General features: G+C 40.8%; 5 protein-coding genes across 23 annotated transcripts; 2 read left to right on the top strand and 3 right to left on the bottom strand.

Annotated features, from left to right (window-relative positions):
* Positions 1–30,946: 30,946 nt before the first annotated feature.
* Positions 30,947–39,113, bottom strand: LOC134512356 (uncharacterized). The gene is made up of 3 exons (XM_063327797.1): positions 38,652–39,113; positions 37,244–37,310; positions 30,947–32,570 (listed from the first exon to the last, which is right to left on the bottom strand). Exons 1-3 carry the CDS (start codon positions 39,111–39,113, stop codon positions 31,051–31,053), a joined length of 2,049 nt encoding a protein of 682 aa, XP_063183867.1. The 3' UTR covers positions 30,947–31,050.
* A 29,588-nt stretch (positions 39,114–68,701) lies between these two features.
* APBB1IP (amyloid beta precursor protein binding family B member 1 interacting protein) lies at positions 68,702–135,700 on the top strand. 3 transcript variants are annotated; one of them, XM_063324621.1, is made up of 14 exons: positions 68,702–68,710; positions 84,606–84,677; positions 85,779–85,866; positions 87,652–87,944; positions 93,280–93,357; positions 96,187–96,346; positions 99,402–99,523; positions 107,665–107,739; positions 109,043–109,186; positions 112,622–112,732; positions 125,792–125,890; positions 126,862–126,979; positions 131,311–131,408; positions 133,748–135,696. In XM_063324621.1, exons 2-14 carry the CDS (start codon positions 84,606–84,608, stop codon positions 134,282–134,284), a joined length of 1,995 nt encoding a protein of 664 aa, XP_063180691.1. In that variant the 5' UTR covers positions 68,702–68,710; the 3' UTR covers positions 134,285–135,696. The 3 variants fall into 3 exon arrangements, with proteins under 3 accessions (XP_063180691.1, XP_063180692.1, XP_063180690.1); XM_063324622.1 differs by lacking the exon at positions 68,702–68,710 and adding an exon at positions 76,426–76,545 and having other exon boundaries at positions 131,311–131,402; positions 133,748–135,700; XM_063324620.1 differs by lacking the exon at positions 68,702–68,710 and adding an exon at positions 76,428–76,545.
* A 5,336-nt stretch (positions 135,701–141,036) lies between these two features.
* LOC134511123 (protein adenylyltransferase SelO-like) lies at positions 141,037–166,130 on the bottom strand. 4 transcript variants are annotated; one of them, XM_063324602.1, is made up of 19 exons: positions 165,713–166,130; positions 164,260–164,378; positions 163,884–164,012; positions 163,065–163,129; positions 162,905–162,961; positions 162,707–162,805; positions 158,642–158,709; positions 157,844–157,931; positions 155,929–155,998; positions 155,247–155,319; positions 154,445–154,528; positions 152,818–152,947; positions 152,112–152,156; positions 151,944–152,025; positions 151,767–151,859; positions 148,644–148,723; positions 147,720–147,763; positions 142,076–142,155; positions 141,037–141,744 (listed from the first exon to the last, which is right to left on the bottom strand). In XM_063324602.1, exons 1-19 carry the CDS (start codon positions 165,909–165,911, stop codon positions 141,622–141,624), a joined length of 1,728 nt encoding a protein of 575 aa, XP_063180672.1. In that variant the 5' UTR covers positions 165,912–166,130; the 3' UTR covers positions 141,037–141,621. The 4 variants fall into 4 exon arrangements, 3 of the variants coding, with proteins under 3 accessions (XP_063180672.1, XP_063180674.1, XP_063180673.1); XM_063324604.1 differs by lacking the exon at positions 142,076–142,155; XM_063324603.1 differs by lacking the exon at positions 154,445–154,528.
* Positions 166,131–166,162: 32 nt separating this feature from the next.
* On the top strand, positions 166,163–190,417 carry PDSS1 (decaprenyl diphosphate synthase subunit 1). Of its 3 annotated transcripts, XM_063324617.1 has the most exons (11): positions 166,163–166,517; positions 168,212–168,276; positions 169,160–169,283; positions 169,643–169,773; positions 176,727–176,868; positions 177,647–177,758; positions 177,847–177,956; positions 184,519–184,599; positions 184,788–184,901; positions 188,472–188,552; positions 189,281–190,417. In XM_063324617.1, the coding sequence occupies exons 1-11, from the start codon at positions 166,281–166,283 to the stop codon at positions 189,419–189,421; spliced, it is 1,338 nt and encodes a 445-aa protein (XP_063180687.1). In that variant the 5' UTR covers positions 166,163–166,280; the 3' UTR covers positions 189,422–190,417. The 3 variants fall into 3 exon arrangements, with proteins under 3 accessions (XP_063180687.1, XP_063180688.1, XP_063180689.1); XM_063324618.1 differs by lacking the exons at positions 166,163–166,517; positions 168,212–168,276; positions 169,160–169,283 and adding an exon at positions 175,065–175,159 and having other exon boundaries at positions 169,670–169,773; XM_063324619.1 differs by lacking the exons at positions 166,163–166,517; positions 168,212–168,276; positions 169,160–169,283 and adding an exon at positions 175,062–175,159 and having other exon boundaries at positions 169,675–169,773.
* Positions 190,418–190,508: 91 nt separating this feature from the next.
* Positions 190,509–272,842, bottom strand: ABI1 (abl interactor 1). Of its 12 annotated transcripts, none has more exons than XM_063324605.1 (12): positions 272,576–272,842; positions 247,630–247,797; positions 220,339–220,515; positions 210,282–210,296; positions 209,451–209,551; positions 205,907–206,047; positions 203,616–203,716; positions 202,352–202,432; positions 200,643–200,819; positions 197,685–197,771; positions 193,263–193,448; positions 190,509–191,561 (listed from the first exon to the last, which is right to left on the bottom strand). In XM_063324605.1, exons 1-12 carry the CDS (start codon positions 272,690–272,692, stop codon positions 191,386–191,388), a joined length of 1,527 nt encoding a protein of 508 aa, XP_063180675.1. In that variant the 5' UTR covers positions 272,693–272,842; the 3' UTR covers positions 190,509–191,385. The 12 variants fall into 12 exon arrangements, with proteins under 12 accessions (XP_063180675.1, XP_063180683.1, XP_063180678.1 ...); XM_063324613.1 differs by lacking the exon at positions 272,576–272,842 and adding an exon at positions 251,400–251,530; XM_063324608.1 differs by lacking the exon at positions 197,685–197,771.
* Between the last annotated feature and the right edge of the window lie 15,516 nt (positions 272,843–288,358).

Below are 288,358 nucleotides of genomic sequence, written 5' to 3'. Positions count from 1 at the left end.
GTTTATATTTCTCAACCCTGCTCCAATACAAATTAAAGCTGCGAAGGTTTTTTTAAAAGTCAAGGCAAGTAGATGTGAGGATGCTGCTCTGGGATGAAGAGATGATGTCTGCTTGCAGCCTTAGCACCTCTAGCCAAGTCTTCTGCTGCAGGTGGGGCCGGACTGCAGCACGTTGAGCATCCCAGCACACCATAGAGCTGGCTGTTGGGGCGATGCTTTCTTCTAGATCAAGAAAGTGTATGTCAGAAGATGATGTTAAAAAAACCTTGCAAGTATTGGAGGTGCTTCAGAGCTAACTCCAGTTCTTACAACCCGTCTAATTCAGTTGATGCCCTGACCATGCTGAAGTCAGACATAAAAATGCTGCTGACTCCAGAGGTCCCAGGAGTGCTGCTTGCTCCCACCAGAGCTGGTTGTGTTTGATAGTGCTTTTTTGTGTGCTTACAAGCCGCAGTGACAGAGGGGCTGCATTTTGACAGTGGGTAACGTGGTACCCTCTCCAGACCCTGCACTTCTCAAGAGGACAAGCTTGCCACAGATGGACAATTTGGCTTTTTTTGAGCTAAACTGTAAAGCCACCCTGGGCGTGCACAGAGGCTAGAAAGGACCTGAGGATGTAAAACTATCTGCTTCCAAACTGTTGCTTCCAGACAGAGTGATGGGCAGAAACTTGCAGGAGAGCACAGAGATGGGCAGATGGGGGGTCCAGGGCTAGGGGCAAGAGAGGGCTGCCAGTCACTCTCCAAAAAGAAGGATGCTTCCTTGCTTCCCCAAGGAAGTCAAAGAGAAAGGAGAATTTAAACTGTATAAGTTTGTCCAGCTCCTGGACACCAGAGCGTGTTGTCGCCCCTTATTCTGGGTGGACTGTGGCATGACAAAACAATTCTTCGCCAAAAAATAAGCAAGGAGTTTGTGGTTTATCTGGTTATGGGTAGAACGCATGCAATGGCTTTAAAATACCTAAAATGCTTTATTTATATAGCACTGATGTGTAAATACAAAGAAACTGGAACCTTCAAATGAGAGTGCAAGATCCTGCCTGTGTTCTTTGAAGCATCCTACAGACGCCCATGGCAGGGATTACATTCTCTATTAATTCTGCAGCATGGTTTATTTTCTGCAAAAATCTGTAATGCAAGGATAACAGAAGTGTTTTGAAAATGTGTCATGCATAGGCATCAGCTCTGCTCAGTCTCAGATACATATATATACACAAAACGTATATGGACATCAAGCATTTGTTGAAAAATGAAAGTAAAGTAACTCTACCAGGGTCAATGAGACATTGTCTTTCACTCACTGTCCTAAACTGATGTTTTCTATTAGAAGAGCTTTAGTTGGAATGTGCCTGGGACCTCTTAAGCAGAAGAACAGGGATCAAGACAAGATTAACTAGGATGATGAACGCTTTGAAGTACACATTAGCCTATGTTGTGTTAGCTTGTGCTTTTCTGTATACAAAAAAGTGGATTATACACGTACGCCCTATTATTCAGCAGGCATCAATGATTGTTAGCATTTACACAAACTCCACTAAGTCAGCTGCATTTCACGGCTAGTGACTAATCTGCTACTTTTTCTATACCTTTATAGAAATAACTTGAAAAATTCTTAAAAGTATGCAATAGATTTCTTCCTCTTTAAGAGCTGCTAAGACTACAAAGAAATTACTACATTTTCTAACCACGAATTAAGAGACAGCAGAGATTTTTTTTTGTCTAGTGAAAGTTTGACGTGTTCTTAGTCTAGCTGCTACTGTGAGAGTTGCAGTTTAAAAAAAAGAAATAAACACAGCTGCACTTATTCATAATGTTTAGTAAGGAAGAGGCCTTACTACACAGAGAAGCAATGAAAAAAACCCCAAAAACTGCAGTTGAACTGTAGTTTTAACAACCTCTCAGTTCTAAAATTCTGAAAAAAACACATGGTTCAGTTTTTAAATGGTGGATTTAAATTCTTTATTGTCTTCTGTAAACCTAGTGAAGACAAGGATATTTCTGCAGTGATCATGAATTAGTTTGCAGAATTGTAAGAAAATTGTAAGACTTTGGCTGCATATGTAGTTGTAAATGGAAACTATTGTGTTAGTCTGATTCTAGTACGGGATATTGCTTTCTCAGACATACAGTTTTTATTTTTTGTAATAGGTTTCAGGAATAGATTTCAGGTTGTTTAATCTGCTTTATAAACTAAATTATTGAGAAATGGTGCATGAGAAATATTTTTTTTCAGATTCATCCCCTATTTTGCAACAAAAGCCTACTGTATATTTTTTTTCCTCCTTCTTGTTTGGATGAAGAGCCAGAAGCAAAATCTGCTTGCAAAGCTCAACACTTGAGTCATCATGTGGCCATTGGTGTATTCAGATGGACACTTATTAATCATAGCTATCTAGTGAGAGTAGATACCCTGTGCATGTAAATGACACCCACAGAAAATGTGCAGGCATACTATATATAGCAATTTGCTCTGTCATGCTTAATGTGTTATCACCGATCACCAGTCCTCGTTTTCTATCTGATGCTTCGTAGCCTTTAATACTCTTCTGCAAATAGGAAGCAGTTAATCTCTGCTTTCCTTAACGTACAAATGGCTGTTTAAATGAAATCAGTAACATACCTCACCTTACAGCAAAACACTAGTGATGCTTCTCCTGGCTTTCCTTTGCCTACACGCTGAACATTAAATTAAGTGGGACATTTTAATATTCAGCAAGAAATCATTCAGTATTATCTCACTTATTGCTTCTGAGTATCCCAGAGGTTTTTCTAGGTTCTGCTGCGGTATCTCTGGGAGCTCTAGAAGACCTTGCTGTGGTCCATGCTCAGGTGCGTGTTTCCTCTCTCGGCCGGCACGGTCATCAGCACTATTGCTCTTTTCAGGATACCAATCAGAAAAGCTATTTCTTCTCACGAGTACAGGCTTTCCTGTTGAAACAAATGTTGATAATTTCAAAGCTATCAGGCAGCTACTGAAATCAGTCTGAAAAATGCTGTGTCAACTAAAATACAGTGTAGTGACAGATGTGGAGATAAAAATACCAGTTTGACAATTTTTTTTAAAAGTCAGGCCCCACTGAGAGGTGTATTTCAGGCTCAGTCCCTCAAGGTCTGGGCACAGATGTGGGCTAGTGAGCAAGAAAAACAATATGTGGGAAGAGCCAAGGGCTGGAGCGAGGTGAAGGCTGGACCATCTCACTGCTCCCTGGAGCACGACCCTGCTGGGGGCTGTTGTCCCAGCCATGCTGCAGCAAAGCATGGTCTCGTTTTATCCTCTGTGACAAAGGTTTGGGTCCCCATCCCCTGAAGATTCCCCTTGTGGCGGTGGAAACTGCTACTGTCCACTCGGAAAAGCCACAGGAGATTTAGCACAAAGGCAGACATCTCTACCCTCCATAACTCATACTCGTGCCGTACTAAGGTGTGTTTCCACCATGTGCAATATAAAGCCATGGGCACTCTGCCCCTGGCAGACTCCTGAGCACTGCTTATTACATTATTGCATTACAGGTGTTTACCCAAGGAGCTTATCTTCTGTTTCTGCCTCTGAAGATAGCCCCTCTCATTAAAAAATCCCCCCCAAGCATTATCTGACCCATATCTGCGGTTTTACTCCGACTGTGATTCTCAATCCCCTATCTTTCCTGCAAATTAATGTGACAAATTGCTGTGGACATAGCCTTTTTTACGCTGAAAAAAAATGACCCTTTTTTAATTTCATTTTTTTACTATTCTGCTTTAAATCACAGTCAAGCCTCTCCTCCCTATCCGAACCATTTAGTCATGCAACATTTTTTTACTTATGCTTCTTTTTTCCCTAGTATAGTTCCTAACACATACAGGGAAAAGTGCTGGAGCTTGAATTCCCTGGTAGCACGTTCTCAAATTTTCAGTGTCTCTCCAGAAAAGTGTGATTAAAAATAGACAAAAAATTGCTTTGCAGACCTCAGCATCTTCTGGCTATTTTCTCCCACTAATTGCTGAAGTTGACCACTAAAGCCAGGTTTCCTGCCTGATGGGCCATTTCAGTGTTTGAAAAAAAAGACGCTTAGAAAAATGCAGTGGCCAGCTTTACCGAATCATTGTGTCAAACCTATATAAAGTCACCCTACCAATAAATTTAGTGAGAACGAATTAAATAGCTTTCTATTCATGCAAAAGGCTTATATTTTCAGACAGAGCAAGAGACTTTGTTATACCACACTACTGGCAAGTGTCTGCTTTTGTCTGTCATTTTCCTTCTCCGGACTCTGGTTTTATTATCATATTGCTGTAATGAAAAGCACAAATCATCTGGACAGCAATGGCAAGGAGCCGTATCTCACTGCTCTGATGTCACCAAACAACTATATTTCAAGGCTTTGTCATCATATAACTTTTGTGAAAAATGCCGGCCCATTTGAGGTCTAGCATGCAAATAAACAAGAGCTGGCTACATGGGTCTCCTCTGAGTCACATCAGACAGATATTTCAGCCCTGCCTTTGCCTGTGCCTTTCACTCCTGGCTGCCTGCGGCAGTTCCCTGCGCAGTGGATCCCTATGGAGCCTTCTGCGCTCCTCCATGGGGATCAGGGGCTGGGGCTCAGGATTTCCCCCGGGGGAAAGTCAAACATTACAGCACAGCAGGGAAAGTTCTGTTTTCCCGGTAGTTTCACACACTGCAAACAAGTGTTTCATTGCTATTGCTCTGTTCGTAATCCAATTACTACGCGCGTTGATCCCTCCCATCCGACAGCGGGAAATGCTGCTTTCGGAATTGCACACATTTATTGTGACTCATATGCGAAATTCCCACAGTAGAAATAGTGCCGTGATACTGTAGCTTTTTTCAGGCTCAATTCCCTCTCCTTTAAATTAAGAAGGCACTGGACTGGAGCACTAACTCAGCATTGTTTCAGCTTTCTGTCGATATTCAAATCGCCTCCCAGCAAACTGAGCCCACTCATGTGCTAAGAAACAGCTGTGAGCAAATCTTATTTGGGTCTTTGTGTAAAAAGCCACAGGATGGAGATCGAATCCGGAGAAACTGAGTGACCTTGCTTTAAAAGGCAGCCAAACTTTAATGTCTTTAGATGAAACATTCCAGAAAGAGCCATTGATTGAGATATGTAATGTGATATCTGGAAAACTGACCCCAATTTCTGGTTACTGACCCTCATCTTACCTGCTATTGCCGCAGAAAGCTCAAGTAGCTGTGCAAAGGCAAGTGCGAACACACTCAGGCTCTGACAAAGGTAACGATACATTTCTACCAACAGGAAGAATTAGGTGGGAAAGCCTGATGGCTCTTGTTTTGCAAAATTTTGCAAGTAATTGGGTCATTAAAAAAAAATCAATCCAAAACTATACAAAAACCCAAGGTGATTATTCACTGCAAATCCTTCTTAATTACACCTTTATGAAAATGACATTTTGGTCTGAGATTTTTCCCCTTGTGAGTTGTTACTGGTGCGTGTAAGGAGGGTATCACTGCTTGCACTCCTGTGCTGCTTCAACAGCAAGATGGAGTCAGAGGGGCACCAAGAAATTCTCACTCGTGAAAGGAATGCAGGGTAAAGAAAAGTTGACGAGAAAGGGCCATATAAGGAACTCCACTTTCTCACCAGAAGCTGCATTAAGCTACCCTTATTCAAGTGGCTCTCCAGGGACTCTGTGTGTCCCCAAGATAGGCACAATCCTGCTGGCAACAGCTGCTTGGCCAATGCTTTCCTTCAAGAAGGCATCCTGCTTCATCACTGCAGAACCGTATCGCTCCTCCCATTTACAAAGCGAAACCGCTCATACCCAGATATTTATGGCATGATATTAACTCTAAGCGGTGTTTTTTGTGAAAAATTGACAGTGATATTTGCACACTTAATGGTTGTAACAACAATTAGCATTAAAATCCATGTATTTCGAAACACCAGTATGATCCCGAATGTGTAGATGGGTTAACGGAAGTTCTTCCATGGCCAATGCAGCACTGCAAGCGAGAGGCTTGTTTTGGACTGAAACATGGGACAAAAGCAACCAAGAAAGCCTCAAAATCTGAAGAAATTTTGAGGCACACATGTCTTCCCTACAGCCAGTCTGTAGGAGCCCACTGGGTGGTGTTCTGGGCATGCCCTGAAGGATGTACATATCGGTGTAGCTAATCAGGCCAGCATTTAGCTCAGTATAGTCCTTTCTGGACTACAAACTGAATTTCTTACCATCTCATTCCATAGGCTCCTCCTGTAGATTTCCCTCACGTACAAAAAGCAGACGGGGTTCAGCACGTACCCGTGCGCTGCTCTGTCCTTCGTTCAGGCATCCACGGCAGAGATGGGGCAATGACATTTCATTCTCTCCTCTGCTTCAGTGGATTTAATCTCATACCTCAAGGAAGATTAGCTTGCCCTATACGTTTTTTTAGGTGCTTATTGTTGGACCCTTGTTTGGTTTTTTCCCCCCATCCCTGGAGAAAATATGAGTTTTTAAAGTAAAAGTTGGTAAATGAACCTCACTCCAGAAAAGTATATTTATCCTAGGGGGAGATATGCTTTCTTCCAGCTCAGCGTGATTAGTGTGACCGTGCACATTTCCTAAAAATAATTAGCACATGCTTAAAAAGCTAAGGCTTTGTTTTTATATTCACAAGTTATTTTAATACACAAATATATAGACCAAGTCATATATCTACACACACCTGCACATGATACAGCTTGCCTTTTATTAAATATATAAATGTATTGAGAGCCTTCTCAGATTTGCTTACCCATGTCACCCTTTGGAATACAACAAACAGAAATAGTAGCAGTATTGATTATACAGAAGTACTGCACGCTTGAGTCTAACAAATATAAACATGTTACGTTGTGAAAAGCATCACAGGAGCAGTGGCTGCTGCACCGTGCCCTCAGCAGCGTTCCTGCCACATTCCAGACCTGTTCCAAGGTAGGTGTGCTCCAAGGAGAGGACAAAATGCTGCGTTAAATGCAGACAGTTAATGTTTAAAATTCCATTGAATAATGATATTTAAATCATTTTTTAAAAATGAAACCAACAAACTTTAGGAAAATACAATTAAATCTGATTCTATTTTGAGCAGAGCAAATGACAGGTAAATTTTTTCTTGCTGGTTCTCAACCAAGTACAAAGGAGTACTGAATTTCTGGGTTCCTGAATGTTGTACAGCTATTCTAGTGGCTGTTTGTGCTTTCATTATATTCACTGCAAAACTTCTTGCCTTTAGAAGACACAAGATCAAGTCCCCAAAGCCAGATCCTTCCCCAGTGGGGTCAGTGGGGACTTTGCCATCAATTTTGTTGGAAGCAGAATTAAGCTTTTACGTGTTGCACCGTCTTGTTTGTGAATGACTAAATCACCAATTTATTTTAGCACCTCTTTCAAAGCTTATTGGAGACAATGAAAATCTTCTTGCATAAAAACAGAGCTTCATCACGCTATTTTAAAAGTCTGTATAACTATGACCATCATGAATATCACCACTATTTCACAAAGATACCCTGAGGCACCTTTAGGGAGCAGAAAATGCAAATGCAAGGCGACTGGTGGGCAAACACACAGCTGAGTCCCTGAGGCATGTGTATCTCCTGGAGGTTTGACTGAAAAGAACCGGTCAGAAGCAAAGACAGACTGAAACTCAAGACTCTTCCACAGCACAAGTCTTCAAACAAAGAGATTTCAATAATTTGTTTATGTATCATCTGCGCCCTGATGTAGTTGTTCTCTGGATAAGTGGATACGGTTGCCTCTATTCTTCTGAGAAGAATTAAATTACAGAGCATAAGTTCAAACCCATAAAAACAAGAAAATGTAATTTCTGTGATAAAAGCCCAGAGGAGTTAAAAATGTATGCTGTTTTCTGTGCATTCTTATAATGCCACAGAATCTGAACATCCTCCAGTGGTGCATCAAGCGACGCAGCTAATATTTGTTGTGTGTGTTTGACTTTCACTCCTGTTGCCACTCAAGGGCTCAGTGTGTGTCTGTGAAATGTCGTGTCCCATATTGGCAGGCATTCTACCCGACTGGGCATTCAGCCTCCTTATTGCTCTCTGTTGATTTTAGACAAGTGAATTGAAGGAACATCCTAACAGAAGTTCTTCATGACTCTTTATTTTTAGACTTTGGCCAGGAAAGCTCAGTCTTTATCCTTAAACTAGAAAATGAAGATTCACACACACCCCCCCCATCAAGTTTTTAGGGTACCCCTTCAGAGACACTTTCAAACAGTGCAAATACTATGGATATTTTTGGCTTTTGGCTTTGGTGAAGCATAAAGCATCGTTTATGTGCTAAATACACACAGACACTGCAACTCTCCCCGAGAAAGCTCCTATTACATTTAATTTGTTTCAAACAAAATTTTAGTGTCCTCTCCTTCTGATGCCTGATGGTCACAGCCCAAAAAAGTACAAGGTCTGTTTTTAATCTCTTTAAGGCAGAAAAGCACTGTCCTTTAGTGAAAGCAGATGGGAAAGCCTGGGATTCCAGGCAATTACACGCACGTGGTGATCCAGGAATAGAGCAGCTGATGATGTTCAACTCTTTCAAAGCCTGCTGGAATGGATGAGTCCTCTTTAAGGATAGATTCAAAGGAGTAATATTTTTCAAATTGATGGATTATAACCCTTGACAGTCACTTAAAAATAATGGGAACTTAAGGAAAACATAGCCTGAAGGCCATACCTCTTAGTACATGGTTACATTTCCATTCTCAATGTGCCTGTGAAGACCCAACAGTGTAACTGGGCACACTCACAGAGAGTGACCTAAACCTTGCCTCCATCGTACCCACTGGAATCTCTTTGAGAAATTAAGAGTTTTGTAGCCCCAGGAGTAGCAAAGGACTTGTGTTACCACTGCATAATTGCATCTACTAAAAATAGTAATAATCGTTAACCACCAAGCACAGCAGGCAAGAAAAGGGGAAAATACAGTGAAGCACAACAGATGCATGAATTTTAAATCACCTTTGCAGCCTTCCAACACTGAGCTGTCATGGACTGTATAGTTTATTTAAATTAAAGCAACCCAAGAGTCCTCTGAGGTGTAGGGTGTTGTGGACTGCTAGTGAGCAACAGAGAGTCCCCATGTTCTTGGTATCAAGCAGCTCATTCTGGTCCAGGGTACTGTCAATATCCAGAGATTGTAGGTTATGTCTCATGGCACACCCCCACTGAGTTTGTACTAAGTGATTCCTGCTCTGAAGGATGACAGAGATTTTTTGCTTCTATGCTCCTCCAGATCTGCTTGTAGGGGCAGGAACTCAAGTGAGAATGTCCCAGAGCTGCTTCCAGTCAACGTTTCTAGGATCTTGGCAGAGTTGCCTGCAAAATCAGAGGTCTGGACACTGTGACTACTTTCCTTAATCCTACAGAAGCATTTGAGGTCTGCCAACAACAAGGTTGTTATTCCAGATTATTATTCAGAAGATGCTGAAATCATAGGTCAGAAGTATAGGTCAATGTATTAAAGATCACTGCTGGATTTGCAAGAAGGCAGTTTTCTGAAAGAAGGATCATTGATCTCCATGCAAGAGGGATTTTACATCTGTTTTTAAGCCCTTCCTTCTCCAAATAGTTGCCAAAGTCTATCAGCAGAAGGGTGGAGATGAGCTGGGATGAAATGAAACACCTTTTTAGATGTAAGGGCATTTTAAGGCTGCTGTTTCTTCTTAATTTTAAATAAAGTGAAATAAGCCATTTTAATTAAATGGAACCATTTCATTCAGGAATAGCCAAAGAAGAGCATCCTGAGGATATTCACACAGGGATTTTCCCACCAACAGTTCTAAAAGTCAAGATGAAATTGTGAAACAACTGCAGGTTGCTAACAAATCTGTAGCAGGCAATATGTGGTGTGATCAGATGTGCTGTAAATAACTAAACCAAGCTCTGGATGTTGCTCCATTTCCTCTTTGCAGCTGTGGCCAGTAACTGTTTATCATATAGCTTGAAGGCACAGGTAGGCTGCATACTTCACTCTTCATTCTTCATATTTTGTCATGGATTTCCATGTTTCTTTCATGGACTTTCACTCAGCTATGACATTTATCGTGCAGTTATGCAGTGTTGGCTGTGATGACAAAGTTGGCTTCAGAAGTATCTGCCCTGGAGCCTCTGGTCACTATTTGATACATTTCAGTGACCTGGCTTACAGCATGGCCTCAAAACCAGCTGTAACTTCACAATTTAGAGGCAGTAAACTTCAGCATAGCATTGCAACACTTGTTCATGGCTGTTACAAAGAAAGGAAGCAGCTTCTTAAACCAGCTTTCCCACTGCAGCCAGCACACGGGCTTGACTTGATTCCCTACAGAAATGCAGTCTGTTAGGCACTGTGTGGAGAGTCCTGGGCTTTTTATTGATTAGAGGCAATCTAGAAGTCCAATCAGTGTGAAATGCGGTGCACAGCTACAGCAAACTATAATACAAAGGGGTGTGCTTCCCTGCTTCTCACAGCTATGCCATGACCCAAATATGATGGGCTAATTGGTTTGTATTGAATTTAGGACTCTGTTTCTTGTTAGAGGCAAGTCCACATTTGCTCCGTTAATCCCTTGCAGAAGTGCCTACTGAATCCTGAAGTTTATTTTCACTGAGGTCTCTGTCAGACTTAAGTCTTTTTCCCACTACAGGGAATTGCTGTTGTTTCCCCATATGGCTCCCATATTTCTGTAGTATATTTTTGTCTGTAAATATATATATATGTTCTCCTACTCTGCCCTTCATTAAAGTAAACATGTGTACCATAAGATCTCTCTGTCACGTAGCCAATGCTTTCTTGGTACCTACATCAAATGCAAGAACGTTCTGCCGTTCTCTGTACGCTTCCTATAGAGCCCCTCTGCCCCCGTGTCCATGCTCAGCCGTCTGAAATAACTGCCAGGCATGAAAATGCTGAAGTCCCCTCATAATTTTCAGAGAAATTGAACATCCCTAACAAAAGTCAGTGAGCCTGGAGGTTGGGGATTTGCATGAAACAGTCACTAAGAAATGGGGAGAAGTTCCATCTCTCCGATACACCGGGACACCCCAAGGGAATCAAGGGCGATTCGCACAAGAGGGTGACAGGGCCAGCCCAGCTGAAGTGCCTCTACGCGAATGCATGCAGCTTGGGCAATAAACAGGATGAATTAAGGGCCACTGTGCTGCTGGAAAGCCATGACATAGTGGCTATTACTGAAATTTGGTGGGATGATTCCCACTACTGGAATGTAGGGATAGACAGATACTCTTTAGGAAGGACAGGCAGGGAAGGAGGGGAGGAGGTGTTGCCCTCTACATCAGTGACCAGCTAGAATCGATAGAGCTCCATATGGAGAAGGACGATGAGCTGGTTGAAGTGTATGGGTTAAGATTAAAGGGAAGACAGGGGAAGGTGATGTTACAGTAGGGGTCTGCTACAGGCCACCTGACCAGCAGAGCCAAGCATACGAGGCCCTCCATAGGCAGATAGAAGTGGCTTCATGTTCACAGGCCCTGGTCCTCGTGGGGGATTTCAACCACCCTGACATCTGCTGGAGGGATAACACAGCAAGGCACCAGCAATCCAGGATGTTCCTGGACTGCATTGATGACAACTTCCTCCTCCAAATGGTAGAGGAACCAACAAGAAAAGGTGCTATGCTGGACCTTGTTCTCACCAACAGGGAAGGGCTGGTGAAAAATGTGAGGCTCAGGGATAACCTTGGCTGCAGTGACCACGAAACGATAGAATTTAAGATCCTCAGGGCAACTAGGAGGATGTATTCCAAATTTATGACCCTGGACTCTAGGCATGCAGACTTTGATCGCTTCAGGGATCTGCTGGACAAAGTGCCATGGGACAGAGCCCTAGAGACAAAGGGGGGCCCAGGACAGCTGGTCAGTATTCAAGGATCACCTTCTCCGTGTCCAGGAGCAAAGCATACCAACAAAGAGGAAGGCAGGAAAGAATGCTAGGAGACCTGCTTGGATGAACAAGGAGCTCCTGGACACACTGTCAGACAAAAAGAATCTTTACAAGGAGTGGAAGAAAGGACAGCTAGAATGGGGGGCATATAAGGAAGCTGTCCGAGCAGCAAGAGACCTGGTTAGAAAAGCTGAAGCTCAGTTAGAATTAAATCTAGTCAGGGAGATCAAGGGAAACAGCAAATTTTTCTATAGGTATATTAATGGTAAGAAGAAGACTAGGGAAGGTGTGGGCCCCCTCAGAAAGGAAGCGGGAGAACTGGTGACAAGTGATATGGAAAAGGCCGAGGTTCTCAACGACTTCTTTTCCTCAGTCTTCACTGGCAAGGGCTCCAGACACACTCCCGGAGTCACAGAAGGCAATGGCAGGGGTTGGAAAGAACTGCCCATTGTAAGTGAAGATCAGGTTCATGACCATCTGACGAACCCGAAAGTGTACAAGTCCACAGACTTGATGGGATACACCCACGGGTACTGAGGGAACTGGCGGATGAGGTTGCTAAACCGCTCTCTATTATATTCCAAAAGTCATGGCAATCTGGTGAAGTCCCCACTGACTAGAAAAGGGGAAACATAATCCCCATTTTCAAAAAGGGAAAGAAGGATGAACCAGGGAACTATAGGCCAGTCAGTCTCACCTCTGTGCCTGGTAAGATTATGGAGCAGATCCTCCTGGAGGCACTGCTGTGGCAGAAGAATAACAAAGAGGTGACTGAGTACAATCAACACGGCTTCACCAAGGGCAAATTGTGCCTGACAAACCTGGTGGCCTTCTATGAGAAGGTCACAACATCAATAGACAAGGGGAGAGCAACTGACATCACTTACCTGGACCTGAGCAAAGCCTTTGACACTGTCCCGCGTGACTTCCTGGTCTCCAAGCTGATAAAATATGGCGTTGATGGATGGACAATTCAGTGGATAAAGAACTGGCTTGATGGCCGCACCCATAGAGTGGCTGTCAATGGGTCCATGTCCAAGTGGAGGCCAGTGACAAGTGGAGTCCCTCAAGGATTGGTACTGGAACCGGTCTTGTTTAACATCTTCATCAGCAACATGGACAGTGGCATAGAGTGCACCCTCAGCAAGTTTGCTAATGACACCAAGCTGTGTGTGGGGGCTGACACGCTGGAGGGAAGGGATGCCATCCAGAGAGACCATGACAGGCTGGAGAGGTGGGCCCATGTCAACCTCGTGAAGTTCAACAGGGCCAAGTGCAGGGTCCTCCGTCTGGGTCGGGGCAATCCCAAGCACTGATACAGGCTGGGCAGTGACTGGCTTGAGAGCAGCCCTGAAGAAAAGGACTTGGGGGTACTGGTGGATGAGAGGCTCAACATGAGCCGTCAGTGTGCACTAGCAGCCCAGAAAGCCAATTGTATCCTGGGCTGCATCAGCAGAAGTGTGGCCAGCAGGTCAAGGGAGGTGATTCTCCCCCTCTACTCCACTCTCATGAGACCCCACCTGGAGTACTGCATCCAATTCTGGAGCCCCTACTACAAGAAAGATATGGACGTGCTGGACAGTGTCCAGAGAAGGGCCACAAGGATGATCCAAGGGCTGGAGCACCTCTCCTATGAGGACAGACTGACAGAGTTGGCGTTGTTCAGTCTGGAGAAAAGAAGGCTCCGAGGAGACCTTATAGTGGCCTACCAGTATCTTTAGGGGGCCTACAAGAAAGCTGGTGAGGGACTTTTTAGGATGTCGGGTAATGGTAGGACTAGAGGGAATGGATTAAAGCTAGAGATGGGTCGATCCAGACTGGTCGTTAGGAAGAAGTTCTTCACCATGACGGTGGTAAGACACTGGAACAGGCTGCCCAGAGAGGTGGTGGAAGCCCCATCCCTGGAAGTTTTTAAGGCCAGGCTGGATGGGGCTCTGAGCAACCTGGTCTAGTGGGAGGTGTCCCTGCCCATGGCAGGGGGGTGGAACTAGATGATCTTTAAGGTCCCTTCCAACCCTGACAATTCTGTGATTCTATGATTCTCTTCCAGGAATTTTAACTCCCACATGAAAGCTGCAGAAAGTGACTATTTTCAGTTTGGATTAGCAGCTCTGAGCCCTGTCCTGGAATTAGATATCTATGTCAGTGCTTTCTCTCAAACACACATCAGGACATTTGTTATTTTTCCCAACAGCCTACTTAGGATGTTTTAGAATGTGTGTTTTCACTGCGGTCCTATACCTAAAGGGAATTTCAACACACATCTGCCCAAAAAAGCTAAATCCCTATTGTTTTTTCCCTCTACTTCCTGTGTAGATACTATGTGTGTGTGTTTATATTTATGTAAAAACAAAAGCATTTAATTAATTAACTTGCACAAAACATACAGATGGGAAATCTATTTAGAATCAAGGAAAATTATGTTTTGTAAGGTATTGGTAGTGTGTAAATTGGAACAAATTTATGTTAACATAAATTTATATGTTAACACCAATTTATGTTAACATTAAAGTAAGTGCACTTAATTAGCATCAATTTTAAAGTGGAAAATGTTCTCCCAGTACATTGCAGAGCAATTCCTTATGTCTTAATTTGCAACAAATACTACTCCAAGAAACAGATTTTAGTAGGGACCATCACATTTTAGGCTTTTGCCTAAATAATATATATAAATATAAAGATATATAAACTTGAAAGAGGTAGATCATGTGCTGTAAGGAGGAACTGTTAGGATAATCTTCCTAGATCTCACAGATCTAGGCCATCTTCTTGGCCTGCCTTCAGTGCTTGCCAAAAATAAGCAAGGTTCTCCTTTCTTTTGCACCTATTCACATTCCAGCTCTTAGATAATGGATGGAGATCTCACGCACACTAAAGATACAATTGTGGTAATGTCATGCTCACATAAACACTGAATGAGTGGGCAGATTTACAGGACAGACTTTGTGTCCCGCATTCCGTGTTTCCTTTTCCTTTTAATCATAGAACATTGCAACACCTTAACCCTCTTGTTGGGCACTTTTTCCTGGGACATCACCGGTGCAAATGCACAGAACTGCAAACCTGTTCATGAGCAGAGGTGCAAGCAAGTGAAGGGCTGGTCAGTGCAACCACCCCCCGGGCAATCGAGCTGCAGAGACGGAGGTGCTGGGAACAGGTAAAGCATCAGAATTTGAACTCATATTCCTTTCTACCACCTTGTTGCCTATATTCCCCTTTCATCTTTACATGGTGATCAGGCTAGACTGACAGTGAGAAGAACTGACCTCTTGAAACCTGAAGATTTTGCTTTGAATTTGGTGACAGCTATTTAAATACTACGTATTTGCTTTTCGCCATATGTGGGACTGGATCTTTGGCATCCACGAATCATCTTAACGCATGAGAGTTCAAAGGAGGACAAAGATACTGTGTGCATTAGGAGGATGAGGCTGCACTAACTTTACGCACTGTGGTGAGCACTTTCTTGCATGAGCAGTCCTTGGGCTGCCATGGGCTATAAACTCTCAACTGTCTAGAAACCATGACTGTGTGTGGCTCAGCACTGCAGAAGATCTCTTTGATATTTGTTTTATGTAAAGGCATCCATACAACCATGACACATGTCAAGATAAAACTGTTAGTTAATATCACATATCTCTAATTGCTAAAAGGAAAAGACCTATGGATACCATAAGTGATATTTCACAGCTCTTTCCAAGGAAGTGAATGCAACATTCTCGCGCATATATGCTGACAGTAACAGATGGCAGCACTAATTGTTGTTCAGAAAGTTCATGTTGTTTTAATTTTCTCAAGGGCAGTGCATGGACATGGACGTGGTGTGTTTCTCTATTACCATATTTGTGCACTGCTCAGGGAAGCGCAGCACCTTCGGTGGGGTGACCCCGAGGCTTCTGCTGTGGGCAGAAGAGCAAGTTAAGCGGAGCTCCCTCTCCATGGCTCCCCTCTCTCCTTCTCTCTTTGCTCTCGCTTGGCCCCTGCGGTCCCCGCAACACCAAACATTGCTATGACCCCTCTGAAAGGCAGCTCAGCGGAAAACTATTCCTTTGTTTCATTTTTGAACGAGGTTAGTTTGCTACCAGTCAAGTGAACCAAATCGGCCTCCTGAAGGGGTGAGCCCGGATCCCGATGGTAGAGAAAAAGGGGGGGACTGCACCCCTGGGGAGGGAGAGGGAGGAAAAGAGGAAGGAACAGGGAGGAATATTCCTGCACCGTTCCGAGCAGCACACTGTCAACGCAACAAACAGAATATTTTTAATAGCAGAATATGAATGGAGCAGAATGTGAGCAAGCTTCAGTAAGGATGCTTGATGTTTCCACGTACGGTGGAGAGCAGCTACAATGGTACAGATGCAGAGGGGTTGTCAAGGAAACAGACACATTTTGCTTCAGATGTGCAGTGAAGCACATACTCCAGACATCCATACAGCCTCATCACCACCGCATCTGAATACCTCACAGTCATTAATAATGAGTTTTACCCTCGTAACACCCCTGTAGTATAGTGGCACTTTATCCCATTTTTAAAGGAGTGAAGGCAAATGGATTGAGCCACCTGCCCAGTGGCAGTCAGCACTCTGTGCTCTAACCCCTGAAGTCTAAACAAGAGCGCAGCAGTTGTACCCCTCATCCAGCCAGTGTCCTGACTTTGATACCGGTCAACAATAAACTACTAGGGAAGTGCATAAAGATACCAAAACTCCAGTTCCTGATACTGGCCACTAGATCATTGCCAGGGAATGGTCCCAGGTTCACTTCCGAGGATATGTGACACTTTCTTCCCTGAATGTAGCAGGGATACGTGGATGTGGTTTGGGGCTCTGTGCTTCAGAATCAAATAAAGGTGTAGGAAAAAAATCAATTATCATAAGCATACTGGTAATTTTATTAAAAAATCAATAGAAAGATAGAGATAAAGAAATGAGCAAACATTACCCTTCAAAATCCAATTTTTTATCATGCTTCATTCGCTTCTGCCTTCAAACCAGCTCCCTGTAAGATTGGAAGAGAAGAAAGGGTGGGAGGTGTTCTCTGCTTAGGGAAGATGAAGGAATGGCCCAATCATAGGTAAACAGACTATTTGATATGCTTATCTAACGGTGAGAATGTATTTTCCTTGCCCTTTATTATGATTTTCTTTTCTAGTCTATCACGTGCTCAGCACACTTTGTTCTTATTAGAACAAAGAAACAATTAGAACAATCATTATTTGTCATTATTCTTACAGTAGAAATTGCTATGCTGAGACATGCATTTTTTACATTCCTAGTGAAGAAGAAACAGTGCGATGCTCTCAGGGTAAGCTGTGGATGACAGGTAATACACCGAAAACACAGACCCTGGTAACAGGCTTTCAGTCCCTTTTGAGAAATCTGGAGATAAGTAGAAAGGGTCCCAGAAAAAGCTAAATAATGGTCCACGGTGAACGGAGTAGTCCATAGTGATTTGAGGATGTGCGATGGGTTCAGAGTCACTGTTACAAGCTCTGTGTGTCAGAGCCTGTCCTGAAAACCTGTTTCAAAATCCTTCCTTCAAAAGAAGGGACTTCTCTAAGCTGTAGCTCAGTGGCACGACGCGAGCTATGGAAAGGAGAAATGGCATGTCCTGTTCTGCCAGTCTTCGTTAGTTTGTCAAAGGTACTGTTTCCTTGTCTGGTCTGGACAAATAGATAACTGGGCATTAATTCACTTAGATGGTTGAAGACGACACTTTCGTCATTATTAATACAGACCTGATTTCAATAGTCCTCAAAAAGGGAAAATACCTGTGTCCTAAAACATCTTTGACGATGTCTACTGTCTACTTTTGTTTAAGGAATTTCTTCATCTGCCCATAAGATTTGTCTCAAATGTAAAATATGAACAAGCTGCAAAAAGACAAATAAAAATAAATGTCAAGGTACAGAATCCGATCTAATTTGTCTTTAGAAACACTCTTCAATACTTCTGCCATGAAAGTTTAATCCCCAAAATATTTTCAAGGCCTGCGAGACAGAAATTCCCAGATTTCTTCCCACACGCATGCTTTTTCTTTCTAATAAAGCAGACCAACACATCCCATTCTATCAAATGAGGTTAAGGGTTTAGCTGGAATCCACAAAAATTGAGGCAAGAGAGTGACCGTGACCTCCTCTGTTCTCATTCTTACATCCCCTGTCTCTGAGTATTTTCTTAGATTAATTCAGTCTTTGGAGACGTCAGTGTTGACCTCAGGGCGCCTAAGGTAAGTCAGTACGGATGTTCATATTCAGAAACAGACTCAAGCCTGAAAGAAAAGCTACCTGAAGCATAACATTTATTTTCACAATGATTTGATCATTCAGAAATATGAGACGAGAAATATAACAAAATCCGTATTGCTCCAAACACCGTACAAGGCAAACTGCAGACTGTGTATTCTTTTCCTTTTGAAAATGAGTGTCTATGGGGGTTTCACATTCAATTACCACTCATCTAATTCTGTACAAAAATATCTAACCAATGGTTACAGTGAATATCAGCTGATTCGTATTGTGATACACTTAGGGAAAGAAAAAAGACAAGAATTTGTAAGAACAAGGACTACAAAGAAAATCTATCATGAACTGATTGCAAATCAGAAGCAAATGTATCTTGCAACAAAGCAATCTGGGGCAAAGACTTGTCACAAACACAGCTGTTTAATGTATGGCACCCAAATCAAAAGACATCCTTTTCTTTGTACCCAAAGAGCTCACCCATCCCTCAGTCCCTCATCTCTGAAGGTCTCTTTAAAAGAAAAATTAGTTAACTATTAAGGCAAAAGATGCCAACAGTAGATGAAGAGATTGTTGCAACTACCTCAACTGCACCTACAGTAATTTCTCTATCATTTACCTGTAGCATTATCTACATTCATCTGATGAGCCCATCTGTCTCCAAGCCAGCAACGCCTCCAATCTAGTGAGCGGCCATTTGTCAAAACCTTCCCCAGGCTTAGAGACCTGCCTTTTTACTGCCCTTATCAGCTAACTATTATTGCCACTTTTATGACTGCTAAGCCGAGACAGTGATAAATAAGCCGTTCCTGTGCTCAGAGCTTTTCACTGGAACAAAAAAAAATCCTCTCTAGTAGTAAAACCTGCTACTGGCAGGTTTCATGGGTACAGAAACACCTCTGGGGCAATGTGAATGCCACCAGCACTTCATAGTCCTGAAATCAGAAAACCTCTTTCCTGGCTCTATTTCTCAATAGGCTGCTGCCGCCCCTCCATCCGCATTCTTCCCTGGACATGGGGGAACTGCACTAGGCTGCGGGCTGTGCCTGCTTGGCTTTCCCCTCCACCAGCTGGCTGCAAGGACGTGCAACCTGGGGAGATGTTCCTGTGCATGGGCTGGGGCCACTGCAGAAGGTGTTGGGTGCACGAGCTTCTGCTATCAAATGGGTACATTTCAGGGTGGGGTTGTTATTTTTTGCAGGGTCCCACTCATGTATAGCTGCTCGCTCTCCTGGTGTTTTAGTGATGGTCACTGCTACTGCCCAGCCCCTAAGAGGCTGTCATTAATAGGGCTACCGTGCTACTTTGGTGATCGGTCTGGATGTTTTAGTTTTGAAGTCTGGATTGAGAGCTTGGATATGGATTGAGTAGCTGTCACTTGAAGCAAGGACCCAGACCTCAGTGATGTAGCTTCTCATTTAGTAATGCTACAGTAGTGCTACTGAAGTAAGGATTTTCAATTTACCAAAAATAATGTAATTCAAATACCTGTTTCAAAGCAGTTTTATTTATTAGAAGTGATCAGATTCATGAGAATCTTTTAGATAGCTGGAAAGAAAAATTTGATTGCAGAAGAGATTTCCTAAGTTTCACCCCATAAATTTAGGTGCATGTGACTAGGAGACCTCAACACTTTGCCATCAGAGTGAAGTCCAGCGAATTTATATCCGCTAGTTTCCTGGGAGGAACTCTGGTATGTAGCACACGCTACAGATGTGGAGAACTGCAGCACATGCAGAATGAACGGTCTTCACTGAGTTATGCCAGAACCAGTTTTTATTTATCGATTGAGGGCTATACCCACAAGATTACCTCCAGCCCTAATACAGACCGCAGACTGGATACTCGCATAGTTTAGCATGCCATGCTGCTTGCTGTGCCCAAGACATCAGCATCTCTTGGCAAAACATCTTACAGAACAGTAAAAAACAGAGAATCAAAGATACAGCCAGGAGGTTGGACAAATCTTTCTTTAGATATGGTTTCTCAGGCACCTGAAAGAAGATCACAGGTAAACAAGTACATCACTACATAAGTGCCTATAAAAAAAGTTAGGCTGACGAATATCCACTCATTACCTGTCCACCCTGTTTAGCCTGAGAGAGTGCATCTATACTGATAAATAAAAGAGAGCCCAAGACCAAATGGTGTGGGTAGATTTATCTTTTCAGTGCTTCATGTGAGCTTTCTCTAGCTGAACTGGCTGTATTCACACCAGACACGCAATGACAGAGCTACGGTAGCTGGCCTTGGGTATACTCTGGATGCTGTGGCCCTGAGACAGCTACCAACTGAAGGCTGAAGGCACCAGAGTGGCATTTTTACAGTACAAAAATTAAGAGTATATGTTACAGTTCCAGCTTCAGTGTCTGTTGTCAAGTGACAGGTCCTGTGTGTGCTCCTAGTGACTCGTGAAAACTCAACTCACTTCAGGAATATCTCCATGCTACAGTGTCTTTAGTTTCTAGGCATTTTGATCAGATATTCAACCCAGGTTGGGCTCCTGGAACAAACATCCCTTAAGTTGCAGTTAGATACAGCACTGAATGTGGGCAACCTTCCAAGCAAAGCAGTACTTACCCTTAGGAGTACAGCAATCGACAACAAAAATGCTGCAACAGCAAAATAGCCTCAAGACACCCCAGCTGTACCTAATGCTTAGCATTTCCTGGCGGCTGGTGAGGTCCCACGTACTTCTGCTCCTGCAAGGGCCAGGCTACGGCAGGACCCTCCATCACACCGACACCCGAGCTTCAGCAGGGGGTCCCTCTCGCAGAGCCAGCCTGGACTGTTTACTCGGTGTTTCCAGGTGCTCTCTGATCTGTTTCTGGTCAAACAATATCGTGCCCAGCTTGGTCAGAAAAAAAACTTTAAAGACTTTTATACCTGTGCTGTGATTTAAATACTACCTGCAGAGCTGGCCAAATTCATTAGGCCTTGTGTCCATAGGCAAATGTACAGAGTGCTTTAAAATTTTTGTCTTTTAGCAAATTACAGTGTCAAGCCAGTAGATGAAGGGTCACAGACTGGTCATTAAGTATCATATATCTCCCACATTTGCCTTATGTAAATAAAATGCTGGTATTTACAACTCAAGTTCCCCAGGTCCTATCAGCCACATTTATTGTGCACATGAATGCTCCCGTTACTTCCAGGACTTACACTTTTACACTTACACATACCAATACCCTTTATACAAACAAACTCCTTGCAGAATGTCTGCATTTAATATTTACTTCATCACATAAAGTTCACTTGAAGCGACTTTGCTAAGAGCATATTTCATGTGAAATAACTGTCCAACCACTGTTAGCACGTATCAAGGATTGTTCCATTTATTTTGCCCACTGGAACTCTTACTGTTTATAAATCCAACTCAGAACTTGATAATGCTGCCAGATTTATACCAGATGAGCTGAGTGGAGCACATCAGGTTGGTAGAAAGAAAATTTTAATCCAATTGTGCACTTTCATGGCCCTAAGAGCAACGAGAAATAAAATGGCTTCTGGCATAACTTCAAAAAAGCCATAAACTGCTCTACATGATGTAGCTGCCATAATCCCTGAGTCCATATCTAAATAAGTGGGGCTGGGAGAAAAAGCATCTTTATGATAGTCTTCACCAAAATAGCTTTTTTAAAAGGTATTTGTGACTAACCTCATGAGGTTCAACAGGGCCAAGTGCAAGGCCCTGCACCTGGGCCGGGGTAACCTTCCGGTGTCAATAAAGGCTGGGGGATGAAGGGACTGAGAGCAGCCCTTCTGAGAAGGCCTTGGGCGCACTGGTGGATGAAAAGCTGGACATGAGCTGGCAGTGTGCACTCACAGCCCTGAAAGCCAACCACATCCTGGGCTGCATCAAAAGAATCAAGACCAGCAGGGTGAGGGAGGTGATTCTGCCCCTCTGCTCTGCTCTGGTGAGACCCCACCTGGAGTACTGCATCCAGTTCTGGAGCCCTCAGCTTAAGAAGCACATAGACCTGTTGGAGCAGGCTGGAGCACCTCTCCTGTGAGGATAGGCTGAGAGAGTCCTGGCACCTCAAATGCCAGGAAGACTGGATGAAAGCAGATCTTTTCTATATAGTTGAGTTTGGAGGCAATTGAAAAGGTAAGAAAAGGGAGGGGCCGTTTGCAAGGGCATGTAGCGACAGGACGAGGGGTAATGGTTTTAAACTAGAGCAGGGTAGGTTTAGATTAGACATTAGGAAGAAGTTCTTTACAATGAGGGTGGTGAGACACTGGAACAGGTTGCCCAGAAAGGTGGTGAAGGCCCCATCCCTGGAGACATTCAAGGCCAGGCTTGATGAGGCTCTGAGCAACCTGATCTAGTTGAAGATGTCCCTGCTTACTGCAGGGGGGTTGGACTAGATGACCTTGAAAGGTCCTTCCAACCCAACACATTCTATGGTTCTATGATTCCCTCTTCTCCCAGGTTATAACTGAATTCTCAAGTGCACATGCACACATGCAGACCTGAAATGAGTTTTCAAGGACATCAATGTTTAACAGCCTTACTTAGAGCAAGGGATGGTACCAAAAGGTGTGAATCGCTGCAAGAGCACTGTTACAGAAACAGGTCATCTCCAGATATGAAGTGCAGAACTATGGGAATCTGTTAGTGAATTTATATACTTCCAGAAGTGGGAACTGGGAAAATGAAAACCTTCACTGAGAACAAAGCCTATGGGTGACTGGTGCACTAAAGTTTGCTCTGAATCTTACCCCAAGCTATGGAATAGCAGAGAAAGGACTGCATGCTTTGTCATGGCAGCAAGCACATTGTAGGCTCTGGAGTGACCTTTACAGCTTACTTTACCAAATGTCATTTCCGTAAAAAGTTACTGTTCTTTGGAGCAGAGTTGTATGATGTTGAAGGATAATCTAATTGTGCACTTGATTTTTCCCCATTTTACTTTGGGCTCTGGCTTACTTGTGCTGGCTATGAAGTAGTTCTTCAAGGCTCACAGCAGGCTGGCAGGATGAGGCTTGTCAAAATGTTCTCAAAGCTTGCAGCATGAAGCAAAAGGAAAGCAGCCTGTTTGCTGCCTTAGCTTGAGATCCACAAATAACAGGGAGAAAAGATGAGCAGAGAAAAATATATATTTGTTCTCAGCATTATAGGAGTTTTTATCTCCATTTTTAATGAAAGAAACTCCTGAGGCCAGTCAAAACCCAGTCTTGACCAGAGGAGGGGTTTTGCATGCTTTAATTCTCTTGTGCTCTTCACAAATGCTGCTGTCATGACTCCCACCATTCCTGCAGAATGCCACTACCCCAATCTCCCAAGGGTGTAGGCAGGTCCAAATGGGACAAAATATCTCTGGTTATGCTCATGTTTAAGCATCTTAGATGTATGTTGTGCTTAAGTGTATGTGGTGCTTCACAGGTGAGTACAAGAGGAAAGCCTACATGCAACAGAACAATGATTCAAACCACAGTCACACACCGAAACATGAGAGAGCAGAGGTAAAGGTCCACATCAGGGGTGAACTTGTGGGAACGGTGGATTTTCAGCCCCATGGCTAACCATGAAAGGAGGGTGGAAGGCAGAATGTCCAAAATCAGAGGAAAAAGCACATTCACTGCTGATCCAAAACAAGTATTTAGCAGCTTTCCAGGCCAGACAGCTGTCACTGCACCCCTCTAGCAACGACAAAAGGTGGGTGAAAGCTTGACCACCTCAGGACAAAGGATTCAGGAGGCTGAAGCAGCTGAGGATAAAAACTGCTGCCTCAGACAGAATCATGGGGTTCACGTCTCGCAGGAGACTCGCAGTATTGGATGCTATTTTCCAAGGACTGATTAGATGTATTTGAAATGTATTGTTTGTCTGTCACCTGGGGAGGGAAATATCCTCAAAGAGATTTTAGCATGAATCAGGCCTGTATTAAGTCATTGCTATGGCAGTAGTTTGAAGCAAAGGTTTAAACAAATCTAGGTACGTGTTCAAGCAAAAGTGACGTACAGAGCATTTTCAGGCATAAAGGCATCTTAAGCAATTTGTCTTATCTAGTTGGCATAAAGCACACATTTTCATTCTCCTCTCCTAATAAAACCAACAAATGTACTTCTCCTTCAACAAACAGCGTATTTTACAGTATATACTAAATCTTTTTACTTTCTTGACCTTCTGAGTAAAGTACGAGGCTTTTATTTGAGTTTGATGCAAAGCATCTCCAGATCTTTATTCAAGACACCTGCATTTAATCTATGACTATTCTCAGAAGTTTTTTATACTCTGCAAGAGAAGGCTGCAATCATGCAACTCAGATGTGATTACCAGTCTAAATCACTCACCAGGTCACATTTGCTTTGAAAGCCTGTATCTATCAGATGGACTCCTGAACCGATTTCAACTTCTGATTTAAAACAGTGAAACAAGTCAGGAAAAACTAACTGTGACAAGAACACTGTCAACAACCCACAAGTACAGAGGTCCTGAAGACACTTAGTACATGTCTACATTATTGACTGCAGTATAATAGAAAAATACCCAAAGGAGACTTAAATGAGCCACATTAGGTACCATTAGCAGCCAAGTGATGGTAACTGGAGCTCAGAGAAGGCTCATTTATCTAATGAGAAGCAGTTACCAATATAAACATAGTTAAGAGGTAATGATGAAAACTGATGTTTGCATGCCAAAACCCACAAATATATCCAGAGGTTTCCCAATATATGTATTGGCACTTAATTAACTCAGTTACCCAACTTAATGTTCCAGCTCAGCAAAATACTTAAGCATATTCAGAATACTCTAATGTTACTGAAGTTTACAGAAGTTGGTGGATGGGAAGTGCTTTGATGAAAAGAGACAAAAATGAAGCCAAATGTGATAGAACTAATTTTCAGTTGAACAAATTTTCAGTTACAACTGGTTGGGAAACAAGAATTTCTTCCAGAAAGTTCTGAAGAGAACTAGTTTAAATTCTCATACATTAAATTACCTAAACACTGGAGATGGCTTTTTCCTTCTCCCACTTTCCTCTCCTTCAATCACCATTCATCCCGCTTTCACTTTCTTATTTTCCTTTTTTTCCTCTACCTTTCCAGTGGAAAAAAAAAGACAAAGGAGAAAGACGGAGAAATTGTTTTCATAAGAAGAGGTAGAAACTTTTGAAAATCCTTTTGCTGCAGTTCTTCTTTTAGAGAAACTGGTATTTAACCCAAGAATAAATAAATATATATATATATTTTAACATGACAGGCTTTTACTTCAAGCTTCTGCTAAAGCCAGGCACTAACACCCTTCTAGCGAGGAAATTACATCCAACCTTTTAAGGCTACTTTCAAGAGATGCCATTTAATAGGATTGCACTAGGCTGTCTGGAGAGCAGTTAGTTTCTCTTCTGAAGAGCCTACAAACAGAAGATGCAACCTGCAGGCCCCAACGTGCCTGCAGAGCTCCAAGGAAAGACTGGAGAAAGCCATACAAACTGCAGCTGGCCAAGAAACTCTATTTTAGCAATGACAATTCATTTATTTAATGCAAACAAGAGTTTCTTGGCTCCCCCGAGAGCAGTCATTTGGCTTTTATGCATCAAGAGCCAGACCATGAGGCATGTATACATGTACAGATACAGAGGTGCTGAGGTCCAGAAAATTGGCAAGGTAGCTGTTCTGAAGCCCACTCACCACCTGTTTCTCCAGGCAGCACTACCACAGCAGCACACGCACTGCCGCTGCCACAGTTAATGCCTTCTGAGCTTTATTTTAAGGCAAACGCTCCAAGCAGAGGAAGGGACGCCACGCTTGGTCGCACAGCATGCTTCTAGACACATACGTATGTCGTACAAGTGAAGGTCAGACTCCTGAAGAGAAACACGGGGTGAGTCTGAGAGAGCCATTATACGTAGCGGTCAAATATCAAGATGGTTTGGGCTGTTATGGAAAGGGCATAAACCGTATCAGCTGCTGAAGGCCAGCAGGGGCAATTTTGGATGTAGCCTGGAGGATGATGGTTCTCTTTTCACTGGTGTTTCAGAAATATTTCTTCTCTCCTTCCTCTTAATTTCATCCTTGGCTAATTTAGGTCATGTTAATGATGTCTGTAATCCCCTTCTTATAGTAATTATTTATTTGAGCCCTTCAAATCAGTACAAATTCAGCAGGTGAAGAACGTAACACATAAAATTTCTCTTTTTTGCTTTTAGTGGAAAAGGGTGAAAGCAATACCAACTGGTCTCAAATTGGTTTTTTGGAGGAATCTGTTTAAAAATTGCTCCTAAACAGAGGTCATTTGGTAGCACCTCTCTTTCATTCAGCTCTTATAATCGATAACATCTCCAAAAAGAATAAACAGTTGTATAATTTAAACTGATTGTAACAAGTCTCTACTGAGAACACAAGAGCCTTAACTTGCACAGACCCTGACAAAAGCGCAGCTGTGCTAGTGCCGAGGTCTGACCAGGGTAACCCTCCCACCACTCTCAAAGCTTCCATATACGACAGAGAACTTAGAAGGCAGCAAGGCAGTACGCATTTCTTCTTTAAAAAAAGTATTCTCATTTTGGTTCTCTGCATTACTATGGTGACCATAGCAATGACCAAGATAAACTGTACCGCTCTTCTGACACAAGCATTTACTAGTGCACTAGCGTCAAAGGCAATTTTCGTCTTCTCAGATCTACAGTTACGACAGTGGGAACAGGTAGACCAGCTGATCTCTGCAAATGTGCACTATTACTGTCCTTGTTTAATGCCACTTCAGCAAACACAGGCAAATAATTCAGACATCAGCCATGAAATAAATCCTGGCACCAAAAGAGTCTGTGGTAAAAATCGCTGTTCCTCAGAATTGAACATAAACACCAACGAAACCTTATTGTTTTATTTATTTCAGTAAAGTTCTCTTGAAACATATTACAATATAATATTAACAGAGGCAACTGTCTAAACAGTATTTTTAAAACAAGGTAATATTTCAAAGTAGGAAATTTAATAAAAAAGCACCACTTGAAACTTGTGTAGTTTTGACAGTGTACTGCAATCTGCAGAGACCACAGAACAGAGGAAGCATCCACAATATTAAAATAGACTTAACATATTCTGCCCAGTTTTGACTTCATCGAAAGCATAAAAAAATTTGTAGAGGTAATAAAATATATTCAGGAAAAATCTTTCAATTTGCAAAATGTTTCACAGTACAAAACAATGCAGGTCTTTGTCAGCCAAATCCTTTTTCCTCTTGTATGAGCAGCACTACACAACCTAAATTATTTTCCTCCTGTAATGGTCATGTTTTCTGTAACAACCTTGTTGCCCATTATCGCCAGAACATAAACAAAATAACCACCTGCCTTCCTGGATGTATTTACTTCAGCTCTTTCTGTACAGCTAGATTCTGCCAGCCTCATACTTCATCTACTACTTTATGAACACCTCCATTGCAAATGCTCTCTGGCAGAAAGGATTGGAGAGCCTGTCTCCAGCTATTTAAAATATATTCATGAACGTGCTAAAAAGATGCAAAAGAAAAGTTTTTTAATTAATTCCGTACTTCACAGTATTACATTGTGCTACTAATAGAAAGAAACCATATGAAAAAAATGAATTAAAAAAGTTCAAAGGTTGTAAATATAATTGATAAGATATACCTGTCAATAAAACATGCAATTTATTACAGCAAATGGGATAAGTGCCATAAAATTAGCATTCATTGTATATCGTCTGATGCGTCTTGAACTTCATCTTATTTAGGATCATAGTGCACCACTTAACATTGCATGGTATGAGGCAATATATATCATTTTCATAGATGCAAAGGCTATATATTGTGCCGTTAATTAGACTATCATAAATCCACACTGATTCCAACACACTTACTCTAAATTCATGTCACTATAACCAAGGTCAGCCAGTGGCCTCAACTATGGACTCAGGCTTTTTTTTTTCCCCCGAAAGGGAGAGATGCAAAAGCGGCTCAAATGATCAGCCTTTTCTTGCCTGAAATAAGGCTAAACTTGCTGCAAGTTGCAATTAGCATTATGTATTTAATAAGACTTTTTTTCTTTAATCCTGTGAATACCTTATCACAGATGACACTGGCAAAACAGTATTAGATGCATTATCACCACGAGATGGGTGCAAAATACTGCATTTCTGCCATTGCGCACCTAAAAATCTACTCTGAATTTAAGGGCAATTATGCGCATTCCCCCCAGAATCCTCAGAGATTTACTACACTAAAGAATTCATACTCTGCAATCTCTCTTAGCTGTAAGAATGTTCGCTTGTACCTCCCTGGTAGTTTCTGTACCCTTTAATAATGGTGCATTTAAATGCAAGTACCAACCAACACGTACGTAATACAGGATTTGAGCATCAGTCTCTTCCATATTCAAGCAATTCCACTGATATCACAACCTCACTCAAATAAAGCATACTCATACAAATCATGCCGTTAGATTTGCTATACGCTATATATAGGCAAATGCTTATTATATTCAAGTAACATCTGCACTTTGCTAAAGATGTATCAGACTACGTCTAACATCAAATTTTGAGGTCTGCTACACAGGTTTAAACTAGAATGGCTCTTAAGCTGTCATCATACAGGGGAGTGGCAGCCTGTAACCCAACTACATACAGCAAAACAGCAAAGAAAAAAAAAGGCATTTGTCTGTGAGAAATTGACTTTCTTAACTTCCTCTAAAAGAAAACCACAAGCATATAATTTCAATTGTCTTCCCCTGAAGCCTTACCTTAGAAACACCCAGGTCTGCTCACTGCAGAGCTCCTCTTTATGTCATGCGCATCCTTGTACAGACATGAGCTACCTGCTTCTGCAAGGAAGAAGCCCTTTGAGCCCCTCCTCGTGAAATCATCTCTTTGTAGAGCGGAGTTTGTTTGAGAAGATATGATGGCCTTGATATCATCTAGGAAACATTTCACTGGTTTGCCTTACTAAGCAGATGGATATGTCAGAAAAGTTTAACGCCTGCGCCATTTCATCTTTGTTCAATCTCAGTAGACTTCCAGAGTGAAGTACCCAGAAAAACTACTCCACTCCTAGGTAATGCAGCTCTTCTGTATATAATAGATACATGTGTTCTCATTCCAGAAGTCTTCCTCTACCACTAAAAATATCATCTGGAACAGTAACAATATTTCACAAATGCTGAACACCTTTAATATTAGCTTTACTCTATCCTTCCTTACGTCCTTGCAAGAATGAATGAGCCTGGCTACACAAAGGCACCGAGACCTCTGTCATAGACTTCAGGGACACCGGGATTGAATTTACTGCAGTTTGCATACTTATGCTGGCTTCAACACAACATCCAGTGGGGTATCTTGTGATGGACTGCTTAGACTTTGCAGTTGAAAGCAAGAAAAACTACTGTTCTCTCTTTGGAGCAGGACAGCAATTTGTCCAAAGCCTGCATACCTTTCAGTATAAACTTGAAGAAAAAAGGATGAGGGAAAGAGAACCACAAGTGTTAAGGATGCAGTTAGAAAGTTACAAGTAAAAAGAGAACCACCAGATACAAGTCTTGCATTTGGGTTTGTGCTTCCACAGAAAATTATAGGAGGAAACTAAAAAGTGTGACAAACTCCAAAACAGGTGAAGCGCACAGGAAAGTACATATATTTCAGATATATGTACTCAGGCAGACACCTACATTAAAGTTACATCATGCATAGTATTCCTTCTTACAGTGAGGTTGATGTAAGGCAGCCTGTGGGTGCCCTATTAATGTCTCTCCTCTGTAATTACATATGTGACATACACACATCTGTTCTTTAGTAGGGAGGGTGAAAGGAGACTGGAAATAGTTGAGCTATGTGACAGGGCATGCCATTTACTCCTAACAAAAGGAATGAGAGAGTGAAGCAGAATTTGTGGAGGAGAAAGGAGAAAATGAGGGAAAACACTCTACATAGACTAGAAAAAGAAGGAATAGTTTGATGGATGAACTGGAAGAAGACAAAAGTCAGTGTCACTGAATACATCATTTCTGTTTAGAATCAGCTGAGTGATTTAAGGAAAAAAAACCCGAACAACCACCTCTTAAAATGAAGTACCTGTTCAGCAAAGTAAGTATGCTTGTGAACGGTGTTCCTCTTTGGTCAGAAAAATATTTTGTCATTTATAAGAAACTGAATAAAAATTTGCTTAATTTCCAAAAGTCTCATTTTCAAGACATTCTTTTAATACTCATTTCTTTTCTCCAATATACTCTTACTTTTCAGCACAGAAATCCTTCCTTTTCATTCTGCAACTTTTCAGTGTCAAAAACTAAGAACGGGAAAGAGCCTTCACAAATTACTTAAATGCAGATTATTTCCAAATAAAATCAGAACACTCATTATTTCTAATATTTTTGCTGACAGCAATTATTATATTTTGCAAAAACAATGTTCCTTTTTTGACCCATGTCCATGTCTATAATACTAAGCATGCATACTCCAGTGTCACCATAGTATAACCTCTAGTTTGAGATACGTTCTCTCCATTTATAGAAAGCACAACATTTTATAAGATGTAGACAAATTAACCTCAAAGTGCATTTAGTCTTGCTATTAGCCTGCTGCAGTGAAGAAAATGAAAGCAGGTTTCCATTATTTGGCTGTGCTGCTTTCAGTTGCAGTACTAAAAGGTATGGTTTTACCCTCACCTGCAATTTCTTGTGGTCCAGAAATAACTCACTTTAAGAGACTGCTTTATTAAAAATAAGAGAGTTTGACCTGAATTCAAAGTTCCCCTGCCTGAAGATATTAGAAGTAAAATCTTGGAATACTGAAAGCTTTTTTTAAATACTGATCGTTCAATTAAGATTATATTTAAATATTCCTAAAATTGAGAGCATTTTAGTGAGACAACCTGCTCATGTCAACACAGTACAAGGTGTCAAATATGTATAGAATCAGAGTAGAATCCAAATGCAATTTAAACGCCAGTTCTGTGCTGCCTTCACTGTACATAAATTAAGATGAAATCCATAAAATAGATATACTGGTTCCGTGTTCATGAGTGATCTGATTGATCCTTCCACGCACACAGTCAAGAGAAACTGATATCAGTGTTCCGTTGTGTACTGCAAAAGATGCACGGAGGGACACACTGGTCCATATGCTTCCCTCTGGCATCTGACCTCCGATCTGCTGAGCGATTGCTGTGGGTTGCATGTGATCCATGGTCAACTGATTGAGAGTCATCTTGAGCACATTGCATGAGTGGATTAGCTTTAAGTTAAACGCAAGGCTGGCAATTCCCTTTTCGGTAAAAATGAAATACTTATGAGCAAGCTGTCCAGACGAAACCAGCTGTATCTGTTTCTCATTGGATGTGACCTGGGTGAAATCCAGTAATTTGTTTCTCACAGCTCCAGTAGGCAGACCTGTAACAGAAACTGTGGCTGATATGGCACTAGAAACGGCTGAAGGGATCCAGATGAGGCTAAACATACTAATTCCAGAACTATCTCCAAAATACCGAACATTACACTGTGCAGGAGAAAGTATCTCAAAGCTAATCAGATCTCCAGCACCAACTTTGGTGGCCCCAGAAGCAGATATTGATGTGTCTCTGTAATTTACTCCAGATTTAAACACATTCATTAATTCTCTGTTGGTACCATTCCTATTGATATAAGAAATTAAGGAGAAGCCCTCCCGGACACATGTATGACCCATGGAATACAATGCCTGGTGGAACACAAATTTGACAACGCCGGTTTCAGTGAACTTTATAGCTCTGCCATCATGAGATAAACTTAGCATGTAAGGGTCAGAAACAGACGTTATTTTAAAGGTAGGTCGATAGTTGGTTTGGTAATGTATTGCTGTTGACATCTGTGCACTGAGTGCCACAGCACCTGTGTCGTGCGACAACCAAAACAAACTGAGTGGGGTATTAAGATCATAAATATTTAAGTCTCTACTTTGATTGCAGAATTGATTGGGGCTCCTCAAATACACAGAAAGAGTTTGGCTGGGCTCCACTTCAGCAGCACTGCTTAAACTAGTGCTCTGGAAATACTTTCCTTCTGGCTGTTCAATGCGAACACCGCTCAGTTCATAGCCTTCCTCACTGCCATTTAGCTTTAAGGAAAGTTGCAAAAAATTCCTGCAGTTGTGCTTTACTGCAAAATTTAGGTCAGTCCACAACAGACCATGTTGCCTGAATACCAGGCTGTTATCTTCAACGGATAGGATTTCACAGGGAAGCTTCGCCTTTATCTTCAAGTTCAAGCCAGAGTAGACCGGAGAGATGCCAGACTTCACAGAGGGTAGAATGATGTTTGCAGCCCAAGACTCTGAGAGCTTGTTTTCACCGGTTGCTGAACAAACCGTATCACTGACAGTGGAACAAGGCACGGCCACCATTCCATCTTCACATTTTAAACACGCCTGGCATTCCTGCATTTCTTTGTTAAAGAAATACTCCTCTCCACACAGTCCCAAAGCTGCATCTTTCTCAGCAATTCCAAGGCATCGGAAACCACCTGTTCACAGGAAACAGATAACTTTTATTGTCGTACCTTTAAAACAATAAATCTAAGAACTCTACAGCTCAACATATCAAGTATATTCAATAACACATCTAACCAAAAGAGAGACAACAGAAGACAATTATGATTTTAGATCACTTTGTGCTATGAATGGATCCTTGAGAGCAAACAGAGGAAACATTATGGGTAACTCACCTTGTCCAAGTAGAATCCACCGGTTTAGAGTGGGAAACGAGCAAGATAGGGCTGTACAGGGGCAATTCTAACCAAACCCTGCGATGTACCAGATACAATGATATTGCTGGAAGGGCCCGCTCTCCCTTCCCCCAGGTGAAAGGCATGGTGACTAATTGGTGTGCTGAGCAGCAAAGATATTTTCAGCTAACGGAGAGTTGCCCTATGCAAGGAGAAATGTGCGCTGCCTGCCCAGCCATGTTATGGCACAGCACTGCTGTAGCTGTTAATTGCTAAAGCAGTGCTTTTCAACCCAAGGGACATGGGTCCCAGGTATTCTGTGTACAATTTTTAAAGAACCTGCAAGAGACAGCTAGGAAAAAGAAAATTGTAAACAGCCCGCTTAACATCATTATGCAGAAGTCCACACATTTACAAGGTGGAAAAACACTGCCCTAAGACACAGGACAGCAGTGGTTGCAACAGTCTGAAGTTAAAATATAACACTGCTGCAAATAGTAACGAGAATCTCTAGTGGTGCCATTTGAAATTACTTTATTTGACATAAAGCAATTTTGTGCTGTTAAATGGCACTCCATGACCTCGGTGGATCAAAGAACGTGCACCCAAAGAGCAGGTTTTAAAAACAGCCTGTAATTTTCTATGGCAATTTTCCAAGTGCACCGCCAGCTGCCAGTGCCTCCAGCTCTAGCGACCAGTGCCCAGAACCTTTGTGCATGGAGCCTTCAGGATCTAAATCAATACACAGGATTTGAGGCACCCTAAAGAATAACCACTTGCAGTTTGGTCCTCAAAGCTTAATTGCTAATGCACTCACTTCTGCTTTTTTACCACCACAATCAAAACTCAATAATCATCATTCTTATAGCTCTTCTTAAATATCCTTTACTATCTAAATACTGTGTCATATATTTGATTTATTCCTCAGCTGGAAAGTTGCTATAGCTGGGCTGGAATTTGCTCTGAGACTGGGACTACAAGCACTTGACACGGACCCCAACAAGCCAGTTTTCTCCATTGCTATCCCCAAGGAGGAGCTGGCTACACAAACCACTGATACAGGCAGAAAAGCACGCCACACATACTGCAAACTGCAAGACAGAGCAGCATACACGCACCTGGCCCACAAGAGAGGTCAAAATATTGGCTAAAATTCACTTCTGATACTACATTATTCAGCAGAGAACACCAGATACTGTGTTAATTTATAAAGGATTCATATATTCACCCCCATATTTCTTATTCTATTTATATTTCATTCACTTAAGCTATGATTCTCCACTAACACTGATATGTAGGACTATACAATTTATGATGTGAGAACATTCTTTGTGAGACCAAGTATCATTTTCTCAAAAGAGCTCACTGCAGTACAGTAAGATTCTGCCATTTGAAAAAAGTCAAGAGAAACTTAACACTTTGTTCCCCCTGAAAGTGTCTGGCTTTTTTTTTTTTTTTTTTTTTTTTTTTTTTTTTACAAGAAACAAACCACAAATAAATAAGATCACATTTTTTCAACTAAGAATATTCTAGAGAATACAGACTAAACAATCCCAGAAAAACTTCAGTTTTAACCATGGTGTAATTGCTTATGTGACACTTCCTAAACAGTTCTACTTCTCGTATCCATGGCTCCCCTACCACTAAGAAATGCTACCAAATACACAAATACAGCTGCTTCATATAGCAGAGAAGACCCGCAGTAGTGCCTACATATACTTTTTATGCTATTTGCTTCTTTAAAATATTTTAATGTATATTTAAGGAGTTTTGTACATATCGGGTCTTACAAATACATGTGGTGACTACTCTCACCAATTTGCTGTCTAGTCTTTTATTAGTTAGATCTGCAGCAGGTGTTCCCCCTGTAGGTACTTCAAATAGGTGACTTCAAAGCAGCACAGATGCTTTATACTGTGGGCACAGTGGCAAGAGCAGCATCCTACCCCGTGCCCAGAAGAGGTCAAGCAGCAAACAATAGTCAAACATCAGAACGCTAGCACAGCAGCATGCTGTGACTGCTTCCCACTTCTTTTTACTGCCTGACAACCTCTCCCACCTCTTCCTGGCTCCTGCTCTGGGCACTGCTGCACCTGGTTTAACAGTGAACAGCCCAGTTATACTCAAGCTGCTTTTGTGAAACCAAGTGTCTCTGCAGCACGTTCACCAGCCCTCGCCGTTCATGGAGGTCAGGCAATTGCAAGGCAATCAGAGTAAGCCATGCATATATTTTTCTGCTGTTACTACTCTTAACTGCCTGATGTAAAGTTGACATTCAAACAGATTAAGTATGGGAATCCACCTCTTTTTACACCCTCTATGTCAAATTTGGATCATCACAAATGAACCCAGCTAATTACAAATCGGGGCTACCCATCTAGGTTCTCGTTACTCTTCCCCCTGCATCCCACAGTAAGTTCTCTTTAGCTTGCATGGCACTGTGAGGAGAGCGCCTTTGGTTGACTCCGCTTGGTGGGTTCACACCAAAGACAACAGTCTGACCACTGTGACGGTCTAAAAAGGAAACAATGCACCGGACTCCATTTTCACTGACTGGGTACCTCCAACTGTCATTTCTCCTTGATGACCAGCCTTTAATCAAATACCCTAACAACTCTCATCTCAGATAAAAGCAAGAAAAAGCAGCAGGGGAAGAAGGTATGATGTAGAGGGAAGCGGAAGGGTGAAGAAAGACAGTCTCCTAGTTGCATGTTTCTTTATTGTTCTTTGTTCTGTCTCCCTTCACACCGTACAGTGAACATGAGTTGCTACAGATGCAACAACCTTTGCGTGCAGCTCAAGAAACCACATACAACATCTGGAACTCATATGTCAGATCACATCCCTATCTCCCCTACAGTACCCAAAACAGACATTCAGTTTCAGCCTCCCTTTTGACAAGTTAATTGCACTTGTATAAGATAATGAGCCATTGTGAACAGACAGGCTGAAACTAGCAGTCCTCACAAATAAAAAAGAACACTCTCTCCTCCATGACAGATGGCGACAACATTGAGAGAACATTGATTCCTGATCCAGGTGATGGGAAATAGTTCACTTTCACATCTTTACAAGCCACCATTTTCACATCTTTACAAGCCTGGGAGAGGAGTAATAAAGGGAAGAGTCCTTTCCTTTCAAATACATTGCTACTGCCTTTCTGTGGTCTGACACACCACCACTATCCATCTGTTTCTTGGCAGTACTTTGCCTTCACTTAACTTTCCTCCAGCAGTTGTATAGACTCACTCTTGGTCTGGGTCCCCCCATCTGGGAGCCCACTGGATAAATTCATTACAGCCTTCCCTCTTCTAAGCCACAGACTAGAGCAACACCAAATGACTACCACATTGGTGGTTCTTTCCTGGGCTGGGGCCTTGTGGGCTTCCTTCCACAAAACCACCAACTTAACCGAACTCAGTCTCATACTAAAGAAGAGACAAAGCCTTACACCTTTCCAATGTTCTGTCTCAAATTTTGTACCCTAAGCTGTCTTGCCTCTAACTGCTGACTGATAAGGCTGTCTAATAGCGTCTTGCCTCTTTTGTAAGGCTGATGGTACCTCCTCTACAGCATCCACCACATAAAGCAACACTAAGTGCTCTCTTCCTCTAGTCATTTCCAGTTTCCTGTGGTCTTTTTGTAGTAATACCAGCCAACCCACCACAGTTCCTGCCCAGAGGAAGTAAGAAGAGTATAATTGAGCCTATGTCCTCTTTTAACCCTTTTCTAGGACCAATTCCCTCCCAGTTTTTTCTCCACCAGTGGCAGGACAGGAATAATACAAAGTCACTCACAATCAGCTGAAAATAGCCTTTGCCCCTCAGAGACGCCACCCTCTTTTGCTCAATATGTCTATTAGTTTTGTTCTTTTGTGTCTGACTGCCATGAGAAGTAATGAAGGCAATGTCTGCAGTGCAGAACTGCAGTCAAATCTGTTCTTAAGTGTCTGAAAAATTCCCCCAAGCCCCTGCAAATGATGGAAACTGTTGATCATTCCCCAGTATTTGACAATATTGTTGCTAAAAGAGAGCAAGATTGATGGAGGGAGGTCTTATAAGAACCTTCATTAGCTCAAATCAAATATCTACCCCAGTGCAGCAGAAGGAAAATGACAACTATTTTTCTCCATTAGGAATAGTATCTTTGATTTTGACCCCATTTGCACCAGCATAAACAAGAAGAAAAGTCAGGTCATAAGCGAAAATTAAAACCAAAGCATATAAAACCCCAGGAAAATAAGGTAAAAGGAACAATCTAATGCTCCTAGTGGATATGATGTCCAGTGTAGCTCACCGTCCACCAGAACTCCTATCAATTTAGAGCTGAGTGTTTTCCAACCCCTTTGACTCCAACAAGTTGAGCATGTCATGACTCACAAACATATAGGCCTGGGTCCTTATCTATCTTTTCGGCCTGTTCCTGAAGATCTAATTATCTTCATTTTTTAACTATCAGAGAATAAAACTTACCTGGAGTATTCAGGCATTTTATCCTCTCACCACAAATGCTTGGAGATTCAGTGCATTCATCTCTGTCCTGTAAATCACAAGAATCATATTGGAGCACTTCAACGCAAAAACTTAAATTTGAAACAGGCACTTCTCCAGGCTCTGTGACACCCATCTGCCAGTAAGAGGCATGTGTGGGCATGGAGAAGGGGCTGATCTCGTAAGTATGTTGGAGCAAGACAAATTGTTTTGGATTTGCCACCTGTTTTAACAAGGTATTCAAAAAGACTGCGCCGTGTCCACAGAAAGCTAGTAGTGTGCAGATGACAAGCTAAATGGATCGGTTGCACAACTAATGCTTGTTATGATGCATGATCTGTAAGACAACACCACATCCCCGAGAGCAATGCATCACCCGACTGGTCTTAAGGGCATTGTGACAATCGAGACAGTGTTAGGAAAGGCTCTTAAAGACACTTAGACTGGGAGGAAGGTGCTAACTGAAAAACACACAAGAAAGGTATATGATAAAGTAGTATTTCCTGTCAACAAGCCCTCCTTTCACCCTACAGAATGCAGAGGGGAAAGAATAACATGCTATATTTGCATTTAAATGCTAGCATTAAAGAAAACTGAGACCAGCAGAAAAGGGAACCAGACAAACTCTTTCAGGTTCTCCTCTAAGTATCTCGGGCTTAGGTCACCAGCTGTTCAGGCTCATATTAAGCTAAGAATTGGGGGCAACACTTGGCAAACAAGACACTGCTTTAAATATCAATTTCCCCATATATTGAAGGATCTCTAAACAAGATAAAGTGATCAAAGAACCATCTTATTTTGCTTACATGCTGGTTTTGTACTGTATAATAAAATGTACTTTATAATAAAATGTATTTAATAATGAACAATTCATGTTCTGTATTTTTATATGTTAGTATGCTATATTTAAGCTGTAACTAGTTCTTACACTTGTTTTAACTGACAACTTTTGTTTCCAAACTTATAAATAAATATCTGACCTCTAGTTTTGCTTAGTAAAGCCTTCCTCTGCTTTTCAGAGATGTCTAGAAGTTCCTGTAGAGTGGACTGGGATTAAATAAACAAATTTAGCATGCATAAGTATACGTGTTTTAGGATGTCCTTTCCTACCATCACAAAAAGAATCGAAGTCCTACCACCTGTCAGGTTTGGGAAAGCATCATACCCAACAGGCACAAACTAGTGCCCCATTTAGAGCAGTAAATGGTAAAGACAAAACCCACAAAAAACCTCAGGCAGACTTTGAAGTGCCATAGATCTGTTCAGTAAAGCACATGCTTCAAACTGCACCTCTCTAGCTCTCCAAGTAGTTATTTCCAGAATGTTATCCCAGTATGTCCAATACAATACTTCATAAGCAATAATTAAAAGATACAGAATTATATTTCACCTGGCAAATCCGATCAGAGTTTGCAGAACACTCGGCCATTTGAAAAAAACCAGCAGGACACAACGTGCATTTTTCACATTGTGAAGGTGTCTTTTGGAAATTGCAAAATTCATCACTTTCACAAAGGCCACAGTCCAGCAAAGACTCCCCAACATTAATCACTTTTGCATCCACTTCTACTTTATGCACAGAGTATGACTTCTGGAGATGATTTCTGACCTGGTTCTGAAGTCCTTGAAGATGACTTTCAAAATAATTTTGAATATCTTCTTGCAAACTCTGAAAAGACATTTGTTTCACCGTATCAAAAAGCATGCCATATTGGACTTTGATCAGATCCATTTGCTCATACATTTTTCTTTGCTGTTCAAGAATCTCCCGTTGCTGGCTAACCAATATGTGCTGCTGTTCAGCAAGTTTTTGCTGCAAATCGACAATGATCTGCTGTTGGCTTTTCAGCATTTCAGTAAATTTCTCATGCCCTTTTGCAAGGTGCAGCTGTAGTATTAGGGCATCTTCAGATGGAACTTCATTTTCGCCTGAAATACAAATGGTTGAAGAAAAGTAATTTTCCAGCTTGTTGTATTATCTCTTCAAAGGCATTCAGATTTTAATAAGTTAATGAAAAGTCTCACTAAATTCAAGCCATGATTATAAGGCCAGTTCCTTTACAATCTTTGTAGCCCCTTCATGGGACCACAAGGTCATCCATTTCATAAGCAGCAACATTTATAGTTGTAGACATTTAAAAAGTCGTAATCAAGCCCCATGTTTCAGGGCATAAATTAATCATCACTAGGGTTCAATAACAGATTAATCATTCTTATGTACGTGTTTAAATACAGTAAAGAGTAAATGGGCAATTTTCACTGTAGAGGTGATAAAATAAGGTGATAAAACTTGCTGAGAATACTAAGCTATTAAGGGTAGTAAAAGGGTCAATTGCAAAGAGCTGCAAAAGGAGTCGATGATACTGAGTAGCAGCAATAAAATAGCAAAAAGAAACTCAAAAGAGATAAAGGTGAAATGCAGCACCACTGAAAAAAAAAACTAAGCATTTTATATCAAATATTGTACCACTCATCAAATGTTAATATATTATTGTACCACACATCAAATATTATTATTACCACTTGGAAACAATCTTGAGGTAATACATCTAGATACAGATGCTGGGCTACAGAGCAATGTAATCAACAGTTCAGTGCCCAACAGAAGTCAAAAAGGCAAATAAAATGCTAGGACTAATTAGAGCAGGAACATGTAACAGAAGAGAATGTATCATTATGACATTATATTTATCAATAGAGCATCTTTAATACAACATGCAGTCCTGGTTCCCCATCTCAAAAAAGGGCACCGAAGAAGTTGAAAAGTTCACAAAAGGGCAGCAAGGAACATCTAACATACAATACTGCTACAGTATGAGACAGCAGGTAGGACTTTTCAGGCTCAAAAAAAAAAAAAAAAAAGAAACCAGACAACTGTGCTACATTACAAGTGTTCTAAAGCAAGTGGATACGAGAAGGCTCTTCACTCTTACTTCCAATACAATAATTAGGGGACATTAAATGAAGGCAGCAGTTTCAATACATGTTAAAAGTTCAACTACATCCAGAAAGTCACTGTCCCATATATAAATAAAATAAAATCAATTTGCGGCTAAAAGGTACATGGACGTCAATTAGGTTCAGGAAATCTGAGCAACAAACTGTCGGAGCCAGTTAATTGTTAATGGTTCCTAAAATATTTTGCTTTTCAGTTACTTTTATTCATGGCATAAGGCATATTTCAATTTTTATTTTTCAGTATTCACTTAAATATTAAGGTAGTTTGCAGGTTACTGGATTTGAGAAAGACCATGATACAGGAAAGGCCACACTCCACAGTCAAGTTGGAAATTCCAGATGTTGAAATACCTGGTAAATCATACCCCCAGATCTCCTTCCATCTAACAATTGCACCCTGGGCTGCATCAAGAGAACCATGGCCAGCAGATCCAGAGAGGTGATTCTCCCCCTCTACTCTATTTTAATCATAGAATCTTCATGGTTGGAAAGGACCTTTGAGATCATTGAGTCCAATCATACACACACAAAAAAAAAACCCCTACAATCTCTGTCACTAGAGCATGCCCTGAAGCGCCAAATCTACACGTTTCTTAAATACCTCTAGGGATGGTGACTCAACCACCTCCCTGGGCAGGCTGTTCCAGTGCCTGACCACTCTTTCAGTAAAGTAATTCCTCCTAATATCTAATCTAAACCTCCCCTGCCACAGCTTCAGACCATTTCCTCTGGTCCTGTCGTTATTCACTTGGGAGAAGAGGCCAACACCCACCTCTCTACAACCTCCTTCCAGGTAGCTGTAGAGGGCAATGAGGTCTCCTCTTAGCCTCCTCTTCTCCAAGCTAAACATGCCCAGTTCCCTCAGCCTCTCCTCATGTGACCTGGTCTCCAGACCCCTCCCCAGCTTGGTAGCTCTCCTCTGGACACGCTCCAGCACTTCAATGTCCCTCTTGTACAGAGGGGCCCAGAACTGAACACAGTACTCGAGGTGAGGCCTCACCAGTGTCGAGTACAGAGGTGCGATCACTTCCCTACTCCTGCTGGCCACGCTATTCCTGATACAAGCCAGAATGCTGTTGGCCTTCTTGGCCACCTGGGCACGCTGCTGGCTCATGTTAACCTGGCTGTCCACCAGCACCCCCAGGTCCTTTTCTGCTGGGCTGCTTTCTAGACACTCTTCCCCAAGCTTGTAGTCTGCTCTCGTGAGACCCCACCTGGAATACTGTGTCCAGCTCTGGAGCCCTCAGCACAAGAAGGCCATGGACCTGTTGGAGCAGGTCCAGAGGAGGGCCACGAAGATGATCCGAGGGCTGGAGCACCTCTCCTATGAAGACAGGCTGAGAGAGCTGTGTTTGTTCAGCCTGGAGAAGAGAAGGCTCCGGGGAGACCTTATAGCAGCCTTCCAGTACCTGAAGGGGGCTACAGGAAAGCTGGGGAGGGGCTGTTTGCAAGGGCATGTAGCGACAGGACAAGGGGCAATGGTTTTAAACTAGAGCAGGGTAGGTTTAGATTAGACATTAGGAAGAAGTTCTTTACAATGAGGGTGGTGAGACACTGGAACAGGTTGCCCAGAGAGGTGGTGGAGGCCCCATCCCTGGAGACATTCAAGGCCAGGCTTGATGAGGCTCTGAGCAACCTGATCTAGTTGAAGATGTCCCTGCTTACTGCAGGGGGGTTGGACTAGATGACCTTTAAAGGTCCCTTCCAACCCAACACGTTCTATGATTCTATGAACAAGTAGTTCTGTGAAAAGCAGAACCAATACCATCTGATTCTCTGTGGATTTGTGTCTTCCATTTGACTGACTAAAGAAGTAGCACCATCTTTGCTACCTTTCTTCTTCAGAATACAGTGTAACAACCAAGCTGCTTTTGTCCTGCCAGCTGAAAGGATTAACAGCTAGAGGCAAACTTTCAGATGCTCACATTCCACTCTCTCCTCTCTTTAATCACTTCTTACAAAGTTTAAGCAACCTTGCCTACTTTTAATACCTCTGCCCATTGTCAAATATCCCTGAAATCAGCCCATAGGTTTAACAGATACAAGCACACTGTGATTGCCTATTAAGATTTTTCATCAACCTATGTGGGCTCAATTTGTTCTAGAAGTTGGAAAGCATGAACAAATTCCTTCTCACAAAACTTTTGCTCTCAGAAGTCTGGCTTACAGACGAGAATACAGGTAGAGGAGCACAGGTCTTTGCCAAGTACTTTGGCTATACAAGTGACAACACAGTGCAAAAGGACTACCCCATGTACCAGTAAGAGTTATGTCTTCAAAGCAGACGGAAAGTCTGTGAGGAAAGGGGCAGCTTTACCTGGCCAAATAAAGCATATGCACCTAGAAAAATAGTTATGAAAGCTGACATATTGAGGCTTTGGCTACCATGTTGACTACTGTTACTTAATTGTTTCTTGGTAGATCTCCCTGTAAGTTTTCTGAGAGGGACTTTATCCTCTTGTCCTGCATTAATATGATTCCTTACATGCTGGGATCACATATGAGAACAGGGCTCCATGCTAGTACTGCAATACAGTTATCGATAAAAATAACATAAACATAGCAAATAATGAGCAGAATATTCTTATAATACCCAAAAGCCTAAAATCTAAACGAACTCTACATAGTACTAACAGCCATCGCATCTACTGTCAAATGGCATATATGTCTGCCTTTATCAATAACTTCAGAAAGAGATCATCTTGACTTTAAGCTTGAAATGTTAACAAATCCAGGTTTGTAAGGAACAAAGAGTAATGAAAGTAACAGCATTCCACTCTAGGCCTTTTGACCCTCTTTCTCAATGAAAAAGGAAAAAAGAAATAACCTTCACAGAGTTGAGGAAGAGTCCAACTGCACCACTTAAAAGTCAGCTCAGGGAACTGCCTCTGGGAAACTGTGAGAGGGAGTGAAACCCATAGTCAAGAACATATTACCAAACCACTTTTTTCCAAAACCACTTTTCCTCCAGTTCTCAGTGGCTGAGATTTAGAGACCAGTAACAGTAACATTCTGAATGATTCCAGCCATCACAAATGTATAGAAGGGGAGAATAGAGACACTTCTAAGACAGGGTTATTGAGTTCTTCTCGTCCTGGGGATCTGGGCTTTTCTCACACACACGAGCAAAACTATTAGAGCAAAGAAAGGTCAACTAAAGCCCTGATTCAACACCAGACAAAGTAGAGATCATTTTTAAGTAACTTGCTGACTTTCTGGCAGTAACAACAGATATAATTTTAAGTACTGGCTGCAGTGGAGCTTACTCACATAATGGACCAGCTTTCTACTATCTCTGCCCTAAACGGACTTAGAGAACTTTGCAACAACAGCTACATTCCAGTCAGTCAAGGAGCTTTGCTCCTTCTGGCTGCCTAAAGCTCAGCTGGTGAGAATATAGGGCCTAAAAAATTCTTTGTGACTATTTGTTTTCTCTCATTTTTATCCATTTTGCAGTACTATGACAAAACTTATACTTACCAGTAGAAGAGGCCCTTCACTGCACAGTAGTACAGTTGGTGCTATTGGCAGTTCACAATGTCAGAACAACAGAGAGCACAGCAAAGCTCTTGTACGAAAGAGAAGACTCTACTGAAAATAAACTACATTCAATTAAGCAGAAGGGATATCTTGTTTGCCAAAAGAATTCTGAACAAGAAGTCTAAAATAGCTCAGCTGCAGAGTGCCCTAAATGTGGTCTTGTTTCTCATGGTGAACATGTCAGATGGGGATGTCTCTATGGCATACATCTAAAATTACAAGAATTCCACCACGAGAGATGTTTACACATTAGTAGATGCCAGCAACCCCACTTGAGTACCATTCCACACTGCCCAGACAAGCATCAAACAGGTACGCCCACCAGCAACACTCAGATGTTCCCATGACCACAGATGCAATATTACTTTCCTTGCACACACATGCCACACAGCCGTGGCAAGGTCTGTTTTGCAAATAGACGCTCCATGCTTTCAGGATCACGGTGCAAACATAATTATCACATACAAACCTCTGCTGTGTTTCCCTAGTAAGCCTAGAAAGGACGCATCACCCTGAAGGCATGCTGCATGGACGAGGTAGCACTCAGGCACCATCTGCCACTGCACAAGGGGCAGAGGCTACAAGCAGGCAGTGATCCTACTGTGAGGAAGGGAAGGTGAGATCTTGATTGGGGCTGGAGAGCACAGGGCCATCTGATGGTGCCAGCCACTTCTGGTAACCACAGGAGATGAGAGAGCAGCGGGCTGCAGACACTGCTCATCGCACAGATAGCAACAGCATGAGAACCTACAACCTTGTTCCCCAGGTTTGCCAGGTATGAGATACAGCAGCTGCACATTATTTTGCCCAAATGCAAGTGTTTCTGGCTGCTGAGAAGTCTGCACAAAAGAAAACAATAGAACAATGGCTCTGATAAGAAAAATTAAGGATTTAATGGCAATTAATGAGTGAGGAGAGAAACACAGAGGAGTACAAATGGTAAGACAACAAAAACTGGTGCTGTGCATTCCATCTTTTGGGATGCCAGTCTTTCATCTGAAGTAAGGTGTACCCAGGGTGTTGTTGAGAAATAACAGTGACAATCTTGCAGAGGAATGGATTCATCTGACTTGAAAAGGAAGTAAAAGTTGCACTCCAGCATCTTCACCTGGCGAACAGAAGTGGTGGTTCAGCTGCAGGTGGCAGGAGCTTTCCAGGTAGCAGCTGCGGTGATGGTGATACTGGCTGAAAAGATGATGATTTTCTGTGTCCCCACAGAACAGTTCTGGCAGGCAGCTGGTGGAGAGTAACAGTCACCTGCCTCATGCAGATGAGCCTACAGACACAGTGCTAGAGATCAGCTAGAGCCCCTGATACTGGCCTGTATCTTGGAGAGCTGGCATCGGGCATGGTCTTCAGCAAGCATTCAAGTAGACTGCACCTCATGTGAATGGGGCTACGCAACAGACCGAATAAAAGATTATTCTGCTCACCAAAACACAGCCTCCTCCGCCAGGTAAACTGGAGGGGAGGTCTCTCTTAGTGACTGAAGAACCATTGCAAATCTACTCATGCACTGACACAGAGCTGGTAGTCATAGGCATGACCCATAGGGTAGGCCACCAGGTCTCCAACTGTGGATGGTCAACTAAGGCCTTACGGTCACCAAGGTAGTGTATTCCAGCTCCCCTGCTGTTTGAGGAGATGGGAATGGCAAACAAATACACCATGTGGCTGGCCTTAGAGTGACATGCTGAAATGGTAACCAGACAGAAGTGTTCCCCTAAAAACAAGAGAAAGACAGGAACATTCACTGACCTGTTTCTTCTTGGATAGATGGTTTCCTCTATTTTCAGCTGTTTTGACCTTAGGTGTGAAAATGAAGGGCCAACCAGCCTTCTGTTTCTTTCTTCCACCAGGAATTAACCATGCCTTTATACTTGATCTAAAAACACTAGAAATCCCTAAAATGAATTGTCTGCACATGGCTGCTAGAGAATCCTCCTCTTTTGGGGTGATTAATTGAGGAAGAATTAGGAGGATGCGTGAGGATGTAGAGGTGGCAGATAATCTGTCATAAACTTGTGTTCTTTCCGACTGCATGACAAGTTCCTGGAGGCTAAAATCAATGTACAATTACCTGGGTTGGAGGCATATACCTGCGCTGTCTGTAAAATGTAAAGGCATCATCCTGTAGTCATGCAAAAGATGTACTGTGCACAGGAAAAAAAAATACTGCTGTATTTTCTTTGCCTCACTTAAGTCATATGTTGAGCATGTAGAGCAGCCTCATCTCACAAGAGACTGCAGAGGACTGGGAAGACACAGCAGCTACTCCAAGTACTAGAGGCAACTCTGTGCACTCTGACTAACCCACATGACTCCTACAGCTCAGCTAAGCTTGTCTGCAGCATATTCACTGCTGCCCTCAAGAGGTTCCTAGATTTCCTTCAGAAATTTCCTTCTTGCTGGTCCCCACATGCTACTGACCACCACGGGCAGTTCTCCCTGAATCTGGTTGTTCTCCATGAAGTTACATCCGTATTACACATCTGTAAGACAGACTCCTGCCTCACCTGCATAATGAAATTTATCCACAAAAATTCATGGCAGGAAAAGACATCATTTCCACCATACAGACTGGGCACAGCTCTTGAGTGAGGTCTCAGTCTCCCCTAGTAGGGCTCTTTAGAAGACTGAAATTACAATACGCTCTTCATGATCCTTACCTGCATTTGCCCTGTCATGTTCGCTGTATGCTGTTTGAGCGGCAACTCTCTCCAATCATAAATGCATTTCCCCAAATTAGATGTCTGATTTGTTGTTCTGTTTGTTCTAGTAGACAAGCCATGCTGGAATTGCTAAGCAGAACCATGCTCATTTCCAAGACACACCACTCCAGCTGCAAATGGGGACTGAACAAGGTATTCTCTGCACTAATGCAGGAAACCCACCAACCTGTGTTCAAAAAAAACGTCTCAGGCAAATGCAGAGAATGTTAGAGGCTGCAGGCAGCGCAGAATACCGGATGCTTGCCCGTACACTGACTTGAAGGAAACCAAAGACTGTCAATAAGGCTTATTTTTTTGCTCCTTATGCCAAGAACATGGAATTTCTCGTAGATGTTGACGAATTCAGTATGCTATTCACCCACTCCTAGGAGAGAAAGCTGCCTTATGAAGGCCTGGGTCCAGTCTTTGGAATTGGCAAAACATGTAGATACGTCCTGCGTCCAGTCTGGGCAGAAGTATGTCTACAGCAGGTCTCATCCACACCAACTGCAGCCATGATTGCTCCAGTGGGCCTGGGTGTGGGCTGGTGCCAACCAGTGTCACTCCCTGCCCACAAGGCAAAAACAGTGCGAGGGGAGAACTTCTGAGGGTGCAGTTGTCCTCATCTGAAAAGTCTTTCTCATACAAAGAAGCTCATGTGTTATCACAGGTTTGCTTGCTGTGTGCTTCCATGCTGACAGCGCCTTCCATGAGATTATGCAAATCAGTGGGTAGTGCTATACACTGCTTTCCCTCCAACATACAGCATGCTTCTCCCTGACACAGGAAGGAGATGAATGCACAAATCCATGACTGCCACTGGCCATAAGGTATAATCCTTTCTTGCTGCATTCAAGGATTTTGTTAAGGGAAACTTCTAACCACACTTCTGTTCCTCCAAGACTTCACCCAGCACCAGGCCTGCAAAGAGCATAAAATTGAAAGAGTACACTGAACTCTGTGTCGTCTCCAAAATCCCCAGCATCTTCACTCTCCAACCCTTTTGCTTTAGTTTCCCTTATTCTGTTTTCCTCTGGCCCACATCAGAGGGGACAGAGGACCCAACCCTAAGGACTAGATGAGGAGTGCATGTAACTCACCATGTTAGCTGGAAGTGCTGATGGCACTGGAGACTGGGCAGCACAGCCTACTTCGGGTCCTCTAAAGACAGCCAAAAAATAAGCGGATGTTTGGAGAAAGAGGTCATGCTGAGCTGGATGCTCTGTGTAAGACCTTCACGGAGATACAGCATGTCTGCTTTCAGCACCATCTAAGGAATATTAGTCTCTTCTGTCCCTTATTATTTGCTTGTATTACACAGACATGGATTTTGGTAAGAACAAAGAAAATGCAAATATCCTGCGTCCTTTTGCAAAAGGGAGTCATAGCAGTTATGATTATAGTACAAAGAGTATGCACAGAAGCAGAGAAAATTGAGGCTAACCATACTGACTTCTCTGTTTTCTGTCCACCTTTGGTCACAAAGTATACAGAGGTTCTGCAAGACATTTGGGAGCAGTATCAAGCAAGATGAAGGTAGGCAGTGTCACTGCACTAGGCACCGGCGGGGGTTAAAACTCAGCCCTGTGACTGGAACTGCCACTAAGTGCTGGAGTCTGCTTTGGAAGAGATGTCACTTCACCAAGTAGACATTGGTAACAAGGCTTGGCATGTGCTCTGGTGTCTGAAGCAGCCACAGCCCTCAGATTAGCCACACCGATGTGACAAAGTTTAGATGACCTTCTTCATGCTTCCCATTAGCTTTCAACATCAATGGGGAATAAAATAAATCACCCTTCCTCATACATTTTATATCTTCCAGATAAGGCATTAAACCAGAACCCAAACTGCTTTGCGGTCATTAAAGATCTGCTGGTGCTTTTCATGTGGGTAAATCCACATATCCCAGGCAATTACAGAACTCCTTCTGCTATGACCTGTGAGTATAACCATGGATGTACCTGGCTTCCTCCAGGCATACTGAACTAACCAGAGCTATGCTCTTGTCAAATGACGAGTTGCTCTGAACGATGTGCTCTAAGAGGGGCTCTGCAGTTTCTTTGGGTTTTTTTTTTGCTGGCTATTACAGCAAGACAATTTGTCCGCAGTAGCAAGTTTCCTGCCAAGGGCACCAGTCCATTCATCCTGGGTATGGAACCTACACACCCCACTGAAGCCTTGTACAATGTTCCTATAAAGTAAAAACCCCAGGAATACCAGACTAGAAAGAGAAAGAGGGTTAGAGGTCTTAACGCTTGTTTAAAAACAGTACTAAAAAAGGTTTTGCCACATTTAATCTGCTGTGGGTCTCCCATGTGCACGTGTGTGCGGGGCGGAGATGAAGGGGAGAAACGCCAGGGCAGCAGTTCCCCCATGCATCACAGAGACCAGTGCCAGATTCACCTCCCAAAATGAGGGGGTCCGGTGTACCTACCAGACACCCAGAGGTGCTCAAGCCCCTCGGCTCATCCGACTCCCGCCAGGCGTGAGGAGACTCAGCACCCCTACGACGGCGGCTCCCGGACACCCACGCCAAGCCGCCGCGGCCTTGCGGGGACCCCGGGAGAGCCCCGGCCCTCGGCGCCCACCGTCCCGGGGGGGACCCTCCTGCCCTCCCGGCCCCCTCAGGCCGCCCCGCACCTGGCTTCACGTCGCAGGTGAGCTGCACCCCCAGGGCGCCACCGCCCAGCTCGGGGCCGGCGTAGGCGAAGTCGTCCCCCGCGAACTGGGCGGCTCTCTCGGCGGCGCGCAGCAGGGCGGGCTCGGGGCAGCCCTCGCCGGGGGCGGCGCAGCCCGGGCCGCGGGGCCGCGGCCGCAGGCGGGGCGGCAGCCGGCACTCTAGGCCCTGGCAGTCGCGGCGGGTGCCGTTGGTGGCGCAGGCTCCGCCGGGGCAGGCCTCCGCCGCGCCCCCCCTGCCGGCGGGGTGCGGGGCGGCCTGAGGGGCGGCGGGCGGCGCCTTGCCCTGCGGCGGCCGCAGCGGCGTGGCGGTGTGGAGGAAGGAGCGGGCCGGGCGGCCGGCTCGGCCGCCGCAGCGGGCCCCGCGGCAGGGCGGCGGGGCCGGCTCGCCGCCGCCGCAGGGGGGGCCGCGGCAGGGCTCGGGGCTGCCGCCCCCCGCGCCCAGCAGCGAGAGGCAGACGCCGAGCCAGCAGCGCGCCCACCACAGCCGTCTCCCCGGCATCTCCGCCGCGCCTGCAAGAGAAGAGAGGCAGCGGCGGGTCAGGGGGAGCTTGTCCCTCGCTGCGGGGCGGCCCCAGCCCGCCGCTCCCTCCGACCCAGCCCGGGGTGCGCAGAGACGCGGACACCCCCACCTCGTCCCTCGCCCCCTCGGTTTTGCAGGTCCCGCCAGAGCATCCCAAATCCTGGAAAAACTTTTTACCCCGCCCCCGTCCCGTCTCTTCCCGGCGTCTCCCGGCGTAACCTGCGGGAAGGTGCGGGGCAGCGCCCGGAGCAAGTGCGGCCTCGGGGCTGGGGCTCCTCGGAGCAGCTGCCCGCAGCGGGGACTGACCTCCTCCGAAAGCTGGAGGGGAATGGAAATGTGCAACATTCCTGGAGCTTCGTTAGCATCAGATTTCCCAAGCGCCTCCCTTTAACTCCTTCGCTCCTCCAGCCCCTCCCGGCTGCCCGGGGCGGGGGGGGAGCGGGGGGGAGCGCAGCCCCGCCGCTCCCGCCGGGATCTTCGTGTCTTCGCCCTAAGTGCTATCCCAAGGCGCCCGGCAGGGATAGCACACGTCTTAAAGGTTGGCTTTCATTCCGAGTGGTTTTATTTCGCCTGAAAAAAAAAAAAAAGAAGAAAAAAAAAAAGACCCCCAAACAACAGGAATACAGTACACGCGCTACGCAGTTTCTGATAAAGAAAATTTCACGCAGCTGGAAAAAGTTTACTGGTAGTTTGGATTTCTCCGTTCTCGTTTGATCGTCAGGAACCTACATCAAAGATAACCACGATCGGCAGCTGCCGTTTTTTAATCTGAGGCTACCTGTAGCCGCAGCATAAACCGAAGCAGAGGACTGATTTTGACTTTAAATCGGCCGGGCGGCTGGGCTGATGTGTATTGCTTTTTGATAAAGCAGCTTTCCTAGACCCTTTCTGGCAGCGCTCGCACCGATGTGTGAGAATCAGCATACCTTTCAAGTGCTCCCAAGCGTGAGTAACTCCCCGCAGCAGGAGCCACCTCACTTATCTAATCTCTTCCACATGCTACTGGGGGAAAGCGACACCAACTATGTGTCCACTTCAGCACTAACTGCGATGCCGCATTTTGTCTTTGGGAAGTTGGCCAGCACAGATAAAACAGCTATGGACAGAAGAACAATTACAGAATATACTATTTATTAATTCATTATCTTTCGCTTCCTTCCATCCACGGGCTCACGCACGTGTAAACCCCTTCAGAGTATGTTTGCAATGCTCCCACACAGTCCCTTTGCTATCACTTATACAGGAAAGAGGAAAAGCAGCACATTGTTCTTTTCCCACCCCCCACCCCCCTACGAATTCTATTTTAAATTTGTTGGGAATCTCCTTTTTTTTAATCCAGACTGGCTGATCTACTGTTTCCCTTGCTACAGAAAAAGCATACCAAATATATCACTTAAAACTGGCTGGCCAATTTTTTGACCGAGCATTATTTCTTTTGAAGACACCAGCTTGTCAAAACTGAAATGCTGTGCAGCAGCAGTAGCAAAGGTTCCAGACGCAGAGTGGTGACACCACCAGCTGAATTCTGTGGGGCTGGTGACGTGCCAGGTTGCAGGGCTCCTGCCCGCGACAGGGAAACCTGGAAGCCCTACCAAACCGAGTCCTACATGAAAAGCCCAACAGTTCCTAGATTCTCTGCCCTGAGCTTCAAGTGAAGTAGGAGTCGAGGGTCAACTACTCCTGAGAGATCCTAGGTTTTCCTATGGTTTCCAATATCTCTACCACAAAAAGACATGGAATAAATGGGGATAAACCTCCAGGATCTGTCCCTGCAAGGAATCCACAGCCCAGCTGTGATAGTATGGAGCTCTGCATGAGCTAATTCTTTCTTCTGAATTAATACCTCAGTATTTTCTCAGGTTCCTTGGTAGGTTTTGCAGCCAATACATTGCTATCACAGATGTATTGTTTTGAGGACCCATGCCAGTGCATATAAAGCTACCTAAGATGCAAACTCATCTTTGGATCATCTTCAGAAATGGCATAGAAAAGCTATAGAGTTGGGGATGATTCCCAGCATAGCTACACCTGCAGGCTAATAATTCATGAAATGACATAAGACGTGATATTCGCAGTCACAGCACAAATCAAGAGGAACTCTACTGAAATTGAGGTGTTTATATACTGCTGGGAAAAATAAGAACAGAATTTAACTTCAAACCTGAATCTTAATAACAATATTTTGCAGGAAAAAAAAAAAGCCTTTGGATAAGCAAACATCATATCAGTGATAGTGCAAACAAGAGTACTGATTCAAGCGTTTTGACTTTGGAAGTGCCTATACTGCAGAATGCAGCAGTGTGAAATGCGGCCATCAGTTTGACAAGCAGCATAAGCACACGTATGCTATCCTTTATGATTGAAAAACTGTGCATCAATTAAATAGAGAGAGGAAAAAAAGGAAAAAAAAAAGAAAAAAATATGTTCTGCTGATGTCTAGTATATGTTATGGAAGCTATATGACGCTATTTCCAGGTATCGTCTACCATTGCGTAGGTGCCACAGAGTCACCCAGCAAATATGCCAAAGATCCAAAGTCAGTGACTTGTATGTCAATACACATAAAGCAGTATCTATCCCACTCTTGCTTTCTTTCCCTGCACAGGTTCTGCGTAAGCAGGGAGAGTCCATACTTCACGTGTTTGCAAGATGGTTTGGTGCGAGGCATTTTTTTTTTCTTTTCATGGCATTTTTTCATGGCAGTGTTTTCATATTTCATGGCGGTGTTCACAAGCACAACAGGAGTGCCTCAGATCAAAGAAGTAGGTAAGGAGGCCCCTATATCTAAACCATGTGCAGTTTGGGGGGGTACTTCAAATTTTGCAATTATTAAAATTCATAAAGAATTGGTCTGGACCCCTACATCCCCAATCAGGCGCTGATGCCCATTAGGTGGCTGTCCAGGAAAAAGCTTATGTGTTAGGTTCCTCCAAAAGAGACCCCTTCTGCAAGCACCAAAACCGAATGTGATAGGTGAGGAAGACTGGGATAATTGCTTCAAAACTGCTGAGCTGCTCCGAACTGGCACACAAACCCAGAAAGAACCCCAAATCTACTTGTTTAGCACCATCTTCAAGTAGACACAGCAGCTCTAGTGTGTCCCTTGCAGCGGGACATGGGCTTTGCTCGCCTTAAAACCCATCTCACCGAGGCCAAAGAGACTGCTGACTGCTGTCCCATTCCATCCCATGCCATCCTGTCTCATCCCCATCCCAAGCGAGGAAATCACTTCGCCCATATTCCCTCACCCTTCCCCTCTGATTTCGCTCCCTGTGGCCAGTGGTTTGGGGTTTTTTGACGGCATACAGTGAGGCCCAGACCCTGGGCACTTGAAGGGCACTGCTTCCTTAAGGGCCATTTACTTTGTCAAAACCTAAGCGGTACATTTTTTCTGCTTGATTCATTGTTTCTAATCATTTGAGGCAGCTGGATGCTGTAAAATGTTCTTTTTTGTGTGCTCTCTGCATGAGCCAGTATTTTGCAAAAGTCTGGACAACCCATATTAAGCATATCCATATTTTGCAATATGGATAACAAAAAACATCCAAAGCAGCCATATATAAACATGATTGTTCAATATGATTAATTTTGCTTAAATCTCCAGTTTAACCATGCAGCAGTTTTGGAAAAATTCCATGCCAGCTGCCATCTAAACTCCATTTTGTTTTCCCGCCTTTTCCGATCTTTTACAATAGCAATGTACTACAATTATTTGATCCTACAGGCTTTACAGACATGCTTAACTTAACTTAGCAATCTGAAATGCTGTTACATCCAGCAGGACTGCTTACTGTGCATACCTTTCAAGATATGCATTTTTCTTTAATCAAAACCCAAACCAGAACAAAATAAATATTTTTGTCTGGTTGTTTTTAGTTATTTATTTTTTTATACGTCTTTATTTTTCGGGATAAAATACCACATATTACTGTCATTTTTAGTAAATGTTGGTTTCCAAAGAAGATTGGTAGTTAAATAAAGAAATAATTATGAACCCAATGAAAAGCATGCAAATGGTTTTGAGTTTTTCCTTTAAAGCTATTGGGATTTTTGCATGACGATTAGTTAAGAAAGAAAGAAAAAGAAAATAAGGAAAAACAATTTCTGCTACAACATATCTAACTTACTATCAGCCAGCATTTGAAACGCCATAATTTTGCTCAATGCCTTTTATCCTTCAGTGGTTTTCAAAGCATTATCAAATTTAAATTCCAAGGTGTTTTCAGTACTTTCAGAACTGCTAAGTTTCCTGTTTAGAAATTCTTTTTAATGTCTACTAACCTCCAGTCTTTATTACTTGACTGGCTTTCAAGCAATTTATTCTGTACATTGTAAAAGGATTCCTAATCAAAGTATAGATGAGCTGATTAATGGTACATGCTTAGGGATTGACAAGTTTCTCCTAAAAGAGCCATCACCTACAGTTGCCGATACAGAGTGGATAGACCTCAAACTTTTATTCCTTCTTTCCTTAATGATGTTATGTCATGCAAAATGGAGTGCAATGATATCCGTGATGACTAACTTGACAGTAACTATACCTTAGAGGACTGAACAACTAGATAAAGAGGAGAGAGCCATGTCACTGACGTAGTACTTCTCTCTGCTATGTCCTCCATAAAGAACTGACATCAAATCTTATAAGAAAGCCAACCTCCCTTAAATGTCTAGACTGTCATCCTTTTATAGGTAACAGTTTACCATCTAGCTGGTATGGGGAAAGAAATGTAAACTCACAACTGTGCAAACGGAGAAGATACAGAAACCCCACTGAATAATGACAGTACTAAAGCAATAGCCCCACAGAGATGCTAGGTTTTCATGCAAACAATAAAAAAAGGGAAATAACGTGGTTCAGAGGGTATACTTCACTGTTGCTAAGTTGCACACAAGAAGAAATCGTTACCTTGGCATATGGGTACTGAGAGTTGGAAAAAAAGAAGAGTTATTCTGTGCGAGAAGATTGATGCCATAGATGACCCATACTGCCAACCCCCACCTGCACAGAAGCAATAGCAACAATTCTGCAGTGTAGCTACAAACAAAAGAGGAATCCCCTTTTCTAAGCAACTTTGAGAATAACCTGATTATCCAAACAATTTTAAGGAATCACCTAAAATAATTTTTGTATAAGTTGACAGAAAAACACATCAAATTAGGCTGTCAGTACAAGTTCAGTCTTTGTAAGTTACACTTCTGTCGTTAAAATAGTACAAAGACAGGAAATACAAATGTTTTTCTCTAGACCCTTTTCACAATGTAGTTCTTAATTGTACTATAGCTGAGCAGGAGAATGCACACACCACAGCTTGAAAGGGTTTTGATACCATTTCACGCTTTCCGCAACCCAGTGTCCTTTTGCAGCACAACAGTGTGCTGCCTCATCTTGGAGTGCGAATTTGCTGCGCGCTGGCTCACAAGGCTGCACACAGCTCTGCAGACATCCTCTGTCTTGCAACTGTTTCCTCCAAATGAGCTGTATCTGCCCTGTGGATAAGCTCCCAGACTCTGCCTTTTCTAGAACTTTACAGTTGGAGCATACTACGAATACTTACAAGCTGTTCATGGTTAGAGTTGGTCACAGCTCAGGATTTACATTTTCTGAGAAATCTCACCACTTTGAAATCTTAATTTGTCCCAATTTAGAATGAGAACGGTTAAAACATTCCCTAGGAAGTAGACATTCCAGTAACAACTTCATTTGGGAAACAAAGATCCATAGCATTTCCAAAAAGCAACGATTTCTTCTGGAGCAGTGGATCACTGAATCCCAGGAGGTCCTTGTGTCTCCTGGATCCCTGAGACAAGGAAGAGGACCACCACACAGGAGTAGATCTGACTGAATGGAAAACTGGCAGCTGACATGCCTGGCAGACAACTGTCGAAAGTTATCTGTATTCCATTATAAGGCTCGCTGAGATAAGCTTTCATGAAATGTTTCACTCTCAATGAACCAGCAACTTTTGACAGAAAACATTCCAGCAGAATGGTGTTTCCAAAGAGATGCATTCATAGCTGGATGACACAATGATAAAAACATCTCAGTCTTGGCTACACTAGCTGATCAGCATTAGTTTGGTACTAAAAGTCTCAGCCTCCTGAAGTAACAATCTTTGGGTCACTGTCTCTTCTCTTAATTGCTGATTGCACTTCTTCAGTAGGGCCACATGTGAGCACTAGTAGTGCAGCACAGAATCCTTGTTAATGTATTCATGCTTGGATAGAGAGAATCGCATGGACAGAGGTTTTTGCTTTCTACTTTGAAGGCTTGTAGTTAAATACAGATTACCAGGCTGATCAGAAATTCTCCTGAGCTTATCAAACCACCTTAACAAAGGGTCTGCCTTGTTCCACAGGGTCCCCGTATCATGGTAGTGGGAACAGCACACAAGTGATGAGGAAAGATTTCTCCCAAGCAACTCTAGAGCTAAGTTTTGGAAGACCCTATTGTTTTCACAAACCTTCATAAAAAAGCTCTTCTACTAAGAGGCAGAAGACCTACTTTGGGGGTACTGGTACATGAGCCAACAATCTGCACTCACAGCCCAGAAAGCCAACTGTATCCTGGGCTGAATCAAAAGAAGCATGGCCAGCAGGTTGAGGGAGGTGATTCTGCCCCTCTGCTCTGGTGAGACTCCACCTGGAGTACTGCGTCCAGCTCTGGAGTCCTCACCACAGGAAAGACGTGGACCTGTGGGAGCAGGTCCAGAAGAGGACCATGAAGATGATCAGAGGGCTGGAGCACCTCTCCTATGAGGACAGTCTGAGAGAGATGGGGTTGTTCAGCCTGGAGGAGACTCCAGGGAGACTTTATAGTGGCCTTCCAGTACCTAAAGGGGGCCTGCAGGAAAGATGGGGACAAACTTTTTAGCAGGGCCTGTTGCGATAGGACAAGAGGTAATGGTTTTAAATTAAAAGAGGGAAGACTTAGACTAGATATAAGGAAGAATTGCTTTACTGTGAGGGTGGTGAGGCACTGGAACAGATTGCCCAGAGAGGTGGTAGATGCCCCATCCCTGGAAACATTCAAGGTCAAGTTGGACAGGGCTTTGAGCAACCTGATCTAGTTGAAGATGTCCCTGCTCATTGCACGGGAGGTTGAACTAGATGACATTTAAAGGTTTTTTATAAGGTTTTTATATCTTTAAAATATCCCTTACTAGTAAAATTATCTCAGATTTTCCCCTTATAAGATATGCTTTGAGTTTTTTACGCTTTTGCCAGTTGTCAGTTGATTGGACCAACACATACTCTGGTAGGTGTTTGCCCCTGGCAGTGGTCTACGGAAAAAAGCATAGAAGCCATATAAAAAGCTATATACTGTATGCAAAGAATGTGACAGAAATTAATTTACATCAGCAGTCTTAATTTTGGCATTTCCTAAGTCATGAAAATTTTATTTTGCAGCCTTAATAAAAGCTTTGGTTCTGTATATGCTCTGGTTTTGTATATGCTCATGTGTTAAATATTTGGTATAAATAAATCACTGGCAGGTTACCACCTATCAAAACTCCATGGCCCCTGCAAAAGTAAACATACGTAACTATGGTATAGGTTGGATTAAAATGTACCAGCTACTCTTGGAACATCAAAGAGCCCTGAGGGAAAAGAGATGGTGGTTAAAGAAAATATTTTTAAAAGCTAATAGGAGTGAAAAATGAGGAAAAGGTCCTGGACCCACTAAAGTCAATGGTAAAGCACCCAGAGGTATAAATGGTGTCAGGATTTCATGCAGAAAACCAAAGCAGAAAAAAACCCCAAAGCCCTAGAAAATCTGGAGCTAGCTGGGTGAAAGACTGGATCCTTTATCTTCACATCACAAAACAATGTTTTTCCAAAACAAAAAGTATTTGGCTTAGTACAGCGTGTATGAGTAGAGGCTTTTGACTTGCGTTATAAAAAATGAGCAGACTAAGAGATCCAACATTCACTTTCAAAACTTCTGGACCAGGACTTGTCAATATGGAAGTAGGACAAGATGGTCCTGTTTATATTTTACTTTAGTTGCTGGATTCTGTTAAGATTAGTCTTCTTGAAATTTTTTTTAAAAAAAGCAACTGTGTTTGAAATTATATACTTAAAGTTTTGAAAAGCTTTTGGCAACATCACCTCTTATCAATTTATGTCTAACAGTCAGAAACAATGACTATGTCAAGCAATGGCCAACAATGAAGAAATGAAATCTAACCAAGGAAAGTGTTACCTCTGAAATCTTCCAGTGAGCACTCTAGATTAGAGACACATCAAGTATGAGTCTGATAATGTTTCTACTTTGTTTTAGACAAGTGTACAATCACTGTTAAAAATGGGGGCTTGAACCTGGAATTCAAAATGACAAAATCTTGAGTGTTGTCTATATTTTACTAATGACGAAAAAGCACCATTCAGTCTTGAGGCTGCCATAAAGAACAAAAAAGAAGACAGATAGATGCCAGATAATTTTTCTGCACACTACTTACATCAGTATATTTTCAAAAAAGCCAGGCTGCAGAGTTACAAGGAAGATGGGAATGTATCTTGGTGCCTTTTGCTTTGAGGGTGAAAATGGGAAGAAAACTCAGTTGTAATAATTTCTATAGCTACTTTTTTCTTTTCTTCTAATTCATGAGAACTTCTAGTTTTCCAGACTAACAGGAGAAACAGCCCAGGAATGATACCACGGAGCATTATATAGGTTTCCAGTTCTTTATCTTCATTCATTCAAGAAAAACTGAGGCTTCCCATATACAGTAAAAAGTTTTTCTGTCATACACAAGGAAAGGGCATCACCACAAATGGCTTCTGCAAAGGCACGCAGCATTGTAGCAGCTGACAATTTAGCATTTCCGTATGCAAGCTTAGAATTTTAAAAAAAGGGGGGGTTATTCTCAGAAAGACAGCTAAATTTAGGCTGTTTAAGCTACTAAATACAGTAGACTTGATCCTCATTTACCCCATGTGAAGGAGCTTTACTACAGATGTAAATCAGGTGCTCTGTGTGTTTTCCAACCTCTTATAAAACCTCTTGCAACAAACATCCCATATTAGCTTATCTTAGTGCCATTCTATCAATAAGAAGAACTCAGTTTTCTCCTTAAGAGAGGAACTACACTCTCGCTGTATAAGAGAAAAGCAAATTAGTTCCCTTGGTTCCTGGTGCAGAATTCTGCACGGTAACTCACAAGGTTCTTTGCAATAATGCTCCAGTGTCTGGTGGTCTCTCAAATACCCTTTGTAAACAGTTTACATTGATCTTTGCTGCAAGCTGTGAGATGTTTATAGATCTTTTTTCAGTATGGCTATTTGCCCACCATCAAGACCCAAGACCTTATTTTGGTAATCCTAAAAATAGGCTAGGATCAATTACAAAGACTTTTCCTCAACAATGTAGTTCTAAAATAAATTTAAAGCCTAAGATTTTGGCAAAAAAACACATTAACAGTCAAACTGGAAATGTTTCAAACGCTGATTGATCAAGACCCAGCTGAGTTTATTCTACTCAAGATAGATTTTCCTCAGATAGTCCAAGAAGAGTGTTTGTTTTGGCCTCCGTTTCTAGAAATAATATTAACCTGGCAAAAATGTTGTTTCTATAAAGAAAAAGGCCGTTGAGCAGGCTAAATATCTGTGTCTTTCTTCTCATGTACTACACTAGTTTAACTTACGTCCTGTGTTTGCTCAGTATTTTCAGGAGCTGTGTTAGAGTTTCTGTGCTCTGGTTAAATCACCTATCTAGCTCTCTGAGGTACATATGTGGCCAGAGTTTCTGAGAAGGTCACAGGTATGTTCAGAACACATCTGAGACCTAAAGAAGTGTTCCTTCCCCATTCTTCACCTATAAGGATTTGATTCATAGACAGTTAAGGTGCAGATTTCAAGGTGTCTAGGCAATAAACATAGCTAATGCGACACAAATATTTTTTACAATTCAAGGTGACATTTACCTCTTTTGACATTTTTAGGTGGCTTTAAATGCCTTTAGCAACCTGGTTACAAATGTCCAGTGGCAGACTTGGAAAGCCAACTCAGGTCTTCCAAACCCTTGTTTAGCTTCTTCACCTCACTCTCCATTGCTTATTGCCAGTCTTCTGTGCTTTAAGGGAATGAGCAGGCTTCCTTCCCCTCTAGAAATGTTTGAGACAGGTACATTGGAGAATGTGAGGCTCAATGTTACTAGAGGAAAAGAAGCCCAGAAGAGAGACTAAACCTACGGAAATTTTCATTTTTAGTTGAAGAGGATTATGGTTTTCATTTCATATGACCCTTACAGAGGAAAAGTCATGTATAGTGTTGTGAAGCAAGACTATCTTCACTTTATGAGACAATAATATATTCACAAAGTTGTAAATGTTTAAGACTTTTTTTCTGGAGTATGTTCACATAAATGAGACATTCCTTTTGTATGTCTATATCAAAAGGCAAGGAATTCTGTCTGCATAGGAAGGGAAGAGAAAACTGAATTAAAAAAATGATTAGAGATGCTGTGCTGGTCTCTGAAAGTCCTATTACCATTACAACACTACCACCAGAGCAAAAGGTAGAGTTTATTTTTCACAGCCTTTACAAGGAACAAATCAAGTGCATACCATGTACACGACAATACTGACTGCTTCAAATATCAGTGCATGCCAGTTGCTGAATTTACTTGGAATGCACATTTATATGATCCAGGTTCACTTGCAATGTATGCTTTTCAACTTTTCTCTTCATCCAGCTGTCAACTTAAGCTCAAGTTGAGCCAATGAAGAGATTTAAGAAAATATTCGCTTCCACATGCTTTCCTTCCATGCTGTAAACTGGGCATCATCTTTGACTCAGAATATATCCAGATCATCCCAGATCAGCTGTGTCTAGAGATTGCTGATTATTTCTTTGCAGCACTAAAACAGGTGCCCTCTTTCCATACATCAAAGCTTGAAGCAAGGCTCTCATTTCATATCCTTATCCTTGGTCTCCAGATGTGGTCTTTCCCTTCTCATTTATTCTTTCTTGCTCTGAAGATTACTTTCTAGGCCCAATGCTTCTATTGTATTACTTAGTCTCTGCATTCCTCTGCTGGCATTGGCTTCCCACTTACATCAAACACAAGCTGCTGATATTCACTTTCAAATCCCTCTATGGACCCTCCACATTCCACATCACTTCTCTTTCACTATAGACTTACCAGCTCTTATCTCTCCATTGCCCATTTATTAAAATTTACAAGAGCCATCATGTTTTATTCTTCGCATATGAAACTCCTAAAAAGCCTCTTCAAAAGGTTTTTTGAAATCCAGGGACAATGTAGTACACACACTTGCTACTCTCCTACTGCTACCAGTATTTAGGAAGGTCTCTGTCAGCTGGGGATAATCTAAATGCTGCTGCAAAGGATTTTCATTTGAAAATGAGCAAAAATAATACAGAAGAGTGAAATGTGAAGAGTATACCAACAATTTGAACTACATTCAGAGATAATCCAAAAGATGAGAATAATGTTACTGTGTCAAAAAGGGAGCAGAAACAGAAACCTCAACATGAAGAAGAAAGCACAGAGTATAAACACCAAACACAGAAGACTGAACACAGGTATGGGACAAGCACTTCCTTAATTGCTTTGCTTAAATACAGCCATAAACTAGAACGCACCCCTTTTCCAGAAAATCCTGGACAAAATTGGTAAGAGCTTGAAGTTATTTGTTAAGTCTATTTGAAAAAATAATCTGCTTACTTTCAGAAAAACATTATCAGCCAAAAGATCTTTCATGGTTATCATATTTTTAGAGCAGAAGGAACAGTTTTCTCAAAGGCAAGTTTCATTGTTTGAAATACTTTGGGTGAAAATTTTACCCCCAAACCAAAGCCACATCCTGCCTTAATGTGTCCTGCAAGAAACTCTTATAATTGCCACTGACATAGCTGGTACGTAGAAACCCTCATCCCCAGGAACATGAAAGACTGGTAAAGCATATGATTCTGGGCTGGAATACTCAAGCTGTATAATGATTTCAACTACTGCTGCTGAGACAAAGCTCGCTTTACCTTATTCTCATAGAAAGCTCCTTTGTGGTCAGCAGATGGTTGTGTCACTAGCCAAGAATAGAAATGTCTGACAACTGGACACTCAAACCATCATATGAGGAAAATATGACAGTATTTGAAGTATTTTTATAACCATATTCTAAAAGTAATACAAACCGTACATTGCAACTGTGCAGTGTAGAAACTTAAGTTATTAAATGGAAGAGGAAGTGACAATTCACTTCCTCCTACTAAAATTCGAAAAAAAACAACCCTACAAAAGGAAGCACAATGCTATTGTCAAGTTCCTCTTTTATATATTATTTGTTTTTTTGAATTCAAATACAGCTCATCTTTGACTTGCATTTTATGGAAAACTATATTGTCAACATCATCTGGAAAATACTGTTAGGTTACAACATCTATCTCAGTAAATCATTCATTGTCTTATGCTCTTGTGAATCATGTGAGATGCTAGTCTTGAGCAAAAGTGATGCAACTGGCCACAGGTGGGGTGATGTCATTTCTTTGCACAGTGGAAGGAGAGTCTCACGTTGACTCTTGCTTGGCTCACAGCACCAATTATAGGCCATGGAGAGCTGTAGAAGAGGAAAGGATAGAAAGGTCAATGTCTCCAAATTCTTAATAGTAATATTCAGAGCTCAGCTGTACATTACCCGAGCAGGGTACGTACTACCCTTCAGGTAATCTATAATTTTATGGAGGCAAATATTTATGGACTCAAGTGAAATTAAAAAGTTCCCTGGAAATCTTACACTTATTTATCAGCAGCAGTGTAAACCATCAAGCATGAGCTGAGATCACCACTGCAGTGTGATCAGCTCTGGCAGGTAGCTTTTCTTTTAGCATGCACCACACAAGATTGTGGTAGGGTGGAAATTGATGAATATTTACTTGCTTAACAGTTGTCCTGTATACCTTTTCTGTAGACTTGCACTGCTATGACATCAATTGGTCTGGCTCATTGGGACCTACCAGAAAGGACTGTCTGTGTACCCAAATTCCATCTGATGATTTCATATGCATAAGTTAATTTCATATGCACCTCCCTTTGTGGTGGGGCAAGAAGATGAAACTCTATCAGTTTTCCCCATCTGATTCCATATTTAGTTCAAGGACTTCAAGCAAGTTCTGCTTCCTTCTTTGGCCCCTTATGAGCAGTAAGGGCCCCACAGCTAAAACCTATCCTGCAGGAACTATCAGGATCTTTTGTTGTAGAAAAAAATAGGTCTGATGACTATTTCTGAAGGTTTCTATCAGTTCCTTGCAGACAGTGTTTATGCTAATGGGAAACAAGTGATTGTGAAAAACCTCCACTTCTCACTTCTTCACATTAGAAAAGAAAATACAGCTACTTTATAGGACTACTTTCCTTGTACTATCCCTCACCCTCACCAGTGTGTAATTTGCACATTATAACCGGCCAAATGCTATCCACTATACATATGCTCCAAGGGACAGATATATTTACTATAAACAGCAGAGAACTTTGCAGCCTGATATTAACATGCAGCTACAGAAAATCAAATGCATGTGCAAAAAGATGTAACATAGCATTTGGACTTGAAAACTACACACTGGGATGGAAAGATGAGTAAATACATACTCAGATTTTGGGGATACTTTCCAACAAGCCAAAAATACTGACAGTTATTTCCATAAAGCTTTCTGTAAAACACTGTGAAAATTACAGGGGAAGGGGAGTGTGTCTGTGGGGGCGTGATACAGGTTTATTTTGAACCCTGAATAACAGGAAAAAAATCTCAAAATAAAATTATGAAGTTTTTTTCAACTACTATTACATAGTTGTGGGCCTCCAGGCAATGGGGTAAATTTTAATATTCATGTGAATGTAACCAAACAGTCAACAGGGAGCAAACAAAGGGGAAAGTTTAACACTGGTGTGATCAGAGGATCAACTTCAGAGCTGGCTCTCGCATGAGTTAACACAGGCTGACCTTTGGAAGAAACTGTAAATGAACATTCTACCTGTGTAAATCACGCTTACAAAATTTTAACAATCAGGAAAAAAAGTGCATAGGGAAATAAATCACAGAGGAAAGAAATGAGTAAGGAAAGGGTTGAACAGCTTCAACCAAGTAAAATACATCATTAATTTATTTCTATTAATGGAGCCAGGTAATTCCATCTTCTTTTGTCATCAAATGCCTTTTATATTTGCTTCAGTAAGAAGCTAGAAAACCTTGCTCATATCATGCTTAGTTTGTCACACAGGTGAGATCTAACACACAGCATTAATAAAATCAAATGTCCACTTTTAAATGATGCTTCTCATTAAGCTAATTTTTGTACACATTGCTCTGAGCAATGGCTAAAAGCCTATCTTATAAAGCTAAAGAAATACTGTTAATAATAAATGCTGACATTTTCAAATGAAGACCCTCAGGTTACAATTTTCTAGTTAATAACAAGCAGCATTCTGAATAAGTTAGATGAGATTTCAATATTCCATTTCACAATATTCACATTTCCTTTTAGGGGTGCAGACAATTTCATTTTATTATAAGATTAATAAAGCTAATAAACAAGATGTGGTAGTCAGGTTTTTCCTACCTCAGCTGCAATTTGTGTTAGATGCTCAGCTGTCACAGTGAAGTGGTCTGACTTGAACAGATGTTTTCGAAGACCAGAAAGGGATATATATCCGCTATGCATAAACAGTCACAAGAAACATGGATGTACACAGAGTGGTATATGTGAGAGCTGGAAAACTTAGGCTCTGATCTAAAACTCATTGAACCCAGGGAAAAAGGCTCCCTCAGGCATCTCCGGCTTTTGAATCAAGGCCTTTGAAATTTTAACAGTGTAAAGCTTGGACACGTAAATTGTTGCCTGAACATATTCTACATGTAGAAATGGAAGCCACTGACTAACCTGAAGCCTTACCATACACAAAGAAAAAAAAAAAGTGGAAAACCATCTTGAAATCATCACAGTGGACAGAACTTTAATAACTAAGCTTTGATCATAAACTTTTCAGAAGTACTTCTGTCATAATTTCCTGCAGTTAAAAGTGTGAATTTGCTAGGTTCACTGCTGACACTTTCAGATAGACTTTGAACCTCTTCTTCAGCTTTTCCTCCAGGTTGGGGTTTTGTTTTGCTTTTGGTTTTCCACTGTAAGAACCAATGTAAATAAGCTTTCCTATGAATAGTTACGGAGAAAAAATTGTATTCTCAGTTCTGAGTCGCTGAAAGATGCCATCAAAAAGATGGAAGGACAGATGGGCAGAAAGAAATTCATCTGGCCACATACCTGCTCTTCAGCACGTTGAGATTTTGTTTTTTCATGTGTTCTAATTTTAAAGAATTATATGTGCTGTGCTTGTTCACTAGCTTCTGTATTCAATGCAGTTGTACTCAAATTCAGTTTTCTGTGATTTTTCAAAAGCTATTTTTGGTAATTTCTTACATATAAAATCTCAAATGAGAGCCTTCTGGCTTTCTCATAGGAAGTTTTATAGTTTACAGGTCTTCCACAGTATTGCGCAATCACAAAGGAATATGAAAAAAAAAAACCACCCCAACCTTAAATAGAATTAATTCTTATTGGAAGAGCATAAGAAAGACCTATAGTTGCTAAGTGCTTATCCCTATACTTTCTCCTTTTGGCCTTATAATCTAGGAAGATGCCAAACAGAGATACAAATTTTTCCAGAACGCCCTGACGTTGCAGTCTGATGTGGTGCTGTAATTCACTTCACACTAATTGCAACCTCTTTAAGGTTTCTGGAAAAAACAGTGTGTTGGTGAAAGAAATTATCCAGTGTACCCCAGAGGATCATCCAGTCACCGTACCAAAGATTTTCACAGTGTCTGCAGGGTACTAACTACTTGAAAAGAGGATACTCCATCCTTTAGATATCACTTGCCTTAAACTGATACTTTTTTATCCTGTTTTGTAGCTTGTATCTATGCCTTTGCCCTCTATGATCAAAACTGTCATTCTTCCATCATTCCCAAAGTTGCTTTGTTTAAATAACAAAAAACCCAAACAAACCTTTTAATTGTATTTTATGAGTTTTGCTAGAACAAAAGATCTAATTAATACATTGATTAATATTTATTTTCTTTTTTTTTTTTTTTACTGTTGGCCAGTGGCACAATGGCTTGGCAGTATTTTACACATCTGCACCCTTTCCATTCATAACGCTGAGGGCTATGGGCTGATCCTGCATTACTCAGGGCAGGTAAGATTCTAGTCAGTGTGGTGTCACGTTTACCCTGTAGAGGAAATAAAGGTCACTCTCTAAAGTCACGCCGTTATCAGTGATGTCAATGAAACTTAAGGGAATGCATATATGGTAAAACACTACCTTTTTTTGCCAATGAAACGCTGGTTTCTTGACACCAGAAACCTATCTATTTGTTCCCTTTCAAAACTAGATGTCCTGCTTTAACTCTAAATTGTCTGCTGCTTTACAGAAACTTACATTTCAATGAAATGCAATCAGCAAGGGCTGTGGAGGTTAATAAAGCTCCCCCCCTCCCCGCAGCTGAGGGTGTATAATGACAGCATATCTACCCAGTGATCTACTCTCCCATGATAAGAAAAGGAAAAGAACGATTTGTAATCGCATGGGTTAGATCTTGAGTCATGCCACTGCTGTGAAACACACGATTGTAACGTGGGTGGGGTGCGTGTCTCTTCTTTTGATCAGAAAAAGAAAAGTTTTTGGAGAAGCGCAGAATGGAGGGCTGGAATTCAGGGGAATGATTCTGCTGCACATTCGTTTTAGCTGAGAGAGGAGAAAACAAATTAGGAAGCATTACATATTTCCACCTGCTCTTGCCCCAAACTTTCTCTCTCTAACAGCAGGACACATGCTGTTAATCAAGTCCATATCTGCTGCAATGTTTCACTTACCACATTTCTTCCTTATGAATACATGATGGCCTCCACCCATCCCACTGGAGCACAATGCTCGTGCTCCTGAATGCAGCCCAAAACCTTCTCAGATAGCATTAAAATTTTTCTGGGATTTCTATTATTTTCTCCTTGCTTTCTAGAGATGTGCCATTCTCAACTCCACTACTCCTCTTAGAGAGAATGACGACTATCCGTTACAGACAGGTACACAGAGAGCTGGAAAATACTGCCATTCAACTTTCTCAGCCTTATTTCAGGATACTCAGAGAGGACAGGAACAAATCTAGATAGAGAGAAAAGAAAGGCTCATTTGTACAAGCAGAACAGATCTTTTCCACATTATCATAATGAGTATCTTGGTCATGTATTTCAACAACAGCAAAATAAGTGTGAAACCAGGGTGTGACCATGTTACTGGTAGGTCACATATAGAAGTGAAATAACACTTTTTGACAACAAAATGCACCATCAAATACTATTCTTTTAATACACACAAAGTGTTTACTGCATTAATACACACAAAGTGTTTACTGCAAAGTGTTGATTTGAAAATTGACTTTGGGATAATTACAAAAAAAATTAATTGCCAATCGATCTTTTGAAATCACCTCTTTCCTTGGCACCATAATGATCCCAAAAGGAACAACAGAAAGGTGTCGGCAAAGAGAATATGCAGTATCCACGGAATGTCAGATTCCCAAGCTGCTGAACTAATGACTGTTTATTAGCTATGTGCATGATTTTTCAAATGCTAAGAAGTTTGCCAAATTTAGATGTATTTTCATGTGCCTGGCCAAAGACGCAGCTATGACCTCAACAAAGTCTCTGGTAAATTTTAGCCAGCTTCTCATTGAAATAACTTGGGCTTTTTTAAATAACATGAGCAGAACAATGTACTATTCCCTAAATGCATTCTTAAATATGGCTGAGCTGTCTCAGCTGGAATTTTTCAAAGCAATTACCCCTTAAAGCATTGAAACATATTTGCTGTGCAAAACGTGATGGTAATTTAAAATGCTACCATCCTTCTGCTATAATTATTTTATCTCCAGCAGCGTTGGTAGAACAGAACATGAGATTTCTTGGCTGCTTTGGAGCAAAATGTGGTGTTTTAATATAAATAGCCTGTAAACACAAGATTAAGCTAAACTACCTGATGATCTTTCTAAACTAAAGTAACCGAAGTAGGAGATGGTGACAACTTCACCTTCATTCACTACACTTCACTGTCTGTCAGTGCCTTAGGTATCTAAGAAAAAGTTAGCTAAACGCATTGGTTTGGCAAAGTTATGGACAATAAAAATAGGATTTTAGATGAAGAGAGGGGTCTATTTGCATGCCGCCTGCAGCACTTAGAATCTCATCTTTTTAACTTGAGGACATTAACGCCGCCAGGGCCGCACTGAATTTTCTAACTGACACTTGCCTTTTGAACTTCATATGGAAACCCCTGATTATTTTTTTTCTCCCCATCTTTTTATGGAATTTTTTTAAGTGTTATAAGATTATTTCTACTCAGTAAGTACACCTCAAAGTGGCACTTTGCAATGCTACAAAATGACATAAAAATGCCATGAAAGCCATTTGCTGCCCTGCCGCAGCATTATTTAAATAAGACGTAGAGTCACCAAACAGAGTAGGGGAAGAAATATATTTCTGTCTCAAAATCAGGGAGCACCTGATGTTGCTGCCCAGCAGTGGAGGCAGGGCTGGGCTGCCCCGCAGGGCTGCTGCCTCCGCACTGGCCACAGCCTCTCGCCTGGGCCTCCAGCTATGCCGGCCCCGCAGGGCGAGCCGCAGGCTCCATTTTGTGGACACCCCAGCTGCCCCTAAGGCTGCGGGGAGGCGGCCGCCGCGGCTCTCCACAGCCCTCGGATGGGCGTCGAGCGGCGAGTCGAAGCCGTCGCAGGGCGCGAGTCCGGCTCCCGCTGCACCCACAAAGGGGGTCTCACGCCGCGGAGAGCGGGCTGCCCTCAGGGCCGAAGGCGGAGGGCGGCGCTGCCCGCACCGGGGCGGCTCCCGCTGTGGGGCGCCCGGCAGCACCACAGGCAGAGGGCGGGCGAGCTCCCGCCGTGCAAGGGCGCCGCAGAACCGCCCTGTTCGCAGCGCCTCCGGGAGCCGGCGGCCCCCGTCGCCCGCCCGCCCGCCAAGGTAAGCCGGGCACAGAGGGATGGAGGCGCCGGCCCGCCGAAGGGCTCCCCGCGCCAGCCCAGGGGACCCCGACGGGGCCGCCGCGGGAAGGGCGAGGCGCCCGTCTGTGGCGGGGCGGGGGGTGTCCCACTCGCGGTGGGGAGGAAGGATGCCGGCAAATGGCGGTGCTCGGGGTGGGGAGAGCTGCCCTGCACCGCCCTGGAGGATGGCGGCCCGGGGCGGCAGCGCGGGTGCCCGCAGAGGGGAGCGCGCCAGCCCCCGCCGTGCCGCCTCGCCGCCCGGGAGGCCTGTGGCGGGGGTCGCCTCGCACACACGGGCCTCCCCCCTCGGGGCAGGGAGCATTTCGACGGCAAATGCGGCCTCGGTGGGCTGAAACGGGATAACGGGATTTAGCGCTGGGTCCCGGTGTTGGCCGATCCTTTTGGCCAGATTAACCCGAGTCAGACCTTCACTGTGCCCGCGCCCTGAGGGGGCGAGTAGGAGATTGATCCGTTTTCAAGGCGGGATTGCAAAAGCTTCCCCGCAGCCTGGTGAGGCGGGTGGGATCCTGGGTGACACCCGGCTTTGGGCGGCTGTGTTGGGGAGGTGAAGGCGGGCAGGAGGAACTGCAGTCCACCAAGTTGCCTGGCGCAAGCGGCCAAAAAATACACCACGTGCGTGTGGTAATTATCAATCTTAAACTAAGCATGTGAGAAAGTGGTGTGGTTGTGGCAAAACAGCCAGTACTAGCTGCCAAGGAGCACAGTTTACACCACTGCTAGTGGTATATTTGGCCACGTGGTTTAGGGAAGAAATAGGTGAGTCTTTGAGAAGACCCATCCTTCATGATACCCCCATCTGAATACCATGAAGAAGTAACATAAATACAGTCTCCACAAGCTTGGAGTGGTTTTTCAATCCCTTGTGCGCCAAAAGAGAAGTTATTAAATCTATTCATTGTCGCACTGGGAAGATGTATCTGGTGGGGTCTTTAGGCAAGTTTCATCCAGCCTGTCTTAACTGTCATTAAAAATTTGGATGCAGGAATACGGCCTACAAACAAAATATGCAGGGTGCCACCAAACTGGGATGGACAGCTTGACTTTTTGAGGTCCCTTCCTGCCCCAGATTACTCTGATTCTGTTATTAGTGTGGCTCCAGCTTGACTCTCCCCCTCAAAACTTCCGTTTGCAGAATTTTGGCAGTCATTTTCCTCTTTGATTCTAGTTCCCTTTGTGAATTGTATGACATGCATGTTTTGTCATTTTTTCCTGACTCCCTTCTGAAAAATACCCATTTTACATATGACTCTATTGATGTCACTGTTAATTAATTGCCCTGCTGCTGCACAACAGTGGTGTAAATGTAGTGTTTCCAGGGCTTGATTTAGTACACCTGTTTCATTAGAGACAAATAGGTAAGGCCCAGTGCTTCAGAGGGCTATGCTAGATGACTGGCTCCACCTATGTAGGCTCCTGCTCATTCATTTTCACTAACTTTACAGAGTTTTTTTCTAGAAACTTTGTAAAGAATGTGAATTTAGGTTAAAACTTTATATTTAAACCAGAATGTTTAACTTTTTGCTGAACCTGTTCAGTTGTGTTTTCCCCTGTGGGCTTTCTAAGGAGACTATTACATTTAATTGTACTTCATGCTTTGTGCAAGAATTGCTTAAAAATGGAGGTAATTTGGTTTGAAATATGGATTACAAATGTCTTTGAGAGGTTTAATCAATGTAGCATTACAGATAGCTGAGTGATCCTTGTTTTGTATTCTCGGAGAATTCTGATCTATCTGGGAACACACATAACTGGAAAAATAGACTGTCTCTGAAAGGGTATTTTTCCTGTGTCTTTCCACATCTTTCCCTGTGTCTTGTCTTTCTTCTTTAAATACCTCCTGTGTGTACTACAGACTCTTCTGGTGTTTGGACGCAAATATGACTGAAGGCTCAAAGTAGTTACTGAGTAAATTGTGTTTTAATTGTTCATGCTGGAATCTTTGATTATTTGATGTGCAGTATCTTCACATAGGGTGTGATGATGGGTATAATGCAGGGTATAATGGCTTTGAAGTGCTGGTTTATTTTGTTATCAAATGTATTTATTCCAGCTAAGTTTGATTTTTACAGATCAAAGTTTTGATTCTCACTATACTTGAGCAGTGCCTACTAGATCACACACTATAACTCATGCACCTATGAATCAGGCTGTAAAACTTGATCTTCTAACTTGTAAAGCTTTAGAGACTTAACACATTTGGGAGGGTAACAATTTGCACAAAGGAGGTAACAGTATAAACAGAGGGGCCTGCTGGATGTTGTAATAGCTTAACTCAGTGCTGCAGCCCGAGATTTCTTAGGGAGTAAAGAATTTACCCAACCCACTAAGATTTTGCTTTTGCTGTGTTGCCACCTTTCCTATTAGAAGAAATGTCTTAACAGCAGTGAGCAGAACAAGAGGCAGAAACCTTTCCTTCTCTTTGTCTGCAGTATGTGGTGAAGGCAGAGGGTAGGACTTGGGCAACCGGTGGATGGAGGGATCAGCTATTCCATCTTTGGCCCTACAAAATGTCTTGAGAAAACTACCAGTCTGGAGTACTGCTGGAGCTGAGAGGAGGGGTGGCCTTGTTCAAGAGAGGACCTGTCTTGTTTGCAGATTCATGAACATCTGTCCTTTTAGAAGAAGTTTGGGAACGTGGATTTTCTTGAAAGAGTGTTTATGTTTCCGAGGTGGCTTTACAGGAACGTGTCTGAATTTGGTTTTCCTGCGTATCATTCAGATTGCAAGGCCCCTGTCCTTTTCTGCCCTCTCTGCAAACTATGTGTGCTTCTCTTTCCCACAGACCTTTTTTTCACCTTTCATTTCGGTACGTCTCGACTTGTTTTGTTGTAGGCCCATCTCACCTGCTGTGTTGATGACTTCACATGGTCAGGTGCTGATTTGGGGTGAAAGTGAAAATAAGCTCTCTTATTTGCCTTCAGCAAAATAGAAGCTTTAGCTTCTTTCTTTTGGAAGTTCTCTAGTGACAATGGTAACTTGCATTCATGCAGACCTTCTAAAGCACTTCTTAGACTTTATAGGCAGGATCCTCCTCACCCACCTTTAGACATTAGCGTTTTAGTTAGTCACCTGATGTTCTGAGTCACCTTTACAGTCAATGAAGAGAGGTAGATACTGCTAAAACTTGGTTCATCTGCCCAGTTTTAGACAGCTACCATGAATCATGCTCTAGAAAAGTGCCTTTCTTTTGCTTAATTGGCTAAAAGGAGCCTGGCTATGACAAGATCAGACGCAGATGTCATAGAAACTTGACCATATGTCTTTTCATGATTACGAGTCATCCATGTTATAGGAAAATTGCTCTTGGACAAGGCATTTTAGGCAGCTTTCCTTATCATCCAGCCTGTTGATTCATGGCTACCCTAGATATTAATAGTATAGCTGCCAGTCTAGAAGACAATAATGTTGCATTGTGAAAGAAAGAAGCTAGGGTGCCGTGTTCTTCTTAAGTTTCTGTAGGAGATTTTTGAGCATTCAGGTGAGCATACATGAACATGTATTCCTCACCATCCCTCAATATTAATTTATAGTATTGCTCCTGGACTGTGAATGAAAAGGAAGCGCAAATTACTTTGATTTGACTTACAACTGTAATGTGGGAATTCACAAACTAGCTTGATAATGACCATTTAAAAAGTTTAAGCCTCTCATTAGTTTCAAGGCCCTTCTTCCAGTAAAGTGACCTTTTAGATCTGTGGCTAGCTATTTGCTATCAGAATTTTTGCTACTAGAAGCTACATCAGCCTGCACACATCACTGTTTCTTCTTGTTGAGCGTTGATCCAACATGCCATGAGTTTAGGCTCAAATAAATTAGGGTTACAGTTATTAGGAGTATTTTGGGGAGCCGTGCATTATGAATCCTAGAAGAAAAAGAAGGTCCAGTATATATGAACCAAATTTTTCTACAACACTCTGTTTAAAAATGCATACAGAAACATTTCTGTAACCTTTCTGATAGAAGTTTTGCAGTGGATGCCTCTCCTCAGTCCATTTCCATTTTTACTTTCATTCTGTATTTGTTTGTAATCTAAAGCAGCAGATGTAAAAGTGTGACATGTAATGTAACACTAATACTAGAGGATGAAACTCCCTGCGTATCTGCTGTCAGTGATAGGCATACCCTACATAGCTGATATCACTAACAACAGAAAGTTCTCAGTTGTCCTCAGACAATCCAACTGATATAATAAAAATCTGGGTTAAAATTTTGTCATTGTACCCATACCTATGAGGGAGAAAGTATGGGGAGCAAATCTGCTTCTAGTATCATTGCTAGTCCATCAAGCATAGACAGAACATCGAGAAGCCAAAATCAGAGAGGCGCTCACCTGATGCTTTTGCTGATAAGAATTGCAAATGACCTTCTGAGTTCCCAGTTTCAGGCAAAATAATGTGCCTGCCTACAAGGCAGCTCACCAAGAGGGCGGGCAAGCTCTACAGAATTGTCACTTACCTGCTGGCATCAAGTCCACATGCGCAGCAAGCAAAAACTTGCTCCTTGGTGGCCTTAGTTGAGCCGTTTTGGTACTCTCACAGTATCTTCAGGTAGCACAAACTGCAGACACGTGATTACTTTTCTTCTGCTTCAGAACAATATTTTTATATACTTCTGAAGTTTTTATAGTACTTTCTAACAGTACCAGAGGCCCCCATTCTCTCACTTGCTATGGGAATTTCATTGAAGCACAGAAATAAGACGGATGTGTCAGTCAAAAAAGCAGTTTTGCAAGTTGATGTGATTTTTTGCCTCTGATTGCAAATTTAAAAAAAAATAATTATTTAAATAACGGTCAAGTCTATATTGCTGTTCTCTGTGCTTTTTGATGAAATTTTATATTTGGAAGATCTGCTGTACATGTGACTTGGAGGGCCTAAGTTGGTGAGATAACCCTGAGCAAGTGAGAATACATGCTAAAAACATGAACACAGATAACATTCCCAAATACTTGTTGTGGTTACAGCTTAGTTTTGTACTTTGGTGACCACATCCTCATGCCTGAGGGGAAGCTGGCAGACCTAATGTTTGAGAGAGCAAATACAAATGATCCAGTGGATTTGGGTGCCAGTCCTAGGAAGGGATTCAGCATAAATTTAACTGCAGTTTTGTCCCATGGGGGCCGTGTTCTTCCATGAAATTCAGCAAAGCCTTTCATATCTGTCACTAGATTGACGTCCTTTGTCTCCCCTGTGTCATGATGGAGTTGCTATCTCTGACCAGATCAGTTGTTCCACCCCCCCTCAATGTGTTAAGGAAAAAAGAGAGGGAGGCAGTGGTATTTCCTTCTCATGGAAAACCTTACAGAAATGGAAGATTTACACTGGAAATGTCACGAGGTTGTTCTCCTCTTGCTGCGTTTTCTTCCCATAACTCTTTCCTTTGTGTGGTTCAGGGCTTGCTGTGCTGTGGCTAAAGCAGCCACAGCCATACCATATAACACTTCATCTGTGGTGACTCCAGGCTTCCACTTTCCTTGCAGATCTTCATTTGCAACATACTCATTATGACATGTTTGTGATCACTGTGCGTTATATAGACTGAAATAAATAGCTTTTGTATGTGGAAAGTTAATAATGGCCCTTGAAATTGTACCTGACTCTTCAGTCAGTAGAAAAGCTGAGAAAAAGGTTTAGAAAAAAATCTTCATTTAAATTTTCTACCACACTCTATGGTACTGAGCACTGTACTTCGTTGGGATACCTATAAATTCATACTAAAGCATTACTTATTTCATGTGATTTTAATACACAAACTGTATGTAAGACAAACAAAAGGGTTCAATAAAATTTTTGCATTGCTGTCAGTAATAAAACCTTGTGATTATAAGAGATAAAATGGTGACTTAGAGCTTTTGCCAATGACTAGGGCCTTGGAATAAGTTATTTGTATGGGTAGACAGTTCTGTCATGGACCCTTAGAGCACATCTTGCACTTACCTCTAATGGCCCCTTGTGGGAGGGAGTGAGTGTTGGAAAAGGTGAACCATTGATTATTCAATGTAGCAGCACCTGCACTTAAATTTTCTACTGTAATTTTTCATTCCTTTTTTCCTCTTCCTAAGTTTGTGCTATTATTTTCATTATTCCACCCTGAACATCTTTTGATTCTGTAGGGAATTTGGGAGGGGAAGGATTTTCCCCCATTGTGAATCCCTGTATGCCTTCCTCTCTCACCTGTGGGCTTCCTTGTCTACCGTGTTCTGCTTGTTAGACAGTTTATTCATGGGGGATCAGCCTACCTTATGGATTTTGTGAAGCTAAATACCAAAATCTTCATTTAGTAGAGAGACACAAGACACACTTCCCATAGCTCAGTGACCTGAGGATAGGGAATTCTACGAATAGTTCAAAAGTAGCAAATGAGAATGAAATGCTTATAGCCCATCTGCTCCATTTCAGGGTAGAGTTAGGCTGAGAATTCTGCTGGATCCAAAAATTATTAATAATCATACTATTCTCGTTTGCTGACAATTTTAAGTACAAGTCTTTTGTTGTCATGTAAGTTCCGCATAGCAATGTTGGGTAACTGGAAAAAACGGGAAGGAAAATGTTACATCAACATCAGCAAACTATAGATTATGGGAAGGAATGTGGAAATAGAACAAATTTGTGCTGCTCAAACTTAACGTGACTCTCCCACTATTTTGCTCTCCCTTCAAGGTAGGGACTGGGAGGAATGTAGAACTGAGGTTTGTATTTTCTGGTCGCATGTATGTCTGCAGTTGTTTATACCTGAGTAGAGCTGAAGTAGACATATTATCAACCCAAGATGAATTAGCCTAGATCAGCTGTTCATTCTTGAGCTGAATCCAGCTCAGGGGACACACTTCCATCTGGATTTCTGCCTTTCCCGGGAGAAGGTAAGTCGGGGGAATGGAGATCTTGTTCCTGTGTGCCAGTAATCTGGCACAGAATAGGGAATTGTTTCTTCTGCCAATCTGTGTGAAGATGTAGGACTGGAAATATGTTCCTTCTACCATTTCATTCTACACAGAGTTTGTGCTGCCTGTATGGCTCATGGGGAGAAAGTCCCCCAAACTGGACCATTCTGCAGTAAATAATTCTGTGGCAAAGGAAAAAGATGATGATCGAGTCTGTAGCCGTACAGTATTTCTATAATGTTCTTAGGCCCACAGGACAGGCTGAAGCACATTGTCTGTTGGGAGGTTACTATATAAAAATGAACAGAAATGGCACTGCTTTCGAGCTCCATAAAAGCAGTCCCCTTTGGGAGCTGACAGAAGATTACAAAGTGAAGTTCTGGTACACAGAAATAGCTCCCCAGCTTTCTCCTTCCTGAGTTTGTGCTTCACACTGAGGTTTCTTTTTCCCCTTCCATAAGGTCCTTTTAATTCACAGTCCCCAGCTGCTCGATTACATTTGGGATACATTTTCTGGAACCCGGGATCCAGGCTCTGTGTCTGTTGCCTGAGAGTGATTCTGGAGAGGAGCTTGGTGAATGAGCTGCCTTGCACACAGCCCGCATGCCGTATCCCTTTACACCCCTTTTCCATAGCAATAGCATACGCTGCCTGTCACTGGCTAGTTAAATATTCTTCCTGTTCTCCCTCATCTTAGCACGAGAGCTCTTTGCTAATTCCTCCTCTGGCCTTGAGTAACTTCCTCCCGACACACTGCGCATAAGCTTTTAGGTAGTCCATCGTTGCTCTCAGTCTCTCTCTTAACTGAGCCTCCAGGACCATTAGATAATCTTGCCATCCTGCCTCACCCTAAGAACGGGACCCACAGCTGCTTCTCCCAAACACCGCTCTCAGCCAGTGGGATAAAGACGACAGTACGTGTTTGGGGCAGTACATGGGGGAGGGGGGGAGGCTGGGGAGCACAGAGGCGATGGGTGCTGAGGCAGCGTCATCTGAAGGATGGCCTCAGACTCAGTGTCCCGTGGTGCTTTACAAACATACCAAAACTCTGTCTCTCTCTTGCCAGTGGAGAAGGAAGTACTCAAATATATATCACTGAAAAAGATGGTGGTGTACTTGTGCTCAGTTGCTGTACTCGTGCATAGGAGTTCCTGCGGTGTTTAAATTATCATTACCATCTTAGCAAAACGAGGGTAAAATACAACTGTTGTTGTCATCAAAGTGCTGCAGCGTAGCTTTCAGGTCTATGAAATTTGTGTCTTTTGGACTAATAAAGACTTCTTCCAAATTGAGTCCTAGTTGCAGACTTGTTCCTGTAATACAAGTGAGTGTGAATTTCCACAACTGTGAATTTCCAAAACAGCAAAAAAGGGTTCAAGCTTTCAAGAGATTTAATTGTATAAATGTACAATTTCTGTGAAATAGAAGTAGGATCTGTGAGTTTGGGGTGCTCTTATCTAAAGATGTTTGTGTGTATATCTGGATGGATGATTCTGGAGTTAGTAATAAGCTTAACTATCGAGTGTGCCTTTAGTCTTGCTAGACAGATTATGAGCAATGTGATACAAGAGAACAAGGCAACTGGAGTCAAAATCGGTTCCACAGCATATGTAAAAATGTCTCTGGAGCAATCAATGTAAAATGCTGTGAAGTGTTTTTTGTGGCATAGTCACCTGAAGATGCTCTAGTGCACGACGTTAACATTAGAAAAGGATTCTCTCACATTATTGTACTTATCTGCCGGTTTTGTTTTAATCCAAAGTCAAATGCAACTTACTTTTAAACTAGGAAGGATACTTCGCAATTGTATCAGCCTTTCTGCAGCCCCTAGTGTTTTAGTGAGTCGCTGTCATTCCATCACGAGTGGAGTTCTGACATGTCACACCCATCCCTGAGATAAATATGCAATGTAATTTCAGCTGCAGATAAGCCTACAGTCATTGGCAGACCAGATTTCCCAGAAGAATAGGTGATGTGAGTAAGAAACTGCTTTCAGAGTTATCTATGTGTGCAAGCTTTTTCTTGGAAAATGCCACGCTTATGAATGTTGGGAAAGTGCAGTGCTGGAAACAGTCTAATAGCTTTTGACCCATCCTTTTCAAAATATGACTTAGTATTAAAACAGAAGAGAGTTATGTGATGCAAGGTCATCTTATGTAGGTAAGAAAGAGAGAAGTCTTTGGAACGTACTAATTGCCAGATCTGATTGTGATTTTAAAAGCTTGGGAGCACCTGCCATTTCTCCTTTATTAGTCCAAAACTTCATTTTCCTTTCTTAGAACCTACTAGAATTAGTAACTAATTGGATTATTCTTCTAGGCTGAATTATGCAGAGATAGATATTCTTGTATTCTACTTCATAAAAATTGACCTAAATGTCTGTTAGGGACTTTTTACTACCCATGATGCAATAGCTGGTTACGGAACTTCCATCCTCCCTCACTTAAGTGGATAAGAGACACTTGAGTAGTCAGGATTTTTTTTGACAGCTAACTGTAAAAATCATTGTAAGAAAACTGGTTATATCTTAGCAGGAGGTTGCAGTGCCGGTAGTGGCCATCTGGATAGTCAAACAGCTTGCGTTCATTTTGGTGGACTCGATACTCTGACATTTACGCACTGTAGTGCAGGGACTAGGAGGTGGAGGTGTGCTTTTGGTCTTTTTGTGTGACTTGTAAAAATATACTTCACGTATTTTTGTCCTTGCTATTTGCATATGTAACAGTTTAACAACAGTGCTTTGAATTTAATGAATGTGTCCATAACTGTACATCAGATCACTAAGTGGACTGGTTCCCCAATACTGCTTGTAGCATGAATCCGCTCTCTGTTTTTGTTCTACTGATAGCATGCTGTTCCTCATTCCTTTTCTGTTTGTAGCCCTTAGGTTGATTAAACTGCATCAACTCAACTGAGACCGAGTTGCAGAGATGGTAATCTCCTGTGCGACACTGTTGGTGTTTCCTGTTCAGTATTGCACAAGGGCTTTGAGCTTGTTTTCAGATTGCAAGTGCAGAAGCCTCGTTACCATGTGACTTAGACCACTCTTCCTGTTGAGAGGGACTGGCTTTCAGTAACTCTCAGAGGTATCATCAGGCACTAACAGTTCAAACCCTGCTTAGTATAGTACCATGCCTGGGTTTTTTTGAGCTACACCGTATGATTACCCTGTCAGCTTTCATGATATTTTTTAATAGTTTATTTTTTAAGCAGGGTGAATTCTGTGCCATTGTTTCACCACTCATTCTGTTAGCTTCCTGCCAAGTGATAATGATTCTATCAGACAATTGCATTTCCTATGTATTGTTCATAGACATAGTGCTGTTGTCTTATAAGTGTGCAAATCACAAAACTTTATTCATTCTTAAAAAAATAAAGTTGTTTTATTATTCTCTCTAGTATCTTAACAAATCAAAATGTATGCAACCATGCAGAAATTGTATCCTGATTACAGACTTTGTATGATAGACCATGAAAGGCCATTCATGCTCCACCTGTCAGTGCATGGCACTAAATAACATAGGTGAGGTTCTACTTAACCCAGGTAAGATTGTGTACCTTGAGACTGAGTGCGAGGACTGCTTCTCCATTCTTGCATCTGAGCAAGAAATTTCTCAGTCAGTGTTTATCTTTGATGCCCTTGAATACTGGACCATCCCCATGGGAAAACAGTGTTCACTGTCAGCAAAGGACTTCGCTCATGCAAGTGCGACAAGTTGGACCAGGGGCTGTTTCCTGTCCATCTCTGTGGGCTAGCTTTCTTTATGTGCATCTGCCAAACTTCTCTGGTGTTGGAAGTCAGATAACTTAATTCCAACTCCCTAGCCCATAGCTCAAAAAATGTAGAAATTTCCATCTCAATTTCAAAGTAAAGGTATATATGCAGTAGGTATTTAGGAGGGGGAAGAAGTTTTGTGTGGGCTGTTGCCAAGTTTAGAGCACAGGAGTTTTGTATTGTCATCCAGGGCAGCAGGGCTGGTTCTTGTAAAGAGGAAATGGCTGCAGGCCCCTTCACAGGGGCACCTGAATGGATGCAAGTAGGTCTTTGGAAATGGCAACAAAGTGGAGAAACGACAGATGCTAACAGGTAAGAAGTAGGAACCAATACACAGAAACCATCATTTTGCCCTGTGTGAGCTGAAATACAAAGATGTACAATAAAGTACAAGAGTTTTGTTATTCACGTCTCTTAATTTTTATTTAAATTATTTTTATCAGCAAAAAGGCTGCTAAATCTGAAATTGGGAAGGTGAAAGGGTAATAGGTCTAGGAAGTCTGGGGGACTTCTGGTAAATGGTGGGACGAATAAATGTATCAATGAGTCAGAATACAATGAGTCAAAGTACAATGAGTCAATATTTATTATATAAACCTGTGAGAGTTTAATATGCATAAACTAAATAGTGAGATTTGATGGTTAGAATAGCAAGCTGAAGAGAAAATACCTCAACCCTTTAGATAGTATGAGAAATGTGGGAGTATTCAAAGAAAAAAGAGAGGTTTTCATGAGAGCTCAATGAAGATTTGAGAATTTGAAATTTTGGGGAAATAGAAGACAAGGAATACCTTTGCCTCTATGCTTGGTGTTTCTTCAAAAAGTCCTCTAGAAGACATCAATCTGAAAATCAATCACATTAAAAATAGCTTAGGTTTCACAGAAATGCCTTCCCACAGCTCCCTGCTTAACATGTTTATTCTTAATAACCGCAGTTTCCTCTTTTTATTTTAATTCTGACTTTTTCTCTGCTTAAAATCTTATGCATAACGTGTGAAACATCACAAAACTATTGCATTTTTTATCTCTTCAGTATATTGTAGTTAATAGTGATTATAAGAGTACTAGTATTAGTAACATATACAGAAAAACCTGACAGAAAAGTTACTGTTTAGTGGATATAGAGCAGGACTGAGTATGAAACTCAATATTCTTTTGGGGACTTCGGTAAATCTTTTCCCCTTTTTTGTTAATAATAGTTCCTACACCTGCAGGTTTCACTTTGAGTTTCTGTTTTGAATAAGTTCAAGGCTATTTATAAAAGTCAAAAGAATTTGCTGGTCCTAAATGTAGCAACATCTTTCTTGAATGGGATAATTCCAATAATCTGCATATTGTTTTGTCTATTTGTTCCCACTGTGGCAATCAAATAAAATAAATGAAAATGATTGTGAGGAGGAGTCAAAGGAGGAGAGTGGATGGACACTCTTTTACAGTACATGAACTGTAAAAGACTCATTTTACTATCTTCTGCTTTTCTAGTTCTTGACAAAATCCCTGATGAAATTGGAGAGTTTTCATATTAATTTAAGAGACCTTTCAGTGTGTTTTAATATAAAAATATTTTCAGGGTATTTGGTGATTATGATAATTTTGTCTTCCTAAATGCAAACAATAAAAATTAAAAAGAAAAAAAAAAGATACCAGTAGAGGCAATGGTGACAACATGGCTTCATCAGTCTGGTGATGATGCAAGGAAATAATTGCAAGGAAAAAAGCTCTCAATTTACTACAACCTGTAGAAATCCCATAATTTAGTGGAAGTGTTGTATAATCCAGTATTCAGTTATCTTGCCTTTCTGTTTTGCTAAATACTGAAGAGGGTTCTTAGTTGTTGGGTTTTTTTCCTTTTTTAGACAGTTCTTACTCCTCCTCTTGTTAAGGTGTCCTGGTTGTAACCCAAGAATAATTTTTTTGCCATTTTTATATTTCTATTCTGGAAAAATATACAAAGCAGGATTTCAGTTTGTCAAAGGAACCAGTATGAAGACTTTTTCCTGAAAGTAGATCTAGCCAGTACTTTAAAAAAAAAAACACAAAAACATACAAATGGCTAGAGCTGATAAGATTCCCTCAGCAGATATTTTGTTCTCCTAAATCAGAAAACAGGAAAACATTAAATTATTCAGTATTATTTAAGCGCTGATGAGGTACTTGTCAATATGAACTGCAGCTCCATATTTTTGTTGCATAGCAAATCAGACTTCACTCTGCCTGATCAAATAAGTGCCATTTTATCTATCTTTTTTATGAAATTTGATTCTCCAAGTGCCAGGTGTGTAGGAAGCTACACAGCTGTTGATTCAAATAAATGAATTAAGTTTCACTAATCATTTACCCAACCAGTATACTGCTGAATCTACAGAAATGGAATTTTTTTATGGAAAGCTCTGGATGATAACTATGATACATACAGAGAGAGTGAGCCATCCACTGCGGGTTTGTCAGGTGGAAATGAAGCAGATAAGGTGAATTTAGCTGCCCATTCGCTCAGTCCTGTGTGGTCTGTGTTCCCTGTTACATGGGCATAGCTGTGCCATCTCTACCATTGGGCTAGGGTGACCCTTAGTCCTGCCAACCACATCCTATCACAATGTCTTTAATAGTATCCAGTTCCCAAATCTTGAAGTCTTTGATTTCTGGGATCTGAGAGAAACATGAAAGTTCAAAGTACAGTTCCTGGTTGCCTGTGCCTTTTTTAGTTATACCAGCTACAAAAAAAATAAGTCTAAATCAGGTAGAATATGCCCTGAACCTGGCTGATGAAAGATGTACATGCCTACTCCTAATGATGTCCTAATGATGATCCCTGGTGTCGGGGATAACGCAGGCAGTAAGAGGACAAGTGGAAATTAGGCTGATCTTGCTTATGTAGATGCCAGAAATACCAAGTCCAAAGGAGGCAGAGCAGCTCAGATTGCTCCAGTATTAACTATCGTATTAAAGACATGCTACTGAATAATTCTCAAACAACAGATACTGACTTTAGTGGCCTTTGTCATTTAACTATGGAATAGTTACGTGTCTCAAGGTGCTCTGTTAAAAGAAAAGCATTAAGACTGAAGAATATCATACTTGCTGGTCTTCCTTTCTTGCCAGTTTTTGTAGCCATTAGAGTTGTTCCTGTCCTTAGTTGATTGCTTTCCTGCATCAGGTTGGTCCTCATCCTGTAAGGTGCTGTCGTGGGTTGACCTTGGCTGGCCATCAGGTGCACACCAGTCCAATCTATCACTCACACTCCTCAGCAGAACAGGGGGAGAATCACTTATCAATTATCTTTCAGCAAAACAGGCTCAACATAGGGAAATGAATTTATTGCCAATTAATAAGAAAATAGGATAATGAGAAATAAGAACAAAACTAAAAACACCTTCCCCCCACCACTCCCTTCTTCCCAGGCTCAGCTTCATTCCCAACTCTTCTACTTCTTCCCCCTCAAGCAGCACAGGGGGACGGGGAATGGGGATTGCAGTCAGTTTGTAACACTTTGTCTCTGCCGCTCCTTCCTCCACACATGAATTCCCTGCTCCAGTGTAGGGGCCCTCACATGGGAGACAGTCCTTCATGAACTTCCCCAGCGTGGGACCTTCCCATAGGCTGAAGTTCTTCAAGAACTACACCAGCATGGGTCCTTTCACAAGGTACAGTCCTTCAGAAACAGACTGCTCCAGTGTGGGTTCCCCACTGGGTCACAGGTCCTGCCAGAAAACCTGCTCTGTGTGGGCTCCTCTCCACAGGCTGCAGTTCCTGCCAGGAGCCTGCTCCAGGGTGGGCACACCATGGCCTGCACCTTCGTTCAGAGCCATCTCCACCTGCTCCAGCATGAGGTCCTCCACAGACTGCACTGTGGATATCTGCTCCGGCATGGTCCTCCATGGGCTGCAGGGAAACAACCTGCTTTACCATGGGCTTCCCCATGGACTGCAAGGGAATCTCTGCTCCAGCACCTGGAGCACCTCCTCCCCCTCCTTCCTCACTGACCTTGGTGGCTGCAGGGCTATTTCTCTCACATTTTCTCTCTCTTCTCTTAAAGCTGCCACGCAGCCTTTTTTAGCCTTTCTTAAATATGTTGTTGCAGAGGTGCCACCAGCATTGCTAATGGACTCAGCTTTGTCCAGCACCAAGTCCAACTTGGAGGTAGCTGGAACTGCTGTCTCTCTCTGACATGAGGGCAGTTCCTGGTGTTTTCTCACAGAAGCCACCCCTGCAGCCCCCCCACTACCAAAACCTTGTGACGTAAACCTAATACAGGTGCACACAAACCCAGTGAACCAATAGGACTACTTATATGTTTAAAGTTTGATCCTAGTTTGACCCCCAGTTTTATGTGATCAGTACCAGAGTTCTCAATCTCTTGCGGGGAATTTTTTTGAGCCTCTTAAGAAAATGACGTTTATAGTTCTTGTCTCTGCCGGTGTTCTGTGTCAGACACCCTTTTACACTACTTCTCTCCCTTCAAAGGAACAAATTTAGAGCAAGAGGAAGAGAATTATTACGGAAGTTGTGTCTTCCTAGTATCTCAGCACCACCAGCGTATGGTGCTGTCCTCGCAAGCCCCCCTCTTGCAACAAGAGCCACCATTTTACTGTCATGCAGCATGTACCCATTTTCTTTGTCTCAGTGCTCTCCCTCAGATGTCTTGAGGTTAGGTAAGACTGGAGTTCTCTCAGTGCTCTAGTATTTGAAAGAAAACAGGGAGAAGTATTGAGACAAACCGTTGGTCATGTACTTAACCATAACCAGGTCCTGCACTAGGTAATGAGTAGTAAACTCTTGTTATATTAGTCATCTAAGCGAAAGAAAGCAAGCTTTCAAGATGAAGCATTCAGGAATTTCTCAACCTCAAACTTTGTTTCCCTCACCATCTCTCACTAGCTACATTTCTTTGATGTTTAAAATACAACCGTGGTTTATTAGCTAATGACTTCCTATGATATGTAAATAACACCAGGAGGTTGTTGGAACTCCTAATGAGTGTAGAGCTTAAGGGTGTGTTTAAGCATGTACGGGATTGAGATTCTGATCTGTTAGTAGTTATCTCTAAACTATGGATGGAGGTTTTTCCAAGTCGTGAACAGTTGTTTTAAAGTTAATTGGGAACACAATATAAATGAATGTTACATATCCTCTGTTTTTGACCATTGCTGGCTTTGAAATGAACTTGTGATGATTCCTTGTCGGTGGATTTTTTTCTTTCAGATGGAGCAAACATGTGATGATATAGATGAAATGTTCAGCAATTTACTTGGGGAGATGGACATGCTGACCCAGGTATATAATATTAAGATTAGAAAAATAGCTATTATATGTTAGACAAAAGAGGCAACTTTTCTACATTTTTCATGTACCTTTACTCTGAATAAATACAGATAAATTATTTTGAAAAACCTTCAACTAATTTTCTGTGCTTGACATTTAAAACAAGTGGCCTGAAGAATAAGGTAATATCAGTGCAGGCTAGATTGTTAGACAGCTAACTGCTTATGAAAGACGCTTTTTCCAAAAAAAGCAAATAAGCAATTTAAATTCCTCTGGACTCAGTTCCAAGAAACTGAAAGATTCTGTCAAAACAGGAAGAGTCTGAGTCAGAATTTTCAGGTATGAATGCTTTGCTTACATGGGTTAATGGGATGTAGCCTGAGTGTCAAATCTAAACTTTGTAAATGAAACCAACATTTTGAATATATGCATAAGAGTAATCTTTAGCTATGGCAAAATACTAAGTTACAGCTAGGGTGGCATTCAGGAATTTATAGAGATGTTATTGCCAAGTGCAGAATGTACCCTTGAGAGGAAACTATAAAACAGCATGAACCTATTTCTAAACCTATAGTCATGGAATACTTCCTGCAAAACTTGATGAAAGGAGAATTTTTATTTCTAAAAAAACCTCACAAGGATGATAAATTTGTTGTATTTTAATAAACGCATGCTTGAAAATATTTAAGCTGTCATCTTGGATACCGTGTGAGTTTGATTGCTTACAGCCTCTGCTTTGAGCGGTCTTTCCTCTTCGGGAATCCCAGTGCTTGTCAAATTAAATACCAATAATGCTGCGACGCAGAATAGGAGTTGTGCTTAAACTGTGTGATTTCACATGACTTTCTTAGCTGTCAAATCACAATACTTTGCCCCTTGGTAGCCTTTCTGCTTTTTAAAGGCTTTTTGTAACCATGCATTTTTATTTTATATATATATCTATATAAAGAGGGAGGCATTTAGAGTAATTTAATTTCATTATTATGCCTTGAAAATTAACAAAAGACTGCTTGTCGTTTGACAAATTCAGGTAATTGATTTACAAATGTTAATATCTGTAATAGTAATTATGTCATCAGATACCTTTTTTTTTTTCTCCTTCTACCTTAACAGAGTTTAGGAGTGGAGACTCTACCACCGCCATCCCCCAAGGTCTCCAACAATGAATTTAGTTTTACAGTTGGTTTTAAAGATTTAAACGGTAAGTATCTGAATGGATGCCTTCATGCTTTTTATGCTTATTTAAAATACCTCACAGCAACAAATGATAAGAAAAACTTCAAACACCCTTGATCAGAAAACAAACCAACCCAAAACAAAAACAGTTTTGCTGGAGGAGAGGTATATTTGTGTGTCTCGATTTAGGAAACTTCAAAGGGCCCAATTTATTTTCAAAGTGACATTGCTCAGTCTTATATAGGAGTCAGACTTTTTAAAATGTCTGAGAAAAATAAAAATGAGAAGTCCCCAGAAAAACTTTCTAAAATGCAACCTTTTTTATGTAAAGATTTAGCTTAATAGAAGACAAAGTTCCTCAATGTGAGGTCAGAGCTGCATAAGCATTTTTGTCTGGTGGAAGTATTGGCTTCAGCTGCTTGCACTTTACATTGCTTATTCTCGTTCTGGTTTGTACTGTCACTTTTGCATGTACAGCTGCTTGTTGAGGCTGTGTGACGAACCAAACAAGGGAGTTTATCCTTTGGTTTTGTTTGTGTTTTTTTTTTCTTTTTACTGGGGGCTGGTTGTATGCATTTGCCTGAGTTGGTTTTAACCTGTGTTTTTGTCCCAGAATCATTTCAGTATTAATCTACCTAATGCCTTTACCAGCAAAGTGGGTAGAGGTATGTAAACAAAGAGGACCGTAAGCCAACTTTCCCACTGAAAAGAAAAGCTTATGAAAATACTCTATTAGCATAACAGGCAAAGCAGAGTAAACTGAGATGGTCTAGTGACGTGTTCACACTTAGCCTGATGAATGACCTATTCTTTGTTAAACTATATTAGCATTTTTGAGTATCTAGTTCAGTGCTCTCCATCCCTTTGCAATATCCCACTTAAAGCTTTCCCAATTTGTGATTTATTTTATTTTAACTAGACTCTTCAAAGAGATTTAAACCACTGAATCTGTTGGTACTTAAAGAACCCTTCTTTTCTAGAAAGCTAAATTGTTCCTACAGGATGTTATTCCACAGGATCTCTTATACCGTGGCTAGTGGAAACAACCAAAGAAGAAATTGCGTATGAAGTTCCAGTATAGGAATTTATCTTACACTTTTAACACAGTAGAAGACAGAAAGCAAAAGTTACAATATTTCTATCTGGTTGATAAGATGCTTTTGAAAAGATACTGTCTTGTTTGTTCTTTGCTTAAAGACTACTCAAAACCCTGCATATTACATGGGGTGTGTCACAGATGTTGATCACACTGATGTGCTACAAATGATACCATACAATTTCTGGTGCCTTAGAACTCTCTGATTCTGCTTCATGTTAATTTTGGAGTTGTAGAATAGTAGTAATATATGAAGATATTGTTGATGTAGCCCTCAGTTACACAGTTCGTTGTGTGTTATACCAAAACTCGCTAAGATTTTGTGTATGTACTTAAGATAAGTAAATAGCCTAATGGGAGCTAATGGAAGTTCTTGCATCCATATCATTAAGCATGTGTCCAGAAACCTTGCTGGATCAGGGCCAGGTTTCGTAACGTCATAAGGGCCTGAGACTGTATCACTGAAAGTGAAGCTTCCTGTCCTGTTTAATTTGTATTTATAGAGTTCCTTGTACTCTGAACTTCAGTATGACCAGGTTAATGGCTATTCCTAAAACACATTTGTTTCTTGAACCCACTTAAAATGTGGTTTCCTTTCCCATGACCCTTATAACTTAGAGTAACCATGCCTTCTGCAATTTAATCTCCACTAAAATGGAAACATAATGTTTTGCATTGCATTCACTCTGACACATTTTGTGGTTTTCTTTACAGAATCCCTAAGTGCCCTAGAGGACAAAGACCTGGATGCTTTAATGGCTGATCTTGTAGCAGACATAAATGATGTTGAACAGAGAACTTTACAAGCCCAGAAAAATTCTTCTGGCAACCAGCAAAGTATGGTCCCTCAGCCTTCAAGAGGCTTGGATAGTGACATTTATTCTAAATCAAGTCCTTATGTTACCATTACTGGACGGTTTGGGGATGACTTGCCTCCTCCACCTCCAGACCCTGATTTAGAGCTTCCACCACCACCACCACCACCTCCTCCTGAGCCACTCACCCAGGTAAGCCTGGGTGGAACCTGTTCTAAGCATTCGCTAGTTCTTGCAATTTTGATCCATTCCTGGCCTAACTTATTTCTTGCAATAGGAAAAGCTGTTCAGTTGCATAAAACTCAACATTTGCTAGGAGACTGGGTGCAAGGCTGAGCACAAGAAGTACCTCTCCTAATCCCAACACAGAATTGCTCTGCTCTTCTTGGTCTTGTCTTTGAAGGGAAGTAATGAAGACCATCTGCAGTATGGGACACATGCACTTTACTTAGGAGGTGCCAAAGTTATCAGTAGGTACTATTTATAAACAATTGGCTTACCTGTACACTAAAATTTCATACTTATCACAACCTCCTCCACATCTGTGTTTCTTGCAGAGCTGTTTTAACAACTAAAATCAAATCTGGTATTTCTAGTAGAAGCATAGAAGTTTGTTTCTTTGACATGAGGTTGCGGAGAGGGAGATGATGTAAGAATTCTGCCCTGTCACAGCCCTGTGGGGAGCATGCGTGCATTAGAAGAGTGATGCAGCCCAAAACCCATGAATCTGAAATCACGAAAGATCTAAAAGTATCTCTTTCAGTATTCATATGCATAGTAACTATGATGGAGAGAAGGTGTTTACATTTAGGGAATGGAAGGATTTTAGGGAACGTGAAAAGTGCTCTGTCAGCCCATGCTGACCCTGTACTGGTCAGTTTTGTTTAAAACCATGGGCAATTCATTGCAGTTTAAAAGTCCACGGAAACTGAATATGAATCACCTCAACATCACTGCTGCCCCTGTGTTTAGCATGATACAGCAGACATATTTAGCTAAAGGAACAGAAAATTTTGTAGGAAGAGGACTTTTCTGATTACACAAAAAGTGTTTCACTGAATAAAGCTTCATTTGGTGCGTAGGTCCTTTCAGTGCTGTTTGAAGAGTGAAAGTTGTAAGCGTGGGAGGAACTTCACCATTTTTCTGTATCTCAAAGATAATAGTTAACTTCCGATCTTAAAGGAATACCAACATTTGCAAAAACAGCAGCTGGACAGCTTCAGAAGCTGAAGTCTTTTATTTAACTAGTATAATTGATATAGAAGAGATACTATCAAGATAAGTTCTACCCATTGTCCTACAAACACGCCCTGATCTTGATTTAGACTCATGACCTTTAAGGAAGTACCAAGCTTCTAAATAGTCTAGTTTGGAATCTGAGGAAGTATGGTCTGGAAGGGTAGCTGGTTAGCTGGGCTGAAATTGGCCAAACTACCAGACTCAATGGGTAGTAATCAATGGTTTGCTGGCTGGTAAGAAGTGGCATCAACACTGGCGCTTGTATTCTTTAACATTTTCATCTGTGACCTGAGTGATGACATAAAAAATCATCTGCAGATATGCTGAAGATGCTTTTAAAGTCACTGACTGACAAGATGAATGGTAGAATTTCAGTGCAGGGTGACCTTGAGAAATATGAGGACTGGACCAGCAAAACCCTCAGAAACCCAGCAAGGTACAAGGTTCTACATTTGGGGTGAAATAACTCCATGCATTTGTACAGTTTAGGAGGCCACAGGCTGAGCAGCAGCTCTGCTGAAAAGGAGATGGCATCCTGGTGGATGCCACATTGAACAAGACCCGCGAGTGCAAGGTCATCTCAGTATGGGAAACTGGCCTGTGTTGGGAGGAGCATGGCCAGCAGACGGAGGGAACCATTATTCCTTTCTGGTGAGGCCACACCTGGAATATTGCACCCCATTCTGGATGTGGAGATACTGGAGAGTGTCCGGCAGACAGCTACTGGGATGGCCAGGGGCATGGAGTGATCAGGGGCCAGCAAGGACAGGCTGAGGGAGCTAGGCTTGTTTAGTCTGACAGAGGAGTGATCTAATGACAGCCTAAAAATACCTGAAGGGAAGCTACAAAGCTGGTGGACACAAATTCTTCCATGGTAGTGTTAGGTCATATAATAAGGGGCAACAGCTACATATTGCAAGATGGTAGTTTTGGAGAGGACATTGGGAAAACCTTTTCAGGCAGTGGTTTAGCATTGGAACAGGCGACCCAGAGAGATCAAAGTTTCTCTTTCTTTGGAGATTTTCCAAAATTTGCCGGGCAAAATCATGGCTGACCTGATCTAGTGTTGGTGACAGTCCTGCTTTGGGCAGGGAGCCAGACTACAGATCTCCAGACCTCTCTTCCAAACAGCGCTTTTATGATGCTGTGATCTAAAGCTCACTGAAATCAACAATGCGACACGGTTCTTTCTCTTGAGTCTTGTACTGAGCTAATTCTCTTTTAGCTGGCATCCTGCATTACCTGAGGGTCAAACAAGATTTCAGAGTGAAAAGAGGATACACTTGCTAAACACAGCTGGAATTCTATATGCAAAAACATAGCTGGAAGTCACTTCTGTCTCCCTCAATTAAAGTGTTTCTCTGAGACTGTATGCTGAGTTGAATGTCTAGCAGTGTTTTCTGGTATTTTTCCAGATACAGGGGGAGGCCAGAGAGGGATGGAAACAGGAGGTAGAGACATTTCTAAGGAAACTGTCTGCAGTAGCTGATTTCCTCATTAAGGCACTGGTTCTGCTTTCTCCCACAACCCTTGCCTCATTTTCTGATACAGGTTGTATTCAAGTTCTGATGGCATACCCATTGCGTGGCTTACTCTCCGCAAAAGTGCCTATGGGGTTATTACACAAGTTGTGGTGTGAATGATGGAGATAATAACCATTTAAAATTAATATCGAAAGAACTGATTTCTAATTAATATTTATTGGCTTGGTTAGTATTTACTTTGACATGACATTTCTGCTCAGTAGAATTAAATGCAGCTGTCAATGGAATGTATTTTGTTTCATCAAAATCCATGTTCCTGTTAGCCAGGATTGTTGATAAGTGATTCTTGAGCCAGTCAAGGCTGATGTTTTGTTTAACGCTTCTGGTTGTCTGTAGTCAAATAAGAGTAGTGTTAATTATTCCCAGTGCACCTGTGATACTAAGACTCTATTCTCTAACCTTTAAGTGTGCCAAAATTAAGAAGTACAGCCTTTCTTTCGGGGAAGCCTAGGGCTGTCTCATGAGGTTCCATCAACTCTGATGTTTCTTTTTAAACCTGTCCTTAAGCTAAATAAGGCTTCTACATTTTCTATGATATTATTTGGATTACTTTTATGTGCTTCTGTTTGAAGATCCAGAAAATGTGGTGACGATACTGTAGTGGGAAAACAAATCTGTTAGGCTGTCAAAGCATTTCTTTAAAGATGCTAAAATTTTGCATCTGATAGCTTATTTACTTTGTATCATTTCCTTTTTCTACATTAAGACAAAGGTTATGAAAACATGAAGGCTTTCAGGCGAGAGCTGTTACACAGATTTGTACAATGTGTGAACTCTGTTCAACACAGGGCGCATGCATGTGAAGCCTGAGTTATACCTGCCTAAAATTTTCAGCAGAAAACGCAGACGCACCACACTCAACCACTTTGGTTAGGAGGCTTTTCCTGCTTCCTGCGGAAAGGTATTTCGAGATGGTAAGGGGAGGGCCATAGTGTGAGAGGCTGTGTGCTCTTCCCTCTGTAGAACGGTCAGCCTCACTGCGAAAGCCACTTTTGTCCAACAGCTTCTCTTCAACTATAGAAGCTATTCTTGAATTCTCAAAGTTCAGCATCCCTGAGCCGTAGCAATGCAAATTTCCATACCTGTGGAGAAAAAAAAAAACCACAAGACTTTTTTAAACTGATTGCCTGGCATTTATAGTGGAGAATTTGACATCAACAAACATGCTTGAAGCCATCTCTTTCAAGTTGCACACCTCACCTTGGTATTTTTAACATCATAAAGGACGCCAGTATCCAGGAGAGGCAGTGATAAAACAAAAGATGTTTAGTTCAGCAAGAGGGATGTCAGTCAGGAGTACTTTAGTTATGGTTGAACCTGCCTCAAAGCTTGGGATGAATAAGATAACCTTCTTAGCTCTTTTTTTGCTTTGATTCTATGATACCTCTGTAAGAAGGTAGTGGTGGCAATGCTCAGTTAAGTCTAGTTTCTTGCAAGTGCATCTCCTATGAGTTACAGCCATCCTTGGTTTCTCTTAGTCCAAAACCCACTAAAACTACAACTTTAGGGTAGAAAATGGAGGCTGAAGGTAACACAGAGAAAAATCTTGTGTGGAAGCAGGGCAGGAACTTTCTCCCACAGTCATTGACTGGAAGTTGGATTTGCCTGTGAGTACGGTAGCACAAAATCCTACGCCCAGGAAACTGCGAAAGTGAGAGAGAGCAACAGGGACAGCAAAAATCAGCAAAGAGGTAAGAAAGGAAAGACAGTTTTCAATAGAGGAAGCAGGGATTTAAAGTTGGAAAGAAACCGAACCCTCCAGTAGTACTAACAGTCCAAGGCAGCCACAGGAGCTACAGTTACTTGCTGTCCAAAATGTAGTTTTCCAATTTTGTATGTGACTGGGAGAGACTACTGGAAGACAGATGGCAAAAAGAAATCGTCACAATCTATACACCAGTCACAGAGGCAACAGTAGGCATTAGCATCTGGTACATGTACCTAAAACTCTCAGCCGCTGGGCATCCAGAGTTGTCTTGGATCACAAACCTCACTGATACTAAGAGAGGAGCATGATATTGATAGAGCTGCTTTGTAAAACAAGAGCCAGGTGATACTAAGATTTTTAGGAATCTTACTGTGTCATTCAGCAAAAGCTGGAATTAACTTGAGTGCTCTGTCTAACTGTGTCTGTGTTAATATGAGTATGTCCATTACTAGAATAAAAAGCCATGATATCCTCCAGTTTAAGGAGGTGTTCCTCCCAGTAAGTAAGCGTGCAGTAAAAGCTCATATGTGGCAAGGGAAAGAATTCAAGTAAATGAATGTACTTAACAGTAAGTATAAAATTTTAAGCGGTATAATTGCAAGCCAAGTTTTCAGTAAGATCCTAAAAACTCTAGTTCTCTTAACCCTATTGAGTGGCGAGTTTTCTTCCAAGTGGCTGCATCCACAGTGCTGTTTCATTCAGGCTAGATCTTCTTTCATCTTCTCTTTTGTATCAACTGTAACCCATATGGAAACATAGAATAGTCCAGTTTTCAGGCACTCCTGTAGCATTTGAGGAGCACATCCAGTAAGAGCTGTATGACTGGGCAACAAAAGGAAGCGCTGGACCTGTAAATCAAAGCTTTGGCTCAAGGATGATAGCTCAAGGAAAGCTGGGGATTCCCTGTAACTATGAAGTTTCCCATAACAAGCCTTATGTTCTGGATATAAATAACAAGAAACAACTCTTTTCAAGTAAACATAAACTGCTGGCCTTACTTATCAAGAAGCATACCAAATATCTTGTGTCTTTTCAGGAAGAACGAGAGGCACAGGCTAAAGCTGACAAGATTAAACTTGCGCTGGAGAAACTGAAGGAAGCCAAAGTTAAAAAGGTGAGCCTTAAAATAGTGAAATGCTACCATAAGAGCTACCAGATAAGTATCTATTATCATTCTTCCTAATAATAAAGTTCTTACTAAAATCGCTGGGGTTTTTCATATTTTGTCTGTAACTTGAGACACCAGAAATATTCTGTGAAGCTGTCTTGTCATCTGCCCGAATATAAGTCTCTGGGCAAATGCTACCTCTGAGAGACTTATTTTTTTAAAGAGGACTTGTAATGCTCTGCCTCTTTTTTTTTTTCCAATGTTGGGGCAAAGCCTGCTGTTTTGATATGTTGCTTTAGAGAAAGTGGAATGTACATAAAAATGTTGCTTACTTATGCTGTGCTAATTCCAGAAGTATTAAACTGTTCTTCTACAGTGGATGTGGATTTAGCTAATCCCAATTAAATTAATGAGGGTCTTCTTGCTAAACCTTTTCACAGCAGTGCAGTAATGTACAAGGATAACAGAAATTATTTTAGGTGAACAAATTAGGAAGTTTCCAGCTCGTGTCTGCACAGTGCTGTAGTGCGTCATGTAATTATGCCCACTCATCCTAATCTAGCGTTCCAGCTGAACTCAACGGAAGCTGCAAATGTTCAGTAACTCTGAAAAATGCATGTGAAGAAAAAACAGTCATGACTTTTCAGTCTTGCTCAAATAGGAGATGGGAAGTGCTGTAGATCAGAGCCCACAGAGCTACCCAGAAGAATTGAAGCTTCCAATAAATTCAGGGGTGTCCAGACTCGAGATGGTTCCCACAGAACACTTTACGTTCATGTACAAATTCTACTTCTGAGAGAATGTGTTGAGAGGATTTCTCCGGTGTTGTCTTTGTAAAGCTCTGTAACTAAAGTTATGACTACTCATTGATCACCTTCTTTTCCTTGCAATGTTAGCAATTCTCCTTTTGGAGGAAACATTTATTTTTAAGACTTTTTTTTTTTCCCACTTCCTTTTTTCCACCCTGAATATTTGGAACCATAGTGTAGAAGTAAGGCTTAATCTTCTTGTGTCTCTGTAATGAAATTACTGTGTCATTCATGAATTCTAAATTGACTGAATAATTGTCAAGAAAACTGGTCTTCTCTCTTTTACTGAAAGCGGAAGGCAGAAGGACGGGAGGGTAGTGAAAAGCGAGCTCACAGCCCTGGATTTCAGGAGAGCAGACTTTGGTTTCTTCAAAGGCCTGCTTTGAAGAGTCCCATGGGATAAGGCCCTGGAGAAAAGAGGGGCCCCAGAAAGCTGGTTAGTATTCAAGGATCACCTCGTCCAAGATCAAGAGAGTTCCATCCCAATGAATGAAGGGCCACAAAGGTGATTAAGGAACTGGAGCATCTCTCCTATGAGGAAAGGCTGAGACTGCGTAGCCTAGAGAAGAGAAGGTTCCGGGGGTATCTTGTCAATCTATAGAAATACCTGAGGGGAGGGTGTAAAGAGGACAGAGCCAGGCTCTTTTCAGTGGTGACCAGTGACAAGACCAGAGGCAATGGGCACAAACCGAAACACAGGAGATTCTATCTGAACATCAGGAAACACTTTTTTACTGTGAGGGTGGCTGAGCACTGGCACAGGTTGCCCAAGGACGTTGTGGAGTCTCCCTCCTTGGAGGGTACCCAAAAGCCATGTGGACAGGGTCCTGGAAAACGGGCTCTGGGTGACCCTGCTTGAGCAGGGGATTGGACCAGATGACCTCCAGAGGTGTGTTCCAGTCTCAACCATTCTGTGATTCTGTGAAGATGGAAGATGCATGCATGTTTTTGAGCAGTCAACTATAACCACACAAAAATACCCTTTTTTCCCCAGACACATTTTAAATTATGCACGTCCAATATTTCTTTTTCTCTATAAACTGCACTATAGCTAGTTGATTATTTTAAAGAGGAAGATACTTACAAGGGTTGGAATCAAACCAAGTTTACATTTTTTGTTACATTTTCTTTTACTTTTCAGAGGTAGTGTAGATTTTCTCTTGGGGATCATCACTCTCTGCGTCTATCTTTATCTATAGTACCAAAGCTTCTTATGCACACATTTTAAAATAAGGAGCTGTTTAAACAAGACTATATGGAGAGATCCTCCCAACTCACCAGTTTAGTTCCAATTTCCATCTACAGATCCTGTAGACAATTTTTATTCTGTTTTCAATACTAATGGACCATTTTAAGTACTTTCTTATAATGTATTTGCAGTTCTTTATCACATTTTATGTACTTCAGCATTTTCTTGCTTTGTTCCTCTCTGAAGAAAAGCGCACACTGTTTCTCTTTTAACAAATGCTTCATAGAAGGAAGAAATAGTAAGTGTCTTAGGTTAATTTGGTCAACATAAGTAACTCATCTGTTTGCTTATTGATGGGTGTTGGACTACTGCCCATCTTAGTACAGTCTGATTTCAGGTTAGTCTGTTGCTGACATGGCAAGATTCTTCCATTCTTTTTCTCATTTAAAACTAAACTTTCTGCATATCTAGCTTGCATTAAGGGACACGCTGTCCTATTGTACGTGGTTTCCTTATCAAGCATTTTCCTTAATTGCACATCTAGTAGATTTAGAGAAGAGATTAACTTCTGCATTTTCTCCGTAGCAATTTCACCTTTCCTGAAGTCGTGCACAGGACAAGGTTCAATTTCCTTTTTTGAGAAAAGGTCTTTATTTTGGTGGTAATATAATGTGAAAGCTTCCAAGCTGTTTTATTCCCTCAGCTCACTGTGGGACAGGGTGCCTTTGAATCAGTAATAACCTTCAGCCTTAATCTTTCTTATCTGTGTTAGCAGATTCAGACTAGCCTTTTACTTGCTTCTGAAATTAACTGACTCTTCTGTGACTCTGTACTCAGCTTGTTGTCAAGGTGCACATGTACGATAACAGCACAAAGTCGCTCATGGTGGATGAGCGTCAGGTGACACGGGATGTTTTAGACAATCTCTTTGAGAAAACCCATTGCGACTGCAACGTCGATTGGTGTCTGTATGAAATGTACCCAGAGCTGCAAATTGGTAAGTGATGAAGTGACAGAGCATATAGCAAATATAGTGCATCCTATGCTATTGATAATCTTGAAAAGATAATTAATAACATTTCTCCTGCCCATGGTGTTGGAACATTGCAGTCTCTAAGGTGAGGGATGCTGCAGGAATGTACTTGGGCCGTTCTTGCTGTAGAAGCGAGTCTTCTGTTTGTGCTGTGAGCTGCAGAAGGCTCCTTGCCCACCACCATTTCCATTATTTTAGTTTACACAAAATGAAGGGGCCATGTGAATTTCACTGTGTTTGTCAAGGCAGTGACAGACCCAAACACACCAGTACTCCACTCTACTCTTTGAAGAGAGGATGCAGTGCTGAAGTGCTGTCAGCAGGCTGTTACGTACTGGAAAAAAAAAGCTGGAAAAAGCCTGACTGCTCATGAGCAAGGAGATACTCATCTGATTGTAAGAATGGCAGAGACATTAACTGCCAATCTGTTCTTTCTACTCCATTAAGATGATACATGAAGCAATGTTGCTGCATTCTTTTGTACCTGCTTATTGGAAATATCATTAAACCCTAGAAATGTCACAAATATCACTTTGAATAATGTTAGACTCTTTTCTTGTCTTGGAAAGTTGCTCCTTCTGGTCTAGCGTCTGTCACTTGGACAAACATTTCTGAGTGTTAGGATGACAGCATATAAACAGATTGTTTTCCGAATCTCCATAATCATTGAAAAGAATGTACCTGTGTTTCTTCGTAATTGGATAGACATTTTGAATTCCCTATCACACAATTAAAACTGAAAGCATCAGGGAGATCATATGCTACAAACATTGGGGTTAATGGTTAGACTTTTTTTTTTGGTAAGTAAAAATTACTTGTCTTACCTTAGTCCCAGCTAATGCTAGATGCTTTGGGTTAGGGTTAGGGTATAGTAAGGAATTACTCTCATAATGAATAAAACCTATTTTAAAAGCCAGGACAGAAGAAGAGTAGGAAAGGAAATAAATCAGTATTTGGTTCAAGAGAAAAGGAAAAGTCTATGAACTCCTGATGCAGAGGTCTATCACCAGGTCCAAATTAGCTGGGAATGGAGCCTTTTTGTTTGCAAAAGGGAATTTTGATATGGATGGAATGGTACATATTCTTTCTTCTGCTTCCAGTGCACAGCAACATGCAGTTTGTTTTGATTTTGAACAAAATTATGTGAACTATTCTTTGTTCTTGGCAGTTCTAGATAGCTCTATTACTATCTACATGCTTAGAAGAGGCTTTCCTCTGTACTTGCCCTTTCTGCCTGCTTTCCATGTTAGTATTCAAGAGAATAAAATTACTTTTACTTGAAGAAGAAAATCTGAGCAGCAAATACTTCAGGCTGAACTGAAAGTCCAAGCTAGTTTTATATCAGAAATTCCTTGACAGACTACCTTATATATAGTGTTATTTTGAAAGACGATCATTGCAAATAAAAACTACAGTTTTAGATTAATTGCATGTTAAATATCACAAATCTCAGTAGTGAGACGGTGATATAACACTGGGCTGTACATACCAGCATGTGTTTTGCAATGAAGAGTGTTTCCTTTATAATAGGCATCCAGTTTTGAATTTTTTTTGTAACAATAATTATAAAAAAGACCCTCCTGAGGATGGTAAGATCATACCTTTTATACAAGAAAAGCCTGGTACTGGAAATCAACAAACAAAAGTATATGTGGCAAAAATTATTGTTAAATAACTAATGTTATGACCTGAGAATCATTTTACGGCTATCCTGGACTATAAGATACTGTTTACCCTTCAAATAGTTACTTGGGGTTTATATAGTGCTTTATATTGCCAGTGCATTGCCGAACTATCAGTTGCTAAATGAAAAGTGTTATATTTCTTGTGTTGTTAAAAGTTATTGTGTACATATGAACTGGCCTTGAAGCTAATCTCACTTTGTAAATTTAGTTAATTCACATTAATTCATTTTGTGAATTTAATTAATTCACAAGTGAACCCTTGTCAAAAGGAACAAGAAGTGTTAAAGAAAGACTACAACATGCGTGCTCTGTTATCTCCTCTTATACTAGGCCAATCTAGGTCCTTGAAAGATGTCATCACCACAGACCACTGAAATGGGAGTACAAATGTTCCCAGGGCATTGCCAAAATCATACAGGAAATTGGAGCTGGGTGAATTCCCTGCCCCAATACTGAATTTGTAGAAAAATGCAGTTTGGGCCCTTCCAAAATTACCTGTTAAATTAAGCTCAATTCCTTTTCCTTCCAAAGGGGGTTTATGTGACTGTTCAGCTACTTTACACAAGTGAAACCGCAGAAGAAGAGATAGGAGTTACCTAACCTCAGCATACCCTGTGGCTTTCCTGGGTGGAGGGTCTGGGTTCAGATCAGCTCAGGAAGGGGGAGAACTGACACTACATCTCCCACATCTCTGGTGGAGTATTTAACTACAGAGGTGCTGGGCGAAACAGTACATCTTCACATCAGTCTCTGTCTTCTTATTTCCTCTCTTTTGCTATTTCTGTTTTTAAATACAGTTGCTTGAAACAAAACATTTTATTTTCAGTGTATATAATTCTTCCTGCTGACAAAAAGCAATTTTGCATTTGTTCCAATAAGTAAAAAGACAAGGAAATAAGTTTTTACTCTTTTTTTTTTTTTTTTTCAATTCAGTAGCCAAAGCAAATATATAACCCCCTCAGTCATACTGCAAACCTTAAAAAAAACAAAAGCAAACAAAAGCAGAAAGCCATTGAGAGACATGGGTGTAACTGTCTGCTCCTAGTGGGTCACTGTTTCCATCCTTTGCAGTCTTTGGTCAGCAGCACAGAGGTGCAGGAGGAATCCAGGAGCATGCGAGAGCTACATAAGGTATCTTCTGTAGCTGATTTGCCTTTCCACATGACACTGTCTGCATGTGGTTTTGCTCCCTTATGTGCAGTGGAAAAGAGTGCTGGGCTGTCCAGCTCTGAGTGAACATAAGATAATAATTACATTCTTACACAGGAATTTCTGCAGCCTCAGGAGGGGGGAGAGAGTTTGAATGTCTTACATTACCTGTTCTGTCTCTCCAGAAAGATTTTTTGAAGACCATGAAAACGTTGTTGAAGTGTTGTCAGACTGGACTCGAGACACTGAGAATAAGATTCTGTTTTTGGAAAAAAGTGAAAAATACGCTTTATTTAAAAATCCGCAGGTAAGCTAATATGGTATTTGGATAAGAGTCTAAAATTATGTCATTTAGTCTGTATGCTGTCTATTGCATTAGTAATTTGCTCTCGGCTCTGTCAGTTTGGAATCAGAGAAAGCAAGACTTGTACTTTCAACAAAAAAACCCAGAATATTGAATGCAAGGATTTGAAAATTAGTGCTTTCTGTTTTTCTCTGATACTATTTTAAAGTCCCGTCTGCAGTGGTAAAAAATGAAGCATGTAATTCTCCACTGGTGCAAGCTGTTGCTTAGGCACAGCTCTCAGAACTGGGGTGAGATGGCACACCTGTGAAAACCTGGCCTTTGTCATTACTACAGTTTCTCCACAATTTTTACTGATGAAAATCAATATTTCCTTGAAGATCCAGTTTTTGACAGTTGCACGTGAAACTTCTTTAAGAATATGTTGAGTACTACAGAGAGTTTATCTGGATTTCATTTAGACTGGGGAGAAGGATTGGGTGAACAGTAGCTTCTGCACACTGACTTTGTAAAAAGAGGGTCTGCGTACTGAATTGTGTGAAATTATTTAGGATAGGTGTATGCACAATTGATTTATTTCCTGTGATATGTGGTCAAACCCATATTTACACCCTAGCACACACAGTTGATGGATTCTGGGGCACTGCATCTTTTCCCCTTCTCAGTGGTCTGTTAGCTCACTGAGCATCTGGTTTGTTCCTGAGGGCAGCAAGAGAAAAATGAGCAATTCAGCATTGCTGAACAAAGGAGTCAAATATATAATTTGGCAGCCAGTCTCACCAAGCTGCTCGTTAGGAAGTTGGTTTTTTTAGGATGAGCCAGTGTTTCAAATAAAACCTGCAGAGAGGAAGTTTCCTTCATTGACATAACAAGTATCCACAGCCAGGGAAAGAAAACTTATCCTGCAGTGTACATGGATTGATGTTGATTTTTAACATGAAACAGCAAAGGCAAGTTTGGAAGTAAAACATACATGACGGCTCAAGATGTCATACTTTAATACACATAAACATACCTAGCAGCAGAGGTTCGATTGTACATTTGATTCCTACACTAGTAGTGTTACTTGGGCAAGTGGCTTAGGGCAAGTCTGAGAACCTCCTGCAGGATGTAAATTTTTGATGAAGATTCTGGGCATTTTGATTGCAATGAACTTTAGAAATAAACATGACCTAAACCAAAACCAGAATAAGGGTGTAGCTCTGTCCTCCCATCTCAGGACATGCTGAGCTTGATCTGGACATGTCTGCAGTCCTTCAGCCCCTCTGTGATAAGCTCTAAAATGAACAGCCTAAGGAAACTGGATCAGTTGTGGTTATCACACTATTGAAATATTTTGCCAGTAATTAACCATCTGTCAGGCTTAGTAAATTCAAACATTGTGAGACAGACGGAATACTACAGTCATATCGGCTGTTTGTCTTTTTGGCAGAAAATAATCAGCATTGTATAGACAGAGCTTACATTAAAGAATGAAACATGGTAAAATACATTATCCGGAGTGAGACCCTGAAAAGGTAAACCAAGTGGAAATGCTGAGTTGGTGGAAGGCAGGGTGTGTGATTTCCTAACTAACTACTTACGGAAGTTATGGTGTAACCAATGAGAAACTGAAATCCAATGCTCTGATACTGTATTCTCAGTATATTCAGGCGCTGCCTCCTAGCTTAGTCAAGGTTGCCTCGTAAACTCATTTTGTGAGTACAGAAATTGCAAAATGCTCTTTTTGACATAGCCAGTGGTGGTAATGCAGCAGTTGGATTCTTTGTTGGGTCTTATTTAGTGCTTATTCTGTCAGAGGTTCTGTGGAGATTCCACAGTTTTGTAACTTGCAGATTTTTCTGTTAAAAAAAAAAAAAAAAAGCAAATTCCAAAGGTAGCTGGATGCCTACAATTTGTTCTTAGACAAATTAGTGGTGCAAATTTTTCATTACAGAGGTTTGATGCAATTACATGCTTTAAAAAAAATCTTATAGAGATGTCCAGATGCATTGCTAAAACAAGCAGACCTCTGGATAAGGTCTGTGACCTGTGCCAATATTCATTGTTTCTTTCTGTGAACTAGCTATATACCTGGTATGGATTAAACAACAAGTAATTAAACATGTTTAATTTTCTAAGGAGGAACTGAGGTTTTGAAATGCAGGATTTATCCTCTATGTCTGTGCTAGCAACATGCTGCTCAGCTAATGCCAGTGGCTTTTTTTGAAGATTGTCATTCTTGTCATGCAGTACTCTGATATTTTTATGCAGCTTTTTTCTGAAAAGAATTTTTGAAAGTGTTTTTAATACATTTTAGAAAAAACATCTGCAGAATCCTCAGGTGTCCCCCTCTTCATGAAGACAGGCACACATTTGCCCTTTCTGTGATATAATTTACCCTGCAGGGAACTCACAGTAAAAGACCTTTCCACGAATGGCATCAGTGACTCATCTACAGAGGTGGAGCATCACAAGTCTATGACTAAAGAATGAAACAAAAATACGTATTGGTACGTGTGCAAATAAAGAAAACCTTTATAACATAGGAAAGGTGATGCTTTGTCATGTGGTTGAGTGATGCTGTGCTTGACTCTTGAAAGGAAAGGTTGTCAGGTCTCAACACCTCTTTTCAAAAAGCTTGAAGAATAATTGTCAGCTAAGAGGTGAAAGAAAAATGTAGGAAATGCTTTGCTTCATTTAAACAGTGTTATTTTAAGGGGCAGCTGAATCTAAAGTGCTGACTGTAAATGCTGGTCACACTCATAGAACACTGTATTTGATTTTTTGCTGACATGGATTTTGATTTCCTCTGTTTTTCTTTTGTTAGTACAAGCAGACAGGATAAATTCAAACAGTGCAGGTGATGCCACATGCATATGGGTTTTTTGGTTTTGTTTAATATTATTTTTGGACAGTATTTATGAAATTAATGAAAATCTGTACAGTGAATACTTTATGCTTCTTCTCCCTCATAAGTAAGACAAAAGCAAGAGCTGTACTCTCCAATGGAGAACACATACACTGAATTGACATTTTATTTCTTCTGAAAAGCAAGAGTACTAAACAGTATGAGAAGGAGGTGGAGTAGGAATTTGTAATGCCTTTCATAATAGGACAGCTATAGTGAGTTTCACAGTTGAATATTTATTTTGAAGTCAGTGACATTGGGCTAGTATCCACCAGGAGATACTTTTGTTTTTCACTGCTTTGGCCACCTTTATGAATCAAGGTTTTTCTTTTGTCTCCACTGTTACCCAGTGAAGGAAACAAAGAAGGCTGGTAGGGAGCCTGATTATTGAGTGTGCTGGCAAACGCACAAAGGAATAGAAGTGAGAAAAGGGAAGTGTTTTTCACCATACTCCCACTGTTTAGTAATCTTAATTTCTCTATTAGTGTATTTCAGACCATGGTATAGTTTCAAGTTGAAGATGCTACTTTGATAAATGTATTTCTTTTTCTGACTTGGGACTGTAACACAGAAAGAGTCTTTACACATTTGAACCATTTTTCAGATGACTTTTAATCAGCCTATTGAGTGCTTTGCTGTTAGCTGCATACTAGCTTATGTACATCTTTCATTTGTTTCATGTTCCCCCATCTTTGATGCCGAACACCATCATCCGCAAGACATGAAAAGTCAGCTGTAGTGATTTCTTCAAACATTATAAAATCAAGTAAAGAAAGTTGAAAATCAGGTTTTTGGGCTTCAGATGAGCTTTGCCTTTAGCTTCATTTATTTACGTTTGTGATCTTCAGAGCAATTATAGGTGTCTTCTGATATTTTTAATGTGGGATACATCATGATACGGGTTGCAGGTGTGACTGTGTTCTGTTTCATTTTTTCTGCACAAACCATGCTGCATTCAGTACGCAGTTGCAATGCGCTGAAATGGGCTGTGAGCTGGCCAGAACTGCACTCGTTCTGGGGGCAGTTTGGATGAGCGTAAACAGGCAGCTCGTTGCACAAAGAAGATAGTCTGGAGCAGCTGTCTTGTTTGCTGCACACTGTCTGATCTGTGCTGTTGCGGACCTCGCAGATCTTCTGGAATAACAGTTTCAGTAGCTTGAAAGCAAAAATACAACCTAAGCGAAGGGGAAGCAGAGGGAGGATGCTGCCTTGAACACCTATTTTTTGCTGTGTACTGACAAGTAGTTGCTGCTTTCCAGCTTGGATGGGGCTGTACATATGAAAAACATGAAAGGTATGAAAGAGGTGCTGTTTCGTTTAGAAAATTCTTTTTCACGAATATAGAGACATAGAACACCAATCAGAGAGTTTGTCAGCGCAGTAGTTAAGGCTACTCTTTCTACCATGATCCAGTTTTGGTTTGCTTACATGCCACCGGAGATGTTCTTTGAAACTCTTGAAAACACTTTCTGTCTTCCGCTGTTTGAGGGTTATAGAGTGGAGAGAGACAGCCTGAATTTTTTTACCTGCCTTTCCACACAAAAGGAGATGACTGTATCCCCAAGTGGAAAGGTTGTATGCATAGATTAATGGTACTTTACAGTACAAAGCACAAAGTTATCTTAAGCTGGCCATGAAATCTTGACAGGATTTTCTTTTGTGCATATGGAATTTCCTGCTAATGTAAAGCCATAGATGGGTCATCAGCTAGTTTTGTCGCTGTCCTGCATAAGCACAGGGAGAAATGCTGGCATAATGTCTCTTAAGGATGGCATACCTGGCTAGCAGTACATGTCAAAACTGCCACTGTAGCTCTGCATTTACCTGAGTCAGGTAGAATAGCACTGGGGAGCAACTGGGTTTATGTCAGTTTCAGCTGGTCTGGGGTGTGTAGGCACAGGGAATAATTCAGCAAAAATGCTCAACTGCTCATCTCTGCAGCGCATGACTCAAACAGTGCAAAGAAAGCAAACCCAGCAACAAAGTGTGTCAGCATACTTTTTGTTTGTTAAAATACCCTTTATGTTTGCTTTCTTATGTTATCAGCCCAAGAGGAGGAATCCATCCCGTTAAGTAAGCTCAGCTCTCTCTCAAGAGAAAGACATTGTCTTTTGGACATAAAAAATAGTTAATTCTCAAATCTGTAGACATATGCAGAGAGCTGCCCTGTAGTTCCATCGTGTCCCATTAATGACCTGACATCCCAAACCAAACATGCATTTCCCAGTGGTGTCCTCAGACAGGCGAGAGCTTGCTTTTTATCATGACCTTTGACTACTGGACTTGGAATGACCTCTTGTGGATGCATGTGGTTTGCCTCCTATTATGAATGCTTCTGATCAAAAATAGGAGACCACACAGTGATAAAACAAGTACAGTGTACAGTCTGCTCCCCAGGTTTTTAGCCACTGACAAATAACGAGTACCATGTACTTCCAGATTTCAGAGCAGAGACATAAAGGAGGTAATCAGTAATAAATGAAATGTGCATTGACAGGTGAAAGACGACAGTGTACATCTGCATAACGTTGGTTTAGGTGACAGAGCCCTGTTTCCCTAATGAAAAAGCTGCATTGTTAGAGATCCAGCATGGATATCATTATAAACTTTCTCTCCCTACCATTGATTATGTCAGCACAGGGTGGTCTGTGTTTGTGCTAAATAAATGCCAGATGCCTGAATGTGAATCAGTTGTAATCAGAGGAGCTTTGTTTTCTTATCAGGGCGCTGAAGGCTGACTGAGCCAGATGAATGCTCTCCACACCGTTAGTAAAGCTGATGAGCCAAGCCTTGTTGAGACAGTGATACGGTGTACTTACATTGATAAATTTTCATTCTGTATTTTAGGCGTTGTAGTATGTCTTTATAATGATCTTTAGAAGAAGGCGGCTTACAGCTTGCATGTCCCTCTACTTTCCAAATCCATCCCAAAGCCTGGCAGCTCAGCTGAGCCTAACAGTGGCCTCTGAGGTTTCTCTTCATACCTCCATGAATGCAAAAGGGGGTGTGCCAACATTAAGCCAGCAGTGCTGTGTTAGTGCTCCCTGTCAAGAAGAGCTGTTGGTCATGTGCAGAGGACTTGGCTGCAGCTGCTCACAACAGTATCTTTTTTTTTTCCAGTGGGATGAGTGCAGCGTTGTCACTCAGTCAGACCTGTGGTTTTGGACTGCATAGGCAGGCGTCTCTGTATGGGTTGTACTGAGAACACACTTCTAAGCGGGTTTTGTTTTGAGCTGGTTTGGGTTTTTTCCGCTGTGAATGCTGTCTTCAGATGTAGTCACGAAGCTGTGGTCCTTAGTGTTTGCTTACCTTCGTCGGTGGACTAAAAATGTGGCCAGGCAGTCTGGGGCCAGCTATGTACTGCTGCGTATTCCAGAGAACGTTGCTGTGGTTCCTAGCATAACTGTCTATTGTATTGAATGTTCAAGTTTCTTCTGTTATGTTCATACCACAGATGTGGCATCAGCATAGCCCAGATTGCAGGTGGCTGTGTTTTTGATGTCCCCTGTCTGATTTAATGTGATCTTTTAAGAAAACAGTTTTTAAAGAACTGTTTTTGAGATCATCCACGCCCCTTCCCCTTCCTCTCCTGGTGCCCCTCCAAAAACCGTCTGCTATGAGGCTTGTGTTCTGGCAAACAGCTGTTCACAGCACTGCTTGAAAAAGAAGATGTGGTTGTGTGAAGACCAGGGTTTCACTTCAGATAAACCTCCTTGCTGTAAACATGGTACGCTGGTAGGGCAGATTTATTGTTTGTTTCTTTCTTATACTGTAGCAACAGCATGTTCCTTCATTTACACGGTTCTCATTTGTCTTTTGGTAACGTTTGCATTTGTGTGGCACTTCAGTTGTTGTGGAGTTCTGGGCATGTAAATATGTTGCCACATTCTCATAGTCTTGAGACATGAGAAAATGGAGAGAGATGAAAAGTCAGATAAACTAGTTTTCTTCTTCTCTGTTTCCTAGACAATGGTGTTTGGTTTATGCCCTTTGTTTGCAAACTTAGCTTTTTGACTAATTCCAGGGAAATCGGTAAGACTGTCCTATGCATCAGGTATTTTCCAAACCTGAGCTCCTCTTCTACATGTACTTTTGTTTAGAAAATGAGAAAACATGAGAACTTTGAGTATTATCATTCTGGCCTCAAGCCCGTGGATTCAAACACCGCTTGATGCATGGCATAGCTCCTTCATCTACCTGCTTCCTTCACATCCAGCTGCCTTACTGTCTGCAGGCAGCCAGGCTCTGCTGCCTGGCCATGCTTGCTGTTGAGCAGTGCCACTGCACATGCTCCACACACAAGTCCTAGCATGCTCCAGACCTACCTTCCCACTACCTGAATTTGCACAAATGTTCAAGTGCTGTCCTTTTGTCCACCTGTACAATGCAGATGGATGCAAAATCTGTTTTGCTGTTTAACAGTGGGTGAATTTATTTTTACTGGTAACTGCGTGCATGGGGCGCAGTGCTTCCTTGTTTGCAGGGGCAGACAGGCACTGGGTCCTCTGGGGGCAGCTGCAGCTTCACAGCCCTCTGTAACAGAAACGGGGTCATTTCAAAGTGTAGGTTTTTATTTCATTAGGCTGGAGCATGTGTGCCAAGATATCATGGTGATTATTTCTTCCAGTTTCTTCTAGATTTTTGAATACCTTCTTCATTGCATAAAAATATTTTGCAGAGCATGAACGGGGGCTTGAAAGTGGTAACTTTGGATAAAAGCTTTGGCATATAGGCACTTTTATTAAAAATTAAGAGCCGAGTTAAATCCAGAGTGCCAGATATGAAGCATGCAAATTAACAAATTGAGTTGTTAGGAAAAATGCTTCCTAGCCTTTTGATACTACATTGTCTTCATCATATATCTGCATGCAATAAAATCTTATGGTCTTTACTGCCTGTAATAATGCAGGAAGCGGTGAAAATTGGAATGATAAAATCAAACCCTCTGATCCAGAAGAACAGGCAAAAACATAAGCCAGTGTTTTTAAAATTTTTGGAGGCTGTATATACATAGGCAAAAGTAATTTTGTATTACTTTTGAATTATATTCAAAATAAAGAGTTAAGACTTGTGATCAGGCAGCTGTGATTGAAGTTTTCTGTAAGAAGAGTCCATAAGCATCTGCTTCTTGCATCTGCTGGCTTGGGTTCTCAGTATTGAAAGGCTGAGTAACTGTTGAATGGGTTTGTAGTGATCTAGTTACTTGTATTGCTGTCTTTATAATGAACATCAATTTCTTTTGTGTCTTAATCAGAATTTCTACCTGGTAAACAAAGGGAAGAATGAAAGCAAAGAAATGAATGATAAAAACAAAGAGGCTTTACTGGAGGTAAGCCAGCTTTCTAGGTTGGTAATGCAAATGTCACCAAAACTCTGCCACCATCTGCATCTGCTCTGCAATGACAGCATTTAGGTCTTTGTGGGCAAATGTGTAACAGGAAATTCTGTGATGGTTGGTCTCTTCGTGTCTAACATTTAATATGTGGATTTTCCTCTGCATCTGCTGCTCACCATTTAAAAAGCATCGTATGCCCTATCAGAGAAATTAAACGATGGAGAATTATTTTGTTGTTATAGACCCCAATGCCATGGAATGTTTTTACTTAGTGTTTCTATGAAAAGTAATGCCATGATAACAATAAAAAACAGTGTTATACAAATATGAATAAACGAAACATCTGTGCCACATCCTTAGGCCAGCCCTTGTGACTTTATATTGTTAGTAAGGTTGATCAGTAGCAAACAATTATCTTCTGGGTTAGAAGCAGATATACTTCTCACTACCTCAAATTATTAGCTGTACTACAACAGAAAAAGTACCTTTGCACTTTTCTAGAAAGTCTGTTTAGCCTCGTGCCTTTTCTGATGAAGTTTTACTTCAGTTGTATGTTTGAGAGAGAAAAATCCAGAGCTATATGAAGATTATCACAGTTCTCCTGGCACGCATTTTGACCTTAGTAAAAGTTCACAAAGGAAATGTTGTTCTCAGGTGACTGAGCATTCCCATTTCAAAATTAGTGCATCTCATGAAGGCACCAGATGTCAAACAGCAGAAGTCCTGGTAAATTCTGAACGAAAACATTAAGTGATAAGTGAGTTTGCACTAAAAATTACCCAACAGTGGGTCCTTCAAGCAAACAATGAAGTATATTTGTTTTAAATGCTAGCCTGTATTTCAAAGTGAAAGCAGAGATTGAGGGGGAATTTTTCTTTAGCTGTTTTCAGATCTCTAAGCAGTCTGTAAAGATTCTCTCTACAGAACGTATAGATACAGCAATAGAGAAAAACCAACAGCAGCAATATCAACTACTCTATTGCCTTCATTGAGCACATCTATGTCTAGTTAAAACATTTTCTAGGTTTTTGCTTGACCCTTTAGAGAATGGAGGTTTTGCGAGCCTTCGTTTCCAGTGTGAGCACCCAATTTGCACAGCTGATTTAGCACATCAGCTTGGAAAAATTTCCTTTGCCTGTCTAAGGTGTTCTTCTCCCTGGTAACTGCATTCCCCATGTTCATATGTTCACTGTGACAGGAAATGTCTTTATTTTTCAAGGGAGCATTTTTCTGCTATTTATTAATAGGGTTGTGCTTAAATCAATTTATTTTCTGTATTATTATTCTTGTTGCACAGGAAAGCTTCTGCGGGACGTCTGTCATTGTGCCAGAGCTTGAAGGGGCCCTTTATTTAAAAGAAGATGGAAAAAAGTCCTGGAAGAGGCGTTATTTTCTTCTACGAGCTTCTGGAATTTATTATGTACCCAAAGGAAAAACCAAGGTCAGGAAGCCAAATAATCCTTTTAGCAGTAAAACAATTCATGGAGGTGGAAGTGAAGAACTCCCAAGGTGACATTTTCAGAGCACTGTCTGGTTGGTGCATCTGAGAGGGTTGGGGTTTTTTTGGTTTAACTTTGACTACACCACTTGTGCAAATATTGGAATGTAGTCACTGAATCCTGTCACGTTTCTCTCCTTTTGATTTCTATGGATAGATAAATGCCTTAATGAAATGGCACTCCTCTGGAAGTCGGTAGGGGAAAGAAAAACAGCACAGCGCCCTTCAGCTGGTGTTACGTTGCCAAAATGCTTCACTGTTACATGGGTTCCCTGTGGAAGAATATTTTAAAAGTTCTCAAGTAAACTAATTTCTTATCACAAAAAAGGTGGAACTTTACTTTGTTTGATATTGACTTTCTGCAACAGTAACCAGCATGCAGAAATGTTATATATTTTTTCCTACAGTGATCTTTACCTAGAGAATGCATTGTTTCTTTTAAGGCTTTTAAAGACTGCCCCTTGTGTAGAAAGAAGTAAGATACGAGCATCCACCTGACCAAATAAAATGCACTGACATTTAGTGTTGCAAAATTTTTAAAGAGTCTGAATTGCCAGCACTGGAGAAGCAAAGGGGTCCTGGACATGTTGCACTTAAGGGTGGCTGGCTTCTCATTTCCACAGTGATGAGGTAGAATGGTGGCTCCTGGGACTGGTGGTTTTTTTATTTTTTTTTTTTTTTTGTATTCTGAAAACCAATTCTGTTATCACTTACAGCTCTGCTAATGCTTCATATTTGAAAATTCTGGTGCTGCTGGTGGAACTTTTACTGTTATAGTTAGTGCTGTGCAACTTAACCGTTCTGCTATTCCCTGAATAAATTACAAAGGAAAACAATAATTGATAGCTTGTAAAGCAATGCTGTGCTGCTGCTCCAGTGACCTGTGTTTATAAACAAATTTCAGTGAAACAGAGACCTAGATTACCTTGCTGCTTTTGCAGCAATTTATTTTGATTTTACCTGACCCTGATATAGTGGCTTTCAGTCCTCAAATCATGTTGCACACACACAACATCCTATCAATTAGGAACTAGAATGCTATTTGGAAGGCACTTAAGGTGGAGAGTATAAAAATAGTCAAATGAAAAGCCCATCTTGGACACTTGCTTGTAGCCTGCCTCCAACGATGACCAGTAGCACAGTGCCAAAGCAGGGCAAGCATATACTCATAGTTACCCAGCCTTTTTTTCATCACCCAGTGATACCTGTTTCAGTGACTTAGTGCAAACAAGGGGAGTGCTTTCTTTTTTTCAGGTGATAGACTGCAAACATAGGCTCAGGATAGAACCTTGCAGTCACCTTGTAACAGCTGGTTTAGTTTTAACACTTTCTTGCCTGTTAAAATTTCTTGCCTGTTGCCATTTTAAGGAACTGTGTGAGTGCTTCAAACTCACTATGTTACCAACTCAGCCACTCACAGGGGAATGAGGGCCTTGAATTTAGTTATTTAGGAGGTAGTCACAGCTCTTTAAAATGGTACCACAGTCAAACTGTTTGCTCTGTAACAGCCTTCACAAAAGGATGCGTATGTGCATGCCTCTGCCATTCTAGAGAAAGTCAAGTCTCCTAGCTCAAATCTCTTTTAATGGTGATTTAAGTTAGTTACTGGACTCTGTATTGGAACAGCTGAAGCTCAGGTACACATCTTTTGTGGAGACAGTAATCTCTGGTAAATGAGCAGGGTGCAGTGAGGGTGCCAAGCACTGTGGCAGAATTCAGTAGAGCTCTTTAGTCAAAGCCCTTAAATTATGAGAACTCATCCCATGTCAGGGTGGTACGAAGAGTGCACATGCATCTTGCTGCAGCCATTCAGTTGTGGGTAGAGTGATCTTTCATTGAGGTACAGAAACAAACAGTTGGCGGACAATAGTATCTTCAGCTGCTGCAGCTGTTTTGAAATTCATCATGTTTTCACTTGTTACAAAAAAAGCAAAGAAGTCTGGCATACCTTTGGGGCTTCATGTTAGCTGTAAAATACATTGCAAACATGTGAAAATACAGGGACATGTTCAGGTAGTTTTGCACACATGCCCACCAACCACACATGCCAACACCAAAGGTGTTTTTTGTTGTTTGGGGTTTTTTTGTTAAAAAAACAGTCAGCGCTGCTGTCTTAATTTCTTTATTCATAATTTCTTCATAAATTCTTCATAATTTAAAAACATGCTGGGTCACAAAAGAACAGAATCATAATTGCAGATACAATTTTAAAATTTGTTTGTTGATTGTGTTGCTTTGTCATGTTAACGTAAAAAAAAAAATAAATGTTCCTTACTTAGAAGACAATAACAACTGCATTCATATTGGTCTTAATTGCCATTACCTGGTTTGTAAAGGAAAGGAACAACTCATTATACTGCATGGATTTGAGCACATTTAGGAACTTACCATGTGGGAAAATCCTGAGTCCACACAGTCAATGGCAAAATCCTTGACATAAGCTTCAGGGGAGACAAGGGAGAGAGAGAAGCCCTGTCTGCACACAGTATAGAGTGTTTCTTCTCCCCACAAATCTTACTTGCAAACTCAATTTGTAAATAACCCAATTCAAGGGCGTATTGTAATGAAAATACCAGTAAGAATGAGAACAACATAGAACAACCATCATATGCAGAAATATAACCCCATTCTTAGGGGTAGAGAGGGTTTGTAGGTTTTTATTTTCTTTTTTCTTCTTTTCACAATTTCCTCATTTCTCAGTTTAGCCAACAGTGACCATGTGACATGGCCGTTTTTGCGTTTCCACTCAAAGGATTGCAAAAGTTATGCTTTGCAGAATTCTGCACTGAGGAGTGTGCCAGCAACAGAAACCTTGTTACTTTAGCAACATATTGTGAACAAGCAAATAATACGATAAACAAAAAAGGAATGATGCCAGAAAATGTGAGAAAACTCAAAGCAAAACAGATGAAATGTGTGCTTATTTCCTGATGAGAGTTTATTTGTTATATATGCCAAAGAAAAACAAGCTCGCAAAGCAATTTAGAACCCCTAACCTTCTTTCTCCACTCAGAATTGTAAGGGTGTGTTTGCAAGGCCTATATCTATTTTACTGAAGTTATTTCTTACTGTGGTGTTCTTTGTGATCTTATTAGCCATAAGCCAAAATCTCCACACAAAGCAATAAAGCACAGCAAAACCAGAATGGCAAAATATTGCACTGTGATATATATTATTCCTAATATGTACTGACCCTCTTCCAATTGTTAGTTTAAGAATGCAAGCACTTAAAATTCATCTTTCTTCAGTCAACTCCATGACAGTTAAAAAAAAAAAGAAAAAACACAGGCATTCATGCACTTGAAAAAGTCCTATTAATGAGTTTCACATCAAAATTCAGTGTGTTCTAACAATGATATGCTTGGTTTTCGTTTGCAGACATCACGGGATCTGGCATGCTTCCTTCAGTTTGAGAATATGAACGTTTATTACGGTTCTCAACACAAAGTGAAATATAAGGCACCTACAGATCACTGCTTTGTCTTAAAGGTACTGTATGGGAAAAATAAGTTCTGCAAATATCATACACAGTTTCTTTAATTATGTAAAATGTATATTATGTTTGTTAAGTTTGAAGCTCCAGGGACCCTGATGAGATAGAATACCACCTGCAAAATCATGTCTGTTTTCTTCTTTGCTTCATTGTTGATCAGCAACATACCTTTAGGACCTTAATTTTAAGGACTGGTAGTCCTATGATATATGTCTACACTGCATCTATAAAGTTGTCTTCAAAACACGACTGAATATGCTTCCAGTCACTGACTGTTCAGGTGACTGGACACATCTGGACAAATGGCACATGAGGTAGATACGTGACGAGAAGACTGACAGTCCCTAATGTTGATGTTATGAGCCCTATGGACTATGTACTAAAAAGTATGTCTACTTTATATTTGCAGTGTAGTCATACCTGTTGAGTGGTTTGTTGAACTGAAATGCAAAATCTTGCAGGAATAGACATCTGAGACGGCACATTTTATTGCACAACTATTTGTGGCAGGAGTGCAAAAGATACTGTTCACCCACTCAGGAAAGTCGGTGCTTGCTGTTGAAGTAAGTATCTCATTGCTGCCTCTCCAGGTAGTAGCACTGCAAATAGGCTGGGAATTCTGCATTCCTCTCAGGAAAGGAAAAGAAGCCCAAGCCTTTCACATAGTTCAGATAACAGAAATGAAGCTTTGAGGTTGCAGTAATTAGGTCTTGCTTGTTATCTGTCATTAATACAGATTTTAGAATACAGTGGGATTAGTGTGTAAAATACAGAAGATACTCTTGTTGCTGCTTCTCTATTTAAGGCCTGGAGCGCAAACAAGATATTAGAAAACACAGTATCTTGCCATCTCCGAAAAAAGTACGGGAAACATTCACATCAGAGGTCACTTATAATACCACATTTCTGTCTGTAGCTGCACACTTACCAGCACTTTTTTTATTCAGTTTCAAATGTCTGCTAGCCTAATTTACACATGGGCAAGCAGAAGTGGTTTATAGACCCAGACTTATTTTCTGAAGCAGATGTATCTAATTAACACAGATGAGCAGTTTTAATACTATAGTTCTCCACAAAATGCTCTGCAAAAATCACTTTATCCATTTTGTAAAACAGGGGTGAGCCTTCTGAAGTTAACAGGTAAGCATTATTTCTGAAAAATACAACTTCTAATAAAAAAAAAAGGAAAAGGGGAGCTGATTTGAAAAATAAGGGGAAATTGATTTTCTAAGCAGATGACTGGTCAAAGGATTATCTGACTAATTTAATTACAGTTATTCACATTCTGTTCAGATGAAAATAAAAGCATGATTTTTGAAGTGTGTGTAGCAATGTGTTTAACTGTTCACAATCATTAGGAAAACTCTGGATTTATTGCCATCTTTTGTGAAAAGAGGTATACTGTAAATAAGAACTTACACCAAAAAAAAGTCACAACTCGACTGAAATACTTGCTTTATTGGATATTGGATGTGTGATGACATGTATGTACTCTGTCTATATATATATAGCACTAAACACTCAACGTGAAATGTGAAGATCAAAAGCTCACTAGGGTAGTAGGTTTATAAATGTATGAAACCTGCTTTGCTCTGATGCTCCTAAAATGTGTTTGCAGTATACTAGAGTAAACATCATATTGATAAAATCATTATATCTGAGCAATGCTACTTAATGATGAATAGATTATGTTACAATGGTAGTTCTTCATTTTAATTCCCACAAATCAGCATTTTGTAGATTCCTGGCCAGCTCAGTTTCAGACTTGGCTTCTTTTAATAGCTGTCTCCTGCTGTGGCATGAGTTGGGCGGGAAGTATGGGCAAGTATTGATATGTTCAAATCTTCTGTTGTTTCAAAAGTGGAAGCCTCCCACTTAGGGTGGCTTTCTGAGGCTGATGCAATGGAGAGTTTCATATGTATTACAATTTCTGTACATTAATTTGAATTTGCTCTCTATATATATATACACACACATCTTTTTGAAGGCATGCAGCTGAAATGAGTTCTGCTGTATGCTTCTCTTACCTTTGGAGGTCGGAGGATGTAATACATCTTGAGATCTGTGGGCTGAGGGAAAGAACAAAGTTAAATGTTGGTCTCTGATTGGATGCTTGGTGACACGAAAGTGTGTGGACAGGAACACAGAGCCATTTATTACACTTAGTCACATTTTGTTCCATATGTTTTCATATGGAAGTCTCCCAGAAGGAAAATCTCTCTCTTGCTGGGAGACGTTTGTCCTGAGATGTCAAAGGAAAACAAACTGTCATCCTTGAGGTATTTCTCATCCTGCCATAGTTTGAGAATAAAGTCCTTAAGATAAAATGACAGTACTTTTACAGATAGGTGCAGTGAGATTTAACAGGTAAACATTTATGTTTATTAAGGAATTTGGATGCCCGGCTTAGTCCAAGCTAGATGGAAATTTCTGCACAGCCAAGGCTGCATTGCTGTGTCTTGGCTCTTCCATTCCCCTGTGTGTGCCTCGGGACAGTGAGCGCTGCAGAGGTTCTCTTCCAGTTACTTATGTTGGCTGCAGAAGATTATCTGTCTTTAAAGCAAATGGGGGAAAGTAATCGGAAGAGTAGCAGGCATAGCCCATCTTAGCGGTTCACTGGGGATGGCTGTGAATCAAAGGAGATTTTTGCATTTTAGAAAATAGGTTAGTCTGCAGCCCTTATTGGCTCCAGCAAGCTCTAACGCCACTTGGAAAGTTTTTGAATAGTAGCATACCACTACATTTTTTTAAAATAATTTTTGTCTTCTGAGGACCCCCTTAGGAGCTGCTGGCTGTGTCAAAACAGTGAGCAGTCGTCAGCTAAGTTACTTGCTCTGCTGTCTTTCAAACTTAACAAAAGAAACTGCCCAGCTCAGAGGCAAGAGACCAGTTTGTACTTCATAGTGCAGGAGAAATGCAAGGACGTGGCAGCTTCAGCAGTATCTTGCTTCTGTGCTAGGTGGAAAATCCTGCTGAATTAAGAACCAGACATAATTTCACAGCTTTGAGCATTGAGTTGAAAAAATACCATATTTATTTCTGAGTGGTTAAGCTAATTGGTATCCTTACTTCAAGAACAGGGGAAATGCCCTTTGCTCGTTCAAATGTCAGCAAATGGCCAGTGAGGTGGGCTGATTTGGAGTTGAATATGGCTTCGTGCTTGAAGAAAGCATCCCTTCTTTTCTCCATTTGAATGACGAGCCTTCTAAAGAAATAACTAGACTAAATCCAGTAACATTTGTACCTGCCTTCAAAGGTCCTGTCTCATATTAGCAGGGAGAAAAGATAGAACGTTTCTTTTTGCCTGCCCCAAACCTCAGTCGTCTTTGTGGTGTGTCTTTATGGAGGGAAGAGCCCTCGAGAGATATAAAAATGAGCAGAACATTCCTGCCATTTCTGTGTCTGTGTACCAGGCATCACCAAGAACTTATGGGAAAGAGGAACCCTATAACTTAATGTTAATCACAACCTTGGTGACTTGGTTTTAGCTAGAATAATGAGGTTTCTCAGGTTGTCTGACACTGCCCTGAACTATATGGGCTTTTGCCCCTAAGTCTCCATGACGTTTCTTTGGATGTTGTTTCGCCTGGATCTCGGTCCAGGTGGATCCAGGACCTGGATGCAGTCTTTTTTTCATATTTCTTCTCCTAGACTACAGTCAAGTGAGGGGCTCGCAGAGACAGTGAGCCTTTGATCTTAGTGCCTGTCCTGGCTAACATGCATCCAGTCACCAGGAGCCGGCAGCTCCCTCTGTCCTGTTTCTTTTTTGATCTAGCCATTTAATTTCAACTTGAGCGGTCATACCTGGGTTACTTCTCTGATGCTGGCTTGGGTACTGATGTTAGTGTAGCAACAAGAAGATCATGCACATCATGGGCAGGTTGCTGTGGTACTTAGCCAGAAGCTGGGGTAGGTTTTGCAGCCTGTGATGTTGGAGCTGCACCTAGACTAGCTATTTTAAACTAGCTCAAATATAAATGTGCTTGTTCCTCTTACAGCTAGAGAAGTGTGATGTGTTGTGAGTGATCCTTGCCTATCATTTCTTCCCATTATATCAGCACCCCATTGTATATACTGTGGCTCAGAACAAAAATGGTGTGGTTTTTGCTTATTTGTTAACCATTGAGACACTGAGGAGCTAATGGGGAAAAGGATGGTGTGCTAGAAATAATTCAAAGGCACATCACAGTGTCTACCAGCAAAAGAAAGTGCACTTTGCTGAGCTTATTCAGGAGTTTCTTTCAGGATGATTCGGAGACAACTGCAGTAACTGAACAAAGCGGTTGCTTCCTCATATCAGCTCCTCTCAGGCAGCAGAAAGCCCAGCTGGGACAAACCGAAAAGAGCACAGCTGGCCGGTTGGTGTCAGAGAGCAGAGTCACCTTTCGCTGTCCCTGTGCAGCAAACCAGAACCGATGTGGCTGAGTCCTGAGGACGAGAGTGCAGCCTGGCACAGAGGCTCCAGTGGAGTTGGCTTTCAGGGATCCTTGGGCTTTGGGGCAACTATAAAGCTTGAAGAACTGTTTTATTTCACAGTAGCTACTTGTTCTGTGCTGAGCTATAACCTTCTTAAATTGAATTGTTCTGTATCACTGTTAAACAAGCTTTACTCCCTCAAAGGAAGTCCCGCACCTAAAAAAAAAAAAAACAAAACAAAAAAAAAACAAAAAAAAAAAAAACAAAACAAAAAAAAAACCAAAACAACAGCCTCTGAATAAAATAAATACTTTTGCAGCATCTGCTCCTATAAACACGCAGATTCTTCCTGTTTTCTACTCAGCCTAAATGTAAAGCTTACAAAAATTTAAAGATCTCACCCTTCACTTTGACATCAGATAAAGTGAGTCTTTTCTTAATAGAGACCTCCGTATGCAGAAAAGAGGAAGGGAAAGGGCAGCCAAGAGTGAGAGAAGACCCTCACTCAAACCTCCGTCTGTCAAGGTCAGATCTGTCGCTCTGTTCCAGGCAGAGGAGGCAGGAGAGGGTAGCAGCGTGGCTCTCCTCGCCACCGTGTGGAGAGTGCTGGCCACTCCTGGGAGAGGAACGTCGGTGGAGCAAAAATCTCTCTCCTTCACAGAAAAAATAAATTCACACACTGCACACAGCAAGTGCGCAAGGTGGAGTGCTTTGGTTCTTCACAGTCACTTTTGCATTTAAAAATGCAAATTTTTATGCATAGATTCCCTGTAGAGCTTCTTTTTCACCATCGACTACGTTACATGGGAAATGCTGTGGAAACGGATGAGACCTTTTGTATGATTTATTTCATATTCCGAAGCTGAAAGCTCTCAAAACCAAGAGATTTCTCCATGAAGGAAGGGATCTGTTCATCGTGCTAGTGACAGCATCCATTGCACTGAGCAGAAATTGTGAACGTAATGTTTATTTTGTGCATTAAGAGTGTCTGTGTGTGTGCACGCGTGCACACACTAGCCTAGGAGCTGGTTTTGTCACACCATGTTGAAAAATCTTTCAAAGCAGACAAATAGCTGGGTAATCTATATGCAAATTTGCTGGTTTAGTCAGTCTGATGTGCCTGTGACAAAGAGTGGATTTAATTATAGTTTATTGGTGCTGGTTGTGCTTGAGTAATCTGGAGGTAATGGTGCATAATGCTGAATTAATCTAGGATGAAAAAAATTGGTTTCCTGGGGATAAACTGAGACAAAGGCAAATCATCCTCTATTTCCACAGCTGGGTACATTTTTCTGTGCAGTCGAAACAGCTAAGTTTTCCTTGTGTTGTTTGGAAACTATGATTTTTTTTAAAAAAAATTTCTAATGATCCAAAGAATTCTGGAAGTAAATTTTCAAGAAGAATAGCTTCTGTTTGCAACAGTGGTGTCATTCTAGCAGGTAATTTGGTATTTAGTTGCTCTGCACCTGATTCCTTCCTCCCTCACACCCAGTGTGCTCTGTTGCAGACTGAGTCGTGTACATAATACATTCAGCAAAATGACAGTTAAGAAGGTAGAAGGTGAGAATTAGCAGTGTTTGAGATAGAAAATGGTAGGAAGAAGATGTAGAGCAAATTGCTAGTGCAGACAACGAGGAGAGAAAACAGGAGATTTTCTATTTCTTTATGTAAAAGATTTGAGAATTGTTGTGTTAGCATGAATGCTTCAGATAAATATTTCAGAGTAAAATTCATTGCTAGGTAAACTGGAAAAGAAAAAGCAGAAATGCTTTTTATTACAGAACACTTTCAGACATGCGGGTTTACAGTCATAGTACATGCATGTAGTATTGCAAGATTAGCGCATAAACAATGGGGAGAATATGGTGAGAAATGGAATATAATAGCTTTGGAAAATGTTATTTGTTGTATAAAGCAGTCCTCTGGTTACAATGGCTATTACATACATTTTTAAAGACCTAAAAATTTTGCCTCAGTGATTAGAGAAACGTAGGTCAAAAGAATAATTTCCTTATCGGAGGACAGTTACTGTTTTATCTGTACAGTTCACATACGTCTTCTTCAAAAGATCAGTTAAGCCTGGTCATCTTAATGCAAGAAGTGCATAGTATCAGAATTTGACCGTGTTTAATAGTAGACAGCCAATTTGAACCACTTCAGTGTGATTTTTGGGAGGTGCCAAGTGTTGATTCTACTTGCAGTCATAGGAGCCAGAAGAGTCTTAGCTTTTCTGAGACGCTATCCCAACACAGCACAAGGTCATCAGAAGAAGATAAGGTATCCAAAAACATTGACTGTTTTGTGAAAATTTGGCCTAAAGCCAAAGCTTTTGATCCAAAGTTAGTCAGTCTTTATGCTTCTGGCTATTGTTTCTGCCTCAGAAACTGAGCAATGATCCATGTATTTTGGGGCAAGGAATCCAATGAGATGCCTGAATAACTTGAGTTTACTTTTCATCTTCAGTGTTGGAAGAAGGCAAAGCAAAAGATTTTATTGGGATAATCTCTAATTTCATGCACACATGGCCTTCAGTCATTTGTTTTGGCACAAACCATAGAAACCACATAGTTCAGTTCCCATTTCTTCAGGTTTTCAATGTGTTCTATCTTTTTTTTCCTTAGGCAAAGAGTTTACTTTGTATCTGAAAATGTAATCTGTGCACAAATATTTTTTTTAAACCTCTCCAGAAAATAAGCTCTTTATATTCAAGTGCTTCTGCTTTCTTTATCTCTAGACAGTTGATACTTGTAGAGGAGACAGTGGGTCAGAGGAGAACACTAGATTCTGTTCCAAACCTTTTCAGTGCTTTTCCGGGTGGAACACACCACATCCTTTTGCAGCCTGACATTTGAGGTGCTCAGGCAGGTGTCCAGCACTTCCAAAAATCAGGCCCAATGATGTGACTAATTCATCATTATTAAGAGTTTTGACATTGACAGAGAAAAAAGTTCACTGTAGTCAAATTATGTTGCATTTTAATACACCGTCTTATTTCGAAGCACTATTCAATTTTTTTCTGTGAGAAAAATTCTGGAGTCCCCTTCTTTTTGCATAACCACTTTTCATTCAAACAATGACTTCTGGGGTGGTTGCTTTTTAAACAGTTGTCGTTCATAATTCGTTTTGGTGCTGCGTGTTTCAGAGGCAAAGGTGATAAACCATTCCAGAGGAGATGTTTTCAGTTTACTGTCAGATGATTTTAATGACCTTTTCAGGACACAGTATGCACCATGTAACAAAATAATTTATATCTCTCTCTGTGTGAGACGTCTAAACTGTGGCATACTGAGCTTAGTGTTACTTTGCCTAAAAATACAGTATTTCTCACATGACTGTCGTGATTGATATTGTTATGACCTCTGTTAGTCTCACAGAGGTGTTACTAGAGAGACTACAAATGTATTTTAGCAAAACCAGACTTGTGTAGTGACTACAGCTCCTTACGTCTGTGTGCTGTACTGCACAACTACCCCGAGAGGGAGGAGCTGTGAAAGGAGGAAATTGGTTCACATGGATCTTCGCAGCAAGTCATCATTTCCTTGGACTTTCAGCTGTCCAGATACTTCTCTGAATTGATTATACTGAGTCAGCATTTTTATGTACTGTGTAATAAATTTAGCATATAGCCTGAAGTTTTTAGGGCAGAGTAAAGCTTGTAAAGGTCACCAGCGACAGCAGAGACCTGCTATTTCTGCTGCCAAAGTAATTTCACTATGGTACCGTTCTTCCCAAGTGAGCAAGCTGCTGGGGTGGGGTGTGACGTTTCTTGGCTGAAAAATTATACCTTCCTATCCAAAGCAGCATGCTTCATGCATCTAGAAACCACAGGAAACCAAATCTGAGCCGCTTTCTAATAATGTTTTACAAGCATAAACCTTCAGTATTAAGCTTGGTCCTGCTGGTGTTCGGTCTTGGGGTCTGGCCTTGCACACAGCTGCAGTAGGCAGCCTCTGCACTGCTAGCATGGAACAGTCCTCCTTAGACCTGACCCAAAGCCCAGGAAAGGTAGTGGGGATATTTGCAGTCGACTTCAGTGGGCTATAGGTCCAGTACAAAGTTATGTTTTATGTGTCATCGGTAAGGTTACACATAAAAAGAGAGACAGTGCTGCTGCTTCTTGGAAAGTGAGAGAAAATACAGTTCTTAGCTGTTACGAAATGAAGATACAGACTGCCTGCATGGCGTTGAGGTCTCCTTACGAGAGCTGGGTGCTCAGCAGCTTGCTAGTCTCAACCCTAATTGACAGAATATACTTGTGACTTTGCATTTAATCATGGTTGCTGATTGGAATAATTTAATCAAGGAACTGATTGGGGTAATTTGGAATAGGCCCCACTGGTGAATGTCACTAGTTAAGATAGATTGCCCAGTAGAGACAATAACTAGTAAAATACAGGGTAGAGAGTAGGCAGTAAATAACTCCCATGATGTTGTCCGTCACGGGAGACTCTAGCCTTGTTCACTGACAGTTCCCTCTCAGCTTCTCAGGATGGTGAGAACCCCCCAGTCTCAAAGTATTCATAGACAGAGTAAGCAGTGAGGTGAGGAAGCTTGCTGATGATGCTACATTATTTAGATAGTTGAGGAAAGGGCAGACAAGAATCCTGGAAGGCCACTGTGAGGCTGAGGTTCTGTACAATAAAGTCATAAATAACATATGGTCTAGGTATACACACAATAATGTGCATAGGGACAAAAGTCATCAGAACTGCAGCTGTGAAATTACTAACTTTGAGCTGACCTGTACCATTCAGAAGCAAGATGCTGATACGGTATATACCTTGATGAAAGCTTTGTTTCACTGCTCAGTGGTGGTTAGCTATGTACATCAAGCATTAGGAATGATTAGGAAAGGCATATATGATAAATCAGTGAATGTTGCCATACCATGGCACAAGTCCATGGTTGCTTCTCACCTTTGCAGTTCTGGTCTTCTCATCTCAAAGAAGATATAATAAACTTGGAAAAAGGATCAAGGAGGAGCAACAAGGATAAGCAAAAGTAAGGAATAACTTGAAGAATGACCGCAAAGACTAGAAGCCTGTAGGCTGGGTGTTGTGGATGCCACAGCTCTCTCTGGACTCAATAAGAAGCTGAAGAAGTACCTGGAGGAGAAATCCCATCCAGCTCAGAAAATCCCCTGACCTGAAAATAGTTGCAGACAGGGAGACTACAGAGAAGGAAGTATCATATATGCTTGTCTTGTTCTTTCTCTGCCCTCAGTATCCATTTGTGGCCACTGTCAAAGTCCAGAAGCTGGATCCGGAGACCTTTAATCTGACACAGTACAGATGTTCTTGTGAAACTGATATTTCTGTAGGGTGCCCAGAGGAGAGGTCTCCAGCAGCCCCTCTGAGCTCCCCAGCAGCAGGTCCCCGTGGCAGGGCTGTGTCTATGTGCAGCACCATTACCTAGCTTGCTCTATGCCATGGCCTCCTCTGCCTTGTTTATGCAGTGTGCACTTTCTTCCAGGTGTTTGCATGAATTATCTGTTAAATTATAGAAGTTTGTGGTTTTTCTTCTAAAAAAAACCTGTTAGTAGGTGTAGTGTTTGAAAATGAGGAGAGATATGTACACCCATTGGATTTTCTTGTCATCAAAAAGGAGGGGGGAAAAAAAACCTTACTTTTTTCATTTTTGAAAGCTTTGGGTGCCATCTGCTGGGTTCAGTAGGACCTTACACACTGGAGCAAAATTGCTAATTGCTGTTTGAAAAGTGCTTGAAGAATTGAATTTACCCAGGGTTGCAGTGCCTTTGTTTGCACCTCCTGGTTCATTTGGGTCTGTTGGTGATAATGTAACCCAGGTCTATGGGATGTACTCTGTCACACAGAGAAGTGCCTGCTTACAGTTCCCTTTTAAAGAAGTATTCAGACTGAATTCTCTAATGATTTTCACTGTGTTAAGTCACAAAATGGAGAATGGCAGAAGGAAATAAGGATTGTCAGGCATTGTGTGCTCGCCATGGATTGCAGTAGCAGAGCTTGTTCTGAACAGCGTTCAGGGTGTCTGAGGCTGCTGGGGATGGGGACAGGCAGATGCCGGGAAGCTGGAGAAGGCTGTTTGTCCAGGGGCCCTGGTTACTGCCTCTGTGTGATACGTGGCATAGCAGCAAGATTCAGCCCTGTACGTTGAACTGTGTGAGGGGGTGGTGTGTGAGCGTACCGGGTCGGTGAGGCACAGATCTGTGGAACAGGCGTGGTTAAGGCACCTGGTGAGAGTGAGTTGTCATCTCTGGGCTTGCAATGTGAGTTATCCCTAGCTCTCACCTTGAGAGTCCCCAAGAGCAAGTTAGTAGCATAAGTCAGCCACGGACCCTCCAGAGGGCTGCAGCAGACTTTGCATATCCATCATCCGGGGGAGATGGCCAGCTATGTATTTGCAGAAAAATGGCAAGCAGTATGACCTGTGTGAGCAGCTGAGTTCAAACAGCAGGGAGCTGTAATGCAGTTACCCACAGCACTGCCTTGGGACACATCTGTCTCTGTGAGACCCTTCAAGAGTAATATCCCTTTGGATTTTTGTTCCTCACAGTTATCTCCCTGATGTGTTCACTCTTGCTCTGTAATTTGATGATACAGGACTTTGGCAGCAATACTGGCCTGTGTGGTCCCATCCTCTCATCCATCCCTTGCTGCTACTTCTCTCCCCAAGCCACAGTGCCCCTTATCCCCATGCTGTATATGAGGCCATGCTGTGTACTGCTGGGTTTAAAACAAAACAAAACAAAACAAAAAAAAACACAGCAGGATGAAATGGGTTAAATTTAACTCAGACTAGTTCCTTTTTTTTTTTTTTTTTTTTTTCCAAATCACAATGTGGCCTCCTAAACGGTTGGGACAGCACAAGCAAGGGAAGCCTGGTGTCTGCAGTGCTGAGGGGGGAGCAGGGACACGTGGCTGGGGAGCAAGACCTCTGTGTTCAGCTTTGCTTTTGAATCCGTGGGTCACTCAGCTGTGGCCAGGGTTTGGCCTCCACACCAGGGATGCCCCAGCCACCAGCAGGCATCTGTGAAGAGATATCTGGCACCTACATCAGCTCTGGGCTGGCTCTGCACTGCGAGGGATCCTGCCGAGCTCCCCATCCAGCACTGCTCTGTTTTGGGGGCTTAATGATATGTATAAAACCAGGGTCCTTGCTGCTAGGTGGAGGTACGCTTACGAAGGTGATCAAGGGACTGGAGCATCTCTCATGAGGGAAGTCTGAGAGACCTGGGTCTGCTTAGCCTGGAGAAGAGAAGACTGAGAGGGGATCTCATCAGTGCTTATAAATACCTAAAGGGCAGGTGTCAAGAGGATGGGGCCAAACTCTTTTCGGTGGTGCCCAGCGGCAGGACAAGAGGCAATGGGCGCAAAGTGGAGCACAGGAAACTCCATCTGAACATAAGGAAAAACTTCTTTACTTTGGGGGTGACAGAGCACTGGAACAGGCTGCCCAGAGAGGTTGTGGAGTCTCCTTCTCTGGAGATATTCAAAACCCACCTGGATGCGATCCTGTCCAACCTGCTTTGGCAGGGGAGTTGGACTAGACGATCTCAGAAGGTCCCTTACGATCCCTACCATTCTGTGAATTTTCAACTGCCCAGGCCACAGAGAGTCAATTGACAATAGTGAATCCTTGGAACATATTCACTATCTGTGCACCTATAATTTGTAAGAATATAAATAGACATGAACACGTAAATGAGGGATAACGAAGCCTTTTCCTTTAATTTCATTCTTTCCCTTGCATATCAAGAGATGGCAGTATATTATTCCATCTAAGCTACTAAAGACTTACAACCTTCTCTGCTGTAGCAGGGGAACAAAATTCCTGCAGAGTCTTAGAGAGGATGTTCAATCTCAGGCAAGCAGGCAGCCAGGGATTTTGGTGCTCTTTGAGTTGCAATGGTACATCACCACATACCACTACTATATTGATCACTAAGGGGAAGAGATCCTAAATTGTGTCCAAAAGAACAAAAAAGGTTTAAAAATTGTAAATGTTTCTGGTACAAACAAACGAAAAAGATTACTTCTGATGGCGTTGCACATTTTGAATGATCCTCTATCTAGAACATACGGCAGTACTACAAAACTGTTGGCAAACAACAGCAAAACAGAATAAAAATGTGTAGGAAGAAAGCTAGAACTAGGCACAAAGAAAGGCAGTCAGTTAGAAGGAAAAATCTGTTTCAGCTGAGAGTTTATGCTTAAACAAATTTAACATACTCTTTGAAAACTAATCATGTTCAGTGTTCGGTCTGAATGCCTTACAGATGACAAACCACAATGAGAAACAGACTTCCTTCCAGTGTTTATACATTGAATGTTAGACCTTGAACCATGGCATTTGTAGACTTCATTGAAATCCAGATCACTATTAGATTTCTGTAGCCCTTGAATTCATATTACAATGCATTAAAATTATTTCAAGCAAATGCTGCCAGTGGCAGCTCAGGTATAGTTCATAGTCACCATCTTTTTTATATTTTCTTATACTCTGTTTTTGCTGCTTCTTATTTTTTCCCAAATCATCTTCAAGTTAACATGATGCCTATAGGCAGTGTTCTCACTGAGGTCACTGTGCAGTGCCTTCACACTTTTGTATAGTGACTTGATTTCGGTGTTTGTCTTACTTTATGAATCAATATCTTTCAGCACCCCCAGATCCAAAAGGAGTCACAGTATATCAAGTACTTATGCTGCGATGATCAAGCAACCCTACATCAATGGGTAACAGGAATAAGAATTGCCAAGGTGAGATTAAAAGTAAATTTTGTTAAATACGTTTTCCGTAAAACCCTGTCTTCCTTAGGTTACTGACTGTCATCACCTCAACTAGAAATATTGTGACAAGAATGGACATTCATGCTGATTTTATCATAGAAAGAGAAGAAGGGCATGACCAGGATGGATTTGCTGAATGTTCTTATACTCTAGTTATCAATGTGTTTTTCTCATTAACATGAGGGTGAATTCTGTGGCTATAAAACTCATGTACTCGTAAAACTCACTGCACCTTTATCTGGCACACTAGTATGCTGTGGCTAAGATGTGCAAACTCTGGTCAGTCCAGCTGTGACATTTTTCAGACAGTTCTGCCCAAATTGTCTGCCTCACCCTCTTCAAAAAGATCCACATTCACAGACCGTTTTGCTTTGCACAAAATATTACGGGAGATGGATTTATATACAGCCCAGTATACTGTCTGTACCTGGCTATACAGACCCACTTCTGTTAGGTATATGTTCTTTTCTGCCAGTTCTGCTGCAGGGTGACATCCAACAAAGGTGTGGGGTGAACATCGGATTATTTTGTGTATTACACTGACAGAGCTGTTTGCTCTAGAGGCCCAGGATTCAGTGTCCCAAGTCTCCAGTTTGAAAATGTAATACTTGGAAAGCACTGGAAAAAGATATTTATTGAGAACAGTTGGTTTTAAAGCCAAGTTTCAAGATGTTTGCAGATACTAAACTGAACATTAAATGTGTGAATGATATCAGTAGGACTGTGTTTGGTCACAGGGATTCCTGTTTTATTGTGCTGTTACAGAGATGCTTTCCACCTAGCCCTATACAGAAATAGGCACGGCACTTGTAGAAAACTGCTTTTTAACAAAACTGGGTAGGAAGGAATGGGGTCAGAAAAGCTGTCTGGGAGCAAAATTAATGCTTGGCCTATTTCAGGCTTAACACCGTGCTTATTGTATCATTTTGATTGTTTTGCAGTATGGCAAGACGCTATTTGATAATTACAAGTGTGCAGTGAAGAAAGCTGGCTTGTCCTCTCGGTGGACAAATCAAGGGACCGTGGAACCAGCTGCTCCTGCAGGATCCTTATCAGCAGGTACTAATGCTGTCACAGCAGTTGAAATCACATTTATTGCCCTCTTCCGTCATCATCAGTGTTGCAATAGCCTTTGCTCAGAAAACTATCCATCTCATTGATTCAGCAAGATAATATCTTGTTCTAGACAGCCCAGCATAGCTCTAATCTATAACTAAGCTAGCCGCAGAGCTTTCGCTTTAAAGTTAGAACTTGAAGAATACAAAGACAGCCCACCAAAGGTTCGTTTAAATCTGCATAATTTAATAAGGTATTTTTCTGTTGGCATCAGAATACAAATCCTTTATACTCCTTCTACATTTTACAGACTGATGGTTCATGTCTTGAAGTTTTCTGTTTGCCCATATCTACACTGCCTGTGTCGGAGCTTTTCTTCCCATGAGTGGGATATTCTGAGAATGATCATTTCAGAAAGAGATTATTATGGAGTGAGCCACTCTCTTTCCTAGCCTTTCACTCATTTGCATGATAACGGTGTGGGTGTTAGGAGAAGGACATAGAGGAAAAAAGGATTGGGTTATTCCCTAACTTTACTTTTCCAGGAGCTTCATCATATTGCTGTTACCTATTTTATCATTGTACAGATACAGCAGTGCATGATACTAGCTGTAACTTGCATGAATGTTTTTAGTTTACATGCTTAAGGTATACTTTATTTATTAGGAAGGACATGCTGGCCAAGTACTTACTATCATAAGACACGCAAAGTCAAAATCCGTGTTGACAGTTAATCTTCTGACTTCTCATGTAGACAAATCAAAATCCTCCAAACACCTTTCCAAGGCTTTAGTTTGCCTTTTAGTACATGTGAGAAGAATGTGGTCTTTCTACTATTTGTTGGAGTCAAATCATGGTAATAAATGCACATTTGGGGTAGGGAGACCCAGTAACAGACTGTTTTGAGATCGGGAGATTTTTGACGGTTGTACTCAGGGATATGTTAGTGAGGGTGGATGGGACAGTTGTGGAGCATTTTATATTCTGGTGTTGATGGCAGTAGAGAGGTGGCTCACCAGTGGGGCTCCATGCTGGTGCTGCAGTCTGTACTGGATGTGGGCAGGATTGAGGCCTTATAAAGTGTATATATACATCTGTATAACTTCAGCTCCTGACTAGAATCCAGGAATACTGCATGTGATTATCAAATACACTGTTAATCTTAACTAATGGATCCCATTAAATGGTTAAATAGCCTGGAAAGATTTTAGTCATGTATGTTATCTCTATGGAAATATCTCTGAAGGATCATTAGCGTTCTAATTGGGGCAAGTCGCTGTGATTGTTCCTGTCATACAGTTATCATTAATGCCCTGTATAAAACCTGGAGCCTGACTATAATACTATAACCTGAACTGCCTGACTGTGAGTAGTTGTTGGCTCATGTTTTGGAAATGGAACAAAGCATGTTTTCTTCTGTTTTCAAATGGCTGTATAGCCATTTATATGGTCTGATTTCAGTATAGGCTAAAATCTGCTATAGAAAACCACAGTCCTGTGTGAGCTTAGCAGGGGGCTGTACTCTGTTGACTTCAGTGGCAGCCAAAAGCAATGCTTAGGAAGGCAAGTGTGACTTCGTTCTCTCATCTCATGTAGCCTGTGCTCCCTGGTCGCACTGCTGTAGCCAGCATTTGTGTGTTCGCGTATACCCCAAACTGGTCTGTGGTTCTGAAGTGTCGCAAGTGCCAGGTGCATCTGAGGCAAAATATGTTGTTTGCCTCTCTGCCTCACTATGGGTTTCTTTGGACACTAAAAAACAGTGTATGCTGTGTGCCAGCACAATATCATTATGTTTGAAAGATGAAGGATGTTGCTTTATTCAGATGTTCATATCACTACAGGGCTCAATATTTTGCATTCTATGTTTTGGGTATCTATGTTTTGCATTATGTTTGGACTTGTTGTGGTTTAGCCTCAGATGGCAACAAAGAACCACGTGCCGCTCGCACGTGCCTTCCTAATACAGGAAGGATCGTAAGAAAAGGCAAGACTCTTGGGTTGGGACAAAGGCAGTTTAACAGAACAGCAAAGGGAACAGGCAAACAACAACAACACGGATAGGGGAATATACAAACGCGATTACGGAACCGCCGCTCCCCACCACTCACCTGCCGGACCCCAGACGCCCCAGCCCGCTTTTAAGCAGCAACTTCCTGCCCCCTCCCCCGGCAGCTCAGGGTGGGCGTGGCTCACATGGCATGGAATACCAGGAAAAGTTAACCCTATCCCCACCGGAACCAGGACAGACTACTTCTCTTTTTTTTTTTGCTTAAAAATATTAATTCAACATAAAATTTTTGAGAAACTGACTTGCAAAGAATACTATAACATTTAAAAATAAATCTTGATAGTGGAATGCATGAACTCACATATTGGATTGACTGGGGGTCCTTTAGCTGGCAGACTTTGTGTATAGCATATGTGCAGGTATGTGGCAGGAGTTGATATAGCAAATGTTGCTTTCAAGTCTTGTATAGTTTATGAAATCCATTAACAGAAGAAACAGATTACCATTTATCCAGATCCCAAGTTTCTGGTATATGGTATTTGTCAAGCAGGACACTACACCTTGCACTATATAGAGTGGATCTCTCTCTGCCCTTTCATTTAAATGTTAGTTAAATCTCAGCATGACTGAGGGCTGCATTCTTGTTGCATCAGTGTGAAGCCCAAACTCCTGCTCTGCTATGGACAGCAGGCGAAGTGGGGAGAGACAGTAACCTGCTCCACTTGAGGGCATGGACACAGAACCCAGGGATTTACTCTCCACTGAGCACTTACAGCCACAAGATTGGTTTTATCTCTTTATTGACATCCATGTTAATCCTTCAACAAACACAGTCTGTAATTTGAATGATCAAAATGGTGCTTTGGATTAAATATGCTGAAAAACATGCAGGCACAAATATAAAACACAAGGACTTCAGACCACCTTCTGTCATCCCTTGAAGCCTAAATAGCCCTAGTAAATGCAATACACTGCAGAGTTTGTCTTACTTCTCTGTCAGTCATGTGATTTGCAGGCACGGCAATAAAAAGAATTTATTCTGTTTCTTATCATATTCGTGGAACCTCTTTGCTAATCAGAAAAATACATGTTAAGATTAAAACCATCCTTGTGCTTAGACTTCTAGTGTAGACAGCTAAGGGTTCGCTAGCATCCAAGAAGTACGTGAGTGGAACTTTACTGGATCTCAGAACTGTAAATTATAATAGAGCTAAGGCAGTCATTAAGCTTTACAAATGTATGTATCTAGGCACCAAACACTGTCTACTACTTTGGTATGTACAGTTTCCAAAAATCCTAGACTAAACTGGAGAGTTTATTTAATCCTCATCAGGCTATACAGGGGCTCGGTATTTTTTCATAATTAAACACAAAAATTTGTCCTTTGGTCTCACATTCACTTACTCCATTTGACAGTACTGGGTTATTTATGCATATCCCTTACAAACACAGTAATGGTCAGCAGACGTTTTGCAGAGTTTTAACTTAGCCAGCTAGCAGATCTTCACTAATCCGAGAATACAGTGAGGTTCACAAATCTTCCGTGATTCCAGATGGGGGAGAAGTTTGAGAGCCGTTAGCTCACCTACTAAAGAAAATGAATCAGCCTCTCTGTAGGACTTCAAACCCTCAGCTCTCATGACCCATATTGATATGAAACTATGGCACTTTTAATCTTTAGCCCAAAGTAAAGGAAAAAAACCCATGCAATAAAAACTGAGAATGTAGTAATACTATAGCACGCTATTTCAAAATGCTGTTATGAAAGACAAGTATTTAAACAGTGGAAGGCCAGAGGGTGGGCTTAAGTGTGCCAGTTTGGTTTCTGTTTAGCTTTCGTTCCAAAGCCAGTTCCCCTTCTCTCTTCCTCTGTCAGCCTTAATGGTCCCCTTTTGTAATCACCATTTATAAGAGTGAGAAGAAAAAGCTCTTCATTTGTCGACACCTTTACACACTCTCATAATTTCTGTCATATGTCTTCATAATTCTGCCACTTCCACTTCCTGTAAGATTGTCAGCTACAACCATGGAGGCATGTGGACAGATATTAGTTTTAATGTACGGGAACTTGTTTATTTTCCTTTGGTAATGAACTGAATATGAAAAGTCACAAAACAATCCTGAAGCAGAAAACAGACGTTCTCATGGATTTTACCAAATTTTGTATAAAAAAAATGTGTGACAGGTGGTTTCTTAGTGGAAGTTGTAAAGATGTTTTTATAGCCTTTTTCTTAGTTTGCTAAGAAACTGGCAAAGATTAACCTTATCTGGTTAATATCACATAAATGTAACGCTCTCTTCCCTCTGTCTCCTCTCCTTGTCACAGGTGCTGTTCAGTCAAATGGACGGATTCCCCAAATTGTTCGTCGTTCCAGTGCAGAATTTCCTGAGACTCAGAAGACAGTGGATACATCAGAGGTACAGGTCAGCAGTTACTTCCAGTGCACTAGTTAAATGTCACCTGTGAACCACTTCTTCAAGTTTGTTTTTCTTCACCCTCTGTCTTCCCCCCTCAAAGTGCCAGTGTACCGTTGTGACAAGGATTTGGCTCCTGGGTAAAGTGGCTGGTTTGCTGCCCCTCCTCACACTTCACACGCTGCAAACAGCCTGTCCATTGCACAGAAACAAGGAGCCACTGCCGGCAGGTGAAGGCACAGGCATCCGCCACTTTCATTCTTCAGGACAAGTAGCTGTGAGTTCATGTAGCAGGAATAGGAATGTGCCTACTGGGACAGTCTCAAAGAGTCTGTGCCATCAGAACCTCGGTGCTGTTTTCTGTCTCTGCCAGAAAACGGGCCTTGCCTTAGTAACACAAAGGATACAGTAGTGTTTTCAGCAGGGAACACTGTGCACAGATGAAGATGAGTGTGTAAGAAAGGAGAAAGTGAAGAAGTAAGGGAAAACATCACATGTTTTCATTAGGCTTTAAATGCATTCCTTGGTTAAGCTCCAAATATCGTCTACTTGCACCATCTCTAGTTGTAAAAATATCAGTAGAGTACAGTATGAGGACTTCGAAAACATACTACAGAAAAAAACCCCTTCATTTGTTTGCAGTTCATTATTCAGAGTCCTTCCATCATGCATAAAGTGCACAGGACAAATGAAATTAAATTCCCAGGATTTTGCAGTCACCTTGCATTACGCGTCCTACGCTTCTTGTTTCTGTCTTTGAGTTCCTCCTTTAAAAAGGTCTGTTTCTCTGTTCTGAACCTCACTTCCTCTGGAGTAGATCACGCTCTCAGAACTCAGCCACTGGTTCCCTCCTCCTGTGTTTCGTTTACTTCCATCTTTGTAGGCAAGGAGAGCGAGGAAGAGAAGGCATGCGTCTTAAATTTAGCTAATGCCAGAATTAGTACTGCTGACTGCAGGGTTGCAGACAGAGCAGTTTTCTCTGGCGGAAGCAAACATGTTGCCTCCCTCATCTCACAGCTTCTTACAAGCCTGGGACCAAAGGATCAAGCTGAAGTCTTTCAGGGTGCACGGTGCTACAGTTAGAGCACTAAGCTAGCTGGATCTAAACTGATAAATTAGCACAACTAGAAATGAATGTGTCACAAAGCTTTCTTTTCAGGACAGCAGACTTCTCCACAGGTTTACGAGAATAGATAGCATGTTTGTGTAGTAACTGTCATCAGCTATCAGTTGCTACCTGAAAATAAAAGAAGAGCAAATTATATTCAGGTATCAATAATGGGCTTTATTTATCTTCAGAGTGTCGACCAGCAAATGCAATTGAAAAGAAAAGCCACCTAAACATCTCCGTAATGAACTGCTATCCTACATTTTCTTTTTCTTAACTTGTATGATGGGTGCTTTGATTCATTTTTCCTTCAAAAAAGTTGTCAGAGGGTTTGAACATCTTGTGACCTTGCAAACATGGCTAGAACTTAGTGGCTTCAAGGTCCTGTTTGTCGCACTATTGATTTGGAAGTGGAGGACGCGTGCGCATGTGCCTTGCCCAGCAGGAAGACACCCTTCCCCAGGCTTATTAGTGGCCCTTGCCAGGTCACCCAGGGAGCATCTTTCCCCTGCTGTGCACTGCACAGAATGGTGACAGGCGGCTTTCCCAAGTGCCACGCTTCACAGGGAGCCCTCTGTACCACCCTGCGGGTGAATGCATGTCACCCCATGCTGCAGAGTGCGGGGGGCAGTGAATCCAGACATGGAAACTTTAAATTCCCAAATCTCTCCACTTTCTTCCTGGTTCACTGCTTGTTGTGTCTCATGAGTTTGGCAGAGATAGGTGACTTCAGCTTTATTGAGAGATCCAACTCTGGATCTCCAGCTAGAATGGGAGATGGGGACAAGAGCCAAAACTACATCTGCTTTTTATGTTCTCAAATCTTGCTCATTATTTTTGGATGTAAAAACACAGCACGTATTTTTATTTTTTTTTAAGTCTTCATGTTCTCAGGGAATGAACAGCAGGGTGGAACACCAAGAAAGTATCTTTGTATGTCTTACTAACTGCAGTTCTTTGAAATTTAAAAGCACTCATTTTCTGAGGACAGCACTTGACGAAGTGCTATGAATACTCTCAACATAGGGGTTTCCACTGTCAAAGCTCTGTGGGCAGCTCCAGAAAGAAAACAAAATACTCTTTGCACTCTTCAGGCAAAATGTACTCTGCTTCATTTCGCTGTCTGTCTGCCGCACTCTTCTCATATATTTTCACACCTTTTTGCTGCTCTTCAGCAGTGGCATTAGTTTACACATGCACTGACTGTGTCTTGTCCTTTTATTTCTTCTGCTTATTAAAGGCCAAGTCAAATAACGTCACTGCGCCTGCCCTGGCACAGTCAATGTTGAGGCCACAGAAATCCCAGAGTAGGAGGAACTCACTGCAGCCTCCTCCTCCACCTGAAAGGCGGTCGTCTGCTATTTCTGTTTCACCAATTCTACCCTCCAAAGTCAAACGAGACAGCGGCGTTTTCCTAACAGATCCAGACAGCTTTCCAGCACCGCCACCTACATTGAAGATTGATTTTCCACCACCACCACCATCTGATTTCTGTGAACCTCCTCCTGATTTTGTGCCTCCACCACCACCAGCCTCCAGCAGTGGTAATGGGGACCTACCACTACCCCCTCCACCTCCACCTCCACCTGTCTCCAGTAAGCCACCACCTCCGACAAAGAAACCTGTGCCACTTCCTTCAAAAAGGCTAGAAAACACAGGACAAGATGGAGAACCACGGTCAGCTGGGCCACCTCTAACTGGGGCTGGAGGCAGGCAAGCAGATTTCATGTCTGACCTAATGAAAGCTCTCGAGAAGAAAAGGGGCACCACCTCCTGAACTCTAGGAACAGGTGGACTTCAAGCTACAGCTGTTTTTGTGAGGCATCATAGCAGGTTGTGCTGGATCAGGCTCCTCCAGGAGGAATTCTCCTTCAGAGTTCCTCCTGGGGGTCTCAAGAAGTAAGGTGGGGTGCCCTCTGTCCCCTACTTTGTCCCTATGACCTGCTTCTTCCCCCTTTGCTCCCCTCTCCTTCCCCCCCCGGCCCTTAACTACAATTCCAGCATCAGGCTAAGGTAAGATTTGGCTGTAGAGTCCGTCAGGACAGCAAGGGATGGTGGAGCAGCACTTGCAGAGCTGGCCAGTGACTGAAATGCATCTTCTGTGGCTGCCTCTTAGTAGAATGGGAGCTGAAGGAAAAAAATACAACAGTGTTCTCATGTGAATTTTGAGAAGTTGGAAGATCCCTTTTCACAGAGTTCCCCTTAAAGGTTCTTTATCAGGAAACCCCCAATTGTGCGGGTTTTTTTCAATAAAATGACCCCCTTTTTAAAAAAAATTGTCTTTCTTAAAAAGTAAAACCTCGCCTAGATTGTTCTGAGATATAAGGCAGGACCAGGGCCATTTCCAGTCAGTGTCACCACAAATGTTACACACTCCTGCTTCTGTATGCAACTCCAGTCATACCTGTCAGCACTCACAGTTGCTGCCTTTAAATGTCACTTAATCTCATTTGGTTAGTCTTAGACAAAGAAAAATTTTATTTCGAAATCATGTATGCTTCCCTTGGTAAGCAGGGATTTTTTTCCTGTTGGTTAATGTTTTTCTTCAAACTACCTAGAAATGGTCTGTCTTCTGAAAGTCTTTGTACCTCATACCTCCTCCTACGTCTTTTTTTTTCATTTATTCTCCCATTTTAATCTCCATTGTTCATTTAGGCAGCGTTCATTATTAATTCTCAAATAAAAGCAGCTTCTATTTTATATCTGCGCAAAGTGTCATAGTTAATGAACAGGCATTTTACTGGCAATTTGTACGACTTCAAATATTTTAAAGAGTTTTTGCCTATACCTTCTAGTCTTTCTTTTTATTTCTTCCAGTCTTTGCCTCTTCTCATGCATACAATCTCTAAGACATCATAAATATTTCTGTAATTTGCAATACAAAAAGCATCAAAAGCAAAGCGTGACATCTAAATAAATAAATAAATACATAAAAGCAGCTGACAGAGCAGGGGGCGAGAGCGCTGCTGTTTGTCAAAATGTAGTCCTGGGTCCAGAAGGGGTGGTGGGAGAAGAGGGCATGACAAGCTAGAGGCACTGCCACAGCCTGGAAGAGCTTTGGGTCATCTCTTGTCTTATTTTTGGTTTAAGGTTGGTTTGTTAATACCCACGTACCTGCCTAGCACCCTAGCAGAAACGTGAAGGCTATAACCAGAGCTTTATAAAGTGCCTTTCCTTTTGAAATGAGAACCTTCTCTTTTTTCTTTTTTTAAAGCTGAAAACACTAATGATGTGATGAACCACATGCATTTCTTCCTGTCACTGCAATGATTTTGCTTTAAACACCATGGTAAAGCCCACAGCCGTGTCATCTCTGGTGGAAGAAGTGGCTGCTGGAGGCAGGCCAATGAAGGCATCTGTATGTAGGAAGGGGAGGTTGTGGTTAATATTCCTCCCTGGTTTTGAACTTGAAAAAAATGTAAAAGCATTTTAAATACGAGGTTTTACAAGACCGTGTGTGTGTGAGAGATGCTAAGAGCCAGGTACGTATCTGCAGAGGTGGCAGGGAGGGCGTTGCCTGCAGGGGCCACTGTTTGAGCGTAGACAAGGAGCATTTTGAGTCTGTTGATGCTATAATGTAAGTGAGGCCCACCTCCTTCTCACCCCCACACCAGTATGTCATGCCACATGTTCCTGCGTTGACCCCACTCCCTGGTGGGGTCTTTGATTTAGGCGAATTATTTGACCAATCTGGAAGTGGTGGGGGACCTTTTAGGCTTTCCAAGGTCATGCAGGTATATCAGGCTACCAAGGCCTGGCCTTCACCCCCCAACACCTTGCAGGCCCTGCACTGACCGACATCAATGAAAACATCCTTGGTGGAGTCCAGAAGTGCAACACTAACCGAGGTGATCGCTGGCCATTACAGCCCCACTTCACCTAAGAGTTGTAGACCCTTATCTTCCACGTTTTCCACAAGTTCACAGCACCATGAGCCACCCTTTTACCCGAGTACAGAGGGCAGCGCTGGCTGGCCCATCTCGCTTTTGTTCAGATGGTGCCTACTATGTTTTCACGTTTCGATGGCTGCAGGGGCATAGTCCTCCACAAGACGGCAAAGACCAGGACTTTGCTCTGATAAAGCACAAACCAGGAGCACTGCGTATCAGGGAGCCAGACCCCTGATGAGTTGGAGCAATGCAAGGCAAAACACCCACGTCAGCACTAGGAAGAGCAGGAATGAATGCAGTGGGAGTGAAAAGGACAGGCTCTTGGAAGGAGCCAGTGGTGATGGACACAAGAGGAACATGGGGATGCTCAGAGGGTGCTCTAGAACAGGGATGCTTCAGCCAGGGAAGTGCCAGATGAGTGACTAAAAAAAGTTTATGTGACATCCCACAACTTAATTTGTTTTTGGTTGAGACAAGGTGACACTAAGGGATGTTCTCGCTGCAGTAATCATGCCCATCCCCACAGCTACTCAGGAACAGCCATGGGACAGCCACTCCGCGTGTCCTCCTTCCTTCCTTTGGTGTGTCAGCAGCATAAGCATGGGAAGAGTAAGCGAAGTCGGGGATGGGGGAGTGTCTTACAGCTGCTGTTAACCATTTGTTTGGTCTGCAGCCTGTGGTTGAGGACTGAGCGTTGCTAGCAAGATGTCACAGCTTGTACGCCTGTGTCTCTACGGCTAAATAAAAGAGGACGAGGATGCAAGCTTGAGCTTAGTGCTTACCCGTACTGCCAAAGTGGGCCTAAGCACAGCCCCAGGTGCAATTTAAGGAACTGCCCAGGCCAGGCACCAGAAGACAACATGGACAAGTCCAAAGCAGGGGTCACTCCCAGTACAGAGAGCCCCCATAGTGCGGCTATGGCCAGTTAAGGTACCAGTTCATGGGCCAAGGGGCTAGTTCCTGGCCATCTTACATACCAGTCTAGACAGAGCCTGTGCAACTCTTGATGGTCTTGTAGCTCCCTTGCTTTCAGTGAACTGAGCAAAAAGTTCTCACCAAGTCCCCCATGAACACAAATGTTACCTAGAAGTTTTGAATTGACAAGCTAGTACATCCAAAAGGCATCTCGTCCTCTCCAAAGAGCCAAAATGAGAAATGCTCTCAAGACCAGTGCAAAGCTCACAAGCTTAGTACAAGTTTTAGTTCCAAGTGCAGGAGAAAAAATACTAACTAGCTAAAAGTAGGAGGGTTAAAATTAGGGGTTAAAAACAGGATTAATGTTTCCCAATTGCTTTCCATACGTAACTGAAGTAAGCATCATGCAGAATCACTGAATGCTAAAAAGCTGGGTGTCATTTTTCTGACAAGGTTTTAGGAGTGCACATCTTTGATACACTTCAGTGACGACAGCTTCCTGCTATCCGACTATTTTTAAAACAAATGAATTTTCTTTTATGAAATCTATACCCAGCATCAAAATAAAGCAGAACATGTCCTTACAAAAGTGCTGCACAATAAGCTAGTTCCTCTGAATTCACAAAATCACTAAGACTTCTGCACGGCTTTCCTAGCATTCACTCTTCCCACCAGAATGCTCAGCCTCCGGCCCTATTTCCTCCCTTCTCTTTTGTTACAGCACAATAAACTCAACTTTATACATTTTACATCTGCAGTCAATCATAACTCATGCACTTAATCTTACACAAAAGAAAAAGTGGAGCTTTCTTCGAAACAGAAAGAATCAAAGCCTACAGAAAACTCCAGAAATCAATTAAAATGCTGTGATGATTAGACTTCTATCAACTATTTTGTGTATGTACATGGTTGCATTGATTTTCTGAAATGTAAGCATTCAAACTCTCCATTCAAAAAACAGAGCTACCATCTTAATGATACACAATTATCTGCCTTTATTTGGTACAAAAAAGATGCAGCAAAATACAAAAAGATCTTCCTTTCCAAGACTGTAAATCAAAGCTTTTTTGTAAAAAATAGCAATTAATCCTTCTACCTCTATCTAACCTATTGCCATATGAAATTGTCTTATTCCTGTAGATTGCGGTACATTACAAGAGATTACAGTATTTTAGTCTGAAAAGATCTGAAATTGCCGCCTGTTTTTTCTAACCTTTCTCCATAGCTCAAATGGAAGCAGTCTCGGCAGCTGTCATCTTTGGGCTCTTACAGGGAAGAAGGACCTACTTCAAGCGACCACTTTTCCATCAGTCCTTAGGATTAGAAAGGTTAGAGTCATGTGGAGAAGTCCACGTGTGGGGGATCAACGCTGCTGCCCCCCATAACTGTCCTCTGCTACAGGGAGAGGATGGGAGTAAAACAAGCACCTGTTTGGATTACCAGCCCCAGTATTTTTATTCTCCATCTGCTCTTGCATCACTGCTGTGTTTATGTAACGTGAAGGAAGAGGCAGCTCTGGCACCGCAGGTGGAAGCCAAGGATTTTGGAGAATATATCATGAAACACAGTATTAACACTTACATTGTCATAATAAACCGTAGTGATTAAAACCTAGAAGTGGAAAGGGAGGTGGTACAAAATGGTGAGCACGGTGTGGGCTCATTTCTCTACTTTTACAAAACATAGTTAAAAGAGCGTTGAGATGATAACTGTATGCTTCATGTGGTTTTCACACACTCTCTCTCTTTTGAGAGCAGAAAAGTAGAAACTTAAATGGATGATGTGGCAAAACTACGGGACAGAACCATTGTTCGTGGGGTATCATTGACACTCTCGGCGTAACCGAGACCTGTGCGTATTCTGGTAGGGGGAGAAACCAGAACAGAAGAGATTCAGTATCATTAAGACATACGAATTCTCATGGTCTTGCAGAATATTCTAAGGCAGTTTGATCGCCATTAGCAGTCCATACTACTATGAAATCAGAATAATTACTAAAAACAGGCAATGTAAACTGGATGGTAAAACTGGGGGGAAAATAATGGAGATTTGCTTTCACATCCTCCATGGAAGGAGGACATGACTGAGTCCATGAATGAACTGCTGGAGAAGGAGCTGACCTACTCTCTGCAGCCAGAGGAATATGTCAAACCAATTTTCAGAACTTGCTTCATTCTTTCAGCTGTTTTTCAAGAACCTGAGAGAAGCCTCACGATGAGCACAGCGGGCAGTACGTGTCGCTGCTTGTAAAACAGCTCTCATTTGGGATGTTCTGGCTTTATATCCTGATGCGAGGCTTTCTTTACCTGTAACTATGGGTGATGCAGAGGTCTGCTTGCTACTAATAGGATTTAACATTTATAAAACCCTTTGAAGAAAAAAGCAGTATAAAAATGTTTTGTATTTATGCGATTGTTCCATAAGGTCAAGTCGTTTGGCCCACACACAAAAGATACTTCCCGGATGCTTGGTTCAGTGTAAGCTAGAGTTCTTTCCTTTCACCTACGTGGAAACCAGGCCCCAAGTTGCGCTGCTGCTGTATTTACCCTGCAGCACAAATACGTTCCTCTTCAGATCATCGCTTACTTGCTGTGTAACTCACTCCGCGGCAGGTGGTAATGCTGCCGTTCCTACATTTCATCACCACATGCTGTTTTGCTTGTAATTAGCCAAGAACAGACATCAACGCCAATGTTTCAATAGGTTGGGAACGCAGCCCTCGGCTGAGGGGCTTCTGCAGACCCCCCAGCAGCCCACTCCTTTTCTCTGGAGGCGTTGCCAGCTCCAACGCTAATCCCAATGGTTGCACTTACGACCCGCAGAAGGAACGTTAACCCAGGCTGAACTTGGGCAGGCTGCTTAAACTTCAGACCGGACTTTCAGGAAACTGTATGTAAATATCTATATCGTGCCTCACATTATGATACTACTATTGACATTTGAACAACTGTGTTTATATTTGAACAGACGCATATCTGAGAGGAAACCATCCCGAATAATTGTGTTGATTATAGCTAAGAAGTAAAGGCATTCAAATTTTTTTTTTAGTCACTGAAAGATTTCTAATAATATAATTTTTTTTCCACACTAATTTTATTTCTAGAAATAGATCTGTGAAATGCTAATTATACCACTTCATAGCATCTATTTCAGAATCAAGTGGCACTCAAGAGACTTGGAGATTCTAAAACAATCCGTTTTGGATTTGGGAAGAGACAAGGTAGCATCAAGAAGTTATAAAGCCCCCAGATAAGTTATTTTTGCTGTAAATTTTCTAGCGTAACATTGGACCTGATGGCTTATGTATTAATTTTGGCTTAATTACACAGTAAGTTTTCTGATGTGTAATTGGAGTATCAAAGAAGGATAAATAACAAGACCCAGTACTCAAAGACTAGTCTCTTTCTGTTACTCTCTGTAACAGCTTCAGTTGAATTTTAAATACTTTCCCTGCAAGATTTTTGTTAGTCCCTTACAGCATCAGGTGGCTGGATACAAAAGGTGCATTGACCTGACTAACAGGTGGTGAGATACTTCCAAGAAAGTCCTATTTTCATGTCCAACCAGTGAAAATTTCCTGAGGCTTTATATCCATGCACCAACAATCTTTCTACTACTATCAAAAGACAGACTTTCCAAGAGCAGTGGACCAGGTTTGATAGGCACCTGACACTGGCGGAGACATCAACATCTATTTTTGGACAAGTCACTCCCAAGACAGACATCTTTGCTCACTATTTAATTGAATTTCCTTTAAACCTTTATTGGCAGTTTAATGGGAGAAAACAAGGTCAAAAAGAGAAAAGGTCTAAATGTAAGATGATCCTCTGTTCCAACTCTGCAAAACACTTAAGAACATTTATGTCTTCAGAATATAATTATATTTCAACAGTGTGTAACAGCAAGAACATTCATCAAAATACTGCATGATTAGAATTAGCTTAGATGGATTTTTAAATTGACCAGCCACTAAAACTTATTGAGACCCACCTGATCGGCCATGAATTCTGAGAGGTTAAGTGTGACAGTTTGGCAGAACTTAAACATTGGGACTCAAATTAATGCACAGATGAATACGAAGGGCAGAATTATAAACACCAATATAACTTGCCGATGCAACCATACATAGTGGTCCATTTCTTTAATCTTCAGACTTTTATAAAGTTGGTCAAGCTGTCTTGCCTCGCAGAGTAGCAGATTCCAGTCCACAAAGTACAAGGGAGAAAAGTTCCTGTGGTTTGATCCATTAATCCAGTTTGAAGGTGTGAGCTTTGACCTTGATGATTTTACTGGCTTGTTTGAATTCCTCTCAGGATGAACAGCTGACTTTAAGGTCCTTGGCCCAAGCTGGGGGGCGCAGGGAGTAGCCTGCTTTCTCTGCAGCCTGCTGTCTCTGGAAGGGATGCTGTAAAATCTGCTGTAGAAGATGAACCTGGAAGCAATTAAAATGGGTAAGTTTTTATACAAAATGTTTTCCTGCAAACAAGAAAAGTTTCTGACACTCCATATTATGCACCCTTCTGTCTCCAGAAACTACTAGCTGAGTTGCTTACTATTCTTAGTACTACTATTAATATAGTCACTACTATTTATGTTATAATTAATACCGTTAATAATTTTGTCAATATTTTTAATAGTAATTGGTATTAGATAGTACAATATTGGTCAAAGTGTAGTATAGATTCAAAGTGTGAATGCAACTTTTTCATTAACAATTATGCCAATTATTAATAAATATGTCAAGAAGAAAGAAAGAATTTTACCTCTGAGAAATCATTCAAATTAGCTTTTTGCACTGCTGATTCTGCCATCCAATTCCTCAGAATGTATCTAGGGTTAACAGCTGAAATCAAAAGTAAATCATGCTAAATTTAGTTAGACATATTCAACAAAAGGAAACACAGTCATTGAAACGTGTCATTGAAACGTTCAAGAAGGTTTAATTTGCAGATGAAGAAAAAAATGCATAAAAAGGAAAAGGAATGAAAAAATCTATTTATTTTTATGAGCTGCTAAAAAGGATTTTTTAAACTTGCACAATCATCAATGCCAAAGTGCCAAACAAAAACTAGAGTAGTACAAAACATCACATCGATGCACAAAGGATCTCCTGTTACCAACACCAGCAGACTTTTCTAATGTGATGAGTTTACCCCGGCTTAGGTTCCTGCTACATTGTTGGCAAGCATATTTCAATGTTGTCAGTACTTTCCCGGAGATCATAAAAATGGATATTATATTACTTAATTTAAAAAGGAATTATTTATTCATTAAAGTATATGTACTTAGATATTCCTTGTTCTATATCATACATCAAAAGTTTAGCCATAAAAGCCTTTGATGTTGCATTTCAGCTCTATTTTTTTAGAAACTACTTTTTCAACTTTCCTTTTAATTTCCTGGTGCGGTCAGGGGGAGCTTCCCCAGTTTTTTCCTGAACTGTCTGCTCTATCTTTTTGGAAACACCCATGACAGCTGCACTGCTTCTCTGGCACGTTCCAGGCTGATTTTGTCTAATTAGTGGTCAAGAGATTGTAGGGACATTGAAAATTAAACTGCTGAATGAGTGAACCAGGTTATATCTTACAGGACAGCAACTGAAAACTCACAGAGTTCTGTCAAACTGTATGCCAAGGACAATTCTCTTAAGCACACATGGCTTTTATTACCCATTTTTTAGCAGATAATGTCAACACAACTCTTATTTTTGCTCTGCAATTAAAGCCTAAGATTCTACTTCAGAAAGTTTTCCCTTTAACTGATGATCAAAAGAATGTTACAGATTAATTGTAACAAACATTTCAAGCTTGCATCGTAAATCTTAATTTGACCTTCGTCTCCATATTTTCCCAAATTCAGTAGGTGATTACATGAAGAGATTAATTAGTGATACCAGAGGCATTTCACCCATGGACTTGAAACCAAAAGCCTGTGATTTATGGACATACACAAACTTCATCTGTTCCTTCCCTTTCCATTGACGTCCCAGTAGGTTTTATATGAATAAACATTAGTTTTATATATCTTTCAAAAAATCCAGGTAGCTTTACCGAATATTCTTATAAATACCCTTACAGCCTATTTGAAAGAAGGTATTAGAGAAAGCAGAGTATTCATCAAAATCACCAGCCCAAATTTCCCTCTACTCAGTTCCTCTAATCAATTAGTTATGATGTTATTTTATTGACAAATAATACATTATATTAGGAGGGGGATGATCAGAAACAATATTTTGGATGAAAGGACTAAGCTTAATCTATTTCCATTTCCCAATTCACTCACATCTTGTACTGCTGCTTCAGCTTGCAAACACAACTTGTTTATCCTAGCTGACTACCAAGACAATTGAGATCTTCGAGAAAAGCTATGACTGGCTCCTTCTAAGGTTCTGTGGTTGGACAGTCACAGGACTTTATTTGTATTTAATAGCTCCCCATACAGAATTAGTGCCTAGCGCACTGAACAGACTTCTCTGTAATATTCACTCCTTCTAAAAAGCACCATTTAACCAGCTAACAAACTAGAATTTACTGAAGCTGTGTCATCAGTGGAACAACACTTGCATGATTATTTTATGTATCACATACAATTAAATTATTTATCTTTACAACTGAATGATAGCCATTTTAAGCCACAAGATTTGCCATACAACAGCATTACACAAAGGGTCTTAATGTTATTTAGAAAAGTAAAGGACAAAAAAAAAAAAAAAAAAAAAATCACTCTACGCTCTAAGTGCTCTAACTCTGACCACTCCTGCTCCTGCCAGAAGGGAGAAGGTGAAGCTCTTTTACAAAATCAGAATATGGGCTGAAATGAGAAGCATCTCAGGTGGCACCACCAGTCCCTCCTTTATGACAACTACCCAGGTAACACAACATCATTCCGGCACAACGTGAACACATGAGAATGAAGCCTGAGATGCGATCCATCCAGATACAGACGTTCATGTTTTTCACATTACCGCTGTTCTGTATGTACTTGCATGTAATTAAAGAAAAGCCAATGGCTTTTTTATATATTAAACAAAAGCCAATAGCCAAAGACTGGCTATTTGGAACCCTGATAACCTTTATATAGTCATAACAACACTCTGCCCTAACTGCTAAAAAAACAGTGTCTTCCCACTTGGCAAAGTAATTTGCTCTGTCCGAGTACTTGATTTAGTCCAGTAAATGGGTCATCAATAGTAAAGTGTGAAAACAATATAAAAAGAATATTTAAAAGGTGGAGAAGTTAACATATGACTCATACAAAAAATGATAATTCACATTAAAACCATGACTCATAGTAGCAGGAGAATATTTGTCTCAGAAATATATTCTTAACAATTGCAAATTGACAAGTTTCACAGTGGCGTTAAAAATATCTGTAATTAACACAAGTGACAAGATAATTATGAGAGAATAAGACAAGCCAGATAAGAAAGGGACAAAGCAGAAGATATTTTGTGCCCTTATAAGCATTTTATGATCTGGCCTACAGTTTTTTTTACATGTTTCTTTTATAAAGAAACAGAATGATAGACTTGTATGGGGATTTGGATTGTCAAAACTTTTTGATCGACTCCTAAGGAACTATGTTTAGGCAGTACAAGATAAAGTGCTACTAAGGACTGAAAACTAAATGAAGAGAGAAAGAATGAAGATAACGAATAAGTGATCAACTCGAAATGCTTCAACGTAATGTACTTTGGGACATGAGATATTTTACTAGACTTACTAATGATGAGGGAAAGGTGATGAATAACGAGGTGATAATGGCAATATAGTCAAGGTCAGTCAGTTCTAAAGACAGCAACAAGAAATTTAGTGGGACTTACCAACCCATATAAAAATCTGTGAGAGCCCTGACAGTTTTGCCTTTAATGTGAAACGCTGGGTAAAAATGTGCAGTTGGCTGAGTTGAGCCAGATTTGTGCTGCAAGTTGTACTGGCGAGGGACAGCTGTTACAAGCAAATATTAAGAGATCACAGGGGGTGTATCTAAGAGATCTATTTAAATGTAAAAGAGAACAACAACAGCAACAAAACTCTATAAGAAACCTCAGTCACACTGTAATATGGAGAAGCTAGCAAAAATGTAACAAAGTTTTTTTGTTTTAAGAGGAAAATAAGGTTTTAAATAAAACAATAACAAATTAACGTTAGTAGCCTGTTAGGAATATCTGGTAGCTCTGCTGTATGAATATATTGTGATGACCGGTTATATGGAAGAAAACCAACTTAACTAGGAATCTTCGCACATCAAGTTTTGGACTGCTGCCAAAGCTGAGACCACTAGCACAAGCCTAGTCCTGGAGGCAAAACCTTTTCCCTGTTTGTTCTGTCTCCTGTACTGTATGATCCTCTGAGATACGTGTAGAAAACCACAATGCTGTTTGGCAGAAGATCATCCCCAAACTGAGATCTTTTTTCTTGGTAACTGTTTTCATATTAACTTTCTAAAAATGCATGTAAAATTGTAAGAAGCATTCTTAAAAATGGATGGAGCCTTGGCCAGAAAACGTGGATGCAAACGTGAAGGTCCATGTGATGATAATTTGTGCCCTATGTAGTTTTTACTATCTTATTACTGAAAGTTGGCGCTATCTGCTGCCATTTTCCTACTAAATCAATTAGAACTTTTGAAGAAAGTGGCCAATCAATACGTAACAAGAGTACAGCCATTTCTGTTAAAAATAAGAATAAAACACCCTGAAAAGCATAGTAACACTGAAGTGTACAATACCTCGTGCAGAATTTGATCAGCTCTTCCATTTTCTTTACTCCCTTTTGTCCAGAGATTTTCAGTTGCTCATTGTCTTTTACAGGCAAATTTCACCAATTTACCACAGCTCACTGCAGATCCAAAAAAAATCTCTCCCAGAATAATTATTATAATTTCATATCTGCTATTTCTGCTGTGATAGACAGCTAAATGCAGTAACTCTTCCATTTTGTATTTAGAATAACTTGGAGAATTAAAGTACCTTCTGTTCATGACTAGAAAGTTCTTTCACAAGTAAGAATTTTTTTCTCCAGGTGCAGAAAAAAAAAAAGTGTGTGCCTTTCAAAAACCTTAATAACCTTTTATAACATGTAGAAAGGATTTGGAAATATTTGAACACTTAGACAAATCTTAGTCCATTGAGCCAGTACAGGATGCCTACCAGAATCTTTCCTGATGTTATCGAGGGTTCATCACCAGGGAAGAACAATGTTCTGAGCAGTGCAAACCAACACATTCACAGACTGCTAAAGGAAGGAAGTACAGATCAAGGAAAACGTGTTGCTTGCGCTCAGGAAAAGCAGACATAGCAGAAGAGGAAGGGCGTCTCTCACAAGAAACTCAAATCCTAGGGGACCCTTCCTGGGAGCACCCTACTTTGCAATGAAGAGTTACAACTTGGGGAGCAGACAGAGCATGTCCACCATTGCAAGACACTAAGGTGAAGCCCCACTCGAGACATGACAACATACAGATAATCACATTCCCATGGGCCAGCAATTCTTAACTTCTTAAAGGAAATCAAAAGGGAAAAAATAAATTAATCAAGTCTACAAGCACCAAAGCATAGAACAAGCTGGAGGGTCTGGTATCTCCTGATCACCCAAATGGAAATCATAAAAAAGGGGATTAAAAAAAGTAAGAGAAAAAAGAAATACAAAAAGGTAAACAACAAATAAGGGAAAGAGAAATAAGTAGGTAAATGAAGATGGACATGGAATAGACTATAGCTGGACAGCTGAGCTGGATTGCTTCAGTGTCTGTTGTTCACGTATGGTGTGACACAGGACAGAGCAGCCTTTGTGAATACTGGTGGAAAAGCCTTCTTCATGACATCTTCATAATTTGTGATGTCAGTTGCCTGAAATATGAACTGACATGTGCTCTGTCCTTCAAAAACAGCAGAATCTAGAGAAGAGCAACTTGGACTAGTAGTTGTGGTGCATTTCCATGATCTCACACTCACCTTCAGTCAACCGATATGATTACAACTATTCACAATAAGAAGGTGTTTGGGCCAGACCAATTTCTTCATAAATGCAGACTTAAATTAAGGATTTTTTTTTTATTTTTTTTTAAGGAGGGAAAAGGGAGGATGCCAGAGGAGGAAGAGGGCCTCACTGCAGCCAAGGAACATCATGATCATTTAGCTTATATAAAAAGTACATGTATATTCACAAGTCTAGCCATATACACATCGCTGGATTCTAATCACACGATTGGGTGAAACCGGAGCTAGCCACAGTGAATGTATAGTATTACGAGACTTGCAGCAGTGTAACGAGAGTTTCTCCTCTTCAGAAAAACAGTACATTTTAGTTGTCCTCAAAAGGAAAAATAACTAACACTGAAAAAACCTATGTAAATAGATAGCTGCCACCTCCAAGCCTATGAATTCCTTTGGATCATTTTACTCACTTGTCATTCGAGTTCTTCTCTTGGTGTCTGAATCACCCTTGTTACTATACATGAAAAACAAACCAAAAGAAGAAAAAATAAAGTGCTTTAGCTAATGGGGGTTATACTTATTTATTTTTAGAAATACTTTATTTGACTTTCATTAGAATCATTAAGTGTTCTGCCTTTGTGTTCAGTGCAAGATGGTGTGAATCTCTAAGAATGATTAGGCTTGGAAAAAACTGCACACTTTCTTGTAGGTGTTGTATCTAGTATTGATTTTTTTCCCTAAAAAATATTTTTACTGACTAAAATTTCCAAGTACCTGATATATACTTCTTTTGACTACTATCAGCCATGCATACCATCTGTGACTACGAAAAACACATTACATTCTTTATTGATTTAAGATAAAAGAATTGGCAGGATGTTCTAACATGCATGTCGCTGTCTATGCAACACCAGCGGTTTCCAAACATAGTCTGTGTATTCACAACTGTTCAGCTTCCACCTTCTGTCACCCTAAAGCCATATTATTACACCGTAAAAAATATATGTATTACCAGTAATGAAACACTATTCATTCTTATGTATTTGCAAAGCCTAACTTTCAGATTCTTGGACTGAATCCGTAGGACTGGTATTTGAACAAAAGTTATTAACCGAAGAAATCTGATCAGTTGGTCAATGAAAGAAAACAAATACAGACCACTCCTCCACTGTCGGTTTTATGTACCTTTGTATCAAAACAGAACTACACCAGTCATTATTGTGGAATCTAGCACAATCTAGAACCATAAAGAAAAAAAGGCATATGAAACCATGTTTGGTCCAGTTTACCAGACCTACTAAAGACCGTTGAAAATCATTGCAGATTAAAGTTGCCTGCTCCTGGCAAATACACACTTGGTGTTATTTTTACACTTGAAACTGCATCAGACTTACCGATTTAATCTCAAGAGGTACATAGTAACCCAGTCTGAAAATAACTTGTGTTTACCCAGATCCTGGAGAGCCCAGAACTCCTAAAGAGAAAGAAACAGTTAATGGCAGGTAATCAGAATTTTGTTCCTGTTAAGCAAAACCAAAGTAAGCAAATGAATATTAAAAGGATATAAGAGGGAAACTTATGATGACCCTTCAAGGAATTTTCTCCCCAAAAATTCTACTAATATCTTTTCCTCTGTATTTAAATTATTTATTTTTGCTAGAGTGATATATCCATATTAATCCATCTCTGTTATGGCACATTCTATCTAAACACCTCTAGCATTTCACCCCTGTTTTTCCATGGCTTATTGTTTGGCCTATTTTATTTTTTTAGGCTACATAACTATAGATTTCACTGTCTTCTGAGTTTTGTAGGTGGACCAGATCTATTTGTAGAGAAGCAGGGTTTTTTTCCAAAATAAGGAAAATATATTGATAAAGAAAGGTAAGGTGCGGAGAAAAAGAGAAACTTAAGGCTACAGGGATGGGAGAAGACTGAGGAGAAGAACAGAGACAGCAGGAGAGGAAGAAGGGAGAGTAGACAGGACTTGGAAAAGGCAAACAGAGAGAAACCAGAGCTTGGGGTTACTGCCTCCAGTGTTGGACGACCACCACAAACACGGCTTCCCGGGCTGAGTACACCGAGCCAACAGCTGCTTCATATCGCTCGGTCAAGAGAAAGTAGCCAAAGCTCACAGACAGAAAATGAACTTCAGAGAAAGAACAGATTAGAAAGAAATGGACATAGATAAAACATTTCTTTCTGCCACTACTGCAGAAAGAAATGGACATAGATAAAAGGGGGTGAACAGCAGATACCCAAGAAAAAATGGGCAGAAGTTAAGGAAGGGAAATTAAAAGCAAGAACAAAACAAAGTTTTGGTCACATTTGTGTTTTTTTAAAGGAATGGGAGTCAAAAACATAATGAAAAACACAATGAAAAACACATTTGAGGATAAAAATGAGTTAAAATTACAGAAGTGTCTAAGAGCTGTGGGGCAGGCAGGTGGTAACGGGAGTGCAGGAGTCAAGCATTTGTTCAAAGATGTGCAGGGTTAGGCTGCTTTAGGAGGAATTTCAGAATGCTTCCAGTTAATAGTAAATGAGAGCACTTCTGCAGTGTTCCCAAAGGCTTCTGGCATTTTTTAGGTCAGTTTTGGTGTGCAGCTGAAAAAAAGGTAAGTGATCTACAAACCAATATAAGAACTTACTTCGCTACTGACAAAGTATTAGTGTGTGAATAAACAGCAGGCGAAATTACTTTAATATTCTTTAATATTCTTTAAAATTCTTTAAAAAATTAAAACTTTTTACCAGCATAAAATTGTACCTGCTTTAGCACATCAGTTTTGGGACTCAGAACTTGCAGGCTAAATAATTTCATTGTGTGAAAAAAAAAAAAGGTCAGCTGCTATCAAGTGAGGGCTGCAAATGACCCGCGGTGTAGTTGCAGGGCCACAACTACACCATGATTGTTAGATCCTCAGCCTGCACCTTCAGAGAAGGGGAGATGGAGTTGTCACAAATGCCGCTACTGCAGCGGTCTGGGAATGGCTCCATACTGCATGAGGGGGGCTTCCGTTCTTCCTATCGCATGCAGGCCACTAAGGAATGGAAAAATCCCTTGTATTCTATGACAAAAATACCTTCTCTTACAAACACACCCATCCTCTTATCACCTGCTCTGTACAAATGATTAATCCCACAGCTACAGCTCTTTGTATTTTTGTTGCTTACCACTATAAAATCTCAACTATTAATGGTTTCAAGCTCATAGAAAAGGTCAGGTTAGACCTCTTACTTAACAGAAAAAAACAAGGAAAAACAGAGAATTTGGTCAAAATCACTTAATTATCTAGGACACGACCAGAAAAGAAACTGTAACTCCTCATTTTCATTCTGTACTTTACACACAGTCATTCTGCTCCCTAAAATAACCTCGTAAGCCCACCTACTCTCATTTTACGTTAGATTCAAAGACAAATAGAAATAAGTCAGAAGTTACAGAAAGGCAATGGATTCCCAGGCAAAGTGAAGAATATTCCTCACATGGAAAAGGCACTGTACTAAAAAAAAATAAAAATAAAATCCTTTTGTCTCTTGCAAAAAGGCTTCCTTTTTTCCTTTCCAGATCAGGTACTCACAAACTTTCTTTTCAGAATTTCCCCTCTACATTTTTTTCCAATTATTATTTACTTGCTTTGTCTTGCTTCAGTTCAAACATTTCAGCCATATTTCCACTTCTAAAGATTGCACAATTTTGAGATAAGAAGTTGATCTCTTTTATTTTAAGGCTCTCATCTCTTTTATGATTATACTTGGTCCTGAAGAATAAGTTTAGGCTGAGTTAGCAGCAACAGAGGATGGGATAGCAGGCTGAGCAGGACACAGCGATAAAACGTGTTCCTATGCTTTAAGCTACATTTAGAACCAATCTTGTCCCCCAGGAAGGGCAGAGACCACTATGGGCTGAGATTCTAGCAAGCGTTTATGATGAGATGGGATCTCACTTGGCATTAGATACCGAGACAAGCTGATGGGCCTGAGAGCTGGTGTTTAGGTCACCTGGTAACCCCATGTTAGGAATATACTGATCAACCCGAGGTTGAAATTTTCCTCATGAGCCCAGTCCAACTTCATTTGTGTCTTACAAAATACTATGAGAAGGTGTTCTTAAGCAAAAAAAAAAAAAGGGGGGGGGGTGAAGGAAGGAAAGTTCTTTCCAGCAGACCCATCTTAAATGTGAAGAAAATTACATTCCCACCTGTGTATAATTTATGACTATTCATATTGGATCTGTACCGGAGGCTGAACGTTTTACTTCAGCACTCTTCATTAACGTAGCTTTCATTAGCACTCTTCGTTAATGTATCCTTCCTTACTAGACACAGGCTTAACGTGGGGTGGTAGCATGACAGATATATTAGCCTCCCTGTCCCTTAATAATGCTACAATGATGTATTTCCCAGGCAAATCATAGTTTGAGACATTATCTATTACACCAGAGTTATGTGCAACCTGATTTACTCATTTTATAATAAGTGTTCCTAAAACTGGCTGCTTGTATTCATCAATACCTCAGGAATATGGAGTTCCTTTAACTGGTCTTCAGTAATTTCACTGAGCTGTCGAAATGTCATTGTAAAGTCAGCCTTTGTATCTTCCATAAGCTAGTGAAAAAAGATACTTCTATCAGAGTTTTTAAAAGTATGGCATCCAGATGTTTGCCAAGAAAATTAGCAAAGCAAACTTACTTTTAGGAGGAAAGCAATCAAATAGTTATCATCCTCATTCTCCCCAAGAAGACCCAGTTTTGTTTTGAATAGTTCTGTGAAACTGAAAGTAATAACAAAGTAAGGAAATTGTCACATAACATAATTCATAGTATTGCGACTGCACGTTTGAGTTCTGGAAGTCCATACCGGATGTGATAGTGCTCACCATATCCCTCCAAAATCTGGGAAGCTCTGCCAAAAAAAAAAGGAAATGTCAAATTCTATGAAACTACAATCCTACTGTGGGTACAATCCTACTGTACACTAGTCAATGAAAAATTCTTCTGTCTGATATCTCACACACATTGTTATACTGAATCAACTGGGATCTGTAGGGCAAAAAGACTGAGGGGAAACATTTTAACAGGCTTCAAATACATAAATAGCTGCTGCAAAGAAGAAAAATACAATGTTCTTCCTTTTCATACTGAGTAAGAAGGCATGAGTTTAAGCCACAGAAAAGAAGACTCATATTAGGAATCTTTACAGTAGGATATTAAAATACTACCTCATTACTTCAGGAGGATGTATAGTCTTCATAAGTAAGCATCTTAAAGAATAAGCTAGACAGACTTAAAAACTACAGGCAAAGGTCCTACCTTAAGGAAAGGAGAACGGACAACAAAACATCTAAGACCACCTTCCAGTCGTATTTTGCTATTATTTATGACCAATGAAAACCTTTCTCCCGTCCCTCCACCTTATTCTGCCCAACAATTAATTCAGAATCAATTTCCACTTTGAAAAAAAGATTTTAAAAGCTAACCCCTTGCTTTCCTACACATATGGTGATTTGAGGGTCTCCCATCTCGCTAGTTCTTTTAAGCATTAAGATATTTTAAGGATTACTTACAGCTGCTTTTGCCTGGGATCCAATAAAGGTTTTAGAGCTTGTAACAGCTTGCTCAGATTAAACAGCCCAACATTTGCCTGGTTTCCTATTTTATACCTCCTTTCATCATCAGATGTGATTGGAACAAAATCTGTTTTAAACAAAACGTTACTTTTCCACAACAGACCAATTACAATAAACAATCAATGTTAAAATACTGAAATGCATTCATTTTTATACTTACACGGCAAACTAATAAAAGTCCTAAAGTTACTAAATATTTAAAATCAGATCACAAGGATACCTATTTATAGTGAATTAACTCAAGATCTGTTATTTGCAAATCTAAGGAATACATCCTTCACAGACAAGTTCCCACATGTCACAAGTGACATTTTCCTACTTGAAGATATAAAATAAATCAAGATGTTTAAACAGAAAAAGGCTGTTTTTACACTAAAAACAATGTCTTATTCAATGTTTTTACTATATATAGTGCTACTATTTAGCACACAGACTAAGAAAATAACTGTGCAACCAGATTCAGGATTTATAAGTATTTTTTGAAAAATAACATCTATAAACACGTATTTAAATAAGCAGGTTACCTAAGTGAGATTTGTTTCCGTTGTATAAGCAAGCTTTATGTATTCACATAAAAATTAGGGCTAGCATGTTCCAGTATGCAAATGCATTATTTGGGAGATAATAAATATCTGCTATGCAAGTTACAGGTATCCAGCAGTAAAATGTATGCAGATCTCCAGCACCAGTCTCTGAACGGATGCAGCGTGAACCCCTTGCTCAGATGAAATGCGGATAAGCTGATCAATGCACACAGCATTGCCCGAGTCCTCAGAGGACATTAATAGCAAATGGAGCATGAAGGAGAAGAACTGTGACACATCTATCAGATCTGGTCATTGGTTCAAATCTGAAATTTAACTCACCATATAGAGAAAGATCTAAAACCAGAAAAGCCCTGTTTTTTCAATGCAATAGAAACACTATGACATTTATTCTCATGAGATTTCCTTAATTTGAGGCTGCATGAAAACAGATAGTGAGATAACCACTGCTGGTTCTGAAGCTTACTCAGATGCAACCTCTAAACAATAATCTAATAATATGCATTTATGTAAATACTGTACTTATATCTATCAATACCAGACTAAGTTCATGCTTTCATAGAAAGGTTGCCATGACTGGGTAGGTTTGATTTATTTTCTTCCAACATATAATTAGCTGCTGTGACTACAAAGCTAGAGCATAATGCATTCAAAATTACTGTATACTACTTTTGCTTTTGGCTGCTCACAGCAATATGCAATTTTTAGTTTTCTAGGTTTCTGTTGTAGCATCAATTCAACCAATGAAGTTTAACTGTAAACATTCTCATGAAAATGGGTTTAATAGTCATATTTCATTAACAAGACTTCTAGCACTTGAGAATGCAACCTGTATAGTGTATCATACAACCGGCCTCTGATATAATTTTTTTCCTTAAAACTCTTCAAACAATACACATGCTTGGGATTTTTCTGCTAATAACGTTAGGAGTTTTCATGCACAGAGAAACTACATAAATTAATACAAAGATTTTATTTTAAGCAAAAAATTGTCTTTTAAAAACGGGTGCTACACTCACTTGGGTCATACGAGTCCATAAATCCAAATGGACCGTAATCTATTGTTATGGATAATAAACTGAAGTTATCTGTATTGCACACACCTACAATTAAACAACAAGGAGAAACAAAAGTTAAAATTCCACGCTGCAGTCTTTAGAAAATTTACTGTGAAAAAGATCCACTGAATCTAGAAAACTTTGGAGCTGTTACCTTTTAGAAATCAGACTCTGGAAAATAAACTTGTCTCTCTTACTCTTGACCTGCCATACATTTTAAGTATGAAAATGAGAAACTGTTCGCTACGTTATCTTGTAATCTTGTATCTGGTTCCTATACCTAGGTGGCGGTGTTTCCTTTTCCTTTCAGTGCGATGTCATGCAAATTGGTCACTAGCTGCTCCCTTGCAAGTTGACTGGGTGCTCTATTAGCAAGACAATGCTATTTTGTTTTTCGTAATATACATCTAAAACACAGGTGGACAGCACTGTATCCTATACACTATAAAAAGCCAGGTTTTTATGTAGATGCATCAAATTCAGGGCAATTAAACTTATGTATGACATCAATACATGGTCTTCGTACATCAGACTGTTACAACAATTCTGAGAATTCTTGCTTCTGACAGATACAGTCATGCTTTGAAAGATCAGAAAGTGCTCCTAACTCTGTTACAAAAAAACTTGTATATTAATGCATAACAGATACTGCTGTAGGCAAAGATATCAGAAGAACTGACGAATAAATTGACAAATAAAAGCCATCTTTACGTATATAACTATAGTCACTCCTGTAAACCCGATGCCACCTACTGCAGCTTACCATGTGCAAACCCCACAGACATCCACAACGCAATCAGGTTTGCAGTCTCTGATACGACTGTAGAGAAAAATTCCTAAAATCAAATACATCTTTTACTTCAAGTCTTCTGAATCAAAAACATGGAATACAATAACACAAACATTTTATTCACTTTAGAAAGATGTCAGGCATTCTATTTTTAAGTGTTTATCTCTGTCAGAACTTTTCATTCACATTCTAAATGATGTGGCTGCACAATAACCTTATCCAGTTAAATAAGTAGATGCCCTAAAAGAAATTAAAAACTCAAAAAAGAAACAAAGACACAATATATATGTTAGTGTATGTACTAGTATTTACTATATGTACTACATTTATACTAGAAAAAGCATAATTCATCACTTCATGACTGCTGCTCACTTAAAATCTGAGCAGTAAGAGAACAAAAACTAACAGAAAATGGAAGCTTCCCAATAAACATTTCAATATTGAAAAGTAGTGAAGGATGTTCATATCTGACTTTGAGAAAAAAAACTTCAAGAAACAGGTTTTTATGGAAGAGAATTAATAAACTTTCACTAATAAAACCTGGAAGCGTACTTCAAATTTTAAAACTTTTCAAAATTTGAAATTTTGAGAAGTTTTGTATAATTTTTGTTCACATGCCTGTGGAAAATAAAAATAACTTTTAAAAGAGACTTACCAGGTATCTGTTCGAATCATTCATGGCTATTGATGGAAAATGCTCCTGAATGATAAAGTCTAGCAATCTTCTGCAATAGAAGAGGCAGAGTTCTTTAAACAAAACTGGCACTTTTAGAACTGATCATTCAAAATTCTTGTTTTCAAACAGTTAAATGCTGATCTATGGCTTGCTGCAAACAGTTCTTAGAAAACTCAGTCTACTTATTCCAATGAGTCTTGGATTAAGCCCCTCCAAATGCTTAGAGATAAAACCTAAATATTACTGGAGACTGCCATGTAAAGTTAAAATTATTCCTGTGTGTTAAACTTCCAGAGCACTCCAGGATGTGGTTTTGCACGCAGTAATATCAAAAATTTTTTTTGGGGGGGAGGGGGGAAGTTTGCATACCCCCAAAAAAAGTATACAATTATAAAGAATAATTCTACATCAGAATTCTCACAAAGAAAATTTTATGGCTGAATTCTTATGAAGTAGGGTTACTTGCCATAGTAACAGGCCATTCCCAAAAGAGTGCTGCATAGTCCCTCAAGACAGGCTCAGGAAATTAGGATACATGCATTAAAAATTGCAATGTCTGTCAGACGCATATCTTTGCAGATCTAAAGCTTTAAAGTAGAGCAGCTGGCATTTAGTACATTTAGGAGCTCCCTGTAGGAACCTCTTGTGGTCAGAGCCACCCAGGGCCACTGGCACAGGGGGCTGTGAGCACCACCTACATGTGCGGCAGGCAGCCTGAGCAAGGGTCGGACCTGGCCAAGGGTTGGACACCTGGCCAAGGGTTGTGCCTCCTGTGAACACAAATATCTAGATTTTACCTTCTTATCAGGTTGTTGGAGCAAATCACTGAACTCCCCTCAAACAGTGACAATTTTATCAGAGTACATAGCAACCTGACCTTCAGAAGGGTGTCTAAACTATTGCCTCTGAATTTTAGCTGGTTGCTGCAAGACATCCTCTTTCAGGAAGACCTTCTCTGAGGAGGAAGCACAGAGTCACACTAGCCTTGGCCTGCTCTTGGCCACTCACTCCGAGGCCCCCTCCAAAACAGGGAGGAAGGAGTTGTCTATTCTGCATGAGTACAAGTGATCTTTATGTGTATCCTTAAATCCCATGGGTCACAAATACTTTAACCCAAAAAAAACCCAAAACAAAACTTAAAATCAGTTCCTTAATTTGGTCTTTCAGTTTTACGATAAAAATCTGCTATGAGATTTCAAAAAAAAAGGAAAGAGAGACAGTGCAGAGTCATGCAGGAAGTTAAATTGCATTGCCAGTTACTACAACATACAACTGCTGCTGTGAGCTCTTGCCCATTTTTAAGCACCGCAAAACAATTTCTGTTGCAAGCGATTATCACCCACTACATTGCTCCCGAGGACAAATGACCAACTTTTAAATATTTACAGTAGACCTAAAAATTTGTCATGCTCCACACACAAATTAATATTGCTAAGAGGCTTAAAACTGCAGTAATTTCTTATCTACTATACTTCTCTGGTTCTAAATGTTTCTGGAGAGCATACCTTATACAACATACTTATGCTAGTGAGTTATTTCATATTTCTGTTAAATTAGCTTCACAGACAACTATGGGAAACGTAGGAACATATACTCTAAATTTACAAATCTGTCCAAAACAAACAATTCCTCCCTAGTGCTTAGTTACCAGAACTATTTCAGCTATAAAACCTTTCTCATTTTGTAAGATCCAGCCCTTCAAAAACATCTAGGACGTTTTACCCTTATGAGGTAAGATCTTTTGTATGCTTGTATAAAAATAGGAGGTTATCTAAGTTATGCAATATTCCTTTCTAAATAATTTATGTCTAAGTTCCAACTGTATATATGCATTCTAATATATATTTGTTTGTTAAGAAAACTAATATAGTTATTATGAAGATTAAACTCAAACCTTTGTAAGTCCAGTTCTCCAGAATGAGCTAAGATTTCCAACGATCCTATACGAAACCATGATTTGGCAAGACGTAGCACTATTGCACCTTAAATACAGACACATGGGTTTAAATGTAAACAGAGTATAACAACAAAATAAAATAGTTCCATAATAAGGCCATCATGTATTGTTTCTATAGATGCAGAATGTATATATGCATAGTTAAACTGGTATTTTTGTAAGTATGCTCAACACGTAACAGATTAATATGTATAATATTACTTTACTACACATACCTTTTAATCATAAAGCTTAATTGGCAAACACAGCAAACACAGGCAAAATTCCAGTACTGCATTAATACTAGAATTACTCCAGAAATGCTAGCAACAAAGAAAGAAACAACATAAATAGATTTTTACCCATGCTGTGCTATCCCACTCTTTTTCAGAGCAGGTGTAGATGATGTATCAATGGCCCAGCCACAGTAGCGTTCCCACCCTTCCAGCATTGCTATTGGAACAATGGAAAATCTCCCTAGTTTTCAATATCATTTTTGTAATGGCAAGTGAAAGTAAAAATTATTGCCCTACAACACATACGCCACAATCATAGCAGACCTGTTCACAGGGCTTCATTTCTTTCACTAAGATATGTCTCAAAGTGATTTCCTCAGGAAAAGTTTTATTTCTTAATAAATGAAATGAAGCCTGTTTAGTACTTTTTATTACACATATATGACATATTAAAATTCATTTTTGCAATGGAGAATTAAGTTACAGTGTTGCAACATATTGTTTTAAATGTGTTCATTACCTCTTTCTTTATTAATATTTCCGTTGTAAAACTGGTCTCTCCATACATCATCATCACTTACAACTAAGCTGTAACAAACAAAAACCGAACGTTAAAAAGTCATCTCAGGAAAAATAACTTATAATGAAGATCAAGTCATATTTTATATAACTTTATTTCTTTCATAAAAAGGAAGATCTTTTTGCTGGCATAGCTTTGGATTTACAAATGACACCAGCAAACAGTAAGCTGAGGCTTACCAAGCTTCATCAGCAAGGTGCATTTATTTTTTATTTAGACAATGTTGTCCAATTTCCATGATTTACACTGTTCTTGGGGAGGGGGCTGCATTCAAAAAATGTACTGCATTCATTTGGAACCTCAGTGACTGATTAGTGTGGTGATAACATTAAATAAGTCACAATTTCCCTGAGGACAACAGCGAAATTAGGAGGACAGAGAAATTAGAAACCAAATTGTTGTATCAGATGGAGGTTCCCCTTTATGTGAGTCAAAACTGTTGTCACGGGAACTTCAAGGACAGATCTGGGACCCTCAGCAATCAGAACTCTTGTAACAGCATCAACACATAACAGGCATAATTTTGATGATACATTGTAATTAGCCCTTTCTTCTTCACTGCTATTTGTACTTGGATTTTTAAAAACAATCTCTTCCTTTCATTTGCCGTAAATTCAGCACATCCTACAAATTTTCATTTTTATCCAACTATTGAGATTTGTGAGTGCTTGGAACAACTTTGCTTGCTCTAAAATATTTCACAACTTATGTTCATTTTACAAAATAACTGATTTCAATGTAATTTCTGTTATATCAGGAAAAATAGAATGGAATCAATCCTCATAACTATGCAAGGGCATCATATTCCCCTAAGTTAACGTGTAGGAAGTTTTCTCGCCAAAGCAACCGGGATTACACTGACAATCCAGCAGAAGTAATGCTTGGTGCTGTCTTCTGAAAGAGGTGTTGTCCCCTCAATAGGCACAGAAGACTTCTTATTCAAGAGTCTAGCAGCAGGAAAAATTAGCTCATTTTGTATAATTCTTTACCTTTGCTTGCTGATAACTATTAGGTAGTTGAAGACTGCACAGAAGACAGAACCAAACTTTCCTTAGAGACACACAGAAAAGGACAAGAGGCAAATCTAATATTCCATTCATAAATATGACTGAAGACAGTCACAGAATTAAAACAACTCCCATGTGTCAAATTTTGAGAGTACACTAGATTCTGGTTTTACATAATTTAGCATCAAAATTTTAGAAATAATTTAATAGGACCAAAAATGTGGGGTATGCATATAAACATAAATATGTACCAAAAAATAATCATGAAAAGGAATGATTTGTCTGAGTTCTTACACAGTGCAGTTGCTTGTAACAGTAACCATGGCTTCAAAACTTTATTATTAATATATTCCATACTTTTGAAAGTATCTAGTAGCTATCCAAACTGAATGCTCCCTGTTAACTGCAAAGAACAGCCAGTGAATTGTTCCAGAAGGAGGGAAAAAGCATCTAGAAATCAAACTGCTCCCATTACTGGAGCTGTACTGATACAAGCAACATCAGGAAATTTTTTCCAAAAAAGACTCTTTTGGAAACAATCATATATGATTGGTATGTCTGTAGGTGTAAGTAGAAAAAGCGCTGACACAAATGAGATGCAAGAAGAAAAACTTAATCCTCCAAGAAAAACAACAATATTCAAAACCAGGGAATGAACCCGACACTAACAAAATAGCGTGTGCATCAGAGCACTAGGGGAGAGGAGTCAGAATAGTAATGCTATTAAATTTTACTGGTTTGAACAGACCTCTGCCAGAAGGCTTGTTTCTTTTTGAGTATGTAATACTTCACAGGCTCCCTGCAAAATTCCTGCAGAACACCAGCACTCCTCTTATTACTGACAAAAAAATCCATGGGGGGCATCAACATTTGGTTAGTTACTAATACAAGTTAATGGACGAGCAACACTTCAGAGCTGGCCAGACAGTGAAGCAGACACATAAAGATAACTACATTCCCACTATAAAAATAGTTTCCAAATGGTCCCTGTAGTTGGTAAGTACTGTTACTTGAGAGAAGGCAGCAGGAGACCTGACATACGCTCAACCACAGGAAATGGAGCACTGAAATTGCTTTTACACCAGAGAGGCTGGAACAGCACACACAGGACGGATGGATTATTTCCCTCCCTACCTCTGGCTCTAGCTTAAGGGCTGGACTTCACACTCCTAAGTGCTCCGCTTGCTCTTTTGCATGAACATCAAGCCCTACGCAAGTAAGGGCCAACTCTGAAAACTATGCATATTGGCTCACTTTTTTGACCTAATGCATAAAACTGCTCACTGGTAGCCCCAGTATGCGACTAAAATGGTACCATATGAAGAACTGTCCTTTATCTGGCAGTACAGTCATAAACCATAGCACCCCATTGGGAAAACAGTACTTAAAATTAATAGAGCAAACCAGCCTGCTGGGTGTTCTGGGATAAGCTGTAAGGCCTTTCCCCACACTTCTGCCAAGACTTGACATGACCTCGGTAAGAGCATCCCACCAGCCTCAGTGCAACAGCTCCCCATTGGGAAGAATATGGATATCAGCTGGGGATTTTCCAAATGAAGTCTTGCAAACAGTCTGGAGAGCTTGTACAGCAGTTAAGAGAGCCAGGCATTTAACCGATTTGCCAGCAGAGAACTAAAGCACACTGTGTACTCAAAAGAATTTGTGCACAGTTAAGGAGTAATTTCACATTGTTTTTGCACTGAACGATTTGTTGAGACGACAGCAAAGAAAGGCTATAACCTTGCCAGATGCTTTCCTGCTGATATTCAAACGGATTTAAACTTCTGCGTTAACAGCCAACAGCAAAGGGTCTCAAGGTGAAGTCAGTGAATAAACCATCAAAACTGTCATTCACAAACACTGCACTTCGACAGAGCAAATGTGTTAGAATTAATGCTAGAGAGATTTGCAGACACTTTGCAAATGCAGACACGTAGCCATGTGGCAGCTAAGTACAGGCCTTTTCTGCAGAACGTTTACTTTCTTTGAAGCCTGAAACGCCAAGTACAGACACGAGACCACTTGGAACACAAAATGAACTTGACATTTTAAACACGATCATCTGAAGAATTCAGTTTACTTAATTCTGAGAAAAATCATGCAAATGAGTGAACGTATTAGTCTTCTTTGTCTCAAACAAAATTAATTTTACATTATTTTTTTACGAAATCTTCCTCTCTGCTCAGGAAGTGTTTGCACAAATAAGGAATTAAGAGCAATTACCTACATACAGTGCTATCTCCAGTCTACTCATCTTACTGACAATTTTTCCTACCAATCTTAAAAATTGTGACTAGGTGACTGACAATATAAAAATAGCCACTCTCAACATTTTCCCACTTGGCCTGATTCTAGAAAAATTCATCCAAATGCTTAACTTTAGTGTAATAAAAGACTCGTTTATTAACCATATAATATGTATTAATAGACTCATTGATTATCTACATACACTAAAGGTATTATTTACAGGGCAGGAATCTAGCCCTGCTGTTTTTGCAAGTCTTTTGGTGAGCAACAAGGGACAGAGCAATTTTATTTTTTTTTAAGAGAAGAAATTCTTGATTGTAGTTTCATAAAAGCTGGAGAGGGCAGTTAGTGTCAGGTATAATCACTCAGTCTAACTTCTATTTTTCACTCTCTTTACAAAATGAACCAGATTTCAAATTAAGATAATTCAGTTAAGAGAGTCTTGCAAGTGAAAGACAGCTGTTCACCGCAAGACAGGGACTGTACACAATATCGTATTTAAATAAAGTACTACTTTAGAGCATACCAAAGACAAAAGCGAATGGATTAATTGCTGGAGCTCATTATTACTGGAAAGTTTTATCCAAAAATCTATGAAACTGGAGGGATATATTTTATCCTGATTGCATAGATATGAAAAGAAAGATCTATCCTCTTGGAAACTAACTGTCCTGCTTTATCGATGCTCAGTGTAAGTCAGTCACAAAATTATCTGTAAATCAGGATGCTGTGAAAAAGAAAAGAAAAATACCTAGCAGCTCTGCTTGTAGGAATTCCAAGATAGTGCATGGCCTCACTACACAAAAATTCTCGCACAGAAGAGCGAAGCACAGCTCTTCCATCGCCATTCCTACAGAGGACAGAAAAATAAGGAATAGGTCATAAAATAAATGCAAATTTCAAAAAGAAAACATCCAGTTTTGGTGTACATAGATTAACTGCAACTTACCTGGAGTATGGGGTCTTTCCTGACCCTTTTAACTGTAGTTCCCACCTCTCACCATGCCTGCAAAAATACCATCAGCATTTCTAACGGTACACCTCGGGCTAGGCATGAATCAGCTAAACAGAGTACAGAGTGGAATGGGACACTTAAAAAAATGTCACACCTGTTTGTATATACTCCGATCAAGTGGGCTCTTCCATCGCCCAGCTGACCTGCCCAGCTACCAAACTGACAAAAATAAAAATCAAGTTACTTTCTTCTATAATTTATAGCAGTTATACTTGAAACAGTGCAAATTACATGTAGGTTCTCTGTGATCTACACAATGTAATGACACATTTGCTCAGGTAGTCATTGAGATATTGATCCCTAAAGCTGCATTTCCACACTCGCACCAATAATGAATCAGAAAACCACAGAAAAAGAATAATGCCAGTAATCACCATTTTTTTTCTCTACCTTCCAGCTATTGTGTACAGCTACAGCCCTGACTCTTTCGTATCATGAGCCTTTAAACTGACACAGCTTGTAATTTTGGTTTTTTTAATTGGAAATTACAAATCAAATTCTACCATTCTTTTCCATGAATAATCTTGCCCATTTCAGTGAAACTTAACTCTTAGTAATCATGGTATTGCAGTGAGGCGCTGTCCTCTTCCACTCCTCTGAACTGATAATACCTGTCATGAATCAGAGCTTGTCAGGCTGCAGGGGTGCTAAGCAGGCTCCGCAGCTAACAGGAGTTAAAAAGATAATTTGCTTCTGGCATGAACAGCAGCAGAGAAAGTAGACATGGTACCGTGAAAGAATATTGTAGTTCCCTTCCATCTGCAACCCCTTTCGAAGAACAAATCTGCAATCACAGTGTTCGTATACTTACAGGCATATACTCATACACTTACAGGTATTATCGAGGTGATAATGCCTTTTTACATGTAAAGACCTACACAATTTCACCTGGAAGAACAAGCGTTATAGTTACCTGATGACCCCCGTATCTATGGGCCAATGGAATAGACCCAAGTATCACTTTCCCACCGCTGACAAACTGAAGAAAATCAGGTGTTCCTGTGACAGATATATCAAGATCCAAAATATTTTCAAGAACTACCTGTAGAAAAAAATAATACAGATGGTACTTGTATACAATCAAATTTTCAGTGGTAATGAATGTGTTTTTTCTACAGATGTCATTATTAAAAGCCACCTCACAATATGTTTTAAATGTTCTATTTGTTTAAAGTATATCTCGATAAGATGTTTTCACAATAAACAGCATATGAATATTAAAATATATTTTAGTACATGTATGAACAATTTCTACCAATCAGAGAGGGACAAAAAAAATAATAGCCAACCTTTGAAACAGCTACAAGACGAACTCTAGATTTAAAAGGTGTAGGATACACAATTGAAAAAATACAGTTTTTCACATTACGGACATAATTTTCCTGGATCACATCAATTGGAAAAGGATCTGTAAACATAAAACAGACAATAAATGTTTTTTTTTAAAAATTAATCATATTATTCTTAATGCCTTTCCCTCAAATCCAATCAAAATACTTCAGAAACAACCAAAACCTCACTCTCTACCACAATGTATATTAAGCCTGCATAAAAAGCAAGCCCAAATAAATTCAGGACTTTATTCTGTTTGGGATTTTTGAAAAGAAGGATTGAATTCTGCAGTTAAAGAAACTGGTAGGGCATACTGTTTTTAAGATGTGAAACATTTAAGCATAGCTTCAATTAACTGTCATTAGAACAGTCTCAGGGCAGTTTTATACTGCGCTCAATTATATGCAACCCTAAAAGATATTTGCATGAGACAGCAAAGTTCAGCTGCCCTCACAGCTGAACGATGTCGTGCAACAGATGAAGTCACTGTGCACCAGTAACTGTGCTATACAGTCCACATGCAGCCATGAGCACTAAGAAACCAGCTTGAAATCTTCTGTGAGTAACGTAAACAGCGAATTAAAGGGTCAGAAGATGGATTCCTTGCTGTAGCATAACATATCTACTCAAAAGACGTGCTTCATTCTTCCTTCAGAGCTACTCTGCACCCTGATCCATGGTAACACAGAACAAATATTGTTTTAAAACACTGCATTAATACTGTGTCTTTTAACATCTTTATGGATTTTTGCTTGCAACAATCTTACGATTCCATGTTAATTATAAAGTCCCAGTACCTCAGAGTCACTGTAAAAATTTTAAGTTAGCTAGCAACTCTGGAGACTTGCTGTTAGCCGTGTTTCTCAATACCTCTCATGACAAATCCTGTTATAGCCAGCTGCCACAAGATTTATCACTGATTATGGTTTCTTAATGCTCCCAAGTAATTGTATCACCTGAAGAAATTATTTCTGTAATGTCGCCATATAAATTATCTTTAGTATTACAGGCAATTCTGTATGCCCGAGAGCTATATCGCTTTGAATACGGTGTCAGGTTATCAATTTTGGATTAACACGTAATTGGGACTCCATGTCTCTCCATTATGATGAATTGAAAAGAAAGGAAAAAGGAAAGAAAGGAAAAAAAGGGGGGGAAAAAAGAGAAAAAAAAAAAGAAAGAAAGGAAAAAAGGGGGAAAGGGGGGGAAAGGTAGGAAAAAAGGAAAGAAGGGAGGGAGGAAAAAGGAAAAAATAGAAAAAAGAGGAGAGGAGAGAAAGCTTCTTATGGCCAATCCAGTTTTAATTTTAAAAGTAGCAATTATTCGCCTGTATATGTAAGATCTTGGCTTATTGCTCTAGCGGCTGCTACCACCGGCCAAGCCGAAGCGGCCGGGCAGGGCGGGCTGTACCTCGGAGGCTGTCGGAGGAGAGGGGCCATGAGCACAGGTCGGCCGCCCCCCGCTGCGGCCGGCAGCAGCCGGGCTCCGGCCGGGAGGCGTTGGGGCCGAGCGGAGCCGGGCAGAGCCCGCCGGTGGCGCACAGTGGGGGCGGCCGCCCGGCGCCGGCAGCCCAGGCCAGCCAGGCGGCCAGCCAAGGGGGCCACCACATGTCCCCCCAACCTCGCCTTCGCCGGGTCACCCAAGAGACCGGCGTGAGGTCTCCGTCCCCTCAGAAAAAACCTTAACTCTTCACAGGGCTTTCAGGGGAGAGCCGGTGCCTGCTCCGAGCGGGAGGGACGGAGCGGCTGTGGCTGAAGCCTCTCTCCCTGCGCTGACCGGGGCCGCCCCGCACAGCCGGGTCCCCGCTGAGGGGCGGCGGCCCACGCCCTGTCCCGCAGCCGGGCGCGGAGGCTGGGCCGGGCCCTGCCAGGCGGCACCGCTCCCCCTGCAGGCCCTCAGCCGCGCTCGGCGCGCCGAGAGAGCGGCGAGAGGCGAGGTGGGGAACGACGAGGCGCAGGGGGGCTCCCCGCCCGCCCGGATGTCCTCCCGGCACCCCTGCCAGAGGGTGGTGGCGGCGCTGGGTTTCCGCGTCCGGGTCGCGGTGGTGCCGGAAGGCGGTGCCGGCGCGGCGGGGCTGGGGGACACCATGGCCTTGCGCTGGTGGTGGCGGTGCGGCGCCTCCTCCCGCCGGGCGCCGCCGCTCGGCTGCCTGCCGCCCCTCCGCCCGCCGGGGCCCGGCTCCCGCACCCCGCCGCCGCCGGCCCCCAGCGCGGCGGTGAGTGCGGCGCGGCGGCGGGCGCCTAGAGGTCACCGGGAATGAATGGGGTGGTGGGGAGGGTACGGGGGACACCGAGCGAGGCGGGCGGTCACAGCTGCCCCCCGTCCCGGCCGCCCCTTCGTCCGCCTTCCTCAGGCCGCGGGAAGCGTGGAGGCCCGAAGGCGGTCGCGGTGGTGAGGGCCGGCGGCGGGCGGGGGGGCCGCTCCCTGGCCGGGGGGGGCTTGCAGGGGGCAGGGGCGGTCTCGTTGCAAGGTTAAGTAGTGGCTTAAGGGTTTTCAGGGTAGGGTTGGTTACTGTTGTGGGGAAGAACCTCTTGGAGCCTTCTCTAGATGGGAGCAAGGAAAGTGATTCTCCTTAGTGTGAGATTTTTGACGTGTTTGCGTGTAAGTTAGCATTGTGAGTTTTAACGGGGACACAGTTCTCTCACCACATTCGTTTACACCTTCCTCACAAGGCCAAGCTACTGTTCTGACCTGCAGTAAAGTGTTGTGGCGGTGATGTGTCCGGCATCACGCATGACCCAGTCTTACAGTGCTAAGCTGCAGTGTAAAGGAGAGAGTCTGTCTGTGCCCTCACCGAAGGAAGAATAGGAAGAGATCAGCTATTTTGTAACAACAGAAAAGTGTGAGAGGTATGAGAGAGTGAACTTATGAAGGTCTTGGACATAGGGCTGGTCACTGAAGTCAGACAGTGGTGAGCTGCAAATCTATGATAAGTTAGGGTTCTTCTTCTTCCCTTGTCTCCTTGCCTGGCCTTTTTTCATATTGCACACAAGAAGGATGGTTCTTGTGCAGTGCAGTGCTCTTGTTTCTCTCCCTGTGTCTAAGGAGAGAGAGACTTCAAGCTGCGTACAAGGAGACACTGAGGCATGAGGAGCAAGTTGGGGGAACTCTTCTCCATTCTCCTAGAGCATTTCTATGTGGGCTTTTGGAGAGGCAGTTTGGTGAACATGTGGATTGCGATGATTTCGGGCTGGGTCAGCCCATCTGAGCCCTTTAGTCAGCGTGCACTCCAGGGCAGGGCTGGGTAGTTCTTCGCAGCAACAACAGGAGTGGAGCAAAAGGTGCGTTTCTTTTCTCAGCCTATCTCTGCTGGAATGGTGTACCTGGGACTGAGCCTTCCCCCAGGCTCCTGGGCTCCATCTGCAGGAAGAGATCATTGGAGAGATTTCTAGGTTTGCAGGTTAGGTTCTTGACATTCATCAGGGAAGATGTGCAGGTGTAAATTATCATAAGAAGCAAGCTGAATTAAAATTGCTTTGGGGAAAACAAGGTAGGTAGTGTGGTAGTGTACAGAAACAGCTCTTGTCTCCTTTCCTCAATGCCTTGACTGATGCAGTCCAGATTTATCTGCAAGATGGGGAACGTTTGAAAATTGCACCTTGCACGAGTGCAAAAGCAAGATTTCATCAGAGCAGTTCTGGGAAGTTAACTATTACGCCTTCTGGGCTGGTCCGGCGAGGGGAGAAAGTCCAACACTCCGGAGCGGAAGAGTCAGTTTAAGTCAGAAGCTAATGTACATGTTGGCAGTTATGTCTCGTGATATGGAAGGAGATTGTGAGACTCCCTTTGCTGCTGCATTGTTAAAATGGAAAAATAGAGCAGTGCTGATGAACACGCAGTTGTCTTTTGTAATCAAATGTTTTCAGTCAGTTTATTCTATTAAATTAACCCAGAATTTTCTTTGTGCAGATATGTCACTTTACCCAAAGAAGTTCAACTTTGTCATTTCCAAAACTATGTAATATATTTTGTCGGTAAGTTGGAGATTCATATTGTTGCTTAATGGGTAAAGACATAGTTATTGGGTGAACTGGGCAGTTACACCTGTGAGCTGTAAACTGTGAAAATAAGGTTATTTGCTGTAGTATATAGTTGGATAATTCTGTGTAGACTGCTGCTATGGTGCTGAGTGCTCCATTCTGGAGAGCAATGGGCAAAACAAGAATGCCTCAAGAAAACCCATGTGGTTCACTTTGAGAAAGGAAACATAAGAGGCATAAACTTCAACTCTAGGGAGCACAAAAATCAGGCCTAAGTCTAGCGCATAGAGTGCCAAAGTCTTAATGCATCCAGGTGGAGCTTTCACCCTTTACTGCCGAACTTTCATAGCATTATCATGCTACCTGGAAGTATTGATTTGATTTATAATTTATAACGTAGCTGGGTGTGCAAAGGAGAATTTTCAAATCCAAGTCAGGAATATTTTTCCAGGAGTATACAGGAGAGGGAAGAAAGTAACAGAATAATTGTGTTACTGGAAGATGAAGGCTACATCTCCAAATTTACACTATACCATCAATAGTGTATTCAAAAGGAATACGTTGAGAGCAATGTCATTTTATGTGTCTCAGAAGACTTCCATAATCTGTTAGGGGCTGGGGGGGTTATTATTTGCTAAATGCTGCTCTTTGCTAGCTCCTAAAATCGATGATCATCAATACGTAGCTGTGCTGTCCTTACATCTTACTAGCTGGCTGAAAAGAGTGTTTTGATGGCTTCTGCTTATGTTTTAGCCATTTGGTAAATTTTGTGTAAGGGGAGAAGAGGAGGAGGAAATGCTTTGAAATGTTTCTGTTTGGGGAATCGGGGAAAGTTTGCTTTTAACAATGTTACTCTCTTGAAAAACACTGTCACTAGGTATCATCACACAAGTATATCTCACTTGTGCAGCTGCAGTAAGACAGCTAGTGATGAAAAATACCAAGACCCTTTTCAACTTGGTAGAAAAGACTTGAAGAATCTCTATGAAGATATTAAAAAGGTAAAGGATTTTGGTGACTATTCTGGGATGTTGTGATGATTCTGATTTTAATAGCAACCCTCGCTTGGGAGGATAGTTATTGTAAGAATATTCTTTATGAACAGTGGTCCGAAATTGAAGGCAAAGAGCATTTCTACATATCTTATAGAACCAGAATGCAGGGTTTTTTCCTCCTGATTCACAGTGCTGGAATACATCATTTATGTTTCAGATTACTCATAGCAATTTTAAAAACAACTTCATCTTACATTGGGTAGCATGAATACAGGCAATAACCTTATACATGCATACAGTTTTGCTTACACTAAAGAGATTGGCTTTGTGACTTTTATGCAGATATGTTATTTTCCTTTTTATAGGAATTACTTGTATCTACAGCAGAACTTAAGGAAATGTGTGATTATTACTTTGATGGTAAAGGAAAGGCCTTTCGACCAATGATTGTGGTGCTAATGGCAAGGGCTTGCAACGTTCACCATAATAATTCCAGGTGAGTTGGTCACTTTTTCAAATATGATGTATGTCCATATGTCTAATTTATCATTTTTGTGTTCCTGAAAAATATGTCTGGTAATTTTATGAAAATAAAAAGCTCCTCAGTAAAACCTGAATTTAAGTTCCATTGTGAAGCTATATTTTTGTAGTTAGCAGTGCAAAAGGAACTACTGGGTTTATTACATGCTTCCATGTGTAAACTTGTGGACTATACTGCAGTTGTAACTGATGATGGATAAATAATGTTACCAAATTATGATATTTGTAAGGCTTTTAGTCAATTTTAGCTTCTTACATAAATGCTTTATTAGAATCTTTAATGATCCTTGAAACTATATGAAGTTAGTTAAAAATATTTTTCATTTGTAACTACTCCTGTAGCTATTAAACTCTTGTCACAGGTAAGAAGTTTGCTGCAAGAAGAGACTTTCATAGCTTTTTTTATAAATATGCAGAAGAGCCATTAAGCAGGTGGTATGATTATATTCAAAGCCGTAAGACATTCAAAACAGTCAGAGATTCTTTTTTTTAGCCCCTCCAGGAGCAAGTTTCTACACTTTAATGTAAAATTCAAAGCTTAGAGCTGGTGTAATCCCCATGTTCTTCAAGTTAGTTGTCTTTTGAAAGTAGTTTTGACTGAGCAGAACATCATGCTTGCCCTATACTCTCCGTCACTCCTTGCTCTGGATGATTGCAAACGCTTCTCTCCACGTGTTCCTATCAATTGTTATGTTAGCATTTTGAGGAAGGATGTTGGCTGGAGTGTTCTCTGCCTTCCAGCTACGCTTCCAGTCTTCCCTTGCATAGAATTTTAAATATGAAATCTTTGATCCCTTGCCAGAAGTGTTTCTAGACTAATTTATCAGTCTTAAGGGATTTCTCTCAGCCCTCGCATTGTTTTTTCCTTAGCAGTAGGTTAATGTCTTGTTGGACTTGATTTCTACCTCAGAACATGGCATATATTTTGCTGCTTGATATGGCACCTCTCCCGGTATACCCCCCGCAATGTGACTATAATTTTGAAGGAGAAAGCAAAACCTAATTGGCAGTGTCCTGTCCTGTGTGTGCCAATTCCTCTTGTTTTAGGGAAATGTTGTCCAGAATTAATGAACTTCACTCCAGCTTGATTCTGTTCTCCATTAAGTACTACTTCTTGTCATTGTCTTAGATGTAGCAAAAGGAACAACTGGTTGTGAAACTCCTTTGTCACAGCACTGAGTGGCTTAATATTTTCAGGAGTGATTTTGACATGAAAAGTGATGAGTGTGATGATGGCGCTTTTCAATGACAAAATCATTCTTGATGACTGGTCATCCATGGTGGAATGTAAGGAAGCATAATAAAACAAAATATTCTGCTTGAGCTAGGATGCTCGTGGGTGTCCTGTTAGGGAATAACCCTAATGTCATTTGCAGCCACCTTCTCTATGAAAAACCTTAACATAATCCTAGCACGCATCAACCACAGTATATCCAGTTCACCTTCAGGAGTGCATATACAAGGGTATGTATATCACACTTTGTGAAATCATCAACATGTCTGATCCTCATGTTCAAAAAAAAGATAAGTCCAGCTCGTTTCAGGGAGGGAGTGCAAGGATAATCAGGGCAAATGAAGGACTTGTGGTCTACAAATTTATCCGGAACAGGGTGAAAGAGCTATTTAAGACATAGGACGAATTTGCTAAGAGGGTGGAAACTTAGGAGACTTAAGAACTGGGGCAGTGAGTTTTTTGGAGCATGCTTCTAGCCAGAATAACATGAAAAATAGTTTTATCTCATTCTAGTGTGTAGCATGAGAAGTTTATGAATGAAATTATGTAGTGTACGTGCAATACTGAGAAGGCTGGAATTGATGTCATATAGCGTAGGAGATGAGCAATGAATCAAAGACAAGAAGTAGCTGTAGGAAGAACTGGATTTGCCTTTATATGGTAAAAGCATATTTGCTGTCTTTTGACATATGTATATGCTCATGGACATATTCTTGTCCATGTGTTATGCTGTCCTAAAACCATCAGGACCAGTTCTGAGACCTGCCCTATGCCAGTGAGGAAAGCGTGATCTCAGAGTTCAAGTGCCACATATGCCTGAGGCAAGTGTTCGCTCTGCAGTAGCTGACCCTCAGCATAAGCGCTCTAATTTGTAGATGCCCATGTCGTTTGGCAGCTTTTGTACATCTGTTGCAGCTTTTGTCAGCACCTCCAAACTATGTTTAATGTTTAAAAGCCTCCTCATTAATCTGACTGTTCCTTGTATAAGGACAGACTGAGTCACTATCTCTGTCATGTTGTTTTTAGAATGAAATTCTGAGTAGGGAGAACAGAAATGTTTCAGCAAAGGAAGAGAATGAAATCCCAGGATATTTATCTTCCTCTTCTTTGCCTCATACCACTTTTCTCTAAGTCTATATTTGTAATTAAAATTCATGTATGTATATACAAGTCTTCAGTGTACTGCTTTTTGGTTCATGCGTGATGACCTATGTCTTTTGAGGGCTGGGTAGGCCATGCCAAAAGAATATCTTTTCATATTGTGGATACCCGCTTGCTGTGAGTTGATGAAGTTGTATGGGCATTTTCTTCTCTTTTTGCTTTTAAGCTTGTTGAAGTAGGCTGTGTTACACCTGCATTGTGTATACATATACTTCCAGTTCACACTGATACTGTTACTTGTTAAAGCAGCATTGCTTCCAGGTGACAAATTGTTCTTCCAGTTTTTTACTGTTTGTTTTCCTCACAATTTTTCTCCTCTTTCCTTGTATAGAGAAGGAAACACTGCACTTTTGTAACTCTGCTACTCTGCTATAGACCTGAAGGGGAAAAAAATACTTGCTTTCCATTCTGCTTCTCCTGACATATTTTTTTTCCGATGTTTTTCCTCTTTCAACTTGTCATTTCCCTTAAAGCATTTTATCATTCTTTTCCTCAGTTAATATTGATTCTTCTCCCAAACTTGTTTTTCTTTGTTGAAGCTTTGGTTCCCACACATGTAATCAAAGATACTGGCCCCAACATCTGTAGGCTTGTGGGGTGAGACAATATCCTGTGTTCTTCACCCCTAGCATTTTGTTCATTCTGCCTCTGGCGTTTGTGTTACTGGTGTTGAGTTTCTGCTTCGTCTTGCTGCCGTTGTCAACTGTCATATAATTTGCTGGACCTGGCATGCTTTTGCCTGTTCTTTCATTTGTTGTTTGTTTGTTTGTTTGTTCATTTTTTCTTTTGTGCAGTATTAGTAAAAAGGTAATACTCTTCCTTGTTTGGCTGTTAAAATAACGGGACAAAAGTTTGTAAGGTTGTGGGTCTTAAGAGGCAGTCCGCAAAGACCTCTTTGTCCTCACAGAGCCCCAGTGGGGTAGCTGAGTCTCCTCAAGTGCATGGAGGGGAACACCCAGGTAGCTCTGCTTACAGGTTAGGTGACATGATCATTTATGTTTAAATTTGAGGAAGGATAGGTATTTGGACTGCCCTTGACATGTTAACTGTCTCTCTAGAGTGAGGTCACTTTATTGTAGTCATAATAAGGAGAATGACAGTTGTATAAAGAATCTGAACTATTACCAAGAAGATAAGTGTCTGAAGCATTCAAATTGTTTTGTGCTGATATGTTGGGTTTTTTCCTTTGAAGTGTCAGAAGTCCAACTCTGAGTCCTTAGTTCCCTTGAGCAATGGCTTTTTGCTTAATGATAGCAGCTTAGCTTTGTGCGAGAGTGAGAATTGTTGTAAAAGTTTAAGCTGAGGTCATGCAAACCCTCAGTTTCACACATCCTCTGGCGTTTCTTCACATACCTGTGTGCAGAATTTCACAGAATTATCACTTAGCCTGGCTGGACCTAATGTTTCTGTTTAGGGTGTACTCTCCAGAGATGTTTGCAAATAGGAGTTTTTATTTCTACTTCAGCAACCAAAATGAGAGAGACGAACAAAGTAGGGAAGGATAAAGAAGTACAGAGATATCTCAATAGAGAAAATAGCGAGCACAAAAAGATTTAGGGGGAAAAAGGGAAATAAATCCATGAGAATAGTGTAAGCGCAATATAATGACCTGGCTAAACTCAATAGAATAATATTTCCTAAAGACATGAGGACCTGCCAGCAACCTTAGTCCTCTTTCTTTCATTCCTCCAAACCACGGTTGTCAGATGTCTGTACTGCATGCTGGTTTTCAGCTGTTCTGTGGTTTGTTTCCATGTTAACACATCCATTCTCTATGCTTTGCCTAGTTTGTAGTGCCCTTCTGTGTCACAGACTGTTTCTCTGAAATGTTCCTTTCTTTCAGCCATGGGGACTTAACAGCAAAAAGGTACTTGGAGGAGTGTGGTCATAACACAGAAATTTTGCAAGTTCTTTTGCAGGTTTCCTGTCTTTAAACTGTCAATATTTACTTACTGGCAAACACATTGCAAAGCTCTTTGTTGCAGTGTGTAAATACTGTTTTGTGTTGTTTTGAGTTTTCCCCTCTTTTTTTTTTTTTTTCTTTTTTTTGAAGAGGGATATTTGGAGGGAGAGGTGTGTTTGTTTTGTGGTTTTTTTTAACCTGTAAGATCAGCTTGGGTCTTGTTCAGCATACATGAAACAAGTTCTGTAATGGAAAAGACCTCAGGGTACTGTAGGTCTATAAAAGCTTATGGCAGAATCAAGCAGGGGATCCTACTGAAAAATAGAATATGATCAAGGACTGAAAAATTACCATAATGCGTATGCAAAAAGATAAACTTACAGTTGTATAAAAATTTTGTGTAAATATATATATCATCTTGGGGCACCTTTACTTTGAGAATGACCTAAAAATGGCATTTTTCCACTTACTGGACTTGTGAGGACCCAGTTACCTACTGACTTGAGTTACTGCTACTTTTTGCTTTTGTTTTGCAGGCGAAGCAGAATGAAAAATTGCAGGGAATGAGAAGGATCCTGTTTCTTGTGTGTTTTCCCTAAAATAGGCATGCTCTGATTCAGAGTTACTCTCACAAGATGTTTGCAGAAAACTATAGCAAAATTTTTTTGCCAGCGATGAGAAGAACCTTGCTTGAGACCTTGCAGAAATAGTAGTTTAAAAAAACTCTTTTGGGTTAAATTATCACGTTTGATATAACATTTTGGGAACCAGACACATGAACCATGAGCATTCCTATGCCATTTTTTAGTCATTGTCAGAGATGAAATGCACTATAATGCAGAACTTTTCAAAACATGCTTTTGAAATGTCTGACTTTGTGCTGTCTTCATACTACTGAAAGATTTTGGTGTGTCGGTGAGTGTTGCCATTTACTGCTACTTCCCAGCAGGAAGTCCAGTCTGCTGACATAATTAATGAAAAAGGGAGTCCCCAAAAGGAGACCAGTGCATGAAAGAGGCTGGAGACCTTTAAAGTTTTTTGAAGGTAAGTTCTTCTACTTAGTAACAATAGTTTATTTTGGAAAACTACTTACACTGAACTAGCATTTGACTAAATTACTAGTCCACAGTAGAACTTACCGTCAAACAACCGTGAAGGTTTCCAGCTCTTTTTTTCTGTTGTATAAAAGCCACATTTTCACAGCCTATGAGCCACACATCCTGCTATTGTTCAGGATGTAGAACTCCCACTGACAGCATTGCAGGGTTCTGCACAAAGGTAGGTGTCAGAACGCAATGTTATGTCAGCAGACTGCAAGATGTTTTTTCATTTTGTGATTAATCACTAGATTTTAATAGACATAGGCAATGTAAGAAGATTTTAAATTCCCTTCAGCTGAGCTGAAATTATTATCTTTTGCTTCTATCAGTTCTTTTTCTGTTCTGATGAAAAATAGTGTGATTTGCACTATTATCTGTATATCAGAAATAAGGTATCTGTATATCAGAAATAAGGTATCTATATATCAGAAATACTTTTTCTTTTGTTGGGTTTTTTTGGTTACTGGTTTAGGATTTTTTCTTTTCTTGGGTTGGTATGATTTTTTTATTTTTTTTTTTTAACATCCATGTGGGCCTCTTACAGCTATAATGCAAGGCTGACTGGGATCGCCATTTCTGGGATCCTGCGTGCAACCCATGGTGAAAACAGGTAGAAAAAGAGATACTAGAACAAGGCAGTGGCAGTTGGATACAAGGGTGGATGGTTCTTTGTGTGAGCTAGGTTGGCTCTTTTATGTTGATTTTGCCAACTTTCTTCCCTAGATAATTGCTTCTATGTTCTTCCATTACCTTCTTTTCACCTAGTTTAACAAATAAAGTAGGTGTGAGCTACTGAGAGTTGAATCATCAGTGTTATATCTTCCCAGAGCCTGAATTTCAGTAAGCATTAGGTAGTTAGTGTTTACAGTCCTAAAGTGATTGCACTGTAATTCCAGTTAATTCCTCAGGCTTTTGAAGAACCTCTGAGGTCTTAAGGTAATCAGATAACATAATGGATAAGATCCACGAGTTATTGTCTTTCAAATGTAGAGTACAGGTTTCTGTGCCTGCTGATCTCTCCAGCTTGCAGAGTTAGCCAGCTTTGGAGAGTTTGTGATGCCGCGTCTTATAGGTAGAGCAGCACAGAGATAAGGAAAACTTAAAACTCATGTACAAAGCTACCTGGCATTCTTTTCTGTGCCATTTTCCAGATTTCCATCTCCTTGGAACCAAGCACCCTTGATGCTGTGCTATTTATTGCAGCCTGGATTTAGAGGGATTAGAGTCAATAACTCAGGAGTTTTGCAGTACTGTTAATGCAGCAAGGCAGAAACAGGCCTAATAAGGATGGAAACATCCCATTGCACTTACTGTACTAGTACTAACGTGATCTTAACTTTGTTTTGTCTTCCTAATTCCAGGTTTGAAAGATGGGGTTCAGACCATGGAAAAGCTGCAACAGCTGTTTTCAGAGAAACATGTTTTGTTTGCTTTTAATGGATATTTCTTCTAGTTTATTGCAGCACGTATAACTGATTAAATTATTTGACAGTTCTTGTTTTTTATTTTAGGGAGGTGCAAGCAAGCCAGCGCTCTGTGGCCATAATTGCTGAGATGATCCACACAGCTAGCCTAGTTCATGATGATGTTATTGATGATGCAAATTCTCGCAGAGGAAAAATGACAGTCAATCAAATCTGGGGAGAGAGGAAGGTGAGTTTGCTATTACGTGCAAGACTTGCCTTTGAGTTTCAGCAGGGGTTTTGTCACGTTACTATCCCTAGACACAGTGTTGGGATATGCCAGAAAAAGTATGAAGAGGTGTGCACAGATTGTGGGTAAGAAAAATGTGTGTTCCTTTTCTGAACTGTTGGAAGCATTGGATAATGTATGATTGTAGTGTGATCCTTGCTGATTTTACATTCCCTATGCCATTCTCTGCAGTGCTGTTGGAATACTTTGAACTTGGACCTCATCCAGAACCCTATATGTTACTCTGATTCAGTAGTAAACGTAAAGAGGCTTTCAGTCAGCATGAAAAATTTTTTGATTTTTTGGGAGATGTGTTTCTTTATAAAACGTTAAAAGGAAGGTCTTAGTAAATGCAAGGAAAGAAGTACACTGCTGACACATCAGAACTTACGGCAATTCAGAGATAACATGGCATAACAGTCACAACAGAATAGCCAAATAGAGAGGTAACGTTCAAAAAAACTTCATAGGCAAACAGTTATTCAGATATTGCATACAGGGAGGACAGTGCTTTTATAGCACAACAGAAACAGCACTGTAAGACAGGGATTCAAAAATGGTTCAGGTTTTAATATTTGGTTATCCTCTGTTTTCTCTCTGTTACAATGAGAGAGATGTGTGCTTTATGTAGGAAAATGATGTGATGTGAGTAGGCCTGCCAAATAAAGGAAACTGTATTATTGTCTGTACTAACACTTACAGGAAAAGACTTAAAAGATCAATTTTTTTTTATTCTTAGGCTGTTTTAGCTGGTGACTTCATCCTCTCAGCTGCTTCCGTAGCTTTAGCGCGAATTGGAAACACAACTATCATCTCTGTTCTAACTCAGGTGATTGAAGATCTGGTGCGTGGTAAGGTCTTTTTCTATTTTTATCTTCAGATTTGCTTGCCTAAGCAGTAAACCCACAAATAAAAATTCCCATCTGTGCAACTTTTTAGGTGAATTCCTCCAGTTGGGTTCCAAGGAAAATGAAAATGAGAGATTTGCTCACTACCTCGAGAAGACTTTTAAGAAGACTGCAAGTCTCATAGCAAACAGTTGTAAAGCAGTATGTACGTCTGTCTCTTCTAAAATTAACATACCACACTGTAAGCTTCACAGCCAAACTAGTTATTGCTGTTTTCTCTGGAGACCCTCCAAAGCAAACCCTTTAAATGGTATTCTGCCAGAATGTGAATGGGTTTGAGATTGTGCATTTTATCACAGTTCAGCTGTGTGGCCTCCAGTATTGTTTTTCACTTTTTCTTTTCTGTTTTATATTCATACACAGATTTATTGGTACCCTCATTTGAATCAAAATAAGGTTCACAGCGGCAGCTTATAATTTTTGAAATTCTGCAACTTTGAGACAGTGGTTTTAATTTCAGTTGGTAATTCTTGAGCCTGTAATTTGATTTTAAGTTGTCTTTGACATCTGGTCCCATTCATTGGTGCTGAGTGGGACCTTAGGTGATAACAGTGGGAGGAAAAAACTAATTGTGTGTACTTTATATTACATTGTAAAAGATCAGAAGCATGTACTTCTTGATTTATCTGGGGTTTTTTAATTATCAACTGCTATATCCAACCCTATCTGTCACTCAGTTCTATTACTTCATTACAAAAAGATCTGATTCAAGCTGATGTTCTTATTCAAAAAAACATCTTTAGTTTTAGTGCAGAAAATGGAGAAGGTGGCAATAATCTCACCCCAAAAGTATAGCTGGTACATGCTATAGCAAGAGGGGGTTCTAAGAGAATTAGACTAAAAATCTGTGCTAGTGTTAGTCATCCTCCTTTGTTCTCAGAAAACTGGTACATTTGTGCAATAGACAGCAGTTGAAAATTGCTTAAATCAAAAGGATTATGTAGAAAGAGAGACACAGATTTTGTGGGGAGGGGAAATATCTTTTATTCTAGTTGGAGGAAAGAAATTAAGTCTTCTGGATCGCTCGTATTAATGGCAATATGACCCTGTCAAGAATTTCCCTTTGCAAGTCTTAATTTATATTAGTGGGCAATTGGACTAGTAAGGAGCATCACAGTATTCTGCTATCCCAAGAAAAACATACAAGTTTGTATATTTACTTTGACAGTCTCCCTAAAAGAACCTTCAGGGATAGAAGAAGAAATCACCTTCCCAGTGGGTAGAATCTCCTTACAAATGTGCTATTTTGAGTTTTTTTCCTTTTTATAACTCGCGAGAGTTAAGGATTTAAGCACTTCCCTCCAGATTGTGGCTGTGATGCTGATGGAGGGGGGTGTTTGTCTGCTTTTCTTCTAGTGGTTGTTCTGAGTTGTTCCATTGCCAAGTTGCTGGAATTTTATATGCAGTGAAATTTGTATTATAAAGGAAAAATGAGAGAGAGAGGTCTGTCTTTATGGCAAAACCATACTTACTGCATACAGTAGCAATGACTTGTATATATATGTCCCCCTCAGTTTCTTTCTGCATGGATTAAGAGAACTCTATTGATAGCAGCATAAGGGGGATTTTTTTGGTTTAGCATTTGGGGTTTTTGCTGGGGGGTGTGAGTGTTGTGGCTTTTTTGTACAGGTGGTTTTGGCTTCTAAGGAAAAGCATGGGATCAGAAGGGAGTTCTGTTTTCTTTAGCAAAAATGAAAAGGATCATCAGTTCTACCTTGACAGGAAATTCAGTTGGGGAATCAAGAGTATTCACAGCTTGTTTATAGGAACAAAGCTAAGGAGAGAGACTATTGGCTACTGAGAGACTATTGACTATTGGAGACAGGCTACTGTGTCATTAGAAGCAGTTCAGTTCTTCTTAATGATTGAAGAAAACAGTGATTTGTTTCTGTGCATGAATAAGATAAAAGTATTAACTGGAAAGATGATGTCAAGTTCAGGTGGCATCTTAGAATTCTACAGTGTCATGCCACAGAGGTGGAAGAGTAGAGTATTCCTGGAAAAATGATTAAACAAGACAATAAGTCTGTCAACACTGGCCTAATCACTGTGTTAGATGCCTTCTGCATCACCAAAGCAGTACTGCATTTAAATCAAAAGTCCTTTAAGTTAGCAAAACAATTTTGTTATGGACAGAACAGTCTGTTCAAGATGTCAGAGGCATCCCAGTCTCCAGTTTATTTCTACAATAGTTCTGCATGGGGGAATGTTACCCAAGTTGTAGTCAAAGTAATACATCGCAAAAGGAAATGGTGGCAGATGGCCCAGAGGGTCACTGAAGCCTTAATTACTGAAAGGCATTTTTCAGAGAAACATGAGAGGTGACTTTGGTTCAAGAATTCAGAAACAATAAAGCTGAAGTGGAATTCCTATTAGTCATCAGGGAAGCTGGAGATGGCAAAATAAGCTGAGCAGGTTCTTTTCCTGTCTTTTTTTATCCTGCTGTAATGTGAATTCCTAACCTTCATAAAGCTGTTTGTATTTTGCACAGCATATTTTTGCTTGTTTTGAGATAAGTGTGAAGTTGCACTAGAGATTCTTGATTTCTCTATTAGGAGAAAGCATGCAGCCTCCTTGTGTAAGGCAAGGCTGGGTATGGAAGGTCTGCCTTGGGACTGAAGGAAGGGAATAGTCTGCAACTCCGGGTCTACCTCTGAGCTCCTGCTTTAACTAGTTCATAGTTTGGTGTGTGCACAGGGCTCCACCAGAAAAACCTACCAGGGCGTGGAACTGGTGTCTAGAAAAATAAGACCTCTGATGCTCCGCAGCAAAACTGGTCCCCCCAGCCCAACTAGGCTTGCGGAATACAGTAAAGTCCAATGACAGATGTCAGGTAATAGCATCAGTATCATCAGATATTATGGTCAGCCAGTAAACTTCCTTATTTATTATTTTAAATACAGTAACTCCTTTGGGGACGTTTCTTCTTCATAATGTTTGCTATGAAAAAGATCAGTGTTTTCTTCTTCATAATGTTTGCTATGAAAAAGATTAGTGTAACCATATCACAGATATTTGGGCAGATAATCCTCACTTCTGTAAAAGTACAATTCTTCATAAACAAGTACTTGGTTAACATGTTAAAATATTAATTACTTGAGAAAAGGTCAAATGCATGAAAATGCAGATTCAGGACAAGATAGTTGTCTGCTGTGTGTGGGAGCTTTGGCTGGGTAGACACCTTCCTCTTCCAGGTAGGCCTTCATAACCCCCTTCCCAAGAGCAGTTACCAAAAAAGATTTGAAGAGCCTGGAGGAAAAGTCAGTGGTGTGCCCTGCAGCAGCGAAGGATAAGAACATACTGGGCTGCATCGCTACCAGCGTACCCAGCCCATCAAGGGAAGCAACCGTTTTCCTCTATTTAGCACATGTGAGACCTCAAGGCTGGGTTCCCTCATACGAGTCAGACATTCACGTTGTGGAGTGAGTTCAGTGAAGGGCCACCGTGATGGCTGGGGGCTGGAGCTGATTTGAGTCTGGAGTAGAGAAGGCTTAGGGGGAATCCTCTTGCTGTCTCCAGCTATGCAATGGGAGGGTGTAGAGAGGATGGAGATGCACAGTGAAAGGACAAGTTGTACCGTGGAAAAACTCAATTAGCCATTATAAAAAAATTTCTCCATGAGGTTGGTCAGACATTGGATCAGGTTGCCCAGACAGGGTGTGGTATCTTCATCCTTGGAGATGCTCGGAATGCAACTGGACACGGCCCTGAGCAACTTGATCTAACTGTGAAGTAAGCTCTGCTTTGAGCAGATGACTGGACCAAATAACTTCCAGAGTTCCCTTCCAGCCTAAACTATTCTGTGGTTCCAGTGGAAAGAGGAACAGTGCTCCTGCCTGGAAAAAGAGTGCTGGATGAGACACGAATGAGAAGACAGGATCCTGACTGCTTCAGGAGATGGGCATGGAGGAGAAAAGGCTGGAAAAGGAGAGTGTGAGAGCAAACATCTCTTGTACTGTCTATTCAAGCATATCCCTGCCCGAGAGCAGGTTTTCCTTGCTGAGCTACAGGGCACTGGTATAAATGTGCCAGTGCTTTCAACTCGAGCTGCTGTATTCTCACATGATAAATAACAGAGCAGGATGTATCTACACGGAGCTGATGATAGAATATTTTATGGATGTGAAATTCAGTAAAGAGGCAAGATTTGTTTATAGTCTTTCATGTAACATCAAACAATAGAAACAATCGTTTATTTTAAGCGTGTTTGAAATAATGCCAAGCAGATTGACTTGCGTTGCTGAATTCGAAGAACCTTTCTAAAGAATTTGTTCCACTTGGTATTAGGAAGGATTTTTCATCAGGATTTAGTGGAGGACATGTCTGAATTCTTGCATGATTAAATCAACCAGTCATATCAGGGGATAGGATGTTTTCAAAGGGTGAGCTTTGTCATTTAAACTTACACCGTTATATTGACATTGTTATCTTGAGTTGTATTTGTAAATGTGTGCTGTTATCCCAGTATGGCTTTAGTTAAACTTCATCACTCCGAGTGGGACAAGGCTGCCTGCCTGCATCCCAGTGAGTGTCCAGATGGGGGCAATAATCCACAAGAGCCATTTGAGAAATTGGCTCCTGAAGGAACTCCCTGGTAGCCAAGGCCCAGTCATGTTTATGACGTAGTCGTGGTCAGAGAGTTGCTCACGTGAGGTGTGATAGGCATATCAATCTCCTGGATTTTTAAATTTTTTTTTTGTCTTCAGAAGTGTTCATAACCTGAATAAGAGCTAGGTAGGTCTTCTCTTGCAAAGATGCAAGGGTTAATTTTGCATTGATGAATTTTGCTTGTGTTACATTCTGTAACTCACGCTTTTGTTTTTTAAATGTACATATACTGCTGTAATTCTTCAAATAGGTGATGTCTCTGTCCCCAGAAAACTATCCACCTACAGGAATAGCTCTGCTCTGACCTCTCAGATTAAATGGGAAAGCCCTTCTCTTTACGTCGCGCTTCCTCTCCCCAGCTACCAACCTGTGCCCACTCTGACCCTTTGCCATTAACAGAATTCTGTCACTGTTCTACTGAATTCTGTATTTTATTTCTCTACGTGAAACGTGGTGGTAGGTAAAAATTTCATTGAAACAAGGTAGATGCAGTTCCTCTGCCTTGTTGATATTGTTTGATTTGTACTACCAAAGCAACCAAAAGTTTGCTAGGCATGGTAGAACAGTAGATGATGTTAGCTCTTTGGGGCAAATACTGCGATTTTAAGAAACAGACATCTAAAGGAGGATAAAAGGGCAAAATGTTCAAGTTTGATAGTTCCTAGTTTTAATAGCCTTCAGGATTTTGTATGATTAGATGTAAGTAGCATTATTTTCCTGCTACGCTATCCTTCCTTCTCTTTTAAATAAAATTGGGAAATGGGAGATGCTGTTAATGCCTCAGGCATCCAGATTCCTCTGGGTTTTAACTGTTATCCACAGATGCAGGCTATGACTGGGAAGTGTTCTGATGCTCAGTTGAGAAATGCATCAATGCATGAAATAGTGTCTGATCTTGTGCAAGTTGCATTGCATTTATTAGGATATAATGTTCTGTCTTATTTCCATCTTCATGTTCACCTTCAAAGTTACTACTGGATTCAGGTTTAGTTTGGGGTTGGTTTTGGTTGGGTTTTTTAAACGACCCTACCTTACATAGTCTTAAAGAGTAATTTTTATATATATATACACATATTTTTATGTCATGTGGTTTTCCTAGCGCGTATTTTTAGTCTTACATTAAGTAGAATGTATCTTCGCTCCTTCCATTAGTCACAGCAGGTTTGGAATGTCTACAGTAAACCAGGATGGATTTTTGCCCCCTGTTCCTAATTGCTTTATTGAAGGCTGAAATAAATTTGAGTAACCGACCTCATTTTGCAAAGTGTATAATCAATACATAAATGCAAAAGCATAAGTGCCCTTACTTTGAGGCAAGATATTAATTCTCAAATCTTAGTTCATGTCCTGTATTTTAGCTTTGTGGAGTTTATTCAGCAAAACTTCTCTCTCAAGTAGTCAGTTCCTTTATCTGTACTCAATTAAAAGGTTTTATTTGATAATCTCACTTCAGTGATACTTTTGTCTAGCCTGGTGTACTTTCTTCATTCACTACCTTTTCTTTGCTAATAATTATCCCTTGATACCTTTGTCTGCGAGCTAATTAGCTCATCTTCCTGAGCAATTCAGTTATAGTTAACATCACCTTTAAAAATAGTCTTCCTTATCTCAACTGTCCCTCCTACACTGGGTGCAACACACCCAGTTTTGGGGATCTTTTATGAGGCATGTGATGTCCATTTATCTGTTGTCTGACCTCCAATTATCCCCTGGCTGATTTTATATATGTAATAAATTTAATTCCCCTGTCACTGGACTGTATGTGACTACTAGCCTGCATGTGCAGCGCGTCCACATTTCTTCTCTCTTCATCCTTGCATTATAATTTCGAAGTCTGATAAATATTTAATAAAGCTAATCTCTTTCCAGACTTGAATAGATTTTTAATACTGCACTGCTGTTCAGCCTTGTTTTCTAACAAGCTTGGCTAGTTGTGTGTATCCGTGAACAGAGATAAGCACGAATGGATCTCTGAGTCAGCTTTTTTCCCAGATCCCTATTGTCTGTGCTTGCTATGTCATACCTATGATCAGAGACTAAAAGCAGATGCTAACTAAAGCTTTCTATTTACTTGGGTTGTTTTTTTCCTTTTCAGGTTTCAATTCTAGGCTGCCCTGATCCCAAAGTTCATGAGATTGCATACCAGTATGGAAAAAATGTTGGCATAGCTTTTCAGGTAATGCTTTTGTTGAACTAAATAAAGGGAATCTAAAATCTAAACTTTTCCAAACTGCCTTGGAAATCAAAGTGGGATGTCGTAATCCTTTCTGTAAATCTTCTCTTAACAAGGATTATTCTGTATTTAGTTTTTGTTCTTTAAAAAAATAAAGTTTTAAAATAATCTGCATGTTTATCTCCTTCCAGCTAATAGATGATGTGTTAGATTTTACATCGTGTGCCGACCGTCTGGGGAAACCAACAGCAGCAGATCTCAAGCTTGGATTAGCCACAGGCCCTGTCTTATTTGCTTGCCGACAGGTAAGTCAACAGAATTCTGTTTCCCCAAAACGGAGAGTGTACACTGCTCTTCATAGCACACACAGAGGTCCAGCTCGAACACATCAAGTCTGCACCGTAAGTGATGAGCGTGGCCTGGGTAGTGCATTCAAGATCAGCTGGATTTAGTGTGCACAGGCGCGTTCTTTCAGACTGAGAAACACCGTCCTGCACAAGTCCTCTTACTGTTAGGCCTTTCTATCAGAAACAGCACGTCTTTTGCTGCCCCAGTTCACGTGCTTAACCTTCGCAAAGGGGCAGGTGTTCAGAGAGAGTTTTGCATGTTTTCTGCAGGTTATTCCTAATTAGCTTCTTGCTTATGTTCTTTCCTGAGACATCTTGTTCTCCCCAGGCTTGACCACATATGTAGGCTTCTTGCCAAGTTCTGGGCTTTGTATCCATCGTGGGGCCAAGACCTTACATCTCTGCCTAGCTTTTAGGTGGTCACCTCTATTTACTGGATGTGATCGCTTCCTCTCTTTGTCCTTAAGTCTTATGCAGTTACAAATGTGGGAAGCTTTTCCTTCTGAAGGTAAATGTAATAGTAATTTAGATAAGGGAAAAGGAGTATCATAAATAAAATAAGCTTAACATTTTGTCAAGATTTTTAGTGGCTTAAAAATTATTTGGAGGAGTACGAGGCTAACAGAAGTACCAGCAGCACCAAAAGAAACATTAAAATTGGTGCTAACCCATAAAACGGGAAGAAATTGGTTTAATGCGCCTTGCTCAAGTGCTTCTGGTTCACCTAAGGAAAGAAGATTTGGGACTTAGAAAGCAGTCCTTCCTACCAAACTTCACAGCACGATACAAAAACTGGCACAACTGGTTCCAGTGGAGCCCTAGTCTGGGATCTCTCTTTGGAATTGCTCAGAGCTTGACATGGAAAAAGTTTTAAATAATTTAGAAAAATAAAACTTTATGGCATTTACTTTCCCCTCTTTCTTAAAGAGCCTGGGGTGGAAGGAGGTGGAACCATATGCATACGTTTGTTTCCTCATCCTTTGGGGATTCACAAGACATGTGTCTCGGAAAAGACAGGAAAGCAAAGAGTATCAGCCGCTTCAGAATGCAGAGAAATGCATGCCGAGAACAACCTCCACCATGGTCTCCATTCCTCCCCACAGACTCATATGGGAGATGCACAAACTTGTTCTTGAGTCATTATTTCAGAATTTGTTGATTAGCAGCAGGATCTTGTTAGGCATCAGCAACTGGAGTTGTCTAAAGAACAGTGAGAGACTCAGGTACAGAAAGAGGATGCAATTATGAAATGGTTGGTTTGTTCCTGTGTTAAAGCCACTTGTAGAGAAAAACAAGGACACGCTGCAAATACTCTTGATTTTGGCAGAGAATGAGCGACACTGGTTATCTTGTAGGTGTTGAATATTCCAATGTTTTTAATTAAAACTATTCTCTTATTCATTTATTTGGGTTGGCTGTCTCTGACTTTCAACTTCATCTATCACTTAATTAGCTTTATAAGACAAATGAGTTCATAATATGGAAATACAAGAAAATCTGTCAGATGTATTTTAATATTTATCTTACTTGTTCTTCATAGGTCACTTTTAAACGCTTTTCCTCATTTCTATCTTTGATAGATGGGAAGCGTAGGTTTTTGCATTGAAAGCTAACTTGCTCATCTTGCAAAGTTTTCCGCATTAACCGGAAGGCTTCTTTGCTGAAAATTTCCTGCTGTTTTCAAGAAACTGGAAGAACAGCACTACAGATTTAAGTGATATATAAACAAACTATAAGTGCTAAAAAAAATTTGGAGCTTCAACAGACACTTATCTGTGCTGCTACTAAAAGATGTTTCATTTATTTGTATCTGAGAATAAAAACTCCTGAGCCAGGACTTGAAGATAGTCCAAAATGTAACTGTTAGTTATAGACTGTCTTTTCTCTTGAAATTAGTATTACTGCTCTCGTGCCTACCCTTTAATATATCTGGTAATCCTGACGTTGTCTTCTTGACAAACATACTTTAGTTCTTAACATGCTCCGGAGCTGCAGTGACAGCCGCCTTTTCTTGTGCTCTCCCCTCTCTCGGCAATGCATCTTTGTGCATTAGAATATTAAGGAGAGGCCTTTATACAAGAAATGTTTGGCTTGAAGTGAGACCTATTTATTCAGCATTTGAAGTTAGTTCACTCAGTAAAAAAAAAAAAAAAAAGAAAAAGAAAAAAAAGAAAAAAAACCCCAACATTTATTTTTTAAGGAAATACACTAGTATACGCTAAGTCTAAAGCCATTCTTAAACTAGTACCGCTGAAGAATAAGGGTTTATTTTTATTATAAGCATTCCCATCAAATGCTTATGTATGGCCCGTTAAATGTGCAGAACTGCTAATAACAGCTTTGCATTACAGGGTTAGGGATTTTTATATCCTTTAGTGCTTAAAAAAGTGAAAGCATATGCATCCTATATCATTGTAAATATGAATAATATGAAAAAGTATTACATGAACATTGCAATTATATTGTCATTATATGGGAAGAAAGCTAGGATCTAGAGAAAGCCAAGTATGAGTCACCAATAAACTTCTAAACGTATCTTCCAAGAAGACTACCTATGAGTAAGAGGGAAACGTCACAACAATGAAGGATGCTACATGTTCGTTCCCTAACAAGTTTGTAGATCCAGTTTCAGGACCAAAAGTGTGCAAGGAAAGCAGGATCATTGTTTTCAAGTGTACAGCACTAAAATAATCTTTGTTTGACTATAACCCTTTCAGGCAAGATGAACAAACAACTCTTTCCTTTACAAATAATTCTTCTGCAGCATAGCGGCCTTGAGTTGTGGCCTTTGTTTGCTTGTTAAGGACCCTTTTTTTCTATTTCTGGACTTTCTGAAGAAAGTGCCTGCAAGTTTAGATAAGTGACGTAGTGACTTTCTCAGACAACTGACTTTAGTTATCTACCTGGAGTTGTAGGGACTTGAGTGTACTAACTAAAAATTCTATGTGATTGAAAGCAAAATATGCTCCAGTTGTCATTTTTCTCATCTAAAAATATCTGTCCTGAGCTTTCCACAGGCAGAGCTTGTCTATATAAACTACCAGAACAATGGAAAGTAGACGTGGATATAACAGTCCAAAGTATCCTGAAGGGTTCTACAGGTTGAACTGTTCAATATAGATATAACAAACCTCCTGGGTTCTGTTGTACATGTGGGGGAAGAGGTGCTGCTTCTAGGTGTGCCAACACCAACCATCATTTGTGATGTAAGTACACTTGAACCAGATTATACACTGGGAAGTAGCCACATCAGAAATTATCCCACTGGAGCATCTGCTCAACACGATGAAATGGCAGGTGCTAACTTCTGCTACCAACAGCCAATAGAGCCAGCCAGTTTAAGTTTTAAATGCTTGGGCTTTGCTAAACTACAGTCTTATGCAGGTATTAACCTATAGCTGTACCTGTAATGACAACAGTGGCAGGGGAAGAGGTCTGTACTTTGGTTTCTTTTTGTCCCTAGCACAGCAGGCAGCTGCACAGAAAACAACCCATAAGCAGTACAAAACCTTCTCCTTTTGCGCTTAGTTTCCAGAAATGAATGCTATGATCATGAGACGATTCAGTAAGCCAGGAGACGTTGAACGTGCTCGGAAATACGTGTTGCAGGTAGGACTGATACCAAATATTTCATTCCTGAAGTGCTGGGCCTGCTGAAGAGTCAGTTGGAAATTCACTGCCTCTGAAGTAAAACAGCAGGGCTGCGTTTTCCAATACACGTTAAGTGACATGCTATGTACAATATCAAGTTAGTACTCTTCAGCTGTCCTGCTGGCCCAGTGTTTTAGCAGAAATGCTAGGTACTGAAGAGCCTCTTTTATTATGTGGTTTTTACGCTATTGGAGGGATAAAAGCAAAAAAAAAAAGGTAAAAAGCTCATGCACAAACTCAGTTCCTTCAGCTGAAGAGTAGCTGTATCCAACAACTGGTGTAAGCAGCATGTGATTAGCAGTCTTGCAACTGCAGTGCACACTCCCTATCAATTTTAATTGACTCTGGTCTGAAAAGACCGAGTAATTGTGCAAAATTAATACTTGCTTTTTCAGGATAGCTTTTTTTTTGTACATCTTTATGGAGTGGAGGGGTTAAACACTTAGTTTCTAATCCTATTGAATAGTATGTTATTAATAGCAGTGTTGTTTTGTAAGTATGGATGAGTTTAAGTATTTTGACACTTTGGGGAAGAGATGTAGGATTCAATGAATATAAAATGCATCCTCTTCCTAGTGTTCAGGGTACTTACTGACCTTAAAACTTGCCCCTGTAACTGGAGGAGGCAAAAGGTAGGAGGGAGGCTGACCAGTTATCCATTGCCTTTAACTGTCTCCTTACCCAAGAGTGATGGTGTGCAGCAAACAACCTACCTCGCCCAGCGCTACTGCCATGAAGCCACACGAGAGATCAGTAAACTACGGCCATCCCCTGAAAGAGACGCCCTCATTCAGCTGACGGAAATGGTACTCATGCGAGACAAGTGAGAGAACTCCTTCCACTCGTCCTGGCAGCTACTTACCAGACTGTGCCTAAATTTACTTCAAAAGTTAACTGCTTCCAACACAGGCTACCAAAAATTATTTTTTTAAAAAAACTTTTTTTTTGAAGTTCTACTTTTTTTTTTAAAATACAAAAGTTTAAAGTGTTTTATTGTGGGAAGCCATACAATTCAGAACAAATCAAACTGTGCTGTACAATTGTTTTAGTGGGGGCTACTAATCGGGGTGGGGTGGGGAAGATGTTTACATGTTGATGCACAAAGGCCACAATGAGAATAAATATAAATCAGTGTATGAGAAGTGAAGTTTTTCCGAATGTCAATTGTTCACAGCAATAAACAGAGCATGCATGTTACTGTCTGGTAAACTCCTGTGAAGGGAGATGGGTTGAATGCTTTCCTGGCTGTGAAAACTACTGAGGTACCTGAAATTTTATATAGAGAGATATAGATATATATATATGGAAATTGGTTTATTATAAAAGACTATATGCATGCTTTAATTAGTTATATACATCAATGAGAAAGTTTCCAATTCACAATGAAATACAGCTATGCTGTTGCCTGCTACTTGCTAGCAGTTAAGAAGATGCAGAATCTGAGACTGCTACAGTTAAAAAAAAGTGAGAGGCTCAGTATTTCTAGCTCACGCCACAAATGACTTGATTCAACAGCCAGTCAAAGCTTCAACTCCCTCACCTTCTGTCACTCATTTATAGAGTATATTCAATACCCTCCTAGAAGGCTGCTTTGAAGTCCCAGACACATTCCTCTTACAGTAATTATCCAGTACTACCACATTCCTTCTCAGGTTATTTAACCCACAGAGTGTGTGGAACAGGGAAGTGCATCATCTCTAACTATCTCTGCCTGTGATCCCTTAACACAGTGGCTCAGTTCCTGTGGTGCTTGTTCCCCCTTTGTCATATCTTGAGAGCAGCCCTGGCTTCGCTCAGCTGGGCACATCAACTCAGAGACAGTTTCCACTTACAGATAACTAGATTCAACCGGAAATCCTTGCTAAAATTAATTTTGGAAGAAAAGAACTTCTAAGAGTATGTATAAATGTGTAATTCAGGTTTCATATCTAATTTATTTGCCCTGTGTCAGTGATAAAGTCACATTACAAACATTTGCTTTTTAGTACATTGCCTGGGATAACAACAGCCATGATTTTGCTACGTTAGCATTCCAAACTTCTTTGCCAAGCCAACCAACAAAGTAATGGACAAGACCTTTGGTTCACTTATATATTTATGAATGGAAAAAGTCATAATGTAAATTTACTCATTAAAAAAACTTGGGTACAAATTACACATACATAAGACCACCCATTTTTTGATTCACATGGACACCTTAGACCCAAACAACTCATTGTAATAGACTTTAGTGAGAATACTCCAGGTAAAGATTACAACAGTTGGAAGCATCTTGGATTTTTAAAAAAGTATATTTCAATACATAAGTTTGTATGCATGCTTTAAACAAATATAGTTCAAGAATGAGCAAAGAGTCTAAACAAAAAGTAATATGACCAGCACTAACATTAAACTTCTCATCCAGACTTTAATATGTTAGTCTAACGTAGTGTTAGTTACCATGCTGTACTGAAAAATGTAATGGCACAATCTGATCATGGTTCATTAAATATTATACCCTACTTCCCCAGAATATTTAGGCTGGTCATAAAATTAACAATGCATAAGTAAATAAGTATAACCAGTTATAGACAGTCGCTTGTTTTACAAATTGCCATCAGGTAAGACATACTGTCTCCAGAGACTTAGAGAGAGATGGACATTCAATCATACCATTAAACAGTATGGCCTGAAGAAACGGGCACATTTTTTTTTAAAGTATATTAAGACAATTCTGTTAGCTTTTAGTTACCCCTTGTAAATAATCATGGTATGACTGAATACAAGACCCAACTTTGAAAAGCAAAGGATTTTAATCGGCATAGTGCATGATTGATTCAACATAATTCCCAGGAAACAAGCCAGTTACTCGATTGCAAACTCCTTCATACCAGCCGTCATCATTCTTCTTTATCACATAAATGATTGCACCCTCCATAAACGACAGCTCATCGTCTTTGTCCTTTGTATAGTCATATATAGCAACAACTGTGGATTGAAGAGGAACACGTTTAACATTTATTAATAGCACCAGTATTAAGCACAATTGAAGTACAATTATTTTTTAAAAGACTAGTTTGCTCTCCTGGGATTTTCTGTAATGAAGTCGCGTGCTTTCCCTGTTGAACATTAAGTCCGGAAAATGAAATTTCATTTTTTTCACAACATTAGCTACCAGTAAGAAGTGGGTGGTGACTACACTAAACACTGAACTATTGAGAGGGAGGCAGAGTTGACTGTGACACAGTCAAGCAGAGCATATGGACACTTAAAAGCTGAACTATGAAATAAGTGGCTCCATGAGTGTGGCAGTCCTTTCTGGTCAGATTATTTCAAAAGCATATAGATCCCTGTAGAGAGATCTCTTGATTAGAGAAAGCCTAAAAAAAAATAAAAATAAATTCTGTGGAAATGGACCAACAGAAAAAAAAATCCTACACTATGGCTCCTGCAGCTCTATAGCATGTACTTCAGTGTATGAGCTTGTAACACAGCTGCTTACAGCCAGTGTATAGAAATGGATGGGGTTTACTGCAGCACTTCTATGTGATAAGCTTTGGCATCACTTTTCAAGGAGCTGGAATGAGTGCAAGTATAGACATTACTGCAGGAAAAAGCAGAAGTGAATTTACAGCAACATTGGCTATTTTTCAGTACCTGCTTAGAGAATACCTTACTCTTACCAACCTCCAACTCACTGTGTGCAGTTAAAGCAGAGATCTCCCTAAGGAAAGTGTCACCACCAATAATACTAGAATTAAAAACTGACGCTATTAATACACAAACTTCGGACATCAGAGCCATACCCTTCAAAACAGTTAACATGGATTTTATGCAACTGATCAGTTTTATGATCAATTTTCAAGAACCTAATATTTTACATATATATATTCTCAGAAATCTGTTGTCTGAATGCCTAGCAAACAACAATTCTGTGTATCAGTTATCTTCATCCCCTGAGTACGTCCTGCACACGGTCCAGCTCGGAGTGAGGATGGGACACAGCAGTTCTGCCATCACGGGTACCACAGGTGCCCTACCCCATTGCATACGCACTACAGCACCAGCCACATCATGAGAAAACTTGCAACGTTGCTGTTGACAAAATGGTCATTGAGAGAATACAGACAACTCCACAGGCGGGAAATCAGCATCTCAACTCTTCACGGGAGCAGACTTTTACTATATGAGTTCATACCTAAGCAGAATTTATAGCCTGCTGATCCAGAGTCACTGATAAGTCTACAAGGAAGCCTCGCTACATTTTATAGTTGAAAGTCAAACGATCCACTCTAGCTATCTAGTTTGATGGGATAAATAGAGTTCAGACTTTCTGGCCTTTCTGCAACACTATTTCCAGATGATTGCCCAGCAATCCTGAGGTAGCTACAGACAGTCCAACAGCTCAGTAAAGACAAAAGCCATCTGATTTACACCTGCTTCTCACAACTAAGGATTTTTTTTATCCATTCTAGAATGCTTGAAGGTATTTTATAATCCTTCCAAAGAAGGATTATATTTTATCATATTAGGTGTAGCCACAGACAAACTAAGGAAACAATGGTTTGAGTTCTGACTTAGCAGGGACAATGACTGCTTTCATCAGACCCAAGCTAAGTCCTTCATTCCCTTCAGATACCACTAATCCCCTGATACTGCAGTAACACAGAGTTGCAACGTTTCTCTTACCTTTCTCTATATAGTTTTTAGGTGCCCAAGCAGGATCTCCATCTGCATAGGGATCGCTGTACTGCACAACAGCCGCCTCCTCATCCTCATAATCCACGGGGGGTGGGGGTGGAGGAGGAGGAGAGTCATCAAACATCGGCATCTCGTCAGGAGGCGGTGGTGGTGGCGGAGTTGGGCTATCAGCAACTAGAAACGTTGGGAGATTATTTTTTTTTCTTAAATCAAAACAGTGTGGAGATGCAAACAAACCTGAGGCTGTAACACTGTAAGTAAAAAGGGTGGGGGGGAACAACACACATAGCATGCACTATAATACCATGCACTGATTAGAAACAGAGGCTTTGTATTAACAGCTACAACATACAACTACATTTGTTATTAGTGGTCAAATCTATGTATAAATGCTACTAGAGTCAAAGCACATGCTGCAGGGCATAAGCTGAACACCAGCAGAGAGGAAAGCTTCCTGCCCCGCTGTCCATGCGCTGCGGGGCTAGCTGCAGCATCAGCTATGGGAGGACTCCGAGTGGCACCCTCTGAGCCAGGCAGCAACAGGCCTCTGGTATGGACCAGCAGCTCGATTTATTTATTTTTTTCAAACAAAAACTCTGTCTATATAACTTTAATTTCTTTCTGGACACTGCTTCCTTGGATTCCTTCTCTCTCAGAGCTAGCGTTAGGGAGGCAAAAAAAATCTGGTGTGGTTCATCAAAAAGGGAAGAGACTAATGTTTAAGACTTAACCAGGTAAGAGAAAGTCAAGCAATCGTTCTGCAGAAGAAAAGCTTTGTACAGATCCTTATCTTGCAGACTAGCTTGTGTGTGTGCACACATCCAGGATTCAATTAATAAATGGAAAACTACAACAGGCAGCTGCTGCTTTGGGGGAAAAGTGCTCAAGGAATTAAGTGTATAATCCAAAATGTCAAATCCCTGCCCTGAGATTCTCCAATCTGCACAATTGCAAGTTGCTTCGGGAAAGGGAAAAAGAGAAAAGCATTATGCTACAAATCACTCTGAAAATCAGTTCATCAAATTACTTTACAGTAACGTTTACAGCAGCTGACAACAAAGGAGAGAGAGAGCACACTTAGATGCAATACATCAAGTCACTTATCCTATTCTTTGGGAACTGTGGTCCACTACGCACGTACCTAGATGTAAGCACTATGAAGCCAGAAGTTACTGAAAGGAAGCTACTGTCACTAAACTCAACTTTGTTATATAGCAATACAGATTTAGTTACAAGAGATGTGGGAGTCTGCACATTGAAACAGGCTGAAAACCACTGCTCTAGAAAGGGTTTGACTGTAGGGAGCCATCAGGCTGGGCATGTGCTCCAGAACGTGTAGCTCCAGCACACTACACTAATTTTGAGAAGAAACCCAACTGCAGGGCAAGGAAAGAACACCACTGAGTGAAGCTTAAGCTACTGCTAGTTACAATGGCCCTGAAGATTAGAAGAGGGTTTCTGTTTGTTTAAATGCTCTTTTCTTCCACCTGGCCACTACTCCATCAGCGACTAACCTTTGCTCTTCAGCCACATGCCCCTGACAAGGGTCTCGAGCATAGCTCCCATGTCCTGCTGGGTCAGACCGGCTGGGCTGGTACAGGGGAAGCCACATCTCCCCCTGCAAGGAGGCAGAAGCCATCGGGAGCTGCTGGGACAGAGGCTGCCTCAGCCCTGGCATCCAGCCCACTCTACCCCTTGAAGAACTAATCCTATTCTTCACCTGAAAACCCAGCTCCTCTTCAGCTTGACCAGCTGAGCTGTACGCCCCACAGCTCTCTCCACCAGTAAGACTGGCTGCCACTGTATTAGTGATTCCTCTCCCATACAGAAGCCCATTTATGTCACTTGGAGACAGACTAACAAAGTCTTTGGCCGAGTGAAAGCTATGTCTTGCCCGTGTTACTGAATAGCACTCACAGGCAGGCTTCATTAATCCACCACAGACACATGACAACACTGTTTATGAATGGATTGGTTTTGTGCAGTAGTTTCAGCACATCTTTCACAAAATGTATTTCCCCCCTTAATTTCCACCTGGAGTCAGGAAAAAAAGCAGCATTGAAACAACAATCCTTTGAGATCTTGAGAAATCCTTACCTTAAGAAATGCAAAAAGTTGTATTTATTCAACAATGAGGTTGCTTATTTCAAAAGAAGAAAAGAGGGCAGGAAATGCAAGTGTGAAAGCACCAACACATACCCTGAGATGCAGTGCAGAAACTGCATGCTTTATGGGAAACATTTAAAACAATTCAACTTCACATTTAAACGAGGGAAGAGAATGGAACAGAAAATTAGACAAGTGCTACCCCATGGAAGTATCCCCTGCCTCTTGGCTTTTAACCTAGACTTTTCCTGGTTCTGAACTTAAAACAGGCAGACCCTAGAACAGCATTACTTTTCCTAGGGGAGGAAAAAAAAAAAGCATACAGAAAACCACAGTAAATGAGAAAGCGTAAAAGGACTAGTATTTACACAGCTCCAAATTGAGACATCTTCTCTTGCATGTGTTCACATCCCTGTTCTTTAAACAGGGACCAGCAGACTCCTTTTGAAAGGACTTGGTGTGACAATACAGCAATCTATACCCAATCAGTTGTCCCTGGGCACCGGACACACTGGAAAACCTCTCTGAAGGAGATACCCACAGTTTGGGCACAGGGCGCAGGAAAAAAGAATAGGCATTGCATAATTTCTAAGCCCTCTGTCCTTGTCCTCTGAAAGAAGTCCACGGAGCAGAAGATGTTGCTTTCCAAACCCACAGATCTTTATGAAAAGGAAAAGACATATCTCCCTGCATGTCTCCCTAACTCCACTCCCCCGTAGGCTTCTTGCAGAAGATGAGGCAGATGAAAGTCTAGCACACAATGCCAAAACTCAACAACAGCCTTGACAGCCAGTTTTGCTGAGCGTATGCACAGACTGCCACACGCACCCCTGCCTCCGAAATGAGGCGGCAGCAGCTCAAAGCCATACTCGTTACAGAACTTTCAAACCCAAGGGACTGTTAAAAGAAAGAAAATAAAACAAACAATTCCTAAGACCAGATATTTCAAGCTTCAGCTATTTTTGCTGCAATCTCATTCGCAAGTCAGCTTGCATTTTGTGGTTGCACACAAGGATAAGTCTGTCCCTTTCACCTCCGCTCTCCCAAGCGCTGTGTTATCTCCAGGAGGACAATACTTGGAACAATTCAGAAGCAGGTGTCAATTTTCTCAAGTTTATCTGCAAGTGAAGACATTCAGTAACCTTCATCTTCAGTAGGTTCACCTCTACGCTTTGAATTTTGGAAAGATTCATCAACACAATTTTGTGGCATACTACTCTACATCAACACGATTCTTAACGTTTACTAGCACAACACCAAAATACCTTCTTTTCAAATGAGAACCAGAGAGATGCCTCCTTTCTTTAGGGGAATGCTCAGAACATGACCACTGAAAAGCTCTAATGGGAAGCTGAACAGCAGCACTCATCGGACCTGGGGGCCCCTAAATGTATGCTGGAGCTATATAGCTGCTTTGTAGTAGTAGCCCCTGAGATCCCAGCAAACTTTGCTATGGCTCCCAAACACTTTAAAAACATTTTATGCTTACTTCATGCCCTATCTACATTGCATTCTTTTTATTGTTTACAGAACTGCAACATACTCCTACAGCAAAGATGTCCCCAGATCAGCAATGTGACTTTACACCTGCACTAGAATTTGGGACAGTAACACTCACCTGAAACGAATCAAGCAGTAATGGTAAAAGCAGAGTTACCAGTATAAACCACCTTGCAGCACAGACCATAGCCAGGGAGCATCTCTCTCACAAACCTAACAAGCAGAGCTGTGCTGCAAGAAACTCAGTAGGGAAGTTTGGCGAGAGAACACAAAGAAATGGAGAATGAACGGCTGCCGAGAGCAGAAATACCTTACAAGCTCCTTTGTAATGGCATTAGATCACAAGACTGCACGTTTTCAATTGACTCTACAGCTTCCTGAGAACTACTACAGTAGTAGAATAAATGGTTACACAGTTCGTATTTTGACAGTCTACATAGGCCTTTCTAATAAAAAACAATCAATTATCCCTAGTGAAAAAGCCTCAGGCAGGATGATTCAACATGAAATTAATATTTTTAATTAAGATACATTTCTATTTCACACCAAGCATATGCCACATATTTCACACTGTATTTCTATAATAAATTTGCAGTTCAGAACTTAAATGGGTCAGTAATAATCATGCACGTGTTATAAAATATTGAAGAGTGTGCCCTTCAGCTCCAATAGCATATTGACACTAGAATGCAAGATGGTATTAGCTTCTGGAAAAGGAAACAAAATAAGAGTCTGACTTGCCAGCCATGCATGCTAGAAGAAAGTAGGCTCTACCCTTTAACAGCTCAGCTTGTCCAAACTTACTGTTTTCCTGCACCCTGGCCACGAAGCCTGTGAGAGGTATCTGTGGAGTCAACTGAGGCATAGGGGGAGGGGGTGGAGCAATAGAAACTGGTAGCAACATACACACCATATCAGGGAAAGTCAAACAGACAAAGGAAAAAAAAAAAAGGAAACAAACAAAAGCAGCCGTCAGTAACGAGGACCACAAAACAAAGTATGTAAAGAACAACAAGAACACACACACAGAAGAACCTTCTTCAAGCTTGTGTTTCCAACCAGGCTGAATTCACTGTTAGCCAATTGAGGACTGAAAAGCCAGGCGTGCCCCGGTGTTCAGCTGAATCAAAAGCTGAGCGCAGGCTGTGCATCTGGAAGCTCACTGGGTGCACATGTGAAGGGACCTGCTCTGCTTCACATGGGGAGCACACAAAACTGAGCTTTTTGTCTTGTTGACAAATAAGGATTACTTGAATTTAGTGGTTATCTTTTAAAAGTACACTAGTACAAGTGATGTTTCGCAGGATTCTAGACTCATCGCCTAAAATAAATGTAGAGTGCTACATCTAGTGCAGCAAAGCAGCACTGACAGAGAGCTAAAAGCACTGACAACTACTTTACAAGGGAAACAAGGCTGCAAATCAATACTTAATATTCATACATAGAGCACCTCTCGTAGTTTTGTTCTGCAGAGGTGAAGGACAGTGGGTTGGCTTACTTTGGTTTTGCTTTACATAGAAAAAGGGACCTTGTTGCTTGCTGGTAGGTTTAAAGCAGAATAGAGCTTTATTTAAAATTATTAAGTCTTCTGTGGCTCTTATTATTAAGTTCTGTGGCACTCAGAATCCAAGAGTCTGGCAAAGGCTTCAACAGCTACAACTAGCTACATCGGTGCACAGGGCTCCTCAGGAAGCACTTGCAAGCTCTTCTGTGAAGCGTGTACCTATTTGGTGAGTAACAAGCTATGAGACACATGGCATCAGTGCTCAGAGACACTGGGCTGACAGCAGAGATGTTCAACTCTTCTCTCCACAGGTAGGAAAGGGGCCTGGCAGCAGTAGGGTATGCCATTTCAGCTCTGGCAGGACGGCTCCCCATGAAGGGAGGTGGCAGGGAGAAAACAAAAACAGAAAAACCCACAAAACATCAACTCATTTGTTTACACAGTGCCCCTTCTCAGTGGAATTTCTCTTGCACCAAAGCAGAGAAATCCCTGTGAAGGTGGGAATTCAGCAGGGTAATCCAGTTGGAACCAAATTTGAAAGAGGTTCTGTACTTCCAAGTAAGCAACAGTTTTAAATAAAGCCATAACTAAGATTAATGTTTGATGAATAAAAGTGGAGCATTTAGTTCATTACAAAACCAACAACCAAATAAACTGTATGGGAGAAATGATCAATAAAAGAGGGAGAACAAACGGGTTTCTCACAAAATTGAAGTAAACGTCTAAGAAAAAACAGAGTATTTGTTAGCATGAAAAGTAAAACCTTAGGGAAACATGGGACCTGGATTTAATGTCAGGACAGTAGCATTAAAAATAAAAAAAAAAAATTAAAAAAAATCACCCATTACAGAAACAGAGGAAAACAGTTTAAAGTAGTAAAACACAACCATCAAAATACTGTCTAAAAATGTTGACAATCAGTATTTTGAAAACACCAGAGAGGCTAGATTAAGGAATAGCACCTGCATTTGAGCAAAAAATTGCTTTGGACAAATGTGAATGTTCAGAAACAGTGGTGTGCACAGCATTTACGACAACTGAATTATTTCAAGAAGTAGAGCCCTATTTATTCATCAGAACACAACTGTTCAAACAGGAAGGAGTTTCTGTTGTTATGGTGAATTAATTTGGGGGAACAAGAGTGTGGAGGAAAATGAAGGGCCAGTATGGGAGAGAGAGAGAGTGGGAAGAGAATCAGGATTAGGAAAAAAAAAGAAGATAGTTACTGTGTCTGCATATAAAAATGCTTTCTGATAAATGTAATACTTCTAAACCACTGAGAAAAATGTTCACACTTCAGTGTTTCAAACATTTTATATGCATTCTTTCCTTAAGAGTAAGTACTCAGTAGCAAACACTGGTCCAAAGTGATCTTCAGCCCAAACTTCAACTTTTCTTTTCAAAAGAAATATCACTCTGAAGTTTAGAGAGTCAGCACACTGAAGAACACCACCAGAAACCATTAGAGGACTATCACTCCTCTAAGCCTATCCGGCCGAAATTTATGGAAATGGCAAGGAAGAAGTTTCCTGATAGAAACAGCTTTCTGCCAACGCTCAAGTAGATCCTTATTTTGCAGATCCTTCTGCAGTGAACCTCGTTTGCCCTATTGAGTAGGTAGGCAGGATGCCACTGACTAAAACCTGCTCATTTGCCCATGGCATCTGTCCTTCCCCTCATTCATCTCCATCTGTATTACTACTATGTGAAAGCACAGAGGAGTTATCTGCTAAAAAGAGACTGACCTCTTCTTTAACAGTCAAGCTTAGAACTAAGAACAAAGGAGAAACTTGGAATGAGGAAAGGATTTAGGAGAGAGACAGAGACAGGGAGGAACTGGGTAATGGGAAAAGTTTGTTACATGAGCACTGTGCTCTGACAGTACTCTCTTGCCACTACCCCAGTAGTGGAGGGACTGTACTACAACCATATTAGGTCTCCTGCAAAAAAAATCCGGTTTTAGTTTATGCTCTCCAAGCATACCTGAAATGCTAAGTATAATGTGCCTATAATTAGATAGGCAATCATAATAATTTCTTGTCATGAGTAACAGCAAACAAGTCAGAGGGGAAAACAGTATAATTGCATATAGTGCAATCACTGTACAACTTCAATATGGCTTTTCTTGTTTGTTTTTCCTTCTATTTTAGGAAAGAAAGCGGTAATCCGATTGATGCTCTAATGAATTAAAATGCCATGCATGCTTTTACAATCATTTTGCTCAAAACAGTTTGTGATTTCAGAGCTCAGCAGCTTACTTGAATTTTGAGAATAAAGAGGCCCGCCATTAACATGAGGTTGAGCAGAAAATGGGGCAGTCACAGAAGGATTCCGTCTGTATCCACCAGAAGATGTTGAAGAAGTGGTAGAGTTGTGTCGCGAGATTTGCCTGGTCATTGTGCCATACTGGGAACCAGGAGCTGAACCCGGAGCAGCTGAAAAGCATTAGCCAAAGGAACCAAGGAAAAGACTTAAGCAGAGCATTACTTGGGATAGAATGCAGAAAATAGAAAAAAGCCCAGAACATGGGAAATACTTGATTACAGGTCTCCGATAATTTAAGGCCAGTAACAGGAGATTTACAGAAAACAAACATCCCTGTTATAATCAATAATGAGAAAAACCACACAGGACATAAACCAACACTCATATAAAGGGCATTTGAGAAATGCTGAGAACTACTTTGATAGAGTGGATTGGAAAATTGAATCAGCTTCCAACTCCTAAGCATATCTCAATTACTCTACATGCAGTACCCTTTATTAAAAAGCACACAGAAAAAAAATCCACATTCTGCTCAAAGCAAATGTTTTCCATTGTGAACCAGAACTTGTCTCCAATCTAATATAAAAAGACACTCTAACAAAACAGTAAAACAAATGTTACGAGCTTCAGACACATTTATCAACTATATTTGCTAGTTGTGCTTTTATATTGATGGAATTTGCACCAACAAATCGGAATCACCAATGCCAGCTGACAGAAAGACATATCACTCATTCTTCAGGATGAACACCCATTTTTACCTTTCACATGCTTGCTGCACAAATTTCAAGGTTAATAAAACAATTTAAGTTCCCTGTTGGATTAACCTCTGACAGACGAGAAAAGAATCACACTTGCAAACTAATGAAACTCACATGTTGAGGTCACATGGATCAATGCAATTTTTAAATGCAAATATTGTTTTGCAATAAAATGTTTTGTGCTTTTATATACATATGTATATATCTTATATAAATATATATAAATATATACGAAAATGCACACACACATACATATACACAAATGGTGTGCGATCAGAACTTTGCAGTCCTGTAACGCTATCCAAAGTCACTTTCGCTTAACACTTCAGTAAGGGAAAGTGCAAAGGGTTATGCGGGTCAAAGCCTCCAAAGCTAGTTTCGTAACACAATCAATGAATTTTGTCATCAGCCTGTGACAGGAAAGGGTGGTGTTTGCCACCCGCCTGCAGCATTACAGAATCAAACACAAGCCACTGTGACAGACACTTCTGCTTTTCAGTCACCCTATGCCCACAGGATAGAATACACACATCACCCTACACATCAGCTACCATTTTTAAGCCAGAGTGTTAACTGTTATGGCTTAGTTTCAGCTGCAGGAGCAATACAGCACAATACCTATATTCAAGCTGATTTTGAGTTCTTATAGATAAGACTAATTGGATCTTAGCTTTATTGGGAACAGAGATTTCAAGCAACCGGCAGCCTTTTCCCCATACTTTGTCCGTTTACCTTCGGAGGCTTTAACCACAGGAAATTAGTGGAGATTAGATTTGTTTAAAAACAATCAAACAAAAAAATCACAGAACTGATTTTTATATTAAAAATCATGTAGACCCCATTACAGAAGAAAAAAACACCCTCGCTAAGTCCATTAGGAAGAGATGATTATTGATTATGCAGCATGACTGCAATCACTTCAGCATTGACACAAGTCTCACCTATCAGACTGCCCATCGGGAGAGGTGGTGGCAGTGGTGGTGCTGGCGGGGCTCCAGGAGGAGGAGGAACAGAAATGTGTGCTAATAAAATAGTTTATATTCCCAATTAGGCCATTTATTTAAAAAAGAAAAAAGCACGGGCATTTGATAGGCTTTCCAAATAAATACGGAAATTCAACTGTGGTCAATGGATACAAACTGAGGCCCTGATCCTACACAGGGTTCTGTACCTGCAGATCTTTATTCCCATTGATTTTTATGGGATGCCAGACAATAGTAAGATTTCGTGTCTATTTGTACCTCTGCAGGATCAGAAACACCTGGGAAAGGAAAGCCTACATGTGCATAAGAAAGTGAAGACTTGTCATCCAAGGAACAGAAATTTAAGAGGTGCAATAGTAAAATTACATTACACCAAAACTCCGCTATTTTTTTGTGCAAATTAGCTTTATGTGCTTACAAAATACACAGACAGTAAACAAGCGACTGAGTTGGTTTATTACCAAGATAATAAACCTGCTGGCTTATAATAAAGAAGGATCTTACACATTCTTACCATTCATCGTTCTTAAAGACAAGGCAGTATGCTTTTGCTGTCAAGAGATCCTGCATGGTTCTCTCTTATTGCTGTGCTATCTTATATGCACTAGTTCTCCCTGACTCTCTCAATGATCTCCACCATAGTCTAGCAATTTCTGACTGTAATCATAGCACAAACAACACTGGTGGATAAGCCTGCATTCTACTACTAACAATGCTTTCTTAGTTCATCTTCTGCATTTTATTTGAAGTAAAGACTTTAATTAAAAAAACCCCATATATATATATATATATACACCATCATTAGCACAGGGTAAATTTAGAAGGCTACTTCAGAAGAGAACATTTCCCATCAAACGTGTACATAGTTGCTGCTGCTTCTCAGGGCATTCAGAAATGCCAAATTGTAGATAGGCATTTAATAATATACTTAAGCTTTAAAAGGATCACTTCTCTCCTCCTATCCCCCCGCCTTAATTATCTTCTAAAAACATGGACCAACAAAGGTATTTTAACCACGTGCTATTCCATAAGCGATTGTTCTGCAAGTACTTTTGGTAAAGAATTAAAACCTTTAGATGTCCCTCATCACTCATAAGCTATTTCCTGACTAGGACTGTGTTTCAGGATGGTTTCTACCCTACCATATTCAGTCAAAATCCCTCTACAAACACAAGCGACTGACATTACAGCCTTAAGTTAACATGGGAAGAGTCCCGCATACCTGGTCCAATGGTTGGCGGTGAAGGTGTAGGCACGGCAATGGGAATGCCAATACTGCTGCTTCCACTGTTCTCTCGACTGCCACTTCCTCCACTACTACCGCTATAAAAGAAAAACACAAGTATTAGCACAGCACTTCCTACAATGGCCTATCAACAGCCACACTTACTGTGTGAGCTCTGCTGGCCTAACTCAATTATAGAGTGCTGAAAAATCCCCTATAAAATGCCTCTGTCTCTACCTACAGTTGCATACAGCTAATCAAGTCTGGCTGCATTACATTCCTAACAAATGGAATTAGCTAAGCTGATAAACATCACTATGGATAAAATGTCTAATTAAATGCTTTAAAAAATAAAAAGGTAAGCAACCATAACCAATTCTAGGCAATGGAGTAACAACTGCAGGAATAGTTCAGGGGCCTCATAATAAGTGAAAGTAATAAGCCAGGGCTGGAAGAGTTCATGCCTAAACTGTAACTGTTTTTTTAAGATTATTTATGCTGTCAGATGAAGGAGCATTTCCGCTACTTGGAACAGAAGTTTAGATTGAGAACTTTTTAACTGAGAACAGCAGTTGGGGTGATGTATGGTGTGGATAATTTTCTGTATAACTAACACTCTCTCCCACCCGTGCACTCACTTTTTGTGTACGAGAAGTTTGTTTCTATCCCCACTGAAACCAGGACAGTTTCTACGGTAGTCTGAAAGGTAACAGTACAGCCAGGTCGCAATTTGTTTAAGTACCATTATATGACATACAAATTAGAAGCCAGTAATACAGATTTTTTTTTTACAGAACATACTTCTAGTGAACTAGTGGATAACATTTCTACATGCCTTTGGAGGACACAACACCCCTTTTCAGTGAGGAAGCTGAAAAAGAATCAAGATTCAGGTGGAATCTGTCCTTATTCTTATCCGAGTGTACTCCTCAGGCCAAGGTTTGAATTTCCATGGATTAAATGGGTAATACAAAGGCAACTAAGTAGTCAAGATGTTCTGAAGCCAAAACACCACTTTAGCCCAGCCCATCCATGTTAATTAAAGAGTACTCAGTGATGTTATAGTTTATTCACCATTCCTGGGTAGGTACAAATTGGTGCTGTCAAGAGTCAAGAGCAAATCATTCAAATGTATCTTAAGAAAACAACACTGTTACGAAAAAGAAAATCAGCTATCTGAAATGGAAGCCAAGATAATTCCTTCAAAATTAGTGTTCTGTCTGCTGAAGACCTTGATCTTGTCACCATGGTTGCAGATGAATTTTTAACTGCAGTCTACATAACAGAAGATCTTGTGAGACAAGAGTAGGGAGCATTCACAGTAGCCAGCTAAACAGATTAACAGGATCTTCATTGCAGACAGATTTAGAAGTTATTTCATTCTGGCAATATTTCATTATCAACTGCGTCCAAAATACTCTCTCAACCCCTGTTAGTGACCTACCGTGTTTAACTGCCTACTGGGAGTTATAAAAAAAAATTAAGAAAAGCTCTCTGAAAAATAAGCTAACCTATTACTTCTAACTACATTGAATTCTTTCATCTGTTTTTTCCCTGGAGTTTGAAGCCTATGAGAAAAATCAAGTTGAAAAAACTGCTCACTTAAGAGGCTCAGAGAAAGATCTAGCTTTGCAATTCATGAAAAAAACCCAAACATTAAAAAAGGTACACTTGGAACACCCTTCTCACCCAAAACACACACTACTCTCATCAAAGCCCTTAAGCATGTGGAAACAACTAGCTGATGCCAATACCTGCGTCTGTGAATAGGCTTTATTTTCTGCTTTTATCATGCTAGCACTGATTGAGCATTAAGTTTTAGCCAAAAGAAAGCAATCAGCTCTTTCAGACAACCTCATCACAGTGTCTCTAATCAGCAGAAATTTCCCTTTGCAATTAGTGATCTGGAAAACTACAAAAAAAACCCCTGAGTATGTTTTAGGCTAAGGTTAACAATGCAGCTTTAAACCCATTAGGACCCATCACCGCCCTACCTTTCAAGTGCATAAATTTCGAAGTTTTGCTTATTCTTGGGAAACAAATACCATACAACAATATACATTGGTTATATAAAACGAGGCCTGTGGTTATGAAAGTAAGTTGCTAGATACAATAAGGCTTCTATAGAGTATGACAACACTTCTATGTGTTACATAAGTCAAAAATACAGTGAAATTCCATTAATGCAGAGTGGTAGAATACAGGCACAAAGCTTCAAAGCTTTTATGTGACTTTAGTAAGCATCATCATGACAGGCAGGAAAGAGTTACAGTGAGAAAATGCTCTACCTGTGTGTTCTTGGTCTCTGGTTCAAGGAAGCCGTCCTTCCCGGACTGTGCTGACTGCCCAGTCTGGCAGGACTGGTCATGTAATCATTGGGGACTGTTGGCGGTTTGACTGGCTCCAGCGTTTTGTAAGGAGTATTTCGTCTGGTCAAGGGGGAAAAAAAAAATAAAAAAAAATTGAAGACAGAAAGATAAAGGATCAGAAGATCAAAAGGATAAATGAATGAAGCAGTGAAGCCATTTGTTTTCTTAAGGTTTTCAAGAGAGATCACTGCACAGTGACCCACATTACAGTATATTAAACAGATTCCACCAGGCGGGGTAGACAGGTCACAATAAACTCTCTAAAGTGCTCTCATGTAGATAGATCCATACAAGTTTGCCTACAGCACGTAAACCGGTTAAAAAAGCCTAAACTAAATTTACTTCCCAAAGCATTTTCTTTGAACTACATAACATACAATAGTTACATCTGCATAATATTCTGCGGTTACCTTTCACTACACTGCACGTGACAAACTCTTCCACTGTAACACTCTCCTCTTTCCCCCCTTCCCCTCCCCTCCAAATGCTTTCCAAAAGTATTCTTGGCTAAAGGTATTCAACTCATTAAGACAGGAGCAAGGCTGAAAAATTCACAGAACAAGTTACATTTGCAATCACCAGTGCTCTTCCTAGTAGCATTGTTTCACAGAGTAATCAAGCAATCTCGTATCACTTAAGCAGATCTTAAAGCGTCTCATAGATCAACTTCATCATCTCCAATTTGCAGACCAAAGTGGTGAAGCCCTGAGACTTCCAAGGTCACCTCGCAGACTGCATCAAGTCAGAAATATAACGCAGATCTTCTGAGATCTATTTACCAGACCCATTACTGCCTTAAGAACAGTGCATTTATTGTACTGAATTGCAGAGCTCTCCAGTTCTCACCAGTAACTAAGAGATCCCTTGCAAGATGTGGAATCTGGCAATGCACCAGCTAAGCAAAAACAAAAATACTAAACTACTGGTATTTAATCATTTGTTCAATTACTGGTCATAACTGAGTTGATAAGTTATACGGCTTCCTGGTATTTTACAATATGGAATGCAACAGTACTAAATTTTAACTATAACATTTTATTATTAAAACCTCGCAAAAAGAAAAGTGGAAATACCATAATTGTTTGCATGCACTGTGGTGTTTGTAAATTAGTTTGTCTATATAAAGAACTCCAGATGATTTATTATGCAGCCTGCCATCACCTATAGGTCTGCCAAAAGAGATCAGTCGTGGGAAAAATAAAGAAACTTTGTATTCCAGTTGTAAGAGATAGGGGTCTAAATACCACCAAATGAAATGATAAGCAGGGAAGATTTTAAATGTGCTTCCAACAGATATAACCTTGAAAACTAATGTTTTAAAATATTCTACCTTGGAATGCACTGGCAGTATGAACTGCTACTCAGCTCTGTAGTACTATTTATTTTGCCTCTACAATTTTAAAATATTGTCAAAAGCAAACCCCCACTACATCCTCAGGTTCCACCGTGCCTCAGTTTCTCCTTTCTTCTTCTCAGCTTCATTGAAGAATTCAAACTGCCAAGCACCAGAGAAGTCAAAACTGATCTCTTTCCATCACTCAAGTCCAATTCTTCCCTTTGCTTTTCTGCCAGCCCCACGCAGAGGAGGAAAACGCTCTTTCCTGACACTGCCCAGTGCAGAGCTGATGCCCATTGCCACCAGGGAGAGCTACAGGGAACCCAAGGCCTTGCTCTGCCCCAGGACCCTCAAGGCACGACTGCAACTTCTCCCTCCATCCAGCTCCAGCAATTCACTCCTCCTGTGGTACTTCCAGCCTGAGCATCCAAGGTTTTCCTCAGTCTCTCCCTGGTCTGGTGAAGAGACCCCCTGCTTTTCACCCATCCCATTTCTGTGCAGGACGACTCCCTCCCCACCATATTCCTTTAGATAGTCCTGCCTTGGAGGAACAAGCTGCACAATAAGCAGCACGTATTTAAAGGCCTCTGTTACACACCAAGCTCGTTCTGATTTTACACGCTTATCTCTGTTTTCTAGATAGAAAGGAGAAAAATACTATCCTTGTGGTTTCTAGCAATTTTTCCTGCATATATTAGGGAAACAGTCATGCCTATGATATTTCACGCTTTGGCAGAACACGGCTGCTCAAGACAAGAGCTGTACTTCCTGAATAAGAAGGGCAGATAGAAATCTCTGTTACGAACCCACATTATTCCTCCCCCTCAGCCAACTGCTGCCTCTTGTCAAGCTCATCTGGAAACGACACTCAGCTGATTAATCCTTATCAGGCATCAGCTAAGGCAACCCAACAGTTCTGGCTTGTTCAGGGGGGGAGCATTAGAGAGAGGCAGCTCACCAGTACATCAAGGCTGCTGTTTCACTAGAAAACGTCCAAGAGGACATGAAAGCACTACCCAGCTTCCCAAGGCTGATAAACAACTCTTTCCCAGCTGGGATAAGAGAGACAATTGGAATACTGATTGCATGCCCTTGAGCAATGGGAATTTTCACCAAACATGCTGAGGAAACCTCTAGGGTAATTTCTCTGCAGAATACACAACAAACACTGCCATCATGAAGCAGCAAAGCATCAAATCAGGATTCACTAAAATCACTAAGTCACAAAAGGAGTTGCTGCTTCTAATTTTCCTTGACGATCCCCATCCTGTCCGTCTCATTATTCCCCATTTTTCCAGCTCCCCACCTCTCCCAGACAACGTACCTGAAGCCAAAACACCATGCCAGGCAGCTTTACAGTGCCTCAGTCCTACCCACAGCATAAAGGAAAGACTGAGAGTGACAAATAGGTAGAAGGTCTTGTTTAGGACGCCTTTTGGAAGATGTTGGACAGACAAAACCATATGGCACATGCTCTGAGCTTCTCAAGTATTAATGTTCTGCTCTCTAGTAACGACTACTTGCTGGCACACCAAGATAAGCAGATTTCACTCCCCACAGGACCACAGCAGCAAAATAGACGCTAGGGCAGGGAACTCCGGTCACAGTGGGACTTGGGAATAGCAAAACCCTTCCTCATCTAAGCATAAAAATAAAAATGCACAAGCCTGCGAGAATCAATGCTGCCAATATGCTTACAATGCCACAAATTTTCTTTAGATAATGCAACAAATATGGCACTAACAGCCATTTCATACCTCTTACAATATTGAGAAATGAGTAGACAAAAACTTTTAACAATGAAGTCTTTCCCCAACTGAAGTTAAAACCTGGTTGATATTCTTTTGTGTCACTAAGGATTTCTCCCCAAAAATCAGGAATAACAATAGCCTCCTCATTTACCCATATCTATAATAAATCCTTCCCCCATGAAAAAACATTCTTTCAAAAGGTCATCACGAAAATAAGAGTCAATGCAGTTGAAAGGGTTTACACAGGAAAGGTAATTGCATTTTTTGCTAAAAGCAATCAGAATTGCCATTTATCCACATATTTAAAGAAACACCAACACCGACACAATTAAAACTTGCTATTACACAGTCAGGACCAAACAGTCTTCATTCTTACCCCAGAGTTCCCCGGCCTGACATAGGAGGACTTGGTGGTTTTTGTGTAGGCGGATTTGTTCTTGACAAGGTGCCAGTTCTTGCAGGCTGGTTATTTCCATGCTGAAATAAGGGAAAACATGATTTTATTTTTATAACAGAGCAGCTCTATTATTGACAGCTTTTTTTTTTTTTTAAGTGTAAGAATATGAAGTGAGAATTCCCAGACAGCTGTCAAACAGCAAGTTTTCAGCAACACACAAGACAGACACCAGTAAATATAAAGAGTCTAAATACAAGCTCGATGTTATTTTTGCTATTAATTTACAACAGACATCAGAAAGGTAGGCAATTGACAGGTCCATGCACAAATCTCTTATATCCTCTTTTCTTTAAAGGGAAGCCACATTTGTGTTCATCTCTGTTCAGGTGTTAATAATTTAAATCAAACTTTAACACTGACAGTACAATACAGTCAGCACAGGCCCAGAATTTCTCAATTTGCCCCTGCTATTTGACTAGCAGAGTCATTCAGGTTGTCTGGGAAGTCTCCTGCAAAAAATGTAAGTGAAGGGAATCAAGGCATCTACTGAATTCAGAGCAAAGCACTACATGTGTTAGAGAAATTAATGTATCTATGTATAAATGCAGATGTCAATGTATCGCAGATATATTGACACACGCTAAACGCTGTAAATAAAAAAAAATCAAGTATAGCATGTTTAATCTAAATATCCTATGGAAAGCAGAGAAGAGCATAAGAGAGCGCTAGTTTTCAGTTTTAATGGCTCTGCAGCCTCTACTATCAGTCACATGAGGCACTGTGGGTCAAAGGAGAAATAACACTTCTTACCTTGGCTTTTAGCCACTTAACGTTGGCAAAAAAAGGGGGGAAAAAGGTAGAAATTAATGGCAGATCCATCACAACTGATAGGACAGGTTAAACTACAGATAATTACATTAAAAAAATCATTTTTGTCTACTGGTAATTAGCTATGTCCCAGTACGCTAACAGAGATTTTTACTGGCTCGCTCAGTCATCAAAAGTTCTATGTCTGACTACGTGATCACAGGAAAAGTACTTGTGTCAAAATTAAGTTTAGCCAAGCTTTGCCAGATTTGTTTGCCAGGCTCCTCATGGGCGGTAAAGGCTTAAAAAGCCCCCTGCTGACCATTGCAGTCCAAACCCAAATCAATGCTATTTCAATGGCAACGTGAATTTAAGAACTCGTTCACAAACCCACAGTTTCAGCTATACAGTGCAGAATAGACTTGCCTGTTGTTTTGACACTTAACCTTCATGTGTTTTGAAGAAATCCTAGCTGCTGCATTGAATGGTAAATAAAGAAAAGGGAGATCGCAAACAGGATGAGCCGCATCGCCTTTCACCTCTGGTTTATTGATTGAAATCTGATTCAAGCCAGCACAGTGCTGGCTGCCCAAAACTGTGTTGGCAGTGCTTTAATGACTGTTATTCTGAAATTTTAGCTCTTAGAATCAAGTCACTATATGACTCCACTATATCGTTTTTACAGTCTTCATGATTGCAGAGGGAAAAAAAAATATGAAAACTTGGCTTCATAAGGAAAACAAATGTAAAATTTTAAACAAATTAAAGTTGAGTTCTCTAATTTTATTCAGGGAGGGGAGGACTTGTGTTTTTGAATGGAGAAAATAATTAGTTTCACTGATTTAAAAAACCCAAATAAATACAAACCCCCAAAACATAAAATAATCCCAATGCTTTTTTTTGAGGTTGTTTGGAAATAAACTGTCACTTCCAGAAGCAGCTTCCTAATGCATAGCATTTCAAAGTGCGGCTTGCAACTTCTCCTCCTCTTCCAAGAAACACAGACCAGTTTAAAGGCATCCATAAATTGAGAAAAAAATAATTCATAGAATCATAGAATTACCTAGGTTGGAAAGGACCTTTCAGATCATCTAGTTCAACCATCAATTAAACAACATGCTATAGAGCAATTAAAAAATGCTACACAGCAATATGCATATGTGAGATTTCTGACAAAGTCTGCAAAACCACTGAAAGACAGATGGGGTTTACAAACCAAAAGAGGTTGAAAGCCACTGCCCTTATTTATATTACAAGCACAGAAACACAAAACCTGCTCCAAAATTCAAATGAAGAAGTTTAGCTGTGGTAAGTAAATTTGAAGGTCATCCCATTCACTTCCAGTCTGGGCAGAGGTTCATCAGCAGAGCGGCAGAATTAAGGCATTTAAACCAATTCTGTCCCCACATACTTATTTCATGGCAAAGCCTCAGTTTCCAGGATGCCAGGGTAGTCTCCCAAACATTATATTTTTAAAACAGGCTTTTAGCAATTAAATTTGCTTTCCTCTCTCACAGGAATATGTGACCCTTCCCCTTACTTCCCCAGTTGCCAAAGGCAATAGCATAATACAAGGAATTTGTTAAAAGAGACCAAAAAGTAAAACTCGTGGTCCCATCCCTCCCTAGCAGCCACAGATAGAAACCTTTTAAAGGCTTAAAAGGAAGGGTGGCACCGTTTCTTACCCAGCCTCCACTACTAAATTTGCCTGCCTCAAAAATACAAAACCAAGAAGCTTCCTCTCTTTCCTGCCCTTAAGCAGTGTCACTCGGCACTTATGGTGAGTCTTTCCACCTCCTCCCTAATCACTGTTACATTCTGCCTCCACTGCAGCAACAATATGAATACCAAGATCTAGCGCATGATTCAGGAATCTTTATCTTATTTCAAACCTTTCTATGGCTGTTTAACATACTAAACAAATATCTGAAGCCAAACAGCTCTTGATCTTTACTCCTATCTCTACCACTACATCAGGTGAGCTTCATCTCTTTTGCTACTAGTTAAACTATATACAGACAAATACACACACTTTTTTATCGTGCAGAAGAATTAGTAACTGTTGTCATACTGCCTTCTATAAGTAAAAAACTCTGTACACGTCCTCTCTGTTGCTGTCAATATAAGCAAGAGTCATACAGCCAGGAAAATGCAGAAGGAAGGAACACAAAAGGACCAGGCATTCTTATGGGAAAGGAACTCCTGTTCCAAAAGACAGAAGTAAGGGAGGAAAGCAAATGAATCAAAGCAAGATGAACCATATGGCTATTTAATCATGGTTAATAAGCTAATTAATTAGGAGGAGACATTTTCTCCTATTTATTGCCTGAGCTTATGAGGTCAAGCTTGCTGTATTTCTTGGTCTGAAAACCAAATGTAGTGCTCTCTAAGCAATTAAAAAAATTGTGTGTAACTGGGAACAGTTTAGGCAGCAAGGTCTAGACTCATTATGATTTTAAGAAAAATATGAAAAAAGACATCAGAAAACCAAAAGGAATAGCAGGTGCATGTTTAATGTAGGTTCAAGCATCTCTACAAATGCCTCTAGGCCAGCCAGCCAGTTGGCAGACCATGACCATCATCAACTGCCTGATCAGTACCCAGAAGGTCAGAGTCAGGAAGGAAGGAAATGCAAGGCATGAGGAAAAGAAGCAGCAGCGTGCATAAGGTGCACAGCTTGAAGAGGGAAGAGACTGTTCTGAGAAGGATCTATAAAATAAGAGACAGGAGGTACAAAAGGAAAAGAGCTTAATCAAAGAAGAAGAGCAGCACTGAGAACTCCCGCGGAAGCTGTATGGAGCACAACTCCCTTCTCCTCCCGCTAGTTGTATTACTGTGCACACAGGAGAGAGTTTTCAGACATATACCAGCATCCTGGATGACATACACACCAGAACAAAAACACAGTGTGTAGGCTTGCTGGGGATGCTTGCAGTGCCGAGGCAGAGAACTAGACAGATCAGGATGTTCCCAGAAACAACACAGCATGGTAAGCAGCAATATCGTTTGGGGTTTCTCGCAAGCATCATAGCAGAGAGATGTTTCAAAGAAGCAAGCAAAACAATTTTGCCTTTCCAATGAAAACCCGCCAAGCATGTGGCAGTCCTGGATGAAGTTTTAAAGTTTGTCACAAAATTAAGAGAAAGAAACCACAGTCTCAGGTTCAAGAAATAGGAGTCAGCCTCGCTGCATTTCCAAAAGACATCCGCTAGGGCACATCCGCAGGGTTTTAACAGTGTGGGACAGGGGGTTGGCCAAGGACTGACAGTCAGCAGTGGGCTGGAAAGGAGTAATGCAGTTAAGGTAATGGGCAAAACAGGTGGTTGCAACAGCCATGCAAGGCATTTATCAAAGCCAAAAGTGAGGCTGCTTCTGTAACTCATGCCAGGAATTCAGAGTACCTGGACTGAGAATTTTAGCTGTGGATTTGGACAGGACAAGCAATGTTTTGGGACAGTTGAGTATTGACTGTAAGTACCAAGTAAGAGGTTTACTTGCTTAAAGGCAACTATTTCAGCAATTCCAGCAAGCTCAGTTCTGGTAGTCTAAACAGTACAGAGGTAGTATGCAGGTTTCTCTAACTGATGCCAAAAGGACGAGACCAAGAACGGCATGAAGAGGTAGGGTGTGAGGCAATCAGAAGTATCTACTGGTAGCCAAAGGATGTCCAGATATTTGAGAAACATTGCTGGCTGGCTCAGGAGGCAGCCATCTAACTAACTGTTTTTAATAGTTTCCATGCCAAGTAACAAGTCATGGGGGAACATTAGTCATGATTCAGGGAACCAGAAAGCTATTATTTGAGTTATAAACTGCGTTTGGAAAACTAGGGCTAGGGACATTCCACACAAGTCATTTATGTGAGCAAATGTATCTATAAGCACAGAAATACAAAAGGCCACCTGCACACTGGAGCAAAAATCCTTATCACACTCACATCTAGCAAGTTTTCTCCTGCACATTTCAGCTATGAACTCTCCAATTTCAGATTGCAGAAACTTCAAATCTCTATGCAGGTTGCTTGCACTTCCCCTACTGTATATCACTATTTCTCCAACTCTTGAATTTGAAGAGCCAATTTCACTCTATATCCTGCCATAGGTAGGATCCCTGAAAGCCATCACTAAATACCATCCAATATAAATGCTGATCATTGGAAACAAAGATTTTAAAAGCGTGCCAGTCTAACAGTAAGTGTCTGACAAACTCAGAACTTTTTATATATATGCTGTGCAAAAGCAATAACCAGCCTTAGATCCATCACCTTTGATAAGTAATCACAGCCATGAACCACAACAGAAAAAAGCCCCATGATTGCTCTTGATGACTCTTTCGCCAACCTCACCTTTTATTTAAAAAGGTATTTCCTTTATTAATCAAGGGAGAATTATCTGAGACATCCCTACTGAAAGGCAGCTGGCCATAAGACCGTTTGAAGTGCCGTTACATATCTGCAGCTAGGCAATTCAATTGCCCCATAGGCATCCTCATAGATTTTTGCACAAGATTGCCTCCTGTCTCATCAGTGGAGCAGTTTTGGAGTATTACAAGATGACACGGTCGGAGCAAGAAATGCAGCTGGAAGGGTACTTCTACATGAAGGTCCGGGATGCCTGAGGAAAGGACACAATAAAGCACCAAGTCTAGAATATGGCTTCCTTACAAGAAATCAAGATATGGACTTAGGGAGAATATGTAATCAAAGATTTTTTCAGAAGGCAGACTGTACGTGGGTGTCAGACACTCAGGTTAACACACTTCTGACACTAGTTCTGTGCAGTTTTAAAGAAATCATTCCTGTCTCTATTTCCTTATCAGAATGGGTGAGAAGCCTTTCTTTGTTCTTTATTTCCTTATAACCTATTGTAAGGCAGATTATTTTGAGAAAATCTAGGTTCCAAATCAATACTTCTTTCAAAACTGAACATGAGTAGGTAAGTTTCTCTTCAGTGAAATTTTACCTTCATCTTTTAACTATAACCTCTCCCAGCATTATTTGCAATCTGCTGATTACATAGTCTTCTGTTAACAGTAACCAGATGTAGCTTGTCGGTATTGCTTCTTCTTTATATTGGTTTTTCGGGTGTTTTTTGGGGTTGTTTGTTTTGGTGTGGGGTTTTTTTCTTTTTTGAGTTGTCAAACTGAGCAGGCAAAAATTTTGGAGTCACATTTGGCTTTAAAATGGTTTTACATATTAAACTGCTCTTAACATACAAAAAACTGGTTGTGGATGACAGACAAACTTAATATTGGTCCCTCAGTAGTCTTGTTCAGAGAAAGATACCTAGATTCCTGCCTTTAAATACTTCAAGCTTTTTGAATTCTTTGAGTTGGTAACTTTGTTTCTAGCTACAACAGAATAAGGTTAATGTAAAAAAAAAATATTCTTTTCAAAGTCAGAAAATAAAGAGATCTCATAGTTTTTTCTTTGCAAGCAGAAAGGCTTGAAACCTACATTGTATCAGATGACGCTACACGCACTTCTGAATTTCCAGTAGTGAGTACCCTATGAAAAGCACACAGTGTCAACACTCAAAACAGAGTCATTAGAGCTGGCAACAGGAAGAGTTACTTTTCCCCCCCAGAGAAGCGTTCTTTACCCTACAGCAATATTTACTGTTTGGCCATGACCCCAGAGGGATGATGTGACTTTAATGAAATTGGCCACATGACATCCTTTGAAGCGTGAGTGTCTGACAGAGGCTAATACAGGGACAAAGGCATCAGAGGCTCAGGTTCAGGATCCCTGTCTCACTTTGTTTTTATTACAGTGAATTATTTAAAAGTTAATACTCAAGTGGCTAACACATAAAAGGTCTTACCCTAAACGGGAAGCAGGCACAATTAGGTAGCCTTCTACCCCTCACATCAGCACCTCATCTGCATTTTTGTTTTGCACCAACACAGATGTAAGCATGAGGAATGCAGGTGAGTAGGGCAGGCTGAGAAGCCTAACAAGGGTCAGCGCAATCTTAGTATTTGTTAAGTTTTGGCCCAATCCCTACTTTAAGGGAGGCCTTCCAACTTCCATTTGCTTGAGAAAGACTTCTGAACGCTTAACTCCTGTTTGACTTCCTGGGCTAGAAAGCTTCTTACAGATTTAATGCAGTGAAATGCAAGTGGTTTACAGTGACAAAATTCCAAATTGTTTCTTAAAACAGAGCTGAAAAGTGACCAATCTTTATATACAATTCAAGTTTGCTTTTGAAGAACTATTAGTTCCATAAAACAAACTTGATCCAATTACAGCTATTAGGCATTTCAATTTAGCACATATTCAGCATTTTATCTGCCTTTACCATAAGGCATCATTTTAACTTCCTACTTAGCTGCCATTTTACAAATTACTGCAATTCCACCTGCCTCCTATTTGAAAAAAAAATAAAAAATAAAAAATTCAAAGGCCAACTTTAGCGCTCTTAAGGCTGCTTCCAAGCTTCCTCCTCCTTCTCCCCCCTCTTAAACTGAGGATTTTCTGTATGAGTAATTGTATTTGACCTATTTATTTGCTGGCACACTACCTTTTTTTTTTCCTTGCACAAAAGAAGGGGAAAGAGAAGGAAGGAAATGTTAAAGTATCCTCTGCCTAATAATTTTAACCCAAGCTCTACACAGGAAGGCATGCTCTCACATCACGACAGCTACTCTTATTTACCAAGAATGACTTCAGCTACATTCCCCTATCCCCAGAGGGTGACAGCTGAGCAACTACTTAACAGACCTGCAAAAATGCTTGCCTGTGCGTTTCTTGGAGCCATCTACACATAATATTTGTGTTGCAAGGGAAAGCCTTCTCGCTAGCAAACCAACTTTAAAAGCCTTCCTGATTTTGACTGATGCTAGCCTTGGTTCATAGGCACGTACATGGAAAAAAAAAAAAAAAAAAAAAAGCAACTTTACTCCTTTTGGAGACTTCGTCGGTATCTGCCCCTGCAAAGGGAAGGGGCAGGTCATGGAGCAGCTTGGGGCTGTCATGGAGCATTCAGGCCGAAGGAGAAAGCACTTCTGCAATTCTAGGATGCTCTACAAAAAAAAGCTTTTCTAACAGGAAGCTGCTACAGGAGAAAACAGCACTGCCTTCCAAGGAGGTGTCTCCCATCAGGGAGGAAACCTGCTATAGAGAACAGCTGCTTACCATCACTGCCACCCCCACCCTCGTCGCCTGCCCCCACAAAAACTGCTGCATGTAAGACAGAGTGGGGCATGCAGAGCCCTTCTCCATGCCCCAAGCATAGGCATCTGCTTTTGTGTCCCCTCTACACAGCCATGAGAAGCATCAGACACACACACAAAGAAAATGAGCTGTGAGTATGTACAGGAGGTGTTTCTGCATGTACTCAGATGGAAGATGTACAGGGGAAGACAGCATTTACTCTGAGGACTACCTACCTTTCTACTTTTATTTTTTTTTAATTCTGTGAAACAGTATTTTTATTTATACTTTTTATATAAAACTATTTAGGATCACCCCTTAAAATATACTGTATATTTTAATGACATTTTTTCCGGAATCAGTATTTCATGAAATAAAAGCAGAAGCAGTATTTTTGATTTCTCTTCCTTGCATTTTTCCTTTCTATTATCAAATCCCACACTAGAACACAACAGAGTCCCATTAACACCAATAAATTGTCATCTACAGATTTCAAAGTGTTGCATTATTTTTATTTAATACTTAAATGTCAATGTATGTGTTGTACTGTATTTTATTGACAGTTGCCACAGCAGAAGACATTAAAGGACTTGCAAATTAGTCAAATTAACAATTGCTCTAGGCAGAACTCAGACTTCTTTTCCTCTAGAAAAACATGGGTTCTAAAGCCTTATCAAACAAGTTGCTGTCCAACTTGGGGTGAAATCTTTGGTCAAGAAAATAAGACTTAACAGAGTCTGAAGCATTTTCTAAGACCATTCTGGACAAGACAAAGTTTGTAATTCAATTTATTGTATGTTCCCCCCTAATTTGTATGTCCAAGAGGCAACTCAATATTCTCGGCATCATCCGTTATTTGTACGGACTTCCACCAGGGCCTGATCCAGTTTCTTAAGTTGTTTTGGTTTGATTTTCTTATACCAGCACTAGCTGTTTGCAGACAAAGCAAGTTACTTCCTTCAGAGCTATGATCTGTGTCACACTCTCGGAAACCGAGTAATACAATGGCTAAAACATTTAATTATGTCATTCACTATGTCAGCCCACTCTTCTCAACACTGTGTCCAGTGAATGTCAACACTGGTGAAGGTGTCAAATGCATGACAGCCATCTTGAACTATACACCTGAGGCCTGGCTGGCAGCTTATTCCATTTGTGTAACAAGTCTACATAGAAAATACCAATAGCATTTTTCTACTAAGTGCTTCATGCCTTCCACAGTCATAAAACACTTAGGCAAATCACTCAAAGAAACAATAGCAAGGTGTAATTTGTAGCTGACTTGTAATGAGTTGATAATTTGGTTATTACTGGAAGCTATTTTAGCTCAAAACAGACCAAGTTTTTAATGTAGAATTAAACCACTAAGAGTAGAAAAAAAATACTAAAAACATTTCATAGCTGCCTAGAAATAGGTAAACAGCATCTTCTAAAAAATTTCCACCCCTAAACAAATAGGGTCATGTTAGTAAAAACAAAGACACCAGTACTCATAAAAGCAAAGAGTCATATAGGAAAATGCAACTTCTGCACCTTAACAACTTTAGCATTTATGGATCAAGCAACCTGTTTTGAGCCTGCACAATACAAGTAGTTCAGCAAAGCATCAACTTCAAAGACTAACAGTAATTATTCTACTTTTAAAACGTCTTCTACAGCACTTGATCCCTGGAGCACTTAAATGCAGAAACCAATATCCTGACAATGAATTTGTGGATTCCTGTATTCTCTGTTCATAGAGCTCCCTCCTCAAATGCAGAGACTGTACTGAAAAATTATCAATTCCTCTGACCCCAGTGTTTCTATTTTAGAGCAATTCAGGGCATGTTGTTCAGGCTTCTACATAGAATCGTGCTTCTTCCAGTTGGGCTTAAATTATTAGTGTAAAACTACCCTAAGAGTTATAGGTTTAGCAACAAACAAACAAACCAGGTAGTCCAAAGTCACTATGTTAATTCATAGCCTAGAGCTGTCATTGTATAGAGATGCTTTCTAACTTGCATTGGAAATGCTCTTCTGGGCATTTGGAGTGTTACTGTGAAGGAAGAGGTACCCGGCACTCTCTTTGTTGAGTAATTCTGAAAGATCTGTTCCTCAAGAGCTCAGAAATTCAAAGGGTACATCATGGGCTGATCTATCTGCACAACTGACTGACCAGAGCACATCAAGCTTTAGAGGATACACGGGTGTTGAATAAAAGCTTTTTAATGCCATTCAAGGGACAATTGTTTTGAACTGAATATACCTGGAAGGCCTGCTCTAGGGGGATACAAAGCTATTTTTCATAAAAAGTTGTCCAGAGAGCAAAGGGTGTTACATTAATTCACTTCAACTATGACCATTTCAAGTGAGATAGACTTTAATTTACAAAGGCTTTTTTTTTTTTTTTTAAGAGAAGGAAAATGAGGCTGTCTGAAAGCACAAATGTGAGACACCAAATGCCACAGATTTAAATGCCAACTAGCTGACCTCCTTTCTCCTGACCGCCCTCCAAAAAGCCCCAACAAAAAACCCCACCAGCCAGTTTCCCCATAACAGATGACAATTTTTCTCAATAACAAAAAAACAAAAGGAGTAGCAGAGACAATTTAATCAGAGGAGGGAGTGATAATGTTAAAAGTCATTCATGGCTTTTTTGAGAAGTCATTATCCTAAGATCACGAGCCATTATTTCCAGACACTGTGACTACCACTGACAGTCACAAGGTTATGGCAAACATTGCTCAAAAAACCCTCACCATAAAACTATCCATTTTGTTATTAAAATGTTTGTACATGGGAGCATATCAAACCCATAATCCTTCCTACCATAAATGAACTAAACATTTTAATGTCAGTAACATTCTGCCCCAACCCTATCTCCTGATCTGTGTTACTTGGAGTCCTCAAGTGTCCGGGTATTCTTACCTTTACGCCATGGCCAACATCATCCAGCACCGTGTAGTCTATAGGTTTTCGAATATACCTTACAGGACGTTCCATGTTCGCTGGCGCTATAATTTTGTGAGTTCTCGATGTGTTCTTATTGGTCGTCAAAATGCCTATCTCTCTGCGAGCGACCTTTTCTTTATGGATGTCCACAGTCTAGATTAAAAACAAGAAAGTACGGGTTTCTTTAGGCATTTGCTGTTTTCTTTACAGAGCTATCTACACATTTAGGCTTCACTATTAAACGAAGAGTCTGAACCGAGTTAATGCTGCTGGAAGTATGCCAGTTTATTGATGAAATGAGTTTAATCTACATGAACATTGTTTGAAAATTACACTTTAATGAAATAACCAATATTAATAATAAAATTACAATTGTACATTACCGCTTTGACACTCTAAAAGACACTGTGCAGATACAGTCCTTGCAGATTAACCCTCAATGTTCGTATGACTGACACTAGTAATAAATTACTCCAACTCCACAGCTGGGAAACCAGGACAGACAAGCTAAGCAATTTGCCCGCAGCCCCAGAGGGGGACTAAGCTTGGGAAGTCTGTGCGGTAATTTCTTTCAGCAAAGCCATCAGTGCATATCAGAGTCTGCATAGAGAAGGACTAATTTCAGCACTGAGGCTAGTTTCAGTCATACTGTTTATAGCAGCTTTACTAAAAGAATAAAACAGAGCCTTAAAGATGCAAGTAAAGGAATATAAAATATGCTAAGCACCATCATTTTATTAGGAAATACCTAAAGAGACAAAGAAAGACCTGTCCAGTAGTCTGTGAAGGATCAAACTAAGCTTCACATAACAGACACATGCTTCTACATGCAATATAACCACCACTTAAACCCTAGCTGAAGGACAACAAGTACAAATCAAGCATCGGATGCCATAGCAAGTCCCACCTCTAGGAAGCCTATTTCAAGATTCAGGGATTGAATTTACTGGTTCAAGTACCTACTAGAACCTTGGGATCTCATTGCAGGAGATGGTATCTGACAAAAAACACCACTCTAAGTGACTTTGAACAAAACCTATCAAACCACCACTTTTTTCACTAAGGAAAATAATTCTCAGTCTGTAAGCAACAATTCCCCCTGGAGAGACTGTCATAGAAACAGAGAGTCAAAGTTCAGAAAGAAAGAAAAATCCTTGTCCATCAGTACTCTTTTGGGGACATCTCTAGAAGTACCCCCTCATCTAAAATGGATATCGTGATGTCCAAGGTTTTGTTTAGTGAAGCAGAGGCAAAGATGAAGCACAAAATTAGTTTATATTTCATATTTTATATTTATATTGCAAGATGATGCAAGGTAAGCATCCAGGAAACAACCGTTTCTGGGAAAGTCAGCATTCAGTGTTCAGAATTCACAATGAAATGCCTTCAATTGAACTGTTTTTTTCCATTAACTGGTGCACACGCTTAAATAATCTTAAATTCTCCTGAGTAAGTACAGAAAGAAATAAAATCCTCCTCAACAGATTTGATACTTGGTATTGCTGATTACAAGTGTGAACACAAGTGAAGTACCTAAAAGCAGTGGTATTGAGCAAGCTTGTTTTCACAGCTTAAAGCTAAGTAACAGACAACTTGTAACATCGCAAAAAGGTTCTTTTACTTTGGAAGTGCACGGAATCTTAACAAAAATAAGAGCTGTGATTTTCCAGAGCAATGCAAGACATTAAATGTGTATGTCTGCACTAGTTTATTTGGAATAAGTTAATTAAATCTCTCAATAAAGCTTTGGAGCAAGCTTTATTGTTCTAAATGCTCATGCTCTGAAAAATCCTGAAGTCAGAAATAAAAGGCACCTTTCCAAATGAGACAATCCTATACATCAAGCATTTACTACTACATCAGTATCAGTTATCAGCCACTGCACCCACATTTTTTTCTCTGGCAGCCAATTTCACAAACAACAGAGCGAAGACTTAAGAACAAGACTACCCGTATTTCTTCAACTCCAGTTATTATTTATTCTTTTCCTTTTAGAGACTAAAATATGCATGTCAGTTCTGCCTTTTAGTTTGCTTTCAGCAAGACCAAGAAACATTATCTGAGTGCTGTCCTACATGTTCTTAGATCATCTCTCTTCCAACTCCCCTGTAAAACCCGAACCCTTTTTTTCAATGATAATACCAGGTCTCAAAGCATCTTACAAAATTCTTTAATAATACGCAACTCTTAATATTTTGTACAACCTGAGTGCTGCATAGGTGAAAAAAACCTTTTATTCAGGGTCACCTAAGCAACATAACAATATAGGAAGCTGAGGAGAACATCCATTTAAGGCACATACTACAATGTTTTAAAAGAGGGTACTCTAAAATACTACTATGCCCCTTGAAATAAATCCATTCTTCTACTTTATGCTCATGAACAGAATCTGTTATTACTAATAAATTCTTTTTTTGTTCAGTGCATGGACAAAAATGCATCTTTATACTAGGAGTTCTCTTAACGTTAATAGAAAAAAAAAAAAAGAAAAAAAAACCAAAGCCCTTCATGCTACAAAAAGATGTATCTTCTCCCAGAAGGTAGTCCATGAAAACTGACTTTTCCTCCCTGCAACGCACAATGAAAATTCTATAAATTACTAGTGCAGAGGATAAGAAATTCCAGGAACAGATGCTGTACCATACATGCTTTGGAAAATGATCTAAGTAATTTTGCAACTAATTCTTGCTAACCAAAAAAAAACCACAAACAACCAAACTTAGAGCAGGAAAAGAGCATATATTAGTTATATCAGACAGCTTATCCAAAATTAAATATAGAGCAGCAATTTGTAAAGTCTTTCCACAGATTTCAGTAATGTAAACCAAGCAAAGAGAAAACTATCTCTAGCACAGAGCAGGGCCAGAAACTTAGTGCACATATTTAAGTCTTGAACAGCATGCCGGCGTGCCTGTGCAAGAGACTAATTCACTGTTCAAAGCAAAAGAGACTGCAACTCTTACCACATCTGGTACACCGGAAAAGCAAGGCGGTATTTTGCCTCTGTGCAAAGCAAAGGCTCCCAGCATATGCTTTGCCCACAGCAATATGCTGTCCATCAGCTACTAGACAGCATCTTGCTTCGTCAAGAAGAAATTACTTTTTCTAGATCTATAAAGACTGCATATTATTAATTGTTATCTGATCATTATGCAAAACAAAGTATATAACAGTTGTTCATTTTTGTACTTTTATTTATACCTATTTGCTTGATGTTGATGTGGAAATGTATTGTATAGTCATAGGCAATGTCTTTCACTTCCAAAAGAGGAAAAACCCAAAACACAAGCAATTTTTAGCAGAATAGCATAGCTACTCAGCTAGTCAACAGTTAATTCCCAAGAGAGACAAGCCAGGTACCACGTAACAGCCAAACCAGACCAAACCAGACCGCTCTCAAAGCTCTGGCAACACTTGGCACCTGTAGCTATGAGTAAATGTCCACTGTGATATGGTAATAAGACAGCTAAACAGTAGTTAGTTTGTGATTTCATGCATAAAACCTACTTTTAAACATCAAAGATGGAGAGGAGTAAAGTATTGCAAACTGGCTTGGGTTAACACAGGTTAAAAAGCAATAGCAAACAATGAGATCGGCTTCAAGTATGCTTGGCCTATGCTGAAACATAAATACACAGCACAATTTAAAATCTGGGGAACAGGGGTGAAATTCTCACTCCTAGACAACGTAATCCAGCAAGAAAAAGTCCAGCATTGTACTGATTTGGCGAAGAAGGAGAAGACAGCCCTTCCAAACACACAACATGTTTTCTTTGCAAAGCAAATTTAAACTAAACCAAACAAACCCTTTGCCATTATAACTGGGTGCTAGGGACCATGCCAGCTAATCCTAGAAGCAAAGTTAAGCTTGTAGGTTGAAGGAACTGTTAATGATTAGCTGCCTCCACTATCTGTCTGCTTCAAACCATATGAAAAAAAAAGAGTTGATCAACAGGATGTGGAGTTAAAATTTAACTGTTTCCTTACAAGTAGCCTCAAGGCCAAGTGCAGCCCAGCAATGATAGGGCGAATAGTTGTTTGTTTCTCTCTTTTTTTCCTGTGCTGCAGATAACGTTCTACACATGTGCTACAGGATGCAATCCCAGGACAAACACCTTACAAGAAACAGAGACTGTGGTACATTTGGCCAAGCTAATTTGAGGATATATCTAAATATTTCAATAAAGCCCACATATATGGGGATATTTTTAAAAAAGGAAAAAGAAAAACAGCTTCAAGCTTTGACTACCTTTTTAATCCTGAACCACTGCAATTCATATTTATGAGCCAGATACTCACGCAGTCGCTGTTTCTCTCACTAAATGGACACACAGATGGTAAAGAGCAGGGGGGGAAAAAAATATCTCTATCAAATCAATTTAGTAACCAGGCACTGCCAACTTCAGGCTATCCTGAAGGACAACTCACTACATTAATACCACAGATTTATACCAAGCAAATATAATTTAGATTTGCATTAAATTAACTGATACTAGAGAAGTATTGGGCAGGAAATCTCCACTTCAGGTTTCCTACTCTGCTCCTCTCCAGTTCCTGAAGAATTAAGCTGTAACAGCACACACACTCACCTGGCAGAGGGGACAGGAGAAGCACTGTGTGGTGCTGCACAGCTACCTTACCAGCAAGCTGGAAAAAGCTGACAGGCTCTTGGGAAGAGCAGAGTGACAGCGGAGAGAAGAACAGCTGCCTAGTCCTTAACAGTGAAAATCGTGGCTATCAGGTAAAAACAGTAGACAAACAAAACCCCCCAAAAGAGAGTCTAATGTACAGTGTAGGAAGCTACCAGTTAAAAAAAAATACAAAAAAACCCCACCAAAACAAAAAAAAATAATCAAACCACCACACACTTTCACCCATGAATTTGAAAATGAGTGAAAAGTCACTTCAAGGGCATTTCCTTCATTTAAAAATCTAACATACAAAACACATTAGACAAAAAAAAATACCCTAAAATTACACCACCATTTTTACTGCCAGTTTATCAGGCCGTTTCATGCAATGGTTTTAAGAACTTTTATTTTCACATAATGAACATCCTTCAAACCAGTGTCCTGTGCTGCACAGAGCTGTAAGTCAGTAACTTTTCAATTTGTCCCTAGGCTCACTCAGACAAGAAGGAACGTAGGCTCAAGCTCCACAGCCTTCTTCAAGCTGCTACTTTAGAGAAACCAAGGAGAAAAGGAAGGCCAAACAGCTTGTTATTAGCAACAGTCTTCTGTAATTTTGACTTCGTTTCACTTTTTCACTTTCTCAGTTTGTGGTTGAATATAGGGTTGGGTCTGTTACTAACACATTATTTCAAATAAATAAAGCCCTGGTTACAGGGTAATCAGTGTTATACATATCTCTAAATGTTAGCAGAATAGATCAGAATTACTTTACGCAAGCAAAACCACAGACATATCAGCCATGCACACAGCATGATACTTCCCACCCCCGTTTTCCTAGCATACTTGGTGTAATCACACTGACTGAGTCTCGGTAACCTGTTGTGCACAGTTGGTGCTGTACTTGCCCAATGTAATCCGTTCCACACCTCAAGTGCTGTGTGCAGTTTTGGGTGCCTCTGTGCAAGAAGGACATCGAACTATTAGAGTGTGTCTAGAGGAAGGCAACGAAGACAGTGAAAAGTCTCAAGGGCAGGACTTTCGAGGAGCAGTTGAGGTCACCTGGTTTGTTCAGCTGGGAGAAGAGAAGGCTGAGAGGTGACCTCATGGCAGCCTACACCTTCCTCAAGGGGGGCAGTTGGAGCGGGAGGTGCTGATCTCCTCTCTCTGGTGACCAGCAACAGGACACAAGGAAATAGAATGAAGCTGCGTCAGGGGAAGTTCACATTGGACATTAGGAAAAGGTTCTTCATTGGGAGGGTGGCTAGCCACTAGAACAGACTCCCCAGGGTAGTGGTCAGGGCCCCAAGCCTGTCAAGAGTTCAGGTATGATGCTCTTAGTCATATGGTTTAGTTTTAGGTAGTCCAGTGAGGAGCAGGGAGTTGGACTCAATGATCTGTATGGGTTCCTTCCAACTTGAGATGATTCTATACTAAAGTCATCGTTACCAAAAGGCAAGTTAATGGAAAGAACAATATTTCATTCATTCTAATCTGAGAGCAGTGAAATTCCCTTAAGCAAAGGGCATTGCTGGCAGTATAAGAGAAAAGAATGGCACAAGAAAAAAAAGAAAAAAAGAGTAAGATTTCTAGACAAAGACAAGCCAATTGGAACACCAGATCTGAGGTATCAAGTCAGGTTAGCAATTTGTCAAATATAGTTATTTCCTTTCAGCAGAAACCGTGCCCATGTTACACAAAATACTGGGCAAAGACACCGGTTTCAGATTGAACCTAGTCAATAAAATTATGTAATACATGGGACAGTAAGTAGTGCAGAGAAAGGAGTTTAGTTTCCTTCCTCGAGCTCTAGGACAATTGTCTGGATTCCAAGCTTACTTGTTTATGTTGTGTGAAATTCGAGTCCCTAATTAACTTTGAACAAATCTTCATCTGAAACTTTATACTGGTTATCTTTCACAGTAAAAAGGGGAAAGGTCCTCCTTACCATCCCTCCCTCAAGAGATGAATTCAAGACACCTTTAACTCCCCTTTCTACAGTCACCAGAACCAAGTCTGCTAAAAAGTACTGTCAACTTATCAGTCAATCCACAGAAAAAAGCCAGTGCTAGCAACAAGCAAGAGTAACTAGAGGAGAAGAAAAAAAAAACAAACCAGAGGTGCTTTTTTTCAGTTCCCCAAATTCTTTTAAGAATATAAGGATTTCAAGGCTTTATTATTTCACATACACAATCCTTCAATCCAATTTTCACTAAGGCTAGAAGTCAGTTGCCTGAACACCAGCGTCTAATGTCATCTGAGAACTCTAAGAATATCCTGCCATGCCTTCTGAAGCTGCGCCATAAAAGACAGGTCTCCTGTCACCTCTGAAGCATTTACACATTTAAGTTTCACCTTGTGTGTTTGCTTTGTATGTGGTGCTGGCAATGTAGGAGGCAACTGAAATAGATTTAAGAGTTGTATTTCCAGAGCTGCATATCCAGCAATGTTTTCTTGTAGGTTTATAGACAGAAGTTTATCACACATTCCCTTCAGCATACAGATGAGTTACAATAGTAGGACAGGCTCTCCAGAAAGCTTCATCTCCTGAAGTCCTGGTAAATCCAGGTCTCCTAAGGTAAAAGGCTAGAGGAGCCAGATAAGCCATGTCTCATGTAATCTGATATATCACCTTCCTTTTCCTGCAGAGAGGATTCAAAATCAAGAGCTTTTACAGATTAACACAATGAACTAAGGCCATCAACACATATACACCAACTTGCACAGTCTATAAAATGTTCACCATTGTTAGAAGGGGAAGGCACCAGACAGAACAAAGGAAAAATAATGAAAGAAATACTAAATCCTATTTTCAGTGGTAACACATATGTAAGTGCACACATTTTTATATCTTTATATACATAAACAATATATATTTATATATATATATAAAAACACAATGCTAACAATGCATTTTACTAATATCATTCAATGTCGTGGGGGGGTTGAAAAGTAATGGTTGTGTTTATTTTGACAGTTTATCACTGGATTTCTTCAATTACGTCTGAACGCAAATTATATGCCAGTTTAGTTCTATGGAGCTAGCCCTTGACTTAAGAATTTAAATCTTTCTTTATATACACTAGCAGACTTTCTGATTCTCCCAGCAACCACCATCGGCATAAAGCAGACCAGATTTCAGCAAAGGTTTGAAGATATTTTCTACCTTTACATAAGTAGATCAGGACAGTTGGAAGAGGGTGTCAGGGAGGGAAGTATACCATAGGCATCCCATCCACTCAGAACAGTTTGCTTGCTGTATGGTTTTAGAACTCAGAAGCACAGACTGCAAAACAACAATGCACATAGTCCATAGCATGTCCTGCTCCAGAATTATGTTTCTTAAGAGGTAGCAATTTCCATGCAAGGCATACTTGAAAGAAAATTGATTCCTGACTAACAGAACATGTGCTAGCAAGTGTGAAAATATGCATATGTCTTAAAAAAATAATAAAAAAAAAAAGTGGGGGCGTCGATAATCTTCATTAGAATCAAGAAACTGAAAACAAGAGCTAGAGAAACATGCTTAAAGCTTACTGGCCATAGACAAATAGCCTCACCTTTACCCCTCTTGCTCTTATGAAACTGGAAGCCTTTCTTCCAAAAGGAAAACTATGATTCACTGAGAATTGGACTCAACAATCCCAATTTCCAAGACACAATCTGTGAAGTGGCACATGCACCTATACAACAGCATTGAAAAGGACGGGGAAGAGAGGTCTGTTCAGCTAAAGGATTATTTATATAGATGATTTTCAGAGTACCCTATTAGCAAGTCTAGTCACACATTCTGCTGGAGAAACTGAGCAGAAAGGGGACACTCACAAAGGGACAAGGACAGACCAGAGGAGCTGGGAGCGGGTGCATGACATTCTAGGACAAGAATCAGAGCAAAGAAACCAGTCCACTCGTCCAAGAGCCAGACTTGAGTTCATGTCTGATTTTTCTTTCCTGCTGCCAACTGGAAATGGGAGGACTGCTATGGAGGTCACGAATTCATCCTTCAGACAGGACAGAAGCTTCTCACATTATTCTCTAATGGCTACTTCAGAGCTTGTTCATGCAAGATGCTGAGAACATAAAATGGTGCAGCTGAAGGAAATCAGTAAATTGCGCCTGCGAAACACCACCTCACAGAATTAGGCTCTACAAATGAGTATCATCTATGGCGAGATACAGGGCCATCTAATCACACCCTCACCCTCTGGCCCCCACCATCCCCAGCCAAAAGGAAGATGATGTTAACACGGAGCATACGGAGGGGAGGTCTGCAGGAGCATCTTTGGGAACAGGGAGAGGGATGTGGGAAGGAAGACCGGCAGATGGCAACTGAAGCAAACGGAGCTTAAGTTCTACAGAGGAAGAGATTTTTAGCAGCTCTATGGAGGCCCTCGTTATGGAAAGAAAACAGTTAAGACAACAGTCCTCCCTCCTCCCAGTTGCATTGGTGAAATACCAGAAGCACTTTGTTAAAGTTCACATAAGTATGGGAGAAATGGAACTTCAAACATCTGGAGTATGGAGGTCAGACAGCGCTGCAGAAGCAGCTGGCCCTGCACGCAGGAGACGGCTGTCTGTGGGGATGTCCGTCAAGTGAAGGGAAGAGGTGGGACGGGTCTGTGGCTAGGGGCAAGAGCCTGGAAAACGGCAGATTGAAGCTCTGTTCCTGGCTCCGGCAGACTTCCTGTGCTACACCAAACAAGTTGCTTCGCTGCTCAGGCCAGCTTCTTGGAGCTGCCCACCTGCAGCAGCTTTGAGAAGAGAGACAGACAGGGTGTAGGTGGGCATAGGTATAGGCAACGCTGCTATCACTGTCTGCTCTGAGCACAGTGAAACACAGCAACAGAGACACCCAGGATTTGTCTGTAAAACAGCTTCCACCGATGTTTTTAATTGCTACTGAAAATGCAGAAGTGAGTTATGGATCATGTGCTTTGGCAAACCCTACTGCCAGTTTTAACTGTTTGAGCAAACTAAACGTACATACACTTCAATAAGAAGTGTGTTTTGAACACTACTCATTAAAAAAAAAAAACCAAGCCCTCCAGTGACCTCTGATACATGTTTATGGGGAACACAACATGAATTTTTGCATTCTAGCTAACTTTTTTTCCTGTCTTTCAAATTCAACCTCTTCAAGAGGCTGAGTATAATAAACAAGTAGCAAAAAAATGCATCACTAATGTAGATCTCTGTGGGAGGACACAGAGAAGGGGAGATTATTTGCAATTATCTCCTACATGCCTCCTGAAGTCTATGGCTTTTCAGCATCAAAATCTGGGAGCAGTGGAGATCGAGAAGTAGCTTCCACGGTGTTATTCCCTGTTCTAACACAAAATCCTGGATCACTCTAGACTACATTTTCTAGTATTTGCTGGTGATTCAGCTGTGGCTGAACAACACACTCCACTGCTATTGTGCACCAGGAAGTACAGACCCAGCTCTGCATCACATCAAAACCACACCGTGTGGCAAATTAACAATTGCTAACCACACACTTGAGTTTTCATGCTGTACGACAAATACCTTTTTGAAGTACAGTTCTCTTACTCCACCCTCCCTCTGCCCCCATCGTCTTCCCTTCACCAAGACAGGATTCTGATGAGGGAACTACCAAGGCACATCCCCTCTCCTCTAGTGAGCTGTAGATGTTCTACACAGTGAACTGAATAGACATCTCAACGATTTACTAACACCAGTTGCATTGATAATACAAGTTTCCAGAGGAAAAACTATCTAAATGGAACCAAAGACTTAATAATTATATTTGAACACAAGCCAGAAATGCAAAAATCTGCTGATTAGAAACAGTCCTTAAAATAGAAGACACTTCAAAAGAGAAGTATTTCAAGTGTACAATCCTAATGATTGATTTCGACAGAACGACAGTTGGGATGTGCAGTCATAACATGTTACATTTGTATTCAGTCTTAAAAAGCACAAAAAGCAGATAAATGCTTTTGATTATGCAAAGTCAAAATCCCAACTGTATCTGTGAGTGTATTTCAGTACCTGAAATTAGATTTTAGTCATTTCAGATCTCTTTTTCGCTGGGTATTCCTCAAGATACGCATGCATGAGTAGGCTCATTAAAAAAAATAAAATAGAAGAAACAAAATATGCTTATGCAAACTCCCACATGAGAGTTTCAGCATTTTAAAGTGGCTGAATGAGTCCCTCTTTTCCTTACTAGAAGCAATGCACTTGTCTAGAATTAAACAAAACATACAAAGCTAAACATATTCTTGACTGAAGGAAAGCACAAGGACAGAAAGGAAAAATTAAAAGGCTTCTTCAGTAGTTTGGACTCACTAAAGAACCACCATGGGAGTAAGTAGAACAAAATTGTATGTCTAACGAAAAGCATTATGTGTGCCAAAAAAAGCAACTTCATAGGAGATGAACATGTGCAATTGCAGAGAGCACTGCAGGTGGCTGAAAAGGAAATAATCTAAAAAAAGCCTATAAAAAAAATAAACTCAACAGAACAAGTTTGAACTTTCTGAAAGTTTGACTGAGGTAAGGACCCAAGAAAGCTGGAATAATGACAAGTCAGAATGGTGAGGCCTGAACACCCCCCCAGAAAAGCCAAACCCCTCACATTTAGTTGTAATTTGGCATTTTAAATTGGAAGGGAGGGCTGGGCAGGGGGATGGGGATGACAACAACCCACCAAAAGCAGCAAGATAACATAGCCTTAGCTTTAATTTATCACCTCTTTAGTGCCTCCAATAGCAAAAATAAAATATTTTCCTACAATAAAGGTTATGTTACATGGTTGGGATAGTGGATTTATTGCATATCTCAAAATAATCATTATGCTAAAGAATAAAAAAACTACCACATAAAACCCAGTCTGATTTGTCACATGAACTTGAATGTTTTCTGAATTTATTTTCAGGCACGTATTTTTCTTAAAAGAAAACAAAAACAAAACCAAAAACAACCAACTCAAAACCAGCAAAAAAACCACAAGCAAAATCCACACATACACACAAAGATTCCTCTCCCAAGCAGCTCCCTTCTCCCTGTGAATCCAGGGCCTATGAGGTGTGATTGACAGTCCTGGGGGCAGATTGTTTCCCTAAGACATAAAACAGGGACAATATATGTGGAAATGACGCTGAGTATCCTTTAGCCACCTGCCAACATAATCAACTACAAATCATCCAAGGCACAATGTTATTTCTATGCCTCTTTGTTCATATCTCATTTGATGGCAGTGATATAAGGTAGTGGGAAATCTCTTGTTTTTCAGTTGGGTCAGCACTGCACCAAGAGTACCTCACAAGTATTAATTAAACAGCCATCAGATGGCTAAAGGCCATATTATCTACATCACAAATCCTCTTGGCTTAGTGCCACAAACAACGCTTACCACACATTAAATTTCTTTTTCTCTTCCTTTGTTTCCTAAACATACAAAGGTTGAAAATCACATTTCTCCAGAAAAGAACTACTACAATTCTGGATTTTTTCAAGATTTTGTACAAAGCAAGCAAGGCTCTACAGCAAACAACTTTGTTGCAACACTATGAGGTGCTACTGCAACGGGTGAATAACCAGCAATGGCCAGTTTTTTCCTCTTGTCCCCATTGCCAATGAGTCTTACCAGTAAAATAAGAGGGCAGGAACAACCCTTAGCCACTACAGATCCCACTGAAAAGTTTTCACTGTACTTATTCTACTCTGAAGTTAACTTACTACCCATACTACCACCTTCAGCATATTATTGCAACAAAGAGCTCTTCCATGTCACTTTAATATCAAAACAATTAGGATCTGACAAGCTCCTCAGTTTTGTTTTCGAAGACAAATATAGAACAAGACAGTTCAACTCTCAGACCCAGTCTCCCCTTTCTCAACCCCCTCTTCAGTAACCAGCTATCCCTTCTGAAGGTACATCAACAGTGGAAAAGCTTAGAAGCATCACGAACTTCACTCAGCTCAAACCTCTTCTGAAATCCCAGTGTCCACAGCATTGTGCATGGAAGCCTCTTAAGATACCCTAGCAAAAAAAGGACAGTTAACAACAATTCCCTCACATGTTTCCTAAGACTGCATTACTATTTTGGACTGAGTCATACAGACTTCTTGTAATTTGGGATATATTAAGTAAAAGCAAAAGACAAACAACCAAATCACAAGCATGTATGATAAATTTACCAGCTTAATAGGGTGGGGAGGAAGGGACAGAACAGAGATGGAATTGCTAAGGCTGCTCTACTTCTCCATTGCCGTTTTAATTTCCACACACAACTAAACCAGGAAGTTGCACATTGTTTCTGTAAATGGATTTCCCTTAACCTCCTACTCTTGGCCACAACCAATACGAAATACTGCAATTATATCTGCTAGGAACATTCACATGGCTTCAAAAGTCCTAGCAGCACTTACTCCATCCTGAGTCACAATCTTCCCCAGACAAAACTTTTCCAGACTAAAGCTGAGCACTCTGGCAGAGGACCCTGGCCCAAGAAGAAACCATTCCACCAGTCTACCCCTCCTCCAGGACCACATCTCAAACTTGTACATGCACACACCCAGCAGCGAGTTCTTGGCTTTGACCTGTGCAAGTGCACCTGAACACAAACACTGCAGCCTGATAAGAAGTCTTGTGCGTCGGCACAGACAGGACGACATCGCTATGTACCCCCTGATGAATGCATTATCCCACTACCGTTACAGTAAATTCATTAGTCAGACTGATCACGTGTTCAGAAATTAGACATTTCCACTGTGCAGTTATTAGCATAATGATTATACTTGATTGCAAATGCTTGGGGAGAAGAGGAGTGTCAGCCATTGGGGATGACACAGAAAGAAGCTGCCAGAAGTAGGTAGTTTTCAAGATCTTGTCTCCAGGATAATTGAGGCCACAATTCAGAGGTAGGGTGGGACGGAGAGGCAGAGAACGAAACACTGTCTGTCACCAGAGAATGGCAGGAAAAAAAAAGACTGGCCACCTCTCAATGTCACTTTAGGCAAAAGTCAGACATACACTACACAAATACTGACCAGAGAAGTGTTTAAAGCTAACTGAGGACAGTACATTGGTGCCCTGGGTCAAGGTGCTCAAAACACTGTGGTGGGTTACAAGTGTCTGAACTATACCACAGCATTTCAAGAGGTCGTCTTACAGCCATGGATGGACTCATGCATGAGTGGCCACTGACCTGTGCAATACTGGACAGCTACACAGATGCAGAAGAGTTACTGAACTTCTGCAAGAAACCTAACTGCCTGCGAAAGTGGCTGGAATTAACGTACTGCTACAGTTAACCTTAATCAGGGAGGGAGGCATTGCTAAGGACTAAAATATTTCCCTGAAAGATAAAGGGGTACATCAGGACACAATTTAATGGACTACAAGAAAGACAGCTGTGCAAAAACTTCTGTGGGTGCCTCCTCCTCACTGCTTCGGTAAAGCCTGGTTTTCCTACGTGAGGTCAATATACTTTTTGGATTTGAATTGCGTATATCCATCCATCGATACAGTCATTTTTTACTCCCAGAAGTATATCGCTAATGTAAACAACAACTGTGCATTTGTTTTAAGAACTACCACGATGAAGAAATCTAGGCAAATGGGCCAGAGGGGGAGACTACAGAGGAAAAGTATATTTATTCAAATAAGATCTGCAGACTGCTCACAGTCTGTTTTTCCAGGATGTTTGCTTAAGTCACATAATTGTTTGCAGAACCTCTGCTTTCTAAAAATGCATTTGGAAACATTCACACCATATTTTCTTTATTCTGTTTTTACTGATTAGATGATGCTTTTAAACACTATCAAACTAGGTGACCGTTATCCAATAACAACCAGTCAGAAGCATTCTGTCTTATTTCAGGCAAACGTTTCACATGGAAAAGAGTCTTTTAAAGGTTTTTCAAATAATTTCCAAAAGAATAAATACTTTAGATACACTTATTCCAGGTAATTCAGACAGCCCTAGTAGGGAACATCTCTGAAGAGTTTCTGCATTGACTGAAGGACTACGTATTTAACGCAGACCAGGGAAATACAGTTTTGTAGAGATGTTGAGTTGAAAATAATATGCAAGTCACTTGGAGTTGTGGTCCCATCAAGATCCTTTTGCTCACAGGTATGGAGGTCTAAAAGTAAGAAGCAAGTTAAGTGGGACTGACGCTTGATAATGTTTGCCAGCCAAGAGGCACGCTGCACTGCGGGATGAATGCTTAAAGCAGCAAAATCCCAAGTGATTTAACTTGAATTTCTCTCAGTGACAGCTTACGAAAACCATCCCCCACTTCCTGAAGTTTAATTATTTCTTAACGTGCCACCACCTGCACTAGGAAAAGGGATAACCACAGTATTTTAACCAAAATACCATGAACACCCCAAGAAGTTCTCTCTTCTAGTTTCAGACTCCTCCAGATTCCAGAGTAGCACCAAACACTACCACTGCATCAGGGATGCTTTAAAACTGTATATCATGGATAAGCACTTCTGTGGTCAGCTGTCGTGTTACTGTCAAAACAGGGCACTGACAGACACATCTACAGGTCACATGGATGAACACCATTCATATACCACAGAAAGATATACTTCATTATACATCGACTTAGGAGGAGGCTAAAACGATACATAAGCAGTGAACAGACCATCTTCAGTGTGCAGAGAGGAACAAATGAAATAAAGGATGGTTTAGCTCCTGTCAGCACTGTCTCTTAACATGAGATTTAGGGTGTATGCGGAAATTAAATCCAAACACAGTGGCATAGGTAAGAGATTAGATAGTTGAGAAAGTCTGATTTGTTTCAGGCTGTTTGACTGGACCTCTCATTTTACCTTAATGACCCATAATTACATGAAGATAGCACATTTATGGTATGACTTAGAGGTTGCACCTCTGAAATGTCCTCAGTTACTTCAATGTCTCACTCATCACCAGAGCAGGCAAAAGACATCCTGAGTTGCAGCACTGAAATAACATCATATCCACTCTTGAACACCATGTTTCATCTGCCACAATACATATGCAGATCAACAGCATAATTTCAAGCTAAGTTTATTTTTTAAAAAACATTCAGGTTTAAACAGTATTTGAATTGCTTCTCTAATTAAGAAGAATAAACAATTTGCTGGTCCACATGAGCTGGCATGTTATTAGTTTACCATATACTACCTATCAGCTAGTAGAGATCAAAAATACGTACACTGCTCAAAAACTTCAGTAACACCTTTCCAGCCTAGCGTCGAAGTCAAGCCTTACCCACAGTACAACTCATCTCTTTTAGTCCTGTACTACAACTGGCCATTGCTGCATCTCACCTAATACTTGACTTAACCATACACATAAGAAAATCCTATAAATGCACAAAAAAGGATCAGCTTCCCAAAGATGACATTTATCCCCTTTCCAGTCAGATAAAGGTTGATTTGTGGTTTGAAGGCTTATCCTGCAACCTTATACAGCCTAGTTTTGAACACAGTTCACATAACTTAAGAAGAAAAAACAACCCCGTAAGACACTGAGTTCAACAAGAAAGCAGAATCAAGCTCTTCAGTCATTATTCAGTATTTCCTTGTTCTTATATTTTCAAAAGATGGCCCAACTGACCTTTCCTGAAGCAATTATGTGTTTTATTATTTCCATCATGATCCCTCTTAACTCTAAGGTCCCCATCCTACTTGTTCTCACTTTGTATAGAAGCCTGATAGCTTTTCATCACACCCTTGTTGCTCCTGGTTTCACCACATAAAGGAATTTGAGATAGCATGACAAGATCAGGTTGACAAGACATTATTTTTCTCTTGCAAGCAAAGAACAGAGAAGCTAGTTAGAGAAACAGCAAGCTATACTTCAATCCCTGTGTGACACCACACTGAATTGTACTGATGGATCCATTGTCAATAGCCATCCCAGGACAACATATGAGGGGGAAAAAAAATAATCAAGTGCTCTTAAGCACGAACAGATGAAGCTACAAAACCACTGCACATTAGCACTCCTACAAGGGTACACTGAGGAAAAAGTCATACTTATTTAGCAGATTCTCAAACAGGAAGCAATCAAAATATAAGATCTGTGATCCTACGGTCATGTACTACTTACATTCTCATGCCCATAAGATATACTTAGGCACAATATCAGGCAAAATTATTAAACAATGTAAATATTCACTGGAACCAGGAATGAACATTAGAAAGGAAAACAACAGCTTTAGTAATCTATTTTTTGAAATGGAGGGAGAGGCAGACATACTTTTATGGTGGTTACTTCTACATGCATGACAGCATTCCAAATGGGAATGACTGACAAAAGTGAAACGCTGCCTCCACTAATTGTCACTCAAACTGTGCTAGTCCAAAACATATTCTGATTTTTCTTTAAAAAGAAAAATCCTATATATGATACAACTTTTAACCAAACAAATCCACAATTTTATTTCCACTGCCACCATGATGCCCTTTCTGTGATGGCACTAGCAGCAGGGTCAATTAAGAATCAACAATATTCTCCATCAGAATAAGTAGTTCTGAAAAAATATTTATGGTAGCCTATTTCTATTTAGGTGATTAGCCATAAGTTTTATCAATTAATACAATTTCACACACACTTTTTTCCATTACGGTAAAGGGTAACTTTTCACTTTGTGTTCTGCAACTGCCCCAGTGATGCAGATGTTGTTGGAGAAGGGATACATAATGGGGCACAGCAGCCACAGGACAAGTGTTTGATAAGATTAACACAGTTGGACAGACTTCCACACTTCATACACGCTTTTTCAAAATTACAATAAAACAACAGAAGTTGTCACAGCTTTAGAAGAGCAGCTAGTAAGTCATTCATATACCTCCCATAAACTAATAAAAGAGTTTGTTCACTGAAAAAATATAACCTGTAAGGGGACTTTTACAAGACATGCATAACGTCCCAAAGGGCTGCTAGTAAAGAGAACAAAGTCAAACCAGCAGCAGTATAAAGAGTAGCAGAACGTTACTCCTGGCTTATAAAACACTCATGTAAATCATTACATGAGTTTTCCATCTGCAGATCAACATTAACTAAGCGCTTTCATGCCCCCCAATAAAACCAGTCAGCAGAAAGCACTAAGCAATTCCCTTCAGAAGCACAAGCACCCAGCAGCACACGTTCGTGTGCTTGAGTGGCAGATTATGAAGAGTGACGCAGAGACTCATCTGCTCCACAATAAGCTTCTTGTACTTGCTTTTCCCCTCCTTTTCCCCAAATATAGTCAACTCAAGCATAACACTGCCCAGCTACCATGAAAACCAATGTCGCAAGTAGCTGCACTGGATGGCGCAGATACACTGACCAACTTAATACTCTGTTAGCTCATTACCTGCTGTCTAATGACACAATATTCTTATAACCATCACCTCATACACTGCATTTCCTTTTTGCTTTGCCCTTATGCCACTAAAACATTGACAGAGATAAGAAAACACTAATTCAACGTCAAACAGGAGCTATTCACATACGAGGACTGAGACTTGAAATAGAAGGAAAATTAATTTCAGGCAACAATCTAATCAGATGCATCTGAAGAAAAAAAAAAAGACTCCTTGAAAAGTCCAATATGTGACTTTATAGCAGGTTAGTGACGCATTTCATTTATGTGGTGTATCTTCCAGATATGAGAGGTTTTCATTAAAAGAGAAAGATTGCAAACACACCCTTGATTCCTTTGTTGCCCAAAATTACCAAAAAAGCCTTTCAGAATAATGTTCACAGTCCTGGGATTTTTGGCTTTGCATTCAGAAAACAAGAAGCTGCATCATGTCCTCTTAATTTAGTATTTAGTGAGGTATCTAGAGCTTTCGGCCAAATACCCATTCAGCAGAAAGGAGGTTTTACCGATCTAAAACGCATTGAAAACTATGCATTCAGACTGCCCTTCTACTAGAATGAGAATCTGCGTATGAAGGAATTCACTACAGTCAATGGCTATTAAAGTTCGCAACTTTCCTCACTCCCCAAAAACAAGTTGAAACCCTGCATTCACCAAAAAAAAGTGGGAATAAAGAATGACAGGAAACATAAGTTTCTGACTCAGTTTATTCTTCTCCACCAAAGCAACTGCCCTTCCCCATCACACAAAGGCTGATGGTTGTGTCCAGCTCTGGGCTCCCCAGTTCAAGAGAGACAGGGAACTACTGGAGAGAGTCCAGCATAGGGCAACAAAGATGATGGAGGGATTGGAGCATCTCCCTTATGAGGAAAGGCTGAGAGAGCTGGGACTCTTTAGCCTGGAGAAGAGAAGGCTGAGGGGAGACCTTATTAATGTTTACAAGTGTCTAAAGGGTGGGTTTAAGGAGGATGGACCCAGACTCTTTTCAGTGGTTCCCAGTAACAGGACGAGGGGTAACGGGCACAAGCTGGAACATAGCAAGTTCCAAACAAATATGAGAAAGAACTGCTTTATGATGAGGGTGACCATGCACTGGAACAGGCTGCACAGGGAGGTTGTGGAGTCCCCTTCTCTGGAGACTTTCAACACCCACCTGGATGCAGCCCTGAGTAATGTGCTCTAGGCAATCCTGTTTTGGCAGGGGAGTTGGACTAGATGATCTCTAGAGGTCCTTTCCAACTCTGAAAAATTCTGTGATTCCGTGGTTGTTCTCTCAGAGGTGTACATAACTAGGTATCATGGGGGGTTTTTTGTTTGTTTGGGGATTTTTTGTCAGTAACGTGGTAGGTTTTTTTGACTGCATCAGCTGAACCGTACAGGAATTACAGACAGATCCTATGTATACTCATTTGTGGTCATGAAGGGAATTTCCCAACAGAAGAGCTAACGAGGCAACCCTTACACATTATAGTACATTCTGAACAATTTATGCATATCGTGTAGAAGTTGATATGCACAAAGTTAACAACAATTTTCATAAGCAGACAGATAAGCAGAGCAAGCACAGTAAAACTTGTTGGAGCCTTGGCCTCTATCTCAGAGAGTACAGGAAGAACAGGATGTGAAGCAAAGGCCACCGAGGTAACTGTCAGCACTTTATTGGGAGAGAGAATGTCACCCAAGGCAAAGTTAATCTAAACAAAATGTGCAAGTTTCTTTGCCATATTTAGAATATTTGCATCTGCTGACAAGCAAGGGCAACCCAAGAGAAACAGAGAGAAGATGTTATGTTTCTAACATATACAACATTAGATAACGTAGAGACACTTGGTCTCTTCACACACTTTCAGGTGTGCGGCAAGGAAAGTTTGTACGGAAATGGAGCTAACAAGGATTTGTAGACATGGAGTGGCAGCTTCTACCCTGACTTTGCAATTGTCTCCCCCCTCACCATTTAGTTCCTATAACTTATGACATGCCTTCAAGGATGCAAAGTCAGCTTTTACAATATATCCAGCTACTGCAGTGTAACACTGAGAAGAGTCACAGCAGGGGGTAACCTGTTCCAGTGCTGCGCCACCCTACAAAATAAAAAGGATTTTCCCAGCTCCAGGTACAAACCTACTGAGCTTCAACTTGTGACTAAGTGTTCAACATTACTCTGTCACTACCAAAAGAAAGACTAATTGCACAAAGATGTCAGAGCCAGACTGAAGTACCATTACATCACTGCTTTGCCCCCTCTTTGTCAGACTAAACAAGCACAACTTCTCCAACCTCTCCTTGAAGGCTGCATGCTCCATGCCCCGACTGCCTCAGCATCCCTCTCTGCTGGACTATCTCCAGTTTCCCTAAATCACTCTTGAACAAGGCAGGGGTAACAAAAAATGGACACAGCGCTCCAGGTGAAGCCTCATCATTGCAGAGCAGATGACAATCACTGCCCTTCATTGGCCAGCCACGCTCTTCCCGACACAGTCCTGCCATGCTGTTTAACTGATTCAGATGGCCTTGTGCTGTTGTCTCATGCTTACCACAGCATCCACCAGCACACCAGCTCCTTTTCAGCAAGTCAGCTACTCACACAGTCACCTCTCAGCAAATACAAATGCATGGGGTTACTCCACCTCAGGTGTAGGTCCTTGCACCTTGCCCAGTCTCCCAAGGTTTTTGCTGGCTCAAGGTTCCTCTGCACTGAAGCTCTGCCATTCAGCATATGAATCACCTTTCCTAATTTAGAGTTATCCCCAGATTTGCTGAGGACACGCTTTACATCCTGAATGGTCTCCAAAGAATACTGTGAACAGTGTGGGCTCCAGTACCAAGCCTGCTTGTTAGCAGCCATCAACCATTTGCTAGTTCTGGCTAATTTCCTTTCCAGTTAACAGTGCTTTCATCCAGACCATATGTTCTTCATGTCAGAGAAAGAGACCTGAGTCTTACACATCCTCTCCTTTTTAAAGAGGCAACTTCAAGGTAAAAGCACCTGGACAACTGTCCTTTGGAAGCACAGTCATCACTAAGAGGAACTGGAGAGGTCTTTTGCTCCCATCCATAAAGCATGCTAGAGTACTTCACACAATTGCTTGTTCCTAGGCATGACTACCCACACTCATCAGCAGATGATTTGTCACATTTTCTACCCTCTTTCTGCTTCTTGGCTTTCAAAAATGAATTTGAACTGTGTTGTGATCATATACTGAAATCCACAAATGCAGTATCCCATTAATCCAAAGGACAGGCACATAAACTCTGAAAAAAAGCGCTAGAAAGCTCTTTCCCACAAACTCCAACATAAGGAGTCCCCACTGTATGTCTACTGCCTTATGCCTCTTCAAACACCAGAGGCCTACTGCTGAGCACCTAACAGCTCTCATGCTCTTCTTCCCTGGCATCGAACACCAGTTATCCTCTTCTCAACTTGCTACTGCTTAGGAGCTCACCCCTTCAAGCCCCAGGACATCTTCAGCAGAGCTTCTCTGAAACCTAATCTACATCAGTCCTGGCTGGTTGCTCACCCAATAGAAAAGGCCTTAGCATTTGGGGATGGGGGTGGTGTGTATGTGTGATTCAACACAGGCTACAGCTGTAGGTTTCAGAAGTCCTACAATAAAAGATAACATCTGTGTATTTCATTATTGCCTCTGACTTTAGCTAGACAACCATAATACAGAAACAGAAGGAATTTGGCTTTCTGCTTGCATGCAGTATTTGAATTACACATGCAATGAATTAGACATGGATGGTGACAGAGATTTTATTAGTTTTCTTTATTTTTTTTAGTTCAAAAGCTTCAAGCTTTTAATAGTGACAATGGATACACTTTTTTTTTTGCTGAGAGTTATGCTTTCATAACATATTGTTCTGTAATAGTCCCTATTTCACATTAGAGACAAGTTTCAGGTGCAGAAGAAAATCTTAACACTGAATGTTTAAGGGGTGCAGCGTTTCCTGGTGCAAATCATAATTTCTTTAAACGGAGTCGATTGCTTCCTTCATGCTTCAAGAGGCATGGTTTTAAATTCTGAGCTATTTAAAAAACTCTTTATGTCCAGGAAAAAAAAAAAGAGGCATAGCTGCTACACCCAGTACTGCAGCTGCTCTGACATAAATGTGAGCGCTGATGAGTTACATTTTTCAGTTTTGACACAGTAAACAAAGATGTGACTGTCAACCTCTCTCTCCTCTGATGAATCTGGCTCTGTCCCATCTTCATTCTCTTAAAGTTTGTGCAAGTGAAGCAGCAAATATCTTAAAGTACATGTTTAAGTCAGGTCTTATTTCCAAGAGGAGGAGGAGGAGGAGGAGAGGGGAGAACCAAGAAACATCAAGTCAAAAGAGCACGAGAACACAGGCCCACATTTCTAGAGCAGTTTTCCCTTGTCAAATATTCAAGCTATGACAAGCTGAATTTTTAACTCCTCTACTAAGAGACACTGATTTTCAGAACGAATGGAGGGATACAAGAGGATTTTTTTCGCTGTACTTTTTAAAGAATTAACTCATTGGCTTAGGGACCCATGCAAGAATGATATAAATGAACAATGTGAGTTTAAACAGCAAAGCAGAATTTAATTTAATACACATAGGAAATAAATATAACGAAGCATAAACTGCATTCAGAGCACAAATACACAATGTCTTGCTTAATTCATCACCAGGGTGCACAGAAAAATCCTGGGTTTATTTTAGTGGCAGCACACCTCAAGAAATATCAAATGATGAATGTTAAGGTCTTCATTCCTTTCCCACCTCAATGTCCAAGGTCCTTCCCAGTATCTCCAATTGGAGGCAAACCCTCAGCTTCTCCTTTCCCCTTTCACTGTCCAGTCCATGGAGTCACTCATCTTTCCTAAAATTGCTACAAAAGAAAATACTACCTATTCTAGCCACCTTACACTTCATATGCTATGAAGAAAGCAAAACACCTGGTTATTGCTGTTTGACCTTCTTCAAGGAAAATTTCTTTTTGGCTGCTGCAACTGAAGGCAATCTATACCGTAGCAGAACTGCTGCTCTGCTACTACAGCATTTGTGGATGGACAAGTCAGCAGTGATTATTAGGAACTACATGGAGCTAAAGTCCTCCCTCCATTGCCTTTTTATGCCAGTGGTTTTCTCCCCATAGAGAAAGTCAAGATGGTGCACTATAACAGTGCAGCAATCAGGTTGGCTCTGCTGTCACATCTCAGATCAAAACCAGCTCAACTTGTAAATGAAATTTCTCTTCTAAGCATGGCCATTCTCAAGGCAAATAGAAACAAAGTAAAGCACCAATTAGGAACTGAAAGAAATATGTAATGTGACTGTGACTGCAACAGAAAGCTCCTAGTAGGCAGTCTAGAGGTATATATGCCCTAATGTCTTTCGCAAAGCCTTGATGCTCACATTGGACTGAAGTATAGACTTGCTGTTTTTCCCCCTCCCAAGTCTTGCCTAACAGGATGAGCAGGATCTCTTACACTAGAAGGGTTTGCGAACTTTTTCAGAACAGTGATCAAGTCTTTGCTCTGCCATACCAGAGCAGCTTCGAAAGGTCAAGTCAGCATTAAGAGTTTAAGCCAAAAAGCTGGGCTGTATGTGCACAGCTCTGTATATTGGGTGCAGTAAATAACATGTGGCAGGTCACTCCAGACCCACACAGTCCAGCTGAAAGACAACTGCAGAAAATATAGATGCAGCTGGGCAGGGTTCTGCTCTGGCTGCTATGTGAAAGCCGTTCCTGGAGCTGTTCCCTGCCTCCATGGGCTCAGAGCAGTGCTCCCTCACCACAGTGTAATTACTCATGTGAAGCCTCTCTGTTTGCTCTTGACGAGATACCAAAGCTGAATTAATTCTTTTGCTATAAAAGCAAGCAAACTTTTCATCTGTAAAATTAAGCTCCAGTAACAAGAACTGAACACACCACTCCATCACATAACTTTTCATGAGTGCTTTTTCCAGTGAAGGAGGTACACAGCTAGGAAAAATATTGAGTAGCTATAATCAAGATTAGCTATCCAGCCATTCAGTCTAGAGTCATTCTGGAAAACATGCATAGAGAACTGAAACACAGTAGGGGAACAGAAACTGCCTGCAGGTCAGAACAGCCACAGGATTTTCTTCCATAGAAAGAAGAAAGGGGTTTTTTTAACCAGAAAAACTATCAAATTGCACCTTATCTCACAGATATCTGCTCTGTGTTGCAAAACCCAGAATTGAGTAATTGACTGGCAATGCCTTAGATCTGTGTTTCTAGGCAATACTTCTTTCATGGAGAAGAATTCCATTTTCAGAGTGCTCATCTCCATGCTTTAGTGGCATGAAAATATTCACCACTGATACAAACACAGGGAAAGACAATCTGGAGACCTCAGAGAATTTAGAAACAGTCTATCAAAGCAACTGCATAGCAGATTTAAGATATGCAGTTGAAGCATTTGAGCAGAAACATTTCAAAGCAAATAGCTGAGCTGGTATGTGCGCATTATCTGCATCCAGTGTAATTCTACAAAATTAGTCTGCAGAGGTTCATTTATAAGCAAGGATTAGTTTTAGGAAAGACCAACCAGGACAGAAACTACAAGCAAGTGACCTTGCTAAACACTCCTCAAAAGCTCTACAAAGCACTAATTGTTCACAGTCTTTAGCAAACAGTTCATGTATCAGGTGACTCAATGGGTTTCAGCATACTGCCTTCAATTCAAGCAGAAAACAGTACAGACGGTTAACACCTTTTGTGCTAGCATCAAACACTTTGGCTTTTTCCATGGTTAGTCATATCAGTGGGCCAATGAGAATTTAACAACAATAGCTTCACACACCCTGCAGCTCTGAAAACACATAAGAAAAGATGTGCTCAGTATGAAAGGACATCCAGTGCTTGGGAAAGCCTGTAGGTTCTGTCCCTTACCTAGTCATTTCTACAAAGGTAGTCATAATCCTAGCATCAAGAAATCTCTGATTACTTGACAGAACAAGAAGCTCATCTACAGCAATTGTACTTCCTCCTACTTTCCTGTTTCAGTGGCAGGTACTTTTTAAATACTTGATACAGCTTTTAACACTATGTAGTTCTTAGCACATACTAACTTGTCAAGCCTTTTCGAAAGGTTTGTTACTAGGAGGGCCCTTCCACATGCACTGGAATCTTCTCCCTGCTGACATGCTTTCAGTAAACTACTGTGTTGCCATTTAACAGAGATTTTTAGAAACCACAATTACTCTAAAAGAACAGTAAACAGGTTAGCAAGGCCTACAGGGAGACAGACAGCAGAGCCCATGGGAAGCATTTTCTTTCAAGTATTTGGTCTAAGGTGCACCACTAACAAGGTATCAGTTGACCAACAAAGGTTTTAAATTCACCAACTGCACTGAAGAAGATTTTAGGTTGAATCCTCTGAGATTTGTTTATGAAATGTCTCAGATAGGCACAGGACATAAAGCCCAGTAAAGATCCAACTGAATTTCAGCAAGAGCATGTGAGAAATAAATTCCGGTTCAAATGAAACAGGCTCAGGCAGAATCCTCTGTGAAGCACATTTTTATTCACGTTCTTGCAAGAGTGGGTGACCTAGCAAGTAGGCACACTTTCAGTTCTCAAAACACACCTTTTTATTTCCTAATCCCGGATGAATTTTTCCCTCCCCTGTTTCCCATTGGTTAGGTACTCTAGGGTTCACAGTCTGTCCGAGGCGCCTAAAATTCTTCCCGGATGTCTTGCCTCTGTTTACTTCTCTTTATGCTACACCTAAAGGGATTATCTGACTAGTTTCTTTCTTTCCTTTTTGGTAAAAAAAAAAAATGCTCAATGTCATTAGCCCTGGTTAAATGTTTGACTACCCTTCTAGACACTAATCCAGTATGAATCAGTTTGTCCGCGTGATAAGAGATGTTCTACAAGTCTTTGCTGGAGCCTCTTTGTCTTGGTCATTCCCTTATGTCACCTCTGATGGAAATGGCTTTTCTCCTCTGCAAAAGCAATACCTGCCTTCCTTACAATTTCCCCCTTTCCTTTTTCATAATCTTGTCTTTTGCATTTCTAGGGCATGGTTCCATATGAGGCCTCTAGAGCCGACAGCATGATGTTACATTCTTCTTCTTCTCAAGAGTTTTTATTTTCTTCTAGATGAAGCATTTTTCCAGGGTATGGGGGAGGGTCTACTTCCATTCGTTTTGTTAGGGCAGTTTCAATTAATCGTTGAACTAATCCTCGCACACAGGGAATGATACAGCATCCTACAGCCACTAACATTACCGCTACCATTATAAGAGAAATCAATATTGATACCACCATATCTTTCCATTTCCCCAACCAGGAATCTAGCCAACTTGTCAGTGTGGTGTCTATTCCAGAGTTCTCAGCTAACTCATCAGCTAGAGTGGTGAGCCCTTGAAGGGCTTTAGTTATAGTACCATCTGGAGCTGGTATATGACAGCAGACGCTGGGCCCTCAACAACTCACTCAAGCCCACTTCAGAACAGCAATGTACGGGCAAAATAACTGAGTGGATCCTGTCCCTCCCTTCCTTGGCACTAGTATGGCACCCACCTGATTATGCAATAAGCCACTTCCAGGTTACACACAGCAGACATTTTTTGGCCAAGCTACCATACAATCAGACCAGTGCCAGATCAGGTACAAGGCAGGCAGCAGTAACTCTCCCCCCTCAGCAGCAGTTAGCTAGGATGAAGCTTCAGCCAAGGGAACACAAGGCTGCCACTGATAGGGATGGGCCTGTTCTTTCCTGTCATGTATTTCCATCTCCTCCCTGCACCAACACTAGCAATGCAGCAATCACAGTACAAGTCAGGTCAGCTCACTCATCCAACTGCCTTGACTTGGACAGAGTTTGGCTTAAGCAGGTAGCGGCAGCATGCGAACCTCTCTCCCTGGCCACACAGCTCACGAAATTACATCCTGCAAGGGCATGAAAACAGGTGAGATTACTGCATATGTTGCAACACTAAATAAAATACCATGACTTATGCACTACTTTATCTGAATTTCCTTCAGAAACAGAATCCTTCTCTCTACCCCTCCCCTCAACTGCAACTTCAGATCTTGCAATCTTAATTATTAACTCCTGCTTTAAACCAAATATAATCTCAGTGCTTCTTGATAAAGGAACTGTTTTGTTTCAGTCATGACCTCCATCACAAAGTGGCTTTCATAAATATTAAAAACATCTTACCATTTTCTATCATGTTGCTCAGAGAATTCAAAGATGTCAACATAAACTATCCAGCTCAATAATACAAGAGACAAGATAATGCCTCCTCCAATGTTGTCAGTCCTCTATTTAAAAAAAGAGATTACCTGGGAGATATGGTTGATGGAGGACTCCATCCTCCGTAGCTGGGATGCTTGGATGTCCAGCAGTTGTAATACATTGTTGGCCAGTGCATTGATCTGATAAGCAACACTGGCTAGAGATTGAGTTGTGTAGGCTTTGGTCTCTTCTAATGCTTTCCTTTTATCTGGAGCCTGTAAAGCAAAAGAACAAGACGTTTGCTTAAGGCCAGGAACAAAAAAGACAACCTACATTTAGAAGAATCTGTAATCAAGGAGATCTGACTGTGCAGTTTAAGTACTCAATCTACATGTACATTTAAAAAATTCAGAATAATAAGGAGCAGATAAAGAATTTGAAAAAAACGTAGTAACATTACATGCCAAGAAACAATTCATTCGGCAGAAAACCCAAGCCTGCCCAATCCTTCATTTCCAGAAAAGCCTTCAATTCCCCAACACTGAAACGCAGCTTTTTCCACCTCTTGTGAGGTCACGCAGACAAGTTAAAGACAAAAATATTTTCCCACAGTTTGGTGTCCCCTAATGCACATGCCACCTACAAAGCCAACCCTCCAGCTATGCTGGCTACTACTCCCACAGTCCAGGAGAAGGGCGAGCAGAACATAAGGATGGCATGCACAGGGGGCTCCTGCATGCAGGAGTATTTGTGAAATTATCTCTCCTCACACAAAAGCTTAATAAACTTTCCTTGACAGCTGAGAAAGTTCATCATTGACTGAGAAGACACACATATTTTTGAAGTGTCAGAAAGAAGCACAGCTTCCCTCCAAAGGGTAAAAAATATAAGGAAAGGGTCACTCTCCCACTGAAATCACACCTTGCTAAGATAAAGTGCTCAATCTGTCCTGAGGCATCACTCCCTACTCAGAGGGCAGGTTACTTGTTTGAGATCAGCAACTGCTTACATGACTTGAACCTCACGGCCCAAGTGCCTTCTCACTGGCAGCACCTTCACCTGGAAAATACACACACACCCCACTGTGAAACACACCCCTGTATCATAGCTTGGGAGTTGGCAGTGGAGACCGTGTACTTCAGCTGTTACCCAATTTGCAAATTGCAGCTATCCAGAATTCTCTTTTCTTCCCTTTGTAGGAAAGGTGCACTGCATAAGGAAGAATTTGCAGTACATGATGACTCACTGCTAGCAGTTTCTTCCATGTTTTATTTATTTGTAGAATAGTCAGTCGATCTCAGCAACCAAAAGGAAAGGTTCACATTAATAGTCCCTTCCAACTAGACTTGTGGGTTTTTTGTTGATTTCTTTTAATAACACAACACACACATTGTGTGCAACAGTTACAATATTAAGAACAAAGTCAGGAAACAAAGAAATTCCGTTTGCATTCAGCTGAGGCCTATGTTTTCCAGTTTCCATGCACTCATTCATTCTTAAATCCTGCTTCTTATTTCTTCACCTCAGTATTTTAGTTTAACATTCACAAGTGTCAAATCTGACCCCGAGTTAAAGCACGAAAAGATGCAACAGCTAATAAGGAATCCTTCTTGTCTCTCTTGCTTTAAGGAAAAAAACAGAAGGCAAGCTGTTCACATACATTATAAAGTTGCATCATGACCTAAATACTGCAATACAAGCTATGCTATGCTACCTTTTAATTAAAGATTTTTTTAAAACAAGGATGAATTCCCCCAATCCAGAAAATTCGTTCATATTTGTGATTAACATTCCTAGCACTGTTTTGACACGTATTAGAACACTTGGTTAGCACCATCCTTCTAAAGAATTCACATACAGATGCCTTCTACAATGTGAAGCAGCAAGAACAGTTTAATGAAATCTGTTGCAAAAAGGTAGAACAGCTACTGCACATACCAATGCCACACTACGCAAAACTCCACTTTTAGTATTTCCAAATCCAAACAAAGCCACTTTTCATCTAAAAGAATATTGACATTTCTAGCTGTCAGAAAACATTAGTAAGCATCATTTTGCTTCTTTAGAAAACAAACTTTGGTGGTGAAGGATCTGTAAAACAACTACAAAAGGTTCAAAAAACAAGCTTCCCAAAGCACCCTGGCTTTCCAAAGAGGCGATTTAAACTTCAAATCGTCAGTAGCAGTGACTTTAAAAAATACTGTCCTACTGAGCTGGAGCCTAAAGAAAACAACTGATGATTTATACTTGAATTTCTACTACTCTGGACAATGGTGAAAATACAGGTAGCAGCTTCAGAGATATCTGAAATAAAAGATTTACTGAACTAGACACAGCCAATAAGGTGTTAGTCAACATGACTCTAACTGAATCATGATTCTAAGCTGAAGTGTAGATCTGTAGCCTTTACTCAAACACTTTTCTTATTACAAAGTTTCAATTAAGTAATTCCAGGCTGAACACCAACATGTTACAAAGCCACAGCACTCAATTACTGGGTGTTGTCAAATGAGAAAACTTCAGTGTATAAAAAGTTTTTTTCTTCTCTAATGATTTGTTGATCAAATGCCTTGCCCTCATTTGCCTAAGCACCTAACGTTTTAGTTATTTGCTCAAATGACTAGTTTGGTAGCAGGATTAGATGAACATAGCTGTGATATGGAACATATTTCACGTCCTAACAGAATTAGAAACATTTTCAAGCTTTGCAGATAATTCACACAATTTCAGTTTGCGGTTTAACAGTTTAGATTAGAACTAATTTGACATATAGTCCTTTGCATTTTTTAATTAGAACTGCTGGCATCCACAAGATATAAACCAAGAGCTTCACAGACAGCAAAAGGGAAAGGGGGAGAAGGAAAAGAACAGAGCTATGTGGCAGCAACAGGAGGGAGAAGGGATTTGCAGTGTTCTTCAACTGTTACTTTCAGCTCCCTCCAAGCAAAAACTCAAAGTGGTATAGAAGATAATGCAGATGTTTACATGCATGCCTTCAGATACTTTAGTATAATACATGAGCACCAGTTAACTATTCAAAGACAATGCAAAGGCTGTCAACTGACTTGTTTTCCTAATAATTCAGAATTACTTTATGACCTCGTATTAAAAGCTTCAAAAATGCAGTTGTTTCTCAAGGAGCCCTTGATATAAATGGAAGTTTGAGTGTCCTCTAGTAGCAAAGTGAGTATTCTTTAAATCCAGAACACCACAGGTTTTGAAGTTTCCCTCTTAAAGTAAGCTCCCATCCGTATCCCCAGCTCACCCTAAACAGTCATATTACTATGGCAAAATTGGAGTTTGGCATTGCTTTCACATAAGTAAACTTAATACTAAAAAAAGAAAACCACTCCTATAATCCAAGTGGATACATAAAGAGACAATTAAACTTGCATGCCATTCCACACTGCATGTATTTTTGTCAAATGCAAACTTGTATCATAAAGATTTCTTAAAAAAATTACATAATGACTAGAGTCAAAACAAAAATGATTCTGCACCCAAGCAATTGCCATAGTAAGAAGAGAGTAAGAGCTTATTTACTGATTTTTCAGTTCAGTGACACATCACGGTCAAGTGACAAGGAACCTGTCCATTGCTTGGCACTCTTTACAAGTTGCACAGTCAGTCGATTTTTCCTTCCCCTCTCCAAACTGCCACCCACACAGGCACATCCCCACAACAGTATCTGTGCAGTGTTCAAACCACCCACACTCCGAGCTCTCTCTCTCATTAGCTCATTCCCATTATCTTCTAGTTCATACAGCATGCAGCTACGCGTACAAGCTCCCTCCAAAAATCACATCAGCTCACACTGCAAAGCATCTTCAGAAGCCAAACCTTCTTTTGCAAGCACACTGGTCCATACCCTCATTACCTGTTCTCTGACCTCTGTTTTCCCTCTTTCCACTTCAGTTCCATTCACTGTGCTTGAAACTCCCTGTAAGACAAACACTCCACCACAAGAACTGGCTCCACTCAACAGAGGTCAGAAAGCAGTTCATCAGCTCACACCAAGACTGGCTGCCATAGCAGAAACAAATTAATTCACCACTTCAGTATGTGGCATGTGCTGCTCCACATTTTTCATCTTCATCTGTGGGAACACGTGCAAACTCAAGCACAGAAAAACCCACACAGGATATACTAACAGAGCACTGCCCTAAAGCAGCCCAATAACCACTAAGCTAAACAGAGCCGTAATTATTCAGTGCCAATACCTGTTCAGATGCTTGGCATTCTGTTCTAGGGCTTGATCACTCTCAGCAATCAAGTTCCGGGAACAACTTTACACTCAGTTTTATATGACTTTGCTGTTACTGCTCATGCACATTTAATGAATTCAACAGTTTAGGACATTTGTGTTTGCTTCACAAGTAAACACAAGATAATTGTTTAGCTTTACATCTTGGTTGTCTTTTTTTTTTAAAAAAAAAAGACTTCCACCTTTAATTAACTGATTAAAGAGAAAATGAGAATTACTACAATCATTTGCCACATGGATTTAGCAATCTTTATCATGTATCAGCATTCACAGAATGTAACTATGCCAAAGTCATCAATATGGCCATATGTATTGTCTTTTTGCCATGTTGTCATTTATCTATTTTTGACATTCACAGCATGCACACTTCCTGATAAAACAGATACTACAGTTGAGGTTTCAAAGTACTACTTCCTTCACTAAAGTCTTGCCATTTTAGGTCAGAGATCTAGTCCCAACAAACTCAGGAATTAAATTTTACTATAAAACAACCAACCAAAAAACCACCAAAATCCAAACACCAACAAAAACCAAACAAAGCACACCCAGCCAAAACTTTTAGCTTAAGTTAGCTACAGTCTACAGCACCTCATTTTTCAAGTCAATTGGAAGTACTTTTATAGAATGGTGAAGATGTACATCCAGGCAGTGTCTTAGAGACTTCTAGATATCAATACTAAACCTCCCTGAGAAATAGCTGGGGACGCTCCAAGGTGGAAGGAATGCATTTCTGAAAAGTGTCTTGCCCACTCAGAAAACAGGTGCACTCAGACCTCCCTAAAGCAAGAACCTGTAACATTATGTAGAACTTCCGGATGCATCTATGAGTTTGGAGTTGCTGCTTCACTGATCTGATAAGACTTTTAAAAACCCTTAAGATCAGCTTTGAGTTAATTTGTTACTTCTGACTACTAATGACAAAAGACTTGGGCATTTCTAAACTATTCACAATGTACGCTCAGCTTAGACCAAGTATTCCACATCCAAGCTGCAGTAATGTGTTTCAAAGGTCTAAATATGCCATACATGCTAGATAACATTTACCTACTGAGCCAAATGTCTAATTTACATTGAATATCAAGAACTATCAACCCAGAGATCACTGTAAATAACTAAGGAGCTACATACTGAAATAAGCAGCCTATGGATACTAGATCCCCCTTATCGACAGTTCATGAAGCTTGTTAAGACTGCTTCGTAAACATGCTGCACCATGGTAGACTTTTTGGTTGTTACTGATAGTTACTACACCAGAATATCAGTTATAAATGAGTGAAGAAAGTCAAACTGACAAGTCACAGCAGCGAGTGCCACAAGTTTCTATGTTGTGAAGAACTTTCAGGAGCCAACTACCTACCTGGAAGCCATCCAAGGAGATCTAAACAGACTGTGATTATTACTAGCTGGTGCTCAGGAGTGAGCATTCGGGGTTTCTCTCATCACACATATAGCCTTAAGGGACATGTATCATTCTAGAGTAGCAGGGGAAACTAAAGGTTTCAAAATTTACAAACAGGGGCTGCTTACACTATGTACGCCATCCAGGTAAGGACACAGTATGAATCAGATACATTCATCATCTCCTGGAACAGGCTTACTGTGCTCATGCTGTACACCAATCTCATTGAAGAAATTCTGCAATGCATTAGGCTAGCATTTACTTCAAGGGGATGATGCACTATTTCCCAAATCCACAAAGCTACACTACACCTGGTATTTACCTGCCTACAAGTTACAGACAGTTCCTTACTGATCAGCACCTCAATTTCTCCACTGGTAAGTGAAGTAAGCCATCAGGAGAGTTAGTCCAGAAGTTTAAGCTCAACCTTTGCCCACATACTAGCACAAGAGACATCCTCCCATACCACCACAGGTAAGACTTCAGAGGGTTACCAGTATGCCTCATCTACTGTCCGTCTTCAACATAATCAGTCCCAGATCAGCCACCACCACTATTCTTGTCACTGGAACCATCTGCTTTGCCATTCATATCCTTACTATCATTAGTAAAAACAACTGTGGGAAATTCAAAAATAAAACATTTACAAGGGGACGAGGAACAGGAAGGGACTTAGTACAAGCACAGCCTGATAAAACGACAGGGCAAACCCAGCCTCCATAGGAAGGGGAACTAAAGCACATTCCAGAGCACAGGCAAATCTCAACTAAAACCCTGCATCACAAAGATCAGTACTACAATACGTGTAGCAGAAAAATATACAAGTGTTTTACTGAAGTGATTTGCCGTAACTTGTCATTTTGTTGTACTTTTCTACTATTCCTGAACTTGTATGGGAGGTTGAAAGCTCAAGATTTTAATTACCCAATAGCTTGCAAGCTATTAATAGCAATATATTGCAGGCACTGAACATGTCCACCTCCTGTCCAAGGCCTTCTCTCCAGGGGACTGGCAGTCAATCCTTCACTAACAGTGAAAACAAGAAATAGAACAGACTATCCAACACACCTCTCCCTACACAGTGAGAGGTGGTGTCAAATAGAAGCAGCAAAGCTCTCAACCACTTAAATAACTGGTTGTTCCAGGAGTACAAAGGAATTTAGAGAAGGGGGAGGCACAGAAGGATGCCTAACCATTCAGAACAGCTCTAAAACCCAAGATCACTCTCACTACAGTAACCCCCAAATTAAAACCAGGATGATGAAATTCTTTCGAGTCCATTCAGTAAACAGTAATTCTTCCCATCTGCTGAGGCAGAAATCCTCAATAAACACAGCCAGGCTAGCACCTACAATTCAACTCAAGTGAACTTCCTTCCAGCATCCACAACAAAAAAGCCCATTGGTATGAAATAATACCATGTCTGTTGAGTTTCTCTAAGATAAGATGCAGCAACTCAGCTATACCACGCACAGAGGAACTGGCAGAACTTGAAATCTCTTCTCCCCAGGTAAAGATCTTGCACAATAAAACTGGCATTCATTCAAGGCACCAGACGATAAGGTGATCACCACCACAGCAACAACCACACCACAGCCCACAAGCAAGATTTCAGTCTGTTTCTTTTCAGAAACACTATCTAGACAGAAATCATTGCCCAGTCTGCTATTCCATCTCAAGGATCAAGACACATACCAAATCATTGTAGTTTAACAAACACATAGGATAGTGTAACAAGCCCTGCCTGTAATTCAAAAGCCCTGCTTCAGACAGACCCTTCCCCCAAATCCTGTACATGCTAGACAATCAGCCAGAAGCAAATCCTTCATTTCCATCAATAATATTCCCCTGACCAGTCCTGAATAGCCTTGATAGCAAATTAGCATTTCTATGGGCCGAGACAAATTTAGCCAATCTGCCTGTGTCCTTGCAGATTTTCTTTTACTTACAAGTTGCTTTTCATTCGGCTGATTAACTGTAAAAAGAAGAGTCTCAATTTTTCTAATCATTATCTATTTTGGGGAAGGTAGAGGGAGAAAAGTTTCTTCATTAAGGGGAGAAGTTCATTCCAAAGGAGAGTTTAAGGGACAGACACTTATATTATACATACACACACACACACGACCCACAGTGGCAAAAGTGTATGAGTTTTAATAACAAAAAATGCAAGATGAATTTGTATATTGATTTTTTTTATTAAAAAAAAGTGTTTAACTGTATCAGATACACTGATACAGGTTACCATCAGATCCCAGCCCATTCTGACCTGTGTGTAGACAGCAGAGAAACAAGTCTTTGAGATTAAGCTTCCAATAACTACCTTACCCTCATATGTGGTTTTTACTTAAGCTAAGACAAGTCCACATGAGGCAGCATTCACAACACTGATGCAGGCTTAAATAGATCTGTAAAGGACAGCAGAAATAGCCTACAAAAACACTTTTTTTCCCTAAACAGTAAATAACTAAAAAGAAAAAACCCTAAACTTAGGAATTCCATTTTAATCCAGGCAGCAACCATTATAGCAAGAAATTAATCTATCCAATAGGAGAGCGATTTACAAAGCAATGCTGACTCTGACAGATGGAGCCTGGGAAGATATATGCCAGCTGCTCTGTTAGCAGCATTTTCTGCCCAATGCAGAAAACAGTGTTCATGTTGGCTCCAGACTAAACCACTCCCCTTATTAAAAACCAAAATACATATACATAAATATTGTTGAAAGCACAATTTTCAATTCTCCTGCCAAATCCAATAGAGGAGATGTCATAGTAAGCATATATGTTGGCACAATACATTGTTAGTGTCAGTTGTTACAGTCTGTGTATACAACCAAAATAGCATGCAACACTGAATTAAAGTGACAGAAGGAGACATGCTCATGTGTCATTTTCACACAACCCTTGTACACTGAATCAGTCAGACTTCAAGACTGCATATGCAGCAAGCTTAAGAAGTTTTATCCGAGTCTTATTTTCTATGTTTAACATGATTTAGACAACCCAAGCTCCAGGACAGAAACAACATCTTCCATTCTTGTAAAGCACTGCACAGTAGAGGCATGTACAGTTGCTTCAAAATCACACTTTTAACTTCCTCGCAGTGCCTATGATTTGTCTTAGGACATTAAACACACACATTTCTTCAGAGCTGAGACAAAGCAGGCTCTGACATAAGAGACATCAGCCAGAGCTCCAAATACAGACTAATGCCACCCTCAGACTGTCAGCCAGGGAAAGAAACCCTTGGCACTTCCATTGCAGTCTTCCTTCTTCAACACTAAGAAAGCTACCCAAGGCTTCAGAGCGTATGATTATTTCAGCACGCTAGACAGCAGATAATAGCGAATTAGAGAACTTATGTTCCATTTGTTTCATTATATACTGTCTCTCAAATATCGATCTTTTGTTTTCCGTTTGTAATGGGGCTTGAAATTAAAATGGCTTTCTGTTTACTTTAAGTGCCAGCACCAACCCACAAATTTTAGCTCATCTAGCAAGAACATACTCACTGATCACAGAATGGTTTGGGTTGGAAGGGACCTTTAAGATCATCTAGTTCCAAACCTGCCATGGGCAGGGACACCTCCCACTAGACAAGGTTGCTCAAAGCCCCATCCAACCTAGCCTTGAACACTCCCAGGGAAGGGGCATCCACAACTTCTCGGAGCAACCTGTTCCACAGCCTCACCACCCCCACAGTAAAGAATTTCTTCCTAATATCCAATCTAAATCTACCCTCTTTTAGTTTAAAACCATTGCCCCTCATCCTATCACTCCACTCCCTTATAGAATCCCTCCCCATCTTTCCTGCAGGCCCCCTTTAGGTATTGGAAGGCCGCTACAAGGTCTCCCTGGAGCCTTCTCTTCTCCAGGCTGAACAACCCCAACTCTCTCAGCCTGTCCTCACAGCAGAGGTGCTCCAGTCCTCTGATCATCTTCGTGGCCCTCTTCTAGACCTGCTCCAACAGTTCCACATCTTTCCTGTGCTGATGGCTCCAGAGCTGCATGCAGTACTCCAGGTGGGGACTCACCAGAGCAGAGTAGAGGAGTAGAATCACCTCCTTGATCTGCCGGCCATGCTGCTTTTGACGCAGCCCAGGATGCAGTTGGCTTTCCGTGCTGCAAGCACACATTGTCAGATAATGTTGAGCTTCTCATCCACCAACACCCCCAAGTCCTTCTCCCCAGGGCTGCTCTCAATCCATTCTCCACCCAACCTGTATTTGTGCTTGGGATTGCCCTGACCCACATGCACTAGCATGCACTTGGCCTTGTTGAACTTCCTGAGGTTTGCACAGGCTCACCTCTCAAGCCTGTCAAGGTCCCTCTGGATGGCATCCCTTCCCTCCAGTGCACTGACCACACCACACAGCCTGGTGTCATTGGCAAACGTGCTGAGGGTGCACTCAATCCCACTGTCCACATCACCAACAAAGATGTTAAACAGCACCAGTCCCAGGGTCAGTGATAGTCAGTGTCTGATAAGTCAGAGACTTATTTTCCACTTTTTTTTTTTGCGGGAATAGGAAGGAGACATTTCAGCACTTATTAGTTACCTTAACATCCTCTTTGTAATATAGTGGCAGCAACACAGAACCTAACTGGAGTGAAAAATCAGAACTGGGTAGGTTTTCATGCCATGCAGGCCTTTGAATCAAAACAGCTCAGAGTACCTGTTTTGGGGCAAAGCTCTTCAGCTCGTACTGTGTGAGAAGCAGTGCCTTCTATGGATTTTATTTATCTTTGCAGTTTACTCTCAACGACTGGCAAGTGCTCATACAGTCAAAAGTTTATCATCTCAGTTTTGACAAATCAAACTGAAGGAATAAGAACAGAATACTACAATAAATCTGTATGTGAAGAAAAGCAACATGCTAAAATTTGATGACCTTTTATAGGTGAGCTTCCAAGACTCTTTCTTTCCAGACCCTCGCTTTTTAAGTCCTCCCTACCCTCTAGACAGGCCTGGAATATGAGACAGCATTAAGCAAGCAAGGTTAAGACAACAAGATTTAGCATAAAGGATCAAATTACAGTGTCACCTCAGCATGTCCTGGTATCACAGACTGTATTATGTCAACAGTACTCTGAACCCGTGCAACAGGGCAACCTCGCTGCTGTTTGCAAGACAGCTCAATACTGAATGTCAGCATCTGCAAAAGGGTTGGTCCAAATGCAACTACGCTCAAAGCTACGCTCTGCAACACAACAGGTTTCTCCACACAGATGTCAGAGATGTCGCAGGACAACAGAGCAGGGAGGGAAGTGGGGAAGGAGAGCATGGAAAGTCATTAGCAGGCCTGTCCAACTCCAGGAAGAATCTCAAGGCATTAAAATGTAGAGCCAAGAGTTACACAGGCCTTCTGACATTCAGCAAATGTCTGGACTGCAAGCGTTCCTAATTCAGGAAGAGTTCTCATGTTTAAGAAAGTAATTTTTGACACAGCCGCTGCCCAGATTTTACAGCTCAAGCAGTTCCCAAACATCACGGTATTTTTAAAACAAAGAAGTAAACAATGGCAATTACAGTGCCAAATTCTCTTTTTGTACTTCGTAGCGCTACAATACTGACTATTTAGCTTCTTGAAGATCAATATACTCACTCCAGCAGGAAGCCATCCAAGGGCTTGCACATACATCACAACACTGGTGGCAAGGTGCTTAAACCAGAAACCAGTAGATCCCCAGTTTTGTAGTAGCTCGCTTCCCAGCACAAGGCATACTGTCACACAGCACACAGGCTAAACAGTGATCTCATGGTAGTAAAGTAATGGACTGCAATACAAGGACTGATTGTTTTTACAAGAACTTGCACGTAAGTGGGGAAACTCTGATCACATAAACAGCTGCTAATATTGCCTAGACTTTTACCTACTCCTGGACCCGACTATACAATTTCTATCTGATAGTGGTTGTAAGCACACTATATCCAGTTTCTTTTTTAATAATTACTATTTATTATGTTAAAATTTTAGCCTATGGTTAGCAACAGCATTCTAAAACCTTATATACATAACTCTTTGGAATACTGGCTTATTTCAGTTGCAGCAAGGAGGAATTTAGCTCCTCAAAAAACCAAACACACACAACAGAACAAAACAGATGGCTCAGGAGAATGGAGAGAAGGAGAGCAAGACAGGAATGGCGAGTCAATAATTTACCATTGTTTCTTTCCCCCCAAAAACCCCATGAACAGGACAGTGAGTAACAAAAAGTACAAAAATATGGTAATCTCCATACCCAGCAACAGATAAAATTTAACTTAGAGACACCAAAAGAACACAGAAAGCAAGTTCTTCAATAGAAAATACAGTGTCAAATTCAGGAGTGAGGGGGTTGTTTTGTGGTGGTTTTTTTGTTTTGTTGGTTTGTTTTGGGTTTTTTGTTGTTTTGTTTTTTTTTTTTTAAAAAAAACCAAAAAAATCCTTGGAGAGACAGTTGCTGTGGCATTAGCACAGCCGTAGTTTAAGTGAGTAACTTTTCCTAGAAATACAGCTGCAATGCCTCTGGCACACACAATTACAGCAAAGTTTGCTAATTCATGTTGAAGTTCCACTGGTGTTTTGATGCTGTTTGTTCACACAATTTTAAGGACTGCTTTCCCTTCATGTACAATATAGAGGAGGGCAGCTTTAGGCAGATGCAGGAGGTGCAGAAAGTCATTCAGGTGACAGCAGTGCTTGCGCTTCCATGCAACCAGACTCATGAGAAGAGTCACATCCACATCACTCCCCGATCCTGCCTCGGTAGTAACACAATCCCTGAACTATTCTATTTCAGTACTTGTAGTAGGGCCACCAGGACACCTTGCTACTATCTCATCTGTAATCAGCTTGACAGATGAGTGGCCTTATTACAGCTACAGATGAGCTGTGTTCAGAGAAACAGCCCTTTCACAACAGGAACACGTCAGCCACAGTTGCGTATCCACCCATACCCACACTGCTGTCTATCTGCACATCTCTGTGCCCCAGAGGAAGCTGAGCACCTGCCCCTATCTAGTTAAAACACAGGGGAGGCCAAGGGAGGACACGCACAACCATGGAGCAGCATGTGGGACAGTGTACCTGGCATATCCAACTGCTTCAAAGCTTGGGATGGCTTCTCTATGCTGCAAAGAGAAGCAGGAGAAGTAATCCAAGCAAATTATATGCCAATTAAGTCTGCAGGCAAGACTTAGCTACCAGAGATAAGATTCCTACCCGTGATGCGAGCAGAGGCAAGCAAGCCCAGGACTGGAACAATTACATTTCATAAGCTCTGTTTCAAACTCTTTAATTTAAAACAGCAAGAAGTGGCTGTGTCGGTAGCAAAAAGAAGTTATACCCTAAAAACATGCTCTCAGTTTTACCAAAGAATATGCAGTACTTGTAAATAAAACCCTGCATGAATAAAATAATGTAAATAAAACAATCGTAAATAAATAAATTAATAAAAACGAATAAAATAATTGTAAATAAAACATGTAAATAAAACCCTGCATGAATAGGGGGATTGAAAAAAGAAAGACTTTGTATACAAAAACAGCCTAAATACTGAAGATATGTCCAAAGCAAAACTGGAGACTGGTCTTTTTTCCATCTCCCCTTCTAACCAGTTCTTAAAATAACTGCTTTTCAACTTCCCACTTGTCTTTTTTTTAAATTTTTTTTTAAAGGAAATTGGAAACGAACTTTTCAACAACTACAGAAATTCATTTTCCTAGTCACAAAGAGAAGTTTCTTATGATCATGAACGGCCACATTTTTGCACCATCTATACTTAATGATGATGCATTTTTCTTAACTTTTGCAGTGGTTAGTTTGTGTTTAGTTATTTTCCATTGAGAAAAGAAGTTTAAATTAGTATGTTTTGCTCATTATTTATGTTCTCTATTTGCATAACTCCTTCACAACTGCTCCATTAAACACCTCTTCCCCTCCAAGGCCAATTTTAAAAAGCCTCCTGCTTTATGAGACTGACAAGCATGACTCACAGTATTCCCCACATTCATTCCCCCAGGCCTCATGAGATGTTATACAGCCAGTAAATACCTGCTTCAGTTCATACTCCCCCACAGACCCAGTGCTGCTGCAGTAACCCCTTACAGCAATATGAGGAAAAACAAGTAAAGCTACCTCTCTAGCTGTCTGCTGTATGTAGGAAGCAAATCATAACAGTATTTGCTTTTCATGTTGTCCTTCTACTATGTCAGAGTTTGCAAGAGAGAGTGGCTGAAGAGAAGTACACAGTTAAGGAGGGTTACACACTCTCCCCCGTTCCTCCTGTGCTTTTATTCTACCAGAAACCGAGTTGTTCAAGATTCTCAGTTTGCTTTTCAATCATCCTTCAAACCATTCCCATTTTCCATCAGCAAGGGAGAAAGTTATTCAACAAATTATTTTTTATCAATTCTTAAGCCCTTTCCATGCCCAAGGAACACACTCAAATCCCCCACACGTCCCACATTCAGGACCAAAACCAGCAACTTTCCCCCCCTCAGCAGTGGAGCAGGAGCCTACAGGTACCATATCCCTGCATACTTCACTCCTATCCCCAGTAAATGAGCCTCTCTAAAAATTACAACAAATACCTCCCTCAGTCTCCCTCATGAACGATCAATATTCACTACAGAGTACTGACAGGAGCCAATTTTACAGTTCCTGTTCATGGATAGGTTTCCAGAGAGGGAACATGTGCTAGAAAGCTTTTCATTGACTGTTATCCTTCTCTGTTGGTTTAAAGGACAGACTGCTAAAGAGGAATGAAATACACATCCAGAAACGACACAGCCACTACTCAGGTGATAAAAGACTTCTTACAAAATAAGCAGCATTGTATGAGCCTAAGCTTCAATTACATCTATGGCAACAACAATTTTCTCTAATATTCAAAGCTAAAGAGATCTTAGAAATTAGACATAAAATCTGTTGCCATTTAAGACAACATGTACTTGCAATGCTCCCAGACAATTCTCAGAACTACTGTGGCAACCAGATCATTTCAATGCTCAAGAACATACGGTATACTGCAGCAGGAAACACACCCACGGTATTTGAAGAGAACCCTTGTAGAGCCACGCACTTCCAAACCAGATGCACATTTTACCTAACACAGCTAAAGCCTGGAGTTTGCATCACAGAAACAATAGCTCCTCCCACAGATTTAGAAATCCTGCAAGTCAGCCAGCAAATCAAAAGCCTAACAGCCCCCAGCCAGGCCTCCAAGGATCTTGCCAACATAAGTGCATCGATCCATCATATCTCTATTTGTTAGTTTGATACTCTCTGAACCTTGATTGAAGCATCGTTCAAGCCACCTGCCACGAGGCCTCACAGTGGGAACCCTGGAGGCTATAATCATATTTTATAAAAACCCTTCATGATCAGGCCCAGCCCTGCTTCACGGATACATACCTACTAACTTACATTAACAGAGTGCCAACCCCCCTGACCCGTCCACCTTTCCCTCACTGTTAAAGAGATCCAAAGACCTCCAAGCAGAGACATTTTATTAAGTCCTTTCCACTCCTTGGTCTCAGAGTAACAAAAGGACCAGCTTCCTAAACAAGACAGATTTCTTATAAAGGAAAGGCCTGGCCACATATATCTGAGAGGCCTCTAGTAGACAGAATCATGTCAGTCCAATTGCATACCGCATCTCCCCAGCAGCCTTTTTTTCTTCTGTATCCTGCTCACCACGGCTTCCCCATGTGGTTACAGGCCATTTCACAGCCAAGGCCTTAGCCTCAACTCAGTGCCAATAAAGATAATGTAAAAAAAAAAAAAAAGTGTGAATAAATGCCTTCAGTAGCTGCAGGTTTCAAATTATTCAAACTCATGATAGCAGAAGCTGTTTGTCTGAACGGTATCATGAAAAACAGCTGCATCACTTAAGCTGCAAAGCAGTAAAATATGCAGTTAAATATTAGATTAATTAAAAGAAACAGGCAAGGAAGAAGAGGTTTTTAGATGAGATCTGAAATGAGACTGAAAGTCATTGAGGTAGAGAACAAGCATGTGAGTCCGTTACAGAGGCAGATGCTGCAATGACAACACGCTTGCATCAATGGCAGCAAAAGAGAAAGTCCACAGTATTTCTCAGTAGGGGAAGAGCAAATGAGACAACAGGGCTAAGAAATGGCCTGCAGCAAGCAGACGGAAGACTTCAACGGTGAGAGAAAAATCAGCAAATTCATATTAAGATCACAGCCAAGAGAAGCACCTGGGAAGAGAGAAATGTAGTCACTAGTAACATTTAGTGACATAATAGTGACTAACATTATTAGGTGTACGAATGTGAAAAGACAAGCCATGGCATGGCGTTCTGCAGCTCAGATATTACTACAGTAGTCTGATACAGCTGCCTGGACACCTCATTCTTGTTTGTCTATTTGGTTTATGCAGATGTTTTCTTATCTTAGGCTCCAGAAAACACAGAATTATGCACAGGGACCACAGCTCAACAGCACAACTGCTACAATAAAGTCAAGTAAGATGCTCAACTGACAATGATTGCTGCAGTACAAATACTAGTTGGCGGATTTGCTGACCCCAAAGTACAAGGAGATCAGAGGATGAAAGTGAAGATACGCATCTGGTGAAAGATTAGCTGGGAAAAAAAAAGCCAACAAAACCCCCCATGCTTGCCTGATAAAGTATAGCTTACAAAAAAAAAATTATCTTGTGAAACACTGGTGTGAAAGTAGCCAGTAGAGTCTACACTTCAATTTTTTTCCAAGGATATCAAAGAATTGTTATGCTTCAAGTAGTAAACAAGCAATTTTTTTTCCTGGAACTATTTATAACCTTAAGACCACCCAGTAAGAACATTATGTTCAACTCTAAGGATGTCAAACCAGCATTTGTTTTCGTAAGCCTCCTCTGCCCGAGTTCCGAGAAGCCTCCCTGCCTTCTTAACAAAAGTAGGAACTGTACCACATTTTACTCCTATTTGTCATTGAGGTTACAATAAAATAAGGAAAGCGATGCAGAGTCTCTTTCCCATGAGTTCTTTAACTGCTCATCAGGACAGTATCAGAGCCTCGTTGCAGACGGAGCGAGGCTCTGATACTGTCCTGATGAGTACACAGAGTTGATTATTTTGGGCTCTTTGGAGAGAGAGGGAGGAAGGAAGAGGAAGGGAAGACACTATCACAAATACATCTATCTTAACATAAGAAAGCTGTATCTCATTGCAGAAGAGACAAATTTTACCATTCTTTTAAAATATTCTACCATGGCAGAAGATACAGTACAGAATACATCATCTGCAGCTGTGATGAAGAGACTTCATCACAGGAAAGGCCCAAACCAAGAGAAGCTTTGAATTTCAGAGCCTTTTCCAGTTTGCCAAACATATTTGATCTGGAATCTTAGACAAGAATATTATTAAAAATAAACTCACCTTGTAAGCAGTCAGTCTTTTTCAGACTGAAACTAATCTGCTTTGTTAGCTTAGCCAGCAAGTTGGCTACCAATTTCATCTCACATTAATACAGATAGTTTAATTTTACAAGTTGTATCTGAAAGTGCTGCACTCATGTTTTACTCCAAGCTGAAATTCTCCTGCAGGGTGTCCCCACCACCACCCCTTCTTTTCCTAAAATATTGGAACCATAGTAACAAATCTATGCTCTGCAAAGCATACATGGCTCCTGTTACCAGCACTAAGAGCTTGCATAAGTAACGAGTAACACTATTTGCGTAGTTTCAAGCAAAGGTGGCATCTACTCTCTTACTAATTAACCCAAGGAAAAAGAGGCATTCCCTCCTATACCAAGTGGAGGAGTTTTGAGTTCTGCTTTCATTTGCTGTACAATAAATGGTTTCCTCAAAGAACCCACCTGTTAGGAGCACTGTATCTTTTGTTTCACTACCTGGTCCTAAGCCAACAAAACACTTGACTGAGCCCCTCCAGCGAAGCCAGAAGGGCATGCTGACAGGCTGGAGACAAAGGAGGAAAGATACCTCCAGATACCATCTTGGTCACAGAGCTCTGCTCAGGAGCACATTGTGACCTATTATCCACAGCACCCTGGTCTTGGCCCCCAAGGGCTCTGCGCAAGTTTTGAGCTGCAAAGGGTTATTTCTACAGACCACGGGAGACATCAAGTCTCTGTCCGCAGCAGCTGCCTCACCAGCAACATCAGGAAAAGGGAGGATCCACACTGGGGCACCGTATCTATTACAAATTCAGCACTTACTTCCCTTTTCTTAGGGGTGGAGGAAAGGGAGGATCCCTATGACCAAGCCCACCTGCCTCTGCCACCAGTGCTCAGATTTGGAAAGGGGGGCCAAGTGTGAGGGGTGGTGGCGGAAGCAATAGCATCAGAGGAACACTGCTCTGGGTAAGATTAATATTACAGAGAGCAAAAACACTCAGGTAATTATGAACAAGCCTGGACACTGAGTAACTGAGGGCCTGTAAGTCATTTTCTACCAAGTAACAACAAATAAAAACTACATCATGCTCTTTTTGACTCCAAGTTACAAATTAAGGACTGGACAGAGGCACAGAGAGAGTAAGATACCCTCTTTTCCCTCAAGGATGTCTTGCTACACCAGAACTGACATTTCGTCTACACAGCTGCCACCCTGTTGTTCTGTGGATAAGTAAGATTCCAGTCACAAGAACTATCAAACACAGATTGCTTTCACTAAGGAGAAAGAGAGCGGTATCTTCTAGTGCCTCTGCCAGGACCCAGAGACCCACCACCATGCAGACAGACAGTACTGTGAGCATTACGTAACCCCAGAAGTTTGCAAAGCCAAGAATTAGAATCTCAAGGTTTTTATGAGAGGACATATACAAAACTCTTAAAGAGTAATTGCTGCTAATGAGTTCAATGACGGTTTCAGGTGCATCTTTTCCCAAGGGTTTCATTGCACTGTCTCCATGGACACTGTCTCCACATTTCTGCAAATAGGCACTTTTTGCTGTGTTGTAGTATAACAGAGGCAATTCGTAAAGGGCAGGGCAGGGGGGGACAACCCTTGTGCCCAGCACTGGAAGTCCAAACAATCAGGTTCTGTTCCCAAATCTGACAGCATGTCCCTATATGACCTTCCACAAGTCAGTTATAAACTCTATGCCTCCATTTATGCTTCTGTAAAATGAAGACAGTTCAAAATACTAAACAAAGATATTGGGAAGTTGCATCCATTTTTTTTTTGTTTGTTTCAGAGTTCGAGGTTTTTAGTTGTTAAACTTAGATCAGTAGCACAGATACTAATAGGAACTTTGCCCTCAGAGGTACAATGCTTCCTACTTGTACACAGCCTGTTCCTGTACTCTTACCTTTATTATAATGTGATCCACCCTATGAGCCCTCCTCAAGGCCCATCTATTTTCTCTTTACCATAAGAGCTACTTAGCACAACAAGCTCCCAGAGATAGGGAGGGAGGTAAGCATTAGACAGTTGCCCCTCTTACTCATGTCTTCCTTCTTCCTTCCAAGAATTCCACAGGTCTGGGCACAGCGATAGCAGCAGAGAGCAAGGATCACACTTAATATACACTGACAACAGACAACCTGTAAGCTTCTTCCTTCTAACATATGTGCAAACCGAAGGGAGCAGATAGTGCTTCCTTTGTGGAAGAAGTGGTACGCACCTGTAAAAGCTTATCCCAATCCACTTTACTGCACCTGATTAAGGTAGCACAATGCTGACACAAATCACCTGCTGAAATACTAATGAAAAGCGTATCAGAAAAAGCAGATGAAATTTTGCTGGTTTCTTAAACCAAATGTACCAAAATTAATCGAAACATTTCAAATTTGGAAAAACTGGTCTCGTACCATCTACCTCCTTTGGACAAAAAACAGACACACAACACTCCTGGATCCGTTTCCTGTATACGCAGGGTAATTGCTTGCTGATTCAGTGAAGTTGCACTATTGTCTTATTGCTGCTTTCAAGCTAAATATAAAGCTGTATTTTCCAAAACACAGACAACGCACTGGCACAGAAGATCTATACAATGCCCAGAAGAGCTACAAGCCTGTACCCAAATTATTATTATTTAAAAAAACCCACACAAAAACGCACACACAGAACAGCCAGTGCCTTTTACAATGATGGCAAACTTAAATGCTTAAACAACCTTAAAAAAAGAACAGAATTTAAAAGTATAAGCTAACACCTTTTATTAAATATGATTTAAACCTACCTAGGGTAATGGATGGTATATCCATAATTTCTCACTGCTCTCAAGCTCTCTAATTTTGAATTATATTTTGGCATTATAGAAAGTGAACTAGCTTGATTTGTGTGGTTTTTTTGTTTGGCTTTTTTTTTTTTTTGTAGTGTTCCAAATTTAGCAATGAAACCAGGAAAAAAAAAAATCACTGTATTTACTCTCGATACAAACTAATTAACCTATGAACATAAAACATGCAAGTTCTTAAAGCATGTAAAAGATTTGTATTAGTGACAATTTAAGAAGTTTATCCTTTTAAAGCAGGTCATTTCCTGAATTAGACATTCTGAGTGAACTTCTTTGTACTGAACTAAGCTAAGCCACTTTCCACACACCAGGCAACAAAACCAAGCGTCAGATCTGATACCAACATTTAAGGAAAAAGAAAAAACACAAAAAAGTTATTTCCTTTCCAATATGTACTATCTACTGTATAAGAAGTACAGAACATTCAACCTATCAAACAGAAATGATTCCCATATGCATACTGGAAGATAACAAAAGGATTTGTGAAACTTCTTGTATGCAACACTTCTGCTCAACCTCAAACATTTATTTTTCTACCAACTGGAAAGAGACTTTAAATTTTTTAATAGCAGTCAAACTGAAATCTCTCCCTGCTTTCGTCTCTTTTACCCAGAATAGCTTGTTAACTCACCGTTCAGTTTCCACATACCAGTTGGAAGCTACAGAAGGAAATAACATCACAACAAAAAAACCCACGCATTTAGGCAACACAGCACTTACTTCCTTAAAAGGTCTCTCAATTTATTTTCTAAAGCTGCTAAATCTACCCACGAGAGACCATGAAGATCAGAATTTACACAAGTAGTACATATTCCAAGCTCTTAATTTAAAGGTTTTCACAGTGATATTAAAATCATATTTGAGCTTAAAACAAAAAATTACAAATGAATCCTCCAAGCGGTAAGGAAGCAAAAAGACTGATGAAAACTATGTATCTGCCTATGCGTAAACAAGACTATAAGAAACATCCAATTTAGACAGTTGGGGAGAGTTGTAAGCAGTGTTTTATAGCACAGACAGGCCTCTCTGCTACACCAGTCAACTGAAGTTGTTCAAAAGGAAGGGAAGTCATTAGTGCAGTAACACTGGAGACGCAGGTTTCCTGGCATCATTCTAATGCTTCATAAGCTAGTTATTGTAAAATAAGTTATTAAAAACCTGAAAGAAATTCAATTCAGCCAGGAAATTGACTGGAGAATCTCTGTGGACATTAATATTTTCAGCTGAAGAATCATTAATTAGAACTGTAAGTGCTTTAACTCCCTATGTTATTTCTGTATTAGCACTGATAAAGTTCATTCTGTTTAGGATACTGATGAAATTCCTCACTAGTATCTTCAGCTTTATGCTACTGATTTTCAGATAACCTTTCACAGTTACATGCACACTGAAAGGGGTTAGTCCCAGATTTTATTTGCAGGCAAAAGGATTTGGGGAAGGCATTAGGTACTGGAACTTACATTTATACGGCATCTAAGAAGCAGCTTCATTTATTTCCGTTATAAGACAGTTTCATCACTCCTCCTCTCACTCAATCTCACTGTACATTATTATAAACGTATACAATTCACAAGCAAACATCTCCACCATAAGAGAGCAGAGTCATACCAGTATTCTAAACACAGACAGAAAAAACGTTTAGAAAATATCAGGAAAAATGTGATTTCCCTATATTTAGAAAAACTTACTTCAGGAGACAAAAACATGCTTCCATTTAAAGATTCAAGGTTGAAAACCTGCTCTTAAAACTGCTCAGTTTAAGTCTCTGATCTAAAAGGAAATAGGAATCTAATTTTTTACCTGCTTGTCACTGAAGCTTCCAACCAGAAACAACAGATTTTAAATCCTGTCACAAATTAAATACATTAATGTACTTATGCTGCCTTTTTCCTTCTAGTCAAAGCCAAAACCCCCACCAACAACATCACAACTTCCTTCAATTACTACTTCTACATTTGGTTTCCTTTCCCTTTTTTCTGTCTCCCTCTCTCTCCCATCCCCCCCAAGACTACCACCACACAGTACTTTCCTTTTAGCACTGCAGATCTTCCTTAGAAACTTATTTGCTCTGCTTCTCCCAAATTCTTTTCCTTTCCTATCAGATAAACCTTCTAGATAACCAGAATACAGATGGTCTGGAGGGCAAACTACTGCCTGGCATTCCAATTCATTCATAATTTACCTTAGCAAGAAACTGCTTCCCACTTTTCCAAGAACAGCAATTTTCAACTTGAGTGTTGCAAATGCTGTTATCTTTCCTAAATGCTTCAGTAAAAGGATGCTTACTGTCAACAGAGGTACCTTCATCAGTAGGGAGACAAGTTCCGCCCAGCAGTTTCCCTCCCTCCCTTTTTTTTCCTGAGTAATCCCTAAACACATCGAAGCCATATTCTCTTCAAAACAATCAGCACGACTGAAATTCTATCAAAAGTTTCCCAGATTAAGTGAAAGAGACAAAATAGATTCATATGTTTTCAGATCCAAAAATACAGCTAGTTTGAATATAGCAATACTGGGGGTAGGAAACAACTTTCCTGCTTAAATAAGCAAAGAATATAAAACATAAGACCAAGAACATCAAGACTTTCTGAATAAATAACCGAGTGCTATTACAGTTACTATAAATTGTTAGCATCAGCACTCAGAACAGTCAGACAAACTTGTTCCACCTCAGTACCACAATGCAGAGGGGGTGACAGCGCACAGCAAGTTTTGCTACTAAGAGTAAATAAGCCTTTCCCACAGAATGAGAGAAAACTCTCCAAATTCAAAGCTACCCAAACTCAAAGAGGCCAGATTGAGTCAGTTATGTGCAACTGGTTAAATTACGATGTGTAGCCACTTCTGAACTATTTTAACACTCACTTCATGGCCAGGTTCTCTGTTCTGGCCTGCCTTTTTTATAAAATGCTTAATTACATTAAATACAAATGCTTCGTATTATGTGTTGGTTAAGCCTCTTCCTCTCCTTTCCTCCCTTCCCATCCCACAATACACACACACTCCCAGATCTCATAACCCAGTGCCCTGTGTCACATTGCCTAATCCTGCAGTGGCCCCACCGCAGGCACTGGAAGTATAATCTGTTCAGTAGTCCAACTGGAGCGCAGATGGCTTTATACAAAGTGCTGATTAAAAAACCCACCTCCATCACACATTAAAAAAAAATATATGTGATTTTATCAATATATTTGCCATTTTTATTGAGTAAATATATAATGAGGGTACAATACAAGCAGGGTATGCATTTTTCAAAGCTACTGCAGCAGTCCTCATTAGGAATTTTGGAACTCCAGCTTCCTTTCAAAAGTGGTAAACACAGCTGTACACAGATAAAACAGACCGCACCAGTCCCACATCCAGCTGCCCTTGATACTTGAGGTGAAAATGAGATACCAATTTAAAAAAAAAGAAAAAGAAAACCCACCCCAAATGACTGGATGAGAACTAGCTCAAGTGTTGTGTTTTTTTATTTGTTTGCTTGAAGAAAAGACAAGTTTTAGGACTCCAAAGAAAATGATGTAAGTGAAGATTCTCTGTAACTTTCTGACATAGGGGAAAAAGTCAGGAGCAGGAGACAGGTCAAAACTTGTGCTGCAATTACCACGCTCATGTACTTGTCATATTTCCCATGAGTAAAACCAAATGAACCTCGCCTCTTAGAAGCATTTATATCAGCAGCTTTCTTTGGGTGGAGCAAACAACTCGGAAGAGTAAATAGACATTAACTCATACTACCTCACATACCACAAAAAAAAAAATCTGAAAAAATATGGCTTGTTAGAGCAGTTTTTTTTTTTTTAAATGAACTACTTGGATTAAAACAACTTCGTATTATTAAAGCTGTGTTCTCAAATTTGCTGCTCCATTACTAAAAACAGGACAGCTTACCAACAAGGATGGAGGACAGATAATTTAACAACTTGTATTAACTAGTCATGACAGATAGCCTTGTATTAGATTCAACAAGTTCACTTTACAAGCCGTCTAGTAAGTACAGTGGAGTTTATTTGCTTTTCCTCTTCAATTTTTTGACTAAAAGGAAAAAGTTGAATTTGAGAATCTCTAGATGGTTCTGTATCCAGATGAGCATGACTAAATATACAGACTTAGAGAGTTATGTGCTGCAAATCCTGAAAAAATAACAATAATAGTAAATTGTGCTTAAAGTGGCTTCAGAAAGACAGACTTCAAGCAAGGCAAAAAATCGCTGGCCATCTAAGGGGGTAAAAAAAAATCCACACCGACTGGTGGAGACACGCTACAACCAGCGGAGCCTCTTCCGGCACCGGAGCCCCGGCCCGCTGTTACCGTGGCCGGGTGTTTGCACGACAGAGCCTGCGGGCGGCACAGATTGCCATTTTGAAACGCCACCTCCCGCTCCCCCATCCGCGCCGGTACGCGGGCAGCTCCCCGCCGCCGCAAACCCTTCGCTGCGGCGCTGCGGACCCCACGCCACCAACGCGGCTCCCCTCGGGCCTCGCCGCGGAGGACCCGCCGCACCGCGGATTGCCGCCCATGACCGAATTCGTGATGTCAGCGGCGTGCGGGGCCCCTTCCGCCCCCCGAGCGCCCGCCGCGGATGGCGGCCCCGCCGCTCCGGCGGAGGGGCCGCCCGGTACCCGCGCTCCACGTGAGGCGCGGCGCTGCCCGCCTCAGCAACCGTCACCAACCGCCACCAACCGCCGCCCCGGGGCCCATCGGCTTCCCCCCGGGAGGGAGCCGCGCCGCCGGGAAGCGAGGGCGGGTGGGGGGTGGGGGGAAACCTGAGGTACCGGGTCTGAGGCGGCCACACGGAGCGGCTCACCAGCCCTCACACCCCACTCACCCTCCGCCCAGGGAGGTCTCCGGGATGTGACTCATAATAAATAAATACAGAAGAAGAAAAAAAAAAAAAAGAAGAAAAAAAAAAGGGAAAAAAAAAAAAGACACACCCTCCGAGCCGGACTGACATAATAACCCCCTCCCTTCCCCTTCGGAGCCGGGGGGAGGGAAGCCCGGTCATTCGGCTGGAAAAGTTGAAAGAAAAGGCAAAGCCGGGGGAGCGGCTGCAGGGCGGGGAGCCGCGGCGGGGGCAGCCGGGCGCCGCGCTGCCCCTCAAGGCGGCTCCGGCCCCACCGCCCGCACCGGAGAGCCGAGCCTCCCCGCCGGCCCCGGTGCGCTGCCCCGCCACCCCTCACCTGGATGTAGTTGTTTTCGCAGTAGTCGGCGACTCGAGTGAGGTTCTGGTAGCTCTCGAGCAGAGCCCGCTTGCCAGAAGGGATTTCCTCCTCTAGCAACATCTGCAACTCTGCCATTTTCCACCCCTCCGCATCGCTTCCTCTTGCATTAAAGAGACAGCGGCAGCGCCGGGCTCGCAACCCGCCTGGTATTGTGGGATTCCTCCTCGCCTCGCTTTCGTGAGCGCTCGCTTTCCCCACCCATCCTTCCCCCTCCGAGGGGAGGAAAAAAAAAAAAAAAAAAAAAGAAAAAAAAAAAAAGAAAGAATCCCCACCCCCGCTTTGCAAAGCAAGCCGGGAGCTGTAGGCAGCGCCGCGCCCGCAGCGCGCAGGCGCGGAGTGAGGGGAGGCGGAGCGGGCGCTACTCATGGCCGCCGCCCCCGGCCGCTATGGGGAGATGGCGGGCCCCTGCGGCGGGAGGGCGGCAGCAGGGCTGGTTGACCGTCCCTCTGGGTTTGTGTCCTTCCCCCGTCCCCCTCACGAAAAGCCCCTGCCCCACCAGTGGTGGCCTGAGGCGGTCCGTCTCCCCGGGAGAGGCCAAAAGTGTCTGGGAGGGAAGCGCTGCCCTGATTATTTGGCCTCCCGTCAGGCTAGAGATTTGTAAGGTGACAACAAAACTGGTAAAGCAATAAGAGCATCGCGGTTAGGGGTAATTAATCCCTTCCCAGAGGGTTATCCCAAGGTGGAGGGAGAAATACTGATTCTAAGCTGTGTAGATCTTTGTGAAGTCTTGCCTAGAAGTAATAATTGACAATTAGCATTTTTCTGATTTTAGTTTCATAAGAAGAATTTAAATGGCTGAGATAGATACATTATTCCCGCCACTCTTTTACCTCAGTTGTTGAATCATCATTAAGGGCCTCCTCTGGTTGTTGCGAAGGTGTGGAAAATAAGGGTCTGGTGATTGTTTAATACAATCTTTCTCGCATGTTTTTGTTCTAAGCAGAATCCTGTTTCTGTGATCATACCAGAAGAAAAGCCAATAACAGCAGGTGGCTTCTATGCTGGGGTGTCCAAGCCTGCCTTTGCAGTGAGTAAGAGCTCCAGAAGAAGCTGTCTCCGAGGCCCGTTATTCACGCCTTGGCTGCGTGTGCTGTGTGTTCGCAGTTACAAACGCAACCGGTAACAGTACTTGCATTTTAGTAGTTGTCCCAGAGAAACCCACAGCGGTGAAAAGTTAGCACGTTTCGGTAAAAAATATTCTCAAACAAATTATAGTAAGAGCAGACTGCCTCATCTCTGTATAATTGTATGGTATTTTGCACGTCCTCTGGACTCCTGTTTACAGCACTGGAAACCGTTCCAGTCAGGATCCTTTGGTATACCTGCTGGTGTCTCTAAATCAAGGTGGAGAGGAAAAATAGCTCTCCCTTCCCCACTGAGGTCAGCAAAATCCAGCACCTCGGTCTAGAACCATGGAAGTGAGGATGAATGGTACGGAGCCTGGGAAGGTCTTTGTAGCTGGAGTTAGGAAAAACCACCCCCTGGCCAGGAACAGTTAGACAAGTGCTGGGAGAGGTATTTGAGTGCTGTCTGGGACAGCAGAGGAAGGAGCTGGTACATTCGCAGCACTTGCTGTGGGATAGAAATGCATCTACATTGCTATCTTCTGATGGTTAATTCATTTGGCAGCTTAGCAAAATTGTTTCCAAAGTGGCTTCAATAACTCTCTTTAGGACAGCATGTGATTTCCAATAAAACATTTTATTTTGGGTTCTAAGTACCCTTTTAATGTAAAATAATTAAATTTTATCTGCAACAGTATTGAGATATAGACGAGCTTTTAATGGGTCCCAGGGCAAGAGTGATCAGAAACCATCTTGAGCACTTCTTGTTTCCAGCTATGCTAATACAAAGAGAAATTTGATTTCTCTAGTCAGTCTGGCTCCAAATTGCTTAACACCCATTGGCTTGGATGAGTCTGTAATTGCCTACAGATCACGGATTGACTTCGTGGAAGCTGTTAACATCCTCCAATGTAGCACAACTGTTGTCAGCTCTTCTTAAAATGTTATTGCTGCCCCTATACCAAGAGATGGCAGATGTGTGGAGCCTTGCACATCAACTTTTTTCAGCATGAGAAAAATGAGTTGCTAAATGTATCGTGCTTCACTTTGCAGGCAACCAAGTCCTACAGCAGATGGCAGGACAGCAGTTGAGCGGGGCAGTGCCGGCTCCCAGTAAATGCACCCGCCTCAAGCAATAGAGCAGAGGCTTCAGGAGGGCTTACAGCCCCTTTCCCCCCAACGGATCTCGACCCAAAAGGCCTTGCACAAACCAAAAACCCTACCAATTCTACCTCCAAATGGGCTCACAACGCAAGACCTTGGAAGACCGCGTCAAAGAGCGCCACCTTGTGACATCTGCGTTGTGACTTTTCTTCAGCCTTCTGGCACTGCCGGGCCTTATCCTGATGCCTGGTACGTGGACCTGTGGTAGACACAGAAACACCCAAGCTGGCTCCACGCTGAGCTAAGTCACCTCCAGCAGGACTTTTAAACTTAGTCCCATAGTACCACAGCAGTACTGCTGCGAGGGCCACACAATACAAGATGCACTGGGAATTGTGGTGAGGACGTGCTCAACTGATTAGATCAACAGGCCTTATTAGCTCCTGCCTTGTGCTAGCCCTCCTGCTTTCAAAATGACTCTCTGCAGGGTCACTTGAGTGTCTTCACAGTGTGTTCCTCATATCTGAGGTTCTTGGAGGGTTCATTAACTCAGATGCAGTAGACCCAAGCTGGCTCCATGAGTGTGCACAGTGTGTACACCGAGCGATTCCAGAGTACCTGAAAGCACAGTGAACATTCAGGTGGCTATGCAAATGCCAGCCAAATTTAGCAGAGCCATCTCTGAGCCAGAGCCAATAAACCTTGGACTTCAGCTGACCTTTGCTCAAGATACTAGTGTGCATCTGAACTGTGTTCACTGTGTTTTTCTTCAGAAACTATTATGTTCTGGTTTGTTTTGTTTTGGGTTTGGTTTTGGGTTTGGTTTGTTGTTTTGTTTTTTTTAAATTATCGCGCTTTCTCATTGCTCCAGACAATAAACCACTGATTAGAAGGAAAAGTAACTTTCTTAAGATACTTCAGGTGCGCAAGAGAGCTGGGAATGAAAACTTTCCTGTCTGAGGCAGCTGGACTGGTAAAGGAAAAAATGTAATGCTGCTTTTCAAGCTCCACCCAAACGATCACCTAAATGAGTTCCCATCCAGAGTAAAATGTGCTTATATACCTCTCAGCATCTCAACTGTCCATACTTCTCCTCAGTGGGGCATGATTGATCTCCAGGGGCAATACTGTCCTTCTGGGACATAGCCCATTTTTGACCAGGAGAGAAAAATGTGACTATGTTCTAAATGCACCTGTTCAGAACAGCATCAAAGTAGCAGCATCAAAGCGACTTCTGCACTGTAATTTGTGTAGCTCTGTAACTGTCTATTCCCTTTTCTAGGCCACAGATTGACACGTGTCTTTGTTTTTCCCTTGGGAAGAGTACTTGCTTCGGTAGTGTTGATTGGAAAATAACAGTTTTTTGTTGGACTGTTTCTCAGCTGGATCAATTCCTGATTCGGTTGGTTAGCCACACAAGCACTTTGGACAGTGCAATGCAAAGGGAGGTGAGGGATCCGAAGGGGCAGCAGGAAGCACAGAAGGGCTGTTCAGATCAGCCACATCAGCTCTACTGCCAAATGCCAAGTCCCATGTTCTTGTAAGAAAATTTTGCTGATTACAGTGATATACTTACAAAAGTGTGGCTGTACTGGGACAATCTTGCATGAATACTTAATGCTGCTTTTTTTTTTCTTCTTTTTTTTTTTTCCTGGGAGCAAAAGTCACCTTTTTGGTATTTCCTATACCAAATTAGAAGTAGCCATCAAGAAGCTACATAGCTGTGTTGGTTTGCCTTCCTGTGCTTTAGATCTAGCCCACAGAGCCTTACTTAAGAAATGGAATAATTACCCATATTGATATTTCAGTTTTCATCACGGTGTGTCTGAGTATTGCAGAGATGAACGGGGCTGTTCCCACTTCCCAGAGACAATTTGTCAGGCTCTCCGCGCTCTCATGGGCATGTCTGTGTGCCCTTTTTTCCAATTAATGTTATTAAGGTTTTCATCACAGCTGAAGCAACTGGAGATGCTCCCTCCTGCCTTGCCACGGGAGCAGGGGTGTTTGGGGAAGGGCTGCATCCCTGAGCCTGGTCCAGGGACCCCATCGCACCCCCCTGCCAGTTGCTAGGCAGCCAGCGAGCTCTGTGAGGCACAGCCAGCACACGCCAGCCAGGCATTGCTAGGCAGCCTGAGCTGCCGGAGAGCACAAAAATAATAAGATTCAAAATTGCGGCTTCAAGAATGCACAAGATAAGAGTGGCACAAAAATAAATAGTTTTACTGTATTTTGACATGACCTTTCTCCTCTAATGTATTTTCACTCGCAGGATTTGCCTTCTGTCTCAACCTCATTTTTCATAAAACTCTCTCCTCTTCATCCTTCCTCTGTGCTTATCTTCGCTCCTCAGCAGTGCTGTGGTGTCAACAGTCCTTCCTTTTCTCTCACCCCCACTAGCCTTTTCTCAGTCTGGCATCTCACTTGTTCCCCTCCCATGTTCCACTGAATCCCCTGTTCCTTTGGCCTCTTTCATTTTTGGTGTTCATTCTTTCATCTTTCTCAGCTCAGCCTCCAGCCACCAGGTTGCCTCCTGATTTTGCCTTTCCTTTTTCATTGCATCAAAGAATTCCTCCCATATCTTCTGTTCCCAGCTCCCCATCTTGGTCCTTTCTGCTGCTGTCATTTCCAGCTGCCCACCGCAAGGCAGGCATATCTTCTTAATCCCTCAAAATACTGGCAAGGCAGAGGAGGCATCCACTGCCCTAAGAGCATGGGAAAAGTGGAGCATCCAGACCCTGGTGATGCAGCTGTACATACGCAGAACCTCAAGAAAACCCATTTCTTTCTTCCTAGATCTAAACCAGGTAACACGGGTATTGTGTGACAAATGACAAGATGGCTTTCTTCTTACACCAGTAACAAATGAGGCTAAACTATTTTATTATAAAAACATTTTGAGGAAGGGCTGGCTTTAAAGCAACCACTTAAAGGAGGAGGTGAATTTCTAGCAGTAATCCTTTTTATTAGCAAATGTTTTTTGGCCTTCTTTTATTTAATGGCTTTGGGGGGTAGTTTAAATATGGAAAGAATCAATCCCGTTGCAAAGGGTAGGTACTGAGTGAAAGTCGGCTTTCTGAATAGACCCGTGCAGGCTTGGCCCACTCATTAGAGGGCAGGTTGGAATTTCCTGATTAAATAGCTGTTTGTTGGAGGATGCCAGTCCTTTAAAATGGAAGACTTTCTTTGATATGTATATATGAAATAAAACTTTCCCTGGGAAAGGTTTCTCACCCTGCATAGAGCTTCTGGTCAAAAGCAGAAAGAAAGACACCTTGCCCAGAAGAAAGCAATATTTGGATAATTAGCGGTGAAAGGGAATGTAGCAGATCCAAAGGCAAGTCTCCTGCGTCCCTGACTTGAAACCAGGCACTGAAAAGGTGGGTGCCCCATGTCAGTAGTGTCCTACTCACTTAGCTTTTTGGAGTGAGCATCTCTAGCAGGAAAAAAACACTGCTCAAGCTCTTGAGAAATGTTTTAAAGTTTGAAAATACCATTAGCACCATTTCTGTCCTGTTTTGCCCTGCTTGATAAAGGCTATGAACAAAAATGATCCAGAGTGAATGCATATACTTGTAGGGCCACCCCAGCCTTAGTGGGGCTTATTGGCTCAGACATTATTTGCAGGGTCATCAGGAGTATAACTGCTTCCTTGAGATATAGAGCCTAAAATGGCTTTGCAAATTCATGTAACACTGCAAGTGGTGTCTTGAGACCACTGGCTAGTGCTGAATCCAGAGTTAATAAGCTCTTCTGGACGATATTTACTCTATAGAGAACTGAAGTGTCTCTGGTGTTCCTTGGAGCATCTCTAATATCGAGGTTTTTCGGTTCTCCGTGAGAACAAAATGGTTCCTAGTCTCCCGTGATCCCAGATAATGGAGAGTTGCCTGTAATAGTACCATCATCTAGTTTACCTGCACATCAAAATTGATTAGTCCACACTCATGGCTATACCTAACTGCAATCTCTAGCCTAATTTATTTTCTATCTTCAGTACTAAGTGTCTGTACATAAATTGGATGGGTAAAAAACAGAAAGCAGTGAACATCTATGTTTCAGTTCTCAGTGTTTCAGAACTAACATTTGATCTATCTCTATGGATTTTTGAATTTTTTTATCAATTGAAATTATTTATGTGTGTCCACTTTTATGCTAAATACAAAGAAATCAAAGACTCATCAAAATGTTCTTAGCATAATGCAAAGCCTTAAAAGATTATATTATTGTGAAGATAATTCAATTGCACAATTGCAGTTTTTCATTGTATTTGAGAAAGTGTGAGCATGGATAGGAATTACTTTTATATACTTTCTATTTAAAAGATTGGTGTTTTTCCAAGCCCCACAGTGTTTTTGATGCAGATTAAAAGCATTCATATTCTGTACTGATTAATGGGTATGCCTCTTTTGCATTTAAATATATACTTCATTGAATTGCAGCTTTCCATCATAAAGCAGAAAAGAAAAAATAATTAAATGATAACATCATGCTACTACAGAAAGAGTGCTATTTTCCCAATAAAAATAAATATTTGACAGCAATTCTGCAGTGATAATACTTCTCAGCACAATATTTGGATGGCAAAATAAGGCAAGCATAATAGTATTTTTTTTCAACAAGTAAAAAACACATCACAGTTATTGGGTCTGTTCCAGCTCCCAGTGAAAGAGTAAAGCTTCAACTGGAAGCAATATGGAGTCTGTGGGGTTCAGCAGTGTTTTGAAAAGGAATATCTTCAATAGGTATTGAAGGAAAAAGGAACGGGATTGGATGCACGGCAACCCCCAGGTGCAGTTGTCTGCTAGAAAATTATTTCCACGCTAAGATAACATTGACATCCTCCTTGGTATTGTCCCAGGCAGAGCCCAAACACAGACTGTGCAGATAATGAGGGTAAAAGTCATTACAGATAGACTAAGGCTATTCTCTGTTGGGAATGTTTAAAAATAAATCAGGCCATTTAGCGCAATCCAAATGAATTTAAAGGGTAAGCATGGCTATTCAGAATAAATAGGGGTTTTCTTTCCTGTTACTTTTCATTGCATAACAGGAACAATCTCATGTGCCTATGAGATTGATTACATGTCTCAAACTTAGTTTAGATATTAATCAATCTCAGCAACCACTTATTGTGGTAGAATGCAGTAAAAATTGTCCTTTAATTACCACTAATGAAAGTTACCTGCAGTGAAAGTGAATATATGCCACTGGAGAATGACTTGGTTCAGAGGGCAGCAAATGCAAATATGAACTATCTTTATGATGCACAGGCACAATTAGAAGTGAATATGTAAATTACCGATGGCAGCTTCCTGCTATGCTCAACTATTTGATGTCAACATTAGCTGTGGATGTTTCAATTTATTTGGTCATAACTATAATAATCCCACAGTATTTTTTCTGGTCAATGTGTTTCCTAAAGGGTTGGGATTTTTAAACACTGACATGTAATAAATATGTACTTACTCTATTAAAAGTGTCCGATCATTCTTTAAAATAATTCTGAGTGTGAAGCGGGTTAATTATGCTTGTCAGCACTTCTCTTTAAATGTCTGACTCTTCACTCTGTACCTGACATGTTTGTACTTCTCAAAATTTCTTCAGTATATCAGGTGGAGCCTATCTAGGTTTTTACATCAATTGCAAGACATCTCATAACTAGATACCTTTGCTTAAACATTAAGGAAAAAAAGATTTATTATTTATTTATCTGACTGCAAAAGAGATCGAGATGCTGTTTTACATGGAAGATATAGTATAGATACCTCACTGTACTGTATGTGAAATTTCTAGTTAAGTTTCCCTTTGTAATGCTTTGCTTTCAGTTGCTTATACCTTTGTCAGTCTTAATTTAGCCCTAGTAGCACATATTTCTATTTCAGACTTTTTTTTCCCCTACAGGGAATTTGTGAGAAGGAAACAAGAAGAAATGTGTTCTATTGAATCCATTACGAATATTTCAGCCAAGAGATCAAAGCCCAGCAGCTCTATATTTTGAATGAGGACTTTCAAATTTGGCACAAGGCTATATTCACGGACATACCTCCTGCTCTTCCTGAGAAAACCTGACATTTGGTTAATTCCTAAGTTTCTAAAAGCAATATATTTGCATACTCTCAGTAGAGTTTTTAAGAGTTAAGGTACATCCACTGAGGAACTGGGCTGTGCTGATGATGTTTCACTGTGCATTGCAAGGGCTAAGGAATTTTTTCTGCATTTATTCATTCGAATACACGGTATCATTGTGATGGATGATGGTACAGAAGGATTGTATTCCCTGGCACCTGGAATATAACAGTAGGATGAATTCTGGGACAAGAAAGTGGAGAGATTTACAGGAGCCAAAAAGAAAGGGCAAGTACAGGTGTGAAAGAGGGGGAGGAGAAGAATAGGTCAGAGGAACAGTGATGTAGATTGTTTAGGTATGTGGTGTAACAGGATGAGATGATGATGGCAGAGAACAGGCGGGCTGAGCAGAGCACTAAAAAAATAGAGACACTTCCCACACAAGATGTAGACTTGGACTCAGGAGCTTATTTCCTCTCTCTTTCTCACAATAGTTTACAGAGAACTGTGGACCACAGTCTACGATCATTGCCAGTTATTCCTGCTATGTATTTGGCTGAAAAGCCAAATCCTGATGTTGGTGCTGATGTTAACTGTACACTTAACTCTTTAGCAGGTTGAAGTAATATATTGACCATTTAATTATCTAGTGAGTGCCATCATCCTAGAGCCTCATAGACAACATGATACTTGGCCAGGTATTGCCATACAGGCTGATAAAGGGGGCAGGCCTTTTTTATCCCAGATTTTTGTGGAAACGGACTCTCTTTTGAAAAATCTTTTGGTTTCCAGTGGAAGAAAACTGTTTTGTCAAAAAGAATTGGGCTGAATATCTTTGTTCAAAAGGCTGATATACATAATTTTTAATTATTTTTATTGTGTGGCCTGAAAGGTTACTTATTTCAGATAGATAAAAGAATTCAGTATTCAAGTGCTTTCTTGTTCTGCGATAGGGAAAGAGCACCAAATCTGATATATGGTACCTCATTCAAAGACATTATGTCTTCATAACTGAAAAAGCCTCATTTCAGTTAACTCTTAGTGTTATTTAGAAAAGCCTCGTGCTATGATAGTCTATTAGAACAATAAAATTGCGATAAAGTGATTTTCCATTACAGTTCTGTGGTGGATATAAACGACATCAACCTGTAAGACAAGCCTATAGCTTACATTATTCTGTTGCTGCAGTTCAACAGAAAGCCAGGTGGTGTTGATTGAAGTAGCACGTGAGCCAGTCACAACCCAGCTACCCTCCAGCGTGGTCACCACTAGCCATGACACACCAGCACTGGCTGGTAGCTACTAACTGTTCCCTTGTCACGTGGCAGACACCTGCATTTTCTGAGTCAGAGTATCACTTATTTTACCCCTGAGGCAATATTAATAAGAGTTAGGAAATGACGATGAGAATTTTGCGTGTATCAGTAGAAGATATTAATAGGAAGACCTAGCAGGCCATCCGGTCCTTCTCTTGAATATGGCAAAATTGTCCTCTGTACTTCACAGCCCAGCTTTTTATGCTCTCTAATTTTAAATGTTCCCACTGAAAACGGCCTGGAGCTTCCAATACATCAGCTGCCAGACTGTTCCACGGCCCACTATGGTACTGCACAACTTGTACAATGCTAAGGGTGACATTGCCATACGACTTTTCACAGATTTGCATACAAATGTACTTTTCAAAGGTTTAGTGAAGCCACAGGGGAATATATTTATTTATAAGTGCCCAGGAATAAGGGTCACAGCAACAATCTAACAATTCATGTTTAATCCATTGCTAGGGCTTATTCACAAAATAGATTGTATAAATTATGCTGTCCAATGCATAACCATTTTTGTGTGAAAGTTTTTAATAAAATAAAAAGAAGTATTTTGTCTCAAAGTAGCTCACAAGATACAAAAGGTAAAATAAGCAAAAAGGTTATTCATCATGAAATAAGGGTTTTCCTATGCAGGGTAATACCGAACAATTATACCAATTTCTAATTCATGTCAGAAATCTCACAATAGCAGGCTGGTTTTGTGTGTTTGCTCCTCACAAAGCAGATCTCTTGTATCATTTAGCATCTGAATTCATGTAGAAAAACTCAAAAATATTGAAAGAACATGTTTTGCCCTAAGTTGGCATATATCTATTTATTAAAGCAATACACCAGTTGTTTTACATAGTAGTGGCTAAAACTGCATTTGATATAACTCCCATTTCTTAACCTTCTCTGTTGGTTTGTAGGAAGAGATTTAGTCACAAGAGAGTTTGTTTTCGTATAAATCAGTATTCTGAAAGCTAAATTCAGGACATGAAGGCAATATATAAGTCTCTGGTTCTAGCTGGAGGGTTGGTATGAATGGTATTTCTTCCTTCTCACTGTTACTGACATTTAGAAATCTCCTTTGATATTTGATTATATTACTCAATAATTAATTCAGGATAATTTAGCACATCTTCCCCTACCAATTAAAGTTATTTGTTTTACTTAGCCATTTCTCAATATCATACCTGTAGCAAGGAAAGGACAGAAATCTGTTTACTATAAAACACACTGCCACGTCTATTATTCAGGGAGGGCCACATTACATGAATGAAATTATGTCACAGCGGGATGAAAGAATTGATCCTATCTGCCTACCTAACCCAGATGTTTAGGACACACCTGACTTCTGTGTGGGTGTGAATGAATTAGCATGTCTACCTCATAAATATAAAAGCACAAATAAAACAAAAAGTGTGCTTCAGTAGGATAGAAGTTCCTGTTACTGCATTGCCGAAGTGCTTCGGTTCATCTGCGGGAGCCTGGTTCTTCACTACAAGGTGGAGTAACTAACCCTGGTGACAATACCAACTGTGCCATCACCGCGGAGGTTTGCATCCATGCAAGAGGCTTGTGCTGGCACAGTTTTGTAGCCAAGGCTTGGCCATCCTCACACAGCCCCACCAAGACAAATCTGTGGTGAGGACTTGGTCAGCCCCTTTAAACTGTTTAACTAAATCGGGCTGAAATGAGCAGAGGAGCATTTACGAGAGCGGTTCCAGAGGGCAGCAATCAGCAGCTGTAGATGTGCAGGAGATTGTCACCTCTTCAGCCATCTCAGAAGTAGCGGGCAGGGAATGCCTGAATGCAGCCTGTGTTCATGGAAAGAGGTTTAAAAATGTATTTACTTTATTAAAATGTAGTTTAACTCTGTCAATTAAAAGAGGGTAAAACTTGAAAATTAGTAATTTTTGTCTACTTTGTTTTTAATTCCCAGCCTTTGACTAAACTGGGAATTCAGTTTCACTGAAGAGTAAGTTGAAACCCTTGTTCTAGCACTAGTCTACTCTTTTGAATAGCGCCTGATCTGTGAGCTAATCTGATAAATGAAGACATTTTGTGCACACATGGTATGCATTTTAAAGAGCTTCAGTGTGTTAGCAAACTGTTCTGAATATGGTGGGCCCCACCAGGAAGCAAGTAACTTGAGGCACATGAGAAGGAGATGCAGACTGGAGGAAGTAAAGATGGTCCATTTAGAATGACTGAGCAGGCACCACAGAGCTGCTTTCTAGGGTGGGCATGAGCCTTCATTCACTTTTAATACAACTGTTTTAAGTGTGTTTTCTCAAGTCATTCCCAACCTGTCTTCTATACCTCTTTTCAATAATGTAAAATAGCCAAACCCATTGATTTGGGGACTTGTCCTACTTCTGTGTACCTTCAAATTTCCCATTTCAAGACATGTAAGACAACATCATATTTTCAATATCTGAGGTCAAAAATGTAATCGTTTGAACATTTTTGTGCGTATTTGTTCTGTTATCATCAACTCCCTATACCAGTTATGCCACAGAGATTTTTTAATGAAATATAGCAAAATGATGTTTTAGTGATGCAGATGACAGCATCTAGCAAACATGAAACTCCTTCACAATGATTCAGAAAATATCCATCTGTGAGTCCTACTTTGAATGCAAATCTGAGTCAAGAAATAAGGGTAATGGCAGGTGGCAGAAGAAAAACACAAGGCCAGAATTCCTGACAGCCAAGAGCTCCACCTTGTAAATGTACACAGGACTTCATTTCACTATCGCAAAATCTGTGGGATGCTCAGGATGCTGAGCTTGAACATGTGCATAATCACAGACTTCATCAGTGCAACTGCTATTTTGTCTTCAAAAGACACATATTTGGGCTCTGGTTACAGTGGTTTAGTCTCTGTATTGTGAATGTCTGTGATTCCTTTCTCTTCCCCCCCAACAATTTTGGATTTGTTTATGCAGAAGAAAGGGGGAGCCGTGGTGGGAGTGGTGCACCCAGAAGAGCACCCCACTGCCATGGGAGCCACAGCACAACCCACCTACTCCAGGGAGGAACAGGCTCTCCAGTCCCTTCCTTCGATCTGTTTAAAAATAATATATTGCTTTTACCAACAGCTCATAATGTATTCATCGATTTTATATATAACATCAGGGATTTATACATTATGTATGTACAAATATATGTGTGTGTATAGTCGGTTATTGCATTGTTTCTTCTATTATAAACCAGAAATTTGTTCATGCACTTTCTCCAAAGATTTAAATATTTTTTTAAATTTTTTTGAAAAAGGAAGTCAGTAAATAGCATCCACAGTACAGTTATCATGACATAGAAATATAGACTTTGGGATAGACAACCCAACTAATCAAAAACTGTAGGTTTTAAGGTTATTTTTTTTTTAGAACTACCATGCAAAAGAATGAGAGAGCACACCAAAAGTTATTAAGTGAAAAATGAACAACAAGCTCCTCCTGCAAAGGTTAGAAACAGGATTGAGCTGCTTATAATGCATGATTTGCTAAGGTAGCTGACAGACATTTATCTCAAGGGTTCATACAAGTCAAAGGTAATCTGCAAAGAAATGTGTAGCTCCCTTTTAAAAAAAAAATCTTTAGAAATTCAGAGCCCCTTCCACCTGCAGGATTTTGAACAGAGAGTGAAACTGCAAAATATCAGGAGAGTGAACAGAGCAAGAAAAAGAGATCTTTAATCACAGTGTTTAAAACACTTTTTACATTAAAAGGAAAATCAAGGGAGATCTAGTTATGTGCAGGTTCTAAATTTAGATCTTCTTAAATCAGCATGTACAGATTAATCACATCCAAGAGTTTTAAATGACCCAACAAAGAGCATTATGGACTGTTAATATTCATTCTCAGTCAGTTTCTAAATGTTGGAGAAGTTCCAGAGCACTGAAAGAAAACAAAGGTTGTGCCAATATTGAAAAAAGATATATAGGTGTTGTAGTCCTATCAACTTAATATTGATCCCAGGTATACAACAGAATGACTGATAGGAGATTCCATTACAAAAGAATTAAAGGAGGATAATTTAATTAATGCAAATCAATAGGAATGTATAGAGAAGTATACATCTATTCAGGATAACTCAATATCCTTTTCTGTGAGAATACAAATTTGATAGATAAACGTAACTGTGTTGTAGAAATGTATTTATGTTTCCCTAAAATATCTGACTGCATAAAATTTTGATTGAGAAACTACAATAAAATTTTTAAAAACAAATTATTATTGTAATAGAAAAACATCATGGTGAATATCAAGTTAAAAAAATGACTGACAGATTTCAAATGTGGTCATAAAGGGTGTATTGACCTTGACTCCTTGCTGTTTAACTTATTTTGAATAATCTACAAGAAAACAATAAAATCACTGCTGACAAAATTTGCAGGGAGCACAGTGATTACGAGAGTGACAAATAATTAAAAGAACAGGCTGGTGTGATAGATTAATCTCATAAACTATTTGCAAAACCAGCATAACTGAATACAAGCAAATACCATTCCATCACTCTGAACAAAAGCTTTAAGAGTACGCACTTACAACGTGGGTACTCAGCTACCAGTAGGGTATGAGGATCCTGTGCTTTGAGGCCTTCACCCACCTCTACATCCAAAAGGCTCAATGAATTCTGGACATAGGAATTTGAGTTTGGAGAAGGCAATACCTCAGCCCTCTGTTGCCTCTGATGTTTATACAAGTATTACTGTAGCACTGTACCTAGCAGTAGCATCCATGACTGAAGAAAGATGTTAAAATATTGGAATGACATAAGAATGAAAGAATGAATTCACTGGAGTGAAAGCATCACTGAATTCAATTCTAAATAAAAGAAATCAGGGGGTTGCTTGATTTCTATTTATAAGGATTCGTAGGATAGTTAGAGAACCCTTCAGCGCTCTAATACAGGAAACAAAGCTACAGAAAGATTAAAAACTGATAATAAAAGCTAGGCAAACAAATAGAAGAAATAGGGCATATTTTCTTGTTCTGTTTCTTTTGCACGGCAAATTTCTAGCACAAACTTTTGTTTTCAGGATATTTTAAAGCAATCTCTATGACACTGAAGACTTGGGCTTTTTAATGGCTACATCTTTGGTTAAAGACTTACAATGCCTCCCGAAACTGCCCTCTGCCCTCTGCTGGATTGCTCAGTGTGACAAACAGGCTCCAATGTAACTGTTGTCACAGTGACATGACTGCCCAGCTCCCCGCTTATTTTAGGGCTGCATTTCCATCTTTATCTGCAGCAGAGTGACTTGACTTTTAAACACCTCTTTTTAGGTACGTTCAAAGACTTCTGTGGATTCAGTGATCATTTCTATTTCATACAGCTCAGTTGTCTCTGTTTCTTGGGTTTTTCTTAGAAACCAACAGTAATTTACTCAGAAAACTGTTCAGCAGTTTCTTTGATATATTTTTACACTTTTTGGGGAACAAGAACTGGCAGATGTCTTTCCTCGTTAACCTTTCTGGCATTTACAGAAGCTTTGATATTAAGCTTCTCATGCTGAACATACGTTATAGTAACCAGAACATTTTAGTGCAAAGGAAAATAAAAAACCACTTAAGACAGTTAATTTCCTAAGTTTTCATCCATACCATTTTTTCATCCAATAATCTTCTGCTTAAGAATTCTCAGCCTAAGAATTAATTCTGTGTTTTAAATGGCAAAACCCAGGAGGTTCTGATCTTGAGATGCTGTACGTTGCTGTAGTTCACTCCTCTCCCTCACCTCAGTGAAACGGGCAGGCCTTATCACCCCAGAACTCTGAAGCAGAGATGACTCCTTTATTTCAGTTGAGCAGAAGTGATCTAACAGTATAAACTGAAGCAGTTCCTGAATGTCAAATTCCTTTCTCAATAAAGCTTCCCAGATAAACTTCCTTGGATAATGTCCAGTACCAGACCTGACCTGAATATGAGCATGAAGAAGCCATGGTTTGTACCTGGAAAAAGTGTCTAGCTGGCACTGACTTCTAAGGAAGTCTGTTTTTTTGCTAGGACCCATACGGCCACAGATCCGGGTACTTACAGGGATTGCAATGAAGTGGTGGTCCTATGCTGAGACACCCAATTAAACTCAGTCTTAAATCCTTCTGAGAACTTGTTTGTTGGAGGACTCACTCTAGTAAGTCACCCCTAATCTGTTTGATTAGGTTGTTGGGACTCATTGACCAAAATCCCAGTGGT

This window comes from Chroicocephalus ridibundus, chromosome 2, assembly GCF_963924245.1.
Source record: "Chroicocephalus ridibundus chromosome 2, bChrRid1.1, whole genome shotgun sequence".
Taxonomy (NCBI): domain Eukaryota; kingdom Metazoa; phylum Chordata; class Aves; order Charadriiformes; family Laridae; genus Chroicocephalus; species Chroicocephalus ridibundus.
This window is presented reverse-complemented; position numbering and strand designations above follow the sequence as displayed.

Excerpts from the sequence above, each read along its gene's own strand:
- LOC134511123 (XM_063324602.1), bottom strand. The coding sequence starts at position 165,911 with ATGTGGTGGCCCCCTTGGCTGGCCGCCTGGCTGGCCTGGGCTGCCGGC. Across the intron at positions 164,013-164,259 it reads GTCTTGTAGCTGTTTCAAAG|GTAGTTCTTGAAAATATTTT; the intron begins GTTGGCTATTAT and ends TTTTTTCTACAG. Across the intron at positions 152,026-152,111 it reads GGTGAGCACTATCACATCCG|TTTCACAGAACTATTCAAAA; the intron begins GTATGGACTTCC and ends TATTACTTTCAG.
- PDSS1 (XM_063324617.1), top strand. The coding sequence starts at position 166,281 with ATGTCCTCCCGGCACCCCTGCCAGAGGGTGGTGGCGGCGCTGGGTTTC. Across the intron at positions 177,759-177,846 it reads GATTGAAGATCTGGTGCGTG|GTGAATTCCTCCAGTTGGGT; the intron begins GTAAGGTCTTTT and ends GCAACTTTTTAG. Across the intron at positions 184,600-184,787 it reads ATGTTGGCATAGCTTTTCAG|CTAATAGATGATGTGTTAGA; the intron begins GTAATGCTTTTG and ends ATCTCCTTCCAG.
- APBB1IP (XM_063324621.1), top strand. The coding sequence starts at position 84,606 with ATGGAGCAAACATGTGATGATATAGATGAAATGTTCAGCAATTTACTT. Across the intron at positions 85,867-87,651 it reads TGGTTTTAAAGATTTAAACG|AATCCCTAAGTGCCCTAGAG; the intron begins GTAAGTATCTGA and ends TTTTCTTTACAG. Across the intron at positions 96,347-99,401 it reads GTACCCAGAGCTGCAAATTG|AAAGATTTTTTGAAGACCAT; the intron begins GTAAGTGATGAA and ends CTGTCTCTCCAG.
- ABI1 (XM_063324605.1), bottom strand. The coding sequence starts at position 272,692 with ATGGCAGAGTTGCAGATGTTGCTAGAGGAGGAAATCCCTTCTGGCAAG. Across the intron at positions 247,798-272,575 it reads GCGAAAACAACTACATCCAG|GCTCCAGATAAAAGGAAAGC; the intron begins GTGAGGGGTGGC and ends TTTGCTTTACAG. Across the intron at positions 220,516-247,629 it reads CCATCAACCATATCTCCCAG|ACTGTGGACATCCATAAAGA; the intron begins GTAATCTCTTTT and ends TTTTTAATCTAG.
- LOC134512356 (XM_063327797.1), bottom strand. The coding sequence starts at position 39,113 with ATGCTGAAAAGCCAACAGCAGATCATTGTCGATTTGCAGCAAAAACTT. Across the intron at positions 37,311-38,651 it reads ACTCTGATCGGATTTGCCAG|GACAGAGATGAATGCACTGA; the intron begins GTGAAATATAAT and ends TGTGATTTACAG. Across the intron at positions 32,571-37,243 it reads AAAATGCCTGAATACTCCAG|GTGGTTTCCGATGCCTTGGA; the intron begins GTAAGTTTTATT and ends TCCTGTGAACAG.